This window comes from Talpa occidentalis, unplaced genomic scaffold (assembly GCF_014898055.3).
Source record: "Talpa occidentalis isolate TD23 unplaced genomic scaffold, MPIMG_talOcc4v2.1 talOcc4.11, whole genome shotgun sequence".
Classification (NCBI taxonomy): Eukaryota; Metazoa; Chordata; class Mammalia; order Eulipotyphla; family Talpidae; genus Talpa; species Talpa occidentalis.
This window is the reverse complement of record NW_023601104.1, coordinates 38,891,022-39,173,406: the sequence shown is the minus strand read 5'-3', so window position 1 is coordinate 39,173,406 and position 282,385 is coordinate 38,891,022. Positions and strand designations below refer to the sequence as shown.

The window sequence follows — 282,385 nt, the reverse complement described above, 5'->3', positions numbered from 1 at the left end:
TTTTTACAGTTTAATATTTATTTATTTATTTTTACATCATTGTTCATTTTCATACAATGTTTGCTTTCTCCTCTCAGGAGTAGTCCCTGTACAATCCCACCACCATTTCATGCGTGCACCATCACCATAGTCCCTTGCGCTCTTCCCATCTCTGTTTTGTTCCCTCTCTCTCCCCCACCCCTGCAGAATGTCTCTGATTCATAGTTGCCTGTTAGTTTTATTTATTTATTTATTATTTTTTTTTCCTGATCCCTTATTTGGTTCACCTATATTCCTGCTCTAAGTTTTAAATTAAACAATTTCCCCTACTTAAAATTATCACTTAAAGATAATGCTATAGTAGTTCCTTTGTATTAAAATTACTAGCCATTTTCTTTCATTTCTTAGTGATTTGACTAGGCCTTTCTTCTAAAACAATATCACATAATAATAAGTAGTGCTGGTACCAGTAGCTGCTTCTAACTTGGGAAAGACAGATAGATAAGTGTCCAGATAAGTGTCCAGATAGATAAGCGTCGGTAAGTATTTAATGCCCCTTTCTGCTCTTTTTTGTAATATACCTGATGGTCCCAAAGCAAAGGTAATTGCCCCAACATTTTAGATTGGGCTTACCAAAGAATCCACCAGTTATCTAGATCTAGATACCCTTCTCATGTTAGAGAAATATTTTTATTCTTGAAAATAAATTAACATATTTTGAATCTTAACAAGTCTTAAAAAAAATCTGTCAATACATTGCTGGTTTCTATTTGAGCATCTAAATTGGGCCTCTGGGGTTTGCCCTGTTTCTTTCATGAAGATAAAACAACTGAGCAATTTTTATGAGGAAATGTATCTCCTGGGCAGAGTGTCCTCTTGTGTGAACTAAGAGGGCAGAGAAGAAGACATTGATGGAAAGGAATAGGAGTCGATTTGACTGCTGGGAGTAGGTGATGCTGGAGGTCCTCAGGATCTGTGAGCTATCTCCTGGCACATGGCTGCTAGCTAGTGGTTTATAATTAAGAAACCTAGATGAGTAAGATACCTAGAAAGCATAATTTCCACACACCAACTTGTGTGGAAATGGTTTGACACTGTAGCAAGTAAAGAAATAACTCCCAATCCTGTCCATTACTAGCTGTGTAACTACTAGTATAAGCAATTAGATCCATCTGGGTTTCAAATTTTCCACTGTTAAGCCAGAAACATGATCCTCAGCCCAGGTTTTGTAGGGTGTGTAAAGCATGAGAACACTAGGTGATCCTCATATTTTTCCTCTTTGGGGTCTATTACAAGGTCGATACATCCAGGTAACAGGTGAAATTAACTAAAGTGTATGGGGCCATTTAGCCACTGCAAGCTCAAACCTTTGACTTTTGTGAGCTAGCAGGTATGCCCATGATATCCACTATGCTTATCACATGCTGTTTTCTCAGTAGTGCTAGCAGTCTTTGGAAAGATTCAGCCTGGGTGAGACTAGCTACTATGACTATAGAGAAAGATTCTGGTCCCCTCTTGGCCCTTGGGTCCTAGCAAGGAAACACACCCTGTGGGTCAGGGCCCTAGAGGCCTCAGGAACTGGTCAAGAGCAGTGGGGAGTAGATGAGGGGCTGAGGGGTAGGGGTGGGAGTCCTCTTCATGGCTTCCTGTCAGTTGCAACTTCCTGCAAGATCTAAGACCTTACTCTCCTAAACCACCCTGTTTGTTTTCCCAGTTCATCATTTTAGAATTCCTCTGCTAATCACCAGCCTTATTTTTGCCAAATTTTATGTGTGACCTTTCAGGGGAAAACCAGAAGCCTCCAGCACATGTGAGTTAAGTATTCTGAGCTCTTCAAAGTGAGGTCCCAAATTCCCTACAAAACTCTGAACCTGAAGTGGTCAAAAATATCTGAAATTCCATCTGACCACAATCGCTGTAAAGTAAAAGATAAGAAAAAAGATACCATCACTCCTCCTCCTCTCCCCCAAACCCCTCAGACTAAAAATCTTTCACATTTTGAGAGGAGGGATTTTTATACAGACAGGTTCCAAATGAAATGCTGCAGGAGGAATTTGCTTTTTTTGCTAGAATGATGTGCTTATGAGGCTTCCTAATGCCTTATCTCATTGCTTCCTTCTTATAATTTCCTATATGGCTGAGATACTTGGAACAGCAGATAAAGGAGCAGCAAGGTGAGTGCAGTACATGTAATGTGTTGTTATTTGGCCTAGCTGAAAAGTGTTCTCTTGGTCTTCAATTACAATTGAAATATTAAAAGCCCCAAAAGGACAATTGATAATATCTGAAGCCTCATGAAAAGTCCATGGCCTATTAGCACATATAGGAAATCATAAGAAGGAAACAATGATGAGAGAGGCACAGTGGGGCTGTGGTGTGGGCCCCACTTCAACGCTAAGATGTTCATTCCCCAGTTGGTGGTTTTAGACGGCTCTCAGCTCAGGGACCTTTCAGGGAATTGCCTACAGTGGCAGAGAGATGTCCTGCCTAAGGTAAAACCTCCTCCTAGGGGCGTCCTCATCCAGTGAATGGTCAATATGGGGGTATGGAGACCTGCAACCTTTAACGGAATTCAAGACATCTTTGAATAGTCTAGAACTCCTGTGGAATTGGCTGAAATCTTTGTTGTGACTGCTTTTAAAGTTCAACCCCTCCTTCTGCTCCATCATGATTCCTTCACTCACTCTATAGGTGGTAACCTCAAAGCCACTTCCCACTAAGCTTCTAATGCAAATCTATATTTCAGCATCTGCTTGCCGGGGAATCTGACTTACAACTCAAGAATATGAATGCAAGTATTGAAGGATTTTTATTTTTGGAAAAGTTTTTATTTTAAGAAAAGGGCTTATTTTAACCAGGATTTTTATTTTTTGGAAGTGTACACATAAAAAGTTGTAATATCCAACAATAGGAAATTTGTTTAATGGACCATGATGTAGTCATAACATCAAATACTATAGACCCATTCAGAATAATGTAGATGTTTGTTTGTGATTTGGAATAAATGTTTAGGATGCATTATTTTAAGAAATCATTCCATGCTGAAATGTAACTTATGTGCAGAAAAATATATAAACCACACTATATAGCATAATAAATAAACCAAAAATGAACACATCCTTTTCACCACTACCCAGGCATTAGAAATCAAATATTACCTGAACCCACATGCACTTGAAGGAAAAAAAAAGAATCTGAAGCAGTCCATATGTTATCGGGCAACCCCGATATAAAATAAAACGGGTTGCCTGGCTATGGGTCCTCACCCCCTCGCTTAAAAGGGACTTATTAATACTCCACTACAGGGACACACAAAAGGTTAATAAAAGGTTTATTTACAAGGGAAAGGGAATTAAGGAAATGTACAACTCAGGGAGAAAATAGGGAAATAAAGTCTTTAATGCGTCCTACCTGATCCGCCGACCTGGAAACCCAAAGGCACTCTCAGAGCTGGCCGAACGCTGCGAGCTGGTGGGGAGCCAAAAATGGGGGATCCCCTCCAAAGCCCACGTGTCTGGCTTTATACCACACCTGGCTGCTTAACCCCACCCTCAGGTCCCAGCCACCTTCCCTTTGGTGGTGATGGGATTTGGAGTTCCCAGTGTCTTTTGGCTTTGGTCTGGAGTGGTGGTGGAGTCCACAAAGCCTGCATGGAATTAGCTTTAGGACATCCTTTTCCCCCTAACACATAGAGTGTCCCATATTTTATAAAAACATATATGGAGCAAAGACAAATATGGAGAATTATGCACTAAAATGTTAACAATGTTTTCTTAGGTGATGAAAAATTCAAGTAATAGAATTCTACTTATTTATCAGAAATTGTTAATATTTGTATCTTTTTTCAACAATTAACATCCAGCCTATTCAGTAACTTAGAAAATAAATACTGGAACATCCTGATTAGTATATAGTGACTACTGACTTGTTCCCCAAATTAATCCAATTCTGTTTTATGAGCTCTAATACTAGATTTTTGTCTAATTCCTGGGTCTTTGATAAGATTCTATTCCTGGGCCCACCCGGTGGCGCAGCGGTTAAGCGCTGGGCTGCGAAGTTGTCTGCCTCTGCAGCACTGGTTGAATCCTTGGCTGGCCGGCGAGGGTCCCACATGGCGTGCTTGCTGCTCCCCTCAGCAGTGTATTTCATCAGTCTGCCTGTTCTGCTCCCTGCTCTGGCTCTGGTGAATTCTCTCACCCTCCCATGCTTCTGACTGTACCCAGTGCTTACATAAATAAATAAATAAATCTTTAAAAAAAAAAAAAAGATTCTATTCCTGAAATAGCCTATTGACCTAGGAATTAATGGTGAAACCACAGACAGACCTTTATTTCTTCCTACTAAAGAAATCAAGAGTAATAAATTACATATTAATTGGCAATGCTTTATCTTTATGTCACCACCATTGTACAATTAGTTTTAAACTTCCTCAAGTGTGAATACACTGAAGATATTTACCTTTTTTCATACAAAAAAAGGGGTTTGAATGTCTTATTTTATGTGAAATATAGAAAATCCATCTTGGGCTCAAAAATCTGTTTCTTGCTGGTCTTTAACAGGAATTTGGGAGCATCAAGGAAGAGAGTAGAGGGAAGCACATTCTTTTCCTTGACTGTGTATCTGTGTTTTTGAACTCAAGTGTGTAATTGGTTTTGTTTTTCTGTTATGAAAGGCAATTAGTGAAGACAGTCACAACCACTTCTATGAAAAGCATAAAAGTCTTCACGAAACAGATTTAATGTTGACATCCGACCTTTTTCTTGGGAGGTATAAAAAGGAAAATCTTTAGAAGAAGAAAATGCTAAAAATAAAATAATGTTGTCACTGGGACTGCCTTTCTTCACTCTTTCATCTCAGAACACAACACTGAGAACCAGAGAGCGCCCATGGCTTGGCTGCAGGTGTTGCATCATCTACTGCCAGGGCCTCTGGCCAGCTAGGGAGGGGAGCGCTGTGTCTGACACTCACACATTCCCTCCCATACCTATGTTAAGCACCGTAAAACCTCAATAAAGTCTCACAGAGGTCTCAATATGCAGATCCTCTATGGGAGATAAAAGTACTAAAAAAAAAGTATAGTTTCTGGCAGAACAAAAAGATTGAGAAATGGTGTTTCTGGAGAAGTGAGAACTATGGTTAGGGAGAGAGTACCCAGGCAGATCTGATTCCGATGAAGGAAGGCATTTTTCCAAACCTCACAGCCAGCAGGTCAGAGGGCAAGACTTGGTGACTTTATAAAAGGCCTCACTTAAGTAGATGTGAAATTGGCACCTCCAAGGGATATGACCTCACTGTTCTCACTTCCCCATTTATGTTGCTTGTACCTTGACAATATCTCCCCTGAGGGAATGGAACTGTTTTGTTCCTTGTCACTGATGACTAACACAAGGAGAAAAACAGGAGCTGGAAGACATGTGACTGACTCAATTCTAAGCAAATGGCTTACTTCAAAGAAGACCTTGCATCTGTGATGGAGGGATCATGGGATACTTCTTCAGAGAGGGAGTTGCTGCTCGGAGTAACTGTCCTTCTGGTGGCCTGTTCCACCTAAACAGGCTCCCTTTCCTCCAGGGTCCCCCACAGAACCAGCAGAGCCGGGAGCCCTGACCCACTCATGCCTGCCTGTATTTTCTGCCATCATCTGCCTGTCCAATGGAGCAGTGCTATGAACTGTATCTCAGTGTGAGTCCCCAGACCCCTATCATCATGGGTGGGGTCAAGGCAGGCATCTCCACCTTCTCCCACCACAGCAGGAAGAGCTGGGGGAATCTAAAGGGACATCTGCGGCGGGAGGGGAGAGAGGTACCCCTTGAATGTGTGTCCCAAGGATCCCCATTCATGGGGTCCTACCCTGTTGGGAGCCATGCTACTCATGTTGTCTGACAAAGGTCCGGGCATGGGGCAGATTCCTGAAAATCAGGAATCTTGTTAGCTGACTCCTGCTAGATTCTTCTCATTTGTTTATGGCTAATTTCTACCATCGTTAAAATGTGCATTTAAAAATAAAACTGCAAATGCTGTTTGATCAATTACTGAATAACCAATTTGATGGCAAATGGCACTGCGTGATACAAATATTACATTTTTAATAAAATTAGTAATTCTCTGCCAAAAGGCAGTAATTCAACATTTGGCCTTACATTAACAAGTGAAAAACTTCCAGGAACAAAAGGCTGTAAACAAAGCCAAGTCTTTAATATGGATATATGGTCTTTTGAGGCAAGGGCTAAATGGAGAAGGAAATTCTTTCACTTTAAAGATAGCAGTTGGGTGGCAGATGCGAGCCATGCTCCAAGTGTAAGAAAATTCCTGATAAGCCAGGAGGAGCCATAGCCAGCTCCTGTTAATTCTTCCTGTTTGTTCAGGGCTGCTTCTCCTGGATGTGACAGTTGGTATGGTAGCTATTAGAGTACGCATTCAAGAATAAGTCAACAACAATTTTGTGACTGGTTGAGCTAATAACTGAAAGGTTCGGCAGGGTAAAGAAAAGGAGAGCCAGGCTAAATTTCTCAAAGGAAGGGAAAATTTATTGCGCCCCGGGCGGAACTCACGGACCCAAGGTGAGGGTCCGTGAAGCCGGGCGCGTTGTGAGGAGAGATGTCCCTTTTATAGGGTGAGGAGAGGTTAGGCAGGAAAATTGGGTTGGCAGGCGGGGGACAGGTTTAGGTGGAACAAAGTTGTTTTTCGTGGAGCCGAGTTATTTTTCTCCTGTTTATGGCTTCAGTTTCGATTTGATGGTATCAGTGGTTCTGGTGTGAGGGCCATCTTGTCTTTTTCTATGTGGGCTTCCTCATTCCTGGCCCCTGCATCGACTTTTCAATAACCACGGCAGCACAAATAATGCACTTGGAAATAGTCAATGTTACCACAACTGATATGTCACGTATTAACCATTCTGAGAACCAAAAGCTATAACCATCTCCGGCCCTGTCTCTGATGAAATATTTGTAGTTCCTTAAAACAACAATCAGCAATCTTATAGAAAAAGGAATTTTCCCTTGATCTTAAAGTTGGATACGGAAACTAGGGCTGACGAGATAAGTATAGGAGTAATAGGTAGAAAAACTCTTGTTAGATTAGGTAAATTCCTCCCTTAATTGAGAGCTTGGGGCTAGGGAAAAGTCAATGCATCTTCCTTCCCCCAGGTAACTTCCTGTCCTTTGTTTCCCCTAGCCCTTAGTTAATTGTTCACTATTAAAAAAATAGAAATGTTAGTTTCAGCCATGTAAGTTTTTTTGCTAGTAATAAAATGACTGTTTAAGGTTAATGACTATTCTAAGAACACTTTTGTTTAGTATCTGTGCCTTCTTTAAAACAAAGTGTAATAAATGTCACGACCTCTGCAGGAGGGCAAATAGACCCTTGGCTGTTCTTGAGATAGATGTGATGATTGTTATCTTCTTGCCTTAATGCACATGCTTATGCACTCTCACAGTTTGTTTGAAATGTATAAATAAAGGGCTGCTGAGACCCTCAGCAGGATGATGTCTGCGTCTCCTTGTCATAGAGCAGCCCTGATATTGAACGGGTTGCCTGGCTGTGGGTCCTCACCCGCGCGCTTAAAAGGGACTTATTAATACTCCACTACAGGCATATATAAAAGGTTAATAAAAGTTTATTTACAAGGAAAAAGGAAATAAGGAAAATGTATAACTCAGGGAGAAAATAGGGAAATAAAGTCTTTAATGCGTCCTACCCGATCCGCCGACCTGGAAACCCAATGGCCCTCTGAGAGCTGGCTGAGAGCTGCAAGCTGGCTGAGAGCCAAAAAGGGAATTCCCCCTGGCCCTCCAAAGCCCACGTGTCTGGTTTTATACCAAACCTGGCTGCTTAACTCCACCCTCAGGTTCCAGCAACCTTCCCTTTGGTGGTGATGGGATTTGTCTTTCCCAATGTCCTGATGGCTTTGGTCTGGAGTGGGGGTGGAGTCCACAAAGCCCATATGGAATTAGCTTTAGGACATCCTTTTCCCCCTAACACTGCCAGCAAAGAGGTGCTGAGCAGAGAACTGACCATCACCGGGCACATGTGGAGTGGGATTCAAGGAGCGTGACCCTCAGCACTCAGAGAGATCTGGAGATTCCCTGTGAAGGAGATGGGTGTCCAGATGTGCACCCCCACATCAGGCTCAACAAAGCTGTTTGGGTCAAAGGAATAAGGGGTGTACCCCTGTGCCATTGTCTGTTAAACATTTGGTGACGAGTCACCAAGCAAACTATAGGTTGGTTACCTATGTACCTGTCTCACTTTAAAAATCCACTAGGTGCTTGCGGACTAACCACTGATTATCCAAAAAAAAAAAAAAGAAAGAAAGAAAAAGAAAGATCCAGGGTCCATACTTGGGTGAAAAAGGCATTTGTTGTCCATGGAGCTGAAGAGGAGAGTGATAGGTTGTGAAGACAGGAACCGGGGCCCATCTCCCGGAGAACAGGCTGTACATCACACTGGTGGGCTCACACCCACATCATTGTGTCATATTGGGTTAAAAATCTGTGCCTGTTGCCAGCCCACCTCCAGGGTAAACATACATGTTGGGCAGCATGAGCACTGCTTGCCATTCCTGGAAACAGATACCATCCGGTCAAGGAGACCCTAGAAAACAGAAAACTCCATAGGTTGGGCCACCCTGAGAGCAAACACCTGTGTTAACTAGCAGTTAGTGTTTGCACATTCCAAGAACCAGACTCATGTAGCCATGGAGACCTGAGCCCCAATAGATAGTGAAACCCAATGGTGAAACCAATCAGAGAAAAATCTGTATTGGAACTCAGCCAGTTTGAAAAAGACACATCGCAGAGTCACCACTCCCCTTCATTCCATTTAAAAATATGAGCCCCTGCTCTTGCCGTCTAAGTGGCTGCCCACGCGACCCCTCTCTGCTCAGAGTGCTTTCCTGTCCTTCTCCTTACCTGACAGTAAATCTTTCTCTTCTGCTTAACTCTGGGCACCACATTGAATTCTTGCAACGCCCAGAGTAGGACTGAGGACCACTTGGCCTTGGAGTCTGGTTCCCAAATGCCAGACTCAATTCCCACTCACAGAGTTAACAGTGATTGATGCTTTCAGCACCATTCTATCCTTCTGCACCTTACCTGATTTTGTCCTAATAAGAAATCTAAGAGGTAAACACGAACATCCCCATTTTAGAGATGAGGAAATTGAGGAACAGGGAAATAAAGTTCTGCAATGGGTCCAGCTGTTAAGGTGCTAATAGAAATTTGAGCTGAGATGGTCTAAATGCAGAGCATGGAGGGATTTTTTTATAATTCTCGCTCCTGAGATATCAAAATTGTCATCCAACAAGGCAGGGCTCTTTCTAGGAGGAAGAAATACGATGTTCTCTGTTTGTTCTCCAAAAGTGGAAGGGTTTTGTTCTATCTTTAGTTCCTCTACTTAAGCCCACCCACACGACTGTCACTGTGGATAAACTGTAGATAAACCTGCCACACGCTCATTTTTAAGCCCTCACAGTGGGGTGAAGGGTGGGGCGGGAAGTGTCCAGGACTGGGGAGACTTGATCAAAATGGAGGCTTCCTGCTCTTTCAGGTTCAGGCACTCCTGTTGTTCTTCCCTAGTAGGAAGCCTTCACCTGGGCACAGCTGGATACCTCCCCTCCTGCATCCCTCAAAAGCTGCTGTTCATAGATGTGGAGAGAGGGTCTTCTTTCCTCCCCTCCTCTGAGATGACAAGTTACATGGCCTTTGTTAACTCCAAAGGTTATTTGTTGAAAATGGCCTCCAAAAAGAAAGACAGGACTAGGTTAGGGTTCAGGCATCAGTGCTGTATGATCTTCCCTGTTCCTCTTGGTGAACCAGTAAACATGTGACTCCACATGGGAGAGAGGTTCCTCCCAGCAGAGGGAAGCCTGGACAAATTTCACTTTCACATTCTCTTCCGCTACTTTTGGACTGAACCTCTGATGTCCCCCCCAGTCTTATCTTCTTGGAAACCATACCATTTTGTATTCTCTATAAATCTGTACCCCAAGATAGCAGAAACTCTCCTCCACTCTCTCAGAGACCCAGCTAAACACCCAGGTGAGTGACCCCTGTGTGGTTTCTGGGGCTGCTTCTGCTTGAGGGTGGAGAGGCAGGAGCAGGAGGGGAGAGCCCAGTGCTGAGACAGCTTGCGCCAGGCAGAGCTGGGGGCCAGGAAGAGCTTGCCAGCTGCAAAGAGACCCCGTGGGGCTGGAGAAGGAGCAGCCCCAGGGTGGGGGAGGTGAGCGTCTCTCTGTGGAACGCATGGCATCTGTCTCTGAGGCCAGTGTCAAGCATCTGTTGAGTTTCCCTTGAGCTGGGGGACAGCAGCTCTGCCAGCCTAATCTGAATGTCACAGTAGCTCATGGTTTATTCTAAAGGATCCGCTAATGAGGCGGTTGAGCATGGGCAACACCTGTAGTTTGCATCAAAACACCTCAGTAGTCACAGGCAGGACTGCCAAGGTGTAGGTCACTTTGGCGCTCACCCACAGAGGGGAGGAGGCTCTTCTCTAGGAAGCAGGGGTAAAATGCTCTTGAGAACAGAATAGCATTTGCTACTTGGAGATCTCACAGGAAGAGGGTTACTTTCTTACTGACATAAGGTGAAACTGAAACCAGGGAGCCCAATGGGGGGAGCGGGGTCCTTTTCCTAAGGGGCAGCTTTTCCTCCTCTCTGCCTCCCCAGGTGGGGCCTCCAGGGAAGTGAGGCCACCTTGACTCTGAAGTCCCTCATCTTGTTCTCACTGCTGTTGTGGTGATGTGTGGTCAGTGTAGTGCCCAGCCTTCCCCCAGCAAATCTTCTCCAGTTCAGCGTTTCTAGGAGAGGCACATGGACACCCGTAATGGTTCCATCAGTTCCAATTACTGCAACGACATGATGAGGGACCGGAAACTCTTAAAGAGGAAATTCAACACCTTTGTGCATGCACCCTGGAAAGATGTCCAGGACATCTGCCTCGAGCCTACCATCCTCTGCCGGGATGGTAGGCAGATCAACTGCCACAAGAGCAAGGCCCCAGTGAGCATCACCGAGTGTAGTCAGTCACCTGAGGCCCAAACCCCTGACTACAAGACCAATAGCAGCAATAAATTTATCACCATTGCCTGTTCCGAGATGCTTGAGCCCATCCACTTTGATGATTCCTGGCCTGAATTGCTGGACGCATTGCGATCCGGAGACATCTGCATGGTCTCACTCCCCCGAGTTTTTCCCTCTTGGCCCCAACACGAATAACCCAAGTTGGGCTCCTGACCACCCCACACCAGCATCCCTATCTGAAACTTGCACCACGTGATTTGGGGGGGTAGGACAGGCTTGCATGGGGCCCTATGCCAACCTCCACACTGCTTTCAATAAAACGCACTTGCAACCTGAAGCTGCCCCAGCCAGGGACTGTCTGTGTGATACCTCCCTGCAGGGCTGAGAGCCAGGAATCAGGTATGACAACAACAAAAATAAATAATTCAACATTTTAACAAACAGAACTACAGTCTGGTCACTTTCTGCTGAGTGATATGACACAGGGTGAAGCTCAAGTACAAAATTCCCATTCAGGAAGAACAGCAGGACCTCAGGGGACCCTGCTCAGTTTCAGGGTAGGAAGGAGGGATCTATAAAGTTATGGTCCTAAATTTCCACTTTGTTTTTCTTTGAGTGAGCAGTTACTAGGTCAGAAAAAAGGGACATTTTTTTCTTGAAAAGTCAAACATCAAATGTAAGAGTTAGAAGGGACTGTGAGACCATCAGATAGAGGGCAAGTGGGTTCCAGCTTTTGCACCTGCTCTAACTGGCAGCCCCAGCCTGCAGTGCCCCAGACGCATGTCTGAGGAGGGAGGTGCTTGAACAGTGGCCTCTGGGAAGGGCACCTGAGTGTGGGGAGAATGTGCCACCTGCTGCCCATCCCTGGTCTGAGGTCACCCCTGCCTCTGACTCAAGAGCCTCTGGAGCCTCAGATGGGCCCGTGCCCTGCCCCTGCCCCACTGCTGGTCTCAGCACCGCCAGGGCCACGGCTGCCCAACCATTGCTCTTCTTGCTGCTGGGGCCCCAGAAGGGAATTCCCGTGCCTCCCTCCTTCCCTGGGCTGTGGGGTCTGGCTGCTCCCTGAGCTCCCTGGTGCCTCTTCCCCATGACCCACCCTTCTTGGCAACCCTTCTCTACAGGCACTGAGAAGACTGGACTCAACTGTCATCACTTCTTCATTTCCCTTGATCCTGTTTACAGTTGCCCCTGGCTCTAGATAGTCATAGAAGGAGAAAAGGCCCTGCTCAAACAGCTGGGCCAGTTCTTTGTCTTTATCATTCATGAACGTTGTGACTGTGTTTTTCTTATTTAGTAACATGAATCCCTAGCTCTGAGGGAATCCGTGTGAGGAGAAGGCCTGCAGGTGAGAGGGCCTGGGATTTCCTGGGTGTGGAAATGGGGATCTTGTTCTTTATTTAGGATGGGGGTGGGTGATGGAGAGTGTGTAAGTGTGTGTGTGTGCAGGAAACTCAAGTGTCTAGTTGTATTTCCTTTACCCAGAATTACTCTCAGTTCATCTTACTCTTCTTTCCAAATCCCTATCTCCTCATTTTCCCTCCAGCTAAGGGGACAGTGTAGCAGGGTGTACGCATGCTCAGGTGGAGTTTGGCTGCATGTAGGACTCACATTCACTGGTTATCTTTCTGTCCTCACCTCGGGATCATTGGGAGCCTCCATCTGGTGATCCAGTGCTGGGGAGGATGCTGGTCCAGGCACCGCCCTGCACACCAGAGAGCCTGTGGGGCGGGGACGTGCTCTGAGTAGGGGACCCTGGCAGAGGGAGAGGGCGCCTGTCCTGGCAGGGTCAGAGCACACCAGGAAAGAAACCTCAGTCATGGACACTCTGGAGGTCTCTGCTGTGTGGGGCCTCTATCCACATATCAGGATTGCTAACCCACTCAGGAGATAAATCTTAAAATTGAGTGCTATCTTGATCACTAACTTGATCATATCTGGTGATTTTTTAATAAAAGTATAATGTTCAGAAGATATTTCTTTTTTATAATAAATTTATCTTCTCACATCATTGTTCATCTTTGTACAGTATTTGATTGCTTCTCCCAGGTGTAGTCCCTATAGTTTGCCAACTACATAGCACCATGAACCATCACCATATGCATTTGATCTTCCCTCCCCTCCAAACTGGAAGGAGACACTGTTTTTTCCCCTCTCCTTCCCCTCTTCCCTGCTGGATGCTTCAGGTCTATGGTCAGATGCAGGTTTTTCTTTTTCCCTGACCCTTTGTTCAGTTTCCCCATATTCTAACTGTGAGCGAATCCATCCAATATTTTTCTTTTCCTTTTGACTCATTTCAATTAGCAAAATCCCTTCCAGCTCCCTCCATCTTGCTGCAAATGGCATGAGTTTATCCTTTTTCATCCCTGAGTATTCTGTTGTGTAAATATACCGCATCTACAGAAGATCTGACAAACCAAGAAAGCTTCAAGATTCTGCATTCTCAGCGGACAAGTAAACTCAGTCTGCATCTCAGCTCCTCCTCAGCCCTGAGGCTCTAAGTGTGTCCATATTTTTAATGTCTTCTGCCTCTCTTAACCTTGTGATCCTCCATCCCCTGCTGCATCTCTCTACGATAAGTTCTCCCGTCCATTCTAGCAGTCAGTGGTTCCTCTACCCAGCTATACCCCACCTCAAAACAGAAGTCATCCACACCTAAAATGTGTCCTTCCATCAACAGAATGAATGATACTTGCATCAAGCCCTTGTCCTATTTTGTCCTAGTAAGAAATCTAAGAGGTACATATGAACATCCTTATCTTAGAGGTGAGGCAACTGAGAACAGGGAAATAAAATTCTGTAATTTCCCCTGCTCTTAGGAGCTGCTTCAGAATTTGAAGTGAGTGTAAATCCAGAGCATGGAGGGATATTTTTATAATTCTCCCTCCAGATGTATCAAAACCAAAAAAAAAAAAAAAACCAAAAATAAAACCAGGTCTCCTTCTAGAATGGAAGAAATATGATCTTTTCTATTGTTTCTCCAAAAGGGATTTAGGGTTTGTTCTATCTTTAGCTCATCTACTTAACCCTTCCCCACAGAACACGTTGTCACTGTAGATGAGACCTGTCACATGCTCATTAGGGTGGGCAGGAAGTGGCCTGGACTGGGGAGGCTTCTTGCCAAAATAGAGACTTCCCTCTTTTCCTGGTTCTGTCACCGTCCCCTTTTTCTCCAAAGTGGGGAAGCCTTCCAGCTGGGCACAGCTTGACACCTCTCTCCCCCACCTCCTTTGTCTCTGGGAAGCTACTACTGGGAGATGTGGATTCCAGTCCAAGCTGCTCCAGGACTCCTGGGAACTGAAGGGGCCTCTATCCTTCCCTCCCCTGGGGTCACAAGTTACATGCCCTTTGTTAACCTCCAAGGGCTATTTGTTGAGTATGGCCTCCAAAGGGAAAACAGGACTAGGTTGGGGCTCAGGCATCTGTGCTGTATGATGTTCTCTGTTCCTCCTAGTGAAGCAGCAAACAGATGATCCTCATGGGAGAGAGGCTCCTCCCAGCAGAGGGAAGCCTGGACAAATTCCACCCCTTCCTCATATTGTGCTCCTTTCCTTTGGAATGAAACTCTGATGCTCCACCCACTCTTCTCTTTTGAAAGCCACACCCCTTGTACTCGCTATAAGATCTGCACCCCAGGGACCCCATAATTGCAGAAATTGACCTCCACTCTCTCCCAGAGACCCAGATAGACACCCAGGTAAGTGACTCACGGGGTGGTCTCTGGAGCTGCTTCTGCTTGAGGGTGGAGAGGCAGGAGCAGGAGGGGAGAGGCCAGCACTGAGACAGCTTGGGCCAGGCAGAAGCTGGGGGCCGGCTAGAGCTTACCAGCTGCAAAGGGAACCTGTGGGGCTGGAGGAGCACCCCCCAGGACAGGAGAGGCGAAAATCCTTCTGTGGAACACAATGCCATCTCTTTGTGAGGCCAGTGTCAGGCACTGGGTTGAGTGTCCCTTGAGCTGGAGGACAGCAGGGTCTGTCAGCCTGATTCTGTCAGGGCAGCTCATGGTTTATTTGAAAGGATCCTCTAATGAAGCGGTTGAGAGCTATGTACAAATGCATTTTACATTAAAAATTCTCTAGTAGTCACAGACAGGACTGCCAGGGTTTAGGTCACTTTGGCGCTCTCACCCATGGAGGGGAAGATGATGCTTCTGTCAAGCAGGAGTAACATGTTCCTGCGAACATCATATGCGTGTGATTATTTGGCAGATCTCACAGGAAGAGGGTGACTTTCTTGCTGATGTAAAGTGAAACTGAAACCAGGGAGCCCAGCGGTGGGAGTAGGGGGTCCGTTATTTAAGAGGCGGCTTATCCTCCTCTCTCCTCTCCCAGGTGGGGCCTTCAGGGGAGCGCGGCCACCATGGCTCTGAAGTCCCTCGTCCTGTTCTCACTGCTGGTCCTGGTGCTGCTGGTGCTGGGGGGTGTCCAGCCTTCCCTGGGGAAGGAATCTCGGTACCACAGGTTCCAGCGGCAGCACATGGACCCAGGCAATTTCCCTGAAAGCAACCCCACCTACTGCAACCTGATGATGAGGCGCCGGAATTTGACGCAGGGGCGCTGTAAGCCGGTGAACACCTTTGTGCACGAGTCCCTGGTGGACGTCCAGGCAGTCTGTCTTGAGAGAAACATCACCTGCAAGAATGGGCAGCCCAACTGCCACCAGAGCCACTCCAGCATGCGCCTCACAGACTGTCGCCTGACTGGTGGCTCCAAGTACCCCAACTGTGCCTACCGGACCACCCAGAAAGAGAGATACATTATTGTGGCCTGTGAGGGAAACCCGTATGTGCCTGTCCACTTCGATGCTGCTGTGGAGGTCTCCACCTGAGGCTGGAGCAGAGATGCTCCCAACACCTCATTCTTGTGGCCACCACTCTCCAGAGCTCTTCCCTCTTGGCCCTGATGGGAATAATTCAAGTTGGGCTCCTGGCTATCCCACACTAGCATCCCTGCCTGAGGCTTGCACATGTGGTTTGGGGGGTGAGACAGGCTTATATGGGGCCCCATGTTAACCTCCTCACTGCTTTTTTTAATAAAACTCACTTGCAACCTGAAGCTGCCCCAGCCAGGGCCTGTCTTTGTGATGCCTCCTGCAGGGCTGAGAGCCGGGAATCGGGGACCTCTGGTGAGCAGCATGGGAAGAAATCAAGTGCCTGCTCTTCTGACTATTGTTTTCAGTGACTTGGGAGAATTCTTTTCTATAGATTCTTTGAACACGTGATGAAATTTTTAATTGTGGGCCATTTTATATATTAGGAACTATGGGACTGTGGGTGTCCTGGTGAGGGGTATGGTTGGTAACATACATCTGAAGAGGGGTGACCCTATGCCAAGAATCATATGTGGTGTTGGAAACCAATGTCATCTGATTAAAACTTAATAAAAAAATTTTAAATGAGATACAATCTGGGACACTGTCCCACTGGGTGACCTGACACAGGGTGAGGCTCAGACTAAAATTTCCCTTGACCAAGAAGAACAGCAAGACCTCAGGAGACCCTGCTCATCTTCAGGATAGGGAGGAGGACTCTGTGAAGTTATGATCCTAAATGCCCACTTTCATTTTTCTTTGAGTGAGCTAGTACTAAATCAAAGTAGTGGAATATCGTTTTGTAACTGGAAAATGTTGGGGTTGGGCTGCCTGCTGCCACCAGAAGCCCATTTAACAGAGACAGGGATTGGATCTGTAACATGCACTTTAATGTCAGAAAACTGGTGATTTGAGAGAACAGGGTTATTTTACCCCAAAAGCCTGTTCTGACATCTCATCTCAAGCCAGTCTTTTTCTGGTGAACTAAACAAAGACAGTTATCCATAAGTGAACCTCTCGCCACAACACCCTGTCACAATTGGGGCCCTGGTCATCGTTGTGTCCCAGAGTTTGTTGTGGTTTCCTTGCTCATCTTGACCTTAGTAGATGCTGCTTTCCTGGGAAAAACATCCTGATTTTCAGATGACATCAATGTCCAACACTTCTTCAGGCATCACTGGTGTAAGACTCTCAGTTCAAAATGAGAGTTTTATGTCAAAGAAAACACATCATTAATCACATGGCTTTTTAAAAAAATATTTATTTATGCATACAAGAACTGGGGTACTGGCCAGAGGTGTGAGGGTGAGAGGATTCACCAGAGACAGAGTAGAAAACAGAACAGGCAGGCTGACTGAAATACACTACTGACGGGAGAAGTAGGCGAGACAGGAGAGGTCTGCTGCGCCATGTGGGTATCTCCCTGTCTGGCTGGGCATGGAACTGGAGCTGCAGAGGTTGTGGTTAGCTTCACAGTGCTGGGTTTAACCCCTTGCGCCACCAGGGAGGCCCATGTCATGTTCTCAAGCAGCCTATGCTCTGTGTGTGTGCAGGTTCCTTCTTCCCTGGTCCTTATCATTTATTGAAAAGTCAAACATTAAATGTAGGAGTTAGAAGGGACATTGAGACCATCAGATTGAGGGCAAGTGGATTCCAGCTTGTGCACCTGCTCTAACTGGCAGCCCTGGCCTGCAGTGCCCCAGATGCATGTCAGAGGAGGGAGGTGCTTAAACAGTTAGTTGCCTCCTGGGGGCACCAGAGTGGGGGCAGAATATGCCACCCACTGACCAACTCTGTCTGAGGTCACCCCTGCCTCTGACATAGGAGCCACTGGAGCCTCAGACAGGCCCCGTGCCCTCTTCCCCATGACCCAGCCTATGGGCCTGCTCCCTTCTTGGCAGCCCTTCTTTGCAGACACTGAGAAGACTGGACTCAACTGTCATCACTTCTTCATTTCCCTTGACCCTGTTTACAGTTGCCCCTGGAGAGAGACAGGACCACAGGAGTAGAGAAAGGCCCTGCTTTTAACCAGTTGGACCAGTTCTGTCCTTGTCTTTATCATTTATGAATGTTATGACTGTGCTTTTCTTATTTAGTGAAGTGAATCCTTATCCCTAGGGGGTGTCTGTGAGGAGAAGGCCTGCAGGTGAGAGGGGCTGGGACCCCTGGACGTGGAAATGGGGATCTCATTCCTTAGTTAGGATGGGAGCGGAAGTTCGGAAGGTGGGCCTTGTGTGTTTGCAGGAAATCTCAAGTGTCTAGATGGATTTCCCTCAGTCTTCCCTCAGTAAGAAAAGATATTCTTACTTTTCTACCAAATCCAAAACTCTTCAATTTTCCCTTTTGCTAAGGGGGCACATGAAGTGCATGCTCACAGAGTTTTGCTGCCTTTAGGTCCCACATTCACCTATTCTGGTTCTGTGATCCTCACCTCAGGATTGCTGGGGGCCTCCATCTGGGGATCCAGTAGTTGGGAGGACGCTGGTCCAGTCTCAGCCCTGCACACCAGAGAGCCCGTGGGGCGGGGATGTGCTCTAAGTAGGGGACCCTGGCAGAGGGGAGAGGGCACCTGTCCTGGCGGGGTCAGCGCACACCAGGAGAGAAAACTCAGTCATGGACACTCTGGAGTCTCTGCTCTGTGGGGACTGAGCTGCTTTTTTATTTGTTGTTGTGGCCTGTTTTGCTGTGAACTTCCCTTTTACTATCAGTTTGCATCCTGCAGGATTTGATAGATGGTCTCTTTATTTTCTTTGGTTACCACATCATGCTTTTATTTGTCCTTTCACTTGACCCAAGAGTTGCTCCAAAGCATTTTGTTTACTCTCCCCATGTTGAAGTCTTTCACAGTTTACTTTTTGTGGTTGATTTCTAGGTTCAGACATTTGTGGTCAGAAAAGATGTCTAATGTGATTTTGACCTTTGATTGAGATTTGATTCCTGTCCCAACCTATTTGTGTCCTTGAGGATGCTAACAGTGCATTATGTATTCATTTCTGTAGGAAGGAAATTTCTGTATCTGTCTGTTTATTCCATGTGATCAATTATCTCATCTAAAGTTATTATTTCTTTGTTTGCTTTCTGATCTGCCATTAACATAAATGGTGTGTCAGGATCCTCACTATCAGTGTACTGTGGTCAAGATCTGTTCAGGTCTAATAATAGGTGTTTTCTGTATCAGCTGCAGATGTGCTAGGCTCATAAATATAATGATAGCTATATTTTCTTATGGATCACCTGCTTTATCATTGTATAATTCCCTCTATGTCAATTATTGCCATTTTTTGCAAGCAGTTTATGTTATCAGATATTAAATAGCAGCTTCTGTTCTTTTCTCTGAGTTATTGGCTTGAAATCCCTTGCTCCAGCGTTTCACTATGAGTCTATGATGTCTTTAGATTTGATGTGAATTTTTTGTTTTCATAATATAAAAGGATCCTACTTTTTATCCACCCAACCAAACTGTGTTGTTTGATTGGTAAGTTTAGACTGCTCACCTTTAGGGTGATTATTGGTATATGTGGCTTAATTACTGCCATTCTGACTTTTGTTTTTTGGTTATTTTCTATTTTTGCTGTTGCTTTTTCTATGTGTTTCTTTCTTTCTATTTCCATAATTCTTTCTCTCAGTGACTTCATTTTTACTTCTAAGTGTCTCTGCTCCAGACTCTGTTTTGTGGTTGCCATGAGATTTGTATTAAACTTTTTATTTATAAAGAGTCTTTTTTGGTGTTGGAATAGATTCATCATTATTTTACTAACAGATTCTGTCGTTTTCATCATAATCATTATCACAACCATGAAGCAGAACACTATCCCCCCAAATCCTTCTGTGTTATCCCTTTACACCTTCCTCTCACCCAAACACCTGGGAAACACCAGTCTTCATACACACAATGAGCTGTTATTGTATGGTTATTATGAAAAACACCTTTATGTGCTACCAATACAAAATGAATGAAACATAACCTAATTTCCTAAGTACTTTGTATTCTCTCTGGGAAGATGTTTGTGCAAGCTACTGTAGTACAAATGCTTGTGAAAAGTTGGTAAAAACTGATGAAGATAATGCCTAGTCCAGTCATTCAATGTAATTTATACAAAATCTATCAACCTCATTTTTCTTCCCTTGTAGACAATTCTTTCCCAACACACTGTCTGCTCCATGAAATAAAAATTAAGGCATAATATTTTGTAGAATATGGTTGAATTTGAAGAGCCATAGAACATACGCTTCAAAATTATTTTGCCACCCAATGACTATTTTTGCCCACTAGGGGCACTGTTGCTCCTGCTGAGAAGCATGTATTGAATGACACTCTTAAATATGTTAAAAACCCACCTCCTAGAAACTTCCCTTATTTATTGCTACTACACTACTTAACACAATAGCTAACATATCCCCCTGGCCCCTCACCTACAGCAGAGTAATATGCATGGGCCTAAAAATTTTGCCTATTGGAAAGAGGAATTGGTTTAAAAACAAATAATCACATTTAACAAAATACCTCACCAGTTACCATAAAAATGGCAGAGTCGTCAAAAACCAGGACAGTTGGATAAATTGTCACAGCTGAGAGATGCTGAAGGAGACGGGACAATTCATTGTAAAGTGGTTTGCTGGATGGAGCCCTGGAGCAGAGACATGAGTGACAGTGAGGAAATCTGACTAAGGTGTGGTTTTGTTATAGGGCAACCTCGATATAAAATAAAACGGGTTGCCTGGCTATGGGTCCTCACCAGCGCGCTTAAAAGGGACTTATTAATACCCCACTACAGGCACATGCAAAAGGTTAATAAAAGGTTTATTTACAAGGGAAGAGGAATTAAGAAAATGTACAACTCAGGGAGAAAATAGGGAAATAAAGTCTTTAATGCGTCCTACCTGATCCGATGACCTGGAAATCCAAAGGCACTCTCAGAGCTGGCCAGGTACTGCGAGCTGGCAGAGAGCCAAAATGGGGGATCCTCTCCAAAGCCCAAGTGTCTGGCTTTATACCACACCTGGCTGCTTAACCCCACCCTCAGGTCCCAGCCACCTTCCCTTTGGTGGGGATGGGATTTGGAGTTCCCAGTGTCTTTTGGCTTTGGTCTGGAGTCGGGGGTGGAGTCTACAAAGCCTGTATGGAATTAGCTTTAGGACATCCTTTTCCCCCTAACAATTTTAATTGCTGATACAGTGATAAAAAGATCACCCGAATTCTCCCGTCTTGCTCCACCCAGGGATGGACACTCAGGGACTCCCCCAGGGGCACCTTGGGTAGAACTGTTATAGAGCAACCCCGATATTAAACGGGTTCCTGGCTGTGGGTCCTCACCCGCGCGCTTTAAAGGGACTTATGAATACTCTACTACAGACACACGCAAAAGGGTTAATAAAAGGTTTATTTACAAGAGAAAAAGAAATAAGGAAAATGTACAACTCAGGGAGAAAATAGGGAAATAAAGTCTTTAATGCGTCCTACCCGATCCGACGACCTGGAAACCCCAAAGTCACTCTCAGAGCTAGACGGACGCCGCGAGCTGGCCGAGGGCCCCAAAATGGAGAGAGAGCCCCCAAAGCCCACGTGTCTGCCTTTTGTATCCACCTGGCTGCTTAACCCCACCCTCAGGTCCCAGCCACCTTCCCTTTGGTGGTGATGGGATTTGGAGTTCCCAGTGTCTTTGGCTTTGGCCTGGGGTGGGGGTGGAGTCCACAAAGCCTGTATGGAATTTGCTTTGGGACTGCCTTTTCCCCCTAACAATTCCCCCCTTTCACTTTTTGCCACCATTTCCATGGTGATGAAGATCAAATATATGGAGGTTGGGATGCAGTCTCAGATGAACGTTTTGTCAGGTTCCAGTGTGAAAGAAAACCAGTCTCTCCAGGTATTTGTCCATTGTGGAAAGCAAAAGTCCTCCACTCCAGGAAAAAATAGTTCATCAGTTTAAGCCAAAAAAAAATCTGGAGGCGTTAGCCAAAACAAGTCAGCAGATATGTAAAAATTTCAGGAAAAAAAAAATCTTAAAATGGTTCAACTGATGTAAAAACACAAATTTTCTCAACCTTGATCCCAAACTTTTAACAGCAAAGCAAAAGTTTGCAAACTAGATCTACTTTTAAACCATTTTTCTATTTTTGCATAAAATCACAGAGTAGAAATAACTAACAGCAATTTTAGCTGGCTTTGTTGAAATATTCCATACAGGATCAGAGCGAACCGTTGGCATCTGGTCGATGCAGGCTTCAGGTATAAAGTTGGTCTCATCAGACTCCACCTGGGCTTTCCTCTTCTCGAGGGTACCAGGGCATTTTCGTTGGCCGGGTTGTCCAGTCCTGCCAATGGAGGCAAGCTTCCTCACCTTCTTTGGAGGTCTCTGGAACCCTACAAACAAGGCAAACAGGTTCTCCTCTTCTTGGTTCAGCTCTTTTTCAACTTTCTGGAAGAACTCCACACAAAGCCACACAATCAAACTCACGTCCAATTTTCGTTAAAACAGACAAAATCCCTATGGAAGTTATGCAAAAACAGACTCTGAAATAAGTAGCAAAAATTACTACCACTATTTGTATGCTGTGTTGGTATCAAGGGGAGAGAAAATGTGACAAGTTAGCTTTGCTGGAAAAAAATTACAACCTTTCTGCAGATCCTGGTTAGTCAAAACAAAACAAAACAAAACAAAAATTTCGTGGATTCAGGACAGAATGCATAAAAAAAAAGTTCCAGTATTATGTCAAAGAAACCTTAGTAAATGTCAGGTGTATTTCCAGGTCTATTGAGTCCTTTGTAAGAAAGTTTTACTCTCAACAGTTCCATCAATAGGAATCTGTTGAGACCTTTTCTCCCTATATTTCCAGAAACAATTTCTGTAGATGTGAAACAATTGAATTATACAATATTACAAGGTGACAATCACCACTGACAATTTACATACATACCCGATACTACTGTTAACATATTGGACATACCAAAGTTTTTTACCATTTTCCCAAGTGACAATGCTTCCCTTCCAGTTTTACTTCATTAGGTAAAAGCCAAATAGAACAAATTTATGTAATGCTTTCCCAGGAGGAAAAGGAGAAACTTCGTGGAGTGTCTCAGGAGCTCTACTGAGGTTCCACAAAATTTCCTTGCATCAGTCAAATGACAGGCCACCAAATTTGTACTTGAATTTAGATTTCTGGGAAGCTTTGCCATAAATATCAGAAAAGTAACAGAAACAACAATATTCAATCTCTATGAAGGCACCGGCTTAGTTCAGTAGCACAATGTTGACAATCAAACCATAACTTTTTGTTTTTCTCATAACTGGAGACTCTTTTTTTCAACTTATACAGGCACCATGTATACCAATTTGTCGATCACTGGAGGTCAAGACGGTTAGACACAAGGACATACAGACAGACAACATACAGACACAAAGAGCTCTTTAGTTACCATTCATCACGCGTGGGATATCCCGTGCAACTGCAGTTTGTCTGATAGGCCAAAGTAATAATAAAAAAACAAGCAGGGTTAACAAAAAAACTTCAAAGAAAAAAAAACAAAAGTTGATAGGAAATAACAAAATCAAGATTAAAAACCTTTGTATGAAAGAAAAAAAATACTGTCAGCATATGCATGATCCTAGATGTCATTTCACATCTCCTAAACTTTGCAAGGAAAGAGATTGGTTAGAGCATGGTAGTTTTTTTCTTCTCAGGGTTTCTTCAGAAAAAAAAAACGAGTTCTTGGGTATCCTGCAACAATAACTGGAAAAAGAAGTCAGTAACATTCAAGTTTCTTTCTGTTTCTTAAATAAATATCTCAAGTCTTCAATGGGTTCACAAGACCAATGGGACTTCGTCTCTGGGTCCGTTCCTTCTGGCGCTTTCTTAACTCTGGAATGATGTACCCAGGGTTTTATTCCTGCAAGTTTCAGAGAAGTATGTGTGCTTAGCAAAACATCATATGGACCAGTCCATTTTTCTGACAACTGGTTTTGGGCATCCCCACTCTGCCAGGTCTTCAGTAAGACCTGATCTCCAGGTTTGAAGGGATGCAATGGTTGATCAGGAGGCATAGAGATTCTCGAGGTTGCAAAGTTATGAATTACTGTCAGAACCTCCTGGATGTGTTTCACATATTGTGTGATCCGGCAATCTTGAGCTATTTCCGGACTGGCTTTCAGAACTGAGGCCTGGAAGGGTCTTCCAAACACAATTTCAAAGGGGCTTAATTGTAGCCCACTTCTAGGTGCCACTCTTATGCGGAGGAGGGCAAGGGATAGTACCTGGTCCCAACGAAGCTGTGTTTCTTGGCACAGTTTCGCCAAGGTTTTCTTCAAGGTGTGGTTCATCTTTTCTGTTTGCCCAGAAGACTGCGGTCTCCATGCAGCATGCAATTTCCAGTTGATCTGTAACGCACTGCTTACTGCATGAGTAACATCAGAGACAAATGCTGGCCCATTATCACTCTGGATAGAATCCGGCAACCCAAAGCGAGGAATTATCTCCTTTAGCAGCTGTTTTGCAACCTCAGAAGCTTTTTCCGTCTTTGTGGGAAATGCTTCCACCCATCCCGAGAACGTATCCACAAAAACCAACAGGTATTTGAAGTTGCCTGTTGTTCTAGGCATTTGTGTAAAGTCCACCTGCCAGTCCTCAAAAGGGCACTTGCCTCGATATTGAACCCCAACGGCTTTGGGGTGGGAGTCAGTCTTGGGGTTATTCCTGGCACATAGTTGACAACCTCGGGTGATCCGTTGTGCTATTCTATGCAAATATGGTCCCTTCAAATATGGGCGTACAGTTTCTAATAAGGCATCTCTCCCATAGTGGGATCCTTCGTGAAGATGTTTTAGCACCGGATATACCAGGGCCTCCGGGAGGAGTATCATCCCATGGGAGTTTACTCTCCAAGTAGAGCTGGGGTCAAACTCAGTAAATCCCCATGCACGAGCTCTCTCCTCATCCCGCTCGGTGTATTCAGGAGCATACTGAGTCAGGTCCACAAGAGGGATGAGTGCACCCTGGAGGGCAGAACGGGCAGCGGCCTTAGCTGCCCGATCAGCTGCCCTGTTGCCCTTTGCCAAGTCAGACCCACCCTTTTGGTGGCCGGGACAGTGCATCACAGCGACAGCTGATGGTAAAGCTACTGCCTTTAACAAGGCCAGGATTTCTAATGGGTGTTTGACATCCTTGTTGCTAGCCGTAAGAAGTCCCCGCTCCTTCCAAATGGCCCCATGCATGTGGAGAATCATAAAAGAGTATTTTGAGTCGGTAAATATATTGACTCTTTTACCTTTTGAGAGTTCCAAGGCACGGGTCAGGGCTATTAATTCGGCTTTCTGTGCTGATGTACCTGTCGGAAGGGCCTTGGCTTCCACGGTGTTCTGGAGTGTCACCACTGCATATCCAGCACATCGACGGCCTTGATCCATAAAGCTGCTGCCATCTGTAAATAGCTCCCACTCTGGATCCGGCAGAGGCTGGTCCGTTAGATCTGGTCGGCTGGCATACACTGTGTCTATGGTTTCTAAACAGTTATGGATTAAAGTGTCATCCTCAAGTCCGTCTGCATTGCTTGGAAGCAGTGTGGCAGGATTCAGGGAATTAGAAACCTGCAGTTTCACATTAGGATTGTCCAACAGAGCTGCTTGATACTTTCCCATTTGCCCAGCGGTTAACCAAAGTCCACCCTTCTGCTCCAGCAATGTCAAGACCTGATGTGGCACACACACAGTGATGGGCTGACCCAATGTAAACTTCTCTGCCTCGTGTAGGAGGTCACAAGTGGCAGCCACAGCACGCAAGCATGAAGGCCATCCCTTAGTGGTGTGGTCCAACTGTTTGGACAGATATGCAACGGGCTGCATTTCTGGTCCCAACAATTGGATCAGCACTCCTAGGGCAACCCCCTGTCTCTCATGTACATAAAGTCTGAATGGCTTCCTAAGATCCGGAAGTCCTAATGCTGGTGCTGAAATCAACTTTACTTTTATTTCATCAAAAGCCTTTTGACATTCCGGAGTCCAAGACAAAGGTTCAGAGTCCAGGCCTTTGAGAGCATCATATAAAGGTTTTGCTATTAGTCCAAAATTAGGAATCCAAATCCTACAAAACCCAGCCATACCCAAAAATCCGCGCAACTGTCGCCGGTTACTGGGGATTCTAAGGGCTGAAATTACCTGTTTTCTTTCCGTCATCAGGCTCCGTCTGCCTTTCTTGATTTCAAACCCCAAATACGTCACAGTTTGTTTGCATATCTGTGCCTTGTTAGGTGACACCTTGTAGCCACATTTTTCCAGGTGGTTCAGTACCACTATGGTATTTTCCAGACAGGATTCGTAGTCTGGACTTGCAATCAATAAATCATCTACATATTGCAATAAGACACCCTGGTTTAGTTGAACCTTCCTGAGATCCCTGGCCAGTATTTCCCCAAAAATAGTTGGGGAGTTCTTAAATCCCTGTGGAAGCACGGTCCAGCAATACTGGAGAGTGCTCTTGGACTTAGGGTCCTGCCACTCAAAGGCAAAAAGCAGTTGATCCTGGACATCAATTGGAATACAGAAAAAGGCATCCTTCAGGTCTAATACTGAAAACCACCCATAGTCACCAGGTATGGCAGTTAATAGGGTGTACGGATTAGGCACAGTGGGATGTAAATCCTGAACAATGTCATTAATAGCCCTTAAATCTTGGACAAAACGATACTCGCCTGTATGGGGTTTCTTCACTGGCAGAATTGGAGTATTGTACGGTGAGCGACAGGGCCGAATGAGTCCAGATTGAAGGAACCTTTTCAATACTGGCTCAATTCCTCTCAAGGCCTCCTCCCTTAAGGGGTATTGTTTCCTTCTCGGGGTTTTGCTCCCCTCTATCACTTCTATCTTTACAGGCTCCGCATTTTTCGCACGTCCTGGGGTTCCATCAGCCCATACCCCTTTACTTACTCTTTCAACAATTTCTGGAGGTAAAATTTCACTTTTTGGTGGAGCATCTTGAGTAAGCAACATCTGGAACCGCAGAGCATGCTCTGGAGGAACCTGTAGGTGAAGCCTCTGATTTTTGGGTGAGAATATAATTCGTGCATTGAGCTTACTTAAAAGGTCACGGCCAAGGAGAGGGATTGGACACTCTTCCATGTACAGGAAGCTGTGCTGGAGCTGTGTGGTGCCTAGCCGGCACTCCAAAGGTTGCAGGAAGGGTGTCTGTTGTGACTTCCCTGTAACCCCAATGACTGCTGCAGTCTTTTTGCTCATTTTAGTTAATTTCGAATTCAAAACTGAGTATGTTGCTCCAGTGTCCACCAAGAAATCAATCAGGCGATCCCCCACAGCGAGGGTTACCGGGGCTCTGAGGGGGTTATTTTGATGGGTTTAAGATCTAGTGGAACCCCTGGGCACCCCTATTCTTCATCTGAACCTTCTCCATGAACTATCATTTGTCTCCTTTCCTCCACACTTGGCTCCCGATTCCTTCTACTCTGTCTATATTCCCTCCTATCTTCACCTGAGACCCTACTCTGTGCTATCACTGGTCTCCTGTCCTCTGTGCTGGGCTCTCGATTCCTTCTACTCTGTCTATATTCCCTCCTATCTTCATCTGAGCCTCTACTCTGTGCTCTTTCCTCTCTCCTTGGTTCCTGGTTCTGTGTACTCCTCCTATATTCCCTCCTGTAACCCCTACGTGAATCATCCTGTCGTGGTGTCCTCGGTCTTCTATCCTGTCTGCTGGAATTACTGCGTCTGCCTCTGTCCTGTAACCTGGGACAACTGTCCTTCCAATGTCCCTCTTCCCTACAGAAAGCACACTGATCTCTTCCTAGGGGTTCACGTCTCTGTCCATTACTGTTATCCCGAAACTCTGGCCTGTGCTCTCTTTGTACAAAAACAGTCGCAGGTTTCGGTCTCCTGTCCTCTCTCCTGTTCTCTCTATTATTATAAACCTTAAATGCTAAGTCCACTACCTGGGACGGACTCATCTCTGTGACGCCGTCTATCTTTGCTAGCTTTCTCCTTATGTCTGGAGCACTATTTGTGATGAACGCCACAGTGAGCACACGAGCATTTTCTGGGGCATCTGGATTTAAATCCGTGTGGTCTGAATACGTCTGAATAATCCTCTCAAGGAATTCAGATGGATCCTCATTAGCCCCTTGTGTAAGTTCCAATATTTTATTAAAATTTTTTTGTTTGGGGATTCCCTGCTCCAGTCCTGCCAATAAACATTTTTTATAGAGATCCAACTTCGCCAGTCCTCCATTGTTGGGGTCCCATTGAGGATCTACCTCTGGGACAGCAATCTCTGGCTTCGGGTTTTGGCTATCCTGTTGGTGGAGACGTGCAGCCTCTTCCCTGGCTTTCCTCACTACTATCCTCCGCTCATCTAAACCTAGTAAAACATGTAACATCATCTGTATATCTGCCCAGTTAGGGCAGTGGGAGAGAAAAACGGAGGCAAACAAGTTCGCCATCCTCTTAGGAGCCTGCCGGTACGAGGGAACAGAGTTCCTCCAAGTTAGGAGGTCCCCGGTGCTAAAAGGATGGTGCGACCAAAAGTACCCAGCAGGTTTCCCCTCTTCATTCACGCCACCTATCGGCAGCTGGCGAAGAGGAAACTGTCCTGCCACAGAGCGGTCGTTACTGCCAAAATGGGTGCCGCTCCTAGTGTGGGGAGGAGACACCACGATATCTACCTCCCTGGAGGGCAATGGAGGCTGTGAAGCCTCAGGAATCTGTACGGGAGGGGCCTCAGGAGGGGCCTGGTCACGTGGAGAAGGCCCTTGTCCTGAAGCCTCAGGAGTCTGTGCGGGAGGGGCCTCAGGAGGGGCCTGGTCACGTGGAGAAAGCCTTTGTCCTGACGAGTTTAAGGTATTTAGCATATGAATCTCTTCCTCTTCTAACTCTGCCCTTCTGCAGTCCTCATGGGAAGGAGAACATTTATCTCTTCTCTGCACCATTATTCTAGCCTTTTTCTGTGTCATATCCCATTCATGGAGGGCGGCCTGTATCTGGTCCTGCACACTTTTAAAGGCGGACTCAAAAACGTTACGATTTTCGTCCCTCACACTGCCAATAGCTGAATCAAAAGCCTGATTTTGTCGTTGCACTTGATCCTGCATGCTTTGAAAAGCTGACTCAAAAGTCTGATTTTGTCGTTGCAAAGCTGACTCAAAAGTCTGATTTTGTCGTTGCACTTGATCCTGCATGCTTTGAAAAGCTGACTCAAAAGTCTGATTTTGTCGTTGCACTTGATGCTGCACGCTTTGAAAAGCTGACTCAAAAGCCTGATTTTGTTGTTTCATCGCTAAGTTAAGAGCTTGAATTTGTTGCAGCACATTCTCAGTATGTGAAGTACAACCACTACTTCTCATAGAAACAAAAATGTAGCACATGGCGCCTATGCACATTACCAAAAAAACACCTAGAAGCACAGACTGCAAAGGGATGGCTTGGAAACCATTCACATATGTATACAGAATTAAAATCACGTGCCATAAGCTAGGTCTAATCCAATTATTTACACTTATCAAACTGGTGGTAATATTTAATGGAAAAAGGCTACTTAAATTCAAGGCCGGAAAAAAACTGAAAGAACTCAAGTTAGGGATTAAACTGCTGAAATTCATGGTTGAGGCCGCGTTTGGGTCAAAACCACACCCACAACGGCCTTATGTGCGGAGAAAAAAAAAACTTTTCAAGACGTGAAACAAAGAGTTTCACTGCGAGTCCTGCAGACCTAATGCGCTTTTATGGTGACCAACGCAAGAAAAATTACTTTGGGCTGGTCAACCACGGGTGAAACGCAAACCACGTTGGACGCCAAGCTGTTATAGAGCAACCCCGATATTAAACGGGTTCCTGGCTGTGGGTCCTCACCCGCGCGCTTTAAAGGGACTTATGAATACTCTACTACAGACACACGCAAAAGGGTTAATAAAAGGTTTATTTACAAGAGAAAAAGAAATAAGGAAAATGTACAACTCAGGGAGAAAATAGGGAAATAAAGTCTTTAATGCGTCCTACCCGATCCGACGACCTGGAAACCCCAAAGTCACTCTCAGAGCTAGACGGACGCCGCGAGCTGGCCGAGGGCCCCAAAATGGAGAGCCCCCCAAAGCCCACATGTCTGCCTTTTGTATCCACCTGGCTGCTTAACCCCACCCTCAGGTCCCAGCCACCTTCCCTTTGGTGGTGATGGGATTTGGAGTTCCCAGTGTCTTTGGCTTTGACCTGGGGTGGGGGTGGAGTCCACAAAGCCTGTATGGGAACCACATTTGGACCTGGTGTTGGTGGATTCCAGAAGCTGAGCAGCAGCCTCTGGGCTGAGGTGTAGCCAGTGCCAAGTCCACCTTCTCTAGTTAACTGTGAGAACAAGAGCTCTAGGAGGAAAGAAGAGAATGTTTCTCCATTTATGGGAAGGAGGGAAGCTGGTTCTTGCTGGTCAACATTTCCCTTCTAAGATTTGTGTGTGAAATTTCCCTGTTTTGGGGTATTTTGGTATAAATGAGGGAAAAGTTTGTAATTCAGTCAAATCAGGTTTCCTGTGATGAGGCTGCCTTATAAATTTTGTCCATGGGCAAATTCCTCTCTGGTCCTCAGTTTCTTCATCTCTAAACTGACTATAACAGCTGCTATCCTTGGTGTTGGTGCCCAAACCAGCAGCAGCATTTCCTCAGGGGAGTCATCCTGACGTCTCACACTCTAGTCCTTGTTAGCCCCTCTCATGTCTCTGGATGCCCCTCCTTCCCGGCATTCATTTAGTCTTTAATCATACATCAGATTGGGTGGTTATTTGGTTAACATCCATTTCCCCCAATAGGCTCTAAGTTCCATGAAATTGCAGATACGACTTTGTCCTTTAATTGATAACACCCATCTGCAATCTGACACACAATCATGATTCAGCAAATTTTTGTGCCAATTACTGATGAAATGCACTGTCTGCATATAAGCACATTTGCCATCAAATGGCAATGGCCTGTTTCTTGCTGGTGTGTGACATGAGCCAGCTATGATTCTAACACTAGATACAATGTGTGGAGGTTTTCCTCAGGCCTAGCGACTCTGCATTGCCAGCTGATTGTCCTGTACTTTAGGGTGAAGAGAGCAATTAAAAGAGCTCCAATGTTTTTATAATTTCTTTTAATGCTTTTAAGCAAATGCAAGCCAATATTTATTTTGTGTGCTGCACCTCCCCCTGCAGCGACCTTTAGGGCTAATGGCTTTCGCCACCGTCCCTAGGTCCGGCTGGGCAAGTGCCGGGGACCAGCCTCCGGCAAAATGTCATGTCAGGGGTTCCTGAAAGGATGAGACGGCGTCGGCGAAAACGAAAGATCTGAAACTTAGGGGCTGAGGGGAAGGGGATGAGGTAGAATGAGGAGACACTGACACTTGGTGAGGTGCTAGTATCTTCTGCCGAGAGACTCAGCAGGTCTTTTTTTATTTATTATTAGTAATAATAATAAGGAAATACATTATCATGTGTAAAGCAAAAACAATTAATATATTATGTTTCCCATAGACTACTGGCCCCTACAGGTCTCAGCTAGACGGCAGCTTTCAAGGTTAATAGATAATAAACCAGACCTAACATTAAAGCTACTTATTTTTTCATTTAGACAATTATTTAAAACAGTGAATAACCGCCAGTGCATCCCTATCAGCTAAAGCCTAAGCATCAAAGGACTATTCTATTCACATGACCTTCAGCCGGAGACCAGCTGCTGCTCAGTTATCAGAACTTTTTTTACCTACAAACTTCTTAACACAGTTAACTTCATTTAAAAACTTTCCTAAGAAACTTCTAAATAAAAAGGAAACTTCTAAAAATCAAAACAAGGATATACTATAATTGTTATGCTGGATTGCTTGTCAGATATATACAATAAATTGTCTCCTATTGATAATTGGGCCGAATTGTGTAGTAACTAATTTCTAAACAGGTAATTTTCTGTGCCAATTGCTTGCAGTCTGCTGATACATATAATTTATAGCCTAATGTACTTTTCTGATAAATTTTTCTCTCTCTATGACCAAGAACAAAAAGCAAAGGAATGCCAGATCTTCAGCCCCGCGGTGTGAGGCCTTTTCTCTTAGCTGCTTGTCAGTATCCTATCGGGCTGGAGCAACAAGGCCTCCTGCAGCAGGCAAGGAACCAGCGCGCAGGGGGAGAACAGCAAAACCCCCTGAAGACATAGATAAGACGGAAGCCTGTTGAAAGATAACGACCACCAGGAGCCACTACAGGAATGCTGTCCTCTCGGAAACTTATCTCGCCTTCTCAAGGCCCATAAACTTTATTCTAATACAACTGTCTCTCTAAAATCTTTTCTTTCTCTCTAAAATCTTTTCTCTTTCTCTGTCTAAAAGGTCATTGGTTTGCTGATTAAAAATACGAAATCTAAAAACTAGGCTAATTCAAATGAAACGTTACTAAACTCTGTGTATTAATAGAACTGTTAGCTTAATAATTTCTCTGTTGCATGCTTAGCCTTGTTAGCATTAATCTTAATGATAAAAATATTACATTGTGAAAAGTAAAATTCACCCATGTTAATTAATAGTAATTTAGTGGTAGTGAGTAGTTAAAACAAAAAGTAAATATAAAACAAAAAGAAAAATTAATAGCCTAACTACTTAGGAATGCGCCTGGGTCCAGATGTAAATCACTGCCCTGTCAATGATAAGCTAAACCTATAAGCAAGCTGATTTCTTCACTGATGTTCGCCATTCCTATGCTTTTAGAAAACATATATATACTGGTCACCAACTCAAATTAAATTACACTCAGATTTATACACTCTCTTGAAGTGTGTCTGTTTGTCATTTCTTTAACCGAATCCCTGACCACCCTGCGCAATCTCTCAACCCTGAGACTGCCTCATCGTTCACTGCGGTGCTGGTCCGCGGCATTGTGGGTTGTGTATTCATCTACATTGTTAATTTTTTGGAAAAGTGAACAATCACATTAACAGAAATTAGTCCATTGGAGAGGGACAGGGAAGGACATTGTCATTTCTATCAAGAAGTATGAAAAGTCCCAGAATCTGATCCTCATAAGCTTCTGCTTCTCTGATTCAGGGAGACTCTTGACCCTGCTTCTGCTGCCCCCACCCCCAGCTGTGCTTTGTAAGCTTGTCTCAAAGGTGGGCAAACAGCAAATCTCTGCTTTCATTAGCACTGTCAAGGTAGGTTTGTGTTTTCAAAATGAAATTTACATTTAAAAAAATCATTTAAAGAAAATGATTCACAGTATCATGACAATCAAGAGTTGCAGTTTTAGAGTGCACACTTTTCTGATAAACTCCTTGTAAAGTTCCATCTAAGGCCTTAAGCACAGCAGGTCCCAGAATAATGGCATTTTGTTCAATATCATGTCTTTATCATGATGAAGTGAAATCCCAGCCTGCACTGAACTAAATGACATTATTGGGATCTGGTTTTGTAAAATGTTGCTTCTGTTAAAGGCAGTTTCCAAGAACCCACTGACAACTTTGTCTGAGGAGTGGTTTTAATGCTAAGTGAGTATCCCGATGCGTTTACTGGCTCCACACCCTCTAGGCCACATGCATGTTCCTTTGTTCTATCAGAATGCCATGATGGGACCTGATACCCACATTCTGTTTGCACACTGTGTGCAAACATGCATGGGACATGCATTAATTAGTTTACTTAGTTCATTTCCTAGGAACTGGGGTAACTCTTATCAGGTCTAAGCCTTGTGGAGCCAGTCCTCGTCCCCCAGGTGACTCTGTAGATAATGGAATTTGAAGTTTTTCCTGTGAAAATGATGCCTGAGCAGGGAGGGAGGCAGAGCGTCAGGGAAAACCTCAAAGGGGAGATGCAGGGTGGGAGCCTGTGTGACCTCTGTCCAGAAACTGCACTGGCGGATCCAGTCACTGCATGGAGATCCAGGAGACTGGGTGCTGTAAGTGTGAGGGGGTCCCTGAATTGTGGGCCAGAGCAGAGACCCCACTGGCCAATGTAAGCACAGTTCTGACTCTAATTCTATCTTCTATGCCCCAAAAAGGACTCCTGGAAGCTGATTTGTGCAATTCGATGCTGAGTATTCATGACTGACTGGCAAGGAGGGGGAGTGGGGGGTGGATTGTCAGCCTCCACCAGCAGGTTATATTTAAGAAAGAAGAAGCAAGTGAGATGAGCATCTATGCACCATGTGAGTGCAAGGTCCTCCTGTGCTATTTGTGGCTACAGAAGTTAGGGCCAATCTATCACACAACAGAAACCAACCTGCTGGCAGTTTTTAAGTGCGCCACTGCATGAGACACATGGGTGATAATGTTGCAGATCATGTTATTCCCTCAGTTAAGTCAAAACAAGCTCTCTTATACTCTGAGAAAGTAATTCATTCATTAGTAGGTGAGATGCTTGTTAATTTCAAAGTAAACATTTCCCTCTCTTTTTAAGTTACTTGATAATTAGTTATAAATATCAAGGTAAGTCAAGGTTTTGTCAAAATGCTTGAACACTAATTTCATAAACTCTCAAGGGGGTGTACATACCCTTACAATGCATGATGTCAAAGTCTGTTCAATGTATGTTTCTCCTGTAAGACAAAAATCAGAGATACTCAGTTTATTTTTGGCCAGATATACCCAGATGGTTACATCCTATCTGAATGATATGAGGTCTTCTTGGGTAACAAGAAGATTAGTATGAAAATAAACACTTGTGTTTTTTGAAGTTAGTTAAAGTCAGTTTTAAGTCCCTTTTCCTTGGATGTCTATGGTTTCTCAGGTGACTTCTTGGTTTTGGCCTAGTTGATACGAGTCTTGATTCCAGCAGGCTTCACTGCTGTTGGTGTCACTAGGATTACTTCCCATGGGTCAGTCCACCTTTAGTTGATCTTCTGGCATTCATGTTTTCCCAAGTTTTCAGCAGAACCTGATCTCCCAGCCAGAAGGAATGCACAGGGCCTGGGAGAGTAGAGTTTCCAACAGATGCATGGGCTTTAGTTATGTCAAGAAATTGACCAAGGTGACATGCATAATTTTTAATTTTTAATTATTGGTCTATCACTGTGTCATCCAGTTTGAGTATGGTCTGTAATAGTCACCCATATACAATCTCACATGGACCGAAACTGAGCCTACTTTGGAGACCATCGTTATCCTAAGTCAATAGGAAAAGATCGGTCCCTGTGAAGGTGTGTTTCCTTGTATAATATTGCAATGGTTTCATTCAAAGTGTGATTCAGCTTTCCCGCTTTATCTGATGATTGAGGTGTCCAGGTGGTATGCAGCCTCCATTTGAGTCTCAGTTTCCCAGTTGTTTGCTTACTCCCCACCCCAACCTATGTTCTTCAGAGGCAAGCAGGTCCTTTGTCACTTGTATACTGCCAGGCGGTCTATACTGATGGATGATGTCCTCTAGCAAACTGTTGACACTTTTCTCTGCGATTCTTTTACTTCAGGTGGGTAACGTGTCTACCCAGCCCAAGAAGGTGTCCACACAGACTAAAGTCCACCTGCCTCAAAGGGATACTATCCCGGATATTGTTTTAAGTCCATTTTTGGATTGTTTTTCTGACAAACTACACAGTGGGCTATTGCTCTATGGACAGCCTCAGACAGTCCCCAGACCTATAATCCACAGCCTGATAGTCACCTAAAGCATCTCTTCTGAAATGAGCTCACTCATCTATTTGCTTAATAATTAGCCCCACTACATGGGCAGGAAGGAATATTGTCCTCTGTTTTTTTTTTTTTTCTTTTGAAGATTTATTTATTTATTTATGCATACAAGAGCTGGGGTACAGGCCAGAGGTGCAGGGGGCTGAGAGGATCACCAGAGACAGAACAGGCAGAATGACTGAAATACACTGCTGAGGGGATCATTGGGCAAGACAGGAGAGGTCTGCCTCTATTGTCCTCTTTTTGTTTCTTTGTCAGTTATCTGATGCAGTCTCTGTGAATCCCCACCTGACAGCTTTTTCTAAGTCATCAAAATAATGTTGTTTAATTTCAGACAAGTTGAGCTCCTTGGCAGCTTGTCACCCAAGTTGTTACCTTTAATTGATTCAGTACTGCCATTCTGATGTTCTAAACAATGCATCACTTCTACCTGCTCTGGAGCTTGTACTACTTCTAATAGCCTGAGAATTTCTGTTGCATATTTGATTTCCTTTTTTTTTTTTGGAAGTAAGCAGTCCCCTCTCTTTCCAAATTGAACCAAGCATATGTAAAATTTTAAAAGTATACCTGGAAAAGATGTAGACATTTGCCTTCTTCCCTACCAATAGCTTGAGTGCTCATGTTAGTGCAAAGAGTTCAGTTTTGGGGGCCAATATCCCTGGTGGCAACGTGCTGGCCTCGATGGCTTCTTCTAAAGAGACCACAGCATACCTGGCTTTTTGGTTGCCTTGGTAAACATAGCTGCTTCTACCAGTGTATAGGGGCCAATAAGCCTTCTAGAGGCTGGTCTTTTAAATTTGGTCTTCTGGAACAGACCTCATCTATCTATTCAGTGTATACATGCAATGATTGTCCCATTGTGGGTCTGGAAGGAGGGTGGCAGGATTCCTTTTTGCTCTAAGAGAATAAGTTCTTGATGGGGCACATATATCATTGTGGGTTGGCTTTAGGAAAATTTTTCTGCCTCTTGCAGGAGTTCATAGGTGACTGCTTATAAACAGGCTGGCCACCTCAAAACAGTATTGTGCAGTTTCTTTAATAGATAGGCTACTGGTTGAGTCACATCCCCAACCATTGAGTCAGAACTTCCAGTGTGATTCTTTGTCTTTCATGTACATAAAACTGCAAGAGTTTCAACAAGTTTGGGTTCCCTAAGGTGGGGACATATACCAAGTCTTTTTTTAGGGTCTCAGAAATGAATGAGCACTCCTAAGTCCATTCAAATGGGTCCCATTATTATCCCTTTAAAGCTTCATAAAGGGCCTTGGCTGTAAAGCCAAAATTTGGGATCCAGATTCTGCAGTAACCTGCCATACCGAGGAATCCCCTTAATTGTCTGTGGTTTTCAGGGGTCCTAATTTAGGGGATAATGTTTTTCCGGTCTTCAATAAGACTCCACTTTCCTGTTTCAAGGAGGAAATCCCAAAATTTTACCTTTTTGCTGGCAAATTTGGGCCTTTGGTGCTGACATCTTGTACCACAGGTGGCAAAATGATTCAGAGTCTCCATAGTGTTAGTTAGGCTGGTTGGGAGCCTGCTGCTCTAAAGGAAGCTGGAGTTTTCTGAGAGTGCTTGTTTTCTCTGCATATGGAGTTTCAGGAGGTTAGAAGTTCTACAAACAGAACTTCCCAGAATTGATTCTTGCTCTCTGAGGACATACTTGTATGCTTGTTCCCTCTAACTAGAAAAACTTGTTCCAGCAGTAACTTATTAATCTGTATAAGCACAAACACAATTGCATGTTATTTTCTTGTTCCTTTGTTCATAACTTTAGTAAAAGCTTGGCCTGGGGGAGTGAAAGGCACTCTGCCCAGCCTCTCCCTGCTGCAAATTCATTTGGACTCTGAGTCTTCGTTAACAGCTGAGAACTTCACTGGCTGTCTGTGGCATAGGCACTGTTTAAAGGAGTTTCCAGTGATTCATAAATTATCCACATACTACAGCAATCCCTCCTTGAAGTATTCAGTCCTTTAGGTCCTGGCCCAAAAATAGCCAGAGAGTTTTTAAATCCCTCAGGCAGTAGTACTATCCGGCAACCTTGTGTCTTTGCTTTGGTCTTGCCTTTCATAGGCAGAGGCTGTGTCTCTGTGTCAATCAAAATGCAGAAGAAATCCAACACTGAGAATCACAAACTGTTTCTTGGAATGACATTTATCAGAGTATATGGATTAGGAAGAATAAGGTCTATATCTTGTATAATGTCATTGATTGCCTGCAGGGCTTGTATGAAGTTCTCAGCTATTAATGAAGACTCTGTATTCTTCAGTGTGGTTTTTCAACTGGTAATATAGTTGTGTTACAGGGATACTGGGAGGATCTAATGAGCCCATTAATTTTTGAAACTTTTCATTACTGGTTTGATACCTTCTAGGGCTTCCTTTCATAGAGCATTTTTCGGAGCATTTTTATTTTATTTTATATATTTTTTTACAAAATTTTTCATTTTTGCACAATGTATGTATTTTCATCTTGGTTATAGTCCCCATACAATTCCCACTCCCCTTGTATTGATCCTATTCCCTCCCCTCCCCCCTCCCAGTACTGTGTCTCTGGTTTATAGTTGCTTGTTGGTTTTGATTTTTACTTTATTATAATTAGTCTTTTTCCTGGTCCTTTATTTTGGTTTTCTAAATTCCTTCTATGAGAGAGACCATTCAGTATTTTTCTTTTTCTTTCTGGCTTATTTCGCTGAGCATGATCCCTTCCAGCTCCATCTATGTTGCTGCAAATTGCATGAGTTTATCTATTTTGATTGCTGAGTAATATTCCATTGTGTGTATGTACCATTCCATATTTTCTTGATCCAGTCATCTATTTTGGGGCATTTGGGTTTTTATTAGGGACCCTGGATGCATCCTTTTGTTGGGTTTTTATTGGGGATGCTCTTTTGGCCCTCCCAGACTCCCTGGATGCCTACACAGCTGTGTCTACCTTAGCCAGCATTTCTTCAGATCAGGAAGCACAGGTTACCTCTTCTTCCCACAATTTCAAGAGATGCTGCCAGGCATGTTCCAGGGGGACTTATAAATGAAGCTGCTGTTTTTCTGGAAGAAAGACAATCTGTGACTATAGTTTAGTTAACAAGTCTCTCCCAAAGAGTGGTATTGGACAGTCAGGGATGTAAAGGAATTTATGAATGAGGGTCCTGTTCCCTATCAACCATTCCAGAAGATTGAGAAATATTGACTTTTTGGATTTCCAGAAATATCTTTTACTGTCACAGTTTATTTTGATGTTGTTGTATTTGGTTTGTTTAGTACCGAGTACGTAGCCCTTGTATCTATCAAGAAATCAAATGTTTGACCCCTCACTGTTTAACCTGACTCTCCTTGGGGGATAACTTTGATCAGCTAGTTGAGCTGGGGAGCCGCTGGGCCTCTTCAATCCTCCTCATTCCCTGCATCTTGAGCCAACATGACTCTTGATTCCTCCTTTTCCCTCCACTTTTGACCCTGCTTCCTCTTTGGGCATACATTTTTTTCAGTGCCACATTCCCTTATAATAAGAAGACTGATCTATTTCCAGTTCCTTATAGCTGCTTCTCCCCTGTATTTGACCCTTAATGCCTGCTCCAAGAAGATTGTGGTCGACTATGACTTACAGCATTCTCTGTTGTTGAATACTTTGAATACCATGTCTACCAATTGAGAGGGATTCATCCCAAAGTTCCCTTCCACACTTTAATTTCTTTCAAATGTCTGGGGTGCTTTGAGACATGTAAGTTGTGTTTGCCATTCTGATATTATCAGGGGCTTGGGGATCAATATCAGTGTATTTTCAAAATGCTTGATAGATCTGTTCCAGGAACTCAGATGGGTCCTTGCTAGCTTTTTGCTGGACCACCTGAACCATGTTCAAACTTGTTGTTTTGACACACCTTTTTGAGACCCTCTAGAATGGATCTCCTAATTGTGGTAGTCCATTTCCACGGGGTCCCAATTTGACTCAGTATGTAGGACAGCAGTTTCAAGAGGAAGAGCCCCATCTGGATTTTCCTCCCTCCTCTCTAGCCTTATCCTGCTGACTGTTGTTCCTTTACTCCAAGGAGAGTTTTCGTAATGGGTGGTGCCCTACTGGGGGTTGGGCAACACCGCCACCAAAATGAGTATGCTCCTGGGTTTGAGAGAAGAACACCATGCCAGACCTTTCCTCACCTCCATTTTTCCTAGCATTGTGTCTGGCCCCAGATACAGGGGTGGGAGGTGAGGCAAGCAGATTCCTCAGCAGGTAGTTTGGGAGCTGGGCTTGCAGCTCTGCTGGTCTGGCTGCATGTGCTTCTCCTGCTGCACCTTCCCCTGCAGTGACCTTTAGGGCTAACCGGCCCTAGGTCCGGCTGGCAACCACTGCGCAGGGGAAGAACAGCAAAAACCTACCTGCTGCACCTCCCCCCGCAGTGATCTTTAGGAATGGCTTTCGCCACATCCGGCTGGGCAACCAGCGCGCGGGGGGGGGGGGGGGGGGGGGGGGGGGGGGGGGGGGGGGACAGGAAGTTCCCTGAAAAGGCAGAAGCTTATCAATAGATAACGACCACCAAGAACCACTACAAGAATGCTAAAACTTTTCCCATTCTTTCTAGAACTACAAACTTTAATCCCTTATTTGTCTTTCTAAACTTCCTTCTTTCTTCCATAATGGTCATTGCTTGTTGTGTAGATCACCTCCCTGATAGTGGTAGACTGAGCCCATGAGCAAGCTAATTTCATTGATATTCATTCCTGTGCTTTTGGAAAACATATATATACTGGTCACAAATTTAGAGAAAATTACACTCAGATTTTCACTCTTGAAGTGTGTCTGTTTGTCATTTCTTTCGCCGACGCCCTGACCACCATGCACGCTTCTCTCAACCCTGAGGTGGCCTCATCGTCTACTGCCTGCTGCTGTGCTGGTCCGCGGCATTCTCCTGCTCTCTTTCTCCCTGGATCTGCCTTTCTGGGGCAATTTGAAGTCTTTCTGACTTTACTATTCCCTTAGCCTGGGAAACAGAACCAGAAAAACTGGAAAGAACAAAATATGGCAATGAGATTTTAAATGATGATGATGAAAGGTATCAAGTACCACCCAGAAAATCCCCAAGTGAAATCATTTGGCAATGCTTCTTGGGAGTTTTCTTTTCACCTGGAATCTGGGCCCCCCTCACCCAGGCAATAGGCAGAGTACACCTGCCAGTGGTAACAAATACCCTGAGAGTCCTACTGTCATCCTGGTCTGAGTGACCATAAATGTAACTAGACAGTGTCTGTTTTGGACTGCCTGTCGCTGCTGGAAGCCAGTTGAGCAGAGACAGGAATTGAATGTATAACACACACTTTATTGTCAGAATGCCAACGACTGAGAGAAAGGGAGTTTATTTACCCCAAAAGCCAGTTCTGACATCTCATCTCAAGCTAGCCTTTTTCTAGTAAACTAAGCAATTAATCATAAGTGAACCTCCTACTACAAGCCCATCACAGTTGGCGCCCTGGTCTTCAAAAGTCCCCAGAGTTTGGTGTCTCCCCCTTAGTCATCTTGTCCCAGGTAGATCTTGTTTTCCTGGGCCTGGGAAAAACATCCTGTTTGCCTAACAGCTTGATGTCTCACACTTCTTCAAGTATCACTGGGGTAGGACTTGCAGTTCAAAACAAGAGTTTTATTTCCAAGAAAACAGATTATTAATCACACAGTGTTTGCATGTGGCCTATGCTGATTCTTAGTATACTACGTATCGTGCCTTTCCCTTCCCCCCAGCTCCTAGCACTACCAGCTTCTCTCATCTCTCCCTAGAGCTCCAAAACTACCTGCTAACTTCAGCTCACATTTTATCAAGTTTTTCTCTCCAGTGCATGCTAACAATCACACAGTTAACAATTACTGATGCTTTCTAAGCATCACTCTAAACTTCTGCATCTTACCTTATTTTGTCTTACTATGAAATCTAAGTGGTACATATAAACATCCTCATCTTAGAGATGAGAACTCTGAGGACAGGGAAATAAAGTTCTGTAATTCGCCTCACTCTTTAGGTGTGACATCAGAATTTTTGCTGAGTCTGTTTAAATGCAGAGCATGGACGGCTATTTTTATAATTCTCACTCCAGAGATACCAAAATTGTCACAAAACAAATCAGGTCTCTTTCGAGGAGGGAAGAAAATATGAAGGAAAGAAATACAATTTTCTCTTTTTTCTCCAAAAGTGATTTGGGGATTCGGTCTATCTTTAGTTTCTCTACTTAACCCTTACCTACAGGACAAGTTGTCACTGTAGATAAGACCTGCCCATGCAGCTGGAGTGAGAGTGAAGGGTGGGCAGGAAGTGGCCAGGACTGGGGACAGCTTGGCCAAAATACAGGCTTCTTCCTCTTCCCAGTTTCTGTACTCTGCTCTTGTTCTCCAGAGTGGGGAAGCTTTCCACTGGCAACAACTGAAATTTCTCTACCATGTCCCCTCTGTCTCCAAGAAAACTACTATGGGAAGATGTGGATTCCAGTCCAAGCTCCTCCAGGACTCCTGGGAACTAAAGGGGCCTCCTATCCCTTCCTCCCCTGAGATCACGAGTTATGCCCTTTGTTAACCTCCAAGGGCTATTTGTTGAAAATGTTCACCAAAAGAAAACCAGGACTAGGTTACGGTTCAGGCATCTGTGTTGTATGATCTTCCCTGTTACTCATGGTGAACCAGCAAACAGGTGACTCCAAATAGGAGAGAGGCCCCTCCCAGCAGAGGGAAGCCTGGACAAAACCCCTCTTCCTCACATTGTCCTCCTCTTTCTGGACTGAAACTTTGATGCTCCTCCCACTCTCCCCTTCTTGGAAGTCACACCCTTTTGTACTCCCTATAAGATCTGTACCCAAAGGACCCCGGATTTGCAGAAACTGGCCTCCACTCTCCAGAGACCAAACTAGACGCCCAGGTGAGTGCCCATCAGGTGGTCTTTGGAGCTGCTTCTGCTTGAGGGTGGAGAGGCAGGAGCAAGAGGGGAGAGGCCAGCACTGAGACAGCTTGGGCCAGGCAGAGCCGGGGGCCAGAAAGAGCTTGCCAGCTGCAAAGAGACCCCATGGGGCTGGGGAAGGAGCAGTTTCAGGGTGAGGGAGGTGAGTATCTCTCTGTGGAGCATGTGGCGTCTCTCCCTGAGGCCAATGTCAGGCACTGGGTTGAGTGTCCTGAGCTGGAGGACAGCAGGGCCTGCCAGCCTGATCCTGTGTCAGGGAAGCTCATGGTTTATCGGAAAGGATCCTCTAATGAAGTGGTTGAGTACTGGGTACACATGTATTTGACATCAAAACAGCTCAGTAGTCACAGACAGGACTGCCAGGGTTTGGTCACTTTGGCGCTCAACCACAGAGGGGAGGATGGAGTGTCTCTAGCAAGCAGGAGAAAATGCTCTCGAGAACAATAGTGTCTGATAACTTGGCAGATCTCAGGAAGAGTGTGATTTCTTGCTGATCTAAGGGGAACCTGTAACCCAGAGCCCAGCGATGGGAGCGGGGTCCTTCTCCTAAGGGGCGTCTTTTCCTCCTCTCTCCTCTCCCAGGTGGGGCCTCCAGGGGATCGTGGCCACAATGGCTCTGAAGTCCCTTGTCCTGTTCTCACTGCTGGTCCTGGTGCTGCTGGTGCTTGAGGGAGCCCAGGCTTCCCAGCTGAGGGAGTCTGAGGTGGAAAAATTCAAGCGACAGCATGTGGACCCTGGAAATGGCCTCTTCGACAGCAACTACGGTGACCAGATGATGAAGCACCAGAATATTTTAGACAAGGAGTTCAACACATTTGTGCACCAGCCCCTGGTGTCTGTGCAGGCCATCTGCCGTGAGTCAAACATCCTCTGCAAGCAGGGACAGAAGAACTGCCACAAGAGCAGATCCCCAATGAGCATCACAGACTATAACAAGAAACAAGGGACCCACAATTACAACGCCATTAACAAAATGAGACACATCACCATTGCCTGCAACAGTAAACGTGAACCTGTCCACTATGAGGGTTCCGAAAAGGGATCCAGCTGAGCCTGAATAGAGATGTACCTCACCCCTACTTATCATCATGGCCCCTTCTCTCCTGAGCTTTTTCCTCTTTGCCCCAATGAGAATAACTCAAGTTGGGCTCCTGGCCATCCCACACCAGCATCCCTGCCTGAGGCTTGTACCACGTGGCTTTGGGGGGTGGGACAGGCTTGCATGTTAACCTCCTCACTGCTTCTTTTAATAAAACATACTTGCAACCTGAAGCTGCCCCAGCCAGGGCCTGTCTGTGTGATGCCTCCCTGCAGAGCTGAGCAGGGTTTTGGAGAGTTCTGGTGAGCAGCATGGGGAGAAATCAAGTGCCTGCTCTTCTGACTCTTGTTTTCAGTGATCTGAGAGAATCCTTTCTTAGAGATTCTTTGAAGCCAGGATGAAATTTTAAGTGTGGGCTGTTTTAGATAGAAGGGAGTTATGGGTCTGTGGGTGTCCTGGTTGGGGGTGTGGTTGGTAACATACATCTAAAGAGGTGTGACCTTGTACCGAGACTCACATGTGGTGTTGGAAACCAATGTCATTGCAATAAAAAAAAAAAATAAACAGTGGTTCAATTAAAAAAACAAAAAACAAAAATGGAACTGCAACCTGGGACACTGTCCCACTTGGTATCCTGACATAGGGTGAAGCTCAAGTGCAATATTCCAGGACTGGAAAGAACAGCAGGACCTCAGGGGACTCTGCTCAGCTTCAGCGTAGCGGGGAGGAATCTGTGAAGTTCTGATCCTAAATCTCTGCTTTCCTTTTTCTTCAAGTGAGCTAGTACTAAACCAGAAGAATGTGACGTCTCTCTGTAACTGGAAAATGTCAGGCAGCTGTTGCAACTCACACTAAATGAACAGAGATAGGAATTGGATCTGAAACATGCACATTAATATCAGAAAACCGGCTGAGAAAACAGAGCTGTTTTACCCCAAAAGCCTGTTCTACATACCATCTCAAGCTGGCGTTTTTCTAGTGAACTAAACAAAGACAGTTAACCAGAATCAATCTCCCACCACAACAGCCCATCATGGTTGGGGCCCTGGTCTTCGACATGTCCCCAGAGTTTGTTGTGGCCGTCTTGACTCAGGTATATCCTGTTTTCCTTTTCCTGGGAAAAACATCCTGTTTTTCTGATGGTGTCAGTGTCAGACTCATCTTCAGTCATCACTGGCGTAGGACTCCCAGTTCAAAACAAGAGTTTAGGTCAAAGAAAACACATTGTTAATCACATGGTGTTTTCATGTAGCCTATGTTGTGTGTGTGTGTGCGCGCACGTGTGTGTATATGTGTGCAGTTTTCTATACTAGGTATTATTTGTCCTCCCTAGTCCCTATCATTGCTTGAAAAGTCAAACATCACATGTAGGAGCAGAAGGGACTGTGAGACCATCAGATTGTGGGGAAGTGGGTTCCAGCTTGTGCACCTGCTTTAACTGGCAGTCCCAACCTGGAGTGCCCCAGATGCACATCTGAGGAGGGGGGTGCTTGAACAGTCACCTCTGGGGAGGGGCACCAGAGTGGGGGGAAAATGTGCCACCTGCTGTCATCCCTGGTCTGAGGTCACCCCCACCTCTGACTCAGGAGCCTTTGGAGCCTCAGACGGGGCCGTGCCCTGCTCTGCCCCACTGCTCGTCTCTGCACTGCCAGGGCCACGGCCATTGCTCTTCTTGCTGCTGGGGCCCCAGAAGGGAATTCCCCTGTCTCCCTCCTTCCCTGGGCTGTGGGGTCTGTCTGCTTTCTGAGCTCCCTGGCGCCTCTTCCCCCTGACCCAGCCTGTGAGCCTGTGGCCATTCTGCTCCCTTCTTGGCAGCCCTTCTCTACAGGCACTGAGAAGACTGAACTCTCCTGTGTGCAATTCTTCATTTCCCTTGACTCTGTTTACAGTTGCCCCTGGAGAGAGACAGGCCATTCAGTCAGCTGGACCAGTTCTGTTTTTGTCTTTAGCATTTGTGAATGTTGTGACTGTGCTTTTCTTATTTAGTAAAATGAATCCTTAGCCCTGGGGGCTTCTGTTTGAGACAGAAGGCCTGCACATGAGAGGGACAGGGATCCCTGGATGCGGAAATGGGTTTCTCCTTCCTTAAATAGGATGCGGGGGATGTGTTGGAGGGTGGGGCTTCTGTGTTCAAAGGAAACCTCATGTGTCTACATGTATTTCCTTTGCCCAGAATTATTCTTGAGTTAATCTTACTCTTCCACCAAATCCCAAACTCCTCACATTTCCCTCCTGCTAAGGGGGCTCTGTAGAGGGGGTGTAAGCACACTCAGGTTGAATTTGTCTGCATCTCAGTCTCACATTCACCTGCTCTCTTTCTGGTGCTCACCTCAGGATCTCTGGAAGCCTCCATCTGGGGATCCAGGGTTGGGAGGACACTGGTCCAGGCACAGCCCTGCAGAGAGCCTGTGGGGCAGGTATGTGCTCTGAGTAGGGGACCCTGGCGAGGAGGGAGGGCACCTGTGCTGGGTGCACAAGTATAATGACAGTTATATCTTGATGTGCGCTGTGGCAGGGTCAGCGCACATCAGGAGAGAAACCTCAATCATGGACACCCTGGAGTCTCTGCTCTGCAGGGACTGTACTGCTGTGTTATTTATTGTGGTGGTCCTGTATTGCTATAAATTTTCCTTTTAATATCACTCTGCAGGCAGTGGGATCTCATAGCTGATCTCTTCATTTTCATTGGTTGCCAGACCACTTTTAATTTACCCTGGACTTGACCCAAGAGTTACTCCAATGCATTTTATTTACTCTCCACATGTTGGAGTCTTTCACGGTTTTCTCTTTGTGGTTAATCTCCAGGTTCAGACTTTTGTGGTCAGATGAGATGCTTGCTAAGATTACAGCCTTCATATTTTTATTGAGGCTTGTTTATGTCCCTACATAGAATCTGTCCTTGAGGACACCACCTGTATCTGTCTATTTAGTCCACAAAATCAATTATTTCATCTAAAGTCACTATTTCTTTGTTTTCTTTCTGATCAATCCGTTGATACAAGTGGTGTCAGGATACGCACGATCAGTGTATTGTGGTCAAGGTCTTGTTTCTTTTTGCTAATAAGTGTTTTCCACATCAGGTGCAAATGTGCTGGGTGCACAAGTATAATGACAGTTATATCTTTGTATTGGACCCCCTTTATCACAACACAGTGCCCCTCTTAGTCAATTATTGCTATTTTTTACTAACAGCTTATCTTGCCAGATATTCAACTAGCAGTGTCTGTTCTTTTCTCTGAATTATTGGCTTGAAATCACTTGCTCCAGCTTTTGACTATGAGATAATGTCTTTAGATTTGATCTGAGTTTCTTGTTTGCATAATAAAAATGGATCCTGCTTTTTATCCAACCATACTCTGTTGATTGTGCATTCAGACTGTTCACATTTAGGGTGATTCTTGATATAAGGGCCTTAATTACCTCTATTCTGACTTTTGTTTTCTGGTTATTTTCTTTTACTGCTGTTGCTTTTTCTGTCTTTTTATTTCCAAAGTTCTTTTTCTCAGTAACTTAACCTTTACTTCTAAGACTCTCTGCTCCAGACGATTTTTGCCATGAGATTTCTATCAAACTTTCTGTATCTAAAATATTTTTTTGCAATGGAATGGACTCATCATTATTTGATGATATAGGTTCTGTCCTTTTCATCATAAGTATTATCACAATGAGAACACAACACAGAGCACTTCCGTCACCTCCCAAATCCTCCTGTAATATCCCTTTATAACCTCCTCCCACCCAAATACCTGGAGACCACCAATCTTCATACACACAAGCTGTTATTGTACGGTCTTTATGAGAAACACCTTTATGTGCTACCAAGACACAAGCAAATGAAGCATAATCTAGTTCCCCAAGTACTTTGTATTCTAATTGGAAAGATTATGTGAACGCTATAATCTACAAATGCTCATGAAATGTTTCTAGTACAGGTGAAGATAATGCCCAGTCCAGTTGTTCCCTTCTTGTTTTTACCAAATCATTCAATCTCAATTTTCTTCCCTTTTAGATATTTCTTTCGAAACCACACTCCCTTCTTCATGAAATAAAATTAAGGCACAAGGTTTTGCAAAGTAAGTTTAACTTTGAAAAGCAAAAAAGCATACTATTCAAAATTATTTTGCCACCCAATAACTAACTGTTTTCCACAAAGGGCACTATCCCTGTTGAGAAGCAAGTATTAAATGTCCCTCTTAAATGTATTAAAATCCCATCTCCAAAAACATTTCTGGTTATTTCTACACTGCCACCAACACAATAGTCAACTACATGCCCCCTGGCTCCTCACCTACAGGAGAGTGACATTCCTGGGCTTAACAATTTATGCCTATTAGTATGTGAAAAAAAAACCCTTAACATCCCTCAAAATTAGGGAAATGCAAATCAAAAACCACAATGAGATATCACCTGACACCAGTAAGAATGGCACACATTAAAAAAAACAGCAACAACAAATATTGGTGAGGATGTGGTGAAAAAGAAACTCTCCTGCTTGTGGTAGGAATGCAAACTGGTCCAGCCACTATGGAACGCTATATGGAGGTTCCTCAGACTACTAACAATGGAGCTACCAGATGACCCAGCAATCCCATATCTAGGGATATACCCAAAGCACACAAAAACACTAATTCAAAAGAATACCTGTAACCCTATGTTTATTGCAGCACTATTTATAACAGGTAAGACTTGGAAACAACCCAAATGCCCAAAAATAGATGACCGGATTAAGAAGATGTGGTATATATACACAATGGAATACTATTCAGCAATCAAAAAAAGATAAACTGACGCCATTTGCAGCAACGTGGATGGAGCCAGAAGGAATTATGCTCAGTGAAGTAAGTCAGAAAGAAAAGGAAAAATATCGGATGGTTTCACTTATAGGAGGGACATAGGGGAATCAAATAAGGCATTAGGGGGGAAAACAATAACAATAAAAAACATAACAAAACAAAACAAAAATAAACAGACAACTATAAATCAGAGACATTAGGCGGGGGAGGGGGAGGGAGAGGTATCAAAACGAGAGAAGGAAGAGCACAAGGGACTATGGTGATGGTGCACAAACTGATAGTGGAAATTCTATGGGGACTACACCTGAGAAAAGAAAGCAAACTTGTAAAAAAATGAAAAATGATGTTAAATATATACAAATAAATTTTAAAAATAAATATTTCATTGTAAAAAAAATTATGCCTATTAGAATGAAAATTTGTATTAAAACCCCCAAAATCACATTTTACTAAATGCCTCACCAGTTATTCATAAAATTTTTGGTGTCATGAAAAACCGGGACAGTTGGAGAAATTGTCATAGCTGAGAAGACCCGAAGGAGACAGGACAACTCTGTGTAAAGTGGTTTACTGGATGGAGCCCTGGAGCAGAGACACGAGTGACAGTGAGGAAATCTGACTAAAGTGTGGGTTTAGTCGCTGATACAATAATAAAAAGATCACCCGGGCCTCTCCAGTGGTGCAGCGGGTTGAGCACAGTGCTGTGAAGCTGTCCGCAGCCTCCCTAATGCTGGTTCGATTCCTGCCAGGGGGAGATTCCCACATGGCGGGGCAGACCTCTCCTGTTGTGCCTGCTGCTCCCCTCAGCAGTGTATTTCAGTCCTTCTGCCTGTTCTGCTCCCTGCTCTGTCTCTGGAGGATTCTCTCACCCTCCCGTGGATCTGGCCTCTACCCCAGTGCCTGTAAAAATAAGTAAATCTTTTTCTTTTTTTTTAAAAAAAAAAAAAAAGATAACCCGAATTCTCCTGCCTCACTCCATCTAGGGATGGAACTCTGGGACTCCCCCCAGGAGCATCTTGGGTAGAACTGTTAGGGGGAAAAGGCGGTCCCAAAGCAAATTCCATACAGGCTTTGTGGACTCCACCCCCACCCCAGGTCAAAGCCAAAGACACTGGGAACTCCAAATCCCATCACCACCAAAGGGAAGGTGGCTGGGACCTGAGGGTGGGGTTAAGCAGCCAGGTGGATACAAAAGGCAGACACGTGGGCTTTGGGGGTCTCTCTCTCCATTTTGGGCTCTGGGCCAGCGCGGAGCCTCCGGCCAGCTCTGGGAGTGACTTTGGGTTTCCAGGTCGTCGGATCGGGTAGGACGCATTAAAGACTTTATTTCCCTATTTTCTCCCTGAGTTGTACATTTTCCTTATTTCCTTTCCTCTTGTAAATAAACCTTTTATTAACCCTTTTGTGTGTGTCTGTAGTAGAGTATTCATAAGTCCCTTTAAAGCGCGCGGGTGAGGACCCACAGCCAGGAACCCGTTTAATATCGGGGTTGCTCTATAACAGAACCACAGCTGGACTTGGTGTTGGTGGATTCCAGAAGCTGAGCAGCAGTCTCGGGGCTGAGGTGTAGCCAGTGCTAATTCCACCTGTTCTAGTTAACTGTGTGAGAACAAGAGCACTAGGAGGAAAGAAGAGAATAATTCTCCATTTATGATGAGGACGGAGGCCCTAAGCCTTCATGCTTGTCAACATTTCCCTTCCAAGATTTGTGAGTGAAATAAACCTCCTTTGGGGTGCTTTGCTATAAATGAGAGATGAGTTTGTAATTCAGCCAAATCAGGTTACAGGTGATGAAGCTGCCCTTTCTATGTTTGTCAGTTGGGAAACTTCCTTTCTGACCCTTGGTTTCTTTATCTCTAAACTGACTATAACAGCTGCTATCCTTGGTGTTGGTGCCAAACCAGCAGCAGCATTTCCTCAGGGGAGTCATCCTGACTTCTCACACTCTAGTCCTTGTTAGCCCCTCTCATGCCTCTGGATGCCCCTCCTTCCTGGCATTCATTTAGTCTTTAATCATACATCAGATTGGGTGGTTATTTGGTTAACATCCATTTCCCCCACTAGGCTCTAAGTTCCATGAAATTGCAGATACTGACTTTGTCCTTTCATTGATAACACCCACCTGCAATCTGACACACAATCATGATTCAGCAAATTTTTGTGCCAGTTACTGATGAAATGACATATATGAAACCCTCAGCTGTCTCTGAGCACTGTCTGCATATAAGCACATTTGCCATCAAATGGCAACGGCCTGTTTCTTGCCGGGGTGTGACATGAGCCAGCTGTGATTCTGACACTAGGTACAACGTGTGGAGGTTTTCCTCAGGTCTAGCGACTCTGCATTTCCGGCTGATTGTCCTGCACTTTAGGGTGGAGAGAGAAATTAAAAGAGCTCCAATGTATTTATAATTCCTTTGAATGCTTTTAAGCAAATGCAAGCCAATATTTATTTTGTGGGTTGTGTATTCATCCACGTTGTTATTTTTTTGGAAAAGTGAACGATCACATTAACAGAAATTAGTCCCTTGGAGGGGACCAGGGAAGGACACTGTCATTTCTGTCAAGAAGTATGAAAAGTCCCAGAATCTGATCCTCATAAGCTTCTGCTTCTCTGATTCAGGGAGACTCTTGACCCTGCTTCTGCTGCCCCCACCCCCAGGTGTGCTTGTAAGCTTGTCTCAGAGGTGGGCATATAGCAAATCTCTGCTCTCATTAGCACTGTCAAGGTAGGTTTGTTTTCAAAATGAAATTTACATTTAAAAAAATGATTTAAAGAAAATGATCCACAGTATCAAGACAATCAAGAGAAGCAGTTTTAGAGTGCACACTTTTATTTTCTGATACACTCCTTGTAAAGTTCCATCTAAGACCTTAAGCACAGCAGGTCCCAGAATGGCATTTTGTTCAATATCATGTCCTTCTAATGATGAGGTGAAATCCCAACCTGCATTGAACTAAATGACATTATTTGGGATCTGGTTTTGTTAAATGTTTCCGCTAAAGGCAGTTTCCAAGAAGCCACTGACAACTTTGTCTGAGAACTGATTTTTTTTTTAAGATTTATTTATTTATGCATACAAGAACTGGGGTGCAGGCCAGAGATGTGAGGGGTGAGAGGATTCGCCAGAGATAGAGTGGGGAGCAGAACAGGCAGATCTACTGAAATACACTGCTGAGGGGAGCAGTAGGCGAGATATGAGAGTTCTGCTTCACCATGTGGGTCACCTCCCTGGCCAGGGATCCAACTTGTGCACTGACTGCAGATAGATTCATAGTGTCTTAACCCTTTGCACAACGAGGGGGGCCCCTGATGACTAATTTTAATGCTAAGTGAGTAGTCCGATGTCTTATTGGCTCCACATCCTCAAAGCCACATGAATGTTCCCTTTTTCTATCAGAATGCTGGTTATGGGACCAGATACTCACATTCTGTTTGCACACTGTGTGGGTGGGGACATGCATTAATTAGTCCACTTAGCTCATTTCCTTGGAACTGGAGTATCTCTCACTAGGTCTAAGCCTGGTAGAACCAGGCCTGATCCCCCAGGTGACTCAGTAGATAATGGATTAAGTTTCCCCTAGAAATTATTCCTGTACGGTGAGGGAAGGAAAGGGTCAGTGAAAGCCTCAAAGGGGACAAACGGTGGGACCCTGTGTGGCTTCTGTCCAGGCACTGCCCTGGAGGATTCAGTCACTGCAGGGAGACCCAGGAGACTGGGCGCTGTAGGTGTGGGGGGGTCCCTGAGTTGTGGGCCAGAGTAGAGATCCTACTGGCCAGTGTAAATACAGTTCTGACTCTAATCCTATCTTCTGCAGCCCCCAACAGGACTCCTGGAAGGTGATTTGTGCAATTTGATGCTGAATGGTCATGACTGACTGACCGAGGGGTGAACTGTCAGCCTCCACCTGCAGGTTATATTTGAGAGAGAAATGGCAGGTGTCACGAGCATCTACACATCATGTGAGACAGGAAAGCAGAGGAAGTGAGAATGCTCCAGAGAACAGGAATAAGGAGCAGAAGAGCATTGATGAGAGACGGGGAAGGTCTTACATTCTTCCAGACCTGTTTCCATTACCTTCTTGAAGAGCTAGTGGAAAATTCTCAAACTTCTGGATATAAAATTCACTTGTTAGTACTGAGCTGTAAAATACCAGTCTCTCTACTGTGTTCCTCTTCACTCTCGCACGACTTCCATCGTCAACACACGTGTGACACCATATATGAGAGGGGTTTCTCACACCAGCCTTTCTCTGTGACACTAGCTGAGTGTCCTACAGTTGAACTGAATCCTGTCACTTCCTACCTGGAGACCCAGCAGACTCTACAGGGTGAGGATTCAGCCCCACAGAATGGAGCCTTCCCTGCTTCACATGCTACTCCTACAAATTCAGGTTGTCGTTTGTGCTTCAAACCGATTGACAATAAATCTAAGTTTCCCATGACCCTCTGCTTTGGTTTGATTAATTTGCCACCATGTCTCACAGAACTCAGGAAACACAACACTCAGGGCCATGACTTGGTTGAAGTTGCTGCATCATCTATTGCCAGGGCCTCTGAGCTGAACTGGAGAGAGAGTGCACAGTCTCTGACACCTACACTTTCCCTCATGCACGTATTTTGAGTACAGAGTATCCTCTGCTACTCAATAATAGCTCACAGTCTCACCCAGGTCTTATTTTCCAGCTCACCTGGGGGAAATAAAGTGCTAAAACAACAGTGTAGGTAGACAGGCCATGCAAGAAGGGAAGAGTTCTTGGTGAAGGGAATAGCTCATGCAAAGACATAGGAGGCCCTCCAGGCCCAGAAACCATGTAAGGTGTTGCTATCTTTGGGTTGGATGCATTTAGGGGTGCACCAAGCCAAGTGCTGAATCAGGGAAACAGTGCAGCCTGCAGAAGATGTGGGCAGCAGTCCTTACACTGACACAGCTGAATAAGAGGGTGAGAAGTGATCTACCAGTTAAAGAAAGCACAGGAGAAGACAAAAGTTTTCATGGAAAAATCTGAGGATTTGGAGCAACGAAGGGCAGGTGCAGTGGCGATGGAGCTGCCTAATCTTGTTGAAGGAAACAATGAGACTCTTCTGTCTGAAAAATCTTTCTTGCTCTCGGGCCCTTTTGGAAACCCTAACATGGCACCATTTAAGTCATGTTATGTCGGTTTGGCTTGTGCCTATTTATTTTTTCGACCTAAGAATGTCTAGTTATGGGTTTTGTGGAATCTATTTCAGGTACCATTTATCACAGAAGAGATTTGTAGAAACCTAATAAGAAGTGTCTGTACTGCTGCAGAAGTGTCACCCTACTCCATTTATGTCTGTGTTACAAGTGATCTGCTTACCAGCTTAGGAAGGCGTTTCCTAGCACTGGGCACCCTTTGTCCCTCCCCATTCTCAAACTGTGGGGATGCTGTTTTGAGATGGGTGCAGCTATCTTTGTGTGCCTGTGGTACTTCTCTCTCCAAGCTTTAGGGAACCTTATTTTTCCATGTTGTCATGGAGCAGGTTCTGCTGATTTAAATGTGACTGGAATAAAGAGCAAAATGACTTAAAGAAAAAAGTGTAGTTTGTGGCAGAAACAGAAAAGGAGAGAAGGATTAAGGATTGGTGTTTCTGGGGAAGTGAGAAACATGATTAAAGAGATCCGGATTACAATGAGGGAAGGCATTGTTATTCCAAAGCTCGAGCAGGTCAGCCAGTGTATCAGAGGCAGCCCTTTGGTTGAGCATCCCAGAGGCATTTCTCCATCCATTGTGCTGTGCTCCTGCCAGCAGGGTGCCGTCCCTGGCAACTGGGAACCTTGAGTCTGGGGCCTGCAGTGTGGACTACATGGCAAGACTGGCATTTCCTACTCATGTCAAAGCCATAGGAGCATTGGAGAAATGTGGTGGCTTTCCCTGCCTGAGCCAAAAGTTGCTACCTTTGGGCAGTCCCTCCCTCAGGCTCTGCCAAAATAAGTGGTACAAACAGAAAGTATCAACTAGGGTGGGCAATGCTGAGCCATCTTGAGGTTCCTTGACTCCCTGACTCTTCCAGACCCATATTGAGACTCCCAGACACTGACTCCCAAACAACTTGCACTGTGTACTTGACCTCTAAAGAAAGAAAAGAGAAGGAAGAAGAATGGAGTAAGAAGGATGAAGAAGCTTCAAGCAACCAAATCCTTATCAACTTTCCCTGTTTCTGTACACTGAGAGGCAGAATAGCCAAAGCAAAGAATAATCAAGGCAAAGACACAGAACAGTTGAGGCACATGATAATACAAGCTCCTACGAGGGTGTCTGGAGGCCAAGTAGAGGCAGGAACCAGGGCCATCTGTGTCTGGAGAAGAAGTTTGGATGGCAAGGTGGGCCACACTCACATCAGTGCCAAGCTAGGAAGGTGAAACATGTGCCTGGTGGGTAAACAAGTGCTCAGGTGTTAGAAATCCTTTCTTTCCCACTTTGCCCTGTTCAGTGTTAGGTGGGAATGGACAGAAAAAGAAATGGGACATCTTAGGAGATAGGAATGAATAACAGGGTTGATGGTGTAAGCTATAAGTCTGGGAACTGGGAAATGGGCCCTTGCCAGACACCCAGTCTGCTGGTTGTGTAACAGGGTGGTCCCCAGGAAAGGGGGAGGTTCCAGGTTCCCTGCCCCACCCAAGGGAGGGTGAAGCTGAGCAGGGAGAGAAGAAGCTGCAGAGGAGACTGAGGAAGGAAGGAAGCAGGATGGAGAGCCAGGAGACCTGGAGGAGTCACATGGAGTCCAGAGACACGTGAAGAAACTACACTTGCCCTTTGGTCGTGGACTGGGTGACACAGATGTGGGTGAGACCCGTGGGGAAGTGACAATGGCAGTTTTGTCTTGATTTTTATTTTGCTCTTTTCCTTCCAGATTTGTCTGGTTGTTTCTGATCCTTTTCTGTATGAAAAAAAAATACTGAGAAGCAGAGCAGAAGCAGAGAAGCAGAAGCCGAGAGAAGCAGAAAGAATAGTAAAAAAAAAAAAAAAAATACTGCCAGCATATGCGTGATTCTAGATGTTATTTCACGTCTCCTAAACTTTGAAAGGAAGAAGATTGGTTAGAGCATGTTAGTTTTCTCAGGGTTTCTTCAGAATCTGTTACAGGGCAGGGAGAGGGGTACCTCAGACCCCACAAACCTGCCTGCTCTAAATAGTTTCTGCCACCTGTCTCATCAACACAAAACATATGAGGTTTTAATGAAAAGGAACTTTAATACAATTAGGAAACAATACAGGAAAGGCAAAGAACATAGTTTCTAAATCAAGCACCCAAAGTTACCCGTCCCCTCGTGGGTAAAAGTCCACCCAAGCAGGATTGGCCCAGAACAAGGCCCCAAAGCCTACCACAAGTCTAAAGCATCTTCCAGTGAGGAGCCACAGAAAAGCATCAGAAACAACCAGACAAGTCTGGAGGGAAAAGAGCAAAACCAAAATCAAGACAAAAACCGCCATTATCACCTCCATACGGGTCTCTCACCCACATCTGTGTCAACCAGTCCATGACCAAAACTCAATCGCAGTTTCTTCACGCGTCTCTCAGCTCCATGTGCCTCCTCCAGGTCTCCTTCTGGCTCTCCATCCCGCTTCCTTCCTTCCTCAGTCTCCTCTGCAGCTTCTTCTCTCCCTGTTTAGCTCCACCCTCCCTTGGGTGGGGCAGGAATCCTGAAACCTTCCCCTTTCCTGAGGACCACCCTGTTACGGTTCCACACTTTTGGGCTGTCCAGCCTCCAGACCTTTTAACCAAGGCCCGATATTTGATGAGTCAGACATTGAGTTATTTCCTAAGAGGAAAAATAAGGATGGCACAAAATGTTCCAAGAGACCCAAAGCAAATTGCACCTGATGAAAAACCTAGCCCTGGCTCTGGATCCTGCCTTCACCAGCACTACCTCTGACGATCCAAGCTAAATTCTGCACAATTAGATGAAGCTATTCCATCCTCTTTGCATGGATATTGCGGAAAAGTGCAGAAACACAATTAGAAATAGGACACTGGTGGAGCAAAGTAAAAATGACCTCCAGCCAACTCTGGAAGGAAAAATGGGGTGACAGTTGTTAGAAAAGAAAGGAGGCCAAGAGTATCAGACTGAAGCTGGCTTTATTGAAAGTCTATGAAGGACGACTCCCTGCAGCCTGAGAGTGGGGCCCTGAAAAAGGGAGAGCAGGTCTTTATAGGGTCAGGCTACCTCTGGAATTTTTTGGTGCCTACCAGAGGGGGTCTGGTGGAGTCATTTATGCCTGAGGCAGGTCTGCTGGAATTCTTAACTGTTGTCAGCATCAGCTTATCTCAGGTTCCCTGGCTCCTGGCTGTGAGGCCTGTATGCGCTCTCATCAACAATGTTATTAACAGAAAAGATGATTTGTACCTATTTCTATAAATTGTTGTTAAGAAATACCTCCCTTTGTTCTATATTGCAGAAGAAGTTGTTTGTATCCAAAACAGTACTGAGAATTGTACAATGGTTCAGCTTTCTTAAGTAAAACATGAAGAATCCTTTAAAAAATATATGAATACTACTAAAGACTAAGCAACAGGCAAAACCTTAATAGAGTGTTGCGTTGACAACACCGCACTGACAAACGGGAGTTGTGGAGCAAGCTGTAGGGTGCAGGATACTGCTGAAGAGCAAGATCCTGGCCTTTCTATTGACAGAATAATCAGACATGGGGGAAAAAATAATAACAATACAAAACAAAAACAGACAATGATAAACCAGAGACTTCCTGCAGGAGAGGAGGAGGGAGAGGGATCTGAGGGATGGAGGGAGGGAGGGAGGGGAACATGTTACTGAGGTGATGGTGCACAGGTGCATTGGGGAAGGAAATTCTATGGGGACTACAGCTGGGGGGGAAGCAAACATTGTTTAAAAATGAACAATGATGTAAAATATATATAAATTTAAAAAATTAAAAAAATAATCATGTAGCATCAGCTGTGAGGGGAAGGGGGACAAAAAGGAAAGGAAAGGGTGAAACTAGAAAAGGTGCTGTCATCTACAGCAACAGGGGTTGTGAGTCTGCCCTCCAGGCACTTCTCACCTGCTTGATGACTAGGTATTGTAATTGAGGTCAAGCCCCAGATCCCCAGCCAAAGTTTCCATCTTATCAACAAGGCTTTCCACTTAAAGGCTTCTGGGGTCCCCTGTCATACATTTGTCCTTGGGACCCCTGGGTGTTCCCAGTCAGGATGCACAGCCTTTCCAGGGTGATTCAGCTTTAAGCTTGAAAGGTCCATGCAGCAGGCCACAATGCAAAAGCCTACCCAGAAGCCCACCTGGGGGGCAGGAATGTGGATACCTGCCTGGAGGACTCAGACGATGAGCCTCCCCACTCCCCCTAGGAGTCTCTTCTCAGACAAAGAACCTCTACCTGCCCTACAAACTTTTCCCGCCCTAGGAGCCCAACTACCCACCTGACCTCTCCTCACCCTATAAAACCCTGCTCCCCCTAACAACTTGCGTGGCTTCACTGACCCCCACCTTGGGTGCGTGAGGTCCGCCCGGGGTGCAATAAACTTTCCCTCCCTTTGAGAAATGTAGCCTGGCTCTCCTTTTTTTTTTTACCGCGCCGAACCTTTCATCTTGGTGCCACAAACCCAGGAAGGCCGTGTCCCCTGGCGCCGGGGCCACCTTCTCATCCCTGGGACCTCTCCTCTCCATTGCAGACACCTCACACCCACCACCGGCCTTAATCCTTGGGGTAAGTCACTGCCCGACCCTCCTTCCTGGGAGGCCCTCGCCTCTGGCTATTCGGCTCCTTTCCTAACCTCCTGTTTTGGTCGGCTGTCCTGTAAACCGTGGGCCCACGTCAGCCGACCCCCGTTACACCTAGGCCTGGATTTGGGGACGCCCGTCCAGACTAGGTGCCCTGCCTAGGCAACAACCGAGCGGTGGAGACCTCCCCCTCGCTTATTTGCCCCCTGCCTGTTGGCCAGAACCGGACCGGGGGACGCCGCTATCCGGGGCTGTGCCCCCTGTAGGCCAGGTCAGGCTCGTGGGACGCTCCGTTTCTGACACTGTGCCCCCTGTCGGTTGGGAAAAGGAGCCGATTTAGTCATGGGGTCCGCAAATTCCAAGCCAAGCCCGGCCACACCACTGGGATGCCTTCTCTCAAACCTCGGTCCGTTGGGACTTAGGCCAGATAACGCCCTAAGCGTCTCGTCTAACGCCCTAAGCGTCTCGCCTTTTACCGCAACACTGCATGGCCTCAGTATCAATTGGACAATGGCTCCCACTGGCCCAAACATGGCACTTTTGACTTCTCCGTCCTTACAGACCTAAACAATTCTGTCACCGCAATGGAACATGGTCAGAGATCCTTAGGGCCAGGCTGTCTTTCTCTTGTGCCCCGCCCCTTCCCTCCCTCCAAAAAACCTGCCGTACTTTCTAAGTCTCGAGACTCCTCCTCTCTCTCTTTGCCCTCTCCAGACCCCTCTTCTACATTCTCTAATCCTCTAAATTCTCAATCTTCACCTCCTCCAGCTCCCCAATCCAGGCCCTCCCTCCCCTTTCTTTTCACCTCCTAGCTGCCACACCCTCTCCCTGCTGATCCTCTTCTCCCTCCCCTCAGAGAAGTGGGTGGGAACTAAAGAAAAAGTTAGAGTCCATGTTCATTTCTCTGTCTAATCTCTCCCAACTTGAAAAACGTCTTGGCTCTTTCACAAACTATCCCACTACCTACACCTAAAAAAAAAAAAAAAAAAAAAAAAAATTTCATTATCTTATCCAAGCCTATGACCATACATGTCATAATTACATGTTATCTTCTCTTCCACCCTGACCTCTGACCTGTCCCCTAGCTGGTCTCCAACCGGCAGCGCCTAAACCTATAAATTTTCATAAGCTCAGAGAGATTACCCAGTCTTCCTCAAAAAACCCTCCTGACTTCCAAAGGCTGAGGATGGTCCTCAAACCCCTATCCAGAATCTGCTGAAAATGGCCTTTACAGTATTTAACAACCGAGAGGAACGGGACAAGGCAGAGAGGGAACTCCGCAGTCACCAGAAGGCTGAGCTTCAAGCTCAGGCCCCAGTAGCTGCCTTGAGACCGCCAGGCCCTGCTCCTCCAACGACCGCAGTGCCTGCTGCCCAACAGAGGACGACAATGGGCCCCAAGGGCCCCAACCAACCTACCGCCGCCGAAGCCTGCTTCAAATGTGGCCAAGAAGGCCACTGGTCCAGACAATGCCCCAACCCCCGCCCTCCGCCAGGACCGTGCCTCATCTGCAACGTCCAGGGTCACTGGAAAAGTGACCGTCCCTCCACGCCTGGCTGTGGTGGGCCAGTGCTTCCAGTCCCTGCAATTCTTGCCACAGGCGGTCTTGGGTTTGGCGGCTGAGGACTGAAGAGGCCCAGACTTATCAACTCCGATAACCTTTGAGGAGCCCAGGGTAACGGTCAAGGTAGCAGGTAAGTACATCTCCTTTCTGGTTGACAGAGGGTCTACCTTCTCTGTCCTCCCCTCCTATTCCGGTCAAGTTTATCCTTCTCAGGTCTTGGTTACGGGAGTTGACGGCCTTCCTTCTTGGCTCAGAACCACTGGTCCGCTCTTTCCTAGTCATGCCTTCTTGCCCCACACCACTCCTGGGTCATAATCTTCTGACCAAACTCAGGGCTACTCTCTCATGGTTCCAACACCCTAGCGCTGCTCTCATCCTCCCACGACTCCAAACATCTCCTAATCCTTCTCAGGACTACCCACTGTCTCCTTCCACTGTCAACCCCATGTTCCGGAATATCTCTATCCTAATTGTTGCCACCCATCATACCCCAGTCCTCATTCGCCTTAAGGATCCCTCTTCTTTTCCCTCTCACCCCCAGTTTCCAATTTCCCTCTCACCGTCAGGTCTCAAACCCATCAGCCAACGACTCCTGGGAAAGGGACTCCTTACTCCTATCAACTCGCCCTGTAATACTCCCATTCTCTCCATTAAAAAGCCTGATGGGCCTCCCCGGTGGCGCAGCGGTTGAGCACTGGGTTGCGAAGCTGCGCGCGGCCTCTGCGGCGCCGGTTCGATCCCCGGCTGCTCCCCGGCCACCGGAGGAGGGTCCCACATGGCCCGCAGACCTCTCCTGCCGCCCGCTGCTCCCCTCAGCAGTGTACTTCAGTCCTTCTGCCTGCTCTGCTCCCCGCTCTGGCTCTGGTGAATTCTCTCACCCTCCCGTGCTTCTGACTGTGCCCAGTGCATGTATAGACAAAACAAACAAACAAACCAGCAAACAAATAAATAAAGCATGCCTCTATTTAAAAAAAATAAAAAAATAAAATAAAATAAAAAAATAAAAATAAAAAGCCTGATGGTTCTTATCCCTTAGTTCAAGACCTTCGCCTCATTAACGAAGTGGTGGTGCCTATCCATCCTGTAGTGCCAAACCCCTACACCCTTCTGTCTTATATACCATCTTCTACCCCACACTTCTCTGTGCTTGACCTCAAAAATGCCTTTTTTACCATCCCTCTGGATCCTCAATGTTACTTACTATTTGCTTTTACTTGGGAAAATCCGGACACACACCTCCCAGCAACTGGCCTGGATAGTCCTGCCTTAGGGTTCCCGGGACAGCTCTCATCTGTTTGGTCAGGCATTAGCCAGTGATCTCTCGACATGTCATACTCCACCCAGCACTCTCCTCCAGTGTGTTGCTGACCTCCTCCTCTGCCGTCCTTCTCTGCCACTGACTCAGCAACACACTGCACAACTCCTCAGCTTCCTGTGCTCCAAAGGATACTGCCTCCCCATCGAAAGCACAGCTTTCAGTTCCCACAGTCATCTATCTGGGTCTTTGACTAACTCCTTCCTCCAAACAGCTAACGGTGGACCACAAGCAGACAATCCGGGACCTTCCCTCCCCTTAATCAGCAGAACAAATCCTTTCTTTCCTAGGTTTGGTTGAATTCTTCTGACACTGGATCCCTAATTTTGCTTCCTTAGCCAAGCCACTATATGATGCAGCAAGAGTCTCCCTGAAGGACGTCTCCAATCCCCCGGGGAGTCTGCAGGGCCTTCCTTTTACTCACACATATCCTTCCAAAGGCACCTGTCCTTACCCTTCCTGATCCAGAAAAGCCTTTGCTCCTGTTCACAGCTGAACATCGGGGTATGGCGGCAGGTGTCCTTTCCCAGCCTCTGGGCCCAGCTCTGCGTCCTGTCGCTTATCTCTCCAAGCAGATGGATTCCACTGTCAGGGGCTGGCAACCCTGCCTTAGAGCTCTGGCAGCGGCAGCCCAACTCACCCGGAAACCCCTCAAACTTACTCTGGGAAGACCTGTCCAAGTACATTCCTCGCACTGCCTTCAGGACATCCTGTCTCCCCGCTTGCTCTCCACTCTTACTCCTTCCCGTTTACAGTATTTCTATATGCTCTTTATTGAAAACCCTCTGGTGAGTCTCACTCAGTCTAATTCTCTCAACCCAGCCACTCTCCTGCCTGTCTCTGGCCACCTTCTGCCATTCATTCGTGTCCTAAAATCCTGGAAGAAATGCAGACCTCCAGACTGACTCTCCTTTGTCAGATGCCTCCTGTGTTTGTAGACTGACAGCTCTTGAGAAGGTGCGCGCGGTCAGCGGAGGGCTGCCTAGGCCACTGTTACCATCAATCAGACAACTGCTCCAGGAACACGTAGACCAGTACTTATCCAGTCCTGCCTCGGATCTCGACCTCCTCAACCAACCTTCCCCACCACTGCATCCAGGAGACCAAGGCCTGCTCAAATCGCTTCAGCCAAAGCCACTGCAGCCTCGGTGGACCGGCCAACACACGGTCATTCTCACCACGCCTACAGCGGTAAAACTTCTGGGACACCCCTCCTGGCACCATCTATCACGGGTCAAATGTGCCCCTGAAGACAAATAGTATGTATGTCATAACCTGGGTCCTACTAGGATGTGCATTTCTTGTCAAAATCTCCCCTAGCTCAGTGTCCTGTGTATGGAAATTCAAAGTTAGGGAGACCTTTGTCTCAGGATCCACTGAGACCACCCACTAGGTGGGTACTGCGGAGTGCCCACAGGCCAGATGCACAGCACCTGTCACTCTCACCCTAACTCTTTCATCAATCAATAACCCTATGAACACCTTGTTTTGTTTCTTTACCATCAAACCTTAGATCACTGCAAAAATACCTATAGAAAATATGAGGGGGTACCCTTACCAGTCATGCACAGTGCACCTTCCAGACAAAGGCCAAATGTTCTCTCTGGTCCGTCATAATACAGGCTTCAATATGAATCAAGTTAGCTATGCTATTTCAGATCCTTGGGACCAATGTTGGGTACAGGGAGTCCAAGCCGCAGTGTGCACTGGCTGGCATTCCTACCCAGTGGCAACACTGTCCATCTCAAGGGAATATGTCCCGACACAAAATGCCACAGTCCAAGTCTCCCAGGACATCCTCCATTCAGAATAAATCCTATAAAATCAGCTAACAACATCAGAAAAGACTGAGACACCCTCAACCTGGATTCATATAATCCAAAACGCTATAACCTACCTAAATGACTCTTTTGGGACTAACACCTCCTCTTGTTTCCTCTGTGCTTCCCTTCAGAGGCCTCTACTGGCGGCAGTTCCAATGAATCTCAATACCACTACAACCAAGATAACAGACGCTGCTTGCCAGACTCCCCAACTCTCTTTCACCCTATGGGACTCCAATCACAGCTACCCCTGCTATCAAACTGATGCCCTTGTCAGCTTTCATTCCTGTACTTCTAACATTTCGGTTACTTCTGTGCTCCGAACAACAGCAAAGGGAAATTTTTTCTGGTGCAATGGCGCTCTCTCTCAGTGTATTAATTCTGCTACTCCAGGCCCACGTATCCAAGTCCTCGTGGTCCCACAGTTAGCTCTGTACAGACGGTCTGAGCTAGGTTGGTTATTCTCACCACATCAGACTAAGCGGGCAGCCTTTCTTCCAATCATGGTTGGAATCAGCCTGGCGTCATCGATAGCAGCTGCAAGTATGGCAGGTGGGGCCCTGGGACACAGCCTGATTTCTGCCCAGGAATTTTATGAACAAATTGATACCTCCTTAGAAAAAACCTATGTGTCTTCAACATCATTAAAAAGACAGCTCACCTCCCTGGCACAGGTCACTCTCCAAAACCGGCGGGCTCTGGATTTGTTAACAGCTAATAAGGGGGTACCTGCCTGTTTCTCAGGGAAGAATGTTATTACTAGTAAAACCGGGGACTCCAATTCTTCACTGACAAGGTTTCAAAATCCTATAGTGTCATGGCTCCTCCCACTCTTAGGGCCAATATTAATAATCTTATTTTTTTCTTTTTTCCTCCAAGATGAAAGGTTCGGCGCGGTAAAAAAAAGGAGAGCCAGGCTACATTTCTCAAAGGGAGGGAAAGTTTTTTGCGCCCCGGGCGGACCTCACGCACCCAAGGTGGGGGTCAGTGAAGCCGCGCACGTTGTTAGGGGGAAGCAGGGTTTTATAGGGTGAGGAGAGGTCAGGTGGGTAGTTGGGCTTGTAGGGCGGGAAAAGTTTGTAGGGCAGGTAGAGGTTCTTTGTCTGAGAAGAGACTCGTAGGGGGAGGGGGGAGGCTCATCGTCTGAGTCCTCCAGGCAGGTATCCACATTCCTGCCCCCAGGTGGGATTCAGGGTAGGCTTTTGCATTGTGGCCTGCTGCATGGACCTTTCAAAGCTCTTGGTTGATTGAAAGGCACCTTGTAAGACTTGGCTCCTGTGACTGATTAACCAGGCAGTTCTGACCTTGTTTAGGAGTGCAGAACTGCAGGTAAGAATGGTGGCCAAATAGACTGCTTAGGATTAGCAGACCCACAATAGAGCATGGAGTTGTGGGCAGAGCAGGAGCATGAAGCTAAAATTTATTCTACCATGTCTTCTGGACCCCACGCCCATGTCCAAATATAATATTGACTTTATTGATTTTGTGTAATTCAATGCAAAATAATTTTTAAAACTCCCTATAAAGAGTTGTGTTCTTCCCCGCATATATCATTCTTCTTTTAGGAGCTCCAAAACTTGGCAATTTCAGCTCAGGTTTTAAGCAAAGCAAGTCTTGTGGTGCCTGTATAGACAGCATCTCAGAAAGCACAGCCCACTTTTGTTTTTAACTCACTTCTTAGGGAGCTTTTCACCCCAAACCCCAATGTCAACAATCACAGAGTTCACATTCATGGTGTTTCTAAGCACTACTCTAAACCGCGTCTGGCTTTATTTTGTCTTAGTAACGAATCTAAGAGGTTCATATGAACATCCCCATCTTAGAGCTGAGACAACTAAGGGACAGGGAAATTAAATTCTATAACTTTCCCTGCTCTTATGTGTGACATGATAGTTTTGACTGAGATTGTCTAAACCAGAGCACAGAATGGATGTTTTTATAATTCTTATTTCTGAGGTTTCAAAACTTTCACCCAGCAAAAAACAAAAACAAACAAAAAAACAGGTCTTTTCTTAGAAGGAAACTAATAGGATGTTGTCTTTTTTTTTCTTCAAAAGTGATTGGGGTTATGGTCTATCTTTAGTTCCTAACATAATCCTTATCCACAGGAAAAGTTGTCACTGTAAGTTAGAACTTCAGTCATTTTCAAGCACCTGGAATGGCGCTGAAGGGTGTGCAGGAAGTTTCTAGGCCTAGGGAGACTCTGGCCAAAATAGAGGCTTCTTTGTCTTCCTGATTCAGGCACTCCCCCTTCTTCTCCAGAACAGGGAAGCTTTTTGCTGGGCACAGCTGGACACCTCTCTCTGTCTCTAGGAAAACTACTATTAGGATATGTGGATTCCAGTCCAAGCTGCTCCAGGATCCTGGGCAGAGAGAGAGCCTTCTCTCCCTCCTGCCACTGAGATCACAAGTTACATGCCCTTTGTTAACCTCCAAGGAACATTTGTTGAAAATGGTCACCATGGGAAGAGGAGGATATGGTTAGGATTCAAGCATCAGTGCTGTATGATCTTACCTGTTACTCCTGGTGAACCAGAAAACATCATATTCACATGAAAACAGGATACTCTCAGGGAGGGTAGGCTGGACTAATCCTCCCACACACTCCCCACACCTCACATGATCATTTTTTCCTTTGGACTGAATTTCTGACACTCCTCCCACTCAATTCTTCTTGAAAGCCACTCCCTTTTGTATCTCTATAAGGTCTGAACCCCAGGGACCACCGAATTGCAGAAACTGTCCTCCACTCTATCCAGAGAACACCTAGACGCCCAGGTGAGTGCCCACCAGGTGGTCTCTGGAGCTGCTTCTGCTCGAGGGTGGAGAGGCAGGAGCAGGAGGGGAGAGGTCAGCACTGAGACAGCTTGGGCCAGGCAGAGCCAGGAGTGCCCTGTAGAGCTTGCCAGGTGCAAAGAGACCCCATGGGCTGGGGAAGGAGCAGCTTCAGGCTGAGGGAAGTGAGCGTATCTCTGTGCAGCACATGGCATCTCTCTCTGAGGCCAGTGTCAGGCACTGGGTTAAGTGTCCTTGAGCTGGAGGACAGCAGGACCTGTCAGCCTGATCCTGAGTGTCAGGGAAGCTCTGGGGAGCTCTGGGCAGCTTATGGTCTATTTGGGAGGATCCTCCAATGAGGTGGTTGAGCACAGGGTACACATGTATTTGACATCAAAACACCTCAGTAGTCACAGACAGGACTGCCAAGGTTTGGTCACTTTGGCGCTCACCCACAGAGGGGAGACTGGAGTGTCTCTAGCAAACAGGATTAAAATGCTTTTGAGAACAGATTAGTGTCTGATAACTTGGCAGATCTCAGGAAGAGGGTGACTTTCTTGCTGTTCTAAGGGGAAACTAACTAGGGAGCCCAGCGGTGGGAGCCGGATCCTTTTCCTAAGGGACGGCTTTTCCTCCTCTCTCCCTTTCCCAGGTGGGCGCATCCAGGGGAGCACGGGCACCATGGCTCTGAAGCTCTTTTTCCTGTTCTCACTGCTGGTCCTGGTGCTGCTGGTGTTGGGGAGGGCCCAGCCTTCCCTGGTGATAGTCTCTGGTTGAAGCATTCCAGCGGAGCACATGGACCCGGACGATTTCCCCACCAACCCCAACTACTGCAACAAGATGATGAGGCTCCAGAATATGACACAGGGGTGCTGCCCAGAGATAAACACCTTTGTGCACAAGGCCTGGCGGGAAGTCCAGGCAGAAGTCATCTGCAATGATGGGGAGCCCAGGTGTCATGAGAGCTACTCCAGCATGCACATCACAGGTTGTTTCCTGAATATCACTGCTGTACCCCAACTGTGACTACCTGGCCAGTGACAAAAGGGAACACATTGTTATTGCCTGTGATGGGGACCTGTATGTACCCATCCACTACGCCCATTCTGTGTAGGGCTCCACCAAAGCTAGAACAGAGGTGGCCCCAGAGCTCATCCTTGTAAACCTTCTCTCCCTAGATCTAGCCTTTTTGCCCTGATGGGAATAACCCAAGTTGGGCTCCTGGCCATCCCACACCAGCATCCCTGCCTCAGGCTTGTACCAAGTGGTTTGGGGGGGCGGGGGTGGGACATGGTTATATGTGGCCCCATGTTAACCTCCTCACTGCTTCTTTCAATAAAACACCCTGGAAACCTGAAGCTGCCCCACCAGGGCCTGTCTGTGTGATGCCTCCCTGTAGAGCTGAGAGCCGGAATCCGTGAGCTCTGGGGAGCAGCACAGGGAGAAATCAAGTGCCTGTTCTTTTGACCCTCCTTTTCAGTGACCTAAAAGAATCTTTTCCTACAGATTCTTAGATGCCAGTGTGAAATTTTAAGTGTGGCCTGTTTTAGATTGTAGGGAGCTGTGGGACTGTGGGTGTCCTGGTGGGGGCTGTGGTTGGTAACATACATCTAAAGAGGGGTGACCCTATGCTGAGACTCATATATGGTATTGGAAACCAATGTCATATCATTAAAATTTAATAAAATTTTAAATAATCTATAATCTGGGACACTGTCGGCGGAGTTATCTGACACAGTTATCTGACACAGTTATCTGACACACAGTTATCTGACACAGTTATTTGTATCTGATACAAAATTCCTGTAGCATAAAGAACAGCAGGATGTCAGGGGACCCTGCTCATCTTCAGGGTAGGGAGGAGGAATCTGTAGGGTTATGGTGCTAAATTTCTCCTTTCCTTTTTCTCTAGTGAACTTGTACTAAATAAGAAAAATGGAACCTCTTGAAATGTAAAACATCACATGTAGGAGTTAGAAGGGACTGTGAGAACATTAGTTGAGGGCAAGTGGGTTCCAGCTTGTGCACCTGCTCTAACTGGCAGCCCCGGCCTGCAGTGCCCCAGTTGGTCATCTCAGGAGGAGGCTGCTTGAACAGTCGCCTCTGGGGAGGACACCAGACTGGGGAGAATGTGCTACCCGCTGCCCATCCCTGCTCTGAGGTCACCCCTGCCTCTGACATAGGAGCCTCTGGAGCCTCAAACAGGCCCTTGCCCTGTCCCTGCCCCGCTGCTCGTCTCAGCACAGCCAGGGCCACGGCTGCCCAGCCATAGCTCTTCTTGCTGCTGGGACCCCTGGAAGGGAATTCCCTTGTCTCCCTCCTTCCCTGGGCTGTGGGGTCTGGCTGCTCCCTGAGCTCCCCTGCGCCTCTTCCCCAAGACCCAACCTATGGGCCTGTGGTCACGCTGTTCCCTTCTTGGCAGCCCTTCTCTACAGGCACTGAGAAGACTGGACTCTGCTGTCATCACTTCTTCATTTCTCTTGACCCTGTTTACAGTTGTCCCTGGAGAGAGACAGGACCACAGGAGTAGAGAAAGGCCCTAACTTCAACCAGTGGAATGAGTTCTGTCTTTGTCTTTATCATTTGTAAATTGTGACTGTGTTTTTCTTATTAACTAAGTGAGTCATTATCCCTGGGGGCATCTGTGTGAGGAGAAGCCCTGCAGGTGAGAGGGGCTGGGATCCCTGGATGTGGAAATGAGGTTCTTGTTCCTTTGTTGTCTGGTGGGATATTGGAGGGAAGGGGGGTGAGTTTCTCCATGTATTTCCTTTACTCAGATTTATTCTTCAGTTCATCTTACTGTTCTTCCCAAATCAAACAATTCTCAATTTTCCCTCCTACTAAGGGGACACTGTAGAGGAGGGTTGTAAGCACGCTCGCGTGGAGTTTGGCTGTGTGACGAGCCCCTCCCTACGAAAAGAAGATCAAACCTAACGCTGCCCCCACAAAAGAGCAGCTGTCCTTCTGCCCACCTGGGACTGTGCAGGTGCTTCTTTTCACCAACTCTCTCCCTCCACAGGGCAGCAGCTTCCTGCCTGCCCATGACCTGCACCATGCCAGGGCTTCTCTTTGCTGACTCAGTGGAGGCAGCTCTCTCAAGGCCACCTGCCGGCAACCATGCAGGTCTCTCTTAGCAAACCTGTCCCTTTGGGGGCAGCTCTTTCTGCCTGCTTGTGTCTATGCAAGTGTCCTTTGCTCTTCTGTCCCTTTTGTAATAAACCTGCTCTTTCAAACATAACTACCATCTCTGTCTCTGGAGAAACTCTCTTGGGAAATTCATAGGTATTGGTCTATCATTTTCTTTTTTATACTGTCTTTGTTTGCTTTTTGGAATAAGGTAATGTTGACTTCAGAAGATATAATAAGCAGTGTTTTCCCTTTTCAATTTTATAGAGTGTGAGTAGGATAGGTATTAGCATCAAATAATCAATAGAAGCAGTTTTAGAGTGTACATACTTTTGTTTTGTGATGGAACTAATTTTTTTTAAAGATTCATTTATTTATGAATTCAAGAACTAGGGTACAGGCCAGAGGTGTGTGTGGGAGTGGGGGGGAGTGAGAGGATTCACCAGAGACAGAGTGGGGAGCACAACAGGCAGACTGACGGAAACACACTGCTGAGGGGAGCAACCAGCGAGACAGGAGAGGTCGGCTGTGCCATGTGGGTCACCTCTCTGACCAGGGATAAAACTGGTGCCGCGATAGCTGCCAATTGTTTTATAGTGCTGATGCTTAACCACTTGCACCACCAGAGAGGCCCTGTGATGGAACTAATTCAAGTATACAACTAAGACAGTAAGTAGAGCAGTCCCAGGATAATGTTGTTTTGATCAATGGCCTGTTCTTGAAATTATGAGGGGAAATTCCTGCTGCTTTGAAATATATGACATTATTTTGGGATCTGGTTTTGTGATGTGTTGTTGCTGCTTAATGTTAGTTTCCAAAACCCACCTACAATGTTGTCTGAGGACTTACTTTAATGCTAATGAGTAGTCTGATGCCTTTCCTAGCTATATATCCTCTAGCCCACATACGTGTTCTTTTGCTCTAAGAATGCCAGCTGCTATGGGACCTGCTAGTCACATTCTATTTGCACAAGTGGGTGGGCACATGCATTATTTGTCAAGTTATCTCATTTCATAGGAACTGGGGTATCTCTCACCATGTGCAACCTCCTTAGAATTAGTCCTCGTCCACCAGGTGACTCTGTAGATAATGGATCTTGAAATTTCTCTTGTAAAAATGATAACTGTACAGGGAGGGAGGGAGAAGATCAGGGCAAGCCTTAAAGGAGACAAACAGGGTGGCCTCCTTCCAGGCACTGCCCTGGAGGATTCAGTCACTGCAGGAGACCCAGGAGACTGGGCGCTGCAGGTGTGAGGGGGTCCCTGAGTTGGGGACCAAAGCAGAGACCCCACTAGCCAGTGTAAGCACAGTTCTGACTCTAATCCTATCTTCTGTGCCACAAAAAAAGACTCCTGGAAGCTGATTTGTGAAATTCTATGCTGAGTGGTCATGACTGAATGGTCCAAGGGGTGGACTGTCAGCCTCCGCCAGCAGGTTATATTTCAGAGAGAAATGGCAGGTGTCACAAGCATCTATGCACCATGTGAGTGAGACAGGAAAGCAGAGGAAATGAGAACGCTCCAGAGAACGGGAATAAGGCACAGAAAGAGCATTGATGAGAGACAGGAAAGGTCTCATCCTCTCTAAGTCCTGTTTCCATCAGTGTCCTGAAGGGCCAGGGGAACATTCTGAAACTTCTGATGGTCTTTCCTCCTGTTGAATTTGGCACCTGCCTCAGCCAAGGTAGAAACAAGATCCTCGGAGGAGCCTTGTAGCCTGGAAGACAGCAATGTTTCTGAAGTAAATAGATGATGTTTGTGGGCCACATTGCTCTCTCCTTCTCCTGCTCCACACTCTTTTCTGGCTCCTGCTCTACCTCTTTTCCCCCTCAAACAAGTGAAGGCCACACTGCTCCCAGGAGCACCAGGCAGGTCATAGGCCAGGTGGACTTTTGTCTCCCTGACACAATCTAGGCTGCCTGCTATAATTACCTGGTGAGCTTGAAGAAAATCCCCAAATTTCAATAAAAGGCCACAAATACCATTTAAGAGAATCAAGTTGGAAAAGGCCAGTGTGGACTGCAGGGCAGGAATGGCATTTCTGAAGAACGCCTAAGCCCCGGGAGCTATCAGAGAAACATGGTGGGTTAGCTGCCTGAGCCAAAATTTGCTGCCTGTGGCACCCCAACCTCGTGTGCTGCCCCATCAAATATTCCAATCAGCAGGTATCAGCAATTGTTAGGGGGAAAAGGCAGTCCCAAAGCTAATTCCATACAGGCTTTGTGGACTCCACCCCCACCCCAGTGTTAGGGGGAAAAGGCTGCCCCAAAGCAAATTCCATACAGGCTTTGTGGACTCCACCCCCACCCCAGGTCAAAGCCAAAGACACTGGGAACTCCAAATCCCATCACCACCAAAGGGAAGGTGGCTGGGACCTGAGGGTGGGGTTAAGCAGCCAGGTGGATACAAAAGGCAGACACGTGGGCTTTGGGGGCGCTCTCCATTTTGGGGCCCTCGGCCAGCTCGCGGCGTCCGTCTAGCTCTGAGAGTGACTTTGGGGTTTCCAGGTCGTCGGATCGGGTAGGACGCATTAAAGACTTTATTTCCCTATTTTCTCCCTGAGTTGTACATTTTCCTTATTTCTTTTTCTCTTGTAAATAAACCTTTTATTAACCCTTTTGCGTGTGTCTGTAGCAGAGTATTCATAAGTCCCTTTAAAGCGCGTGGGTGAGGACCCACAGCCAGGAACCCGTTTAATATCGGGGTTGCTCTATAACAGCATGGAGAGCGCCCCCAAAGCCCACGTGTCTGCCTTTTGTATCCACCTGGCTGCTTAACCCCACCCTCAGGTCCCAGCCACCTTCCCTTTGGTGGTGATGGGATTTGGAGTTCCCAGTGTCTTTGGCTTTGACCTGGGGTGGGGGTGGAGTCCACAAAGCCTGTATGGAATTTGCTTTGGGGCAGCCTTTTCCCCCTAACACTGGGGTGGGGGTGGAGTCCACAAAGCCTGTATGGAATTAGCTTTGGGACTGCCTTTTCCCCCTAACACTAGGGTCGGGGACTCTGAAAGAGGATCTTTTGAGCACAGGAGCCATCCTGAGGACCCTTGCCTCCCCGACTACCCCTGACCCACATCTTGAGACTTCCCAACACTGCACTGTGTACCTGGCCCCGAAAGAAGGAAGAAGAAAGAGAGACAAGTGGAATAAGAAGCAAGAAGCTTCAAGCACCAACCTCCAAAGAGAAGCTGAAGAACTGTGCAACAATTGGGAAGCTGAACCTGCCTCAGTTCCTGTCAGAGTCACTGCCTGAGAAGACCCCAGGCCTGGTATCTTCAAGGGCTGTTAAGCGGATCTTCCCGCAGGATCTTCTAGCGTTGCTGCCTGCATTGTGATTGGGTCCGGTGTCTGCTGCAGTTTCATCTGGACCTTCAAGTCTGCAGCTCATGCTGCCCTTGGCACCTCCTGCTGCCCCAGGAGTTCAAGGTCACCCGCTGCTTGCTGGCTGCCTTTGGCTCCAGGCCTTTGTTGGTGGGGTGGCCAAATCGTGGATGAGTGGCCTATTTGGGGGAATTTTGAACACTGTGGACACTGTCTAGAGGGAGACAGGCAGCCCTTGTGGCCTTAGGAACTCCTGGTTTCCCCCGTCAATTAAGTCAACCCCTTGCTTGTTGTTCCCTGAGTGGCCTTGCAATGTGTGGGCAGGGGAAACCCCACACGCAGTGAGCTGTCCTCTACTGGGATCTTTCCTTGAACAGCTGAAGCACCCCCATAGCCCTGTTGTGCCCTGAAGCTGATTTCTGCTCCTGCTGCCAAGTTGTTGTCTGATCTGGGACAGGCACTGGCCCTCAGCCTCCCCCTCAATGGGCACCCTGGAGGAAGAGCCTGTCCATTGCTTGTGACCTTTCATTTTCTGAGTTCAAGGTAACTGTCTATCCTTTACATACTGATGTCTTTCACATGGCATTTAGGGTACTTCTACCTCAGTCTAAATGATTCCCCAATTCCTCCCATGACATGGGGACTTACTGTTTTCTAAACACAGTTCAGTGTCACGTGTCTTCACTTCTCTTTCTGGTTTATTTTATTCTGTCTGAATTGCCCTTTCTAACTCCATAATGAAACACTATTCATCATTAAAACCCCCTCCCAAATAATGTTTGCTCTGAAACTTGCCTTGAATTCCCAACTTCAGCCCTTTTCTCTCAATGATACTTAGTATTCCCTCCTTGATAGCAGAAAGCCCTGTGGTTTCAGGCCCCTTGGCCAACAAAAGGAAACAGACTTTGAGGAGACATGTCCTTCATTGCTGTGTCCTCCTCTCCACCCCTGGGTTCTTAGCAAGGTCTTACTTGCTTTACAACTGAGGGCTTGTTTCTGTTGGGTGTCATTCTCAGCCTGAGTCTTCAATAAAGCCTCTGATTTAATTACTTAGCTCTTCTGAGGAGGAAACCAAGGTCTGTGGCTATGGCAGAGAATGCAGACCCCAGGCTCCCACATCCCTCAGACCCACTGTTTCCTCTTCTACCTGCTGTTTCTTTCACACTGCAGTCGTGTCAGAAGTTATTGCACTGTGATAAGCTCTCAGAGCATTGGTGCAGTGGGCTATCCCCTGGGTGAAGGGTTGGGGGACTGTTCCTTCCTTTGGAGTGGAAGCATAGAAGGAAAGGGTGGGCTCCCTTGAAATATGTGAAACCAAGAGACCTCTGGACATCCCAGCCTGAAGGGGATTGGGTCCTCAACACTCAACACCACAGAAACCCACATCTTTTTTTTATCCTCTCTCAGATGCCCTGGACAATGCCTGCCCTCCACTTAGAAGAAACATCAGGGCCTTCCCTTTCCTGTTTCAGTTGAACAGAGTGGTTCCCACAGGAAAAGGGGACAAAAAGGACCATTTTGTCAGCAAAGAAGTGTGGAGTGCAGAACACCATCACCAGGCTCATGTGAAATGGAATTCATGGAACGTGTCCCTCAGCAGAGATCTCAGAGAGATCTGGAGATATCCTGTGAAGGAGACGGGTGTCCAGAATGCTCCCCAACATCAGTATCACAAAGTTTTTTGGGTCAAAGGGATAAGGAATGTTTTCCTCTGTGTCTAGTAAACATTAGGTCAAGAGTCACCAAGCAAGCTCTATATGTTGCTTGCTTATATACCTATCTCACTGTAACTACCTACTATGTGGGCCAGGCAGGAAAGAGTCCATCTCTGTGTCCTGCAGAATAGGCTCTGCACTGCACTAGCAGACTAATACCCCTGTCAGTGCCAAGTTGGAAAAGGGAAACCTGTGCTCATTGTCAGCCCAGCTTCAGAGCAAACACCTGTGTTGGACCTGATCAGCACTGTTGGCGCTTTCCAAGAAACAGACACCCTGCAGTGAAGGGGACCTCAGGAAATGGCAATCCCCACGTCTTGGCCCACCCAGGAGCAAACACCCATGTTGGCTAGGAGGATCATGGTTGGCGCACTCCAGGAACCAGCCTCACCCAGCCAAGGAGACCTAAGCCCCAATAGATGAGGGATGGTCAAAACCAATAAGAGAAAAACCTGTCTTGAAAATTAGATAATCCACCCAACTCTACCCCCTCCATTATAATTTTAAAACATACGAGCCCCTGTTTCATGTCACCGCATAGCCAGCCAGCAGGACCCCTCTCTCCTCAGAGTGCTCTCCTGTCCTTCTCCTTACATGAAAATAAATCTTTGTCTTCTGCCATTCTGGACTCCACATTGAATTCTTCCATTGCCGAGACAAGGACTGAAGACCAAGATGCCTTGGAGTCTGGCTCCTGGACTCCAGGCCCAACCAAATCAGACCTAATGTTTACGGATGGTTTAAACACTACTTAAACCTCTTCTGTGCCTTACCGTATTTTGTCCTAGTAATAAATCTAAGAGGTTCCTATGAACATGCCTTCTTAGAGTTGAGGACACTGATGTACAGGGAAATAAAGTTCTGTAATGTGCCCAGCTCTTAAGGTGCTACAACAGAATTTGAGCTGACACTGTTGAAATTCAGAGCATGGAGGATCCTTTTTATAATTCTCACTCCAGAAATAGCAACACTGTCATCCAACAAGGCAATCTCTTTCTAGGAAGAAAAATGATGCTATGCATTTTTTTTTCCAAAAGGGTTTGGGGGCAGGGATGTTGTTCCATCTTTAGTTCCTTTTCTTAATACTTAACCACAGGACAAATTGTCACTGTAGATATACCTGCCACACAATACTTTTCATCCCTCTGGAGTGGGGGTGATGGGTGTACAGGAAGTGGCCAGCACTGGGGAGGCCCATTGGGCCCCAAAATACAGGCTTCTTCACTTCCTGGTTCAGACACTCCCCCTTGTTCTCCAGAAGGGGGAAGTTTCTGACTGGGCACAGCTGCACACCTCTCCTGCCCATGCCTTCTGTCTCCCAAAAACTGCTATGGGGAGATGAGGATTCCAGGCCAAGCTCTCCAGGACTCTGGAAAAGTGAAAGGGGCTTTCGTTTGCTCCCTGCCCTGGGGTCACCAGGTGCATGCCCTTTGTTAACCTCCAAGGAATATTAAAAATGGCCTCCAAATGAAAACCAAGACTAGGTTAAGGTTCAGGCATCAGTGTTAAAGGAACTTCTTGTTCCTCCTGGTGAACCTGCAAACAGTTACTCCACATTGTGAGAGGCCCCTCCCAGCAAAGGGAAACGTGGACAAACTTCCCCCTTCTCACATTGTCCTCCTCTCTCTGTAGACTCAATTTCTGATGCTCCGCCCACTCTTCTCTTCTTGGAAGCCACACCCTTTTGTACTCTCTATAAGATCTGAACCCCAGGGACCCTGGAATTGCAGAAACTGGCCTCCACTCTCTCCCAGAGATCAAGCTAGACACCCAGGTGAGTGCCCACCAGGTGGTCTCTGAAACTGCTTCTGCTTGAGGGTGGAGAGGCAGGAGAAGGAGGGGATAGGCCAGTATTGAGACAGCTTGGGCCAGGCTGAGCAGGTGCCAGGTAGAGCTTGTCAGCTCAAAGAGACCCCTAGGGCTGGGGAAGGAGCAGCCCCGAGATTGGAGAGGACAGCATCTCTCTGAAGAACACAAAAAAATTCTTCTTTCAGGCACTGGGTTGACTGTCCTTTGAGTTGGAGGACAGCAGGGCCTGTCAGCCTGATCCTGAGAATCATGGCAGTTCATGGTTTATTTGGGAGGATCTTTTAATGAGGTGGTTGAGCTCGGGGTACATAGGTACTTGACATCAAAACACCTCAGTGGTCACAGACAGGACTGCTAGTGTTTGGCACTTGGGCGTTCACCCACAGAGGGGAGGTTGGAGTTTCTCTTGCAAGCAGGAGAAAATGCTCTTGAGAACAATAGTGTCTGATAACTTGGCAGGTCTCAGGAAGAGGGTGACTTTCTTGCTGATCTAAGGGGTACCTGTAACCAAGGAGCCCAGCGGTGGAAGTGGGGTCCTTTTCCTAAGGGGTGGCTTTTCCTCCTCTCTTTCCCAGGTGCTGCCTCCAGGAAGCAACTACACCATGGCTCTCAAGTGCCTTGTCCTGTTCTCACTGCTGGTGGTGCTGGTGCTGGTTGGGGCCCAGCCTCCTGCAGCTCAGAATTTCCATCAGAGGCACATGGACACCAACCCCAGGGACTTAGGCCACAACTACTGCAACCAGATGATGAGGAACCGGAATCTTTTAAACAGAAACTTCAACACCTTTGTGCACGAGACCTTTGCAGTTGTCCAGGCCGTCTGCCGGGAGCCAAGAATCCGCTGCAGAAACGGGGAGAACAACTGCCACAGGAGCAGACAAAATATGATGATCACAGACTGTAATCTGACAGGCCTTCACCCCAACCCTACCTACAATACCAATAGGCATCAAGCATCTATCATCATTGCCTGTGTGGGGAACCCGCCGGTGCCCGTCCACTTTGATGGTTCCGGCTAGGTCTCCACTGAGGCCAGATAGAGATACATCCCTACGACCACTCATTACCCTGGCCCCTACTCTCCTGAGCTCTTCCCTCTTCACCCTGATGGGAATAACCCAAGTTGGGCTCCTGGTCATCCCACACCAGCATCCCTGCCTGAGGCTTGTACCATGTGCTTTGGGCGAGGTAGGAGACAGCTTTTGCAGGGCCCCATGTTAACCTCCTCTCTGCTTCTTTCAATAAAACCCACTTGCAATCTGAAGCTGCCCCAGCCAGTGACTATGTGTGTGATGCCTCCCTGCAGGGCTGAGAGCCGGGAATTGGGCAGCTTTGGGGAGCAGCAAGGGGAGAAATCAAGTGCCTGCTCTTCTGACTCTCCTTTTCAGTGACCTGAGAGAATCCTTTCCAACAGATTCTCAGATGCCAGTGTGAAATTTTTAAGATGGGCTGTTTCAGAAAGAAGGGAGTTGTGGGACTGTGGGTGTCCTAGTGGGGCGTGTGGTTGGTAACATACATGTGGAGGTCTCTGCTGTGTGGGGCCTCTACTGCTAACCCAGACATCAGGATTGCAAACTCCTTCTGGCACGAATCTCAAAGTTGAATGCTAACTTGACACTAACTTGACCATATTCACTGATTTTTCTTAAAAAGGAAAAAGTTCAAAGTTTTTTTTTTTTTTTTTTTTCAAATCAAGGAAGTTTTAGGATTCTGTGTTCTTAGCGGGCAGGTAAACTTGACACAAGATAAGAATAGAAGAACTGGAAAGGAGACACATGAGGTCAGGAACCTGTCTCACACAGGGAGGTGGGGGTGGATGAGATTAGCATGGTCATTAATCCAGCTATAGAAACTATCAGAACACTGTAGGGAGTGTCAGGAGCATAGACCTGAAGGTGAAGGTGTGGAGATGAAGGAATAAACCATCCACCCACAAAGATGAGCCCCTCCCTTCCAAAAGAAGATCAAACCTCATGGGGCCCCCACAAAGGAGCAGCAGTCCCTTTGCCCATCTGGGACTCTGCAGGTGATTCCCTTCTCCAACTCTCCCTCTGCAGGGCCACGCTTCCTGCCTGCCCATGACCTGCACCATGCCTGGGCTTCTCTTCACTCAGTGGAGGCGGCTCTCCTCAAGGCTGCCCACCTGCCACCATGCAGGCCTCTCTCAGCACACCTGTCTCTTTCAGGGCAGCTCTTTCTGCCCGCTTTTGTCTGTGTTGGTGTACTTTACTCTTCTCTCCCTTTCCTTTTTAAAAAAGATTTATTTATTTATTTATGCATGCAAAAACTGGGGTGTATAGACCAAGGTTCAGGGGGTGAGAAGATTCACCAGAGACAGAGTGGGGAACAGAACAGGCAGATCTACTGAAATACACTGCTGAGGGGAGCATTGGGCAAGATGGGAGACATCTGCTGCGCCATGTGTGTTACTCCAGGTGGCCAGGGATTGAACTGGTGATGCAGTGGCTGGCAATAGCTTGATAGCTGTCTTTGACTCCCGACTCACCAAGGAGGCCCTTCTGTCCCTTCTCTAATAAACCTGCTCTTTCAAAGAAAGAGTTTCTCATGGAGAAACTCACCTGGGAGATTCTCCACGTGCTGCTGGTGAAACTTGTTATTTTTCTGGAGTTAGGAAGGCGGGGTCCTTGGGTTCACTCTGGGAAAGGTTTCACCAGAGCTCCCTTTTCAGCCTTACGGGGAGAGTTTCCCAGGCAAGTTTCTCCATGAGACAGAGACATTAATTATATTTAAAGGGCAGGTTTATTAGGGAAAAGGACAGAAGAATAAAGGATGCTTGCATAGACTTAAGTGGGCTGGTAGAGCTGCCCTGAAAGGAACAGGTTTGCTAAGAGACCTGCATGGTTGCAGGCGAGGGAGCTTGAGGAGAGCTGCCTCTACTGAGGGAGGTCAGTGAGGAGAAATCAAGAGCAGTCAGGAAGGCTGCTGCCCTGCAGAGTGAGACAGTGAAAAGAAGTATCTGCATAGTCACAGGTGGGCAGAAGGAGTGCTGTCCCACTGTGGGTGTAGCGTTATGTTTTATCATCACAATAGCCAAGATATGGGAACAACCTAAATACCCATTGAAAGAGGACTGGATAAAGAACTTGATGTTTTTCTTCCTTTACACTTCTAAGACTAGGAATAATTTAAGAAATAAGAGACAAGTGTTTCCCAGGCGAGTTTCTCTACGAGGTAGAGAGGTTAGCTATATTAAAAGAGCAGATTTATGAGGGAAAGAGACACAAGAGTAAAAGGCACTTGCATAGACACAAGCAGGCAGGAAGAGTTGCCCTGAAAGAACAGGTTTGCTAAGAGAGGCCTGCATAGTTGCAGGCTGGTGGCCTTGAGAGCTGCCTCTGCTGAGGGAGGTCAGTGAAGAGAAGACCCGGCATGTATAGGTCATTGGCAAGCAGAAAGGCTGCTGCCCTGTGGAGGGAGATAGTTGGTGAAAGGAAGTGCCTGCATAGTCACAGGTGGGCAGAAAGACTGCTGCCGCGTTATGGGGGCAGCATTATGTTTTATCATCTTCAGGGAGGGGCTCATCTTTGTGGGTGGATGGTTTGTGCCCAACACTCCCTATAGCAGTCTGATAGTTTCTGGGTGTTGCAACTCCTGATCTGGGCATTGATGCCTAAGGGTCTTGGTTTCTATAACTGGGTTAATGGATTATGCTGATCCATTCTACCCCTACCTCCTTATGCGAGTTAGGTTCTTGACCTTTTATCTCCTTTTCAGTTTTTCTAGTCTTATCCTCCATCATTCCCCCCCTACCATATCCGGCCCAAAATCTTCTGGGGAGTTGAAGGGAGTCTTCTGTAGCTGCTTCCTGCTGGAGTGGGACGTAGAGCTGGCCCTACCTAATGGGCCTGGGATATGGTCTCCCTCACTTTAGTCCTTGAGCTACCTATTGTTGTTGGTTTTGGAAGGAGGCATACAGAGTATGTATAGGGCATCTGGACAGGGTATTCTTGTATGGGTCAGCTGTTTTTTGTTGGAGGAGTTTAAACTTGAAGAGTTCCCAATCAAGTATGATGACTCCAAGGTTTTATATCCTCCAATTTTGAGGTAGAGCAGGTATTGGAAAGATGGTATCAGAGACTTTTTGGGCTCCAGGATGAGGACAATTTCAAGTGCTCAGGAGAAGCAGTCATGTAAAGGGGAGTCTGCGGGAGACTGTCATCTGTTAAAAGCAAACAGATCAGTTAGATATAAAAAGTTTTAGTCCTATCTATAGGTTGAAGAGGACCAGAAATTAAGTTACTGAAACGTGTGTTTTATCCTGTAAATAGATACATGTTTTTCTTGGGTGGCGATAAGCAGATCCAGTGCCCTTTGATTTTGTTAAGGCCATTCCTATTTTATTTTATGAGGAGGGGAAGATTGGTCCAGATTGCTGGGTGAGTACAGAGTAAGTGGCTCCCGTATCAATGAGAAAATTGATATTCTTACCTGCGACACCCAGGGTTACCCTAGACTCAGCCATGGAGATGGTCAGGTGGGGAGATGGCGATGCCCTTGGGCTCCACCACTCGTCATCCAGTTGAGGGACTGGTCCTCCCTCCCTTCAGAGAAGGGGACAATCCCTTTTCCAGTGGCCTTCCTTTTTGCACCTGGGCACGGCCCAGGTGGGAGTCTTGGTTGTGTGCAATTTGTGCTGCAGTGCCCAGACTTGTTGCACCTGTAGCACGGGGTCTTTGAAGCTCCTTAGTTCTTTCTTCTAGGCAGGTAAGTCTTTTTTTCTGAGCCTGCGTAAGCCTGGGCCTGCAGGACGCTGGCAATGGCGGTGTCTATTAATGGAGCCTGTCTTTACTCACTCGCCACAGCCTTTTCTTCTCTAACCATTCACTTTGGTCCCTATTATTAAAGATTTTAAAAGCCACTTTTTAAAGGTGGTATTGTTAGGGGGAAATGATGTTCTGAGTTAGTCCCATACAGGCTTTGTGGACTCCACCCCCACTCCAGACTAAAGCCATCAAGACTCTGGGAAAGACAAATCCCATCACCACCAAAGGGAGGGTGGCTGGGACCTGAGGGTGGAGTTGGATATAAAAACCAAACACGTGGGCCTTGGGGTCTCTCTGGCTCGCGATCGCTCGCCTCCTGGCTTCACCGCTCCTGGCTGGTGGCCAACTCTGAGAGCGCCATTTTGGGATTCCTGATCGGTGGATTGGGTAGGACTCATTAAGCAATAATCGCGCCCTTAAATCTTGGACAAAACGGTACTCGCCTGTATGGGGTTTCTTCACTGGCAGAATCAGAGTGTTATACGGTGAGCGACAGGGCCGAATGAGTCCAGATTGAAGGAACCTTTTCAATACTGGCTCAATTCTCCTCAAGGCCTCCTCTTTTAAGGGGTATTGCTTCCTCCTCGGGGTTCTGCTCCCCTCTATCACTTCTATTTTTACAGGCTCCGCATTTTTCGCACGTCCTGGGGTTCCATCAGCCCATACCCATTTACTTACTCTTTCAACAATTTCTGGAGGTAAAATTTCACCTTTCGGTGGAACATCTTGAGTAAGTAACATCTGGAACCGCAGAGCATGCTCTGGAGGCACCTGTAGGTGAAGCCTCTGATGTTTTGGTGAGAATATAATTCGTGCGTTGAGCTTACTTAAAAGGTCACGACCAAGGAGAGGGATTGGACACTCTTCCATGTATAGGAAGCTGTGCTGGAGCTGTGTGGTGCCTAGCCGGCACTCCAAAGGTTGCAGGAAGGGTGTCTGTTGTGACTTCCCTGTAACCCCAATGACTGCTGCAGTCTTTTTGCTCATTTTAGTTAATTTCGAATTCAAAACTGAGTATGTTGCTCCAGTGTCCACCAAGAAATCAATCAGACGATCCCCCACAGCGAGGGTTACCCGGGGCTCTGAGGGGGTTATTCTAATGGGCTTCTCTAGATCTAGTGGAGCCCCCGGGCACCCCTATTCTGCATCTGAACTTTCTCCATGAACTATCATCTGTCTCCTCTCCTCTGCACTTGGTTCTAGATTCCTTGTACTCTGTCTGTATTCCCTCCTATCTTCACCTGAGGCTCTACCCTGTGCTGTCATTTGTCTCCTGTCCTCTGTACTGGGCTCTCGATTCCTTCTCTGTCTGTATTCCCTGTCATCATCTGAGCCTCCACTCTGTGCTAACATTTGTCTTCTTTCCTCTCTCCTTGGTTCCTGGTTCTGTGTGCTCCTTCTATATTCCCTCCTGTAACCCCTACGTGAATCATCATGTCTTGGGGTTCTCTGTCTTCTATCCTGCCTTCTATAATTATTGCGTCTGCCGCTTCCCTGTAACCTGGGACAACTGTACTTCCAATGTCCCTCTTCCCTACAGAAAGCACACTGATTTCTTCCTAGGGGTTCACGTCTCTGTCCATTATTATTTCCCTGAAACCCTGTTCTGTGTTCTCTTTGTAAAAAAACAGTCGCAGGTTTCGGTCTCCTGTGCTCTCTATTATTATAAACCCTGAATGCCAGGTCCACTACCTGGGACGGACTCATCTCAGTGACGCCGTCCACCTTAGCTAACTTTTTCTTTATGTCTGGGGCACTATGGGTAATGAAAGCCGTAGTGATCAGACGAGCATTTTCTGGGGCATCTGGGTTTATGTCCGTGTGGTTAGTGTAAGTTTGAATAATCCTCTCAAGGAACTCTGACGGATCCTCATTAGCTCCTTGCTCGAGTTCCAATATTTTGTTAAAGTTTTTTTGTTTGGGGATCCCCTGCTTCAGTCCTACCAATAAGCATTTTTTATAGAGATCCAACATCGCCGTTCCTCCATTGTTAGGGTCCCATCCAGGATCTCTCTCTGGGACAACAACCTCCGGCTCTGGGGACTGCCTATCCTGTTGGTGGAGACGGTCAGCCTCCTCCCTGGCTTTCCTGAATACCATCCTCTGCTCATCCAGCGTTAATAAAGTATGCAGCATGGACTGTATATCTGCCCAGTTAGGGCGGTGGGAGACAAAGATAGAGGCAAACAAGTTTGCCATCCTCTGAGGAGCCTGCCGGTACGAGGGAACAGAGCTCCTCCAATTTAGGAGGTCCGCAGTACTGAACGGATGGTGCGACCAAAAGTACCCAGCAGGTCTCCCATGTTCATTTAAGCCACCCATTGGCATCTGGCGAAGGGGAAACTGCCCTGCCTCAGGTTGATCCTTCCTGCCAAAATGGGTGCCGAGTCTAGTGTGGGGAGGGGACGCCATTTTAGTGTCCTCCCCAGAGGGCAGTGGAGGCTGTGCAGCCTCAGGGGTCTGCACGGGAGGGGCTTTGTCACGTGGAAGAGGATTTTGTCCTCGTGTATTTAAAGTATTTAAAATATGATGCTCCTCCTCTTCTAACTCTGCTCGCTGGCTGTCCTCATGGAAAGGGGAAGGTCTATCCTTTCTCTGCACCATTAGCCTAGCCTTCGCCTCCGCCATATCTAATTTATGGAGGGCGGCCTGCATCTGGTCCTGCATACCTTTAAAAGCTGACTCAAAAGTCCGATTTTGTTGTTGCACTTGATACAGCATGCTTTGATAAGCTGACTCAAAAACATTACGATTTTCATCCCTTATACTCTTAATAGTTAAATCAAAAACCTGATTTAGTTGTTGTATGGCCACGTTAAAAGCCTGAATTTGTTGTTGCACATTCTCAGTATGTGAAGTAGAACTTCTACCTCTCACAGAAACAAGAATGTAGCAAACTGCGCTTACACATATTACCAAAAAACCACCCAGAAGCACAGTCTGTAAAGGGATGGCTTGTAAACCACCCATGTATGTATACAATAGTAAAATCACGTGCCATACACCAGGCTTCATCAAATTATTTATATTAATGAAACTGGTGGTGATATTTAATGGAAGAAGGCTGCTCAAATTCAAGGCCGGAAGGAAACTGAAAGAACTCAGGCTAGGGATGAAACTGTATAGGCTCATGGTTGAGGCCATATTTGAGTCAAAACACACCCACAAGGGCTGTACGCACAGGGAAAAAAACAGACTTTTCAGGACTAGAGACAAATATTATACTGCTAGTCCTGCAGAACTAGTGCGCTTATGGTGACCAACGCAAGGAATGTTACTTTGGGCTGGTCAACCGCGGGTGTAACTTGGAAACCACGCTGGGCGCCAAACTGTTGTAGAGCAACCCCGATACAAAACGGGGTGCCTGACTGTGGGTCCTCACCCGCGCGCTTAAAAGGACTTATCAATGCTCTACTGCAGGCACACGTGAAAGGTTAATAAAAGGTTTATTTACAACGGAAAGGGAAATGAGGAAATGTACAGCTCTGGGAGAAAAGTGGGAGACAAAGTTTTAAATGCGTCCTACCCGATCCGCCGATCAGGAATCCCAAAATGGCACTCTCAGAGTTGGCCGCCAGCCAGGAGCGGTGAAGCCAGGAGGCGAGCGATCGCGAGCAAGAGAGCGAGCAAGGCCCACGTGTTTGGTTTTTATATCCAACCTGGCTGCCCAACTCCACCCTCAGGTCCCAGCCACCCTCCCCTTGGTGGTGATGGGATTTGTCTTTCCCAATGTCCTGATGGCTTTAGTCTGGAGTGGGGGTGGAGTCCACAAAGCCTGTATGAGATTATCTCAGGACATCCTTTCCCCCTAACAATAGCAAGGGAAGGATATTGTAAAATTACTGTCAAATTTACTTTATTATAATTAGTGCCAAATTAGAAAGGTACTTAAAAGACAAGGATTCATAGATGGGGAGCTCCAAGAAGGGGATCTCAAAGAGGGAGCTCTGAGAGGGGGAGATTTGCCTCAGCAAGAAAAAGACTGGATGGGTTACTGGCTACTTATGCAGTTCGTTGACTTGCAGTTGATAACAATGAAAAGGAAGCAGTGAAAGGTTGTGTTTCAGGTTAGGGAAGAGCAGTAGATAAGAGGTTATGAAAGCAAGTCTTGTTTTTTATAATCCTAAGAGGTAGAGAGTCACAGGGTGGGACATGTGGAATGGTCATCACGAGTCCCTGCATTGCTGCACCCTTTGTCTTGCAGTTGGCAGGACTAGAGCTAACCGGGTTGCACACCAACTTATCCTTTCACAGAAGTCTTCTAGAAAGTGGCAGCCAGCCCTAGTGACCTCTTACATGGCTGACCCGTACCCACTATTTTTTGTGGCAAGAGCAAGACCTGGTTTGAAGACAGAACTCAGGAGCCAGCACTTTTCCCAAGGTAGAGAGGGAATGGCAGCTTGACTGAGATCAGCAAGGTAGTGAAGCAAAGAGAGAGGCATGAGGCATTCACCCAGTCAGGCCTAGGGCAACTGGAAGGCCGTTCCCCCACGTTTTGGGACCCGCCAAAGAGTAGCCTTGGCCTGAGGCCCTCGGTCCATGTAGGACAGCCAAACAGTCGCTGAACACCAACATCTCTTTTGAAATGGGGGCAATGTGAACTGTAGCAGACCACACAAGGCCTAAGCTTGAGCTATCGCAGGAGGAAAAGTTAGGGCTAAGGGAAAATTCCAGGCTAAAACAATAGAGGCCGGGTTGACATCAAAAATAAGACGTACGTACTGTTTGTACCTGAAACATGGGATGTGGTGAAATGCTCCGCTGCTGGTAATAGCACAGTTTGGCTTCTGTACTCCAGCTTGCTGCGGCAACTGTAAAGTCCCAGGTGTGGTTTTTGACTTTAAAAACCCTTATCACCACCTGCTTGGGGCTGCTCCCTACTAGAGGGACAGTCGCCGGCCAGCAAATAAAGGCTTTTTTTAAATTCCATTCAGACTCACATCTGCGTCAAGGGGGAGACTTTACAGCACTCTCAGAAAAAGAGAGCTTGTAAGAGCATGAAGATAGAGAAACTGGAGAAATCTTACCAATGCCATGAAAAACTATGTGTTGGGCCCCAGAAGATGTGCAGAGTCCCATGTTGGGTGCTAAAATCTTTCCCAGAGTGAACCCAAGGACCCAGCACTCCAAACCCACTGACCCCAAAACATGAGACACACATTTCTGCATCTCAGCTCCTCCTCAGCCCTGAGGCTTTATTTAAATATGTCTACACTCCCAGTATCTTCTGCCTTTCAGACCTGCTGAATCTGACCCCTGCCGCAGTTCTCCATGGTAAATTCTCCTGTCCAATCCAGCAGCCACTGGGCCCTTGTCCCAGCTCTACCCCACCTCAAAACAGCAGTCATCACTCCAAAAGGAGGCCTTCACTTAACAGAATGAATGATAGCTGCATCAATGTCTTTGTTCCCAAGTGCTGCCTCTTCAGTCTTTGCACTTTCACTTTTTCCTTGAATTTGAAATCAAAGCCCATTCACATCCACTCTTGCCTGCTTACATGCAGCCAGACCTCAGAGCGCGTGTCCTGCCACTTCACTACACTTATTGCTAGTGTTTTGTGTGTGTGTGTGTGTGTGTGTGTGTATGAAGTTGTTGGCACTTTCTATCTATATTGCCATGTCATCTGCAAATAATTAGAGTTATATTTCTTCTTTCCAATTTGGTTCCTTTATGTGTTTTTCTTGCAGCGCTATGCTCAACCCACTGAACCACTGGGGAGGCCCTGAGGAGGGCTACTAATACTATGCTGACCTCACTAATGAGCCCTTACTGATATGGGTGTGCCAGGGTGCTTTCAAGATAGACAAGAGCAGGACACTTGATTGCCCTGGGGCAATGTGCCTACATCACAACATGGGACTGGAAAGCCTTGGGGGGCCATGACTGACGGACTTTTTAATCTCACCAACTGATCAGTGGAAGACCTTGTGAGTAAGATTAGAGAAATGGGTGGGGATTGGGAGTCTAGCAGCACATCACCCTCCCTAAAGCCCAAAATCTGGTTCTCAGCTGGACCCACCCTTTTCTCTGTCCATAACAAGGCCAGGAACTGGCTCTGAAAGCTTCCTACATCCTACAGCCTGCTCCACCACTGCCATTTCTTTTCTTTTCTTTTTCTTTTCAGTGCAAAGAGTTGCTGATGGGACAAGTGGGCGTGCCTGTCTTCCTGATTTTCAGAAGCTTTCAGTTTTTTGCTATTGAGCATGATGTCAGTTATGGGTTCATCATAGATGTTAAATCGGGTTTCTTTTATACCCATTTTATTGAGAATGTTTCAAATCATAATGGGTCAGAGTCTTGTCAAATACATCTTCAGTGTCTATAGATAGGATTTTGTGATTTCTTATCTTTTTTCAGTTGATGTGGTGAATGACATGAGCTGATTTGTGTATGCTGAGTTCTTGCATCCCTGGAATGAGACCCACTCATCATGATATGTGATTCTCTTAACATATTGCTGCTGTTGACTTGGCAAAATTGTTGTTGCAGGTTTATGTAACTATGCTCAGCATAGGTATTAGACTATCCTTTTCTTTTTTTTTTAAATAATAAATTTTATTTTTATATTCCCCATACAATTGCAGCCCCCCCATTCTGACCCCAATCCCTCCCCTCCCGCCCCCGCCCCCCAAAAAGTGTCTCTGGTTCACAGTTTTTTGTTGATTTTGATTTTCACTTTCTTATAGTTATTCATTTTCCTGGTCCCTTATTTAAGTTTTCTAGATTCCTGCTATGAGTGAGACCATCCGGTATTTTTCTTTTTCTTTTTGGCTTATTTCGCTGAGCATGATCCCTTCCAGCGCCATCCATGTTGCTGCAAATTGCATGTGTTTATCTTTTTTGAATGCTGAGTAATATTCCATGGTATATATGTACCACATCTTCTTGATCCAGTCATCTATTTTTGGGCATTTGGGTTGTTTCCAAAGCTTAGCTATTGTAAACAGTGCTGCTATCCTTTTCCTTTTTATGCTGTCTTTCTTTGGTTTGTGGAGCAAGGTAATGTTGGCCACAGAAGATGCAATAAGTAGTGTTTGCTCTGTTCAGTTTTATAGAGTTTGAGGAGGCTAGGTATTAGCATGAAATAATCAATAGTAGCAGTTTTAGAGTGTATACTTTTCTTTGTGATGGAACTAATTCAAGTATACGACTAAGGCAGTGAGTAGAGCAGCTTCCAATATAATGCCGTTTTGTTCAATGTCCTGACCTTAAAAGAATGAGGGGAAATTCCAGCTGCTTTGAACTATGTGACATTATTTTGGATCTGGTTTTGTTCTATGTTGTTGCCGCTAAGGTCAGTTTCCAAGAACACACTGACAACATTGCCTGTGGATTTACTTTAATGTTAATGAGTAGTCTGATGCCTTTACTAGCTATCCATCCTCAAGGCCACATGGATGGTCTTTTGTTCTATAAGAATGCCAGCTGCTGTGGGACCTGTACTCACATTCTATTTACACACTATGGGTGGGCACATGTATTATTTGTCATCTTACTTAATTTCCAAGAAACTGGGATATCTCTCACCACATCAAACCCTTTAGAGCCAGACCTTGTTCCCACATGACTCTGTAGATAATGGACCTTGAAATTTCTCTTGTGAAAATGATGTCTGTGCAGGGAGGAAGGGAGAAATCAGGGAAAGCCTCAGAGGAGACAAACAGGGAGCCCTTGTGGCCTCTGTTCAAGCACTGCCCTGGTGGATCTGTCATTGCAAGGGAACCAGGAGACTGGGTGCTGCAGGTGTGAGAGGGTCCCTGAGTTGTGGACCAAAGCAGAGATCCCACTGGCCAGAGTAATAACAGTTCTGACTCTAATCCTATCTTCTGTACATAAAAAAGTCTCTGTGTTCAACTCCGTACTGAGTGATCATGACCGACTGTCCCAGGGAGTGGATGATCAGCCTCCGCCAGCAGGTTACATTTAATAGAGAAATGGCAGTTGTCACGAGCATCTACACACTATGTGAGTGAGACAGGAAAGCAGAGGAAATGAGAATGCTCCAGAGAATGGCACAGAAATAAGGCACAGAAAGAGCATTGATGAGAGACAGGGAAGGTCTCATATTCTCCCAGTCCTGTTTCCATCAGTGTCCTGAGGGGCCAGGGGAACATTCTGAACCTTCTGGTTGTCTTTCCTCCTGTTGAATTCAGCACCTGCCTCAGCCAAGTTAGAGGACAAGATCCTCTGAAGAACCTGGTAGTCCGAAGACAGCAATGTTTCTGAAATAAATAGTTGATGTTTGGGGCCACATTGGTCTCTCCTTTTCCTTCTCCACACTCTTTCCTGCTCCCTGCTCCACCTCTTCTTCCACTAAAACAAGTGAAGGCCACACTGCTCCCGGGAGCACCAGGAAGGTCATAAGCCAGGGGCCCAGGGTGGACTTATGTCTCCCTGACCCAATCATGGCTGCCTGTTATAATCACCTGGGATGCTTTAAGAAACATCCCAAATTTCAATAAATGGACACAAACTTCATTTAACAGAATCGAATTGGAAAAGTCCAGGGTGGGCTTCAGGGCAGGACTGGCATCTCTGATGCTCGCCTAAGCCCCAGGAGCCATTGGAGAAACATGGTGGGTTCCCCACCTGAGCCAAGACTTGCTGCCTGTGGGCACACCAACCTCATGTGCTGCTGGTTAAATGCTCCAGTCAGCAGGTATCAACTAGGGTTGGGGACTCTGAAAGAGTCCCCATGACCTACATCTTAAGATTTCCCAAGACCTTGCATGGTTTACCTGGCCCCGAAAGAAGAAAGAAGAGGGAGGAAAGACAAATGGAGAAAGAAGCAAGAAACTTAAAGCACCAACCTCTAAAGAGAAGCTGAAGAGCTGTGCAACAACTAGGGGGCTGAACTTGCCTCTGGTGCTGTTGCTGTCACTGCCTGAGAAGGCCCCAGGCCTGGTGTCTCAAAGAGCTGTTGAGCAGATCTTCAGCAGGACCTTCTGGCCCTGCTCCCTGATTGTCCCTGGGCCCGGCATCTGCTGCAGTTTCATCTGGACCTTCAAGTCTACAGCTCATGCTGCCCTCAAGCACCTCCTGCTGCCCCGAGAGTTCAAGGCCTCCTGCTGCTTGTTGGCTGCCTGATGCTCCAGGCCTTTGTTGATGGGGTGGTCCCATCTTGGATGAGTGGCCTATTTGGGGGAATTCTGAACACTGTGGACACTGTCTAGAGGGAGACAAGGCAGTACTTGTGGTCTTAGGAACTCCTGGTTTCCCCCATTTAAATTGACCCTGTGCTTGTTGTTCCCTGAGTGACCTAGCATTGTGTGGGCAGAGGAAAGCCCACACATAGTGAGCTGTCCTCTACTGGGATCTGTCCTTGAACAGCTGAAGCACCCCCATAGCCCTGTTGTGCCCTAAGGCTGATTTCTGCTCCTGCTGCAAAGTTGTTGTTTGACCTGGGACTGGCGCTGGCCCTCAGTTTCCCCCTCAATGGGTGCCCTGGAGGAAGAGCCTGTCCATTGCTTGTGACCTTTCATTTTCTGAGTTCAAGGTAACTGTCTATCCTTTACATACTGATATCTTTCACATGGCATTTAGGGTACTTCTACCTCAGTCTAAATGATTCCCCAATTCCTCCCATGACATGGGGACTTACTGTTTTCTAAACACAGTTCAGTGTCACGTGTCTTCACTTCTCTTTCTGGTTTATTTTATTCTGTCTGAATTGCCCTTTCCAACTCCATAATGAAACACTATTCATCATTAAAACCCCCTCCCAAATAATCTTTGCTCTGAAACTTGCCTTGAATTCCCAACTTCAGCCCTTTTCTCTCAATGATACTTAGTATTCCCTCCTTGATAGCAGAAAGCCCTGTGGTTTCAGGACTCTTGGCCAACAAAAGGAAACAGACTTTGAGGAGACATGTCCTTCATTGCTGTGTCCTCCTCTCCACTCCTGGGCTCTTAGCAAGGTCTTACTTGCTTTACAACTGAGGGCTTGTTTCTGTTGGGTGTCATTCTCAGCCTGAGTCTTCAATAAAGCCTTTGATTTAATTGCTTGGCTCTTCTTAGGAGGAAAATGAGGTCTGTGAGTATGGCAGAGAATGCAGACCCCAGGCTCCCACATCCCTCAGACCCACTGTCTCTTCTTCTACCTGCTGTTGTTTTTACATAGCAGTCGTGTCAGAAGTTATTGCACTGTGATAAGCTCTCAGACATGGTGGTGCAGTGGGCTGTCCCCTGGGTAAAATATTGGGGGACTGTTCCTTTCTGCAGTAGGAATGCATAAAGGGATAGGACGGGCTCCCCTAGAATATGTGAAACCAAGAGTCCTCTGGACAACCCAGGCTGAAGGGGATCAGTTCTTCACCACTCAGCACCACAGAAACTCACATCATTTTTTTTTATCCTCCCTCAGACACTCTGGACAATGTCTGCCCTCCACTTAGAAGAAACATCAGGGCCTTCCACTCCTAATTCAGTTCAGTCAGAGTGGCCCCCTCTAGGAAAGGTAGTGAAAAGGACCGTTCTGTCAGCAAAGAGTCTTGGAGTGCAGACACCATCACCAGCCACATGTGGAATTGGATTCAAGGAGCGTTTCCTTCAGCACAGATCTCAAAGAGATCTGGAGATACCTTGTGAAGGAAATGGGTGTCCAGAATGCCTCCCTAATACCAGTATCACAAAGCTGTTTGGGTCAAAGGAATAAGAAATGTGTCCCTCTGTGTCTAGTAAACATTAGGTCAAGAGTCACCAAGCAAACTCTATACATTGCTTACTTACATACCTGTCTCACTATAATAACCTACTACATGGGTGGACTAACCACTGATTATCAGAGAAGATAAAAGACCCATGGTTCATATTTTGGTAGAAAAGAACATTTGTAGGTGTTGTTCTGTCCATGGAGTCGTGGAAAACAGTGTTAGGGTCTGGAGTTTGTCAGTGAGGCAGGAAAGGGTCCATATCTGTCCTGCAGAACAGGCTGTGCACTGCATTCCGGACTCATACCCCCATCAGTGCCACACTGGGAAAGGGAAACCTGTGCTCATTGTCAGCCCAGCTTCAGAGCAAACACCTGTGTTGGACCTGATCAACACTGAGGACACTTTCCAGAAAACAGACACCATGCAGTGGAGGGGACCTCAGGAAACAGTAATCTCCACAGCTTGGCCCACCCCAGGAGCAAACACTTGTGTTGGCTAAGAGGAACATGGTTGGTGCACTCCAGGAACCAGGCTCACCGAGCCAAGAAGACCTGAGCCCCAATAGATGAGGAATGGTCAAAACCAATAAGAGAAAAATCTGTCTTGAAAATCAGACAATCTGAAAAAGGGACCACCCAACTATACCCCCTCCATTATAATTTTAAAACATACAAGTCCCTGTTTCATGTCCCTGCATAACCAGCCAGCAGGACCCCTCTCTCCTCAGAGTGCTCTCCTATCCTTCTCCTTACATGAAAATAAATCTTTGTCTTCTGCCATTCTGGACTCCACATTGAATTCTTCCATTGCCGAGACAAGGACTGAAGACCAAGATGCCTTGGAGTCTGGCTCCTGGACTCCAGGCCCAACCAAATCAGACCTAATGTTTACGGATGGTTTAAACACTACTTAAACCTCTTCTGTGCCTTACCGTATTTTGTCCTAATAATAAATCTAAGAGGTTCCTATGAACATGCCTTCTTAGAGTTGAAGACACTGATGTACAGGGAAATAAAGTCTGTAATGTGCCCAGCTCTTAAGGTGCTACAACAGAATTTGAGCTGACACTGTTGAAATTCAGAGCATGGAGGATCCTTTTTATAATTCTCACTCCAGAAATAGCAACACTGTCATCCAACAAGGCAATCTCTTTCTAGGAAGAAAAATGATGCTATGCATTTTTTTTCCAAAAGGGTTTGGGGGGCGGGGGTGTTTTTCCATCTTTAGTTCCTTTTCTTAATTCTTAGCCACAGGACAAATTGTCACTGTAGATACACCTGCCACACAATACTTTTCATCCCTCTGGAGTGGGGGTGATGGGTGTACAGGAAGTGGCCAGCACTGGGGAGGCCCATTGGGCCCCAAAATACAGGCTTCTTCACTTCCTGGTTCAGACACTCCCCCTTGTTCTCCAGAAGGGGGAAGTTTCTGACTGGGCACAGCTGCACACCTCTCCTGCCCATGCCTTCTGTCTCCCAAAAACTGCTATGGGGAGATGTGGATTCCAGGCCAAGCTCTCCAGGACTCTGGAAAAGTGAAAGGGGCTTTCATTTGCTCCCTGCCCTGGGGTCACCAGGTGCATGACCTTTGTTAACCTCCAAGGAATGTTAAAAATGGCCTCCAAATGAAAACCAGGACTAGGTTGAGGTTCAGGCATCAGTGCTAAAGGAACTTCTTGTTCCTCCTGGTGAACCAGCAAACAGGTACTCCACATTGTGAGAGGCCCCTCCCAGCAGAGGGAAGCCTGCACAAAACCCCCCTCTCACATTATTCTCCTCCTGTGGACTGATCCTCTGATGCCCCTCCCACTCTTCTTGCAAGTCACACCCTTTTGTACTCCCTATAAAATCTGTACCTCAGGGATCCCAGAATTGCAGAAACTTGCCTCTAGTCTCTCCCAGGGACCAAACTAGACACCCAGGTGAGTGCCCACCAGATAGTCTCTGGAGCTGCTTCTGCTTGACGGTGGAGAGTCAGGAACAGGAGGGGAGAAGCCAGCACTGAGACACCTTGGGCCAGGCTAGTGGTGCTAGGTAGAGCTTGCCAGCTGCAAAGAGATTCCGTGGGGCTGGGGAAGGAGCAGCCCCAAGATTGGGAGAGGAAAGCATCTCTCTGAAGAACAACAAATTCTTCTTATTTCAGTGACTGGGTTGAGTCTTCTTGAGCTCCTAGAGGACAGCAGGGTCTGTCAGCCTGATCCTGACTGTCAGGGCAGCTCATGGTTTATACAAGAGAATCCTCTAATAAGGTGGTTGAGCTCAGAGTACACATGTATTTTACATCAGAAAGCTCAGTAGTCACAGACAGGACTGCCAGGGTGTAGTTCACTTTGGCGCTCACCCACAGCGGGAAAGAGGTTTTTGTAGAGCAAGCAGGAGTAAAATGCTCTTGAGAGGAGTATACGCCTCTGACTACTTGGTAGAACTCACAGGATGAGGTGAGTTTCGTGCTGATCTAAGGGGCACCTGTAACCATGAGCCCAGCGGTGGGAGTGGGGTCCTTTCCCTAAGAGGTGGCTTTCCCTTCTCTTTTCCCAGGTGGAGCCACCAGGGGATCGTGGCCACCATGGCTCTGAAGTCCCTTGTCCTGTTCTCACTGCTGGTCCTGGTGCTGCTGGTGCTCGAGGGGGCCCAGGCTGCTTCTGTCCAGGATTTCCAGAGGAAGCACCTGGACCCCAGGATTGGTCCCTTCAGCCGCAACTACTGCACCCAGATGATGAGGAACCGGAAACTTTCAGGAAGGGTCTTTAATACCTTTGTGCACCAAACCCTTGCGGCTGTCCAGGCTGTCTGCCGTGAGCCAAATATCCCTTGCAAAAACACGAAGAACAACTGTCACAGGAGCCCGTACCGAATGAGAATCACAGACTGTATCCTGACAAGGCATCGCCCCATAATTACCTACACATCACGGCACCGCAGCGCATACATCGTTGTTGCCTGTTTTGGGAAACCACCTATGCCTGTCCACTTTGATGGTTCCAGATAGGTCTTCACTGAGGCCGGAGAGAGATGCACCCCCAAACCCACTCATTCCCCTGGCCCCTACTCTCCTGAGCTTTTTCCTCTTTGCCCCAATGGGAATAACTCAAGTTGGGCTCCTGGCTATCCCACACCTGCATCCCTGCCTGAGGCTTGTACCACATGGCTTTGGGGGTGAGACACTCTTGTGTGGGGCCCCCTGTTAATCTCCTCTCTGCTTCTTTCAATAAAACCCACTTGCAACCTGAAGCTGCCCCAGCCAGGGACTGTGTGTGTGATGCCTCCCTGCAGGGCTGAGAGCTGGGAATTGGGCAGCTCTGGGGAGCAGCAAGGGGAGAAATCAAGTGCCTGCTCTTCTGACTCTCCTTTTCCACTTGACCAGAGAGAATCCTTTCCTACAGATTCTCAGATGCCAGTGTGACATTTTTAAGTGTTGGTTGTTTTATAGAAGGGAGTTGTGGGACTGGGGGTGTCCTGGTGGGGGGCTGTGTTTGGTAACATACATGTGGAGGTCTCTGCTGTGTGGGGCCTCTACTGCTAACCCAGACATCAGGATTGCAAACTCCTTCTGGCATGAATCTCAAAGTTGAGTGCTAACTTGACACTAACTTGACCATATTCACTGATTTTTCTTAAAAAGGAAAAAGTTCAAAGTTGTTTTTTTTTTCAAATCAAGGAAGTTTTAGGATTCTGTGTTCTTAGCGGGCAGGTAAACTTGACGCAGGATAAGAATAGAAGAACTGGAAAGGAGACACATGAGGTCAGGAACCTGTCTCACACAGGGAGGTGGGGGTGGATGGGATTAACATGGCCATTAATCCAGCTATAGAAACTATCAGAACACTGTAGGGAGTGTCAGGAGCATAGACCTGAAGGTGAAGGTGTGGAGATGAAGGAATAAACCATCCACCCACAAAGATGAGCCCCTCCCTTCTGAAAGAAGATCAAACCTCATGGGGCCCCCACAAAGGAGCAGCAGTCCCTTTGCCCATCTGGGACTCTGCAGGTGATTCCCTTCTCCAACTCTCTCCCTCTGCAGGGCCGCACTTCCTGCCTGCCCGTGACCTGCACCATGCCTGGGCTTCTCTTCCCTGACCTCCCTCAGTGGAGGCAGCTCTCCTAAAGGCTACCTGTCTGCAATCATGCAGGCCTGCCTCTCTTAGCATCCTGTGCCTTTCGATGCAGCCCTTTCTGCCTGCTTGTGTCTATGCTAGTGTACTTTATTCTTCTGTACCTTTTATTTTATTTTTTGTAAAGATTTATATATTTATACATGTAAGAACTGGTGTGGGGGGCTCCCTAGTGGCGCAAGGGGTTAAACGCAACCTATGAAGCTATCAGCAGCCTCTGGAGCATGAGTTTGATTCCCAGCCAGGGAGCTACCCACATGGCTCAGCAGACCTCTCCTGACTTGCCCGCTGCTCCCCTCAGCAGTGTGTTTCAGTCAGTCTGCCTGTTCTGTTCCCTACTCTATCTCAGGTGAATCCTCTCACCCCCACCCCCACCCCCATACCTCTGGCCTATATTACAGTTCTTGTATGAATAAACAAATTAATCTTTAAAAAAAAAAAAGAACTGGGTGTACACAAGAGCAGCAGGGTGAGAAGATTCACCAGATCTACTGAAATACACTGCTGAAGGGAGCATTGGGCAAGACAGGAGAGATCTGTTGTGCCATGTGGGTTGCTCCAGCCGGCCAGAGATCGAACTGGTGATGCAGTTGTTAGGGTGAAAGGATATCCTGAGCAAACTCCATGCAGGTTGTGTGTACTCCACCCACACTCCAGACCAAAGACATCAGACACTGGGATTCCAGGTCAGCGGAATGGGTAGGATGCATTCATTCATGAGTTTATCTCCCTCTTTTTGTCCCTGAGTTATTGATTTCTTCATTTTCCCTTTCCCTTGTTAATAAACCTTTTATTAACCTTTCGTGTGTGCCTGCAGTGGAGTACTAATAAATAAGTCCCTTTTAAGCGCGTGGGTGAGGACCTACAGTCAGGCAACCCATTTCATATCGGGGTTGCTATGTTAACACAGTGGCTGGCAATAGCTTGATAGCGGTGTCTTTAACCCCTGCGCAAACAGGGAGGCTCTTCTGTCCCTTTTCGAATAAACCTGCTCTTTCAAAGAAAACTTGCTTGGGAAATTCGCTGCGTGCTGCTGAAAGGGGAGCTCTCATGAAACTGTTACAGGGCAGGGAGAGGGGCAGCCCAGCCCCCACAAACCTGCCTGCTCTAAATAGGTTCTGCCATCCGCCACATCAACACAAAACATATGAGACTTTAATGGGAAGGAACTTTAATACAATTAGGAAACAATACAGGAAAGGCAAAGAATATAGTTTCTGAATTAAGTACCCAAAGTTACCCGTCCTCTTGTGGGTAAAACTCCATCCAAATAGCATTGGCCCAGAGCAAGGCCCCAAAGCCTGCCACAGGTCTAAAGCATCTTCCAGTGGGAACCCACAGAAAAGGACCAGACAAAACCAAGTCTGGAAGGAAAAGAGAAAAATCAAAATCAAGACAAAAACTGCGATTGTCACCTCCCCATGGGTCTCTCACCTACATCTGCGTCACCCAGGCCACGACCAAAAGGCAAACACAGTTTCTTCATGTGTCTCTCGGCTCCATGTGCCTCCTCCAGGTCTCCTTCTGGCTCTGCATCCTGCTTCCTTCCTTCCTCAGTCTCCTCTGCAGCTTCTTCTCTCCCTGCTCAGCTCCACCCTCCTTTTGGGTGGGGCAGGAAACCTGGAACCTCCCCCTTTCCTGAGGACCACCCTGTTACAAAACCTTTTTCCGGAATGAACCCAAGGTCCGGGCACTCCAAAACATCAGACACACATCTGCATCTTAGCTCCTCCTCAGCCCTGAGGCTTTATTTAAATATGTCTACACTCCCAGTGTCTTCTGCCTTTGTGACCAGCTAATCTGTTGTCTGTTGCAGCTCTGCATGGTAAATTCTCCTGTCCAATCCAGCAGCCACCGGGCCCTTGTCCCAGCTCTACCCCACCTCAAAACAGCAGTCATCACTCCAAAAGGAGGCCTTCACTTAACAGAATGAATGATAGCTGCATCAATGTCTTTGTTCCCAAATGCTGCCTCTTCAGTCTTTGCACTTTCACTTTTTCCTTGAATTTGAAATCAAAGCCCGTTCACATCCACTCTTGCCTGCTTACATGCAGCCAGACTTCAGAGCGCGTGTCCTGCCACTTCACTACATTTATTGCTAGTGTTGTGTGTGTGTGTGTGAAGTTGTTAGCACTTTCTATATATTGCCATGTCATCTGCAAATAATTAGAGTTATATTTCTTCTTTTCAGTTTGGTTCATTTTATGTGTTTTCCTTCCCTAATGTCTTTGACAAGGGCTTCTAATACTATGCTGATCTCACTGGTGAAACCTTACTGGTGTGGGTGCACCAGGGTCCTTCTAATATAGACAAGAGCAGGACACTTGATTGCCCTGGGGCAATATGTTTACATCATAACATGGAACTGGAAAGCCTTGGGAGGGCCATGACTGATGGACTTTTTGTCTCACCAACTGATCAGTGGAAGACTTTGTGAATAAGGTTAGAGATATGGTGGGGGGGTGGGTTGGGAGTCTAGTAGCACATCACCCTCCTAAAGCCCAAAATCCGATTCTCAGTTGGACCCACCCTTTTCTCTGTCCATAACAAGGCCAGTAACTGGCTCTGAGAACTACCTGCATCCCATGGTGTGCTCCTCCACTGCCATTTCTTTTCTTTGTCAGTGCAGAGTTGCTGATGGGACATGTGGGCGTGCCTGTCTTCCTGATTTTCTGAAGCTTTCAGTTTTTCACTATTGAGCATTATTGGGAGCCGTGCTACTCATGCTGTCTGACAAAAATCTGGGCTTGGGGCAGATTTCTGAAAAATGTGGAATCTCGTTAGCTGACTCAAGATTCTCCTCATTTGTTTATGGCTAGTTTCTACCATTGCTAAAATACGCATTTAAAAGTAAAACTGCAGGGGCCTCCCCGGTGGAGCAGTGGTTGAGCGCTGGGTTGCAGAGCTGCCCGCGGCCTCTGCGGTGCTGGTTCAATCCTCGGCTGCTCCCCGGCCACCTGAGGAGGGTCCCACATGGCCCGCAGACCTCTCCTGCTGCCCGCTGCTCCCCTCAGCAGTGTACTTCGGTCCTTCTGCCTGCTCTGCTCCCCGCTCTGGCTCTGGTGAATTCTCTCACCCTCCCGCGCTTCTGACTGTACCCAGTGCTTATGTAAATAAATAAATCAATCTTAAATAAATAAATAAATAAAAACTATAAAAAAAATAAATAAAAGTAAAACTGCAAATACTGATCAATCACTGAATAGCCAATTTGATGACAAATGGCACTGCATGATACAAATATTACATTTTTTTATAAAATTAGTAGTTCTCTGTCAAAAGGCAGCAATTCAACATTTGGCCTTACCTTAACAAGTGAAAAAACTTCTGGGAAAAAAAGGCTGTAAACATCCCTTGGCCAAGTCTTTGATATGGAGATGTGGTCTTTTGAGGCAAGGGCTAATTGGAGAAGGAAATTCTTTTACTTTAAAGTTAAAGATAGTAGTTGGGTGGCAGAGGCAAGCCATGTTCCAAGTATAAGAAAATTCCTGTTAAGCCAGGAGACCCATAGCCGGCTTCTGCTAAATTTTTCCTGTTTGTTTAGGGCTAATTCCCCTGGATGTAACAATTGATATGGTAGCTGTTACAGCATGCATTAGAGAATAAGTCAACAACTATTTTGTTACTGGTTAAGATAATAAACATGGCAGCACAAATAATGCATTTGGAAATAGTCAATGTTGCAATTACTGATATGCCACGTATTAACCATTTTAATAACCAAAAGCTAAAACCATCTCCTCCCCTGAACCTGATGAAATATTTGTAGTTCTGTAACAGGGTGGTCCCCAGAAGAGGGGGAGGTTCCAGGTTCCCTGCCCCACCCAAGGGAGGGTGGAGCTGAGCAGGAAGAGAAGAAGCTGCAGAGGAGACTGAGGAAGGAAGGAAGCAGGATGGAGCCAGGAGACCTGGAGGAGGCACATGGAGCCAAGAGACACATGAAGAAACTGCTTGACTTTTGGTCGTGGACGGGGTAACACAGATGTGGGTGAGAGACCCACAGCCAGGCAACCTGTTTTATATCGGGGTTGCTCTGTAACAGTTTGGCGCCCCACATTGGGTGCCAAATCTGTTACAGGGCAGGGAGAGGGGCAGCCCAAACCCCGCAAACCTGCCTATTATATATATAGGATTCTGCCATCCGCTGCATTAACACAAAACATGAGGCTTTAATGGAAAGGGACTTTAATACAATTAGGAAACAATACAGGAAAGGCAAAGAATCTAGTTTCTAAATCAAGCACCCAAAGTTGCCTGTCCCCTCGTGGGTAAAACTCCATCCAAATGGGATTTGCCCAGAGCAAGGCCCCAAAGCCTGCCACAAGTCTAAAGCATCTTCCAGTGGGGACCCACAGAAAAGGGTCAGAAACAACAAGACAAGCCCGGAAGGAAAAGAGTAAAATCATAATCAAGATAAAAGCTGCCATTGTCACCTTCCCACGGGTCTCACCCACATATGTGTCACCCAGGCCAGACCAAAAGGCAAGCGCAGTTTCTTCATGTGTCTCTGGGCTCCATGTGCCTCCTCCAGGTCTCCTTCTGGCTCCATCCTGCTTCCTTCCTTCCTCAGTCTCCTCTGTAGCTTCTTTCTCTGCTCAGCTCCACCCTCCCTTGGGTGGGGCAGGGAACCTGGAACCTCCCCCTTTCCTGGGGACCACCCTGTTACAGTTCCTTAAAACAACAATCAGCAATCTTACAGAGAAAGGAATTTTCCCTTGATCATGAAGTTAGATATGGAAACTAGGCTGACTAGATAAGTAGAGGAGTAATAGGTAGAAAACTCTTTGTTTAGATTAGAAGATTTCCTCCCTTAATTGAGAGCTGGGGGCTAGGGAAGAGTCAGTGCTGCTTGCCTGGCATTAACGCCTTCCAGGCCCTTGGTTCCTCAATATTGAATCAATATTAAAACAATATACTATAGATAATGATTTCTAAATAAAAGCCTTCTGTTTTCTGCTTTAATTGTAACAGGGTGGTCCCCAGGAAAGGGGGAGTTTCCCTGCCCCACCCAAGGGAGGGTTGAGCTGAGCAGGAAGAAAAGAAGCTTAATAGGAGACTGAGGGAGGAAGGAAGCAGGATGGAAAGCCAGGAGGAGACCTGGAGGAGGCGCATGGAGCCAAGAGACACATGAAGAAACCGTGCTTGCCTTTCGGTCATGGACTGGGTGACACAGATGTGGGTGAAAGACCCGTGGGGAGGTGACAATGGCAGTTTTTGTCTTGATTTTGGTTTTGCTCTTTTCCTTCCAGACTTGTCTGGTTGTTTCTAATGCTTTTCTGTGGGTCCCCACTGGAAGATGCTTAAGACTTGTGGCAGGTTTTGGGGTCTTGCTCTGGGCCAATCCTGCTTAGGTGGACTTTTACCCACGAGGGGACGGGTAACTTTGGGTGCTTAATTTAGAAACTAGATTCTTTGCCTTTTCTGTATTGTTTCCTAGTTGTATTAAAGTTCCTTCCCATTAAAGTCTCATGTTTTGTGTTGATGCGGCAGATGGCAGAACCCATTTAGAATAGGCAGGTTTGCAGGGTTTGGGATGCCCCTCTCCCTGTCCTGTAACATAATCATTTGGTTATAGTTAGTCTAAACTTTATAGGTTAGTTAGAAATAATCCCTTTGTTTCCCCTCCCCCAGGTAGCTTCCTGCCCTTTGTTTCCCCTTGCCCTTAGTTAATCCTTCACTATGGCAAACAGAAATGTTAGTTACTGTCACATAGGCTTTTTGCTAATAATAAAATGACTGTTTGGTTGTTTAAGGTAAATAACTACTCTAAGAACATTTTTGTTTAGCAACTGTGCCTTCTTTAAGACAAAGAATAATAAATGTCACAACCTCTGCAAGAAGGCAAACAGACCCTTGGCTGCTCTTGAAAAAGATGTGATGATTGTTATCTTCCTACCTTAATGCATATGCTTATGCACTCACAGTTTGCTTGAAATGTATAAATAAAGGACTGCTGAAACCCTCAGCAGGACGATGCTTGCACCCTGACCAAGTGTTTGTGTCTCCTCATTCTCCTCCCTTATCATTTCTCTACAATTGCGCTGACGCCTTCCCACCCTTCAGGAACCCCTGACACCCAGTCTGCTGTAGCTGGCTTGCGGCAGAGCATGATGTCAGTTATGGGTTCATCATAGATGTTAAATCGGGTTTCTTTTATACCCATTTTATTGAGAATGTTTCAAATCATAATGGGTCAGAGTCTTGTCAAATACATCTTCAGTGTCTATAGATAGGATTTTGTGATTTCTTATCTTTCTTCGGTTGATGTGGTGAATGACATGAGCTGATTTGTGTATGCTGAGTTCTCCTTGCATCCCTGGAATGAGACCCACTCGTCATGACATTTGATTCTCTTAACATATTGTTGGTGTTGAGTTGGCAAAATTGTTGTTGCAAGTTTATGCTACTATGCTCAACATAGGTATTAGACTATCCTTTTCTTTTTTATGCTGTCTTTCTTTGGTTTGTGGAACAAGGTAATGTTGGCCACAGAAGATGCTTTAAGTAGTGTTTGCTCTGTTCAATTTTATAGAGTTTGAGGAGGCTAGTTATTAACATGAAAAAATCAATAGAAGCAGTTTTAGAGTGTTTCTTTTTGTTTGTGATGGAACTAATTCAAGTATACGACTTAGACAGTAAGTAGAGCAGCTTCCAAGATAATGCTGTTTTGTTCAATGTCCTGACCTTAAAAGAATGAGGGGAAATTCCAGCTGCTTTGAACTATATGACATTATTTTGGATCTGGTTTTGTTCTATGTTGTTGCCGCTAAGGTCAGTTTCCAAGAACACACTGACAACATTGCCTGTGGATTTACTTTAATGTTAATGAGTAGCCTGGTGCCTTTACTAGCTATCCATCCTCGAGGCCACATGGATGGTCTTTTGTTCTATAAGAATGCCAGCTGCTGTGGGACCTGTACTCACATTCTATTTGCACACTGTTGGTCGGCACATGTTTTATTTGTCATTTTACTTCCTAGGAACTGGGGTACCTCTAACCACGTCCAACCCTCTTGGATCCAGTCCTCATCCCCCAGATGACTCTGTAGATAATAGATCTTGAAGTTTCTCTTGTGAAAATGGGAGGGAGGGAGAAGACCAGGGAAAGCCTCAAAGAAGACAAACAGGGTGAGAGCCCATATGGACTTCTTCCAGGCACTGTGCTGGTGGATCCCTGAAGATGATAAAACTAACAGGGCAGCAGTCTTCTTGCCCACCTGTAACTGTGCAGGTGCTTCTTTTCACCAACTCTCTCCCTCTGCAGGGCAGCAGCCTTCCTGCCTGCCCATGACCTGTCTCATGCTGGGACTTCTCTTCACGGACCTCCCTCAACAGAGGTAGCTCTCAGGGCTGCCCACCCGCAACCATGCAGAACTCTCTCAGCAAACCTGTCCCTTTTGGGGCAGTTCTTCCTGCCCACACTCATCCCTCACCTCTCCTCCTTCCTCTTCTTCCCTTAAACACATGAAGCCCACACTGCTCCCGGGAGCACCAGACAGGTCACAGGCCTGGGGGACCAGGGTAGTTTTGTCCCACTGACCCAATCTAGGCTGCACGTTACAATCACATGGGGATTTTAAAACACAAATTTCAACAAATTGTCTTAAAATTCATTTGAGAGAATTGAGTTGGAAAAAGATTAGTCTCTCTATGATGTTCCCCTTCACTCTCACATGACTCCCAAGCTCATGACACTTGTGACACCAGCTATGTGAGGGGTTTCCCCACAGGAGACTTTCTCTGTGATGGTATCTGGGTATTCTGCAGTTATATCAATCCTGTCACCATCTACTGGAGATACCAGCAGACCCTACTGGCTGAGGACTCAGCCCCACAGGACGCCTCCTGCCCTGATTCACAAGTCCCTCCCAAATCTAGGTTGTCATTTGTGCTTCTAAACAATGGACTATAAATCTAAGTATGCTCCAAATCCAGGTTGTCATTTGTGTTTCTAAACAATGGACTATAAATCTAAGGTTTCCATGACCCTCTCTTTGGGTTTGATTAATTTGCTAGAGTGTTTCATAGAATTCAGAGAAACACTTACTTACCTTTACCAGTTTATTAAAGTGTCCAGTAAAGGAAAGAGATAAACAGCTAGATGAAGCAATACCTAGGGCAAGATCTGGGAGTCTCTGGAGCACAGCTCCCATGGAGTTAGGGAGCATGTCCTCCCAGTATGTAGAATGTCTACCACCAGAAACTCATAAAATCCCATACTCACATAAAATCCCATACTCTTGGAATCCCAAGAGTATGGAATTTTATGGAGGCTTCCTACATAGTCATAATCAATTATTAACTCCATTTCTAAATCCTTTCTGCTCTCTGGATAATAGGGAGTACAGGTCCCACAGAGTGGGGTGAAAATTCCAAGTGTCCTATCATGGTTTTGTCTTTCTGGTGACAGCCCCCACCCAGGAGCTCACTCGTAGTCACCTCATTCATACATGAATACTCCTAGTGCTATTATCACTTAGGAATTTATAAGGTTTTCAGGAGTTCTGGCTAGGAACCCCGGACAGATACCAATATGTATTTCCTATTGTTGCACAGGGATCCAGTCATCGATATTTTTCTAAAAGATCCCACATGAGTGTAACATGAAATGAGAATTGCTGGAATATTTGCTGAATTTGCTTCAAAGCTTTGCCCACTTTAGTATCAGTCTATGATGACTGTGAGATCATTTAAGCTGATACAGGGATATATCTGAATTCTGATTTATCCAATTACCTTCACTCTCCCACAATATGTAATTAGAATGTAGAAAAGAAAACAAATCCAGGAGAATTTCAATCTTAGTCTAGTCCACTTGTTCAGAACTGACACCTTATAAAATCTTGGACTTAACAAATAGTCCCAAAGCTACCTCATTCTGCTCTGTCCTTCATCAGAGACAAAAAGGGACCACTGGCAGGTAGCAGACTATGCCACCCAAGTAGGCCACTTTGGCATGTAAAACTAAAGGCAATCAGAATAAAATGGACTCAGGGAAAGCTTTTCTCTACACCTAAATTGCCTAAAAGAATTGTAGGGACTATAACCAAGATGAAAATGCATACATTGTGCAAAAATGAAAAATGATGTAAAAAAAAACAAAATTTTACAAATAATAATAAAAAAATGAATAAAAACAATTGTTGAGCATATATTCTATTTTGAGGAAAAATGAAAGAATCTCCACAAGGGGGCCTGTAACAGGAAGAGACCTATTACCACAGAGAACTTTTCCATCTGACAGAGTTATCTGCATCACAGAGCAAACATTTGTTTACCAAACATTTCCTCTTCTCATCGTCCTGTGAATTGTATCCCTCTCATTTGAGGCCCCAGACTCTTCCATTTTCTTAGTTCAGGAACATATAGAAACCTACCTGCTTGATTTCTTTTTGAGTTTCATATTTTTGGGGAGTTCCCATATATACTGAAATTTTTCCTTCAGTTAATTTTTTTTTTTAACTGGTGTCTCAGTCAAGAACCTAAAAGAGTAGAGGGAAAATCCCCCCCTCTTTTATACCTAAACTGTACATTCTCAATCCCAGTCAAATTCTTAATCCCATTCCTTCAATTTCTAAATCAAATATCTGTTCCAAAACCCCAATATTTCTGCAACATTTCATCATTAAGTAAGACAAGAATGTTTTTAGATTTCTCAATCTATGTTTACTCTCTCGCATTCCAATAAATAATAGGGGAGTTGACTCCCAGGTTAGGGTGAACTATTCTCTCTACTACTATGAATACATTACATTTCAAACCTTATCTGATTAAATATAGAAATGAACAGAAAGGATGAGGAATACTTCAATCACTACATTAGAATCTGTGTGTGAAAATACTATTAATGCTGTAAGAAAGATTAATGCCTTATCCAAATAAACATAGGCAATGGTTTCAGGGTATGTATGGAAGGCTGTGTGTAAGCAGAATTTGAAGGGGTGGAGGACTTTATTGTTCCAAAGACTGGATGCACAGCTGGGGGAAGCTAAATAACCTCAAAGGTAATCTAGCCAAAATAGTTCTCTGTGAAATATTGGTAGCAAATGCAGGCCTAAATAGCTTCCAACCAGCAACAATGATGTGAAAGGGATTTCAAACACATTCTCACACTCTCGGGAATGCAACAGAGAACAGTTTTATTGCTGTGAATACAATATGTGACAAGGCTGGGCAGAAGTTGCCAGGTTAAAAATGGAGACCTGGCTTTTCGCCAACCTCTTCTCTATTGTCTTCCTTCACAGCACACAGAGTTCAAAGCAGAAAAGAATCCTATTTCTTTTAGTTCCAATTCTAGGCTATTGTAAACATTCCAATAACCCCCAATATCTTCTTTCTTCTATGGGGACCAAGGAAACCAAGAAAAGAAAAACCAGAAGAGTGAACGTGTGCCAAGTGTGAGGGAAAGTCAAACAACCTTATCTAAGTGTACAGGAACCAACTGATAGGGAGGGTCGCTCTTCTGAGGAGGGTTACAGGCAATGATGAAGAATTTGTGTTGGGCAACTTCTCTGTAGCGGCAGTTAGGATACTTCCCCCCGGTGAGGCTGCACTGCGTCATGTTGACAGGCTTTGGGCTCTGGTGGCAGTTTTTCCAACCATTCTTGCAGGTAATGTTGGGCAACTCACATGTGGCAGCCACGTTCTGGAAGGAGTCGTGCAGAAAAGTGTTTTCAGGCTTACAATACCGGGTATAATTATTGACACCACTCATTCCCTTGGTGCATGGGAGAGGGCTTGGCTGTATATGCTGAATTTCAAACCAGTGAGCCCTGGTGAGATAGGTAGGCCAAGCACAAAGTGGACGCACTGGCCCCCATAATCCCAGCAGGGAAAGGAAGAGAGGAAAGCATCTCAGAAGATCTAGTGCCATGTTTTCTGTGTAGGGAAAGGAAAGATAACAGTAGTTATGGAAGCAGTAACAGGAAAATTAGCGTTCATAACTTTTAGATTTTTATCTTTTAGGATTCATAGTTTTTCTGGGTTTTTTTTGTTTGTTTGTTTGTTTTTTAAAAAGAAAACACCTCTGTCTCACTAAGTGTCACAATTCTAGGAAGAACCTCAAGCTCAATGAAGAGAACTATGAAGTAAGGAGAACTTTCCTCTGATTGGCAGACCTCAGTCTTCTTTTTGTCCTATAATCACAGTTTGGTGGCCCCCATGCCAGAAACCTTGTCTCCTTCCTCCTGAAATGTTTACCCTATGCTGATTTGAGCCTGACCTCCCCAGCCTCTCTGCTGCCCTGCTCTCTCCAGTGTGAGGGGGCTCCTCTTACCTCCCTCGCCAGACACCCACCGAACAGAAGCAGTAGTTAGTCCCAGGCTCCGGCTTTGTGGTCTGTTCTCTTTGGCTGGCAGGAGCTGACTGCATGTGTGTGAGTGTTGGGTTAGAGGGAGGGGAGTTTCTCTCAGGAAAGAGAAACCTAAGGCTTGGCAGTAGAACTTCTTATGCAAAGTGTGCAGAGACTCTTAGAGTTTCAAACTTGCTGCTTAAAAGAGTATTGATATCACTGTCTACACAGGAAGAACAACCTACTTAGAGAAACAATGTGACTCAAAACCCACAGTTTTGAGGAACTGATCACTTCCTAATGTGGAGTGCACTGTTTCCTTCCTGATCTGAACTTTCGGTTTTGGAAGATCTGTGATTTCAGTTCTTTTTCTTTTTTTTTTAAGATTTGTTTATTTATGCATACAAGAGCTGGGGTATAGGAAAGATATGGGGGACAGGTGGTGGTGGTGAGAAGATTCACCAGAGACAGAGTGGGGAACAGAACAGGCAGACTGACTGAAATACACTGCTGAGGGGAGCAATGGGCGAGTCAGGAGAGGTCTGCTGTGCCATGTAGGTAGCTCTCTGGCCTGCCAGCGATCAAACTGCAACAGGGTGGTCCCCAGGAAAGGGGGAGGTTCCCTGCCCCACCCAAGGGAGGGTGGAGCTGAGCAGGAAGAGGAGAAGCGGCAGAAGAGACTGAGGAAGGAAGCAGGATGGAGCCAGGAGACCTGGAGGAGGCGCATGGAGCCTAGAGACAAGTAAAGAAACTGCGCTTGTCTTTTGGTCGTGGACTGGGTGACACAGATGTGGGTGAGACCTGTGGGGAGGTGACAATGGCAGCTTTTATCTTGATGTTGATTTTGCTCTTTTCCTTCCGGGCTTGTCCGGTTGTTTGTGACCCTTTTCTGTGGGTCCCCACTGGAAGATGCTTTAGACTTGTAGCAGGCTTTGGGGCCTTGTTCTGGGCCGATCCCGTATGGATGGACTTTTACCCACGAGGGGACGGGTAACTTTGGGTGCTTCATTTAGAAACTAGACTCTTTGCCTTTCCTGTATTGTTTCCTAGTTTTATTAAAGTTCCTTCCCATTAAAGTCTCATATGTTTTGTGTTGATGCGGCGGATGGCCGAACCCATTTAGAATAGGCACGTTTGCGGGGTTTGGGCTGCCCCTCTCCCTGTCCTATAACAAAACTTGTGCTACAGAGGCTGTGGATAGCTGCATAGTGCTGTGCTTAACCCCTTGCGCCACCAGGGAAGCCCTGTGATTTCAGTTCTTTAGGAGAAAATATACCATGTAAATTTGATATAATAGTTGCCACATACTTGGTCATGTTATAGTTTTGACGACAGACTTGAATGAATTTTTTTTTTATGCATATGCTTGTTAGGCCAGATGCTGGGCAACTGAGATTCAAGATTGTATCACCTAATGAAAGAGACAGGTAAGTAGACAAATACATTAGATGATAAATATAAATAACGTGTCTGGCTATAATGGAGGGACCCACAGGGCACTGTGAGGAGAGAGTAGAGAGAAGAATTGTTGGAGGGTACAAGACCTGAGATGAATTTTCAGGATTAATTAGATGTTAGGTAAAGGAGACGGTAAAGACACCCCATGGAGGGAACTGTGTGGAAGAGTGCTCCACAATCATGAAGGAGAAGAGCAAATTAGAATATCTGCCTCTAGAATCTGTTCTTCCCTTTCCACTGGTACTTCAAAGCCCTTATACAGAATTCCTTGCCTCAAGGCAAATTCACAAGAGCCTTCAGCATGGACTCCCTGCCCCTAGTCTCTCTCCTTTCCAATCTGTCCTTTGTATTACTTCCATTAAACATAAATATAATAGGAACACACTCTTACCAAATGTTTTTAATGGATGCAATGAGCCCAGCACAAAAAGAATCTCTGTTTATAACAAACTTTGCAGGAGACAAAGTTAATATACTATAATCAATGGTTTTCTTACATAACAGCAATGAACAATGGAATTTGAAATTAAAAATCCAAAATTTACAATAGCACCAAAGAAAAATAAAAAACTCATGTACAAATCTGATAAAATATGTACAACATCAAAGTTTTAAGGTGATGGATGAAACCAAAGAAGATCTAAATAAACAGATATTCCATGTTCATGCTGAAGAAAACCGGAATGTCACTATATTGATACCGGAATTGTCAGGCCTAGTCTCCCAGGCAGGAATGGATTCCAGGCTGCAGGGCAGTGCTGAGCCCCAGCCGCTAGACCCCCCACGGGTTGGTGTCTCACGAAGCCGCAGCAGGAACTTCGCAGACGCTCAGACAAGCAAGCGAGAAGAGGCAGTTTGTTTAGAGAAAGAAAAAGTTTATTGAGGAGAAAAGGAACAGAAATAAAGTGGGACTCCCAGGCCAGGGGAACCAGGCCTGGGAGGGGCAAGGAAGCCAAAGTGGAGTCGTGTCTCAGGGAATATATACTTTCTTTCCCTGATTATTCTAAAGCTCCACCAGTCTCTTTGTGATTGGTCAGTTCTTGGCTGTCTCACTTAATTTGCTACTTAGTGGGGGATCTTCACATTCCTTATCTAACAGGTTTGTCTTTCCCCATTTCTTACATCCCCCATTTGTTACATCTTTATCTTTATAGCCTAGTCTTCCGGGAGAGCATCTCCACACCTTATCTTTATCACCTGAAGAAAACCAGGACCATCCTTAACAAGATTGTCTGTGGTCCTAGGATGTTTGTTTTTCCCCTATTGTTAACAATGTTCCTAGGATGTTTGTTTTTCCCAGTGGAATTGGTTACATTTCCTTGGTTGTCCTTATCTCTGAAGCCTCCCTAAATTCTTCAGAGGTCCCCTCCTGAACTGTCCCTAAAACTGCCTAATAACCCTAGCTTGCCCTGTCTCAATATCATATGTCTCCTTAACATAAAAATTTTTTTAGGGTGGTGGCAATTAAGATGCTTCTTAATTGGAAAAGCTTCTTCTTTTCCTCATAAAGGCTGGAAATAAATGGTTATTGAAATAGAATATTGTTGCACATGATATTGTAATTGCTGAGACACCATGATAAGGTCCAGAACACTAGCCCAAAGTACTCACCTTGACTTATTTGATATCTTATGCTGAAGGAGTTTGAGAAAATGATAGAAGCAAGATCACTCTGACCTCCCCCAACTCACCTTTCTTTCCTGAAAGCAGGAAATAAATTTCCAGCCTGAAAGTTACCTTCCTTGTACCAGGAGGAAGGACACATCTTTACACCAGGGATGGGGAATTTAGGGCCAAGAAATCTGTATAAGCAAACCTTATTACTTCTTTACCATTTACTACCCCTTGTCAGTTCTTCAGAAGCTCATGATTTCTTTGTCTAAAAGCTTTCTGCTTGGGTTATTTCTTTGTGTCTTCATTTTTTTGTGAAGGTTCTTGTGTACATGCAAAAACTTAAGAAAAGCTGTGTGTTTTCTCCTGTTAATCTGTCTTTGTTAATTTAATCTTCAGATCCAACCAGGACCCTAAACAGTCAAGTAAAACATTTTGCTCTTCTACAATGGCATTATGCATTTGTCAAAAATCTATAGAAGTGTACCACCCAAAGGATGAATCCTAATGTAAACTGTGGACTTTTAGTTAATAACGTATCAATATTGGTTAATCAATCATATGTTTAATAAGCTTCACAGTGGTTTTGATATCCCTTCCAAATAAAGAATCATTGTTCTCAGCTGACACATGTTTATACCCAATGCCCAAATTCCCAAGACTGGGCTTTTGCCTGATCCCTGAAATGAAGTTTCCATTTGTCTTCATTCAGGTAGTTAAATTCCTGGCTTGCTGTCATGAGTAAGGTGCAAAAGAGATGGTGGAGGGCATGAATGGGAGAGTCTATGTCTCTTATTTCTTAAATTATGCCTAGTCTTAGAAGTGTAAGGGAAGAAAAACATCAAGTTCTTTATCCAGTCATCTGTCAATGGGCATTAAGGTTGTTCCCATATCTTGATTATTGTGAATAATGTTGCTGACAACACAGGGGGTCATATCTTTTTGATTTAGTGTTTTCTTATTCTTTGGATAAATACCTAGAAGCTGGATCATAAAATTAGGTTTTGATTTTTTTTTTTTTTAAGGAATCTTAATACCACTTTTCTCAATAGAAGCTGCACCAATTTACATTCCCACCAATAGTGGACTAGTATTCTTTTGTCAACAGTCTTTGCCAGCTCTTGTTTCCAGTCCTTGTCTCACAGGTGTGAGGTCACATCTTTTTGTGATTTTGGCTTGCATTTCTACAAGGTAAGTTTTGTTGTTCAGGTTTAAGTTGGTGACTTTTCCAATAACAAGAGGGTTTTTTTGTCTGTTTGATTTTGGTGATTTAGTCATCCTTTACTTTCTGCTACAGAGAGGGAGATAACCTTACAAGTATAAATTTTCTTTATAATGTGCATTTCCCTTATAAAAGGGTAACTTCTACTCTGCTTTTTATCCTTTGTCTGTTATTTCTCAAAATAATCAACTCAAAATAATCCTTATGCCAAAAACGCTTATTTTGGGATGGCATATTCTGGTCTCCTACAGTTGTATTCTTGGGTGGTCTATTTCCATTACCCACAGTAAGTTTTCACAAGTACCTCATTCGAAAATGTCTTTAAAAGTTGTTTTTAAAAGGGTTAACTGATGGTGGACCAAAACAGTATAGAAGGGAAATGGATTGAAACTTACCTTTCCCTCTTCTGTGTGCAATATTGTTGGGGCTGTCTAATCAGTTTCCTAGTCTCCTTGTTATAGAGCAACCCCGATATTAAACGGGTTCCTGGCTGTGGGTCCTCACCCGCGCGCTTTAAAGGGACTTATGAATACTCTACTACAGACACACACAAAAGGGTTAATAAAAGGTTTATTTACAAGAGAAAAAGAAATAAGGAAAATGTACAACTCAGGGAGAAAATAGGGAAATAAAGTCTTTAATGCGTCCTACCCGATCCGACGACCTGGAAACCCAAAGTCACTCTCAGAGCTGGCCGGACGCTGCGAGCTGGCCGAGAGCCCAAAAAATGGAGAGCCCCCCAAAGCCCACGTGTCTGCCTTTTGTATCCACCTGGCTGCTTAACCCCACCCTCAGGTCCCAGCCACCTTCCCTTTGGTGGTGATGGGATTTGGAGTTCCCAGTGTCTTTGGCTTTGACCTGGGGTGAGGGTGGAGTCCACAAAGCCTGTATGGAATTTGCTTTGGGACAGCCTTTTCCCCCTAACAATTCCCCCCTTTCACTTTTTGCCACCATTTCCATGGTGATGAAGATCGAATATATGGAGGTTGGGATGCAGTCTTAGATGAACATTTTTTTCAGGTTCCAGTGTGAAAGAAAACCAGTCTCTCCAGGTATTTGTCCATTGTGGAAAGCAAAAGTCCTCCACTCCAGGAAAAATAGTTCATCAGTTTAAGCCAAAAAAAAAATCTGGAGGCGTTAGCCAAAACAAGACAGCAGATATGTAAAAATTTCAGGAAAAAAATCTTAAAATGGTTCAACTGATGTAAAAACACAAATTTTCTCAACCTTGATCCCAAACTTTTAACAGCAAAGCAAAAGTTTGCAAACTAAATCTACTTTTAAACCATTTTTCCTATTTTTGCATAAAATCACAGGGTAGAAATAACTAACAGCAATTTTTAGCTGGCTTTGTTGAAATATTCCATACAGGATCAGAGCGAACCGGTGGCATCCAGTCGATGTATGCTTCAGGTATAAAGTTGGTCTCATCAGACTCCACCTGGGCTTTCCTCTTCTCGAGGGTACCAGGGCATTTTCGTTGGCCGGGTTGTCCAGTCCTGCCAATGGAGGCAAGCTTCCTCACCTTCTTTGGAGGTCTCTGGAACCCTACAAACAAGGCAAACAGGTTCTCCTCTTCTTGGTTCAGCTCTTTTTCAACTTTCTGGAAGAACTCCACACAAAGCCACACAATCAAACTCACATCCAATTTTTTGTTAAAACAGACAAAATCCCTATGGAAGTTATGCAAAAACAGACTCTGAAATAAGTAGCAAAAATTACTACCACTATTTGTATGCTGTGTTGGTATCAAGGGGAGAGAAAATGTGACAAGTTAGCTTTGCTGGAAAAAAATTACAACCTTTCTGCAGATCCTGGTTACTCAAAACAAAACAAAACAAAACAAAAACTTCGTGGATTCAGGACAGAATGCATAAAAAATTTCCAGTATTATGTCAAAGAAACCTTAGTAAATGTCAGGTGTATTTCCAGGTCTATTCAGTCCTTTGTAGGAAAGTTTTTTTACTCTCAACAGTTCCATCAATAGGAATCTATTGAGACCTTTTCTCCCTATATTTCCGGAAACAATTTCTGTAGGTGTGAAACAATTGAATTATACACTATTACAAGGTGACAATCACCATTGACAATTTACATACATACCAGATACTGCTGTTAACATTTTGTACATACCAAAGTTTTACCATTTTCCCAAGTGACAATGCTTCCCTTCCAGTTTTACTTCATTAGGTAAAAGCCAAATAAAACAAATTCATGTAATGCCTTCCCAGGAGGAAAAGGAGAAACTTCGTGGAGTGTCTCAGGAGCTCTACTGAGGTTCCACAAAATTTCCTTGCATCAGTCAAATGACAGGCTACCAAATTTGTACTTGAATTTAGATTTTTGGGAAGCTTTGCCATAAATATCAGAAAATTAACAGAAACAACAATATTCAATCTCTATGAAGGCACCGGCTTAGTTCAGTAGCACAATGTTGACAATCAAACCATAACTTTTTGTTTTTCTCATAACTGGAGACTTTTTTTTTTTTTCAACTTATATGGGCACCATGCATACCAATTTGTCGATCACTGGAGGTCAAGACGGTTAGACACAAGGACATACAGACAGACAACATATAGACACAAAGAGCTCTTTAGTTACCATTCATCACGCGTGGGATATCCCATACAACTGCAGTTTGTCTGATAGGCCAAAGTAACAATAAAAAAAAAACAAGCAGAAAAAAAACTTCAAAGAAAAAAAAAACCAAAAGTTGATAGGAAATAACAAAATCAAGATTAAAAACCTTTCTATGTAAAAAAATACTGTCAGCATATGCATGATCCTAGATGTTATTTCACATCTCCTAAACTTTGAAAGGAAGAGATTGGTTAGAGCATGTTAGTTTTTTTCTCAGGGTTTCTTCAGAAAAAAAAACGAGTTCTTGGGTATCCTGCAACAATAACTGGAAAAGAAGTCAGTAACATTCAAGTTTCTTTCTGTTTCTTAAATAAATATCTCAAGTCTTCAATGGGTTCACAAGACCAAAGGGACTTCGTCTCTGGGTCAGTTCCTTCTGGCGCTTTCTTAATTCTGGAATGATGTACCCAGGGTTTTATACCTGCAAGTTTCAGAGAAGTATGTGTGCTTAGCAAAACGTCATATGGACCAGTCCATTTTTCTGACAGCTGGTTTTGGGCATCCCCACTCTGCCAGGTCTTCAGTAAGACCTGATCTCCAGGTTTGAAGGGATGCAGTGGTTGATCAGGAGGCATAGAGATTCTCGAGGTTGCAAAGTTATGAATCACTGCCAGAACCTCCTGGATGTGTTTCACATATTGTGTGATCCGGCAATCTTGAGCTATTTCTGGACTGGCTTTCAGAACTGAGGCCTGGAAGGGTCTTCCAAACACAATTTCAAAGGGGCTTAATTGTAGCCCACTTCTAGGTGCCACTCTTATGCGGAGGAGGGCAAGGGATAGTACCTGGTCCCAACAAAGCTGTGTTTCTTGGCACAGTTTCGCCAAGGTTTTCTTTAAGGTGTGATTCATTTTCTCCGTTTGTCCAGAAGACTGCGGTCTCCATGCAGCATGCAATTTCCAGTTGATCTGTAATGCACTGCTTACTGCATGAGTAACATCAGAGACAAATGCTGGCCCATTATCACTCTGGATAGAATCCGGCAACCCAAAGCGAGGAATTATCTCCTTTAGCAGCTGTTTTGCAACCTCGGAAGCTTTTTCCGTCTTTGTGGGAAATGCTTCCACCCATCCCGAGAACGTATCCACAAAAACCAACAGGTATTTGAAGTTGCCTGTTGTTCTAGGCATTTGTGTAAAGTCCACCTGCCAGTCCTCAAAAGGGCACTTGCCTCGATATTGAATCCCAACGGCTTTAGGGTGGGAGTCAGTCTTGGGGTTATTCCTGGCACATAGTTGAAAACCTCGGGTGATCCGTTGTGCTATTCTATGCAAATATGGTCCCTTCAAATATGGGCGCACAGTTTCTAATAAGGCATCTCTCCCATAGTGGGATCCTTCGTGAAGATGTTTTAGCACCGGATATACCAGGGCCTCCGGGAGGAGTATCATCCCATGGGAGTTTACTCTCCAAGTAGAGCTGGGGTCAAACTCAGTAAATCCCCATGCACGAGCTCTCTCTTCATCCCGCTCGGTGTATTCAGGAGCATACTGAGTCAGGTCCACAAGAGGGATGAGTGCACCCTGGAGGGCAGAACGGGCAGCGGCCTTAGCTGCCCGATCAGCTGCCCTGTTGCCCTTTGCCAAGTCAGACCCACCCTTTTGGTGGCCAGGACAGTGCATCACAGCGACAGCTGATGGTAAAGCTACTGCCTTTAACAAGGCCAGGATTTCTAATGGGTGTTTGACATCCTTGTTACTAGCCGTAAGAAGTCCCCGCTCCTTCCAAATGGCCCCATGCATGTGGAGAATCATAAAAGAGTACTTTGAGTCAGTAAATATATTGACTCTTTTACCTTTTGAGAGTTCCAAGGCACGGATCAGGGCTATTAATTCGGCTTTCTGTGCTGATGTACCTGCCGGAAGAGCCTTGGCTTCTACGGTGTTCTGGAGCGTCACCACTGCATATCCAGCACATCGACGGCCTTGATCCATAAAGCTGCTGCCATCTGTAAATAGCTCCCACTCTGGATCCGGCAGAGGCTGGTCCGTTAGATCTGGTCGGCTGGCATACACTGTGTCTATGGTTTCTAAACAGTTATGGATTAAAGTGTCATCCTCAAGTCCGTCTGCATTGCTTGGAAGCAGTGTGGCAGGATTCAGGGAATTAGAAACCTGCAGTTTCACATTAGGATTGTCCAACAGAGCTGCTTGATATTTTCCCATTCGCCCAGCGGTTAACCAAAGTCCACCCTTCTGCTCCAGCAATGTCAAAACCTGATGTGGCACACACACAGTGATGGGCTGACCCAATGTAAACTTCTCTGCCTCGTGTAGGAGGTCACAAGTGGCAGCCACAGCACGCAAGCATGAAGGCCATCCCTTAGTGGTGTGGTCCAACTGTTTGGACAGATATGCAACGGGCTGCATTTCTGGTCCCAACAATTGGATCAGCACTCCTAGGGCAACCCCCTGTCTCTCATGTACATAAAGTCTGAATGGCTTCCTAAGATCCGGAAGTCCTAATGCTGGTGCTGAAATCAACTTTACTTTTATTTCATCAAAAGCCTTTTGACATTCCGGAGTCCAAGACAAAGGTTCAGAGTCCAGGCCTTTGAGAGCATCATATAAAGGTTTTGCTATTAGTCCAAAATTAGGAATCCAAATCCTACAAAACCCAGCCATACCCAAAAATCCGCGCAACTGTTGCCGGTTACTGGGGATTCTAAGGGCTGAAATTACCTGTTTTCTTTCCGTCATCAGGCTCCGTCTGCCTTTCTTAATTTCAAACCCCAAATACGTCACAGTTTGTTTGCATATCTGTGCCTTGTTAGGTGACACCTTGTAGCCACATTTTGCCAGGTGGTTCAGTACCACAATGGTATTTTCCAGACAAGATTCGTAGTCTGGACTTGCAATCAATAAATCATCTACATATTGCAATAAGACACCCTGGTTTAGTTGAACCTTCCTGAGATCCCTGGCCAGTATTTCCCCAAAAATAGTTGGGGAGTTCTTAAACTCCTGTGGAAGCACAGTCCAGCAATACTGGAGAGTGCTCTTGGACTTAGGGTCCTGCCACTCAAAGGCAAAAAGCAGTTGATCCTGGACATCAATTGGAATACAGAAAAAGGCATCCTTCAGGTCTAATACTGAAAACCACCCATAGTCACCAGGTATTGCAGTTAATAGGGTGTACGGATTAGGCACAGTGGGATGTAAATCCTGAACAATATCATTAATAGCCCTTAAATCTTGGACAAAACGGTACTCGCCTGTATGGGGTTTCTTCACTGGCAGAATTGGAGTATTGTACGGTGAGCGACAGGGCCAAATGAGTCCAGATTGAAGGAACCTTTTCAATACTGGCTCAATTCCCTTCAAGGCCTCCTCCCTTAAGGGGTATTGTTTCCTTCTCGGGGTTTTGCTCCCCTCTATCACTTCTATCCTTACAGGCTCTGCATTTTTCGCACGTCCTGAGGTTCCATCAGCCCAAACCCACTTACTTACTCTTTCAACAATTTCTGGAGGTAAAATTTCACTTTTTGGTGGAGCATCTTGAGTAAGCAACATCTGGAATCGCAGAGCATGCTCTGGAGGAACCTGTAGGTGAAGCCTCTGATTTTTGGGTGAGAATATAATTCGTGCATTAAGCTTACTTAAAAGGTCACGACCAAGGAGAGGGATTGGACACTCTTCCATGTATAGGAAGCTGTGCTGGAGTTGTGTGGTGCCCAGCCGGCACTCCAAAGGTTGCAGGAAGGGTGTCTGTTGTGACTTCCCTGTAACCCCAATGACTGCTGCAGTCTTTTTGCTCATTTTAGTTAATTTCGAATTCAAAACTGAGTATGTTGCTCCAGTGTCCACCAAGAAATCAATCAGACGGTCCCCCACAGCGAGGGTTACCCGGGGCTCCGAGGGGGTTATTTTGATGGGTTTAAGATCTAGTGGAACCCCTGGGCACCCCTATTCTTCATCTGAACCTTCTCCATAAACTTTCATTTGTCTCCTTTCCTCCACACTTGGCTCCCGATTCCTTCTACTCTGTCTATATTCCCTCCTATCTTCACCTGAGACCCTACTCTGTGCTATCACTGGTCTCCTGTCCTTAGTGCTGGCTCTCGATTCCTTCTCCGTCCGTATTCCCTATCATCATCTGAGCCTCTACTCTGTGCTAACATCTGTCTTCTTTCCTCTCTCCTTGGTTCCTGGTTCTGTGTACCCCTCCTATATTCCCTCCTGTAACCCCTACGTGAATCATCCTGTCGTGGTGTCCTCAGTGTTCTACCCTGCCTTCTGTAATTACTGCGTCTGCCTCTTCTCTGTAACCTGGGACAACTGTCCTTCCAATGTCCCTCTTCCCTACAGAAAGCACACTGTTCTCTTCCTAGGGGTTCACGTCTCTGTCCATTACTGTTTTCCCGAAACCCTGGCCTGTGCTCTCTTTGTACAAAAACTGTCGCAGGTTTCGGTCTCCTGTCCTCTCTCCTGTCCTCTCTATTATTATAAACCTTAAATGCTAAGTCCACTACCTGGGACGGACTCATCTCTGTGACGCCGTCTACCTTTGCTAACTGTTTCCTTATGTCTGGAGCACAATATGTGATGAACACCATAGTGAACAAATGAGCATTTTCTGGGGCATCCGGATTTATATCCGTGTGGTCTCTATACGTCTGAATAATCCTCTCAAGGAACTCTGATGGATCCTCATTAGCCCCTTGTGTAAGGTCCAATAATTTGTTAACATTTTTATGTTTGGGGATTCCCTGCTCCAGTCCTACCAATAAACATTTTTTATACAGATCCAACCTTGCCATTCCTCCATTGTTAGGGTCCCATTGAGGATCTACCTCTGGGACAGCAATCTGTGGCTCTGGGGATTGGCTATCCTGTTGGCGGAGACGTGCAGCCTCCTCCCTGGCTCTCCTCACTACTATCCTCCGCTCATCTAGACCTAGTAAAACTTGTAACATCATCTGTATATCTGCCCAGTTAGGGCAGTGGGAGAGAAAAACGGAGGCAAACAAGTCCGCCATCCTCTTAGGAGCCTGCCGGTACGGGGGAACAGAGTTCTTCCAAGTTTGGAGGTCCCCGGTGCAAAAAGGACGGTGCGACCAAAAGTACCCAGCAGGTCTCCCCTCTTCATTCACGCCACCTATCGGCAGCTGGCGAAGAGGAAACTGTCCTGCCACAGAGCGGTCGTTACTGCCAAAATGGGTGCCGCTCCTAGTGTGGGGAGGAGACGCCATGATAACTACCTCCCTGGAGGGCAATGGAGGCTGTGAAGCCTCAGGAATCTGTACGGGAGGGGCCTCAGGAGGGGCCTGGTCACGTGGTGAAGGCCCTTGTCCTGAAGCCTCAGGAGTCTGTGCGGGAGGGGCCACTTCACGTGGAGAAAGCCTTTGTCCCGACGAGTTTAAGGTATTTAGCATATGAATCTCTTCCTCCTCTTCTAAGTCTGCCTTTTTGCAGTCCTCATGGGAAGGAGAACATTTATCTCTTCTCTGCATCATTACTCTAGCCTTCTTCTGCGTCATATCCCATTCATGGAGGGCGGCCTGTATCTGGTCCTGCACACTTTTAAAGGCAGACTCAAAAACGTTACGATTTTCGTCCCTCACACTGCCAATAGCTGAATCAAAAACCTGATTTTGTCGTTGCACTTGATCCTGTATACTTTGAAAAGCTGACTCAAAAGTCTGATTTTGTTGTTTCATCGCTAAGTTAAGAGCTTGAATTTGTTGTAGCACATTCTCAGTATGTGAAGTACCACCACTACTTCTCATAGAAACAAGAATGTAGCACATGGCGCCTATGCACATTACCAAAAAAACACCTAGAAGCACAGACTGCAAAGGGATGGCTTGGAAACCATTCACATATGTATACAGAATTAAAATCATGTGCCATAAGCTAGGTCTAATCCAATTATTTACACTTATCAAACTGGTGGTAATATTTAATGGAAAAAGGCTACTTAAATTCAAGGCCGGAAAAAAACTGAAAGAACTCAAGTTAGGGATTAAACTGCTGAAGTTCATGGTTGAGGCCACGTTTGGGTCAAAACCACACCCACAACAGCCGTATGAGCAGAGAAAAAAAAAACTTTTCAAGACGTGAAACAAAGAGTTTCACTGCGAGTCCTGCAGACCTAATGCGCTTTTATGGTGACCAACGCAAGAAAAATTACTTTGGGCTGGTCAACCACGGGTGAAACTTGCAAATCACGTTTGGGCGCCAAGCTGTTATAGAGCAACCCCGATATTAAACGGGTTCCTGGCTGTGGGTCCTCACCCGCGCGCTTTAAAGGGACTTATGAATACTCTACTACAGACACACACAAAAGGGTTAATAAAAGGTTTATTTACAAGAGAAAAAGAAGTAAGGAAAATGTACAACTCAGGGAGAAAATAGGGAAATAAAGTCTTTAATGCGTCCTACCCGATCCGACGACCTGGAAACCCAAAGTCACTCCCAGAGCTGGCCGGACGCTGCGAGCTGGCCGAGAGCCAAAATGGAGAGAGCCCCTAAGCCCACGTGTCTGCCTTTTGTATCCACCTGGCTGCTTAACCCCACCCTCAGGTCCCAGCCACCTTCCCTTTGGTGGTGATGGGATTTGGAGTTCCCAGTGTCTTTGGCTTTGACCTGGGGTGGGGGTGGAGTCCACAAAGCCTGTATGGAATTTGCTTTGGGACAGCCTTTTCCCCCTAACATCCTCAGCTGATCCAAGTGATGGTCATGACATCCAAAACTTCCTTGTAGGAGAACAAAATATACCACCCCAAAATATGCCACCACATTTTGAAAAAGCATTTAACAAGTGAGAAAAATAATCAGTATTCCTCATATGTAAGTTGATTATTGATTAAGAAGTACTGGTTTAACACTAATCTCTTGAGAATTTGGCTGGTATAGGTCATCCTCTCCCAGGTATCTGCTTATCCCTAAATGCAATGGAAAATTGCAAAGCTAAGGTCCTGCTCTGGGAATATGATGAACAACAGAGATTCGTTGACTACTCATTGAAGCCAGAATTCTAGAAAGGTATGCAGCCACCCAACTGAAAATGCTGATCCCTTGGTTTTCTGTCTCATAATCTCTTGGTTGGCGTCATGAAACAACACAGCAGGCTAAAGAACATAAGGTACACCCCACCAACTGGGAGAACATTTTTGCACCCAACACTAATGATAAAGGACTGATCACAAAAATCTGCAAAGAGCTGATGAAACTCAACAACAACAAAGAAAATAACCCAGTCAAAAAATGGGCAGAAGAGCTAAAAAGAAACTTCTCTGAAGAGGAAATGCAAATGGCCAACAGACATATGAAAAAATGTTCAACATCACTTGTCATCAGGGAAATGCAAATCAAAACTACCATGAGATACCATCTTACACCAGTGAGAATGGCACATATTAAAAAAACTAGCAACAACAAATGTTGCCGAGGTTGTGGAGAAAAAGGAACTCTCCTGCACTGTTGGTGGGAATGCAAACTGGTCCAACCACTATGGAGAGCTGTGTGGAGATTTCTGGACCTACTAAACATAGAGCTTCCATATGATCCAGCAATTCCACTCCTAGGTATTTACCCAAAGGACACAGAAACATCAATTCCAAAGAACACCTGCACCCCTATGTTTATAGCAGCACTGTTTACAATAGCTAAGCTTTGGAAACAGCCCAAATACCCAAAAATAGATGACTGGATCAAGAACATGTGGTACATATATACCATGGAATATTACTCAGCATTCAAAAAAGATAAACACATGCAATTTGCAGCAACATGGATGGCGCTGGAAGGGATCATGCTCAGTGAAATAAGCCAAAAAGAAAAAGAAAAATACCGGATGGTCTCACTCATAGCAGGAATCTAGAAAACTTAAATAAGGGATCAGGAAAAAGAATAACTATAAGAAAGTGAAAATCAAAATCAACAAAAAACTATGAACCAGAGACACTTTTTGGGGGGTGGGGGCCGGGAGGGGAGGGATAGGGGTCAGAATGGGGCATGTGCAGTTGTATGGGGGAATATAAAAATAAAATTTATTATTTAATAAAAAAAAAATAAAGAACATAAGGTACTTGAATGTTTGCTCTTATCTGGAATCATTTCATGGCTAGAGTCATTAAACAAGCAGGAAGCTAAAAAACACAAGGTACTAACACTTGAATGTTGGCATTTCTCCTCCCCACAGCTGCCCTAGGCAACTTACGTGAGTTAAATATTTTTCTCACTCTGTATATCTCTTCTCAACTTTACAAACAATTTTCATGGACTTTACTTATTTGTGTTCTCAATAGGCCTTTCACCAACTTACTTTTCATGCCAATAAAATTTAAGTTTTACCCATTCTTAAAAAGAGCTGCATTTTGAAGTCCTCTAATTCCATCCTATTTCTTTGCTGAGTGAAAATGGTTTTTACCATATCAAATTCCTTTGTTCTAATATCTTCTACTTAATGTGCTATTTTTCAAAAAATTAATTCTTTAACCCATCTAAAGTACATTAACCTCCCTAGAGACATTTGTTACAAATGAGTCCAATAGTTACCTCTGTCAGCCAGTGGCTTATGGAGGTCTTTTATTTTTTTTTTTAATTTAAAAAAAAATTTAAATATTTTATTTTACATAATTCTTACATCATTTTTTTCATCTTTGCACAATGCATTTTCATTTTGGTTATATTCTCCATACAATTGCACCCCCCATTATTTTGATTCTAGTCCTTCCTCTCCCTGCCCCTCCCCCCTCCCCAGTGTGTCTCTGGTTTATAGTAGCTTGTTGATTATTATTGTTACTTTGTATTGATTAGTCTTTTTCCTGGTCTCTTATTACGTTTTCTAAATTCCTGCTATGAGTGAACCATCCGGTATTTTTCTTTTTCTTTCTGACTTATTTCACTGAGCATGATCCAGAAGGTCTTTTTTAATCTTTGGAATTTATAGTTTCCATTCAGGTGACACAGCCTACTGTATTTGAAATCCCGTCTTCCAGAGCTAGGGAGAGGAGATGTTTGATGGGAATTGTTGTGTTTATTTTATCAAAGTTAAAATCAAAGTCCAGCCAAAGGATAGGATAGGTAGAATACCAATTTTAATTGAGCACATACTATGGACCAGGAACATGGAATATGTTTTATACCTAGTCAGTTGTGCCCATGTCCCCAAATCTGGGTAAGAACACAACACATCACCACAATCAATGTCTAGATCACAAAATTTCCCCCATATTAGCATACAAACATTTACACTTTCACTCTCATCATACACATAAACATACTTCATACTTCATACACCTTAAACCTACACATAGCACAAATTACATCCAAACCTAATCTATATCACACACACCCATATTATATCACCTATACCAACCACACAACACACACTCTGCAGGCACAATAGATACAAATGTTACACACTTATTGGAGTGATAATTTATTTAGAGAAAGGAAACTCATTAAGCTTGGGTAAATATATGGAGAGACCATATCAGAAAATTTTCTGGCTCAGTCAATAAGAAATGCCATATGAGTTGAAAAAAATATAGAAATGAAATTAAGGGGGGGAAATGCAGGAATAAATCAGATAAATGAGGGTAGAGGATATTCCAGGTAGAAAAACAACATAGGCAAATCATGCTATCTAGCAACGATGCAAAACATAAGTCTAGGTAGCATTGGCAAAAATATGCAAAGTAGTTAACATTTGGTAGAGACACCACTTGGTAAGCACTGAACACTCTACTGAAACCTAGGGATGTGTGCAGACATTCTATTTTCTGATACTCCGAAACAACCGGGTGTCCTCTATGCTATCAACAAACCCACTCATGCCACAATGGAATTCAATATAGCTGTAGCTCCTGCTCTCTTTGTAGATATTTCTCTTCCCCCCTTGGTAACACTTGAGTATTTTGAAGGGATACTGGGTCCATATATATACATTTCTGTAGCGATCTCTCCAGTTCCTATTGCATATTTGCTCGATTTTGTGCCATGTGGTATAGATGAACATCTGATAGTTGTCTTTTGGAGTTCTTTTGTCCCTCATGAGATCATTGCATCTGTACTTGTCAAATTCCCAGCTTGTGCTCAGGTGGTGCTGTTTCATAAATTCTCTCCAGGAAAGGCTCTGGCTGTGTATAAGGAGTCCACATAGAGGGAACAGCAGGGCCAAGAAAGGGCCTAGGACTTTTAGGGAGGATGGCATCTCTGTTATCAAGGTCACCTGCTGGTCCACAGGGAAGAGAGAGGAAAACGTTATCTAGGTACTGCTCTAAGAGTCATGCCTGACCTTGAAGTGCATTTTCCTGCTAGTGTATGTGGTGCTTGGGTCCAACTTTATTATTTGTTTCCTAGACTAAACAATGATATCTCATTAGATAATAACACTTATAAGAACTGGAAGTATGCTAGACATATTTTGAGTGCGACAAGAACAAAATTAAAAAAGATATTTTGAGACTTCCAAATATCACCTGTTTCTATTCTCCCCTCTATGCCCTCTATTCTCCCCACAATGGGAATCGGTCACCACTAGTTAGCTCTGTTTTATAACCCAGATCAAATCTCAGAAGAACATGTGTCCGAAAAATATGATATTTAAAATTTTATGTCTGTGAAGTGGAAAAGGTTGCCACCTTCTAAAGGAATGTAGAAGACGAGTGAAGATGCTGAGATGTTTTGTAAGGAGGAAGGCTTCACTTCCCTGAAAACTCTGAGCAATACTTTAAGAAGGGCAATTGCTTATACCACTTCCCTAAACCTGTGGGAAACACATTATCACCCTGGGGCCTCCTTGGTGTCACAAGGGTTAATATGATTCTCAACTCTCTGAGCCCTCATGTCCTCAAATGGACCTTATAACAGATACCTCATAGGCCCATGAGAGTCTCATGAAATATCTGAGGATGCTGAGTGCAACACACCCAGGACAGAACAAGGGGTAAACACTTTCTCATTTGTGGCACCCTTATTCTTCACCATAAAGACTTATACAAGACAGGAAGACCATATTTCAGCTGCTTCAATGTATTGTGCTTGGAAAATTTGAGGAGGAAACCAGGTTGGGGGGGGGCTTTATCAGTGAGATTAATACTGAGTTGAATTTAGGTCTTAAATTGGATCACTTTCCATTCTTAGCTCTACTATCTAGAAGTTCCCTCAGGTACCTTCCAGTGTTCCTGGGCTTTCCTACCTGAGCATTTTCAGCACTGAGGGATCAGTCTCCTCAAAAGGATCAGATGGTCTTTTTTAAATATGCCCAGTGTAGGCTTCTTGTCATCTTGATATAGGAACAAGAGGTCAACCAAGACCCTGTGAGCCTCATAAGAACTCTTACTATCACTTAAAGATGCAGATAGTTTTGGGTTGAGAACTGTGATGGTCATCAAGATTAGGAGAAACTTCTCTTCTTGCCTGTGTCCTGTAACTGTCCCCAATAAAGAAGAAACGCCTGAAGAAATGTAGTTTGGAGAGTCTCATCTAGTTGCAGGTTTATCAATGGACACATCCTCTCTAAGAAACTCATCTCTATTCTGAGTAAAAATCATACAACCCTCCACCCTTGTCTGTGATATGAATTCTCCTCCTCTCTGTCCTTAATGCCCCAGGTCCCTGAACACACAGGATAAACACCTCTGGTCTGCTCTGTTATTTTTTTAAAACTTATAGCCATATGAATTCTCCAGATGTATGGTATTATAAGGATTGTTTTTCCTTCACTGACCCATCTACATACTATTTTGGTTATTCACCTAGCCCAAGAACAACCCAGAAAGGTGCTGGGGGACTTCCTCTGTGCTCCAACACCACCAGCCCTTTTAACTCACCTTATTCAGAGTCAAAACTTAGGTCACTGGTCACGGTGGAGATCAGTATGTAGAGCTGAAGAGTAAGCCTCTGTCCTTTCTTAAAGCCTAACAGTCCGCAGCAGTGGAGAAGGATTAACAGTGGGAGATCCAGCATTTGCGCTGATTGGCAGAGCTGAGGGAGGTCAGGGAGAGGGGACAGCCTTGCCCTGCCAAGCTGTTCCTGTGTCATCTCATCTAGAACACTTGGGTTCACTCTGAGATTAGCCTGGAGCAGAGGCATTAAGTATCAAAGACTGACTCCTGGGTATAAAGGAAATGTAAGCCCCTGGGCAAAGAAAACACCAGAGAGGAGTTATCTGGAGTTTTTAGGAGAGAGCCAGAGACCTGACTTCTAAATTCACTTGGTTCAAACTTAAATTAGCTTTACCACCTTACCCTTATTTGGTGTTCTTTTCCTAATAACCTCCCATAATTGGCTCCTCCATCTCCACATATTTACTTTGTCTTTAACTAGGTGGTGTGTGATCAAACCCACTGCCTCTGCCCCCCACCCTCCACCCCAGACACACACATACCCCAAAGGGCAGACAGACATTTCCCAGTAGGCCCAGAGTAGGTCTCTTGTCCTCTTGGTAAGAAAACTACAAGTCAAGGCTCTGTGAACCTCAGGAGATCTATTACTATTATCTAAAGAATGCAGATTGTTTTATTTTATTTTTTTGAAGATTTATTTATTTATTTATTTGTACAAGAACCAGGATACAGGCCAGATGCACTGGAGGGTGAGAGGATTCACCAGTGACAGATTGGGGAACAGAACAGGCAGACTGATGAAATACACTGCTGAGGGGAGCAGCAGGTGCGACAGGAGAGGTCTGCTGTGCCATGTGGGACACTGGGGCAGGCTGGGATCCAACTGGCGCTGCAGAGGCTGGGGACAGCTTCACAGCGCTGCACCTAACCACCTGCACCACCAGAGGAGGCCCAGAATGCAGATTGTTTTAGGTTGAGAGCAGAGAGGGCCCAGAAACCTAGAGACATTCTTGCTCAAGTCCTTTGCCCTACCTAATCAAAGAAGAGATCAATATATCCTAAGTTTCTGCCCTATTCCTAATTGAAGAATCAATCACTGTTCTCCCTTCTATGACCTACAAGAATTTAGTTTGGAGAATCACACTCAGTTCTCGCTTCATCCGTAAGCATGTTCACTCTATGACTCATCTTTACTTTCAGTAAGGATGTGGTCACCCTCTCCTTCTTTGTCATGTGAAGTCTCTCCCTCTCTGTCCTCAATACCTTAGTTCCTAAAGTACAATATAAATATCCTTGTTCTGTTCCTTAGTCTTTAGAACTTTCAACCATATGAATCTATGTATTAAATTGCTTTCTTTTGGTAAGTGATCTGATGCTGGGTTGATTATTTCTCTAGCGCCAAAAGAACCCAGAGAGGGTATGGGATACTTTATTTTGTGCCCCAACGCAGTTACTGAGACTTTATCTCTAACTAAGAAGGAAAAGATTTTGGGCCCCTGTGTTGAACTTGTCACCGCAGCTGAATCTTGCATGCCGTGAGACCACAGGGTGGGGGTGGGGGTGGGGGTAGTTGGTCAGCACAGAACTCTATCCCAGATGTCCAGACACTTTCCAGGCCAGAGGAGACCACACCTGTGGAGTACCGCAGCGCTGTGGTCTGAGCTCCAACCCTGCCCCTGACATCCTGAGTGAGGGGGCTGCTGGGAACAGGGTGGAGCTGAGAGGCCATTTTGGGAGCCTTAGCAGAGTGGTATAAGTGGGCTTGCTGTTTGTCTTCTAGCCTCTGTGAACAGCAGCTGTCCTACTAGCCAAATGGGCATTAGTGTGGCGAGCACCCTGGTCTCAATCAGCAGCAGGCCAAACAGCCCCCTGCGGCCCAGGTGGTGGTAGGTAAGACTTTGTTCTCCCTCTCTCACTCCCTCCCTGTGACCCAGAGCTGGATCTAGACATAGCAGGCCCAGCCACAGCTTTCAGGTTCCTGTAACAGCAGCTTCACTTCCCTCCATTGTGGTAGTTGTGTTACAGGGCAGGGAGAGGGGCACCCCAGACCCCACAAACCTGCCTGCTCTAAATAGATTCTGCCATCCGTCACATCAACACAAAACATATGAGACTTTAATGAAAAGGAACTTTAATACAATTAGTAAACAATACAGGAAAAACAAAGAATATAGTTTCTAAAGTTACCCATCCCCTAGTGGGTAAAAGTCTGGCTCTCCATCCTGCTTCCTTCCTTCCTCAGTCCCTTCTGCAGTTTCTTTTCTCCCTGCTTAGTTCCACCCTCCTTTGGGTGGGGCAGGAAACCTGAAACTCCCCCTTTTCCTGTGGACCACCCTGTTACACTTGGACCTTCTCATCTCCCTCTGCCCTGCTAGTTCTCCCTTCTCCCACTACCCTATTGGTTAGAATAAATCAGTTTTTGTTTGTATTTGTGGTGGCAGGTGGCCCAACCCAGAACGGGTGACAGATGTTCTGGCCCAGTAACATTTTAAATCCTTTGCCTTATAACTCCTGCCATGGGCCTATCCATATAGAGGGCTTTCTAACAAGTGTGTGCTATTTTCTAAAGGCTTAAATTAAGTAGTGATTCAGGCCTCCTTGGTGGCGCAGTGGTTGAACGCCATGCTGCGAAGCTGTCCGCAGCCTCTGCAGCACCAGTTTGATTCCCCGCCGGCCAGGGAGAATCCCACATGGCGCACAGACCTCTCCTGCCTCGTCTGCTGCTCCCCTCAGCAGTGTCTTCAGTCCGTCTGCCTGTTCTGCTCCCTGCTCTGGCTCTGGTGAATTCTCTCACCCTCCCACGCTTCTGATCTGTACCCCAGTTCTGGTATAAAATAAATAAATCTTTAAAAAAAAATAAATTAAGTAGTGATTCAATGAAAGTAGAGACAGGCCAGAGGGAGAAGTTCCCAGGGCTAATGTAATCAGGAGCAAGCTACGGTTTCTCAAGGCCTCATATTTTATACCACATAATATACCATATTTTATGGTATATTATAGAACATCAGCAAGTAATTTTGAAAACTATAAGAAGAAATTGTGGGATCAGTCTCCCCAAAAGAGTCAGATAGGCTTTTCTCCATATGCCCAGAGTAAGCTCCTTCCATTAAGTGTCTCTTTAACATGAGAAACTAAAGGTCAACCAAGACCCTGTGAGCCTAGAAAAGTCTGTTACCAGTACCTAAAGGAGCAGAATACTTGGAGGCTAAAGAGAAACTTTGTATTTATCTCAGTTGTTTGCTGTTTTCTTAATCAAAGAAATAACCACTGCTCACCATTTCTGACCTAGAAGAATATAGTTTGGGTGGTGGTGCGGGTATCATCTAAGCGTAGGGTTATCACTGAACATGTCCTCTTGATCTGAGAATCTCATTTTACTCTCACAGTAAAAGACTGAAGACATCATTTCCTTGTCCTGTGAACTCTCTCCCATTCTCTCTCCCTTATGCTGCAGGCTCCTAAACACAAAATCATGACTCCCCTCCATTTTACTTTAGAATCTACAACCATATAAATTCTCCATACATGTTAAATTTTGGGTGGATTTTTTTTCCCTATTAATCTGTCTCATTTTAATTTGTTCATCTGTCTAGCCTCTGAAGAACCCAGATGAGGTAGGAGAATATTCCTCTGTGCCTAACACAATGTATATAAAGGTAGCTTTGAAATACTGTAAGTGTGTTATGCTGATATCAATTGGTGATACCAATACCATGAGGTTATTCTACTTCATCACTTGTAATGTCTACTAGTTAATCCAGTGTTTCTCTAGTAAGTGTGATATTCTACTTTTGAATTGGAAAAGAAAATTACTGTAAGCCCAAAGCATACATCCCTCCTGTGAGCTCAGTTAAAAGGTCCAAGGTCTCTCTGATATTAACCAATTAGAGAGCAACCTAAAGACCCTGTGGCACTAAGTATCCTTTTATATCTGCAGATGCAAGCAACAACCAAAGCAGCCTGGGCATGTAAGTTAATCATTGTTTCTGGAAACTGCTTTTTGGATCTGCTTTCTTGAGTTCTGTTCTACCAGCATTTGTAACAGAAGCTGCTTGGTGTGGCTTCTGATTAAGTTCTCAAAGAGCTATTTTATCTGTTGGCTATACATTTAAAGTCATTTGTTAATTAACTACATTCTTCCTTTAAACATGTTCCTGGATTTTAATTCTTTTTTTTTTTTTTAAATAGAGGCATGTTTTTTTATTTATTTATTTATTTGTTTGTTTGTTTTTTTGTTTATACATGCACTGGGTACAGTCAGAAGCATGGGAGGGCGAGAGAATTCACCAGAGCCAGAGCGGGGAGCAGAGCAGGCAGAAGGACCGAAGTACACTGCTGAGGGGAGCAGCGGGCGGCAGGAGAGGTCTGCGCGCCATGTGGGACCCTCCTCCGGTGGCCCGGGAGCAGCCGGGGATTGAACCGGCATCGCAGAGGCTGCGGGCAGCTTCGCAACCCAGCGCTCAACCGCTGCGCCACCGGGGAGGCCCTGGATTTTAATTCTTTTCTATTAATTCCTTGATATATCCTTTTGCTAGGCACTATTCAATTCTTTATTTATTTATTTATTTATTTTAGTACAACTATTTCTGAAAATCTTAACAGTGACAGGCTTCCTCATGCAGATGATGACGGTGTCTCAAGGTATTTTAATCTCGGATGCCTAAGTTTCCAAGGATTCCATGGATGGAATTCATAGGGTGCGTGTGAGAGAGAAATTATATCTATACTTCCTCTAACTCGCAAATGGAATTAAGCAATTTCTTCACTCATGAAAATCACAGATATTTTTATATCAGCCTATAGTCACTGCAAATACCTTAAAATATTTTGCATTGATCACTATTTCAAAATTATAGGCAATTAGGCCCACATTTAGATCTTATTATTTAATGCATAATAAACACATAATGCTATGTCATAGACTTAAAGTGTTTGATTTCCTTTATAATTTAATGTATTTTATTTTGTGCATTTAGTAATACTGTTCTGATAAAAAATATTGTTCTCTTGTCCTGAGTTGTTATTCTCAATTATTGTTTGTCTTTACCAGAATGCCAAAGTGGTGCATGGTACTGGGGCGGGGGCGGGGGGGGAACACTTCCCTCTACCTCTGTGAGTTCTTGTTCTGACGAGTAGTCAAATCAACAACAGACAGATCAGTAGGAGAAAACAAATTAATTATACCATATGGGGAATCAAAAAAAAAACACCATGGATTCCAAAGTTGTAAGGAAAATGGGGTATATACCCTTAGCCAAGAAATAGTATAGGGGCCTGGGCTTCGAGGAGGGAGACTCACACTACAAGGAAAGAGTCACTTATATGAGGAAGATTAGGTGCTCTTCAATTGGATGTTTGCTTTCCCAGATAGCTGGGTTTTTCTGGTAAAAAGGTTGTTTCTGGTAAAAACCTATTCTGGGTATTTTTGTCCTTCTAGGTAGTTAAGGGAATAGTAAAAATATTTGTGAGCCTGCAACTTCAATTGACCTCAGCTTGAAATAATCCACATGTCCAAGTGACATGACTTGGAAAACCTGTTCTGAACACCTTGGGGAGTCCCATCTGAGCATTTGGGGGAGATCTATTCTTCACAACAGAGCATAACATATTTCTCCTAGGAGACAGTAGAGTAATACAGTGGAAGGAATGAATAACTTGAATAACTTGAACACTAAGGAATTCTTAAATGAGGCAGAAATAATTGTTTCCCCTAAAAAGCCCCATTTTGATTACCTGACATAATTTATATCCCAGGGAAATAGGATATAAATATTGCAAAGAAAAAACACTACAACATATGGTAAGAGGCAAATGACCTCTGAATTTCTGAAATCCCAGTAAATCCACAGAAAATTGCAGAAATACACTTGTACCTTCCTAATTCTCTAACCACTAAGTCTAGTTTCAATGGTCTCTCTTGCTGGCTCTTGCTCTCTTCCTCTCATGAGGTTAAATGCTTGGGAGTCCATTAAGGGAAAAATAGAAGGAGAATAGAATAATTCTAAGGTCTTAAACTTTCTCTGGAAGTTAGAAATTGAGAGAATAATGGCTTATAATCCAAATATCACCTGGTTATTATAATTGTATAGGAGACTATTCCTCTACCCCTCTTCTGAGCTTTTGTCTAAGACTGGACAAATTAACATCAGACAGATGAGCCAGAGAACAAGATCAAATTGAAAATGGAGTGGAATGCAAAGTCTGGGACATAATTGGGGCTTAGATGATCAGTAGAATATGGCAGAGATGGGAATAGATGATAAATGTCATCACTAGTGAGACTGTGTGCCCAACATTGATTAATTCTTTTAGTTATTGTAGGGGTGCAAAAATATACCACCCCAAGATGTCTTTTTGACAAAGGGAATTTTGTAAATAGGTGCCTAAAGGCTGAATAGAGGTTACTTTTGAAAAATATATTTACATATAAAATTCTGTAGGATATATACACAAAGACCTGAGCTTATTTCTTTTCGGTAGAGAAGGCAGAACTTAAATCTTCATGTCTTTATCTACTAAGCCTCCCTTGATAAACTGAACTACTTCTTACCCCAACTTTATTTGTCTTAGCCAAGTTGCTGAAGATGGCATCTGAAGTTATGTGGGAGTTACTCTGTCTCTCTCATGTATATGTTAGCGTGTGACCCAGAAGTACCCAGGGACCCCAAACAGTTAAGGGATGCCATCTGTGCACACAAAGGCAAAGAAAGCATACTCTTAGTGCGAAAGATTTTGATAGAATCAGTGTGCATAAAGCGAGAGAGAAGAAAAGATTTCAAATAATAACAAACTGAAAATTACCCATCCCCTTGTGGGCAAATGCCCAGCCATGCTTGGCTGGAAAGGGGAGCCACTAAGACCCTAAAACTTAGCAATTGTGCAGAGTTTCTGGCAGGAAACACAGAAAATGGCTAGGCAGTTTCCAGAAAGCTGGTACAGAAGGGGAGACTCAAAATTCGAAAATATGCCACATAACTCACCGTAAGGTCAAGATAATGATGGCCATAGTCTCTGTCAAGGAACGGGAGTAGCCTCCCCACGTTTCTCTCACCCACTTTACAAGAAGCTGCTGACAAAAGACGTCTCTTCCAGATGTCTACATGTCTCTCCTCCATGTGTCTCCCTTTCCCTTTGTTCCACTCCCTTTATATATCCACCTTGCTCCTTCCCAGCTGCTCCCCATTCAGGAAGTCTGCTTCATGGTCTGCTGGGATGGACCAGGAGGACATTATGCTTAATGAGACAGGCCAGACATAAAAAGACAAATGCTGTATGATCTCACTTATACGTGGATTCTAAAATGGTCAAACTCATAGAAGCAGAGCGTAATGGAGGTTACTAGGGACTAGGGGATGGAATGGGGAGATAACTGGCCAAGAGGTACAAAGTTTCAGTTATACAATTGGATAAGTTCTGGATCTAATATATAGCATGGCTACTATAGGTTTGTTAAACCAGACAACAGTCCCAAAATGGAGTTGCTTAAGCTAAGTCCCAAATGATCAAATCGACAACTATAGTTTCAACTTTCCCAGAAATGAAATCTTAAACCAGTCAATCAGGAATTGCCTGTTAGGTGTCCTGCCTCATAGATCCTCAGCATTCCCTAAAGGAAAGTAACCTTGCAGTGACCAGTCCACTCTTTGCCCTTGCATCACTTCCTGTTTCTGTTCCCTTCTGGCTATAAAAGTCTTTCACTTTGTATAACTCCTTAGAGCTCCTTTCTGCTAGATTGCATGCTGTCTGATATGTGAATCATTGAATAATGCCAATAAATTCTTAAAAACTTTAGCCAGTTGAATTTTGGTGTTTAACAGGTAGCAATACAGCACTATAAACTTGAAATTTGCTAACAAGGTAAATCTTGAGCATTCTCACCACACTCACACTCCCACCAAAAGGTAACTATGTGAGGAAAAAGATACGTTGGCTTGATGGTAGTGATTATTTCACAGTGTGTATGTGTGCCAGATTATGTTGTATACCTTAAATATAAATGAAACAAATTTTTTTTCTTTTTGTTTCTGCTATAAATCAGTTTCACTTTAATCCTTACACACAGATAACCTTTCGTCAGCAGCTAGTGTCTTCATCTCTGTTCCTTAATTTGTTTCTAAATAGTCCAAGCAAGAAATTGTCTTTGAGAGGAAACATTTCCTCCTTTCTGTGTCGCAATCATGGATTCAATGGTTTTAGTCCTTTTTTTAAAAAAGATTTATTTATTTATTTGTTTATTTATACAAGCACTGGGTACAGTCTGGTGAATTCTCTCGCCCTCCGCGCTTCTGACAATGGTTTTAGTCTTTGACCAAAGTTCATGAGATTATTTAGGGATACGCATGTTTAGAAACTAAAGATTAATTAAAAGATAGGGAAAAAGAAGAAATAATCCCCCAAACAAGAACCACAGTACAGTCTTCTCAGATATCTGCAGTTTAAGTCCTTTATTACAAAGAAAATAAACAATCTTTCAGTCAGGAAGAGTGAATGAGTCTTAGTGATCTAATACATTTTTAATACTCTCACTTAATAGGATGATTCGAAAGTTTAGGAACAGAAAAAGAAAATTTCTGGTATCATTTCTTGATTTTTATTATACCCAAACATAACAAGGTTGCCAAATTATATATGCTATCATTTTGCCAGTATGTATTTCCAAATTTTTAATGCTTCACTGCTGACTTTCGGGAATTACAAAAGGCAGCTGTTTTCAAAACACTCCTTGTGATGAAGTTAATGAGTAGCCAGTTTTTGTCTCAAAATTTCCACTGATTTTATTCAGCAAATCCCTTAACTTTGGGCTCCTATGTATACTAGCATCACAGGGATGCTCTGGTATTAAAATGAAGTGACTTAGATGAAAGCACTTTATTTCAAAGCATTTGCTATATAAATACATATAATGACTAAATTCCAGAAGATAGGATGGGAGAGAGCTAAGCTAACCAGTATTCTAAAAGAAACTTCACTATAGAAAAGTCCAGACTCATAGGTCTATGTTTCCATTTCTCTTTGAGGTGTTTAACAGAATGGGTTCCTAGAGAAAAAGGACAAGCAATAGCAGAGGAGACAGAGCCTGAGACAGCTCAAATGTATTACTCATTGCTGATTAAGGAGTAAGTTAAAAGCCACTCCTGGGCCATAATCCATTCGGGGTGGCATCTATTTGTCAAAGTGCACAGGTACCATTGCCTCACAGGCAATGACAACATGCCTAATGCTAGATGTGGCCCTATATCTGCAGTTGGGGGCCCTGGAGCTTCCTGTCTCCCTGCAGTCTGTGACCTTCATTACACCCTCATGGCAGTTCATCCTGCCATTCTTGCACTGGATAGTGGTGGTACTGCAGATACTGCGAATGTTCCAGATGTCTTCATGGATGAAGGTGTTGACGGGTTTGCAATGATTCTGGGTCATCCTCCGTCTTTGCATCATCAGGTTGCAGTAGCCGTCATTGCCACCTACTACCCGAGGGTCCACATGTTGCCGCAGGAATCGTTGGAACATGTAATCCTGACCGTAGGAGGGTTGCACCAGCCCCAGCCCCAGCAGGGTCAGCACCAAGAGCAAAAGCAATGAGTGGATCCTCTGGAATGCCATCATTATCATGGAGGTGCCTAGAGAAACCAAGGGGCAGAGAAGAGAATGTAAGAATTGGTTACTGGAGAGGTGTTGAGAATGGCAAACTGATATTTCCTCTATAGTCTCCTTGTTCCTCATTTTACAAGTACCATCTCCCCACTCTGCTCACTTCCCCCACTCCTGCTCCTTCGATAGTTTGAAAACAAAAATTTCCTCTTTTATAGAGAGAAGCTTCAATGGCCAGTACAACTCGGGGCAGAGACGACAGCATCCTGGTGTGCATGGCCTGCATGGTCAGCATGTGAGAAGGGAGAAGAAGCAAATAAAAACGGAACTGGGGTTGTCTGCCTCTTGAGATAATTCTAGTCATGTGATCTTTGAAGAGTGGCCCGAGAGACTCAGAATTGCAAAAGTTTGGGTACACTCAGGACATAGCAAAGAAAGTTGATGAATTGATTTTAATTCCTTACATCTGGGAATTGAGGAAGGTGGAGAAATGAGGACAGAGAAATATTTGCGTTTAGCCTTTTCTCCCATGGGGCTATTCTTCTAATGGTATTAAAATCAGGTTCTTTTTGGAAATCCTGTTAATCCTATATAAAACAAAACCCAAAACAAAAGTGCCCAGACACAGTGCTTTGAAGATGGTATATATCGCTTGAATGAACAAAATGAGTGAGCTAATAAACAAATGAAACAAAATGGGTATAGAAAGTGAAGGTGTGTCCCAAGCTGTGGAATTCACAGATAAGAAAAGCTAAGAAGCACTAAAAAATAAATACTAATCTCTGCACAATTGAAACACACAGGCCTGGCCATATATACATTGCTCATATAATCTACATTTTGCCTGTCTTGGTTGTTCATTATTGTTTGTCTTTCTTAGTTGCAGGATCATTATATTGGCAGTGGGAAATAAACACATGTTTTAACAGCATTAAAAAAACTCCAGAACAAAACCAATGTATTGCTATGGAATTTCAGAATACTACTTTTGTTTGATTGAAGAAAGAAATCCAGGCTGTCTCTAAAATCTATGCTCATTCCACACCTTCTGCTGCTGCTCTCATCTCACTCCCCAAATACTCAGCAGGTTAAATATGCTCAGAATTGCTTCTCTCTAGTAACAGTTTGATGGCAGTGGAAAGGCTTGTATCCCTCATCCACTCTAGCTAGCCCGATGCTGTCACCTAGCTGTCACTCATGGAACTGCCTGGAACCACCATGAACTCAGGAGCTGTGAAACCCCCTGACCTGCAGTGAGGCTAGTGGGGCTGATTCACTACAGCAAAGAAGAGTCATATAGGAATCAACAGGAGGTGAGCAACCCCAAGTAGTGAGGACAATTCTTTTTTGAGAGTCAGACAGGCCCATTTCTATAGGAGCAGTACAAGGGTTGGTCCAGGCTGAACTTGTGTGATATCTGAGTCCCGCTGTCCTTTGCTTTCAAAGATGCAGCTTCATGCTGGCAGGTCACACTGACTTAACCATTGATGAGGGACCTGAAATTTATTCCACCTAAAACTTATCCTTTAGTTGGTGATAATGTGCGGTATCAAATGTGACTATCATACTTTTAAATGCCACCTCCTACATGCTCAGGCATCTTTTACCTGTGCACAGAAAGATGGCTTTAGCTCATCTTCCTATTGCTGCAGCTGTAGAGCTGAGAAGGAGGAGAGGGAAATGAAGAGGTTGTGGGAAGAGGGGTGCCAGGGAGAAATGAAGCCCGATTTTCTCCTCATCCAAAGACCAGTGGCTACAACTCCTGATGGACTATTGGGTCAAGGCTTCATCAAGACACTGTACACTTGGGGTTGTTTTTCCCAAATCTAATCTTGCACCTCTAATCTTTTTTTTTTTTAAGATTTATTTATTTGTTTATACAAGCACTGGTTATAGTCAGAAGCGCGGGAGGGTGAGAGAATTCACCATAGCCAGAGCGGGGAGCAGAGCAGGCAGAAGGACCGAAGTACACTGCTGAGGGGAGCAGCGGGCACAGCAGAGAGGTCTGTGCACCATGTGGGACCCTCCTCCAGTGGCCAGGGAGCAGCCGGGGATCGAACCGGCGCTGCAGAGGCTGCAGGCAGCTTCGCAACCCAGCGCTCAATCGCTGCACCACCGGGGAAGCCCTGCACCTCTAATCTTGCATGGCTCTACTTTCCCTCATTCTACATTTCTGTGACCAAGAACATGTTCAGCAAGATAACTAGCTACAGAGAATACCTCAGCTAGTCATGGGTGAGCAAATCCATCATCTCAGCCACACTAACCAATTGTTTTAAGAAGACACAAAAAATAGTTGTGAACAGAAGTCCAGTGTATCAGTGGGTGCATTTCAAGGCTCTAACTACAACAGAAAATGAAGTAACAGCCAAATCATTCCAACACTGACTTTTTTTTTTTAAACATCCATTTTCACACAAGAACTGGGGTACTTGGTCAGAGGCACGGGAGGGTGAGAGGATTCACCAGAGACAGAGTGAGGAACAGAGCAGGCAGATGGACCAAAAACACTGCTGAGGGGAGCAGCGGGTGAGACAGGAGAGGTCTGCCATACCATGTGGGTATCTCCCTGGCTGGCCGGGAATCGAACCGGCACCACAGATGCGTTGGAAAGCTTCACAGTACTGCACTCAACGTGCGCCACCGGGGAGGCCCCAACTCTGACTTCTTGACCAAAGCTTGCCTCGCAGGTTTTTCCCATTGCACCACATAAGCTGTCGGTAAGAACATCTTTTGACGCTGTGATTGTAAAGACCCTGCGCTGTCACAGGACTGTGTGACCATGGGGAAATTATTTAACCTGTCAGCATATTTCCTCTTAATATGAGCACCATAATAAAACCTACCTTTGAGGGATGTTAGGAAGAATAAATGAGAAAATCAGTGTAAAGTGCTTCATGTGGTAAGTGACCAATAAATGCTGGCAATTGTCATTTTTACAATTTGCATTTTTCTTGGCTTCCTTCAGCCTGGATAAAATAACAAATCATACTGAGTTGAATATATTATCAACTCCCCACACCCCCCATTTTTTGGTGGGGAATCTTAGAGTCTGTCCCAAGGAATTAGAAGGCAGTTTTGAAGTTGAAATTGCTCAGCTACTGGAATTTATGCTGTGTTCCCAGAGAAATTTTTCCTTTCCATATTGCATGGACTTTTCTTCCTTGTATGTCACCATTCTTCAGAATAATTGACATTGTGGGGTTCTTTTTTTCCTTGCAAACTCAACAAAGCACAGCTCAACAAAGCACAGTACTTCAATTCCTTAGATGATTTGCTTGAGATTAGATGACTAGCCTGGGACTAGATATTTCATTCAAAACAGCTTTGAGTTATGAGACCTGGGGTGGAGTGATGGAAGTCACTTTGCCTCATATTAGGGAGATAGTGCTGGTTAGAGAACCGAGAAAAAGGATCAAATATTCTTCCCCATACTGGAACTTTCTCACTTCCTAAGAGATTTTGAAATAGATGGAATCAAGGTGGAGTAATTCCTGCTCTGAGTGTGCTCTGTAGCCATTTCTCCATCCCTCCTCCACACATCTGAGTGATTGCAGCCAGGCAGGGCTCTCCAGGTGGCACCTGGACACTGGACTATAGCCTGGGTTTGAGGAGCTAGGGCTTTCGGCCCACTGGAGGGCAATGTTGGTGGTGGGAGAGACCACATTGGGAATACTGTGAGCTCTCCAGTCTTGTTTTCATAAGGCACTGAAACTATTGATTTACTATTGTAATTATTAACTATATTCTAAATAAGCTATCCAGGGACCTATTGATAGAAATTAGGTATCCACAAGATAAGCACTGAACCTGTAGATTGATTAGGATATTTTATAAAAAGAGTGCTGTTAACTTAAATTTATTGAACCAAACCTAGTTGAAGAAGGGTAAGGGATGAACTTGGGATCTTTCTACAATTTTCTTAAGACCTCACAGTTGCAGACATCAGTTGACAAAGATTAGAAAGAAAGTAATGTCAAGTAATAAATTTTTTGAACTTTGTATGGTATTCTTTTAGCATTATCTGTGTATGTGTGTATGAGAGAGAGAGAGAGAGAGAGAGAGAGAGAGAGAGAGAGAGAGAGAGAAATTAATCTGCTGGTACTTAGATCTAGTAAATTCTTCTCAAGGTTTTGCCTTTGAAAAATATTAGCTAATTATTATTTTGACAGAAAAGACAATTTGCCTTCAAAAAATTCTGCTGGCCTCCCGGTGGTGCAAGGGGTTAAGACTCAACCTATGAAACTATCTGGAGCCACTACAGCACGAGTTTGAACCCTGGCCGGAGAGCTACCCACATGGCGCAGCAGACCTCTCCTGACTTGCCCACTGCTCCCCTCAGCAGTGTATTTCAGTCAATCTGCCTGTTCTGTTCTCCACTCTGTCTCTGGTAGACTCCTCTTATCCCCAACACCTCTGGCCTGTACCCCAGCTCTTATATGCATAAATAAATAAATCTCTAAAAAAAAAATTCTACTTAGTGGATTTAACTTCCTTACTCTCCCAGAGAGGTAAAGGCCACTTCCCTACTGACAGATAAAGAAAAAGGCATTTCTACTCCATCCAGTCCTCTCAGGATAGGGGGCAGCAGATAGAGAAAATGGGGAAGGATCAAGAGGGCAAGAATCAGTGAGAAGACTTTGATTCTTAATCATTTCAGAGACTTTTATTTATTAAACATAATGGAAAACAGACAGTGGAAGGTGCAGGTGGCTTGCATCCTGGGCCCTGGCAATGAAGGTTGCCTCCACTCTAGAGAAGTAGGAAATGCAAGGGCAGTAGAGCAGCCAGCTCTGGGCCACAACCTGCCAGTTATGGGCGGAAAAAGGACTCATCGAAGTGGACAGGTAGTCCGTGTTCACAGGCAATGACAATGTGTCTAAACCCTGGGGTGGCCCTGTACCGGCAAGGGGGCCGGGAAGATCCTCCTATGTGCTTGCAAGTGGTGACTTGGAAAGGAGACTTGCTTACTCTTAAAGTTTCTCCATAAGGGCTTCCACTCTTATTTCCACAGATGGCCTTGATGTTCCCTTTGTTGCCATGAATAAAGGTGTTTGTTTCTTTGCAGGGTGAGGTCAGGCCTTGTCTCTCCATCATGCTTTCACAGTATCTGTCATTCCGGCCCCTGGGGTTGGCATCATAGTGTTGTTTCAGGAAATGTTTGTACCTGGTGTCATCCTGAGGCAGGGTCGGTGGAATCAGACCCAGACCCAGCATGAAGACCAACAAGAGAGGGCCCAGGACTATCACCATCTCTTCAACAAAGGTTCCTTCCTGCCAAGGGCAAAAGCAAGTGTGGGAGGGCACAGAAGAGCATTGCCAAATTAGGCTAAAAGGACAGTGACATTTTCCCTGACAGCACCATGAACAAGTATCCTCAGTCATCTATTTTCTTTCTCCTTCCTCATTAGCCACATACCTCTTGTCAATACATTCCTCTGGAAAGTCGATTTAAAAGTGTCCTGAATACAACTTCCATTCCTAGCCATTCTTCCCTATTCATTAAATATCCCTGGGTATTTACCTTTCTCTCAGCTATAGCATTACAAAATCCATTCATACTCTCTAATACATTCATTAATTTATTGATAACAAAAGACACATAAGCCTCTACTGGATACCAGAACTGCTCATGGTCCTGGAATACAATGACCATTGAGACACGCCAAATGGCTCCCTGAAAGAAGAGGTGGATCCCTGAGTAAGGAATGGGATGCAACGGTAAGGTTGGAGGTAAGAACAGTGAAGAAGAGGGACTTTAGGGATCCTTGAGCCCCAGGAAGGATCTTTCAGAAGATTGTTGAAGACAGGATTATAGACACTCAAATCGGTTAGCCAGAGGACTCTAAGGAGAGCAGTTTTAACCAGTGGGAGGTACACTTCCTTCCTCGAGAGGTATGTGGTTCATGGCCAAAGGTGGAATTATCAGGTACTATTCAGAAAGAACAGGCAGGGACATAGAAGAATCCATGTAATGACTGGAAGTGGGTTTGGGGTCAGCTCTTACAAAGGACTGGACAAAGAGGGATTCAAAGGTATTCTTAGGAGCTTCTCCCATTGGGAACAATTTGGAGGACTCTCAGAGAATACTTTCTAGTGCACCCACGTATGGACACAGACTGCCACACAATAGCTAATGATGTTCCCATATAGTGAGGAGGAGAAAAGACTCCTTAGACCTTTTCATCCAATTAAAGAATGTGTCATTTGCTATAATGATTTTTAAAAACATTTCCCTGGATGAAAGAATAAGATAAAGGAGTACTCCTGCCATATCTTTCAAGAACTGCCTTAAATTGTAGCTCACACACATCCAAAAGTGGGTGTGTATATTTCCAAGCCATCCACAGGGAAAGGTACTGCTGCTTCTTAGAGTAGGCTTCTAACTCAATGCGAGATAAGTACAAGTAGAATGAAGTAAATGTAGACTATGACAGGCTAGAAAGCAATTTTCTTAGGAACTTTTAAGATTCTATTTCTTGTGAAATTTGAAGAGTTGAGAATTGAAAGATATTTGATGTTTGCAGCATGTAGTTTCTGACTGTACCTTAAGTTCTTTGGAGAAAAACTTACAGAATATTCAGAACCTTTAAAAATGACCTAGTTCTCCCCCAAATTAATCAAGCAAGTGAATACCCCTATACCCAACAATAAAAACTACTTTCACTCTAAATTTATGACTAATTTTTACACCTTTGATTTTCAAATTGTCTTCTAACTTGTTTAATTTATGGCCAGCTATGATTTCTTGGCAAAGATCACACATATTGAGAAATTCTTACAGTGGGAGAAAAATTTGACTTTGAAATTATTTAATCATATTATGTTAAATGCCATAAAAACCTTAGGAATACTAAATTTAAATTTTTCATAGCTGTTAAATCAAGTATTCATTTCTATTTTGTGCTTTTCTGTGTGTAAGTCAATAGACATTATTTTCATATCAAATATTTTCATAGCCCTTAAGGAGGCCACCTTAGCTCTGAGCCCCTAGTGTTTTTCAACAGCCTTATGAATCTAGAAAGATGAAGGAATCCAGTATTCTGTTGGCTATTTGGGACTCAGCTGGTTACATGTGACATACTGAGCAAAGTGAGGTTTCTTTCAACCAGCATTTGGCACAGATCCATCTTGTTTAATAACTATAAATCAATTTGGCACATTATTGCATAATACCAAATTATACACTAATTTTTTGGTCATTGTATAATACTGATATAAATAGCAGCTGAAAAGATTCCATTTAAGCATAGAGAACTTGTAATAGAATTAAGCAAAAAGCGGTTCTTGGAAGTTTAACAAGGCAATGGTACATAATGCACTGGGGAGTGTCACCCCTAAAAGAATGACACCTCTTCCTCCGCCAGTGCTCCAGCCAGCCACACTACCCCTTTGCCCAGCTTTTTACATTTGCCTTCTGCTTTTCAGTCTCCCAGGTCTGCTTCCTCTTTCTAATTTTTTGGAAAATTTTACATTTTATTGATTTGTAGTCAATTATGTCTCCTGCTCTACAATGGACAAACACTGCCTTCTAAAGTCAAAGGCAATTGTAGCATTGCAGGTTCTCAGGGTCAGAACAGCCCTTACTGTTTTTTGTTTGTTTGTTTGTTTATTTGTTTTTGGAGGAGGGAGTAGGATCAAAACATGGGGGAGTGGGAATTGTACTGGGACTATAACCAAGATGAAAATGCATACATTGTGCAAAAATTAAAAATGATGTAAAAATATATAAAATTAAAAAAATAAATAAATAAAATAAATAAAAAGAACAGCCCTTGCTGATTGCACAGGCACCACCTGTATCTGAGGCCAAACTCCCAGTTTTCAAAACCCTCAAGAAGAACCAGAGCCAGCAGTATCCAAAAGAGTCATTAGGTGGCAGTGGTGGATAGGAATGTAGCCAGTGTCTTCCTTGGTGAGAAGACAGTGGGTCCTTGGCAGAGGTGCCAGTGTTGACTAGTGTGGAGACACTGGTGTTCACAGAAGAGAATCTGATCTAGCAAACCTGGCCAGCGTCTCTGTCCAAACAATCTAAGATACTAAGATATTATGACTAATGACTCCTCACTAGATTCAAGGGTCAAAACAAAAGCCAGAAAGTTCAGTATCTGCCCACAAGGAAATCACAATGCATTTACCTGTTGTAAGGTTTCATGGGCTTCCAAGCCACTATTCATGGGCTCTTGGGCAAACAATTAACTGTTTACTTGTCAGTATCTCCTACTGGTGTATAATCTACAGAAGGGTAGAGCCCACATTATTTACCTTGAGTCTTCCTCAGAGCAGACTCTCAGTCATTAACAAAATAAGACTTCGTTTTCTTCTCCAAGCCTGTTTATCTATAAAATGTGAGTTGCTAACTTTAAAAGTCTAAAACTCCATGGTTCCCTTAAGCATAAGCACTAAGCTTTTCTTTTTTCACTATTCTAGTTTTCACTAGTAAAAGCCCAGTAACCATGGAACTGCAAAGACAAGTTTATACAAGTTTAATTAGTGGCCCCAGACACTAGCTACAAGAGAAAAGATGACCTTTGTCCAATCTTACTAAGATGACTTATCCTTTAAGGCCCCACACAAAAGCCATGCTCAGGGGTTGCCTCTAGTCAAGGTACAGGAAAGCCACTTGCTCCTTGGAGATTGAAGGCCCTCACATCCAGTCTGAAGAAGTAAAGGTATATCGTTGTTTCCTTTTAATTACATATTTTTAATTTAAATTAATTTAGTTTTAAATGAAGTAGCTCTTTCTAATATTGTTGTTAAGTTTGAATAGTAAATAATTTCTCCCCTTGGATGTGGTCACTGAAATTCACCCACCACCAAAGCACCCATGATCCATGACCACAGTCCCCTGGGCTCTTCCCTACCCCTCCCACCCTTGCTGGATGCCTCTGATCTCTGGTCAGTTTGCAAGGTCTGTCTTTGGCCCTTTGTTTGGTTTCTCTATATTCCACATGTAAGTGAAACCACCTGATACTTACCTTTCTTCTTCTAACTTATTTTGCTTAGCCAGGTCTCTTCCAGCTCCAGAGTTGTTTTCACAAATGTCATCAGTTTATCTTTTTGATTTCTGGGTAGTATTCCACCGTCTTCTTTATCTCTTCAACTGTCCTGGGGCATTTAGATTGTTTCCACATCTTCACTATTGTAAATAGTGCTGCAGTGCACATAGGAATGCAGCTTTCCTTTGAAACATTTGTATGTTTCAAATGCAACTAAGCTTCCTCAGGCCTATTGTAATCTTTAGTCCTTAAGACATGTAGAAAACAAATTCCAGGAAGTACATACCATGACCAACATATCTAACATCTCTCTGCCTCTCAACTCCCTCATTCATATACCCAATTCTAAATTTCTCAAAAAGAGAGGTACACTGGAATGGAGAGGAAAAAACTAAGCGATTGTTTGTGGTGCAGAAGTGAGTGCCCGGGCCAAGGGGCAGCTCCTCACATCTGGCAGTCAGACACACTCACACAGGTCCTTCTGTACTGAGATGTAACTGGCACTCAGCTTTTTGTCAGTGGAATTTGTTCCCACTCTTCCTTAGACAAACTTTGTTCCCTGTCTCAAACCAATTCCTTAGTGTTCACAAAAATTAACATTCTCTTCCATTCCCCCCGCAAACATTGCCACAGGCAATGTTTTGTATTCAAGAGAAGCATCAGACATTATGCACAGGGGAGTTGACAGTTTAAGATGAGCAACTGCGCTTAAACTATATTCATAAAATATAGTTTCATAACATATATATTTAAGAGCAACAACCCCCAAATAAAGGCCTAACACCCAACACAGATCCCTCCCTCTATCTCCTTTCCTTCTTTCTCCCCTTCAACCTACCAATGTACTTTCTTTTGACCTTGGGATGAGTCCTGCTTTGCTTTCAAAAAGCATCCAAAACTTTGGATAAAGAAAATTGCAAAAAAGGTTAGCAGAAAACAAGCTAAAAGCACACTTACTCTTTATTTCTTTGTTAAGCCACATATAATGTCTGTACTTAGGAGGCTCCAAAAACCATCAATAAATGGCTTCCCCAGTGTTCTGGGGATTTTATCATAATCTAGGATGCCCTCTTAAAATTCTACTTAGTCCCAGTCTCCTAATTTCTGTTTATCCACATGTAGGGGCCCAAAAGAAATTTGTTTTCATTTTAAGCTTTAGAACCTGATTTGATTTTTCTTAATTCATGAGTATGACCTCAGAGCATTTAAAAGGAGGAAAATGGTTTCATTGAAATGGATGGATGGCTAGAAATATATATGTGGGGTGTGTGTGTGTATATACACACACACACATATACATACACATACATACATATGAGCAAATAAAGCAACAGATTATGCAATAAGAAGTACCTTACAAAAGTGTGGAAATTTCCCTTCTTCACACTGAAGGTGGGTTCCAGCTGTTTGTGCCTGAAGGTAGCTTCCAGCTGTGTGAACCTGGAGCCCTTCTTAGTTCTGATTATATAGTGACCAGATGAACAGGGTGGGGAGACTAGATTTAAAGATCCCCAATCCTGGACAGGACAACCAAGGACAGTGCTCTTGGACAAACTAAAAGTCATTCACCTTTTCCCTGAACATGAGTGGGTCAAATATTAACCCAGCTGAATGGATTAGGGATTTGTTTAGGAAGGCAAAGTTTGGTTAACATGGTCTTTTGTCCCAAAGCTGCCTTTCTCTACTGTCTGTGGCTCTAACTCTTGAGCACCATAGGACTGATATTTCACTATTCACATGCAATGATCTGGATCCAGAAGATATTTCTGATCTTAGGGGCCAGCTCCAAGAACTGCCTTGGAAGAATCCTGCAGAATAAGATGTGGTCTCCAAGTAGGATGCTTTCCCACTCTCCTTTCTATTTACCCATATAATTTGGTTTCATGAAAAGATGCTAAGTAGGCTATTCCATAACTCTCACAGAACCAGGAAAGCACTTTCTAGAGGTGATCTGACAGCTGTTGGTACCTTACCCCTTGACTTCAGCCTCCCTGCTAGTAACCACAGAAATATCCTTGCCATATTTCCTGGGTTTCTCCTTTCTTTCATCCTTACCTGTCTACAAGAGACTAACCCTGAGCACTGGGTCTTCTGTCCTTAGTAGCACAGTTGCAGAATTGATCATCTCCACCATCATTGCAACACTGATATTGCATCCACTCACTTGCATAGAGACAGTGGCCCAAACATCACCTGGATCACTTGTGAATCCTAGCAAATATCAGACAGCATCAGGTGCCAACACTGACTCCCAGCAACCAGCTACACTGGTGTTGGATCTGGAGCTAATGTTATCTTTTAAAAACATCTTTAAAAAGTACCTCTGTTGGCCTCCAAGTTTTTAGTCTGTCTGTACTGATGAGGTCTCAACTAAAGACAGGATGCCTGCCTGTAAAACAACTGCATTTGAAATCAAGATCATAATTATAATAATCAGTCTTACCTTTCCTTTAATGAAGCTCTCACACACATGATTACATTTAACCATTTCCAGGACTGTGTGGAGTGGGTATTATGTAAGTCAGTTTTTCCTATGAGGAAAGTTCAACAAATAGCAGACAAATGGTGCAGACTTTGAATGCCGCATCTGCAGGAGAGAATCTCCTCGTCTCTCTAGACTTAGCTCTAATGATATCACTCTATGCCCTGACAGACCCTCCTCAGGCCCACCACTGCCAGGAGAAGTTATCTGCTTCTTTCTATGTGGATCCACAGTACCCAGTACACAGAGGCAGCCCCAGGACAGGTTCCAAATCAATGGCCTAAAACACATTGAGTCCAGACTTGAGATGTCTCTCGATGTGTCTGAAAAGCAAAGTCTATTTGTATAAAGGAGTCCTCCTAAGAGAAGAACATGAGGAGAGGCAGGAGAAAGATACAAAAGCCCCCAGAGAGTGCTTCTTGGGGCTCAGGGAAAGGACAGTACAATAAAAACTGAAATATCACTAAGGGTCACCTTGTGAAATCTAAGAATGAGAAAGCTCATAGCAGCTATCAGGCTGACAGAGAAATGAGGGCAGGAGGCCAAGTACTTTCCCCGGCTTGAGGATGCTATAGGACAGATTTGAGGCAAGTCTGGACACGATCTAGGGCATCAGACCAGACTCTCTGCTCTATGAAAAAAGAAGAGGACACTGTGTTGGCATCTTCATGGCATAGTCTCTGTGTATGGAAGGGAGAGATTTTACCCAGGGAGCTGCAGCAGGCAAGTAAGCAAGAGTTTGGCTGACTGTGTAGGTTAACAAGGCTAATTTGCAAGCATGTATACACCCCCTTGGGAATGTCAGCAATGTTCAGAGAAGAATGTGAGCCAACCTGGAGTTCCTATAACATGGATGGGATGGACCTGGTTTTACTTAGCTTAGTTTTAATTGTGGAAACAGGCCATTAGCCATTACTACTTTGATGGTTAATTGATCTCATTGTCTCTCCATTAGATGGAACCCTTGAGAAGAAAGTAATCTGCATTCTTAGTTTCTTAAAATTGGGATTGACTCCTAGGACCCCAGTTCCTTTTGCTATTTCTCGCTGTCTTTAGGAATGCACCATTTGATCTCACCTTAGCAACCACAATCTCTCAAACACCCCCAGCTTCTCTTAAGGCCTACAGACATGATTATAGACATGATTGGGTTTGGTAGCAGTGAACAAATAAGGCAGGCCTGATTCCCAGGTTGAGAAGGAAGGCTTCCAAGCTTCCCAGAAAAGCTCTGCTTACTGATAATTCCTAGAAGGCCAGTGATTAGGCCTTCATTTTTGAGGCTTTGGTTGCTGTTCTAATGCAAAAATCGCTAAGGGGTATTGCTCTAAACAGCTGTCAGCAGTTTATACACCCTTGGATGTGTGCTTTCCAGCCTATCTTAAGAACATTTTTGAAAGGGCCCCTCCTGATTTCAGGAGGAGGAAAGGTGGGCAACATGGAGAACCTATAAAAGGACCTATTTCACCTGCTTTTTACTTCAGCTTTCTTGGGGCACTGTCTTGCCCAAGCTTCACTCCCCCCCCCCACCAACCTGTCCTCTTCCCTTGTTGCCTCGCAGGGTGGCAATCTTGGGAGCAGCACAGGACAAAGGAAAAAATAACTCAAAAATCCCAGTAGTGAGAGAGAGAGAGAGAGAGAGAGAGAGAGAGAGAGGCTAGAGGTGCTACATCTTTGGAGATACAGCCAGCAATTTCTGGGCCAGTCTTACATTTATTGGGTATCAGATTCAGGGAAGGTGGGCAAGTCCATGGAGGAATGTGTGGAGGAAGATGTGGGTGGAGATGTGGATTGGGATGCATAATAGTCTGGCACAAGCTAGAGGAGAATGAATAGGGGCTGTTGCTTGGGGGGGCTCAATTGTTGCTGCTGATTAAAACATCCTATCTCTAGTTTCTGTTTATATTTAACTTTCGGTCAAGGTGGTCTAGCTGGTCATGCTAATCTGGCCATAATTTCAGCCTGCTGTTTTCAGCAGATATCCTCATACCAAGACTTTTGTCCTGATGAGAGGCTCCCTGCCTGACACTACATTTTACCTTAAACAGCAGCAATTCTGGGTGCCAAGCAAAATCCCAAGAAAAAAGGAGGTATGGAGGATCCACATTCCCTTTTCCCTGTATCCCCAACCCCAAATCATGATCTGAAAGGAAAAAACATATTGAGAAGACCAAGCAAACTGCTACATACTACCTTTCTCCCAGTACATGAACTCAGGGTGACTAAAATCTAGAAAGGAAAGTACCGGCATGTGTCTGACCAGTACATTTGTCCTGCCAAACATAACATTCCAAGTTTTTTAGGAGCAAAGAGAAGTAATGTGCCATGGGACCCATAGATTGGGGCCTCTACTGACATCCAACTTAGTGCTCAAATGCTCACTTGCCTTTTGTGGGCAAACATGCCATTCCAGATTTTAGATTGGCACTTATTTTAAAGTAATCACACATTGCTTTTGAAAAGGACACTGAAGAACTGAGTTCTAAAAAGCTATCAACCAGTAATTTATTGCAGGGGCAGGGGGAAGTGATAACCGCCAGCCCATTGTCACACCCCCGTGGCCTCAGCAGTTCCCAAGAAAAGAAGCAGTCAACTTCCAGCTTCATTGATATGGCCCTTCTCTGCTAAATCACCTAAAAATAGAGATCAGGGATCCCACTCCAACTTCTCTCTCTCACACACACACAGAGTCCCACCTCTAGAAACACCACTTCAAGCACCAACCCACACCAACAGACCATCCTCCGGACTGAACGTTTTGTGGTAGTGCTGAGTGCAGGCTTCAATCCCTAAACCTGACAGTCAGGTCCCTTCCTGTCTCTGGGATTTCATCTGACAACCTTTGGAGATTTCACTAGCTGCCCACATAGATGACTATGCAAAAAGCCAGGTGGTGAAAGCAGTGACTGCTTTCATTGTAATTTTTTTTCTTTTCAGTTTGGCACAATACGGTTATGGTAAAACAGAAAATAAGAGCAGCATTATTTACAGTAGCCAAGAGTTAGAACATCCTAAGCGCCCATCAACCAATGACTGGATAAAGAGGCGATATATGTATATTTAGGAACACATATGCACACACGCACAAACACACACTGGAATACTATTCAGCTGTTAAAAACGCCTGCCATTTGGAACAATGTAAGTGGAATTAGAGGGTAGTATGCTGTGTGAAATAAGTCAACTGATGAAACACAAATACTGTATGGTTTCATTTATATGTGGGATAATCAGAAATCAAACAAATGGATGAAGTAAATAAAACAAAAATAAACTTTTAGAGTATAAGCTCCAATTATTGTTTATTAAAAGAAAAAAGGGGAAGAGGAGTAAGTAAATCAAGTAAAGGGGGTCAGTGTGAGGTGAAGAATAGAAATGGAATTTTAGTGAATTACCTATAAAACAGATGTTGATTTATAATGATGCAGACCCAGAGCTTCATGATTTTATGATGCAGTGTTAATCCAATTAAAAAAATTTAAATACTGAAAAAGTTTTACTATTTCAATCTTTGTGCTTGCTCATGTGTGTTTCAAAATGTAAGGAATTATAATCTATGATTAATAAGCATTATATTTTTGTCAATCACTTCAAAAAGGTGTGAAATAATTGTCAACTGAAAAAAAGTGACCACACATGTAAAAATATCCCGAATGCTGTAACATGATAGTCATTTCCCTTTTCCTAAAATGTTTTTTTTTTTTTCCCTCTCCTTCAAGCCAACAGTTTCTGTTCATAAGACCCAGAAAGTACTAGTTCCCCTTCTAGTCCAGGTGTGCCTTCCCCCTTTATAGAGAGTATATGTGCTTCATTCTGTTCTTAAGACTAATTATAAAATTAGGTAATGGAGGCAAGTGAAAAAAATCTCTTCTTTATAAATGTAATTTTTTTTTTTTAGGTCTAGAGGCATGAAATGTATTTAGTAACAGAAGTAATGGTTAAAAGCTCACATGAAAATAGGGTCCTGTCTCCACAGAGGGGGGCACTATTGACTGAAGTAGAGGGGGGACAAAGTTCTGCTGACATACCTATGTTTCCAAACAAACACAAAGTTAAACATTCACTCTTTCACAAACTCTGAGTTCTCTGCCCTTGCCTCTCTTTCCCAGACATTTCAAGTTATTCTGAGGATAACTGGTTACAGAGATTGCTTTGCTCAGAGTCAGATTAAATGTAACTCTTAGAGAGGGGTTTCGCCAGTTTACTTTAATTGACTTTCTTATCCATCTACTCTAATTTACATATCACACCAGCAAATGTGCCCAACAATAAGTTGACAAGCCCCTTACTTTTGCCTGCTTATAGCTGGACATCCACTCTTTTAACAATAGTCAGCCCTTCCTCGTCTCCTGGAATATTTCTTCTCCACATTGCCTTCTTTTATGTAACTTTCTGCCATCCCACACAGTTATAGAGTAAGAAAGGGAGGATGGAAAATATTTGTCAGTTTCTCATTTTACAGTAGAAAGAAAGAAGGAAGAAACCATGTTTTGCCCTAGGAACATCTGAGTTCCTGGGACTAACTTTCCAATGCACCGCACCACTTTCATTGTCCATAATAGTCATTTCTAGAAAATCAAAAATAATTTTGCTGCTCTTAAAAAACCAACTTTGCATATTTTCATAAATTCCAAAAATATACGTATTCCCCTTTATTTCTAAAAGAAACTGCTTGAAATACAGCATTGTAACACTATTATTCTCTTGCACTAACTAACTAGTTAGTAACTGCATGTTTAAGTAGTTATTTGACACCGGAGGTCGCTTCTGGGAAGTTGCTCATGTGCTGTTCAGATAATTATATCACTGGGTTTCTAGTGTTTACAATTTATGATTTGATTACAAGGTTCTAATGACACAGAAAGAAGGTCTTGGCTCCTTTGAGATTTTCCTAGTCCCCAGAATGGTTCTGAAACTGTCTTTACTGTCCTTCCTAAATAAAGATGTTCTGCTTTACCCATGAGCTATTGCCATTTGATGAGCTGTCTCAGAGTGAGAAAGTGGAGGAGACAACGGTCCAGCAAGAAAGCTTAGAGAAGAGACTGGTCGGCAAAGTGTCTCCGAGAATTGCACAACCCTGGCTTAGAGTGGGTTAGGGGTGAGGAGGCAGAGGTGAGTAAACAGAACAAGAACATTAGTCCCCAAATGTCCCTAGTGCTGGCAACAGCTGGACAAGGCCTGCTTCGTGAATGTGGCCATCAGCTTGGGTGCCAAACAAACACTCCTCAAGTTCTGAGTAAGTGCAGGCTTCCGCAGGCATATCCTCGCTCTGCCAATTCTGTGGCCCGCCTTAGCGCCCCAAGTTCTAGGCAACAAGCTTTGGCGCAGGCGGCTCTGCCCAGCGGCGAAAGGCAGCGTCGGGTGGGAATGAGAATGACCAGCTCTCACAGGAGCAGGACTCCCACTCCCTTCCCTTCTACCTTGCTTCCCGCCTCAGCACCTCCGGTCACAAAGGCTTCAGGAAGACCCACATACGGCCACTGCTAGGAAGGGACACCCCCGGCCAAATGCCCCGCCTAAAGCGACCAAAAAAGAGCGCGAAGAGTGTGAACCCACCTCGGCCTCGGAAGACGGCTGCAGGAGCCCGCAGGACGATGGAAAAAGTTTTTCCTTCTCGCCCGCGTCGTCCTCCTGTGTCTGATGGTGGGAGCTGGTAGAAAACCAAAGACGAACTTTTGAATTTGCTTTGGAACTGCGTGAGGCGAGGGCGCGCGCGCGCGTGTACAGCGACGGGATGGGGTGCAGGGGTGCAGCGAGGAGAGCAGTGCTCACTTCGGGGTGTTGGACCGCACCCTGTTCTCGGAGGGGGCCCCGCCCGCCTGGGAGACCCGCCACCCGAGTAGACGCAGAAGCAGCCGCCTGCCCTAGCGCTGCGGGCGGGTCCCTGCCCACCGGGCGAGCGAGCCCGGAGAGGGACACTGGCACCCCCACCCCAGCCCGACGCGGGGCGGCCGGCTACCAGACAGCGCCTCTGGCCGCGGGAAGCAGGCGGCGCCTCCCAGGCGCCGCGCAGTTCCGTCCTGGTCACCAGCGCCATCTGCCAAGTTCAGTGTACCTGTCTCTGGCAGAAGAGTTTTTGGGAACGCGAGAAAGTTTCTGCAGAACTGCCCTTTCTTCAGTAGTTCCTTAAAAAGAAATTTCAAAAGCAGGGCTCGTCCGGGATTTGAACCCGGGACCTCTCGCACCCAAAGCGAGAATCATACCCCTAGACCAACGAGCCGCGGTGCAGGGAGCTCCTGTTTGTTTTCTCAGATCTTTGCTTTCGCGTCAGCTTTTGGCTTCCCGCCTGCCTCGGAGTTTTATTCCCGATTGTGACCAATACATTTTGCTGGTTCGGTTCTTTCTCCCACGCTCATGAAGTCCCATATATGATTCTGACCCTAGCCTCGCTTATTTTCCCCGATCCGCGTCCTGGACCCCTCGCGACGCCCGCGGGTGCGGGGAGGGGTGACTTCAGCCCTCAGGCCGCGCGCGAGCCCACCTGCCCCCCGGGGCTCGGCGCGCGCTCCGCCCGCAGACAGCGCGCGTCCGGGGCCTTAGCGGAGCTGTTTGCCAGGCTGTAGGGTCCTGAGCCCCAGGACGCTCGCGCGTTGAAGTCTCAGACTTTTGAACCTCAAACATCAATCCAGGGTCAAGTACAAGCCAAAAGATGAGATGTTAGGGAAAGCAACTCAAAACTCTTCCAACAGGCTAGAAAAGTTGGCGCAGAGTGTCCAAGACTAGTCTCCATTTTTCAAGATGTGGTATGTAAAGCGCAAATAATGGCCACAACGCTCAGCTTTGCTTTCAGACACGGGTAAAGTTTGGAGAAAGCAACTCCAGAACACCAAGGAAGTAACTGGGGAACAGTGCTTCCTGGGGGATTTGCGGGACCCCCAAAACAGGAGCCCCTCCTTCGAGCCGGAATCGAACCAGCGACCTAAGGATGACCACGTGAGTAGCTCTACAGTCCTCCGCTCTACCAGCTGAGCTATCGAAGGGAGCGCGGGGAAATGCTGCCAACAATCGTCTATTCAGGATATGGAGAAACAGGCGTGGATGGGAATTTGCTGGCTGCTACCGAGTAGCCACCGCAGGGACACTCAAGACCAGATTGTGAGCAGGTTTTCGCAGTTCTGGAGACAGCCCTTCTAGAACTGATTCCCCTTCTTTGCCGAGGGCCTTCCGAGCAGGGCTGACGGGTGCAGCCTCCGCCGCCGGCTGTTGGCTTCACTGAGCGCGCGGGCGCGGGCCAGGAGCAGGCCCTGGCATGGGCGAGTCTGGAGCAGGCGCGGGCCCGGCCCCCGAGCCCGGGCGCTGAGGCGCTGCGACGCTGCGACGCACAGTTTTGACCGTGTAACCTCGCGCCAGGGGGCGCGGCCGGGCTCGGAGCTCGGGTCTGGGCCTCCGCGCCCAGGCGAGCCGCGTCCCTCACACAAGCGGCGGCTTGTGTGTCCGCAGGCTCAGGGAGGGAGAGGAGGCTGTAGAAAACGCACAGGAAGCCCAAGCGTGTGTGAAAAGTGGCTTCTGGAGAGAATATTTTAAGGTTTTTCAAAGCGGAAGCCACAACTTGGGAACCAAAGGCAGTGACCCAAACACCAAGCGTGGCCCAGTTCCCCCCGCCGAGACGCTGAGGGGAAGCTCGCGGAAACACGGGCCTCGCGGGCCGCCCACGGTCCCGGACGCCCAGCCCGGACGGCCGAGGCCGGCTCCTCCCCTTCGGGAGGAGGACTTGGTTCTCGGCTCCCAGCCTGCCCTGACAAGGTGCTGAGGGCCCCATTCTCTTCTCCCACCGCCCCCGGCCGGCTCGGTTCCGGCCTCTAACGCGGGTCTGGCCGGGGGTCTGCGCGGCCAGGGCGTCGGCGGAGGCCGGAGCCGCCGCACAGGTTCCAGGGGCCCCCGCCACATTCCAGGCAGCAAATGGCACTTGCGCACTAGAACTTGAAACTCAGGGGCCGCTCAGCGGGCGTTTATTCCGAATTTAGACGAGAAGATATAATTAGTGGGACGTCCGCGGTGGTTAATGTTGGCGGAAGGTGTTAGAAGGAAGTGTGGCGGGTGAAGATTGTAAAACAATAAGAAACGCTGTGCAGGCCCCAGCGAGATTTGAACTCGCGACCCCTGGTTTACAAGACCAGTGCTCTAACCCCTGAGCTATAGGGCCTCGCGGGTAAGGGCTTTGCTCCTTCCTCAGAAAAGGACGGTTTTAACGCTGGGCCTGCTTAGTGCACAGTGTCTGACACGTAGTGAGGAAACAACATCCGGAGGTCGTCTCTCCCGTTGGAGACTCAGTCTACTGGCGCTTACCTACCACTATGTTAAGGTTGGGGAAATCTGCCCAGCCCGACACAATCAGTGAAAGCTGAAACCGAAATATCACTAGGTTTTCTCCTCGATTTAGGAGACCCATCGACCTGCAACTGTCTGCTTCAAAATTTTAAGTTCCTCAGACGTAGGGATCTTTCTCACAGCTCCAGGGCCAGCATTTGTAAATTCGCTTTTTAATTCATTCCTTCATTCAACTAATACTAAATTCCAACTCTGTGCCAGGCTCTGCACAGACAACAAGGGCTCCAAATATATGGCCTTTACCGTGAAGTTACTCTCTTGGTCTTGTGGAATAAAACTTTAGTTTCCGTTAAATAAAAGAGAACAATTGGAGAGTAGCACTGACAGTGGATAAGACACATAGTTTTCTAGACACTGTAGGGCAGGAGGTCATACCAAAAAGGCACTGTAGTAAGGTGGATAACGCCAAGGTTCGCAAACATGCTGCCTGAGGGAACCATCACAGAGGCGGGCCTTCGGTGGGGGATGGTGCTTGAGCTGCACCTTGAAGGAGCGTTAAGATTTACACAAGTTTGGGGGCAGGGTGATGCTAGGTAGCAGAAAATTTATGAGCAAAATCTGAGAGAAAGTGACCAAAGCAGAACAATGACAGGGGACTGAGAAGCAGGGAAAACATTAATACAGCGCATGAGGGAGAGCATGCCAAAGCACACACAAAAAAGAGCAGTGATAGTCAGAAAAGGGCCTGGATACATTCCAAGTCCTTTCCTCTGGCCCACTTCATGGACCTTACTCTATTTCACTCTTGGCTTCTTTGTTCTTGGCTGTTTGCTAGACTCCTAACAGTAAATCAAATCAATAGGGCTTTCATTGAAACCAGATGTCAACAGTCTGGAAAATGTATTTCAAAGTCCAGGGCACTGAATACAAAGAATGGGGGAGGGGCAGGAATGGTGCTAAATAGCATCAGAAACTATCTGCCACCTGCAGCTTTATACCTATGATGCTAAAGATCAGCTGTGTAACTTCAGTACAACTACCTCAGCATATATGAAATCATTCATGTCACTACCTTAGGATTCACCCTCCTCCTTTTCCATCTTTTTTTAGGCACCAGGACCTAGGTCACATGAAGTACTTTAGTTGCCGAAAGTTTGGGAAATAATGTTTCTAGTTGTCTAGACACTGTAGGGCAGGAGGTTATACCAAAAAGGCACAGCAGTAAGTGCTGTGTAAACCAGCCTCATTTCTGTACTTAGCACCTTTTGAGTTTTATACTTGTAAATTTGAGTCATAAATTTACTTTCTCAGGATTAAATCTACGGATTTCTTAGGATGAAATCTATATAAATTTAATCTTAGGATTAAATCTGTATTTCTCTTTCCCACTGTTCTCTTCTGAGACCTCTCTCTGTCACTCCTGTCTTGTTTTGAATGACTCCAGACTCTCTTTTAGGGAATTGTATGGTAGTCTGTGTTCAATGTTAAGCATAAGGCAGTGTATGTCTTCTTTCATCACACCCATCACCGTGGACAGAGTCTGGAACCACACTATAGAGATAAACCTCCAAGAGGAAAAAGGAGAGAAAGTTGTGGAGTTAGTCAAATAGGGAGACTTTTAGGCCACAATAAAGGTTACCACTGATTCAACTCACTCTAGATCACAAAAAAGGGCAATTTGCAAGGTATCTATGAAGTTGCAGTCTGTGAGGAACATGCCAGAAAAGATTGATGCCTAACCCCACTTTCATAATCTTGTCTTAATGTTTTCCATATTAGTTTCATGAACTTTATAGGCAATGACTCTCAAGTCTCAATGCTTTGGGACTGGTCACTGAGAGAAGAGGGGAATGAAGGATTCAGGCACAAATGTGGGACCATAATAACAATTCCTATGTCCTTTACTGCCTTTTTGGCTCTCTCTGTACATTAACACAAACTTTACTCTCTGCCTGGAATACTAGGCCATATTCTCTTTCCACTTAGGAGGAAAGCAAATGCATGAAGCTCTGAGAAGCTCTGCTGATGGGTCCAAAGTTTAAGAAGCCAGTAACAACATTTTGGGGCCACCATGATCTTGGGATAGTGTCATATTTACAGTCCAGAAAAATCATGTTTTTCAGTACACACACTTGATATATTCAGAATTTTAGAAAAAAACTTTACGTTCACAGATTTAACAGATACTAATATATAAAACAAATAAAACAGAATATCAGTTTACAATAAGAACAACTGTTAATTTGGACTATATATTTAGATTGACTCATTAGTAAATTCAACAAATCTATAAAGGAAGATATAGTTGATATTTGTTATTCTTTATTTTATTCTATAGACTTGGAATTTTTTGAAATATAGCCTTTTAAAAGGGGACCGTCACTATGAAACAATGACAAAGTCATGAGTTCACTTCCATTCTTCGGCCCTCAATCCTATAAGTTTCCTGTTATGTGTAATAATGTCCCAATATCTGGCCTCCTCCCCGCAATAGAGACACACATGGGCACCTTCCAGGAATTGTTTGGAATCCCTAAGGGAGCAAGGTTGATAGAGTCACAATTTAGAGTAAATCAATTTCATAGTCATGTGCATTTTTAAGAGAAAAATTTAAAAGGAAGTTTAATAAAAACACATATAACTCTTACATAGGTGGGAAAGACCCACTTGCACTTAGTAATTCCCTGATGATGTCCTTTCCTCTGCAAGCCTTCAGGGACACGCATAGTTTCGACATCTTGCTCACCCGCTTTCGGGCCAATGAGAGCTGTTGTTCTCCCCTCAGTTCTTTGTAGAAATGCAAGCGAGCCAGGGAAATGAAACTAGAAGTGGGAGTCAAGGGTCCAGCTTTTTGAAAATCACTTCCAAGCCCATCCAACTTCCATGCGCAGAGGACTTATTCAGCCTGCACGGAAAGGGGCGCTGTGGAGGCGCGTGTAGGACTCTAGAGGCAGGAGAACTGCTCTCTTGCGAGAGGAGCTCCGAACACACCCAGGGAATGCTGGACCTGGAGCCAGAGTCCTGGCTGAGTCATAGCATGAAAAAGTAAGGACCCAGGTTGCCAGCATGCGCCCTTCGATAGCTCAGCTGGTAGAGCGGAGGACTGTAGACTAGACGTGTGTAGGCATCCTTAGGTCGCTGGTTCGATTCCGGCTCGAAGGAGGTGCGTGCTATTTTAACCTGGGCCCGTCATGAAGTGCACTACCTGTGACACAGAACAGCTTCCCCTCTGCATGACCAAATCCTCCTTGTAAGGTAATCTCCTCCTCATCAGGAAAATAGGGTGTCTTTTCAGACAACCCTGAAGCTTCTTGTGTCTTGTTGGTGAGGAAAACACTTGCACCTTCTTCCTGCAGTCCATGTTCAACACAGGCCCTTTAGTGCAAAACCCTGTAACATCCAGCCCACTTTACACTTTTTTTTACAAAAAAAAAGATTTATTTATTTATGCATGCAAGAGCTGGGGTGCAGGCCAGATATGCAGGGTGGGGGGTGAGAGGATTCACCAGAGACAGAGTGGGGAGCAGAACAGGCAGATCCACTGAAATACACTGCTGAGGGGAGCAGGGGGCAAGACAGGGGATATTCCTCCATCTTGCCCTCTCCTGAGAGCTACTTTGCCCACCATGGACAGATCCCTGCCAAAACGGTGGGGGGAGGGGGAGTGGGGTGGGGTGGCAAACATGAACTGCTCAGGACAAGCCCTGGAGTCCGACAACATGGTTCTACAGTCATCATTAGAGTCACAGACACCATCGCATCTTCTTGAAAACTCTTTCCTCTCAATGTTACTCTTCTCTCCTAATGATCTCTGTCTCTTTTATCTGACCCAATGGCAATCATTCTGTTTCTCTCTCCTTTGTTGTTGCAATAGTTTACAAAGATGTAGATTAGAGACAGAATCCCCTCTTTCCTGCCATGCTTTGACTATTTGTGGAACAGATCTGTACCTTTGGTATCTTCTAGTGATTGCCATAACTGTCTGCATCGAGGGAGGATGACAGTAGCAGGACGGAAAGGCAGCGGCCCTCAGTGGGCCTAGGCAGGTGTGATGAGGACTCAGTGGCCTGCTCAGGTTTGCTCTCAGACAGAGGACAAGGCCTGCAACAGTAAACTTCACCTTTCACATGTCTTCATACTTGTTCTGTGCGTGGGTTTTCACTTTCTCTAAAATATCAAGGATTGTTCATACTGTATAGGACAGTGGGAAACCATCTTGCATCAATTCATCTACTGCTTCTGATGCAGAAAGATAGAAAAAGAATTGTGGATAGTTATAAAGTAAGAAAAAGGGAATTTGAACACAAAGGCACAGAAATGGGTTGAAATCAGAGAGAACCCTGAAAATCAGGGGCAGAGATTGAGGCAGGGAAGAAGAGTAGAGGTAGGGGCGGGAGTGGGTGGAAGTGGGAGGTGGGCAGTTATCATGCAGGGGCAACCAGTCACGTCCTACACAGTATACTGTGTAGGTTCTGACCAGTACACTGCGGGTTCTGACCAGCTGGCTAACTTTAGTGCTGGGCTTTTAAGGCAAACTGGACAGGGCCTGAAAATGAAGATGTTAGATACCCAAACAGAGATTTCCCAAGAGAAAATGGGCTGGCTAGGATGGAGCCAGCTTCATCTTGGGCATGAACCCTGGTACAGTGGGTAGAGCTGGGGTGACAGGGAATATGGTCATAAAGAGTCCATGTGTTTCCTTGGGGAGGAAAGTCTGGAGCCTCTTGTACAGTGGAGTGTATCACAGAGAGGAATCTCAGGGGACTCTCATGGGCATGGCTCCTAAAGCTCTGGGGCTTGGCCAACATCTCTGACCTCTGAGACCACAAGCTCTTTTTTATCTGGTTCTGCCTTCAAACTGGACAATGTTTTCCCACACATCTTCCTTTCCCAACAACCTGCTCCCAGTGTCCACCCTTCCCCTTCTGTCTCATCATTCCCTAGGGTCCTACTAAATTAGACAGACTGAGCCAGAGTCTGTGTAGTCTCCACCATTTATATGAGGTTTGTTAATTGAAGTCACACAAGTGACCTTAGGAAGATTCTATAGCTCTGTACACACAGACATATCCCAGTCTTGAATATCACTCTCTGCAGTGAGGGCAGTCAGGCACCAAAGCTAGAACCATAAGCTTTTCTGGATGTGCTCCCTTACTGGGTGGGATGTGGGGTATCCAATCCTTGGGAAGCCAGCTATTGGGCTGTGGAGGTATGGAGAGCCTGGTAGACTCTGGTGACTAGCCTGGAATGGCTGACTCTTCCTGTCTTGGACATCACAGAAGGTGGCAATGGGCCCAAAGGCACTGACCCTCTTCCTCCAACATGCGTAGTGTGTGCCACAGAGTCGGGGGATGCAACACACTCGTTTGAGGCAATATCACAACTGCTTCTCACAGGAGACCACACAGGATGGGAGAGAGTTCTTTTGATGTTGACCACACAGTAGCTGGGATCTGCAAGTTTAGCAAAAGTCATGCAGTCAGGATAGGGCACCTTGGTGTTCTACGATGCTCTCCCTATATTTCCAGGGTCTCTCTAATGCTCACAGCTTAAGTTATTTCAGAGAGCAGCTGCCTCCATAAAAAGAAACGGGTCGGTGGACAGAGCAGAAGAGCCAACACCTGGGAATGGCCATGACAGAATCTATGGGCATCTTTGTCGATTCAGGGCATAGCTCCATGCCCATCCAACAAACTTGACCCCATCACTTCTCAGGAAGTTTCACTACACCTAAGAGAGAGCTCAGACCATGGTGATCCTGGGATGGGTGAGGATGGGTGTGGGAGACAAAGTATGGGAACACTTTAGTGCCCAGCAAACAAGGTTTTCTACGTAGTTACAGAGCCACCAACCCCATGTCCATTGCTGTGGGTTCTCCGGTCCTTTCTCCTCAAGCCTTCGACCCAACACAAGTCCCTCTCCCCTCACCATCTTATCTGCTCCCTGAAACCTGCGACCTTGGTCAACCCAAGCAAACTGTCCCCTCGCTTCCCAAATGTGGAAATGGGCATGAGCAAAAAAGTGAAACAAGGCGTGGGAGTCAGGGCCATTTTTGAAAATCACGCTGCTGGGATTCAGAGTGACTTCCACCAAAGCATGAGTCACGTGCTATGGAGGCACATGGAGGACTCTAGAGACAGGAGCACTGCTCTCTTGCAAGGGGATGGCTGAACACACCCCAGGGAATGCTGGACCTGGAGCCAGAGTCCTGGCTGACTCATAGCATGAAAAGGGAAGGACCCAGGGTGCCAGCATGCGCCCTTCGATAGCTCAGCTGGTAGAGCGGAGGACTGTAGACTAGACGTGTGTAGGCATCCTTAGGTCGCTGGTTCGATTCCGGCTCGAAGGAGGTGCGTGCTATTTTGACCCAGGCCCATCTGAAGTGCACTACCTGTGACACGGAACAGCCTGCCCTCTGCCTGACCAAATCCTCCCCACAAGGCAATCTCCTCCACACCGGGCAATTGGGAACGTCTTTTCGGACAACCCTTTGAAACTACTTGGGTCCCGTCGCGGGGGAACACACCTGCACCTTCTTCCTGCAGTCCACGTTCACCACATGCCCTTTAGTGCAAAACCCTGTAACATCCAGCCCACTATCTACTTTATTTCTCCATCTCTCCCTCTCCTGAGAGCCTGTTCTGCCACTACCCTGCCCACCATGGGCAGATCCCTGCCTAAAAGGGGGCGAACATGAACTGCCCAGGACAAGCCCTGGAGTCCTACAACATGGTCCTACAGTCATCACAAGTGTGGAAGAAGACAACCATCACATCTTCTTGAAACTCTCCCTCTCAATCTTAGACTTGTCTCCTGACTGATCTCTCTCTGTGTTTTGTCTGACCCATTGGCTGTCCCTCTGTCGGTTTCTCTATCCTTTGTCTTGGAATAGTTAAAAACATGCAGATTAGAGACAGAAACCCCTCTTTCCTGCCATGCTTTACTTATTTGTGGAGCAGATCTGTCTCTTTGGTATCTTCAAGTTTTCCATAACTGTGTGCCTGCACTGAGGGAGGCTGACACTCACAGGACAAAAATTGCAGCGGTCCTCGGTGGGCCCAGGCATTCGTGATGAGGACTCAGTGGCCTGCTCAGGTTTGCTAGCAGTGCGAGGACAGGGCCTGGAAACAGTAAACTTCACCTTTCCCATGTTTTCATACCTGTTCTGTGCATGGGTTTTGAATTTCTCTTAAATATCAAGGATTGTTCCTCCACTCTATGACTACGGTACAATTTCTTGCATCCATTCCTCTGCTGCTTATGATGCAGAAAGATAGAAAAAGTAATATCGATGTTTATAAAGAGAGAAAAGGGAGCTTGAACGCAAAAGCACAGATATGCACAGAGCTCAGAGAAAATCCTGAAAGTCAGGGGCAGCGGCCGAAGGCAGGGAACAGAAGAGTAGAAGTAGGGGCGGGGATGGGTGGAAGTGGGAGGTGGGCGGTTATCATGCAGGGGCAGCCAGTCACTTCCTACACAGTACACTGTGGGTTCTGACCAGCTGGCTAACATAGTGCTGGGCTTTTAAGGCAAACTGGACAGGGCCTGAAAAGGAAGGTGTAGCTACCGAAGCAGAGATTTCCCACAAGAAAATGGGCTGGCGAGGAGGAGCCAGCTTTCTCTTGGGCATGAACCCTGGTGCAGTGGGTATAACTGGGTTGACAGGGATTATGGGCATGAAGAAGACAATGTGTTTCCTTGGGAAGGAAAGCCTGCAGCCTTGATGTACCATGGAGTACATCAAGAGAGGACTCTCAAGTGACTGTCATGGGGCATGCCTCCTAAAGCTCAGGGGCTAGCCACCATCTCTGACTCCTGAGACCACAAGCCCTTTTTCATCTGGCTCTGTCTTCAAACTGGACATTGTTTTCCCACACATCTTCCTCTCCCTACAACCAGCTCCCAGCATCTACCCTCCCCCCTCAGTCTTATTATGCCTAGGGTCCTACTCAGTTAGACAGACTGAGCCAGAATCTGTGTAGTCTCCACCATTTCTATGAGATTCGTGTCTTGAAGTCCCAAGGGACCTTCAGGAGGATTCTATGGCTCTGAAGCCACAGACAGATCTCAGTCTTGAATGTCACTCTCTGCAGTAAGGGCAGTCAGGCACCAAAGCTAGAACCATTAACTTTTCTGGATGTGCTCCCTTAATGGTTGGGATGTGGGGGTTTCCAATCCTTGGGAACCCAACTATTATGCTGTGGAGGTATGCAGAGTCTGGTGGACTCTTGTGACGAGCGCATAGATACAATATCTGGAATGGCTGACTTTTCCTGTATTGGCCATCAGGGAAGGTGGCTAGTTGCCCAGAGGCACTGACCCTTTTCTCCAATGAGCATAGTGTGTGCCACACAGTGGGGCATGCACCACACTCATTTGAGGCAGTATCACACCCGCCTCTCACTGGAGGCTCCACTGCAGGGAGAGCGTTCTTGTGGAGATGACCACACAGTAGCTGGGATCTGCAACTTTTGTAAAAGTCATGCAGTCAGGACAGAGCACCCTGGTGTTTTCTGATGCTCTCCTTATATTTCCAGGGTCTCTCCAGTGTGCACAGAGCTTAAGTTAAGTTGAGAGTATCTGCCTACACAAAAAGGATCTCAGGATGGTGGGTAGACAGAAGAGCCAACTGCTCAGATTAGCCATGGCAGTATCTATGGGCATCTTTGTCAATTCAGGGCATCGCTCCCTGCCCGGCCAACGAACTTGACTCCATCACTTCTCAGTAAGTTTCACCGTGCTGAAGCAAGAGCTCAGACCATGGTGGTCCTGGGACAGGTGAGGTTGGGTGTGGGAGACAAAGATGGGAACACTTTAGTGCCCAGCAAACAAGGATTTCTCAGGTAGTTTCAAGTCACCCACCCCATGTTCAATCCTGTGGGTTCCCCGGTCCTTTCTTCCCCAAACCTTCCACACCCAACACAAGTCCCTCTCCCCTCACCATCTTATATGCTCCCTGCTACTGATGACCTTTGCAACCCACACATCTACCCCCTCACCTCCCAAATGGGGAAATGGGCATAGCAGGAAAAGTGAAACAAGACGTGGGAGTCAGGGGCCCCACCTTTTTGAAAATCACACTGTTGGGATTCAGAGTGGCTCCTAAGCCAAAGATGAGTCATGCGCTATGGAGGCACATGGAGGACTCTAGAGACAGGAGCACTGCTCTCTTGCAAGGGGATGGCTGAACACACCCCAGGGAATGCTGGACCTGGAGCCAGAGTTCTGGCTGACTCATAGCATGAAAAGGGAAGGACCCAGGGTGCCAGCATGCGCCCTTCGATAGCTCAGCTGGTAGAGCGGAGGACTGTAGACTAGACGAGTGTAGGCATCCTTAGGTCGCTGGTTCGATTCCGGCTCGAAGGAGGTACGTGCTATTTTGACCCGGGCCCATCTGAAGTGCACTACCTGTGACACGGAACAGCCTGCCCTCTGCCTGACCAAATCCTCCCCACAAGGCAATGTCCTCCACACCGGGCAATTGGGAACGTCTTTGAAACTACTTGGGTCCCGTCGCGGGGGAACACACCTGCACCTTCTTCCTGCATTCGATGTTCACCCACAGGCTCTTTAGTACAAAACCCCATAACATCCAGCCCACTATCCACTTTATTTCTCCATCTCTCCCTCTCCTGAGAGCCTGTTCTGCCACTACCTTGCCCACCATGGGCTGATTCCTGCCTAACAGGGTGGCAAACATGAACTGTCCATGACATGACCTGGAGCCCTTAAACATGGTGCTACAGTCATCACCACAGTGGCGGACAACCCTCAAGATTTGTGCCTTGACTTCCCACAGGTGATCTTCCGGATCATTCTATGCCTCTGGAGCCACGGACATAACCAAACCCTGAATATCACTTTCTACAGTGAGGGCAGTCAGACACCAAGCTAGAACCATAAGTGTTTCTGGATGCGCTCCCTTACTGGGTGGGATGTGATGGTTTTCCACTCTTGGGAACCCAGCTATTTGCTTTGGAGCTATGGAGAGGCTGGTGGAATCTGGTGACCAGCACATAGAATTGGCTCCCTGGAATGGCTGACTTCTCCTGTATCGACATCACAGAAGGAGGCAAGTGGCCCAGAGGAACTGACCCTCTTCTCCAATGAACCTAGTGTGTACCACACAATTGGGAGGTGAAACACACTCATCTGACACAGCATCTCACCTGCCTCTCACTGGAGGCCACATTGGATGGGAGAGAGTTCATCGAGGGGATGTCCACAGAGTAGCTGGGATCTGGAACTTTTGTAAAATTCATGCAGTCAGGACGGGCACCCTGGTCTTCTCTGATGCTCTCCCTGTATTTACAGGGTCTCTCCAATGCACACAGAAGCTTCAGTTACTTCAGAGATCAGCTGCCTCCAGAAAAAAAGATCTTGCATCGATAGACAGAGCAGAAGAGACAACTGGTCAGATTGGCCATGGCAGTATCTACGGCCGTCTTTGTCAGTTGAGGGCATCGCTCCCTGCCCGGCCAAGGAACTTGACAACATCACTTCTCAGTAAGTTTCACTGCGCTGAAGCGAGAGCTCAGGCCATGGTGTCCTGGAACTGCTGAGGGTGGGTGTGGGAGACAAAGATGGGAACATTTTAGTGCGCAGCAGACAAGGATTTCTCAGGCAGTTTCAAGCCACCCATCCCATGTCCGTTCCTGTGGGTTCTCCGGTCCTTTCTTCCCCAAGCCTTCCTGCACCCAACACAAGTCCCTCTCCCCTCACCATCTTATCTGCTCCCTGCAACCTGCGACCTTGGTCTACCCACACACTGCCCCCTCGCCTCCCAATGGGGGAAATGAGCATGAGCAGGAAAAGTGAAACAAGACATGGGGTTCAGGGACCCCACTTTTGTGAAAATGGCGCTGCTGGGATTCAGAGTGACTTCCAAGCCAAAGATGAGTCATGCACTATGGAGGCACATGGAGGACTCTAGAGACAGGAGAACTGCTCTCTTGCAAGGGGATGGCTGAACACACCCCAGGGAATGCTGGACCTGGAGCCAGAGTCCTGGCTGACTCATAGCATGAAAAAGTAAGGACCCAGGTTGCCAGCATGCGCCCTTCGATAGCTCAGCTGGTAGAGCGGAGGACTGTAGACTAGACGTGTGTAGGCATCCTTAGGTCGCTGGTTCGATTCCGGCTCGAAGGAGGTGCGTGCTATTTTGTCCTGGGCCCATCTGAAGAGCACTACCTGTGACACGGAACAGCCTGCCCTCTGCCTGACCAAATCCTCCCCACAAGGCAATCTCCTCCACACCAGGCTATTGGGAAGCCTTTTTGGACCACATTTTGAAACTACTTTTGTCCTGTCTCGAGGGAACACACCTGCTCCTTCTTCCTGCAGTCCGCATTCACCCAGGCCCTTTAGTGCAAAACCCCGTATCATCCAACCCACTGTCCATTTTATTCCTCCATCTCTCCCTCTCCTGAGAGCCTGTTCTGCCACTACCGTGCCCATGGACAGATCCCTGCCTAACAGGGTGGCAAACATGAACTGTCCATGATATGCCCTGGAGCCCTTAAACATGATCCTACAGTCCTCACAACAGTGGCGCACAACCCTCAAGATTTGTGCCTTGACGTCCCACAGGTGACATTCTGGAGGATTCTATGCCTCTGGAGCCACGGACATAACCAAACCCTGAATATCACTTTCTACAGTGAGGGCAGTCAGACACCAAGCTAGAACCATAAGTGTTTCTGGATGTGCTCCCTTACTGGGTGGGAAGTGATGGTTTTCAACCCTTGGGAACCCAGCTATTTGCTTTGGAGGTATGGAGAGGCTGGTGGAATCTGGTGACCAGCACATAGAATGGGCTCCCTGGAATGGCTGACTTCTCCTGTATCAACATCACAGAAGGAGGCAAGTGGCCCAGAGGAACTGACCCTCTTCTCCAATGAACCTAGTGTGTACCATACAATTGGGAGGTACAACACACTCATCTGACACAGCATCTCACCTGCCTCTCACTGGAGGCCACACTGGATGGGAGAGAGTTCATCGAGGGGATGTCCACAGAGTAGCTGGGATCTGGAACTTTTGTAAAAGTCATGCAGTCAGGATGGGGCACCCTGGTGTTCTCTGATGCTCTCCCTGTATTTACAGGGTCTCTCCAATGCACACAGAAGCTTCAGTTACTTCAGAGATCAGCTGCCTCCACAAAAAAGATCTTGCGTCGATAGACAGAGCAGAAGAGACAACTGCTCAGATTGGCCATGGCAGTATCTACGGGCATCTTTGTCAGTTGAGGGCATCGCTCTCTGCCCCGCCAAGGAACTTGACAACATCACTTCTCAGTAAGTTTCAGTGCGCTGAAGCGAGAGCTCAGGCCATGGTGTCCTGGGACTGGTGAGGGTGGGTGTGGGAGACAAAGATGGGAACATTTTAGTGCGCAGCAGACAAGGATTTCTCAGGCCGTTTCAAGCCACCCACCCCATGTCCGTTCCTGTGGGTTCCCCGGTCCTTTCTTCCCCAAGCCTTCCTGCACCCAACACAAGTCCCTCTCCCCTCACCATCTTATCTGCTCCCTGCAACCTGCGACCTTGGTCTACCCACACACCTGCCCCCTCGCCTCCCAATTGAGGAAATGAGCATGAGCAGGAAAAGTGAAACAGGACGTGGGAGTCAGGGCCCCACCTTTGTGAAAATGGCGCTGCTGGGATTCAGAGTGGCTTCCAAGCCAAAGCATGAGTCACGTGCTATGGAGGCACATGGAGGACTCTAGAGACAGGAGCACTGCTCTCTTGCAAGGGGATGGCTGAACACACCCCAGGGAATGCTGGACCTGGAGCCAGAGTTCTGGCTGACTCATAGCATGAAAAGGGAAGGACCCAGGGTGCCAGCATGCGCCCTTCGATAGCTCAGCTGGTAGAGCGGAGGACTGTAGACTAGACGAGTGTAGGCATCCTTAGGTCGCTGTTTCGATTCCGGCTCGAAGGAGGTGCATGCTATTTTGACCCGGGCCCATCTGAAGTGCACTACCTGTGACACGGAACAGCCTGCCCTCTGCCTGACCAAATCCTCCCCACAAGGCAATCTCCTCCACACCGGGCAATTGGGAACGTCTTTTCGGACAACCCTTTGAAACTACTTGGGTCCCGTCGCGGGGGAACACACCTGCACCTGCTTCCTGCAGTCCACGTTCACCACATGCCCTTTAGTACAAAACCCTGTAACATCCAGCCCACTATCTACTTTATTTCTCCATCTCTCCCTCTCCTGAGAGCCTGTTCTGCCACTACCCTGCCCACCATGGGCAGATCCCTGCCTAAAAGGGGGCGAACATGAACTGCCCAGGACAAGCCCTGGAGTCCTACAACATGGTCCTACAGTCATCACAAGTGTGGAAGAAGACAACCATCACATCTTCTTGAAACTCTCCCTCTCAATCTTAGACTTGTCTCCTGACTGATCTCTCTCTCTGTTTTGTCTGACCCATTGGCTGTCCCTCTGTCGGTTTCTCTATCCTTTGTCTTGGAATAGTTTAAAAACATGCAGATTAGAGACAGAAACCCCTCTTTCCTGCCATGCTTTACTTATTTGTGGAGCAGATCTGTCTCTTTGGTATCTTCAAGTTTTCCATAACTGTGTGCCTGCACTGAGGGAGGCTGACACTCACAGGACAAAAATTGCAGCGGTCCTCGGTGGGCCCAGGCAGTCGTGATGAGGACACAGTGGCCTGCTCAGGTTTGCTAGCAGTGCGAGGACAGGGCCTGGAAACAGTAAACTTCACCTTTCCCATGTTTTCATACCTGTTCTGTGCATGGGTTTTGACTTTCTCTTAAATGTCAAGGATTGTTCCTCCACTCTGTGACTACGGTACAATTTCTTGCATCCATTCCTCTGCTGCTTATGATGCAGAAAGTTAGAAAAAGTAATATCGATGTTTATAAAGAGAGAAAAGGGAGCTTGAACACAAAAGCACAGATACGGACAGAGCTCAGAGAAAATCCTGAAAGTCAGGGGCAGCGGCGGAAGGCAGGGAACAGAAGAGTAGAAGTTGGGGCGGGGATGGGTGGAAGTGGGAGGTGGGCGGTTATCATGCAGGGGCAGCCAGTCACTTCCTACACAGTACACTGTGGGTTCTGACCAGCTGGCTAACATAGTGCTGGGCTTTTAAGGCAAACTGGACAGGGCCTGAAAAGGAGGTGTAGCTACCGAAGCAGAGATTTCCCACAAGAAAATGGGCTGGCGAGGAGGAGCCAGCTTTCTCTTGGGCATGAACCCTGGTACAGTGGGTATAACTGGGTTGACAGGGATTATGGGCATGAAGAAGACAATGTGTTTCCTTGGGAAGGAAAGCCTGCAGCCTTGATGTACCATGGAGTACATCACAGAGAGGACTCTCAAGTGACTGTCATGGGGCATGCCTCCTAAAGCTCAGGGGCTAGCCACCATCTCTGACTCCTGAGACCACAAGCCCTTTTTCATCTGGCTCTGTCTTCAAACTGGACATTGTTTTCCCACACATCTTCCTCTCCCTACAACCAGCTCCCAGCATCTACCCTCCCACCTCAGTCTTATTATGCCTAGGGTCCTACTCAGTTAGACAGACTGAGCCAGAATCTGTGTAGTCTCCACCATTTCTATGAGATTCGTGTCTTGAAGTCCCAAGGGACCTTCAGGAGGATTCTATGGCTCTGAAGCCACAGACAGATCTCAGTCTTGAATGTCACTCTCTGCAGTAAGGGCAGTCAGGCACCAAAGCTAGAACCATTAACTTTTCTGGATGTGCTCCCTTAATGGTTGGGATGTGGGGGTTTCCAATCCTTGGGAACCCAACTATTATGCTTTGGAGGTATGCAGAGTCTGGTGGACTCTTGTGACGAGCGCATAGATGCAATATCTGGAATGGCTGACTTTTCCTGTATTGGCCATCAGGGAAGGTGGCTAGTTGCCCAGAGGCACTGACCCTCTTCTCCAGTGACCATAGTGTGTCCCACACAGTAGGGGGATGCAACACACTCATTTGAGGCAGTATCACACCTGCCTCTCACTGGAGGCTCCACTGGAGGGAGAGAGTTCTTGTGGAGGTGACCACACAGTAGCTGGGATCTGCAACTTTTGTAAAAGTCATGCAGTCAGGACAGAGCACCCTGGTGTTCTCTGATGCTCTCCTTATATTTCCAGGGTCTCTCCAGTGTGCACAGAGCTTAAGTTAAGTTGAGAGTATCTGGGCCTGCCCCGTGGCGCAGCGGTTGAGCGCTGGGTTGCGAAGCTGCCCGCGGCCTCAGCGGCGCCGGTTCAATCCCCGGCTGCTCCCCGGCCACCAGAGGAGGGTCCCACATGGCGCGCAGACCTCTCCTGCCGTCCGCTGCTCCTCTCAGCAGTGTACCTCGGTCCTTCTGCCTGCTCTGCTCCTCGCTCTGGCTCTGGTGAATTCTCTCACCCTCCTGCGCTTCTGACTGTACCCAGTGCATGTATAAACAAAACAAACAAACAAACAAATAAATAAATAAAAACATGCCTCTATAAAAAAAAAATGTTTAAAAAAAAAAATAATAATAATAAAATAAGTTGAGAGTATCTGCCTACACAAAAAGGATCTCAGGTTGGTGGGTAGACAGAAGAGCCAACTGCTCAGATTAGCCATGGCAGTATCTATGGGCATCTTTGTCAATTCAGGGCATCGCTCCCTGCCCGGCCAAAGAATTTGACAACAGCACTTCTCAGTAAGTTTCACTGTGCTGCAGCAAGAGCTCAGACCATAGTGGTCCTGGGACAGGTGAGGTTGGGTGTGGGAGACAAAGATGGGAACACTTTAGTGCCCAGCAAACAAGGATTTCTCAGGTAGTTTCAAGTCACCCACCCCATGTTCAATCCTGTGGGTTCCCCGGTCCTTTCTTCCCCAAACCTTCCACACCCAACACAAGTCCCTCTCCCCTCACCATCTTATATGCTCCCTGCTACTGATGACCTTTGCAATCCACACATCTACCCCCTCACCTCCCAAATGGGGAAATGGGCATAGCAGGAAAAGTGAAACAAGACGTGGGAGTCAGGGGCCCCACCTTTTTGAAAATCACGCTGTTGGGATTCAGAATGGCTCCTAAGCCAAAGATGAGTCATGCGCTAGGGAGGCACATGGAGGACTCTAGAGACAGGAGCACTGCTCTCCTGCAAGGAATCGCTGAACACACCCCAGGGAATGCTGGACCTGGAGCCAGAGTCCTGGCTGACTCATAGCATGAAAAGGGAAGGACCCAGGTTGTCAGCATGTGCCCTTCGATAGCTCAGCTGGTAGAGCGGAGGACTGTAGACTAGACGTGTGTAGGCATCCTTAGGTCGCTGGTTCGATTCCGGCTCGAAGGAGGTGCGTGCTATTTTGACCTCGGCCCATCTGAAGTGCACTACCTGTGACACGGAACAGCCTGCCCTCTGCCTGACCAAATCCTCCCCACAAGGCAATCTCCTCCACACCGGGCAATTGGGAAGTATTTTCAGACAACCCTTTGAAACTACTTGGGTCCCGTCGCGGGGGAACACACCTGCACCTTCTTCCTGCATTCGATGTTCACCCACAGGCCCTTTAGTTCTTAACCCCGAAACATCCAGCCCACTATCCACTTTATTTCTCCATCTCTCCCTCTCCTGAGAGCCTGTTCTGCCACTACCTTGCCCGTCATGGGCAGATCCCTGCCTAACAGGGTGGCAAACATGAACTGTCCATGATATGCCCTGGAGCCCTCAAACATGGTCCTACAGTCCTCACAACAGTGGCGGACAACCCTCAAGATTTGTGCCTTGACGTCCCACAGGTGACCTTCTGGAGGATTCTATGCCTCTGGAGCCACGGACATAACCAAACCCTGAATGTCACTTTCTACAGTGAGGGCAGTCAGACACCAAGCTAGAACCATAAGTGTTTCTGGACGTGCTCCCTTACTGGGTGGGATGTGATGGTTTTCAACCCTTGGGAACCCTGCTATTTGCTTTGGAGGTATGGAGAGGCTGGTGGAATCTGGTGACCAGCACATAGAATGGGCTCCCTGGAATGGCTGACTTCTCCTGTATCGACATCACAGAAGGAGGCAAGTGGCCCCGAGGAACTGACCCTCTTCTCCAATGAACCTAGTGTGTACCACACAATTGGGAGGTGCAACACACTCATCTGACACAGCATCTCACATGCCTCTCACTGGAGGCCACACTGGATGGGAGAGAGTTCTTCGAGGGGATGTCCACAGAGTAGCTGGGATCTGGAACTTTTGTAAAAGTCATGCAGTAAGGACGGGGCACCGTGGTGTTCTCTGATGCTCTCCCTGTATTTACAGGGTCTCTCCAATGCACACAGAAGCTTCAGTTACTTCAGAGATCAGCTGCCTCCACAAAAAAGATCTTGCGTCGATAGACAGAGCAGAAGAGACAACAGCTCAGATTGGCCATGGCAGTATCTATGGGCATCTTTGTCAGTTGAGGGCATCGCTCCCTGCCCGGCCAAGGAACTTGACAACATCACTTCTCAGTAAGTTTCACTGCGCTGAAGCAAGAGCTCAGGCCACGGTGTCCTGGAACTGCTGAGGGTGGGTGTGGGAGACAAAGATGGGAACATTTTAGTGCGCAGCAGACAAGGGTTTCTCAGGCAGTTTCAAGCCACCCATCCCATGTCCGTTCCTGTGGGTTCTCCGGTCCTTTCTTCCCCAAGCCTTCCTGCACCCAACACAAGTCCCTCTCCCCTCACCATCTTATCTGCTCCCTGCAACCTGCGACCTTGGTCTACCCACACACCTGCCCCCTCACCTCCCAATTGTGGAAATGAGCATGAGCAGGAAAAGTGAAACAGGACGTGGGAGTCAGGGCCCCACCTTTTCGAAAATGGCGCTGCTGGGATTCAGAGTGGCTTCCAAGCCAAAGCATGAGTCACGTGCTATGGAGGCACATGGAGGACTCTAGAGACAGGAGCACTGCTCTCTTGCAAGGGGATGGCTGAACACACCCCAGGGAATGCTGGACCTGGAGCCAGAGTCCTGGCTGACTCATAGCATGAAAAGGGAAGGACCCAGGTTGCCAGCATGTGCCCTTCGATAGCTCAGCTGGTAGAGCGGAGGACTGTAGACTAGACGTGTGTAGGCATCCTTAGGTCGCTGGTTCGATTCCGGCTCGAAGGAGGTGCGTGCTATTTTGACCCAGGCCCATCTGAAGTGCACTACCTGTGACACGGAACAGCCTGCCCTCTGCCTGACCAAATCCTCCCCACAAGGCAATCTCCTCCACACCGGGCAATTGGGAACGTCTTTTCGGACAACCCTTTGAACCCACTTGGGTCCCGTCGCGGGGGAACACACCTGCACCTTCTTCCTGCAGTCCACGTTCACCACATGCCCTTTAGTACAAAACCCTGTAACATCCAGCCCACTATCTACTTTATTTCTCCATCTCTCCCTCTCCTGAGAGCCTGTTCTGCCACTACCCTGCCACCATGGGCAGATCCCTGCCTAAAAGGGGGCGAACATGAACTGCCCAGGACAAGCCCTGGAGTCCTACAACATGGTCCTACAGTCATCACAAGTGTGGAAGAAGACAACCATCACATCTTCTTGAAAACTCTCCCTCTCAATCTTAGACTTGTCTCCTGACTGATCTCTCTCTGTGTTTTGTCTGACCCATTGGCTGTCCCTCTGTCGGTTTCTCTATCCTTTGTCTTGGAATAGTTTAAAAACATGCAGATTAGAGACAGAAACCCCTCTTTCCTGCCATGCTTTACTTATTTGTGGAGCAGATCTGTCTCTTTGGTATCTTCAAGTTTTCCATAACTGTGTGCCTGCACTGAGGGAGGCTGACACTCACAGGACAAAAATTGCAGCGGTCCTCGGTGGGCCCAGGCATTCGTGATGAGGACTCAGTGGCCTGCTCAGGTTTGCTAGCAGTGCGAGGACAGGGCCTGGAAACAGTAAACTTCACCTTTCCCATGTTTTCATACCTGTTCTGTGCATGGGTTTTGAATTTCTCTTAAATATCAAGGATTGTTCCTCCACTCTATGACTACGGTACAATTTCTTGCATCCATTCCTCTGCTGCTTATGATGCAGAAAAATAGAAAAAGTAATATCGATGTTTATAAAGAGAGAAAAGGGAGCTTGAACGCAAAAGCACAGATATGCACAGAGCTCAGAGAAAATCCTGAAAGTCAGGGGCAGCGGCCGAAGGCAGGGAACAGAAGAGTAGAAGTAGGGGCGGGGATGGGTGGAAGTGGGAGGTGGGCGGTTATCATGCAGGGGCAGCCAGTCACTTCCTACACAGTACACTGTGGGTTCTGACCAGCTGGCTAACATAGTGCTGGGCTTTTAAGGCAAACTGGACAGGGCCTGAAAAGGAAGGTGTAGCTACCGAAGCAGAGATTTCCCACAAGAAAATGGGCTGGCGAGGAGGAGCCAGCTTTCTCTTGGGCATGAACCCTGGTGCAGTGGGTATAACTGGGTTGACAGGGATTATGGGCATGAAGAAGACAATGTGTTTCCTTGGGAAGGAAAGCCTGCAGCCTTGATGTACCATGGAGTACATCAAGAGAGGACTCTCAAGTGACTGTCATGGGGCATGCCTCCTAAAGCTCAGGGGCTAGCCACCATCTCTGACTCCTGAGACCACAAGCCCTTTTTCATCTGGCTCTGTCTTCAAACTGGACATTGTTTTCCCACACATCTTCCTCTCCCTACAACCAGCTCCCAGCATCTACCCTCCCCCCTCAGTCTTATTATGCCTAGGGTCCTACTCAGTTAGACAGACTGAGCCAGAATCTGTGTAGTCTCCACCATTTCTATGAGATTCGTGTCTTGAAGTCCCAAGGGACCTTCAGGAGGATTCTATGGCTCTGAAGCCACAGACAGCTCTCAGTCTTGAATGTCACTCTCTGCAGTAAGGGCAGTCAGGCACCAAAGCTAGAACCATTAACTTTTCTGGATGTGCTCCCTTAATGGTTGGGATGTGGGGGTTTCCAATCCTTGGGAACCCAACTATTATGCTGTGGAGGTATGCAGAGTCTGGTGGACTCTTGTGACGAGCGCATAGATGCAATATCTGGAATGGCTGACTTTTCCTGTATTGGCCATCAGGGAAGGTGGCTAGTTGTCCAGAGGCACTGACCCTTTTCTCCAATGAGCATAGTGTGTGCCACACAGTGGGGCATGCACCACACTCATTTGAGGCAGTATCACACCTGCCTCTCACTGGAGGCTCCACTGCAGGGAGAGCGTTCTTGTGGAGGTGACCACACAGTAGCTGGGATCTGCAACTTTTGTAAAAGTCATGCAGTCAGGACAGAGCACCCTGGTGTTCTCTGATGCTCTCCTTATATTTCCAGGGTCTCTCCAGTGTGCACAGAGCTTAAGTTACGTTGAGAGTATCTGCCTACACAAAAAGGATCTCAGGTTGGTGGGTAGACACAAGAGCCAACTGCTCAGATTAGCCATGGCAGTATCTATGGGCATCTTTGTCAAATCAGGGCATCGCTCCCTGCTCGGCCAACGAACTTGACTCCATCACTTCTCAGTAAGTTTCACCGTGCTGAAGCAAGAGCTCAGACCATGGTGGTCCTGGGACAGGTGAGGTTGGGTGTGGGAGACAAAGATGGGAACACTTTAGTGCCCAGCAAACAAGGATTTCTCAGGTAGTTTCAAGTCACCCACCCCATGTTCAATCCTGTGGGTTCCCCGGTCCTTTCTTCCCCAAACCTTCCACACCCAACACAAGTCCCTCTCCCCTCACCATCTTATATGCTCCCTGCTACTGATGACCTTTGCAAACCACACATCTACCCCCTCACCTCCCAAATGGGGAAATGGGCATAGCAGGAAAAGTGAAACAAGACGTGGCAGTCAGGGGCCCCACCTTTTTGAAAATCACGCTGTTGGGATTCAGAGTGGCTCCTAAGCCAAAGATGAGTCACGTGCTATGGAGGCACATGGAGGACTCTAGAGACAGGAGCACTACTCTCCTGCAAGGAATCGCTGAACACACCCCAGGGAATGCTGGACCTGGAGCCAGAGTCCTGGCTGACTCATAGCATGAAAAAGTAAGGGCCCAGGTTGCCAGCATGCGCCCTTCGATAGCTCAGCTGGTAGAGCGTAGGACTGTAGACTAGACGTGTGTAGGCATCCTTAGGTCGCTGGTTCGATTCCGGCTCGAAGGAGGTGTGTGCTATTTTGACCCGGGCCCATCAGAAGTGCACTACCTGTGACACGGAACAGCCTCCCCTCTGCCTGACCAAATCCTCCTGACAAGGCGATCTCCTCCACACCAGGAAATTGGGAAGTCTTTTCGGACAACCCTTTGAAACTACTTGTGTCCTGTCGCAGGGGAACACACCTGCACCTTCTTCCTGCATTTGATGTTCCCCCTCAGGCCCTTTAGTACAAAACCCCATAACATCCAGCCCACTATCCACTTTATTTCTCCATCTCTCCCTCTCCTGAGAGCCTGTTCTGCCACTACCTTGCCCACCATGGGCTGATCCCTGCCTAACAGGGTGGCAAACATGAACTGTCCATGACATGACCTGGAGCCCTTAAACATGGTGCTACAGTCATCACCACAGTGGCGGACAACCCTCGAGATTTGTGCCTTGACTTCCCACAGTTGACCTTCCGGAGCATTCTATGCCTCTGGAGCCACGGACATAACCAAACCCTGAATGTCACTTTCTACACTGAGGGCAGTCAGACACCAAGTTAGAACCATAAGTGTTTCTGGATGCGCTCCCTTACTGGGTGGGATGTGATGGTTTTCAACTCTTGGGAACCCAGCTATTTGCTTTGGAGGTATGGAGAGGCTGGTGGAATCTGGTGACCAGCACATAGAATTGGCTCCCTGGAATGGCTGACTTCTCCTGTATCGACATCACAGAAGGAGGCAAGTGGCCCGGAGGAACTGACCCTCTTCTCCAATGAACCTAGTGTGTACCACACAATTGGGAGGTGAAACACACTCATCTGACACAGCATCTCACCTGCCTCTCACTGGAGGCCACACTGGATGGGAGAGAGTTCATCGAGGGGATGTCCACAGAGTAGCTGGGATCTGGAACTTTTGTAAAAGTCACGCAGTCAGGACGGGGCACCCTGGTGTTCTCTGATGCTCTCCCTGTATTTACAGGGTCTCTCCAATGCACACAGAAGCTTCAGTTACTTCAGAGATCAGCTGCCCCCACAAAAAAGATCTTGCGTCGATAGACAGAGCAGAAGAGACAACTGCTCAGATTGGCCATGGCAGTATCTACGGGCATCTTTGTCAGTTGAGGGCATCGCTCCCTGCCCGGCCAAGGAACTTGACAACATCACTTCTCAGTAAGTTTCACTTCGCTGAAGCGAGAGCTCAGGCCATGGTGCCCTGGGACCGGTGAGGTTAGGTGTGGGAGAAAAAAATGGGAACACTTTAGTTCGCAGCAAACAAGGTTTTCTCAGGTAGTTTCAGAGCCACCCATCCCATGTCCGTTCCTGTGGGTTCTCCGGTCCTTTCTTCCCCAAGCCTTCCTGCACCCAACACAAGTCCCTCTCCCCTCACCATCTTATCTGCTCCCTGCAACCTGCGACCTTGGTCTACCCACACACTGCCCCCTCGCCTCCCAATTGGGGAAATGAGAATGAGGAGAAAAAGTGAAACAAGACATGGGGTTCAGGGGCCCCACTTTTGTGAAAATGGCGCTGCTGGGATTCAGAGTGACTTCCAAGCCAAAGATGAGTCATGCACTATGGAGGCACATGGAGGACTCTAGAGACAGGAGAACTGCTGTCTTGCAAGGGAATGGCTGAACACACCCCAGGGAATGCTGGACCTGGAGCCAGAGTCCTGGCTGAGTCATAGCATGAAAAAGTAAGGACCCAGTTTGCCAGCATGCGCCCTTCGATAGCTCAGCTGGTAGAGCGGAGGACTGTAGACTAGACGTGTGTAGGCATCCTTAGGTCGCTGGTTCGATTCCGGCTCGAAGGAGGTGCGTGCTATTTTGTCCTGTGCCCATCTGAAGAGCACTACCTGTGACACGGAACAGCCTGCCCTCTGCCTGACCAAATCCTCCCCACAAGGCAATCTCCTCCACACCAGGCTATTGGGAAGCCTTTTTGGACCACATTTTGAAACTACTTTTGTCCTGTCTCGAGGGAACACACCTGCTCCTTCTTCCTGCAGTCCGCATTCACCCAGGCCCTTTAGTGCAAAACCCCGTATCATCCAACCCACTGTCCATTTTATTCCTCCATCTCTCCCTCTCCTGAGAGCCTGTTCTGCCACTACCGTGCCCATGGACAGATCCCTGCCTAACAGGGTGGCAAACATGAACTGTCCATGATATGCCCTGGAGCCCTTAAACATGATCCTACAGTCCTCACAACAGTGGCGCACAACCCTCAAGATTTGTGCCTTGACGTCCCACAGGTGACCTTCCGGAGCATTCTATGCCTCTGGAGCCACGGACATAACCAAACCCTGAATATCACTTTCTACAGTGAGGGCAGTCAGACACCAAGCTAGAACCATAAGTGTTTCTGGACGAGCTCCCTTACTGGGTGGGATGTGATGGTTTTCAACCCTTGGGAACCCAGCTATTTGCTTTGGAGGTATGGAGAGGCTGGTGGAATCTGGTGACCAGCACATAGAATGGGCTCCCTGGAATGGCTGACTTCTCCTGTATCGACATCACAGAAGGAGGCAAGTGGCCCAGAGGAACTGACCCTCTTCTCCAATGAACCTAGTGTGTACCACACAATTGGGAGGTGAAACACACTCATCTGACACAGCATCTCACCTGCCTCTCACTGGAGGCCACACTGGATGGGAGAGAGTTCATCGAGGGGATGTCCACAGAGTAGCTGGGATCTGGAACTTTTGTAAAAGTCATGCAGTCAGGATGGGGCACCCTGGTGTTCTCTGATGCTCTCCCTGTATTTACAGGGTCTCTCCAATGCACACAGAAGCTTCAGTTACTTCAGAGATCAGCTGCCTCCACAAAAAAGATCTTGCGTCGATAGACAGAGCAGAAGAGACAACTGCTCAGATTGGCCATGGCAGTATCTACGGGCATCTTTGTCAGTTGAGGGCATCGCTCCCTGCCCGGCCAAGGAACTTGACAACATCACTTCTCAGTAAGTTTCAGTGCGCTGAAGCGAGAGCTCAGGCCATGGTGTCCTGGAACTGCTGAGGGTGGGTGTGGGAGACAAAGATGGGAACATTTTAGTGCGCAGCAGACAAGGATTTCTCAGGCAATTTCAAGCCACCCATCCCATGTCCGTTCCTGTGGGTTCTCCGGTCCTTTCTTCCCCAAGCCTTCCTGCACCCAACACAAGTCCCTCTCCCCTCACCATCTTATCTGCTCCCTGCAACCTGCGACCTTGGTCTACCCACACACTGCCCCCTCGCCTCCCAATGGGGGAAATGAGCATGAGCAGGAAAAGTGAAATAAGACATGGGGTTCAGGGACCCCACTTTTGTGAAAATGGCGCTGCTGGGATTCAGAGTGACTTCCAAGCCAAAGATGAGTCATGCACTATGGAGGCACATGGAGGACTCTAGAGACAGGAGCACTGCTCTCTTGCAAGGGGATGGCTGAACACACCCCAGGGAATGCTGGACCTGGAGCCAGAGTCCTGGCTGACTCATAGCATGAAAAGGGAAGGACCCAGGGTGCCAGCATGCGCCCTTCGATAGCTCAGCTGGTAGAGCGGAGGACTGTAGACTAGACGTGTGTAGACATCCTTAGGTCGCTGGTTCGATTCCGGCTCGAAGGAGGTGCAGGCTATTTTGACCCAGGCCCATCTGAAGTGCACTACCTGTGACACGGAACAGCCTGCCCTCTGCCTGACCAAATCCTCCCCACAAGGCAATGTCCTCCACACCGGGCAATTGGGAACGTCTTTTCGGACAACCCTTTGAACCTACTTGGGTCCCGTCGCGGGGGAACACACCTGCACCTTCGTCCTGCAGTCCACGTTCACCACATGCCCTTTAGTACAAAACCCTGTAACATCCAGCCCACTATCTACTTTATTTCTCCATCTCTCCCTCTCCTGAGAGCCTGTTCTGCCACTACCCTGCCCACCATGGGCCGATCCCTGCCTAAAAGGGGGCGAACATGAACTGCCCAGGACAAGCCCTGGAGTCCTACAACATGGTCCTACAGTCATCACAAGTGTGGAAGAAGACAACCATCACATCTTCTTGAAACTCTCCCTCTCAATCTTAGACTTGTCTCCTGACTGATCTCTCTCTCTGTTTTGTCTGACCCATTGGCTGTCCCTCTGTCGGTTTCTCTATCCTTTGTCTTGGAATAGTTTAAAAACATGCAGATTAGAGACAGAAACCCCTCTTTCCTGCCATGCTTTACTTATTTGTGGAGCAGATCTGTCTCTTTGGTATCTTCAAGTTTTCCATAACTGTGTGCCTGCACTGAGGGAGGCTGACACTCACAGGACAAAAATTGCAGCGGTCCTCGGTGGGCCCAGGCAGTCGTGATGAGGACACAGTGGCCTGCTCAGGTTTGCTAGCAGTGCGAGGACAGGGCCTGGAAACAGTAAACTTCACCTTTCCCATGTTTTCATACCTGTTCTGTGCATGGGTTTTGACTTTCTCTTAAATGTCAAGGATTGTTCCTCCACTCTGTGACTACGGTACAATTTCTTGCATCCATTCCTCTGCTGCTTATGATGCAGAAAGATAGAAAAAGTAAATCGATGTTTATAAAGAGAGAAAAGGGAGCTTGAACGCAAAAGCACTGATATGGACAGAGCTCAGAGAAAATCCTGAAAGTCAGGGGCAGCGGCCGAAGGCAGGGAACAGAAGAATAGAAGTAGGGGCGGGGATGGGTGGAAGTGGGAGGTGGGCGGTTATCATGCAGGGGCAGCCAGTCACTTCCTACACAGTACACTGTGGGTTCTGACCAGCTGGCTAACATAGTGCTGGGCTTTTAAGGCAAACTGGACAGGGCCTGAAAAGGAAGGTGTAGCTACCGAAGCAGAGATTTCCCACAAGAAAATGGGCTGGCGAGGAGGAGCCAGCTTTCTCTTGGGCATGAACCCTGGTGCAGTGGGTATAACTGGGTTGACAGGGATTATGGGCATGAAGAAGACAATGTGTTTCCTTGGGAAGGAAAGCCTGCAGCCTTGATGTACCATGGAGTACATCAAGAGAGGACTCTCAAGTGACTGTCATGGGGCATGCCTCCTAAAGCTCAGGGGCTAGCCACCATCTCTGACTCCTGAGACCACAAGCCCTTTTTCATCTGGCTCTGTCTTCAAACTGGACATTGTTTTCCCACACATCTTCCTCTCCCTACAACCAGCTCCCAGCATCTACCCTCCCCCCTCAGTCTTATTATGCCTAGGGTCCTACTCAGTTAGACAGACTGAGCCAGAATCTGTGTAGTCTCCACCATTTCTATGAGATTCGTGTCTTGAAGTCCCAAGGGACCTTCAGGAGGATTCTATGGCTCTGAAGCCACAGACAGATCTCAGTCTTGAATGTCACTCTCTGCAGTAAGGGCAGTCAGGCACCAAAGCTAGAACCATTAACTTTTCTGGATGTGCTCCCTTAATGGTTGGGATGTGGGGGTTTCCAATCCTTGGGAACCCAGCTATTATGCTTTGGAGGTATGGAGAGTCTGGTGGACTCTTTTGACGAGCACATAGATGCAATCCCTGGAATGGCTGACTTTTCCTGTATTGGCCATCAGGGAAGGTGGCTAGTTGCCCAGAGGCACTGACCCTCTTCTCCAGTGACCATAGTGTGTCCCACACAGTAGGGGGATGCAACACACTCATTTGAGGCAGTATCACACCTGCCTCTCACTGGAGGCTCCACTGGAGGGAGAGAGTTCTTGTGGAGGTGACCACACAGTAGCTGGGATCTGCAACTTTTGTAAAAGTCATGCAGTCAGGACAGAGCACCCTGGTGTTCTCTGATGCTCTCCTTATATTTCCAGGGTCTCTCCAGTGTGCACAGAGCTTAAGTTACGTCGAGAGTATCTGCCTACACAAAAAGGATCTCAGGTTGGTGGGTAGACAGAAGAGCCAACTGCTCAGATTAGCCATGGCAGTATCTATGGGCATCTTTGTCAATTCAGGGCATCGCTCCCTGCCCGGCCAAAGAATTTGACAACAGCACTTCTCAGTAAGTTTCACCGTGCTGCAGCAAGAGCTCAGACCATGGTGGTCCTGGGACAGGTGAGGTTGGGTGTGGGAGACAAAGATGGGAACACTTTAGTGCCCAGCAAACAAGGATTTCTCAGGTAGTTTCAAGTCACCCACCCCATGTTCAATCCTGTGGGTTCCCCGGTCCTTTCTTCCACAAACCTTCCACACCCAACACAAGTCCCTCTCCCCTCACCATCTTATATGCTCCCTGCTACTGATGACCTTTGCAACCCACACATCTACCCCCTCACCTCCCAAATGGGGAAATGGGCATAGCAGGAAAAGTGAAACAAGACGTGGGAGTCAGGGGCCCCACCTTTTTGAAAATCACGCTGTTGGGATTCAGAATGGCTCCTAAGCCAAAGATGAGTCATGCGCTAGGGAGGCACATGGAGGACTCTAGAGACAGGAGCACTGCTCTCCTGCAAGGAATCGCTGAACACACCCCAGGGAATGCTGGACCTGGAGCCAGAGTCCTGGCTGAGTCATAGCATGAAAAGGGAAGGACCCAGGTTGCCAGCATGCGCCCTTCGATAGCTCAGCTGGTAGAGCGGAGGACTGTAGACTAGACGTGTGTAGGCATCCTTAGGTCGCTGGTTCGATTCCGGCTCGAAGGAGGTGCGTGCTATTTTGACCCGGACCCATCTGAAGAGCACTACCTGTGACACGGAACAGCCTCCCCTCTGCCTGACCAAATCCTCCTGACAAGGCGATCTCCTCCACACCAGGAAATTGGGAAGTCTTTTCGGACAACCCTTTGAAACTACTTGTGTCCTGTCGCGGGGGAACACACCTGCACCTTCTTCCTGCATTTGATGTTCCCCCTCAGGCCCTTTAGTACAAAACCCCATAACATCCAGCCCACTATCCACTTTATTTCTCCATCTCTCCCTCTCCTGAGAGCCTGTTCTGCCACTACCTTGCCCACCATGGGCTGATCCCTGCCTAACAGGGTGGCAAACATGAACTGTCCATGACATGACCTGGAGCCCTTAAACATGGTGCTACAGTCATCACCACAGTGGCGGACAACCCTCAAGATTTGTGCCTTGACTTCCCACAGGTGACCTTCCGGAGCATTCTATGCCTCTGGAGCCACGGACATAACCAAACCCTGAATGTCACTTTCTACACTGAGGGCAGTCAGACACCAAGTTAGAACCATAAGTGTTTCTGGATGTGCTCCCTTACTGGGTGGGATGTGATGGTTTTCAACCCTTGGGAACCCTGCTATTTGCTTTGGAGCTATGGAGAGGCTGGTGGAATCTGGTGACCAGCACATAGAATGGGCTCCCTGGAATGGCTGACTTCTCCTGTATCGACATCACAGAAGGAGGCAAGTGGCCCCGAGGAACTGACCCTCTTCTCCAATGAACCTAGTGTGTACCACACAATTGGGAGGTGCAACACACTCATCTGACACAGCATCTCACCTGCCTCTCACTGGAGGCCACACTGGATGGGAGAGAGTTCATCGAGGGGATGTCCACAGAGTAGCTGGGATCTGGAACTTTTGTAAAAGTCATGCAGTCAGGATGGGGCACCCTGGTGTTCTCTGATGCTCTCCCTGTATTTACAGGGTCTCTCCAATGCACACAGAAGCTTCAGTTACTTCAGAGATCAGCTGCCTCCACAAAAAAGATCTTGCATCGATAGACAGAGCAGAAGAGACAACTGCTCAGATTGGCCATGGCAGTATCTACGGGCATCTTTGTCATTTGAAGGCATCGCTCCCTGCCCGGCCAAGGAACTTGACAACATCACTTCTCAGTAAGTTTCACTGCGCTGAAGCGAGAGCTCAGGCCATGTTGCCCTGGGACCGTTGAGGTTGGGTGTGGGAGAAAAAAATGGGAACACTTTAGTGCGCAGCAAACAAGGATTTCTCAGGTAGTTTCAGAGCCACCCACCCCGTGTCCGTCCCTGTGGGTTCTCCGGTCCTTTCTTCCCCAAGCCTTCCTGCACCCAACACAAGTCCCTCTCCCCTCACCATCTTATCTGCTCCCTGCAACCTGCGACCTTGGTCTACCCACACACTGCCCCCTCGCCTCCCAAATGTGGAAATGAGCATGAGCAGGAAAAGTGAAACAAGACATGGGGTTCAGGGACCCCACTTTTGTGAAAATGGCGCTGCTGGGATTCAGAGTGACTTCCAAGCCAAAGATGAGTCATGCACTATGGAGGCACATGGAGGACTCTAGAGACAGGAGAACTGCTGTCTTGCAAGGGGATGGCTGAACACACCCCAGGGAATGCTGGACCTGGAGCCAGAGTCCTGGCTGACTCATAGCATGAAAAGGGAAGGACCCAGGTTGCCAGCATGTGCCCTTCGATAGCTCAGCTGGTAGAGTGGAGGACTGTAGACTAGACGTGTGTAGGCATCCTTAGGTCGCTGGTTCGATTCCGGCTCGAAGGAGGTGCGTGCTATTTTGTCCTGGGCCCATCTGAAGAGCACTACCTGTGACACGGAACAGCCTGCCCTCTGCCTGACCAAATCCTCCCCACAAGGCAATCTCCTCCACACCAGGCTATTGGGAAGCCTTTTTGGACCACATTTAGAAACTACTTTTGTCCTGTCTCGAGGGAACACACCTGCTCCTTCTTCCTGCAGTCCGCATTCACCCAGGCCCTTTAGTGCAAAACCCCGTATCATCCAACCCACTGTCCATTTTATTCCTCCATCTCTCCCTCTCCTGAGAGCCTGTTCTGCCACTACCGTGCCCATGGACAGATCCCTGCCTAACAGGGTGGCAAACATGAACTGTCCATGATATGCCCTGGAGCCCTTAAACATGATCCTGCAGTCCTCACAACAGTGGCGCACAACCCTCAAGATTTGTGCCTTGACGTCCCACAGGTGACCTTCCGGAGCATTCTATGCCTCTGGAGCCACGGACATAACCAAACCCTGAATATCACTTTCTACAGTGAGGGCAGTCAGACACCAAGCTAGAACCATAAGTGTTTCTGGACGAGCTCCCTTACTGGGTGGGATGTGATGGTTTTCAACCCTTGGGAACCCAGCTATTTGCTTTGGAGGTATGGAGAGGCTGGTGGAATCTGGTGACCAGCACATAGAATGGGCTCCCTGGAATGGCTGACTTCTCCTGTATCGACATCACAGAAGGAGGCAAGTGGCCCAGAGGAACTGACCCTCTTCTCCAATGAACCTAGTGTGTACCACACAATTGGGAGGTGAAACACACTCATCTGACACAGCATCTCACCTGCCTCTCACTGGAGGCCACACTGGATGGGAGAGAGTTCATCGAGGGGATGTCCACAGAGTAGCTGGGATCTGGAACTTTTGTAAAAGTCATGCAGTCAGGATGGGGCACCCTGGTGTTCTCTGATGCTCTCCCTGTATTTACAGGGTCTCTCCAATGCACACAGAAGCTTCAGTTACTTCAGAGATCAGCTGCCTCCACAAAAAAGATCTTGCGTCGATAGACAGAGCAGAAGAGACAACTGCTCAGATTGGCCATGGCAGTATCTACGGGCATCTTTGTCAGTTGAGGGCATCGCTCCCTGCCCGGCCAAGGAACTTGACAACATCACTTCTCAGTAAGTTTCAGTGCGCTGAAGCGAGAGCTCAGGCCATGGTGTCCTGGAACTGCTGAGGGTGGGTGTGGGAGACAAAGATGGGAACATTTTAGTGCGCAGCAGACAAGGATTTCTCAGGCAATTTCAAGCCACCCATCCCATGTCCGTTCCTGTGGGTTCTCCGGTCCTTTCTTCCCCAAGCCTTCCTGCACCCAACACAAGTCCCTCTCCCCTCACCATCTTATCTGCTCCCTGCAACCTGCGACCTTGGTCTACCCACACACTGCCCCCTCGCCTCCCAATGGGGGAAATGAGCATGAGCAGGAAAAGTGAAATAAGACATGGGGTTCAGGGACCCCACTTTTGTGAAAATGGCGCTGCTGGGATTCAGAGTGACTTCCAAGCCAAAGATGAGTCATGCACTATGGAGGCACATGGAGGACTCTAGAGACAGGAGCACTGCTCTCTTGCAAGGGGATGGCTGAACACACCCCAGGGAATGCTGGACCTGGAGCCAGAGTCCTGGCTGACTCATAGCATGAAAAGGGAAGGACCCAGGGTGCCAGCATGCGCCCTTCGATAGCTCAGCTGGTAGAGCGGAGGACTGTAGACTAGACGTGTGTAGACATCCTTAGGTCGCTGGTTCGATTCCGGCTCGAAGGAGGTGCAGGCTATTTTGACCCAGGCCCATCTGAAGTGCACTACCTGTGACACGGAACAGCCTGCCCTCTGCCTGACCAAATCCTCCCCACAAGGCAATGTCCTCCACACCGGGCAATTGGGAACGTCTTTTCGGACAACCCTTTGAACCTACTTGGGTCCCGTCGCGGGGGAACACACCTGCACCTTCGTCCTGCAGTCCACGTTCACCACATGCCCTTTAGTACAAAACCCTGTAACATCCAGCCCACTATCTACTTTATTTCTCCATCTCTCCCTCTCCTGAGAGCCTGTTCTGCCACTACCCTGCCCACCATGGGCCGATCCCTGCCTAAAAGGGGGCGAACATGAACTGCCCAGGACAAGCCCTGGAGTCCTACAACATGGTCCTACAGTCATCACAAGTGTGGAAGAAGACAACCATCACATCTTCTTGAAACTCTCCCTCTCAATCTTAGACTTGTCTCCTGACTGATCTCTCTCTCTGTTTTGTCTGACCCATTGGCTGTCCCTCTGTCGGTTTCTCTATCCTTTGTCTTGGAATAGTTTAAAAACATGCAGATTAGAGACAGAAACCCCTCTTTCCTGCCATGCTTTACTTATTTGTGGAGCAGATCTGTCTCTTTGGTATCTTCAAGTTTTCCATAACTGTGTGCCTGCACTGAGGGAGGCTGACACTCACAGGACAAAAATTGCAGCGGTCCTCGGTGGGCCCAGGCAGTCGTGATGAGGACACAGTGGCCTGCTCAGGTTTGCTAGCAGTGCGAGGACAGGGCCTGGAAACAGTAAACTTCACCTTTCCCATGTTTTTATACCTGTTCTGTGCATCGGTTTTGACTTTCTCTTAAATGTCAAGGATTGTTCCTCCACTCTATGACTACGGTACAATTTCTTGCATCCATTCCTCTGCTGCTTATGATGCAGAAAGATAGAAAAAGTAAATCGATGTTTATAAAGAGAGAAAAGGGAGCTTGAACGCAAAAGCACTGATATGGACAGAGCTCAGAGAAAATCCTGAAAGTCAGGGGCAGCGGCCGAAGGCAGGGAACAGAAGAATAGAAGTAGGGGCGGGGATGGGTGGAAGTGGGAGGTGGGCGGTTATCATGCAGGGGCAGCCAGTCACTTCCTACACAGTACACTGTGGGTTCTGACCAGCTGGCTAACATAGTGCTGGGCTTTTAAGGCAAACTGGACAGGGCCTGAAAAGGAAGGTGTAGCTACCGAAGCAGAGATTTCCCACAAGAAAATGGGCTGGCGAGGAGGAGCCAGCTTTCTCTTGGGCATGAACCCTGGTGCAGTGGGTATAACTGGGTTGACAGGGATTATGGGCATGAAGAAGACAATGTGTTTCCTTGGGAAGGAAAGCCTGCAGCCTTGATGTACCATGGAGTACATCAAGAGAGGACTCTCAAGTGACTGTCATGGGGCATGCCTCCTAAAGCTCAGGGGCTAGCCACCATCTCTGACTCCTGAGACCACAAGCCCTTTTTCATCTGGCTCTGTCTTCAAACTGGACATTGTTTTCCCACACATCTTCCTCTCCCTACAACCAGCTCCCAGCATCTACCCTCCCCCTCAGTCTCATTATCCCTAGGGTCCTACTCAATTAGACAGACTGAGCCAGAATCTGTGTAGTCTCCACCATTTCTATGAGATTCGTGTCTTGAAGTCCCAAGGGACCTTCAGGAGGATTCTATGGCTCTGAAGCCACAGACAGATCTCAGTCTTGAATGTCACTCTCTGCAGTAAGGGCAGTCAGGCACCAAAGCTAGAACCATTAACTTTTCTGGATGTGCTCCCTTAATGGTTGGGATGTGGGGGTTTCCAATCCTTGGGAACCCAGCTATTATGCTTTGGATGTATGGAGAGTCTGGTGGACTCTTTTGACGAGCACATAGATGCAATCCCTGGAATGGCTGACTTTTCCTGTATTGGCCATCAGGGAAGGTGGCTAGTTGCCCAGAGGCACTGACCCTCTTCTCCAGTGACCATAGTGTGTCCCACACAGTAGGGGGATGCAACACACTCATTTGAGGCAATATCACACCTGCCTCTCACTGGAGGCTCCACTGGAGGGAGAGAGTTCTTGTGGAGGTGACCACACAGTAGCTGGGATCTGCAACTTTTGTAAAAGTCATGCAGTCAGGACAGAGCACCCTGGTGTTCTCTGATGCTCTCCTTATATTTCCAGGGTCTCTCCAGTGTGCACAGAGCTTAAGTTACGTCGAGAGTATCTGCCTACACAAAAAGGATCTCAGGTTGGTGGGTAGACAGAAGAGCCAACTGCTCAGATTAGCCATGGCAGTATCTATGGGCATCTTTGTCAATTCAGGGCATCGCTCCCTGCCGGGCCAAAGAATTTGACAACAGCACTTCTCAGTAAGTTTCACCGTGCTGCAGCAAGAGCTCAGACCATGGTGGTCCTGGGACAGGTGAGGTTGGGTGTGGGAGACAAAGATGGGAACACTTTAGTGCCCAGCAAACAAGGATTTCTCAGGTAGTTTCAAGTCACCCACCCCATGTTCAATCCTGTGGGTTCCCCTGTCCTTTCTTCCACAAACCTTCCACACCCAACACAAGTCCCTCTCCCCTAACCATCTTATATGCTCCCTGCTACTGATGACCTTTGCAACCCACACATCTACCCCCTCACCTCCCAAATGGGGAAATGGGCATAGCAGGAAAAGTGAAACAAGACGTGGGAGTCAGGGGCCCCAACTTTTTGAAAATCACGCTGTTGGGATTCAGAGTGGCTCCTAAGCCAAAGATGAGTCATGCGCTAGGGAGGCACATGGAGGACTCTAGAGACAGGAGCACTGCTCTCCTGCAAGGAATCGCTGAACACACCCCAGGGAATGCTGGACCTGGAGCCAGAGTCCTGGCTGACTCATAGCATGAAAAGGGAAGGACCCAGGTTGCCAGCATGCGCCCTTCGATAGCTCAGCTGGTAGAGCGGAGGACTGTAGACTAGACGTGTGTAGGCATCCTTAGGTCGCTGGTTCGATTCCGGCTCGAAGGAGGTGCGTGCTATTTTGACCCAGGCCCATCTGAAGTGCACTACCTGTGACACAGAACAGCCTGCCCTCTGCCTGACCAAATCCTCCCCACAAGGCAATCTCCTCCACACCAGGCAATTGGGAAGTATTTTCAGACAACCCTTTGAAACTACTTGGGTCCCGTCGCGGGGGAACACACCTGCACCTTCTTCCTGCATTCGATGTTCACCCACAGGCCCTTTAGTTCAAAACCCCAAACATCCAGCCCACTATCCACTTTATTTCTCCATCTCTCCCTCTCCTGAGAGCCTGTTCTGCCACTACCTTGCCCGTCATGGGCAGATCCCTGCCTAACAGGGTGGCAAACATGAACTGTCCAGGATATGCCTGGAGCCCTCAAACATGGTCCTACAGTCCTCACAACAGTGGCGGACAACCCTCAAGATTTGTGCCTTGACGTCCCACAGGTGACCTTCTGGAGGATTCTATGCCTCTGGAGCCACGGACATAACCAAACCCTGAATGTCACTTTCTACACTGAGGGCAGTCAGACACCAAGCTAGAACCATAAGTGTTGCTGGATGCGCTCCCTTACTGGGTGGGATGTGATGGTTTTCAACCCTTGGGAACCCAGCTATTTGCTTTGGAGATATGGAGAGGCTGGTGGAATCTGGTGACCAGCACATAGAATGGGCTCCCTGGAATGGCTGACTTCTCCTGTATCGACATCACAGAAGGAGGCAAGTGGCCCAGAGGAACTGACCCTCTTCTCCAATGAACCTAGTGTGTACCACACAATTGGGAGGTGCAACACACTCATCTGACACAGCATCTCACCTGCCTCTCACTGGAGGCCACACTGGATGGCAGAGAGTTCATCGAGGGGATGTCCACAGAGTAGCTGGGATCTGGAACTTTTGTAAAAGTCATGCAGTCAGGACGGGGCACCCTGGCGTTCTCTGATGCTCTCCCTGTATTTACAGGGTCTCTCCAATGCACACAGAAGCTTCAGTTACTTCAGAGATCAGCTGCCTCCACAAAAAAGATCTTGCGTCGATAGACAGAGCAGAAGAGACAACTGCTCAGATTGGCCATGGCAGTATCTACGGGCATCTTTGTCAGTTGAAGGCATCGCTCCCTGCCCGGCCAAGGAACTTGACAACATCACTTCTCAGTAAGTTTCACTGCGCTGAAGCGAGAGCTCAGGCCTTGTTGCCCTGGGACCGTTGAGGTTGGGTGTGGGAGAAAAAAATGGGAACACTTTAGTGCGCAGCAAACAAGGATTTCTCAGGTAGTTTCAGAGCCACCCACCCCGTTTCCGTTCCTGTGGGTTCTCCGGTCCTTTCTTCCCCAAGCCTTCCTGCACCCAATACAAGTCCCTCTCCCCTCACCATCTTATCTGCTCCCTGCAACCTGCGACCTTGGTCTACCCACACACTGCCCCCTCGCCTCCCAAATGTGGAAATGAGCATGAGCAGGAAAAGTCAAACAAGACATGGGGTTCAGGGACCCCACTTTTGTGAAAATGGCGCTGCTGGGATTCAGAGTGACTTCCAAGCCAAAGATGAGTCATGCACTATGGAGGCACATGGAGGACTCTAGAGACAGGAGCACTGCTCTCTTGCAAGGGGATGGCTGAACACACCCCAGGGAATGCTGGACCTGGAGCCAGAGTCCTGGCTGACTCATAGCATGTAAAGGGAAGGACCCAGGGTGCCAGCATGCGCCCTTCGATAGCTCAGCTGGTAGAGCGGAGGACTGTAGACTAGACGTGTGTAGGCATCCTTAGGTCGCTGGTTCGATTCCGGCTCGAAGGAGGTGCGTGCTATTTTGTCCTGGGCCCATCTGAAGAGCACTACCTGTGACACGGAACAGCCTGCCCTCTGCCTGACCAAATCCTCCCCACAAGGCAATCTCCTCCACACCAGGCTATTGGGAAGCCTTTTTGGACCACATTTAGAAACTACTTTTGTCCTGTCTCGAGGGAACACACCTGCTCCTTCTTCCTGCAGTCCGCATTCACCCAGGCCCTTTAGTGCAAAACCCCGTATCATCCAACCCACTGTCCATTTTATTCCTCCATCTCTCCCTCTCCTGAGAGCCTGTTCTGCCACTACCGTGCCCATGGACAGATCCCTGCCTAACAGGGTGGCAAACATGAACTGCTCATGATATGCCCTGGAGTCCTACAACATGGTCCCACGGTCATCACAAGAGTGTCAGACAACCACCACATCTTCTTGAAAACTCTCCCTCTCAATCTTAGACTTGTCTGGTGACTGATGTCTCTGTTTTCTCTGACCCTATGGCAGTCCCTCTCCCTGTTTCTCTTTCCTTTGTCTTGGAAAGTTTGTAAACATGTAGATGAGAGACAGAAACCCCTTTTCCTGCCATGCTTTGCCTATTTGTGGAGCAGATCTGTCTCTTTGGTATCTTCTAGTCATTGCCATAACTGTGCCCGCATCGAGGGAGGCTGAAACTAGTAGGACGGAAAGGCAGCAGCTCTCAGTGGGCACTTGCAGTCATGATGAGGACTCAGTGGTCTGCTCAGGTTTGCTCTCAGATGGAGGACAGGGCCTGGCAACAGTAAATTTCAATTTCACATGTCTTCATACCTGTTCTTGTGGGTGTGTTTTGGCTCCTTAAATATCAAGGACTGTTCCTACTTCTGTGACTGTGGTACAACCTCTTGCATCAATTCCTCTGCTGCTTCTGATGCAGAAAGATAGAAAAAGAAATATAGATTTTTATAAAGAGGAAAAAGGGAGCTTGAACACAAAAGTACTGTTATGGACAGAGCTCAGAGAGAAACTGAAAATCAGGGGCAGAGGCTGAGGCAGGGAATAGAAGAGTAGAAGTAAGGGCGGGGAGTGGGTGGAAGTGGGAGGTGGGCAGTTATCATGCAGGGGCAGCCAGTCACGTCCTACACAGTACACTGTGGGTTTTGACCAGCTGGCTAACCTTAGTGCTGGAATTTTAAGGCAAACTGGACAGGGACTGAAAAGCAAGATGCAGCTACCCAAAAAGAGATTTCCCAAGAGAAAATGGGCTGACCAAGATGGAGCCAGCTTACCTTGGGGATGACCTGGTTTCATGGGGTGAGCTGTGGTGGCCAGGATAACGGGCTCAAAGAAGGCCAAGGAGTAGATACTGTTGGGTTGCATCACAGAGAGGACTCTCAGGGGACTCATAGTGCATGGCTTCTAAAGCTCTGGGGCTAGGCCACCTTCTCTGACCTCTGAGACCACAAACTCTTTTTCAGTTCTCGTTCTGCCTTCAAACTGGACATTGTTTTCCCACACATCATCCTCTCCTGACAGCCTGCTCCCAGCCTCCACCCTCCCCTTTCAGTTCATCATTCCCTAGGGTCCTACAACATTAGAAGACAAAGCCAGAGTCTGTACAATCTCCAACATTTCTGGGAGGTTTGTGCCTTCATGTCCCATAGTTGACCTTCAGGAGGATTCTGGCTCTGTAGCCACAGACAGATCCCAGCCTTGAGTGCCACTCTCTGCAGTGAGAGCAGTCAAACACCAAAGCTACAATCAGAAGCTTTCATTAGATGTGCTCCCTTAATGGGTGGGATGTGGGGGTTTCCAATCATTGAGGACACAGCTGTTGTGCTGTGGAGGTATGGAGAGGCTGGTGGACTCTGGTGACCAGCACATAGAATGCAATCCCTGCCATGGCTGACTTTTCCTGTTTCAGACATCACAGAAGGTGGCAAGGGGCCCAGAGGCACTGACCCTCTTCTCCAACGAGCATAGTGTGTGCCACACAGTAGGGGGATGCAACACACTCATTTGAGGCGGTATCTCACCTGCTTCTCACTAGAGGCCACACTGCATGGGAGAGAGTTCTTGGGGTGATGACCACACAGTAACTGGGATCTGCAACATTTGTAAAAGTTGTTGAACCAGTCAGGGGAACCCGGTGTTTGTTGATGCTCTCCTTATATTTCTGGGGTCTCTCCAGGGCGCGCACAGAAGTATAAGCTACTTCAGAGAGTATCTGCCTCCACCAAAGGATTTTGGGTGGATGAGCAGAGCCAAGTCCTCAGATTGGCCATGGCAGTACTATGGGTATCTCTGTCGATTCCTGGGCATAGCTCTCTCTGGGTGTGTCTGTCGAATCCTAGGCATAGCTCTCTGTCCTTCCAATGAGCCTTTCTCCATCACTTCTCAGTAAGTTTAACAGCGCTGAAGAGACAGCTCAGATTATGGTAGTCCTGGGACAGGTGAGGTGGGGTTGGGAGACAAAGGATGGGAACACTTTAGTGCCCAGCAAACAAGGCTTTTTAGGTAGGTTCGCAGCCACCTACCCAGTGTCCATTCCGGTGGGTTCCCCCGTCCTTTCTCCCCAAGAATTCCCCCACCCGACACAAGTCCCTCTCCCTTCACATTCTTCTCTGTTTCCTGCTACCGACAACCTTGGTGTACCCATGCATCCTGCCCCCTCGCCTCCCAAATGTAGAAATGGGCATGAGCAGGAAAAGTAAAGCAAGACATGCAGCCAGGTGTCCCACCTTTTTGACAATCATGCTACTGGGACTCAGAGTGGCTTCCAAGTCAAAGCATGAGTCACACACTGTGGAGACACTTGTAGGACTCTAGAGATGGGAGAACTGCTCTCCTGCAAGGGGATCGCTGAACACACCCCAGGGAATGCTGGACCTGGAGCCAGAGTCCTGGCTGACTCATATCATGAAAAAGTAAGGACCCAGGTTGCCAGCATGCGCCCTTCGATAGCTCAGCTGGTAGAGCGGAGGACTGTAGACTAGACGTGTGTAGGCATCCTTAGGTCGCTGGTTCGATTCCGGCTCGAAGGAGGTGCGTGCTATTTTGTCCTGGGCCCGTCATGAAGTGCACTACCTAAGACATTTAGATAACGCCCTCCCCTCTGTTTGTCCAAATCCTCCTCGTAAGGCAAACTCCTCCTCACTGGCTAATGGGAACACTTTTCGGGGAATGGTTTGAAACTCTTGTATCCTGTCGTGGGGACACACCTGCACCTTCTTCCTATAGTCCACGTTCACCCACTCCCACTTAGTGCAAAACCCCATAACATCCAACCCACTTTGAATTTTATTCCTCATACTCTCCCTCTCCTGAGAGTCACTTCAGCCACTACTGCAATCCCACCATAGACCCATCCCCACTTAAAAGGTGGGAAAGCATGAACTGCCCACGACAAACCCTGGAGTCCTACAAGATGGTCCTACAGTCCATCACAAGTGTCGTGGACAACTATACCATCCTTCTTGAAAACTCTCCCTCTCAATCTTAGACTTGTCTAGTGACTGATCTCTGTCTCTGTTTTGTCTGACTCTATGGCAGTCCCTATGTCTGTTTCTCTCCTTTGTCTTTGGAATAGTTTGTAAAAAGGTAGATTAGAGACAAAAACACCTCTAACTTGCCATGTTTTCCATTTTGTGGAACATATCTATCTCTTTGTTATCTTCAAGTCATTGCCATAACTGTGCCTGTGTTGAGGGAGGCTGACACTAGCAGGACAGAAATGCAGCGACCCTCAATGGGCCCAGGCAGTCGTGATGAGGACTCAGCGGCCTGCTCAGGTTTGCTCGCAGTGCAGGACAGGGCCTGGAAACAGTAAACTTCACCTTTCACATGTCTTCATACCTGTTCTGTGCGTGGGTTTTGACTTTCTCTTAAAGATCAAGGATTGTTCCTACTCTGGTGACTGTGATACAATCTCTTGCATCCATTCCTCTGCTGCTTATGATGCAGAAAGATAGAAAAAGTAATATATATGTTTATAAAGAGACAAAAGGGAGCTTGAACACAAAAGCACAGATATGGACAGAGCTCAGAGAGAACCCTGAAAATCAGGGGCAGAAGCAGAAGGCAGGAAATAGAAGAGTAGAGGTAAGGGCGGGGGTAGGTGGAAGTGGGAGGTGGGCAGTTATCATGCAGGGGCAACCAGTCACATCCTACACAGTACACTGTGGGTTCTGACTAGCTGGCTAACTTTAGTGCTGGAATTTTAAGGCAAACTGGACAGGGCCTGAAAAGGAAGATGCAGCTACCAAGAGATTTCCCACGAGAAAATGGGCTGGCTAGGATGGAGCCAGCTTTCTTTTTGGCATGAACCCTTGTACAGTGGTTAGAGCTGGGGTGACAGGGATTATGAGAATGAAGACCATGTGTTTCCTTGGGAAGGAAAGTCTGCAGCCTTGATGTACAGTGGAGTGTATCACAGAGAAGACTCTCAGGGGACTGTCCTGGGGCATGCCTCCTAAAGCTCTGGGGCTTGGACAACATCTCTGACCTCTGAGACCACAAGCTCTTTTTCATCTAGTTCTGCCTTCAAACTGGACAATGTTTTCCCACACATCTTCCTCTCCCTACAACCTGCTCCCAGTGTCCACCCTCCTGACTCAGTCTTATCATTCCTAGGGTCCTACTAAATTAGACAGACTGAGCCAGAGTCTGTGTAGTCTCCCCCATTTCTATGAGATTCATACCTTGAAGTCCTACAGGTGACCTTCAGGAGGATTCTATGCCTCTGTAGACACAGACATATCCCAGTCTTGAATGTCACTCTCTGCAGTGAGGGCAGTCAGGCACCAAAGCTAGAACCATAAGCTTTTCTGGATATGCTTCCTTACTGGGTGGGATGTGGGGTTTCCAACCCTTGGGAACCCAGCTATTGTGCTTTGGAGGTATGGAGAGGCTGGTGGACTCTGGTGACCAGCACATAGAATGAGCTCCCTGGAATGGCTGACTTATCCTGTCTCAGACATCACAGAAAGTGGCAAGGGGCCCAGAGGCACTGACCCTCTTCTCCAATGACCATAGTGTGTCCCACACAGTAGGGGGATGCAACACACTCATTTGATGCAGTATCTCACCTGCCTCTCACAGGAGGCCACACTGGATGGGAGAGAGTTCTTGAGGTGGTGACCACACAGTAGCTGGGATCTGCAACTTTTGTAAAAGTCATGCAGTCAGGACAGGGTCCCTGGTGTTCTCTGATGCTCTCCCTATATTTCCAGGGTCTCTCCAGTGTGCACAGAAGCTTCAGTTACTTCAGATAGCAGCTGCCTCCACCAAAGGAATACGCATCGTGGGCAGGGCAGAAATCCAACTGCTCAGGTTGGCCATGGCAGTATCTATGGGCATCTTTGTCGAATCAGGGCATAGCTCCCTGCCCATCCAACGAACTTAACTCCATCACGTCTCAGTAAGTTTTAGAGTGCCAAAGAGAGCTCAGATTATGGTAGTCCCAGGACAGGTAAGGTGGGGGTGGGAGACAAAGAACGGGGATACTTTAGTGCGCAGCAAACAAGGATTTCTCAGGTAGTTTCACACCCACCCACCCTGTGTCCATTCCTGTGGGTTCTCTGGTCCTTGCTTCCCCAAGCCTTCCCCTACCCAACACAAGTCTCTCTCCCTTCACCATCTTATCTGCTCCCTGCAACCTGCGACCTTGGTCAACCCACGCAAATTGCCCCCTCGCCTCCCAAATGTGGAGATGGGCATGAGCAGGAAAGTGAAACAAGACATGGGAGTCAGGGGCCCCACCTTTTTGAAAATCATGCTGCTGGGATTCAGAGTGGCTTCCAAGCCAAAGCATGAGTCACGCGCTGAGGAGGCACATGTAGGACTCTAGAGACAAGAGAACTGCTCTCTTGCAAGGGGATCGCTGAACACACCCCAGGGAGCCAGACCCAGAGTCCTGGCTGACTCATATCATGAAAAAGTAAGGGCCCAGGTTGCCAGCATGCACCCTTCGATAGCTCAGCTGGTAGAGCGGAGGACTGTAGACTAGACGTGTGTAGGCATCCTTAGGTCGCTGGTTCGATTCCGGCTCGAAGGAGGTGCGTGCTATTTTGACCTGGGCCCATCTGAAGTGCACTACCTGTGACACAGAACAGCCTCCCCTCTGCTTGACCAAATCCTCCCCACAAGGCAATCTCCTCCACACTGGGCAATTGGGAAGTCTTTTCGGACAACCCTTTGAAGCAACTTGCGTCCTTTGCAGGGGAGCACACCTGCACCTTCTTCCTGTAGTTCACGTTTACCCACCGGCCCTTTAGAGCAAAACCCTGTATCATCCAACCCACTATCCATTTTATTTCTCCATCTCTCCCTCTCCTGAGAGCCTGTTTTGCCACTACCTTGGCCACCATGGACAGATCCCTGCCTAACAGGTGGACAAACATTAACTGCCAAGGACAAGCCCTGGAGTCCTACAGCATGGTCCTACAGTCATCACAAGAGTGGCAGACAACCGTCACATCTTCTTGAAAACTCTCCCTCTCAATCTTAGACTTGTCTCTTGACTGATCACTGTCTCTGTTTTGTCTGACCCTATAGCAGTTCCTCTGTCTATCTCTCTATTCTTTGTCTTAGAATAGTTTGTAAACATGTAGAGACAGAAACCCCTCTTTCCTGCCATGCTTTACCTATTTGTGGAACAGATCTGTCTCTTTGGCATCTTCAAGTTTTCCATAACTGTGTGCCTGCGTCGAGGGAGGCTGACACTAGCGGGACAGAAATGCAGCATGCCTCAGTGAGCCCAGGCAGTTGTGATGAGGACTCAGTGGCCTGCTCAGGTTTGCTCTCAGTGTGAGGACAGGGGCTGGCACCAGTAAACTTCACCTTTCACATGTCTTCATACTCTGTGCTTGGGTTTTGGCAATCTGGACAGGGCCTGAAAAGGAAGATGTAGCTACCCAAACAGAGATTTCCCAAGGAAAATGTGCTGGCTAGGATGGAGTCATCTTCATCCTGGGCATGGAGCCTGGGTTCGGGGTTAGAGCTTGGGTGACAGGGATTATGGGCATGAAGAAGACATGTGGCCTTGGGAAGGAAAGTCTGGAGCCTTGATGTATAGTGGGGTGCATCACAGAGAGGTCTCTCAGGGGACTGTCCTGGGGCATGCCTCCTAAATCTCTGGGACCAAAGTATGAGTCACGCACTATGGAGGCACATGTAGGACTCTAGAGACAGGAGAACTGCTCCCTGCAAGGGGATGGCTGAACACACCCCAGGGAATGCTGGACCTGGAGCCAGAGTCCTGGCTGACTCATATCATGAAAAAGTAAGGACCCAGTTTGCCAGCATGCGCCCTTCGATAGCTCAGCTGGTAGAGCGGAGGACTGTAGACTAGACATGTGTAGGCATCCTTAGGTCGCTGGTTCGATTCCGGCTCGAAGGAGGTGCATGCTATTTTGACCTGGGCCCATCTGAAGTGCACTACCTGTGACACAAAACAGCCTCCCCTCTGCCTGACCAAATCCTCCCCACAAGGCAATCTCCTCCACACTGGGTAATTGGGAACGTCTTTTCGGACAACCCTTTGAAACTACTTGTGTCCTGTCGTGGGGGAACACACCTGCACCTTCTTCCTGCATTCGATGTTCACTCACAGGCCCTTTAGTGCAAAACCCCGTATCATCCAACCCACTATCCACTTTTTTCCTCCATCTCTCCTTCTCCTGATAGCCCGTTCTGCCACTACCTTGCCCACCTTGGACAGATCCCTGCCTAACATGGGCAAACATAAACCAAAGAAATTCGGGTCCCTGTGCAGAGCAGGAGAGCCAGCTCCTCACATTTGCCATGGCCGAATATGGGTGTCTTTGTGGATTCCTGGGCATAGCTCCCTGCCCATATAAGGAGCTTTTATCCATCACTTCTCAGTAAGTTTCAGTGCGCTGAAGAGTGAATTCAGATCATGGTGGTCCGCAGAACAAGTAAGGTTGGGATTGTGGAGTCAATGAATGGGGACACTTTGTCCCCAGAAAGCAAGACTTTCTCAGGTAGGGACGCAGCCACCTACCCGGTGTCCATTCCAGTGAGTTCTCTTTCCTTTCTCTCGCAAGCCTTCCTCCAGCAGACACAAGTCCCTCTCCCCTCACCGTCTCTTCTGCTCCCTGCTACCAACGACCTTAGTCAACCCACGCGGCCCGCCCCCCTTGCCTCCCAAATGTAGGAATGGGCGTGAGCAGGAAAAGCGAACAAGACATAGGAATCAGGGGCTCCACATCTTTGAAAATTGAGCTGCTGCGATTTAGGGTCGCTTCCAAGCAATAGCATGAGCCACGCGCGGAGGATTTGCTCCACCCGCCCGGGAAGGGGCGCTGTGGAAGCCCATGTGAGACTGGGGGCAGGAGAACCGCTCTCTTGCAGGGGAGCGCCCAACACCGTCCAGGGAATGCTGGAGCTGAGTCATTTCCTGAAAGAGTAAGCACCCAGCTTGCTAGCATGCGCCCTTCGATAGCTCAGCTGGTAGAGCGGAGGACTGTAGACTAGACGTGTGTAGGCATCCTTAGGTCGCTGGTTCGATTCCGGCTCGAAGGAGGTGCGCGATGTTTTTACCCTGCCCCACTTGAAGCACATCATCCCCTAGCACCCAGCTATAAACCAGCTCTCCCTTCCAGGTAAAGTGGGTTTTGGCCTGGCACCTTCCTACTTCTCACAATGAAAGGCAGAGGCCCCGCTATAATGCTGTGTGTGCCCAATCCAGGGAATTTACCCTACCTTCTCTCCTCACTTAATAGACACGCGACCCTTCAATGCAAACAGTCCGGTTTGGCTACTTACTGCCTATTTCACCCACCATTTCTCTTAACAACCGAAGCCCTTCAGCTTTTATTCGCCCATTGGTCCCTCTCCTGAGCATTCACTGCCACCATCCCATTGCTCACCACGGATGGATCCTTGCCAAACCCGGATGGAGGTGGGGGGCAAAAAGGAGGAGTAACTCAGGACAGACCCTGGAGTACTGCAAGTGCACAAGCCACCCCACTGGACAAGGACTTTCTTTGCTCTATCATTCTCTGTATTGGTGATGTATCTTGAGGTTTGAGAAAGAGAGAAGACAATTTAAGAGAATTCCCTGTTTCTTTGGCACAGACTGGTGATCTGCAGGAGGATTCTATATCTTTGCATCCAGGAAGAGATTCCTGCCTTTAGTGTCACCACATTTAGAAATTAGCAAAGCAGGGTTGATGATGGAATCTTAGACCTTTGTTGGTGTAGGAAAACCAGTGACTCCATCTTGTACCCACACCACTCTGAACCTGTGTGTAATACACTTGGGTCTACATTTTGCCTGCCTGATCTAGTATTGCATACACATTGGAATATCTTGGGACATTTTATGGCAAAATCCCCATATTTAAATATCAGAGCCTGGCCAAGCCAAAATCATTGAACACTTTACAGATAAATAAAATCCTCTAAAGGAAGAATGGGGTGAGGCCCTAGAAGCTGGTAACCACAAGAAATAACATGGTGACTCATCCTCCTCAGGATTGAAGCGCACCCCACCCCCTTTTATTAATTTTTTTTACAAGGCAGAAGAACAGGGTCTGAGAAACCACACCTGGAAGGAAAGATTAAAAAACAAGTAGTTTTTTTAGGAGGTGTTTCTCCTTGTTTTCCCATGTGCTTTTCCCATTGTTACAGTCTCATTGTCTCACTATATGTCAGATAAGGGCAGGCAGGCGTCACAAAACTGGCAGATGGGTTCCTGTCTCTATGTCTTATGTCTCTATGAAGATGAAGTCCACCTTCAACTGCAACACTGTCCCAGTAGATAGGAAGTACTGCTCTTTTTACAGGTCAGTTTTTTCTTCTTCTCATCTTAATATTTTCCTGAAAATATTAGAAGCCCAAAAAGGTCATCTTTGAAATAACCAGCATAATCAATTCCAGTCTCCCCACTCTTACCTCCACATAAACTCTTTGAATCAGTCAAAATATGTAATGTTTCCTAGGCTTACCAATGGTGGAATATCAACTCAATAGAATACTACACAGCTATGAAGAAAGATGAAATAGTGGCATTTGGGGAAAATGGATGGACTTTGAGGTAATTATGTTATGTGAATTAACTTAAAAAGTGAAAGACATCTATTTGATGCTTTCACTCATCTATGGAATGTAAATAACCAAAAACACACACAGGCGAAATACAGTAGTAATAAATCTTGAACTCAGTGAAAGAATATGAATGATTACCAGAGGGAACAGGAGAGAGGGAAGAGATGGGAGAGGGAGGCAGATGGGGTTTTGGCTCAGGTGGGTTGGTAGAACCTGTGTAAAAAAAAAAATTAAACTGGAATGCTCTATATGTGTCTTTTAGGTCCAGTTGGTTGCAGTGTTGAAGTCTTCTAGTTCCTTATTTATCTCTATCTAGTTTTTTCTTTTTTGTTTGTTTGTTTTTTTATTTATTTTTTATATCATTTTTCATTTTTAAACAATATTTGCTTCCCCCCCTCCTCAGGTGTAGTCCCCATAGAATTTCCTTCCCCAATGCACCCGTGTACCATCACCACAGCCCCCTGTGTTACTCCCTCCCTCCCTCTGATCCCTCTCCCTCCTCTTTTCTATCCATTATCAAGAATGGGTTACTGAAGTCTCCAACTACTGTAGAACTTTTCAAATCTTTTGTTCATTTAAAAAATTAGTTGTTGGTTTTCTTAGTAATATGTTTTAAGAGCTCCTAATATACTCTAAAGACAAATCCATTATTAGATATGTAATTATAGTATATTCTTCCCAGTCTATGGTGTATCTATTCATTGTCTTATCAGTGCTTTCTTTTGAGAAAGAAAACTTCTAATTTTGACAAGGTTCAATTTATCAATTTAAGTGTATAATCCATTTTGACTTAAGTTTTATATATGATCTAAGATGTAGATGAAAGACCATTTTATGTATATGGAGATCCAGACGTCCCCAGGTTTGTTGAACAGTTTGTATTCTTTTAAAAATTCTATTTCTCTTTTGTTTCCCTCTATTCTATTTCATACCTTTATGCCACTTAATATTTCTGTCATATATTGTCATCTCTTAGTTCTATGTTCTAGAAGATTGTCTTTAGTTAATACATCTATAACTAGTATGTATACACTGTTAGTTTTGATACTATCATTAGAAACTAAAGAAACCTTTGGATCTTAGAAGCTATTTTCTCATAACCACTGTTCTTGATTTATGAACATTTAAATTATATTATTAACACAAATTTGAAAATTTTAAAAATCATTTCTCTTATTTGGTTTGAAATAATTATTTGAAATAATTTTTATTGAGTAACATTGTTTTATAACTTTGATTTTTATTAAGTTACAGGTTTTCTTTAAAATCTCTTATTTTATTTTGCTCTTCCCTTCCACACTGTGGTTATAGTCAGTTCAGATCATATTTGGGTGTCAGTTAAAATATATGCTTAAAAGACTGTGGAGTAAGTATCTCTCTCTTTTTTTTTGTATTTTAGATTTGCACTGTTTTTCTCTATTCTTTTATCTGCTGTTTTTTTTCTTTTGGAATTTCCTTCTATACACAGATTAGGTAATGGCACCTTGTCTTGTTTCCCTATGTTGTTATGTCATTTTCAAAAAGTGAAAAGAAAAGACGAGAAAAGAAAGATTTAAAAAGCAAGTTTTATCTCATTTTAAGGAATGTGTCATAATGGAAAAGATAGACTTCCATACTAATTGTATTATTTTAATCCAACCTCTCCCCTTTCTCAACAGTGATTCTGTGTGTATGCCTATGTTTCTTTATTTCCTCCATTGCTTTTGGATCAGAAGAAGATTGTTGCTGAGAGGGTTGAATTCCTCTTGGAATTGGTAATTTATAATAGTTTATATTTCCTGGTCTGAGAAGCCCACCTGGTATTTACATTCCCTTGTGGCTGGTGTTTAATTTTGAGGAATTGGAATTGCCATCTGACATTCATTAATTTTTAACTGAAGAAATCTTGTATTTCTAAAAATGTAGTCTTTAAATAGATAACTGATTGTTTCTACATATTTCTGAAGCTTCTTTATTATGAAAAATTTCCAAAATACTGAAAGTAGAGATAACATTGTGATGAACCACGGTATAACCAAGGCATAGTTCCATGAATTACCAATTCGTGGTCAGGATAATGTTATCTAAACCTCCACTTGCTTTGTTTTGAAACAAATACCAGATATCGTACCATTTTGTTATAACTTATTTTTTAAAACATTTATTTATTTATACATACAAGACATGTGGTACAGGCCAGAGATACGGGGGGTGAGAGGATTCACCAGAGACAGAGTGGGGAACAGAAAAGCAGATCTACTGAAATACACTACTGAGGGGAGCAGCGGGCGAGACAGGAGAGGTCTCCTGCACCATGTGGATTGCTCCCTGGCTGGCCAGGGATCGAATTCATGCCGCAGAGACTGTGGATTGCTTCAAAGTGTTTTGCTTAACCCCCTGCACCACCAGGGAGGCCTTATAACTTATTTTTACTCACAAAGTGATAATTAAATTTTTTGAAACAATTTCTATAACAATAGGATTTTTATTGATAGGAAAAGCTGAAGACAAAGATAATAAAAATGATTAAAGCAGAAATATAATTCAAGAGTGTTTCAACTCATTCATTAAACAGATTTGTCAAGGTAATATACTCTCCTTATTTTATTTTTCCTGACTGAAAAAATATTTATTATCTGCCTGTTATGTCTCAGGCTTTTTTTCTGTTTTTTTAAGAAAAAATAAAAAACCAAAAACAAACAAAACAACAACAAAAAACACAGAATACCTACTACCATCTCTTATATCCCCTTCATCCAATCTCCTCCCCACTTCCACAGATATTCTCTTCATGTCTGGTAACCTCAGTTTGGTTATCATTGTCCACTGGTGTTTTGTTTATTTAGTTTTTTGCTTTGCTAGGTCATCTGCTTTGTTATCTTATATTATCCATGAATGTGAAATCATCCAATATTTGTCTTTATTTTTCTAGCTAACTTCACTTTGTATAGTTCCCTGTGTATAGTTCCATTTTGTTGCAAATGGAAGAATTTCATCTTTCCCTATAACTGAATACTGTTTCTTTGTGTATATCTATATCTATATATCTATATATAGATATAGATATTATTTCTTTATCTAATGATCTGTCAGTGGACATTTACTTTGCATCCATATCTTAGCTATTGTAAATAATGCCGCAATAAACATTGTAGAGCATATAATTTTTCAAGTTGATTGTTCCTGTTCTTGGGATAAATACCAAGAAGTAGAACTTCTGGAATACATGTTATTTCTACTTTTAATTTTTTAAAGAAAGGTCCAGGCTTCTTTCTAAAATAGCTATAACAGTTTATGGTCCCATCAGTAGTATAGGTTTCCTCATTTTCTACATCCTTTCCAACACTTGTTGTTATTGGTTTTCATTCTCAGATGTGAGAAGATATCTCATTGAGGTTTGATTTGCATTTCTCTTATTAGAAATGATGATGAGCATATTTTCATGTGTCTGTTGACCCTTTCCGTAACCTCTTTGAAAAAGTGTCTATTTAGATATTCTGCCCTTTCAAAAACTGGATTGTTTGACTTTTTGTTGTTAAGTTAGATGAGTTCTTTTTATACGTTGGCTATTAACTTCTTGTTAGTTGTGTGATATGTAAATATCTTCTTCAATTAGTAGGCTGTTTTTATCTGCTAATATTTTCTTTCACTGTGCAACACTTTTTAATTTGAAGTAGTTTTAATTTGTTTTTGCTTTTGCTTCCCTTCTGCAGGTATTTAGACCCCCAAAACTTCTTTAACATTTGTGTCATAGAATTTGTCACATATGCTTTCTTCTATATATTTTATGTTTTGGGGTTTTATATCCAAGTCTGTGATCCATTTTGAATTTACTTCTCTGTATGGAGTTACAGAATGATTCAGTTTCATTTTTTTACATGTGGCTACACAGTTTTCCCAACACTATTTGTTGAAAAGATTTTCCTTTCTTCGTTGCACGGTCATGGCTCCTTTGTCATAAATTAATTGTTGATATAAGCATTTAATTTAAATATTTTCCTTCTGTTCTCTATTTGCAGGCAGGGAATGTTTTCCAGGGTATCTTAAAAGCAAAAAAACAAGATTCAAGTCTGTGTAAGAAAGTCACAGGTAAATAACTAAACCTTTTGACATTTTCCTTACACTCACACACACACACACAAACACACACACATGCACATACAAACTAGAAGGATGCACAATAAAATAGTGAAAATGGTTACTTAGGGAAGAGGTATAGGGTGAATGGGGAGTAAGAGAGCTAGAACTTTTTAATCTATACATTGTTATATATATGTATGTATTTTCTTTTTTGAGTTGTATAAGTTATATGGTTTAAAAATAAAGAAAACTTTTTCTTCTAAAATGCTCTATTTTTTGCAAAGTTAGGATATTCCTATGATCAAGTTAATTTGAAAGTATTTTAAGCTATGTAATTTTTTTGATTACCTGATTTTTATTTTATCTTTCTGCTTAATCCTTAGAAGGATTAACTTCACTAATTAAAACTAATTCTTAATTAAAAATTTAAGGCTTGACTGGCTTAAGTGTGCTTTACTAGCTGTCAGACTTCACAGGTCTCCTTCTGCTTAGACCTTTCCCTCTCGTAGCTCAACAAATAAGAGCTTTAGTTTCTAGTTTAGTTTTGTTCGCCTTAGCTCAGACAATTCTACCAGTCTCTGCTCCCAGGACTGGGAAGTGATAACACGTCTCATGCTTCAGCCATATTTCCATTCAGGTATTTTCTTTTCTCTTAAAAGGAGTATGTCCAAAAGGATGAATGTCAATGAAACTGAGTCCCAGAAGGACCCTTGACCTCTCAGTTCAAGACTTAACTGATGGTCATCTCACAAGAAGATCTACTCTTCACGTCTGGGATTCAGAGTTTAGTTCATATATCATCAATCAAGTGCCTAATGTGTACCAGGCACTGTGCTTGGTGCTGGAAATACAGAGATGAAAATGCAGTTCGTACTCTGGGAGTTCAGAGTCTAGGAAGGAACACAAATGAGAAGCAGAGTTCCAAGGCAATGGATTAAGTCTCAATAATGAGGTCAGCAGAACCTGCCGCGGTTTAGGTTGGAGAGCGGTTGGGGGGTGGAGTGAAAGAGAATGGGCAGGGGAAGCTTCTCCTTATGCCAGAATAACCTCAGATTTAGAGCATAAATAGGAGTCAGTCAAGACTTTAGTCAGGGGCATAGAGTGGACACAAATGGATAAGTGTGAACAATGATCAAGAATTCTAAATAATGTTTTGGAGGTGTGGTTCCACACAAGCTCTTTCTAGAGAATACAGTGTAAGACTAAGAGAAGCAGATGATGTAGAAATGATCCAGAAATGAACCTTCCCCTACCTTGTCACACCCTTGGGACTCCTATTGTTTCCTACCCCAGAAACCAAGGGACAGATTCCCAAATATCATTTTAAGTCCTCAGGGAGAAGACACAATGCCTAAGTTACTTGGGAAATAAACACTCCCCTGAGTGTCACACAGGAGAAATTTGGATGATGACTGCAGCCGGTAATTTCTTTCATTCTCACTGCATTACCCCATTATTTTTGCCATTGTCTGACCTGGGGTCACTGACTGATGAAGGCAGAAACATTTTTCATCACCCTTTGGTGAATGAAGGGTCAACTTCCTTTTCAGATTTATCAGGCATGGAGTCTGGGATATTTCCAATGAATTGCCAATCTCTCTCAGGTCTTTTAGGAATTATATTCTCTCTCTCTTTTTGTCTTATCTCCTCATCATTTATGTTTCTTTTCTCCAGCACATACGTTTGTTAGTTGGGATGTCTGGACCCATCAGTCTGCATTTGGGGGCATCTCCACTGGAAACTGAATTTATGTATGAAGAATTCTATACTTCAATCAAGAAATTATTGGTTAGAAACCAATGACTCCTTCAGCTTTCCCTTCCCTACACTCAGGCTAATGCTACAAGCCAGGGAATATGGTGCCTAAAGCAGGAAAACTAATAGTTGTACACAAAACGAATTAGCTAAAAGTGAAGACTTGGCTTTCAGTAAACCTTTTTTCAACCATTTGATTGAAAGAAACTATAGGTAAGTCCATTAAGTCTCTTCAAATGAACGGTTTAACTCCTGCCTTCCTGACTTCTTGATTCTTGTAGTGATCTGCATTGTGAAATCTCTGTCCCTCACTTAAAGTGTGCCTGTTCAAACCTAGGACAGTGATCACATCCCAGAAGACACTCTTTCTACAGGGAGGGGAGGGTGTTCCTTGTGGCTAATTTGCCCATGGCCATAAGAAGGGGCAGCCTGATGCAGCCTCCTTAAGATCAGGAAGCCCCTTTGTTTACAAGGCAGAAGACCAACATCTGAAGAACTATACCCAAGAGGAAGGCACAAGAAAAGGAGCAGAGTATCCAATGGCTCCCTATTTTCCCAGGTGCTTTTCACATCCTCAGGAACTCCAAGGATGCCAAGCTACTGTCAGCCTTCCAGTACAGGGTATAGGAAAGACTCCAGAATGGAGCAAAACATTGAATCATAGAAAGGGAAAGGATTCTCACAAGGTGACCCTCATCTTCGTGGAAACATCAAGGACATTTAGGGGTACGTAAGAAAAATTCCTTCTGTATTTTAAGGCTGGGACTCATCTTCCTTTCACTCAACATGTAGTTAGGTTCAGTGCAATGGAAGTATTTCCACAGAGAGCAATAAAGAGCCAGAAAGAACCCCCTTAGGGATGAGCAGTCCTATCTCACTCCACTCCACCCTGTGTGGTGTGTGTTTCAGCTCAAATGTACTCTGTTAGTGTGTTGTTCTTTTCCATTAAAAATCTTCTCTCCTTTCAGATACATACTTATTTTTCAGTATTTATTTTAGGTATCACCTTTCTCTAATACTTTAGTCTCTGAGTCTCAGCTTGGTTCCCTTCCATGTCTCCATTTGGACCCTATGCTTACCTGTGACATTCTCCCTGTGAGACATGTCAAGCTTTCCGTCATTCTCATTAGGCAGTAGGCTCCATGAGAATAGTGACAAGGTCTCCTCTAATCTGAGTCACCCAATATAGTAACTGATACAAAATCAACATAGAGCAAAAGTTGGATGAGTTTATTGACAATGAGGCAATTTCTACAGAAGCCAGAGGAGTGAGGTTCTGAGCAGAATCCCTAGAGAGAAAGACCCAAAAATTGCAAAAGCTTTGCACAAAGGTACAAAACTTTTCCTCCTCAGATAGGACTCACAAGTAAAAAAAAAAAAACTATAAATAAAGAAACTAATGTATGCTGGGGACAAAGACTGCATGGGTGTGCTAGAGAACAATAGACTGATAGAGAATCGAGGCCTTAAGGTCAGTCTCGTGCTTTCCACAACTAAAGGGGATCACTGTCCTCCTAATAGCTGAGGCATTTTTTTTAAACTAAGTTTCAGAATAGCATCAATTTGATTCTTATAATTGATGGTGGTTTTCAGAACTGGAAAGCCTAAAATGATAAGGACTTCAATTCTGATTTCTTCATATTTTTTAAAGATTTATTTATTTATGCATATAAGGGCTGGGTATAGGTCAGAATTGTGGGGCGTGAGAGCATTCACCAGAGACAGTGGGGAACAGAACAGGCAGATTGGCTGAAATACACTGCTGAGGGGAGCAGTGGGCGAGACAGGAGAGGTCTGCTGCGCAATGTGGGTCACCTCCCTGGCTAAAGATCAAACTGGTGCTGCAGTGGCTGTGGGTAGCTTCATAGTGCTGTGTCTGAACCCCTTGCACCACCAGGGAGGCCCCCAATTCTGATTTCCTTAGTGATCACCAGTAATTCATGATTTTGTCTCTGGCAAGTCATTAAATTGAGTCCAAGTTTGTGAAAAGGTCTTGGGTTGGTATTATGGGCTAAAAGAAACTTAGGAAACTAATCTTAATATCCTCAGAATATGTCAATCCTTAGCTTGACATTGCCACAAAAGATATAGCTGTGATACCCGATTGGCATTGAATCAATGTGGTTTTTCCTTATTTTCACTTTTAAATATGATGTAACTTGCTTTAGATAGGCAGGCAATTTATGATAAGCTGAATTTAGTTAGACCCTCAGGTTGCTAGAGAAATTCCCGGTCCTAAAGAGTAATTTCATATATAAATGGACGAGTTGCCTAAATTCCTGTGACTCATTCTACAGCCAAGTTGAAGGATAGATGGGAGCTAGATTCCAAGGGAAGTGACAAGAAAACCTACAGTCTGTGGTGCCCAAACTTGCAGTCCAAGGCTTATCTACCACATCATTTGTCAATTAAACCCTCAAAAACTCTCTTTTTAAATCCTTTGCTCTAGTATTTCACTTTTGAAATACTCCTTTAGAGTTTTACAGCTCCTTTAGAGTTTTACAACTGCAGAGCACAGAGAAGTTGAGTCACTTTCCCAAGGTCAGTGGACTAGCAAATGGACATACTGGAATTCAAAACTAGGCAGTTTGACTCAAATTCTGATCCTGGTTGAATGGGCATCATATTCTTTACAAAATCAGTTTTCTGATATTTTTATCCAACTCAGATATTCACTGATATCATTATTGTCATCATGAGAACAGATGTGAAGATGGAAGTTCCTGGCACTTTCATACCTAAGTTTTAGCCACCCTTTATGGAAAACCTTCTCTGCCTCTAAACTTGAGTAAACAAGAGCCCCAGGTTCTTCACAGGATCTGTGATTGGAGAAAGTGGGGATATATGTGCCATATCACGTAAGTCAGGGCTGCTCTGGAGAAGACCTGTCCTCCCCAGGCTCATGTTCATGTCGTTGTGCAGGTGGGAAAGGTAATGGCTCCTGATGGGAACCAGAGCAGTGGTGTGACTGAGTTCATCCTGGCAGGTTTCCCGAACCTCAACAGCACAAAGGCAGAACTGTTTTCTGTCTTCCTTCTTGTGTATCTGCTGACCCTAACAGGCAATGTGTTGATTGTTGGGGTCATAGGAGCTGACGCTCGCCTGCAGACGCCCAGGTACTTTTTTCTGGGTAACCTGTCCTGCCTAGAGGTCCTGCTCACTTCCGTCATCATTCCCAAAATGCTGAGCAACTTTCTCTCAAGGAAACACACAATTTCCTTTGCTGCTTGTATTACCCAGTTCTATTTCTACTTCTTTCTTGGGGCCTCTGAGTTCCTGCTATTGGCTGTCATGTCTGTGGATCGCTACCTGGCCATCTGTCACCCACTGCACTACCCTTTGCTCATGAATGGGGCTGTGTGCTTTCGGATGGCCTTGGCCTGCTGGATGGGGGGGCTCCTCCCTGTGGTTGGCCCCACAGTGGCTGTGGCCTTGCTTCCCTTCTGTGAGCAGGACGCTGTGGTGCAGCACTTCTTCTGTGACAGTGGCCCATTGCTCCGCCTGGCATGCACCAACACCAAGAAGCTGGAGGAAACTGACTTTGTTCTGGCCTCACTTGTCATTGTATCTTCCCTGATGATTACTGCTGTGTCCTATGGCCACATAGTGCTGGCTGTGCTGCGCATGCCCTCTGCTTCAGGCCGTCAGAAGGCTTTTTCTACCTGCACCTCCCACTTAATGGTGGTGACCCTCTTCTATGGAAGTGCCATTTTTCTTTATGTGCGGCCATCACAGAGTGGCTCTGTGGATACTAACTGGGCAGTGACAGTGGTAACGACATTTGTGACACCACTGCTAAATCCATTCATCTATGCCTTGCGTAACGAACGAGTTAAGGAAGTCTTGAAGGACTTATGTAGGAAAGTGGTAACAAGAATTTTGGGGGATCTTTTACTTGCTAAGAGTTTCAATAAGAAAACAGTGGAATGAAAGTGATGGGATGTAATAACTAGTCTTAAGTCCAAGTCTTCTCCATTGTCACTCTCTTTCCTGTTATCATCATGTACATCACCAAATGACTAAATTCTGAAACCACAAAAGAAGTCCAAAATCATCAAATCTATCCTTCTCTTTTAGGCAACATTCCTTGATTCTATCTCATACATAAATCCACATTATTATTGATATATATCATAGTCAATACCACCATTACATTATATGAACTTCCAGCCTGTGAGAGCTTAACTTAAGGGTCACTGGTCACCAAGAAGTCTAAAGATGGGGTTCAGAAAAGTTATAAATCCATTCAGTATATAAGAGTTATGTGTTTGAGGCTATTTGCTTTTGTCTGGGAAGATGATTAATAGCTTTTATTCAATTCTTAAAGGAATCTATGGATGACTGTCACCAAAAGTTAAACTGATTAAAATTCTCAAAGAAGAGTCTTCCAATTGTTTATGAAAATCAAGAATTTTAGGGAGCATTTCCTTATAATCATAAAAATAAAATAAACTATCTGGATGTTTTTGACATGTTTCCTCAAAATTACATTTACTCTCAGGTGGAAAATCAGTGAAGTAAATATAAAAAGGGATTTATTCATGTTTCCATGGCAATCCCACATACCTTTGGAAAAACATATGAAGAAATTTCATGAATAATAATATTTAATGTATCTTTCTAATGTCTTCACACTTTATTACAAATAAATGAAAGATATCTTCACTCCTTTTGTCACTAGATTGTGTTTCTTTCATTTATCTACTCTTTACATTTTTATATCTGTTGTTGTCAATCTTCTTTTGTTTTTTGTAAAATTGTGACTGGGATAGAGAACTTTAATATCAAAGAATTAAGGATGACAACTCTTGTACTTGCCAAGAACCAGGCTCTGGTAGGTATCATCTGTCTTGTTGGGTGTCTCATAGAGAACAGGGTGCATATCTGTTGTGCCCCTGAAAGTCCTGGACCAATATTTCTCTTTCTTTCTTTCTTTCTTTCTTTCTTTCTTTCTTTCTTTCTTTCTTTCTTTCTTTCTTTCTTTCTTTCTTTCTTTCTTTCTTTCTCTTTTCTTTCTTTCTTTCTTTCTTTCTTTCTTTTTTCTTTCTTTCTTTCTTTCTTTCTTTCTTTCTTTCTTTTCTTTCTTTCTTCTTTCTTTTCTTTCTTTTTCTTTCTTTCTTTCTTTCTTTCTTTCTTTCTTTCTTTCTCTTTCCTTCTTTCCTTCCTTCCTTCCTTCCTTCCTTCCTTCCTCCTTCTTCCTTCCTTCTTCTTCCTTCCTTCCTTCCTTCCTTCCTTCTTCCTTCCTTCTTTCTTCCCTCCCTCCCTCCTTCCTTCTCTCTCTCTCTCTCTCTCTCTCTCTCTCTCTCTTTCTTTCCTTCTACAAAAGCATGTTTTTGGTTGGATACTGTGATATACTAACAGATGCTAAGATGAAGAAGAAATAATTCGTAACCTCAAGCAGCTTTGATTTTAGATGGGAAGACTAAGAGACATATAATAATTCAAAGGGATGAAGGTAAGGGGGGAAGTTCATATGAAAATTGAGTTACCCTTTCCAGAATTCTTTGATGAGAGCAATTTTCAGAGGTTATATCATTCATTAAGCAAGAATGAATTCCATGTTGGACTGTATTTGTATGCATAGAGACAAATGTTAGAAAGCTGAAATATCAAGTTATGGATAACACATTAATTTAGAGCTACACAGAGCTACAAACCGAGCATGGTCATAAAGCTTCAGTGGCCACTGGAAAATAGTGATGGTCTCATCTAGTTCTACTAGTAATACACACAGACACACACTATGTATTTTGATTCTGGAAGATTTCTGAATGCAAATTAAAGGGATGGAAGGAATGATAACGTGGGTGGGGAGGGGAGGATGAACACTTCTGGAGAGACGTAGAAGTGTTGCCCAGAAAGTGAATGAGCTATTGCATTAAAAACTACCTAATTTCATGTAGTATAAAAACCTGAAGTTAATCCCAGACACTGGGCAAAAAATGGGTTCCATGTAAGAGTTTATAGCATTTCTGGAGGGAATCACCCCCGTATTTTGGTAATAAAGCATGTAAAATCATCTATTTTCAAAAATTTTGTGGTAAATTAGTTTTCACTTAATTTAATTCAGTAAAATGTATTGAATCCTATAATCAGGGAAGTAAGTTGGTTTGCAGAGGCACAAATACACGGTCTTTGCCATCAAGAAAGGAACTCAGATTTTTGGAGACTGCAGGTCAAAATGTAACAACACATTGTAAAATTTAAAAGTGAGTCTAACAAGATGATGTTTTACTATAAGGCGAAAGAGCAAAAAATAATAGGTACTTGAGTGTTAATAGAAATATCTATTGCAGCAGAGAACAATTTGTTCATTTTTCCCATCTTCTTTTACAAATTCATATTCATAAGGAACCTTTTATTCTTCATCTTAATCTCAGCAGCATTCGATACAACTGATCTTAACCTCTTAATGGAAATATCTTGTTCTTTGACTTCCTTCTTTTGAATGCACTTGCTAGAGTTTCTCTCTACATTTCTATTTTCTCTTGTTTGTTTTGCTTTGCAGGTGTATCCCTTTCAATAAAATCATTAAAAATTAAGCTAATTTGTGAAGAAAATAAAGATTATTTCCAAAGATGGTAGTAAGAGGAAACTGAAAATAAGAATATTTTTCAAACACTAAGATACACCCTGTTACATGGAAGGGGCCCAAGAAATATTTGTTGAATGAATGGTAGAGTGATAAATAAATGGTGGCCATTGCCGTGAGCTATCTTAGTAAACTCAGGTAACCAGAAGCTTGAGTGCTAGTAGTCACTTCCACCTGAGGCCCACTCCAGTTGAAACAGAAACTCCCATTTACAGTTAATGAGCCTTTAGAGGGTTATCATCAGTGAAAGAATAGATTAGAAAAACATTTCTTTTCTGGAAAGGAAGATAATCAAGTTTTTCTGTCTCAAAAACAAAGGTATCTTTGAGAATTCTTGATTGAAGTTTTGTCTTCACACCCAAAACTTGTGTCATCTGGGAAATCCTGAGCCAAGTATTAATATAAACATTGTTTCCAGTTGATAATTCCCATAGGAAGAATGAATACAAAACCTCTCAGGAGGCTCTCACCCTGAACACAAATAGAACAATACTCTCTATTGAACAATACTCTTTATTGACAATAAAGTCTCTTGACATAGATTCATAATCCCAAATATAAAAATACATACAAGGAAGTCATCAAAATTAAAAACATTTGTGCTTCCATCTGGCCTGTACCCGGTTCTTGTATAAATAAATAAATCTTTTAAAAAATGTTTGTGCTACAAAGGATAATATTAAGAGTGAAAAAGATTGGGTGGGGGAAGCAAATATTGTCTAAAAAAAATGTAAAAAATAATAAATGTTAAAAGAAAAAAAGAAAAAAGAAAAAAAAAGAATGGCGAAAAAAATAAATTGATACTGAAATATTCAAAGTTCAAAAAAAAAAAGAGTGAAAAAGATGTCCCATGGGGTGGCAGAAAATATTTACAAAACATAACTTGTAAAGGACTTGTATCTAGAATATGTAGGAACACCTATGTCTTAATAATACAAAGGAAGTAACTGAATTGAAAACTGGGCACTGGCTCTGAATATACATTTCTCTGAAGGAATTAAATAAATGATCAATAAGCACTTGCAGCTCAAAATCATTTGAGCTAGTCATCTAGACTAGCTCTAGTCATCTAGAAAATCAAATCAAGCCACAATGAGGAGCCATTTCATACCCACTGGGTTGGCTACAGTGGAAAAGATAGATAATAACAAGCACTGGTGGAGATGTAAAGAAATTGGAACCCTCATGCACTACTAATGGAAATGTAAAATGGTGCAACCACTTTAGAAAACAATCTGGCAGTTCCTCAAAAGTTTAAACAAAGAGTTGCCATTCTATTCCTATGTATATAACCAAGAGAAATGAAAACTTCTTTGACCTATACAAAAGCTTGTACATAATGTTCATAACAGCCTTAGAATTCCAAAAAGTGGAAAAAACCTTGAATGCTCATGAACTGATGAATGGATGAAAGTAGTATATCTCTACAACAGAATATTATTTGGTGATAGAAAGGAATGAAGTACTGGTACAAGTACAACATGTTGGAACCTAAAGAAGCCTAAGATTCCACGTGTATGAAATATCAAAAATTGGCAAATTCATATACAGAGAAAGTAGATTAGTGATTACCCGGGGCTGTAAGAGAGGTTGGGAGGAAATGAGAAGTGATTTTTATCAGGTACGGGGTTTCTTTTTGGAGTGATAAAAATGTTCTAAAATTGATTGTGATGATGGTACAACTCTGTGAATATACTAAAAGCATTTAAATGTACACTTTAAATGGGTGAACAATTATATCAATAAAATTGCTGTATTATAAAAATCACACAAGCAATCAGGACTTTCAGAACAAGTTAGTAGATAAACTAACCCCCTATGAAAAATCTTAAGAAAGTATGCACATTGCAGCCCAGAAACAGAAAAACATCAGAAATGTTTAAAAATGGATGAGATTCTCCAATAAAGAGATAATAGAAAAGCAAATAGGCCAAGTATAGGCTATACTGTCAATTTATTTAAGCTAGAACTACATTTTCAGGAATTTTATTTTCTATTTGGATCTAATTGTTTTATGTTGGTATGGAGACATCAGAAGTGAGAATTGGAAGGTGACCATATCTCACACAGCGGTCGCCGTGCTCTGCTGCAGTTGGCATTGCTAGTGTGCCTGCTCACTGGTTGGCGCTGACCTTCAGCAGGCCCATCCTGCCTGGCAGAGCTTCTCTTTCATTTTCTACAGCTTCTGGGCCAGGTGCATGGGTAGTTCCTTGATGAAGGGTATCAACTTCTCCCACAGGTCTCCCACACCAATAAAGGTTGGAAACAGTGACAGATGACTGTGTATTCCAGTTTGTCTTTGTGGACCTCATGGTTTCAATTTGTATTTGCTCTTTGTGCTTCATGGCCACCTGTTCTTCCTAACAGCTTACCCTGATATGTTATAGAGACATCAAGTTTACACTAGTCATAGAAGCAAGGGCCTAAACAGACTTCCTCACTAATTTCCTTAATCATGTAAGGGCTAATTTCTGTAATAAATCTCATACTCTTCATCACTTATAGTGATTCAAATTTTTTTTATTGATCTGTAAAGTGATACACTTGGCCTTGCAAGAATAAGATGCACCATTTTCTCTGTTTCCTCATTATTTTGTAAATCCCTTGAAGACAGAGCTTAGGTTACACCTGAGTTTTGTTTCCAGGCCATCCAGAAAAGGGCCTGAGAGTTCAGAAGATAGTAAAATCTCACCATATTTCTTTTGAAGGGACAAGTACCATAAGGCCTGTAAACAAAAATTCCAAGTAGTCATACTTACTGGTGATTTGCTGGGGACATATAGATATGATTCAAAGTGAGGGCTCCTGTTGATAATATTGTAGTGCACTAAAGGACTACACTGGCATAGATGCACCATAGTTTTGCTCAGGTGGTGAGGAAGACACAATCTAATGGCTCTAGCTGACATTATACAGGCTGACTCTACAGGCTGAGCTCCCAAGTGGGACCTCGCACAGATTCTTCCTCATTCCATGGAAACTATGACTGTGAGCTTTGCCTATGGATGTCTCCTTTTTTCCTGCCTTGTAAATGTGTGAAACAGTTCAAAATCAGTACCAAAAAAATATCAGGACTCTGGCAGATTTTTCCAGGACCCCAAATTTCTCTGTGTCCTCTAACATTCCCCAGAACGATGAACTGGTGATTCTTAGCCCCAAAGACCCACAAAATTATTTGTCACAGGTGACAGCACTAAAATACACCCTGAACACAGACTCACAGGTGTGGCAGGTGGTGCTGCTTGCTCAGGGAGAGCCCAGAAGATCAAACCCCAACTCCTGCCATCAAAGAGAAGCAGTGCTGCTGAACCTTCAGGCTGATGCCCCTTTTGGCTTCCCAATCGTCACGATTTTCTTAAAAGTCAAAAGATCTTATTTTGGTTTGAGACTCTCATCTCCCTGCCATCTGAGAGCATGTTAAACCTATTCTGCTTTCAGACTTAGCTTTCCTTCTTTCACCTCTCTCTCCAGGCTATTCCCTTATAATTTGCTCCTCTGTGCCTTTGCTCATGTGCTGTGGAATTCTCCCTGTCTGGATTGGAGAGTCCAACCAGTATTTCTGCCTCCTGCCATGGAAATAGCAGGAGTAATGGTGCCTCTTTCATCTCCATGGTCATAAAAGCCTTTAAGAGTCAGGACGCACCTAGATCAAGGAGCACCCTCATTAAACCAATGTGCCTTTATGCAGATTTCAGAGAAGGGAAAGAAAAAACCTACTGAATCATTATGAGAATAATTACTACTTGGAATAATCATGGAGTCTATTCTTAGACCTCCTGTCAACTGTCCAGGTTTTCCCCTTGACAGTCATGCTCCTAAGAAGAACATTTGACCTATATGTCCACTCCTTCCCCTCATTATTTAACCCACCCAACTGTCATCTTCTCTAGACTTTCTGCTTTAAATGCCAGCGCAGGTTGTCTACAGTCCCAGAATAACCAAATCAGTCATTAGAACAAGTCACTGTCATGAGCTCCTCTTCGCAAGTGCCTTCATTCACTGCTCTTCTGTTCTTACTCTTTAAACACTGGTCATCATTAGGGTCTGTCCCTAAATTATTTATCTCTATGAATGTTCTTCATTGTGGGCTGACCCCCAAAACAGTGTTAGATACCACTCTGTGGTGATTTTTTTTAAATATTTTTTTAGATTTATTTTTATTTATGCATACAAGAACTGGGGTGTAAGCCAGAGGTATGGGGGGGTGTGTGAGAGAGGATTCAACAGAGACAGAGTGGGGAGCAGAACAGGTGGATTTACTGAAACACACTGCTGAGGGGAGCAGCAGGTGAGACAGGTGAGGTCTGCAGCACCATGTGAGTTAACTTCCTGGCTGGGGATAGAACTCAGGCTGCCCTACCTTGACAGCGCTGAGACTTTAACCCCTGCACCACCTGGGAGGCCCCACTCTGTGTTTTTTATTTTTATACAAGAACCAGGGTACAGGCCAGATGCGCAGGAGGGCGAGAGGATTCACCAGAGACAGAGTGGGGAACAGAACAGGCAGACTGAAGAAATACACTGCTGAGGGGAGCAGTGGGCGAGACAGGAGAGGTCTGCCACGCAATGTGGGACCCTCACCGGCTGGGATGGAACCCACACTGCAGAGGCTGCAGACAACTTCACAGTGCAGCGCTCAACCGCCTGCACCACCAGGGAGGCCCCTTAAAATTTCTTAGTTTAGGGCCTCTCTGGTGGCACAGCGGTTGAGCGCTGGGTTGCGAAGCTGCCCGCAGCCTCTGCAGCGCCGGTTCGATCCCCGGCTGCAGCGCCGGTTCGATCCCCGGCTGCAGCGCCGGTTCGATCCCCGGCTGCAGCGCCGGTTCGATCCCCGGCTGCAGCGCCGGTTCGATCCCCGGCTGCAGCGCCGGTTCGATCCCCGGCTGCAGCGCCGGTTCGATCCCCGGCTGCTCCCCGGCCACCGGAGGAGGGTCCCACATGGCGCGCAGACCTCTCCTGCCGCCCGCTGCTCCCCTCAGCAGTGTACTTCGGTCCTTCTGCCTGCTCTGCTCCCCGCTCTGGCTCTGGTGAATTCTCTCACCCTCTCGCGCTTCTGACTGTACCCAGTGCTTGTATAAATAAATAAATAAATCTTTTTTTAAAAAAAAATTTCTTACTTTAGTATGGATCTTTTTCCTGAATGCCAGGAGTTTATATGCAACTTCCTATGGCTCCTCTGCACTCTCAGTTGCTCAGCAAACACATGGAAGCCACTGCTAGATCCATCACCTTTCTGAGGGGACCACCAACCTAGAAGTCAAGACTTCCTGGAAGATTCTACCCTCACTTTTCCCTCCTTTCAAATATCAATCACAAAACTAATTTTTCTTGCCTGGCCACATAAGTTGTCCAAGAGACAAACCTTGGAAAGGATGGATATAATTGGGTTAGACAAAAATCTGGCCAAAGATTCCCCATTTCCAGGCCACATAGAAAGAAGCAAGTTTGCAGGCCTCTCATTCCAGCAGTTCATAAGCTTAGGCAGCTTCTACAAACTGGAATGAACTGCACTCCTAAGGTTTCAGTTAGACACCCCACACTATCTACAGTCCCCTGATTTTCCTAGTGAGTAATCAAAGAACACTAAATGGTCTAGTGCATTCTTGCCAGAAGTGCCAAGACGACAGTCACTATGTTACATTGCAGTTTTGGAAAATAACACCTGGGAAAATTCATACGCGCTCTTTAATGGAATGGATGTCTGCGTCTTCCAGCCGGAGGCAGTTTGCTTTGGGAAGGCGGTCACAGTACTTGCGGCTGGTGGGCAGTCTCACCGAGCTCTGTGCGCAACCGCGCGCTGTTAACTAGTCGGGAACCCTGCAGCCAGGCTCTCTGGACCCGGGCTGAGTGGGGAAGGTAGTTCTGTCCCTACTTTGCAACCCCGCCAGACATCACTCTTCTCTGTGAAATGCGCCCCCCACCCCCCTTTTAAAAAAGATTTGTTTATGCATACAAGAACTAGGTCTAGGCCAGAGGTGGGGAGGGAGAGGGTGAAAGGATTCACCAGATACAGAGTGGGGAGCAGAACAGACAGAGCTACTGAAATATATAGCTGAGGGGAGCAATGGGCAAGACGGGGTGGTCTGCTGCACCATGTGGGTCAGCTCCCTATCCGGAGATCGAACTCATTCCTCAGTGGCTGGCGATAGCTTGATAGCGCTGAAACTTTAACCCTTGCGCTGCCAGGGAGGCAAAACTAGTTTTCTCTGCTTGAAGCGCCGGCTGGTAAGGTTGTTGACAGTAGAGGCTTAATCAGTGCCGTAGCGGAGACTAGAATTGCCAAAGCAGCATCTTCGTTGTCCCTGAGTCGTTGACAGAGGCCAGGCGCTCACAACCAGATCAAAGCTGAGAGGGGCCTCATCCTAGGTGGACCTAGGATTGGTGGTATTCACCTCATTCAGCTGTAGATGCAGGGAAAAAGGGTGGGGCTCGTCCGGGATTTGAACCCGGGACCTCTCACACCCAAAGCGAGAATCATACCACTAGACCAACGAGCCAAGACATAAAGATTCCATTTTCCTCTTTACGAATATTGGTTCTTCCTGTTACTTGGACCACCATACCTGGGGACCATATCTGATTGTTCAACTAAGCTCAGTAGTTTTTGCCAGATTTCATGAGCATCAAAGTGCAGATCCGCAAGAAACAGAGCCGCAGAGTCCCAGAAATAGGAACGTTCAGTAAGGGACTCCGGCTGAGCTGCGAGTCCGTGCGTGCATCCTTTGGGAAAGGTCAGGGTACTCGCAGGCTTAGGACCAGAACCATCGCAGGCTGTCTGGGCTTAGAAGATTGAGGAAAAATAAAACCACTGACTTCACCCAGAGGCTAAGGTTACCCCAGGAGCAGGAATAGAGAGAAAGGCGAAACTACATTCTCATGGAAGCCAAATCCTGGAAGCAATGCATTAGCCTGCGCAGTTACGGAATCACATTTTGCACATGTGCTTTTGCTGCTTCCTTTCAGCTTTATCTAGTGAACTTCACACTGCAGGTCTAGAATAAGGCCTCTTTCAGCGCACAGACGTTGACGTCGGGGAAGAGTTGTCCGCTTCCAATACCCATTTCTATAGACGTCTACACCCGCCCACTTCTCCATCACCCAAAAGGTGGTAGGTGGGATGGGAAGGGAGGGCGCTGCACTTACTCGGTAGTCCCTTCTGCTTGGGGGACCAAGCTCTAACTTCCCAAAGGCGGAGCAGTGTCTGTCTTTGCCACATCTTATACCCTGTGACGAGCACATTCCTGGCACAGGGGAGAGACTGAATAACTGAATCCTCTGGACTGAGCACCAGATACCTCAGGGGTTGAAACTGGGGTGGAGAAAAGGAACGCTCTTCTCCCACCCCTCTTCTGCGTCCATTTGTTCTGGACTTTAGGTTGTTAGCAAAGAGCATTACAGGTCGGAGCGAAAGGGTTACCCCAATTTTAACCAATTTTTGCTTCAGGAGAAACATGGAGGAATCTCAGGCTCAAATTGATCGTTAAGGACCCTGACTCCGCTAAAGGAAGGGGACAAGGTGGGTGGAACCGAGTGTTGTGGGGGGGGGGCTGGATGTCTTCACACCTCACTGCTTCAGCACCCCCAATTCTGAGAGACCAAGGGGTATGTACTGTACTTGACATGGTCGCCTGCATTTTAGAAACACACCACAACACCAATCTTAGTCTACGAAAGCTGATGTTTTTTATGAAGTTCAGGCAGATTGGCGACAGGAACGCTGATGCCATATCTCGCATCCCCCTCTCTACTCCACTTCACCCCAGGGTTCCACTCGTGGCCTTGGTGTTGACGGATCTCAGTTACTTGTCAGTCCTTAGGCTGAGAAGCATGCACTGTCGGTGCTACCCTTCCAGTGACTTACGTTCCAGTTTGGGCCTGGTGAAGAACATGTTTTTTGTCATAAACGAAGGGGTACTTCATTCCAAACACATTCCTATCAATTTTTAATTATTTGTTAAATCCTATTTTAGTGTAAATGCTATTTATTTAGCTGCAGTTTTGCAAATTTCGGGGATTCATTGGTATTCTCTCTCTGATGAGGCTGGCTCCATAGCTCAGGGGTTAGAGCACTGGTCTTGTAAACCAGGGGTCGCGAGTTCAAATCTCGCTGGGGCCTTAAGAGTTTCGATTTTTATCTCCAGCCCTCTCACCCCCCCCCCCCTTTTCGTCCACACTTGAAATAGACTTGTTGAGGAAAAGAAGCATTTATCTGTGATCTTTCTGGGAAATTCAGATCCGGGTTATTTTAGACGAAAGATGGCAGGATAAAAAGTTAGGAATTTGTTCACTTCAGTATATAGGGGAGAAACTAGATTACTAAGGTCTTTCCCAGACCTGTTTGAGGAAGAGAGCAATTTGTCCTCATCCCACTGATAGCCATGAGCTCTCAGCTGCCATAGGAACGTGGAGTCCTGCCCACTTCCCCACTGCAGCGAGCCTGGCGCGGCGGGCTCCTGCGCTCTTGGAGCCAAAACTGGTTCACAGAATTGACAGATGGCTCTGGGGCAGCCTAGTCCAGAAACTACTCAGATACAGTGCAATTCGAGTTTCAGCTCTGCATCTATCCTCAGTTCCTCAGACGCAATTTCTCATGCTGCACATTGCTTCCAGGGTTCTGTTTACTGTAGATTAACCTCTGGCGACCTCTTGATCTCCAATCTGAATTCGAGCCTCAGATATGCTGGAGCCAGGCCTCATTAGTGATTACTACATTCACAAAATGCCACACTAAGCAAGTCCTTTCATTCCCTTCGATAGCTCAGCTGGTAGAGCGGAGGACTGTAGGAGTAGCCAACCACTGTGATCCTTAGGTCGCTGGTTCGATTCCGGCTCGAAGGAGAATGGTGTTTTTTGCTGTTGTTTTGCTGCTGTCACCTACCCAACTTACAGGTTTTATCCTAACCCAATGACTAAATTCTACTTTCAGGCAACAAGAGAATATCTTTTTTTTGCCAACCTTGAAACTTAATTCTGAGTGTCCATTTTATGATCCGCATTAGATGTGGTTCTGTGTACTCGGGACTTGTGAGTTGCTGGTTTTCTTTTTAGATTTGTATCTGTTATCTCCTAACCTTTTATAATCCGCTAGAAAATTTCAAAAGATAAGAATTACTGCAGCCTTATTTTTGGAGTGATATGGCTAAATAGAAATACATTGAATTGTGAAAAAGAATCCCTGTTATAGTCTAAGAAACTAATGGGTCTTACTTTACCTTTAGTGCCTTTAGTAGTGCTCCTGCATTGTTTAATCAAGAATGAAGCATTTAAGTTGACTTTATAAACTCACAACACAATTTGTGACCTGTACCTAGATTTAATTAGTGTAAATGGAAAATATGCTAGTATTTTTTCAACCCTTTTCCTGTTAATCCCAACACTACCTTTTAATTTTTGAACTTTTCTCCCAGAGAAGTATTTTTTTGTAGTCCCCTTCTTTATTTTTTATTTCTGCGGAATAAAAATGTAAATGTACACATGAAGGAAAGAGAGAACATGTGCTTAGATACTCAGTTATTTTCTCATAATCTAAAAAAGCGTATGCAGTCTTTGAAGAGAAAGTTTCCTAACTTTTAGTGCTCCGCCCATTACTCCAAAAACTACAATCCCTGCCTTGCCTCTCCTTGCCTAAAGGCTCTACCAGATCTTTCCCCAAGTCCTAGTGACTTGAGGGGTCAGGGTTCGGGGCTGGTTAGTGAGAGGCAAAGTTGGTCTTTCACTGGATCTTCACCAAGCGAAGGGTCTGCTTGCTCCCTGTCATCGTTGGCAGGGATAGGGGGCGACAACTGGAAAAGTTCCAAGAAAGCTGCTGGGTAGAACAGAGGGCAGAGGGGGCTGGAGAAGCCTGGGGGGCTGCAAAGGAAAGGCCTGGACGCTTCGTGGCCGGAGATCGACTCTTGTCCCGCGTGGGATCAGCTCCCCATCTCTCCCCGCCTACGCCACATTAGGGGCCTCCAAGTCCCTCCTCTCGTTCCCTTTTCCCTCTGTTCCAGTTCACAAGTAATGTGAGCATCCTGGGCAGAACTGGGTGTCCGCGGTAGACGCCAACCAAGTTTCCTCCGGCAACTAAAGCAGTGTGGAACAAGGTGCAGACTCAGAGGCAGCCAGCTCAGCCCCAAAAGCCAGAGGACACCATGGAATCTGGCGGAGCGGTTATTATAGGTGTGGCTTCCCACGCCCAAGTCACCGGAGGCAGAGGATTGATTCAAACATCTGTCGCCAGCCGCTTTGGCTGAGGTGTATGGCTTCGAGGAAATTTCACTTTGTGTTCTTACGCCTTTTGAGAATCCTCAGAAAAAGCTTCCTACCTTCAGCAGGACACACAAGATTGGCACCTGCCACAGCGGTGGAGAGACATTGACCTGAACCTCAAGTTAGAGAAAACCTAGAAATCCTGTGCAATTATCTTGGTGTGTAAGGTACAAAAGCAAGAGAGTCCAGTACTCTTTACTACTAGAAAGGCAGTGGGGAGTCAATGAGAGGGGAAAAGACTATTTAAAATATCTCCGGAACTGTAATGCCTTGTACTGCACCTCTGCTTGTTCTCCTTTATTTGATCTTCATTTATTTCCACACTAGGATAAAACTTTGCAAACTAAAAAGTTGAAGGAAATGGGAAAAATACAGACAGACAAATAAGTAACTAAAACCACTCTAAGATCCCAGCGAGGGGTCAAGTGGTTTCAGAGACAAGTTTGGGGAGACCAGAGCATCCTGGAACAGCCCATTTGCGCTGTCCACTCTCTGGGCGTCCTACACCATGGGAAAGGCCCTTGTAACCTCTTGAAGTCATTCAGGCCAAGCAAAATGAACTGTGGCCGCTGAGCTGCTGAAAGAGTGAGAGTGAGAGGAAATCCCTGACAATCTTCAGGGGTAGGAAATGAGGCAAACTGAGATACAGGACTGTTGGTCAAAGGTTAATTTTTCTGATAGGAAAGGAAGGCCCCTACTCCCAAACTCAGTCTCTGTCTAGAAATGACAAAAACGGTCAGGCCCATGGTTGCTGCCCTGCTTCTCTTCTTGGAATGCATCTTTGAGCATTTTAAATTCCAGAGATGTGTAATACACACATTATGGTTAAAAGAAATCAGGGAATAAAAAAGAGAGGAGAAATAGCAAGTGGGGAGGGGATGAAAAAGCTTTAGCAATTTTGCCTAAGGCTGATTTCTTTCAAAATAATAACAATAATGAAGAGGCAGATTTGCTTCACTTCTTCCTGGGGTGCAGTGCTTTTTTCCAGTGTTCTCATTTCTCATTAATGGCTCTATTTTCAGTAAGAAAATGATCCAAGATTTGTCTTGGTTAAATACATTTTTAGTTCCTGTTTACTAGTTCATATAAACAAGGTTTCTAAAAAGTGAAAACAATTCTTTCATAAAAGTTGTATTATTTTCATACCAAAGATAAACACAAATCTATATATGTCTTTAAGGAAGATCTAATTCCCCTTCACACCCTGACCCTGTTTGCTCCTACCCTTGAACCTTTGAAAGAGAAGCCTCAATTCCCAAAAAACAAATTTTAGTTTAGGGCTCTGGATTCAGAAAGGACAAAACTATCTGTCTCATTTTCTTTCACAGTTTATGCCTGCATATTGAGTGAAAGGAGTTCACAAAAATCTCCCTGCCCTCAGACAACCCTGTGGTTGCCCCTTACTTCTAAGGTGGGTCCCCCATTGCACCTAAGCATTCGGAATGCGTCCTTTCTGAGCACAAGAGGCGCAGGAGGCAATGTCTCAGTAGAGTATCAAGAGCTCACAGAGGAGTGTTTTTGAAGGGTTAATGAGACATAAGAAGGTTCTAATATTATTGGGGAAATATCCTGAATTTTTGCTCAAAATTCTACTTAATCTTTGACAATATAGGATTACCATATGTTTCTACAAGGAGAGAATTAGAAAAAGGCTGTTGTGGGGCAGGCTCCATAGCTCAGGGGTTAGAGCACTGGTCTTGTAAACCAGGGGTCGCGAGTTCAAATCTCGCTGGGGCCTTCAGCTTTTTCTATTTTTCCTTCTGGCTGCCAGCGCGGCAGCCCTTGACAGATCGCCCTTGTCTTTCTTATCCACCGAGATGACGTTAAAGCTCTGCGCATGTATTTCCCCTGCTTCTCTACGGGTCTGGAGACACCACAGCAGCTGAAAACGACATTTGTGGCGTGAAGCTTAGGCTTGCTGGATAAACAGCACTCATTCCTGCCAATAGAAGGCACTCTCCAATGCACAATTCCTCAGGAAACGCCTAGTGACGTGAATGAGCCTTGGGGCGGAATGAGATTATACATATCGTGGCTCGTTGGTCTAGGGGTATGATTCTCGCTTAGGGTGCGAGAGGTCCCGGGTTCAAATCCCGGACGAGCCCTGTTTTTTTTTGCCTCTGATAAACTATATTAAAATACCGTTTCTGTTGCTTCATTTTCTTCTCTCTACTCTCCCTTGAAATGTTAAAATCAGGTTCCCAGTCTGATGAAATGTTTTCCCACTTCCCCCGGCCGACGGGCGGGCTGGCAGCGGGGATAATTGTCTTGGCCTCTTACCGAAATGAAATGGTAGCACGTTCCCTTTCCCTGCCTGTCTTCAGATCAGTCAAATAAAGCAGTGTCGATGGGAAATTGCTTGGAAACTTTAAGTAGTACTAACTATAAGAACGGTTTTCTTTTCCTGGAAGGAGCTGATGCATATTAACATTATCAGCATTTTATAAATGTATGGTGTGTTATCCTTTAAAAGAGTGTTTACATGTTATCACATATTTCCTTCCTTCTGCCCTTCCTTCCTCTTACTTTTCTTCCCTCCCGCCATTCCTTTCTACCTTCATCTCTCTCTGGACACATCCCCTCTCTCCTTTTTTTCTGTCGACATCCATGCGAGATATGCGATGTATTTTGTTAACTTTAGTGGAACAGTGGAATGATGAGAGATTGTAAATCCCCAAAAGCAAATCAAATATTGAGAATTAAAAAAAGTGAACATCTTCAAAATAAAAGGTAGAAGCTCATGAACATGGAAAAAAAAAAAAAAAACCCTCACAAAATTCTCCAAGCAAATTCAAAACATCTGGAAATAACTGCTTGCTTCAATGATTGCTTCAATGATCTACCAAATCTGGGTTTGAATAGTATGCACGCTTCATGGAGACGGTGATCTGGGAGTTGGGGTACTATAACAAAAAATAAAAACAAAGTAAACCTTAGCAACTTTCTTTATTGAGTAACTATTACATAAAAGAATGACTCCATGAGAAGTGAACTATATCCTCTTCCTGGCTGCAGACCTGCTAATTATCCACATTGACACTAAAATTCTCCTGTTTCAAGGCCATCTTTCTTTTCCTAAATAAGGACAGCTCTTTCTTCTCTCGCTTTCTCAAGGACTTGATTTCTGCAATCCACATTCCCTCCACAGGTCCAACACACCCCAGCAGCTACTTCTCTCAGCGGACAAGGTCAGGCTCATCAGCACACAAGCACAGTATCTTCAACCTTTAAAATCAAACTAGGTTTTTGTCTCCACAAAAATGGCTCTTGTCAAGGTCACTAATAATTTTGAGTTTTCAAAGCTAAGGGTCACTCCTCATCCTTCATCCTACTTGACTTTTCAGCAATTAGAGATGCCACACTCCTCATTTCAGAAGGTTGAAATTTTAGTTTTCTTTGCTGGCTTTTCCTTTCCTGACCTCAATTTTCAAATGTCATTTTGCCTCCTTTTTGGTTTTCTGTCTGTACTAACTAGTCCAATCATATGGCTTTAAATACCATCCATTTACTGATGAGGCCTAAAATTATGTCACAAGCTTCTGTCTAGATTTGTACATATAGTCACCTGCTTGCCCCATGCGAATGAGTTATCTCAAATTTAACATGTCTCAGAGAGTATTCTGCCACTCCTCTTCCAACTACCCTCCTACAACCAGGCATGTCTCAGAAGATAATCCATCATTCACCTACTTCTGCCAAATATTCCATCCAATCCACCAATCAACCTTACTGGGTCTACCTTCTGTCTTTCCCCAACTCATTCGCTTCTATTGCCCTGGTCCAAACTCTCCTTCATCTTTTGCCTGGGTCCCCAAAGTAGCCTTCTGACTCATTTTCCTACTCCTTTGCTCCTATTCTAGAAAGCAGTTAAAGTTATCCTATTAAAATAAAAAATAATAATGTTCTCCTCAGTTCAAAAGCATCCAGTGGCTTTTGACTCAGAATAAAATCCACGATTTTGCTCTTTCATGTATCTCTCTGACCTCAACTCCTACAACTTTCTCCTCCTTCTCACTCATGGACTTTATCTACATTGGCTTTTCACTGTTTCTCAAATACCTTGTTTCTTGTTCTGGATCTTTCCCTTGTTGTTCCTGGAATATATTTCCTCAGATATTTGCATCATTCCCTACCTTGTTCCTTCTGTGCTCAAATGTCACCTCTCTAGAGACATCTTTCTCACCGCATCCAAAATAACCTCTTAACTTTCACTACTCCCTGCACAGCTTTATCTCTCACACAGCTCTTATCACTACTTGACATTGTTGTACGTCTTTCTTTTCTTTTTTTTTTATGATTTATTTATTTATTTATACAAGCACTGGGTACAGTCAGAAGCGCAGGAGGGTGAGAGAGTTCACCAGAGCCAGAGTGGAGAACAGAACAGGCAGACTGACGAAGGATACTGCTGAGGGGAGCAGTGGGCAGCAGGAGAGGTCTGCGGGCCATGTGAGACCCTCGCCAGGCAGCCGGGTATCGAACCGGTGCTACAGAGGCTGCAGGCAGCCTCGCAACCCAGTGCTCAACTGCTGCACCACCGGAGAGTCCCCGTCTTTATTTTCTTCTTTTCTTTTCCCCCTATTATGATATAAGCTCTAGAAGGTCAAAGAGTTTGTTACTCTCACTACCATACCCTCAGTACTTAGAACTGTATATGATATATAGGAGGTGATGAATGAATGAATGAATGCATATTACCATATTCCTGGACATATCTGGTGGCCTTCAGAAGCCACAGTTAAGCAGCATTTATTTCTGGCTTCTATACACCAAATTGGAATTTTCCCGAAGACTAGGAGCCATGGAGATGGGCTTGCATAACAAATGCAAAACCCAATTGATCTTCATTTCTCCAAATTATCCTATGTACATGATTCAATCTTCTCCTTACTGAACTACTGCTTACCTGTGGGCAACCAGAATTAAAAATATCTATATCTATAATAACAGGAATTATATATATATATTTACTATAGCCTTTTATAGACAATGCTTGATCTTTCATTATCCAATCTCTAGGAATTTCAACTCAGATGGGAGAAAAAACATGGAAGTAGGTTCTGTGATCTTGAACATGGAAAAATATGTATTTAAGTAATGAAAATACAATATTTTGACTGCCAGACTCTGTTCCAAGCACTTTACATGTATAAGCTGATTTTCATACTTCCATGAGTTACATACTATGATCTTCTACATTGTACGCACGTGAGGAAACTGAGGCACGCAGCAGACAAGCAACTGGCCCAATGTCACAGTGATGTGAGAACTGGAACTCTGTTATACTAATAGCAGACTTCTCTCATTAACCTCACGTTGCTGCTCTGTGTTCCTTACAGTTTTTGTTTTCTGTGTGATGCCTTACAATGTTTCAAGACCACCTTTTTTTCTGTTTGGTCTGTGAGATTTCTTTGTGAGCAGGCATTGTGCTTTATTCCCCTTTCCTGTACTCAACAGTAGAATAGTGCCATTAACAAGTAGTCAAATTGTACTCTTTGGTGAGTAAAGAAAGGCAAAACAAAATTTAGGTTTATGTTGTTAAAGGCATCATTATTATCTTGTGATGGTGTTAGTGTATTTCTTTATGGAGAATGTTGAAAGATAAATCTGGTATATAATAAGTCCTTCCCTAAACCAAGATGTTAATACAAATATTTATATATTGTGTTTGAATGTTATTACTGTTCAACTCTATTAGATTTTACAATTATATGTGAAATGATGTTTAGCTATAGTGAGAACAGCTAGTTAATATAACAGTTATTGACATTTGAGCATTCTGTGAAATTGCATTTACAAGGACAAAAAAATCAAATAAAACATAGATGATTATAAACGAATGCAGGTTTAATGTAAAAATAATTAAATTTTTATAGGGCATTAATGCCTGCATCTTCTGTCTGTTTGAGAACTAGTAAATTGACTGCCAAAGTTTATTTTGAGATTTTTCCATCTTCATTGTGGTAAGGGGTGATTTTTATTAATATTTATTTGTAGCAAATCAAGCAGAAAAGAGAAACCAATTTTCACCAGGCTCTGGACGACAATCAATGTACGGTTTAAAAAAAAAATAACTGAATTATGAAAGACAAAAAATATATGAGATCACAAAGTAACGCATAGGCAACAACCCTACCACGTAGAGACAAAAGGCCAGCGGGAAAGGTCTTCAAAGAGACTATTATAATTTTTATCGAAGACACAACACAACGTACAGCAGCGAAATCTTGGCTTTTCTACAGTACGAGTTCAAAAACTCACTGGCAGCGGTGGGATTCGAACCCACGCCCCCGAAGAGACTGGAGCCTTAATCCAGCGCCTTAGACCGCTCGGCCACGCTACCCGCTGGGAGCCACACGCTGGCGTATTCAGTATCTTTCAATATCTTCCTCTCCTTTCACCCTGTGGCCGATAGCTTTGGCGTTTCCCCGGTCCTCCATAATCCTTTTCCCTCAGGGCCTGTTTGTTTTCTTCTTTGAAGTCACACTGCTTGAGACTGGTGGAAACAGCGGCGACACCCGTCTTGTGGTGCGTCGCGAGAGGCCGATCTGTCAGCTTCAACTTGCACCGAGAGCCTGTCCCGAGTGGGGCACAGCGGGCGCCCCGAGAGCGAGTCCTGTCCGGGGGTCCCCCGGGCGGGCGTCCTGCGACGAGGGCTTTCCCCAGGCCGCGGGTGCCGAGTCTGGGGCCGTCCGGAGCCTGGGCCCCGGCCCTGGCCCAGAGGCGGGGCTGCTCGCGGGCGGCGACCTGCAGCGGCTGAGGCAGGAGGGAGACGCCCCGCGGGGCGGAGCGCGGGCCGGGGGGTGTGGAGCCCGCGAGCGCGAGGAACCTCGGCCCAGGACGCGCTCTCGGCCGGCGCGGGGTGGGGGGTCGGGGGGTGGAGGGCGGGGGGGGGGGGTCGGGGGCGCACAGGCCTGGGGAAGCCCTCCCGGGAAGGCGTGATCACCCCCCGCGGGGCCCCCTGTCCCTGACGGCCGCTGGCTCACTCTGAAGTGAAAACGTGGGGTGAAATTATCCCCCTTGATCCCTGAGGTTTTATCCTTCAAAAAGATGAGCAGCTTGGAAGGGATCATGCTCAGCGAAATAAGCCAGAAAGAAAAAGAAAAATAGCGGATGGTCTCACTCATAGCAGGAATCTAGAAAACTTAAATAAGGGACCAGGAAAAAGAATAACTATAAGAAAGAAAATATCAAAATCAACAAACAACTATGAACCAGAGACACACTATGGGGGTGGGGGCGGGAGGGAGGGATTGGGGTCAAAATAAGGGGATTGCAATTGTATGGGGAATATAAAAATAAAATTTATTAAAAAAAAAAAAAAAAAAGATGAGCAGCTTTCCATCAGGCGGCAGCCATCAGGTGAGCCACAGTGGGCGCTGGCCGGTGCACCCAGGCGCTGTGGAGGAAGAAGCAGTCTTCTGTTTGGCGCTTTCTTGTCGGGGTGCGCTGCCGGCAGTTTGCCAGGCGCCAGCCCCTCCACAGGGCACCCCCCCCCCGCCTCCCCCTCCCCCCCGCCGGATAAAGCGTGCAAACCGGGCTACCAGGCCAAGCAAGGTTATGTCAGATCGCGGATTCGCATGCAAAGTGGAGGTCGCCACCGTGCAGCTCCAAGGGGTGCGACCTGAGGCAGCCTGTCCGTCGTGGCATTAATCAGCTGAAGTTTGCTGGAAACTTTCACTCTGTTGCCGAGGAGTGAGCTGGAGCCACTGTGGGGCTCTGAGAGTCCTAAATTCTTACTAGGTCGAAGAGTCCACATACACATTTCTTGAGGTTAGCCTCACCCATCCATTCCATAAAGCTATCAGAGGAAATCGTGGCACCCAGGACACCCGTCCACAAGCCGGGGAGACAGGGGGTGGGGGTGCTGACATCTGCAGGCCGTGTGAGCCCTAGTCTTGGAAAGGGCCACAAGTTCCACCACACAATCAGCGGCAATGCAGCTTGGAGAAGGCGTAATACTCCCCAGTTCCACCGTTACTTGTCGTTAATAAGTAATGTTTGTAATATTCTTACCTACCTAATAAACAACGTAAGACAAAAAATAAAAAAGAGCTGTGGTGTAGGGACATCGCCTCCGGGATCTGGGCAAGGGAGCGTGCAATGACTAGTTTGTCCACTAGGCGTCACCTTATGCTCGTGGTGGTTAGAAAAAGTTTACAAGAAACTGTGGACGTGGCTAAAACTTTCTTTACTAAAGTTTTAAAAGCCACCCTTCTGTCACTAGTGGCTCGTTGGTCTAGGGGTATGATTCTCGCTTAGGGTGCGAGAGGTCCCGGGTTCAAATCCCGGACGAGCCCAGTTTTTGCCTTCTGCTCAGTCATCTTGCTTCCCACCACCTCCAATAAAACCTTGGGATAATTACAGTTAAACATCATCATACTAATTACGTATAGTCTCTATGTAATGTTACTGTATGTACGCCAATTTGTGATATTATTTCAGGCCTTTATTCTTAATCTTTCAACAACTGCTCCTTGTGTTATTAAAAGCACAAGGATAAATACCAAATGTTATTACATAAAGTTTATATAACATGTTTCTACAAAAATCATTATTCCTGTAGACAGTCATTTCTCTTTGGAGCCACATATACTATGATCAAAGCATTTTCAAAACGAATGTAAGGACAGGGGCCTTGCCTAGGGCAACCTCCCTTCAAGCTGATCTCCCCGGGGCTGACACAGAGCGACAGTCATTTCTGAGATCCAAATAAAGTTAAAACAAAAAGAAGTGTCATGGTTTGCCCCCAGGGGAGAACAGTACCCTTGTTCATAGCCTGGGGCTTTAACTGCAAGGCAGAGATTGATAGCTTCTGATTTAGAACATGTCCTGCCTTTGATCAGATGCAGGTGGTTCTTGGACATAGGCAAGCTCTATTCTGTTCTCCTAACCTGGACAAGGTAACAGGGGGTAGGGAGAAGCCAGTAGTAAGCATGCTCAAGGCTGGGGAAGGTACTGCATGAATCTTGTACTAACACCTCTTTAAGAAACAGTTCTTCAGTTGCCAAAGGCAGCCAATGACTCCCTCCAGAATAGGAGTACTTCATGTCTTTTCTTTTGGGGGCAATAGCAAATGTTCTTGATTTAGGGACATGCTCCACCACACAATCATCAAATTTATTCTTCTATGTTTTCTTCTTAAAAAGCATTTATTTGGGGCACATTTAAATGGTTCTGAGTTCCTGAATGATTGCATGAATAGGACTTGCTGTGCCCACCTGGAACTTACTTTGAAATGTAAGGACAGGCCTAGCTGCTTCAGTTGAGGGTAAATTTTGGTTTAAGGATGGCCTGTCTGTAAATTTAGTGCAACATCAGGAAGTCGAAGTCCTGTGGCAGGAAATAACAAACATGCTAAAATGTCGATATATTTTTCTTTATATAATGTAAATGTATGTTTCCACAAGATGGCAGGCAAATCAAAATGCACTGAGTGGGAAATCTGTCGATGAACTCTGCACTTGTATCTTTGTAGCATTGTGCAACCAATATCCAAAATGGAACAGTTTGAATTCTGAAAAGATACCTATCATGAAAGGTTTTGAAAAGTAAATAATAGCCCCCTGGTTGTTCATATTCACGATCTAAAGGTACACTTTGATGTTGAATTAGAAAAACACACATTCTTCAAAATCTTTTCCAGAATCCTCTATCCTAAGACAAATTTTCTCTCCAAAATGCTTTCCTTTTTCCCAATTAGAAAGACATAAATACATTCATAAATACATTCACAAGAGACTATGTAGCTTCTCTCCATTAGAGAAATCATTTCAGGGAAAGATGTAGTAAAATTTAGTTATTTACCCACTCCTGTATCAAATACCCAGGAGATGGTGGCAACAAAAAGAATTATACTGTCTCAATTCTTTGAGTCAATGTCTTTTACCAGACCTTCATCCACTAATTTCCCATGTAGTTTTCCCAATGATACCATTGGTCTGTAGTTCCCAAATTTACTGTATATTAGAATCATTGGGGTAGCTTGTCATAATCCCCAAGCCCAGGGAACACACAATTATAGCAGAATGTCTCATGGTGGCAGGTAAAATGCCCAGTGGATTGCAACAGTCCACAGAGTTTTGGAACCATTGCTGTCCTCTCCAGGAGTCCAGGACTTTATCAAGCATTATGTGACTGTCAAGGAATTATCCCTGAAACTTGCCCTCTCAGGGTGAAACTCTCCCTAGTCTTGTCATCTCACATCTCCACCTTAACTTTTCTGCAACTCATTTCTTCATTAATGAAGTGGAGATAATAGCTACTTCGCAGGTAGTTAAGAACTGACTCTAATAAATGTTTTGAAAAGTTCACGTTTGTTTAATGAGGACATGGTCAGGACCTGCCTTATCCAACCCTCCCTCTGAGGCTTATTTCCTTCCCAAAGGCACCGGAAGTCTGCCTCCACGCCCCTCCCTTCCTGCTCGCCCCACTTTTGCCTGCCCCACACTCAGCTGGCTCCCTACCAGTTTGTCAGGGAACAGCAAGACACCAGGGTTTTCTCAGATCACGATCACAAGGAAATGTTACCTGTCAGAGCTACGGTAAAAATCAAAGGTGAGAGCAGTTAGAACCTAGTAGGAGCAGCATGAGGAGAGACTGGCAAGGAGCTGGGGAGAAAGGATTAGCAGACGGTGCTGAAAGGCTGGAACTGGGTGTTGTTATAGGTGAGACAATTATGAGAAAGGAAACCCCTCAGCAATAGGAATAAACTGGCATGTTCCGCTCTATATGAAGCACTTGGAGGGGTTTAGGGAAACAGATGAGACAGCCTGTTAAGGAGACTGTGGAGGCAACATGAACCCCACACATGAGGAGGAATTAGGGTACAGTGCAACTCCTGGCCCTGAGAGCAGAAATCGTCAGAAAGAGCTTTCTCTGGAAGCTGTTCCCCTAGCTGGATCTGTAGGATCAATATGATTTTCACTAGCATAGAGGAGGACATAAAATATCCCAAGGATGATGGAGCAAAGTCAGGGGGTGGGGCTGGAGCAATCTGATTACCCTTTGCTACATTTTGTCTTCTCTTAAAGTATAGGAGTTAGAGCAAAAAGTGTGAAGGATGTCTTACCTGTGATGATATTAATGGTGATGATTTTCCTGCTGCTTCTGTTCTGGGAAAATGAGTTGAATGAAGACGTCGTGAACTCGAGCTTAGAGCACTTGCACATGGACTACCCTAAGGAAGTTCTCGGAAGGTACTGCAATGCCAAGATCTTACAAAGGATCATCAGGGAGCCCAACAACTCCTGCAAGAAGGAACATGTCTTCATCCACGAGAGGCCTCGAAAAATCAACAGTGTTTGCAATTCTCCCAAGAAAGTGGCTTGCCAGAACCTTTCCACCATTTTATGCTTCCAGAGTGAGATAAAGTTCAAAATGACAGTCTGTCAGCTCATAGAAGGTACCAGATATCCCGCCTGCAGATACCACATCTCCCCCATAGAAGCCTTTATTCTCATCACTTGTAGCAACATAGGGCCAGTTAATTTCCAGGGATATGTCAGATAACTTGAGACCAGTCTCTGAGTCTCTTCCCTGGAGAAGCTGGTTCTCTGAGGCACAGCTGAACAGTGGACGGAGGGTAATGCTTTAAGTAGCATGAGTAGCCAGTGGTAATTCATCTATTCTTTCAGTATTGCTGAGTGGTTTATTTTATTGTTTCAGTCATAATAATTATAATAACCTGTTGCTGATTTAAACTATAAACTCTGTGTGTGTTTTAATTCCTCGTCCCTTTTCTTTGGTAATTTGATGAGAGCCAAGAATGAGTCCTAGGCAGGAATCGGGTTAAGGAGAAGTGATTGAAAACTTCATGTGAATGTTTTAGGGCACCACACTCCCCTCTCCACCCCGGTAATCTTGTAATTTATAATATTGTAAAGACTCAAAGTTAACGCAAAAATCCTTGATGAACTAAATACCTAAATCTTAAATCAAGACCTAACTTGATGGGGTTGGACTGAGGGCAAAACAAGTTATGTGAGTTGCACCAGAGCCAGTTCAGATCCTGTTATTTAAATTTTGATATTTGTTCATCAGGGATTACCTTGTATTAAATTTATGTTTGAAATGCTGCATTAAAATATTACTTATTTTGATTGCTGGTCTTTTTCTTAGCCTTCCTCTCCCCCGCCCTTAAATTTTGTAACTGGAGCAAGTGTCCCATCATCTCACCCTAATCCCACACTGGATCCTAGGGGTAGAGGCAATTGGGATCACCCCTTAGGGTCTTCTCTAAAGGTGGAGTATATAATGCAAACTGCATCTGCTCCTATTCCTTGGTTCCCTCTTTCCTTCAAAGAAAGGGAAAAGGAGATCAGAAAGATCCTGACTGGTCAGAAACCATTTCTCTTAAAGACAGTGGAGAGAAATGGAAAAGGATTTCTCAGAAAGAGATTGAGACCCTCAGAGCTCAGTGTGTCTCCTCTTTGCGCACCCAGAAGGAACTCAGAAGACTTTGACCTGGACTGCTGACTGCTTTCCCCTTTCAACTCCTAAGACTAGTTGGTTGTTCAGATCTCTCACTTTCAGGAGGGTCCAGGGTCTTTAGATTTAGAGGGTGAAAGCAAAGAAGGAAGGCAAAGAGGCTCCTAATTCTAGGAATCTTATCAAGTCCTGTTCCTCTTTGGGCACTGGTTTCCTCCTCTGTCGAGTGCCTAAACTAGATCATCTTTGAGGCGACTTCCAGGTATATGATTTCACAATTCTGTCTCTTAGGTTCTGTAGAAACTGGCCTTGTTGGGGGGATGGGTTAGTACTGGGAAGTACTAAGAAATAAAAGTAAATATGGTAATTTTAGGACAGATTAGAGGGTCACTAATTCTGAGCTATCACAGGTCCGTCCCACAAGAACCAGAAAAACATAGAGTGCTGGAAAATGTGCATTGCTCCATGCACAAGCTTTAGAAGGCCTTTTCTGTTCTGTTCTTTTCAGCTGAGAGACTTCAACTATTGCATTATTCATTTGGATTTAATTCAAGATCATTGTCAAGTTCTAACTGCTTACACTTAGGGAGGGAGGAGGGTGACAGTGTCAGTACAGGACCATCTGTAACCCTGTAAGCAGGCAAGGCTCACCTATTGCAAGTTATGGTTGAGTTTCATTACCCATTTCACTGTGGGATCCCCTGGCACACCTGTCTTCATTGAGACTTAGATGTCACCAGGGAGAAGAGTCCTCAGTAACTGGGTAGAAATTAAGCAGGAACAGGAGATCCTTGCAGATGACTTACTGGTTTCTGGAAATCAAATATAATTTAAAAATATACAAATTCAGGGCCTCCCCTGGTGGTGCAGCGGTTGAGCGCTGGGCTACAAAGCTGCCTGCAGCCTCTGCAGCGCTGGTTTGATCCCCCGCCACCGGAGAGGGTCCCACACGATGCAACAGACCTCTCCTGCTGCATCCGCTGCTCCCCTCAGTAGTGTATTTCTTCAGTCTGCCTGTTCTGCTCCCCACTCTGGCTCTGGTGAATTCTCTCACTCTCCCGCGCTTCTGACTGTACCCAGTGCTTGTATAAATAAATAAATAAATATTTTTAAAAAATAAAAAATACAAATATACAAATCCATGTACAGTAATGTCAAATGAGTGGCATCCTTTCCCTGGATGACACTTTAAAATTGTGGAAACATGTCCTTTAGAATCTGTTTCTATTCTAAATTCTGATTCTCTTTTGTATCCTTCTCCTTAGACTTCATCGCCTTTTCTTTTCTTTCTAGTGCTGTTTCTCCCCTCCCTCCCCAAACTCACCAAACTTCTAATTAAAAACAGAACCTTATAGGCGCCTTCCTGGTGGCACAAGGGGTTAAGACACAACGTATGAAGCTACCCTGAAGCCACTGCAGCATGAGTTCAATCCCCAGCCAGGGAGGTGACCCACATGGTGCAGCAGACCTCTCCTGACTCGCCCACTGCTCCCCTCAGCAGTGTATTTCAGTCAGTCTACCTGTTCTGTTCCCCCCTCTGTCTCTGGTGAATCCTCTCACCCCCCCCATACCTCTGGCCTCTACCTCAATTATTATATGCATAAATAAATAATCTTTAAAAAAAAAAGAATCTTACAGATAAGTGCATTCCTGTTAAAGTGTAAATAACAGACTATTCAATGGAATCTGTCCTTACAGTATTTTCATCCAATAGGGATTAAAGCCCAATTGAAATGAATTGTGACATTGTACACATTTGTGGTTTGGGGAGAAGTATTATTTTTAAGTGGCTCCTAGTGGCCCAAATCAAAGCCAGATAGCTGTGCATTCTGTCCACTTGACATATGTTTCAGAAAAAATGGGAATCTCAGCACTGCCCTACTTCTTCATTGTCTTGCTGTTTTCCTGCTGTCCCCTCTTTATGGTGGAAGATTCTTAGAAACTATCCAAATCTTACTGCCTCCAAAAAGGAAATATGCACCAAGTTTATGGTCAAAACACACACATGAACACACCTATTTAATTCTTAATAATCCAGCAGTAATCAACCAACTCAGTTACTAAGGTAATACACATGAAAACATTTAAAATCAAATATAATGAAAATATATATAAGTCCATGTGTACTAATGTCAAATGAGTGGCCCAAGAAGTGATGATAAGTCGTCAAGAGAAATGAGAAATAGATTTGGTAGACTTAAGGGGCGAGAAAATGTGTCAAAGAAAGAATGGGATCTGGGATCTGAATCGGACTTTGAAGAATTTCTTAAGACATTTTTAAAAAAAAGATTTATTTCTTATTTATGCGTGCAAGAACTGGGGTGTAGGCCAGAGTTGCAGGGGATGAGAGGATTCACCAGAGACAGAGGAGGGAGCAGAACAGGCAGACTGACTGAAATACACTGCTGAGGGGAGCAGTGGGCAATACAGGAGAGGTCTGCTGCGCCATGTGAGTTAGCTCCCTGCTCAGAGATCGAAGTCATGCTACAGTGACTGGTGCTAGTGCTGACTTTAACTCCTGCACCACCAGGGAGGCCCTATAAGGCAACTTTTAAATTAGGAATGAGAGAGCAGATTTTATTCCTCCACCCAAATTGACACTTAAATGATGTAAAAGCCATGTGAATAAAACCACGTCTCATTGTATTTCCAAACAAATTTCAGATATTTGAACATCTAGAGAGAAAAATAAATACTTCAAAGCACCAGAAAAGAGTGTGGTGAAAATGTATGTGCTTCAGGAGTGCAAATGGACATGAAGAAGCATGAAAGTATACATTAGCACTGGCGCAGTAAGTAGTCTAAGACTACAAAAAAAAAAAAAAGAGGGGCCCTGGGCTGGCCTCAGCACTCTCCTCAATGGTCACAAAGTCACAGGAGCCAGAGCTCCACTGTCCACACACGTGCTGTCCTCTTGTCTCAGCCCAAGATGTCCCAGAGGCTCCGGGTTTTCATATACCTAGGATGTGTGCGGGGCCCCCGGGCTGCCCCACTGGCTTGTCCTTCTCAATAGACTCCCTGGAGCAGAAGCTGAGTGTGCAAGCAGCTGGGAGGAAAGGCTTATGAGTGTGCTCACACCAAGCGTGCCCGCTCTCACATCACCATTTCCAGGACTTTTTCCTTTTCTGTTTCATTCTCTGAGCTCAAGCTTCAGTTTTCCTGTTATTTCCACTTGCTGATGTGTGCCCCTGCACCTACCTTCCCGTATCTCTGCCATTCTCTGCCCTTTCTTATTCACGTACATTCAAACGTGAATCCAGCCAGCAACCAGGGGCTCTCCATCTCCATCCTCATGGAGGTCAGGGTCTCAGTTGACCCCTACTAGACAATCAATCAGCTGCCCGAGGGAAGGACTTCTGTCAGGGCACAATGGACTGAGAATTCCCAGGAAAATCCTTTGCAGTGCGTGCTAGGGTTCAGGAAATGTGTTCAGTTTATCTCAGCCTCTGTGGCTCCTAGCCATTCTAGGACTCCCCATGTAAGTGGTCTCCCTATTTCTGTTTGCCTCTTCTGAGTTAGGAATGCACATGGAGAAGAAGGTAGAGTCCTGCCTCAGGAAAAGAAACTGACTGACCTGGCTATAGAATAGCAGTTAAGGAAAGAGATGGGGAAATAAGACAGATTTGTATCCTGAACTGAACCAGGATTTGGCCAGATCTTAAATTACAGATTTTTAAGAAACTTTACAAAGATTTCTAATTATGACAAAAACATAAGCAATACTAAAAATAGTATCTTTATCATCAGAGTGTTTGGGTGATGATGATAATGTTTATATAATGGTTAGCACAGGGCTTAACACAGGAATGCTTAATAATTTGGCATTATTACTTTTTTTTTATATATCACGGTGACACCTAAAATATATTTATCTCAGCTTCTTCAACTTCCATTTTTTTCCCCTTCATACTCCAAGCCTTTGCACTTGTAGGGCAGGATAATACCACGCTATCTGGATCGCTCCAGCAGAGCGCTGGAATTATCCACTTTCTGAAGCAGGTAAGATGAGGACTCAATGAGGTAAGGTGACCACAGAATGGCCTGGAGATCGGCATTCCACTAGATGTAAAATACCCAGCTTTCCTTTGAGGAACGCCTCTTTGGAGTAGTGGTGATTGATAGGCTGCATGGACTAGCAGGGGAGAAAGGATCCACCCTGCACTCATCTAGGAAAGATGACATTTTCCCCTAGAGTAGACGTTCCTTCATCTTTAGCATAGAGCACAGTACCTAAGACACCTCTGTTACTGCTCAGACTCCTGCAAAGAAAGTCTTGAAAATTCAGTAATCATAATTCTCATGAATTATGATTGGCCCATTGGCCCCTATGAACCTTGCTTGATCCCTTCTCCAAGGACATCGGCAGTCACAAGTGAGCAAAAGAAAAAGTGGAGAGAAAACAATGTTCCTTGACTGCAGAGCCCCCTGCGAGATGTTCGTGGGGGGAGGGAAGGTCACCTGAGTCTCTCAGGGCAAGTTCTGAATTCCTGAGACATGACCACAGGCGATTGTTTCAGATGAAGTGGGCATGTGAGCCTCTTCTGCTGCTGCCCCACTGCTGTCCTCTCCTCCCTTCTCTTCTTCCAACCCTCAAGTCTCCCTGCTCTCTCCCTCATCTCCCTTCTTCCCTGCTCTCCTGCCTTACCAGCATCACTTTGCCTTTCTCCTTACGCTCCCTCCTTCTTTTGCTTTTCCCACTGTCATCAACACTCTTAGACAGACTGCAGACCCTGCAATATATTAGTTCAGTCTTTCAAAGGTAATAAAATGCACTCTGAGTTGTCGATTTTGATATGGTCTAGTGGGTCTGGAGCATCCCCTGGTCCCCCTGTTTCAGCCTCAGGGTTGAGACAAGGAGAATGCTGACTCTGGACCTTACTGAGAGACCTTGGGAAACCCCCTCCCTCCGGCACAGTATCGACTAGATCAAAAGACAGAGCTATTGGCTTAAAATAATCAAGTGGGAGGCCTGGAACATTCTGATATGTGGAGACCAGGCACATACTGATCATGTACTCCCCATTATATCAGAGGTCTCTGCTGTCCCTAAGTGGGAACAGGTACAGATTTCTTTCTATTTCAAACTGTAATGATAAAAATCATGAGAGCAGCATGTTCAGGCTTCAGTAAACTGCAAGAACAAAATAAGCCTCTATGTTCACTAAGAAACACTTTTTAAAGGCTTCCATGTGCAGGGCCTCAGATAAGAATGTAACTACCCTTGAATGTCTTGGGTGACTTGTGAATCTCCTGGGGTACTGGCTTTCTGCGTACTCACAGGTGCTTCAGGTCCTTCCCACTGCTCTCTTCTGCCCTCTCCATCTGGGGGTCATATCCACTGATCCTTCTGCCAGGATGTCACAGGCCTGTCTCCACACTGGTCATGCTGCTTCAACACTGCTCAGCTTCGGGGACAGAGCACTGCTTCCCCTTTCCTTCAAGGTCTGTTATTGTCCAGAGCAGAGCTCAGCACTATCACTGATACAGCCTGATCAATCCCCTGCCAGGGAGCTACCCACACATGGCACAGGAGACCTCTCCTGTCTCGCCTGCTGCTCACCTCAGCAGTGTATTTCAGTTAATCCGCCTCTCTGCTCTCCATTCTGTCTCTGGTGAATCCTCTCACCCCCCGACCCCACACCTCTGGCCTATACCCCAACTTTTCTATGTTAAAAAAAAATCTTAAAGTTTAAATTTTAAGAAAATAGAAATTTAAAAAACTCAAACAGTATTAAAATATGTTGAAGTCACCATCCTCGTGTGAACCTCTTTGCCTCTGTGGATATTTCCAAAGTATAGAGTCCTAGAAACATTTTTGTTACTGAGGTTTCAGTTTTGTGATTATCCCTGAGATGTGCATTTGTTTTGTGCAATTTGCTATAAATATGTTAAACTTCAACTTTAAAGTCCATGTTTTCTGCATCAAGCAAAATTGCATTTTAAAACAATGGCCAAATTGACAGATTTTCCCCAAAAGAGGTATGCTAGGAGATACTTTCACAAAGACTTGCTCAACGTCCTTGTAATACATTAAAAAATTCCTTATGTCTGTCTGCTTGCTAATGAAATCAAGTATCTCTTTACTGGCAACATTCCTTTCTCTGGTGAACTTCCTATTCCTATCCTTAGCTTATTTTTCCACTGGGTTATGTATGTTTATTCATTAATTTTAGGAGCATATTATATCTTTCTTTTAGTATATACTGCAAATAGTTTTCATAATTGTATGTTTTGGTTTTTGTGCTTATCGTTATAGATTATTACTATGTTTCTTTTTCTGATGAATTTTTCTGTATATTCCTATGTATAGATATGTAAATCTGTATACACAAGTACAATCAGGTCTTATATAATTTTCACTATTTCTGTGTTCTTGTTTTGTTTTTGAAATGTTATCTCTTACTAACTCCAGAATTACAAAAAAATATTCCACTGCATTTGTATCAATATTAAAAAAAAAAAAAACTGTAACATCTAGTCCATCCTACATACATGGGGGTGGTAATGTTTTCATGTAGGTGCGTGGCAGGGAAAGGGATCTATAATTTTTGGTGATTCAGAGCCCACTGTCTCAAGCAAAATCTATGAAATATTATATTCTATAATATCCTATATTTCTATTTTCCTGCTATTCCTGATCGCTGAGAAGATCAAATGGTGAAATCAAACCAAAACAGTAGCTATATCTTAGTCTATAATTCTAAATTCACATGAAAACACAGGAAAAAATAAACATATCAGTTATATATAAATAACAAATCGTTAAAACAAATTTTAGAATCATTGGATAAGAAGATTAAGAAGGCATGAAAAAAAAGAAATTTGCAGAAAACTGCTCTCAATTGTAAAAGATCTCTGTCATTCCAGGGTGGAAAAAATGTCATATACACAGATTCATGTTATGATATCCTTCCATGCTTTTGTAACACATATTTAGTGCTTTGTCTTTGCTCTCCATCTTTTGGTGTGTGTAGGAAGTAAGCCTTCCGTAAGTCACTGGAATTCATTTAGTTTTTATTTGTGTGGTTGTGCCTGTACTTCCCACAGAAGGACATGAGCTCAAGTAGGCTAATCAGAGGACACACATCCTGGATTTGTTCAAGTGACAGAATCAAGGTCAATCAGAAAATCTCTCTTCCATGTTGGATAAGGTGGAAGAGGAAGGCTCTCCCTACTGTCACCCTAGTATAGTGACAGTCACATAACTGCCACTCCATGGAGAGGCCCTCATGCGGTGAAGTGAGCATGGAAAGCAGAGAGGAGCAGAGGAGACAAAAGACAAGAGTCCAGCCAAGTATTTCATTTCCTCCCCCTGCTGTGCCACTGGGAGTCCATCTTCTGGAGTCCACACACTTCCTCCGGGGTCAGGTAGAGTGCATGCCCTCTGTCCCTGGTAACCAGACATTCCCGCTAATGTAATATTAAAAGCTCCCTCTCCAAAATATGTGCTGATGAAAATGTTTATAAATATCTGGAAAACAGTTGGACTAGGAACACACGAGCTGGGAATACAGTACACTGTGCTCCAACGGTAGTTCCTGCGGCAGTGATTGTGATGGTGTGGTGCTTCCAGTCCTTTCAGTGAGGGTAGACTCTGTGTAAGCTTTCCTGTCTATTCTGGATCATTATATTTTCTAGTTTCACATGATTGTGTCTAATAGGAAAAACTTGCTGCCTGTATTTCCATACCAATTACTGCTGCTTAGAATTCTGTCTATTAAAATGGGGTCGAAAGTATCAGCTTAAATTTTTTTAAATCATACTTGCCCAATGGTTCATTCTATGATAAATGTATCAGTGCCCTTTTTAAAGATCTTATAATAGATGTGGAAAGTAAAATTATTAGCAATTGGAAAGATACAGTCTTTTTCCTTTTGTGATTGAGGCTTTATAATTTAAATGATCATAGCCCATTGATTTCTCATTGTAGGGTGTTTAAAAAACTTTTCTCTCTCGATTTCTATTTACTTTAAAATTTCATTTAATAATCTCTCTAAAATAGATACATCTCTATGTAAGGGCCCTATAACTCACTCACACTTTTAGTTCTTTACCTGTGGTGAACTACAGAGCCTGACTGAGACCCAAGACCTGATTTTAGGAGGAGAAGCCCCAGACAGACAACCTCCCTCCCAGCCGACAACTCTCAGCAGCCCTATCTCTTCCAGCAAGAGCAGAAGAGGACTCAAAAGGAGAGCTGGATGTGCCTGTTCAAAGCAACATTACTCCCATTAGCCACAAAGGGGAAATAGTACTAGGAAATTGCTTCTCAAACCTGAGTGGGTTAAGAATCACCCATGGACTTACTGAAACTACACAGTTCTGAGTCCATTAGAGAGACGTTGGTTAATTACTCTGAGGAAAGGCCAAGGGTACATCTATATTCTCAGGTTCCAGGGGCTTCTTCAGAGTGAGGTGGCCATGCAAAAAACTAAGAAACACAGCACTAACATGTTTCAAGTCAGTGCATTTGGTGCCCTTCTCTCTCTCTCTCTCTCTCTCTCTCTCTCACACACACACACACACACATACGCACACTGTCAAATGCCATTCCTGTCAGCTGGCCTAGGCAAACATTCTACTTATCTCTGTACTAACGCACTGATGATGAGGTCACAGTAAGTGCAGAGAGACCCACAGGATGGGGACAGTTTAGGAGGGTGAACCCCTGACCATAGCAGAGACACGAGACTCCACCTCTAACACACAAGATCTATCACAAGGCCAGTGAGGACCTCAGTGAAGAGCCAATCCAAGCCCCGAGGCGGGCAGAGGAGCTTGCAGAATAGACCACGCAGTTCCAGGCAGTGAAGGAAGGGTGAAGGCACAGCTAGAGGGAGCTCAGCCTGTGGGCCCATTGGCCTCTATGAAACTTGCTTGATCCCTTCTCCAAGGACATCGGCAGTCACGGGTGAGCAAAAGAAAAAGTGGAGCAAAAACTATGTTCCTTAAATCTGCAGAGCCCTCTGCAAGATGTTCATGGGGGGAGGGAAGGTTACCTGAGTCTCTCAGGGCAAGTTCTAAATTCCCGAGACGTGACCACAGGCTACTGCTTCAGATGAAGGGGACATGTGAGCCTCTGCTGCTGCTGCCCCACTGCTGTCCTCTCCTCCCGTCTCTTCAAGTCTCCCTGCTCTCTCCCTCATCTTTCTTCTTTCCTGTTCTCCCTCCTTGCCAGCATCACTTTGCCTTTCTCCTTTTCACTCCCTCCTTCTCTTGTTTTTCCCTCATCAACAATGTTGTAGACAGACTACAGACCCTGCAAGTTCATTCTCATCAACATTTCAACGTAAGTAAATAGACTCGAAGTTGCTGATTATAACATGATCCACAGTCTCAGAGCTCGAACAGCAATAGGCGGATGCACAGGGGTAGCAGCAGACACATTCTCACAGGAGAACCTGTCTCCTTGTCTTTTGTCTTCTCCAGGAAAATGATGTCCTCTCTGATCACCACAAAGGTTCTGCTTCTGCTCCTCCTTCTGCCACAGACACTAAAGTTCCAAATGATAAATTATCATATGCTGACAGAAGAAGAGATAGAAGACTATGAAGAGAGAATAGCAATGATACGAAGACAAAGGCAACTCAAACCACCTACCAAAGCTAAATTTGAAAGGACTTTCCTTGTGGATGGTGTGAGACCATTATATGATAGCAACTACTGCGATGATGAAACAAAGTCTAAAAATGTGCGAAATAGGTTCCTTTGTGTGCAAGAACATTTCTTCCTCCAAGAGTCCATTCAGAATGTGCAAAATCTGTGTAAAAATAAATTTGTGCCATGTAAGAATGGAGTGAAGAGATGTCACCGGAGCAAACATCCAGTAAAGGGAGTGTATTGTAAATTAAAAAGAGGAATCATCATGCCTGACTGTGAATTTGAATCTGTTTTCAGGAGGGGATTTGCACTTATCACTTGCCGATGGGAAAATGAAATCCGACAAATTATTCCTGAACGAGTAAATCATATTACCGAGATGTCAGGCTAACAGATATGTCATCACCAGGAGGCATCTTCTTCCCACAACCTTAGCAGAGTATTCTCCAAGAGCATGGGGGGTAAAACCCTCTCCTTCCTGATCCTCATAGTCAGAATTGTTTGTGGTGATTTGTTCCTCCTCATTTTACTCATCCACCTCCCACTCTTCTGCCGGCCACATAAGTAAGGACAACATAGATCCCACTCACACTGGGTGATCTAAGCGGGGGTTTCAAACAGGTCACATAATTGAGCACATTTTAATTTGCTTTGAGGATGCACATCCACAATGAAAGGCTAACAAGCACCAAGACGACAGGTAGTGGTTGTCTGAAGTGGGTTCCCAAATGTGTCCCTTTGCCAATCAGGTTAGGAGAAATAATAAAGTGCATTGAACCAGCAAAGTGTTCCTTGTATTGCTATGTTTTGTTTCTGCATTTCTGGGTCCAAGTTTTTTCTCCTGAATTATATTTTTCTGTGCAACACTTGGAATCATAAGATGGTGGAGTCCGTGAGTTGTTGTGCAAGTCATTTCCCCGACTACTGTTGCAGATATGTGGCTTGGTCTCCTCTTTTCATACAACATATGTGCTTGGGATATGAAGATGTAGACCCTAATTGCACATGTCCAGGATGAATGCCTTAGATATTCAGGAGAGCTCCCCAATGCTACCCTTTTTTTCTTTTTTTCCTGTTTTCAAGATTTATTTATTTATGCATACAAGAACTGGGGTACAGGCCAGAGATGCGGGGGGTGAGAGGATTCACCAGACAGAGTGGGGAACCGAACAGGCAGATTGACTGAAATTCACTGCTGAGGGGAGCAGTGGGCAAGACAGGAGAAGCCTGCTGCGCCATGTGGGTTGCTCCCTGGCCGGCTGGGGATGGAACTCATGCTGCAGAGGCTGCGGATTGCTTCACAGTGCGTTGCTTAACCCCTTGCACCACCAGGGAGGCCTGCTACCCTTTTATCAATTGCCCAATGCTACTCTTACAGATTCCCACATCTTGCCTTTAGCTTAGACTTAAACTTGAATTTAGCCTAAACTTCATTCTTCACAGAATTACAAGTGTACCTCCGTTTGGGGCAGTGTGCCATTTATTCACAAGTCCCCTTCTTCAGCTGAGAATATTCCACTTCCAAAAGTGCTGGAGAATTTCATGCTAAGAGAAATTCATCTGCCCATTTATGATTTCTCTCCTTTTGTTTGTGAAATTTCCTTTAATCATCAAGGTCCATAAATTATAGGAAATGGGATAAGGGCGGTGATGGGGGACAGTAAGGAGAGTATCCATTATTCTTGCACATTTCAGGACCTGGAATCTGTTCATCTCCTCCCATGCCTTATCCCCAACTCCCGCTCAGAGCTGTGGTTCTAATGTATCAAGCAGTTGATGGAAATAAGGACCAAAGTCCAGGTACTACCAGACCCCATTTCTGGACACCAGAAAACCAAACCTCTAGAAACCTTTGATCATTGGAAGCTCATGGTTTTTAATTGTGATCTCAGGAATGAGGATCATATTATACTTTGAGGAGTCTCCATGACACCCCCTTAGCCAAACCTCTAGTAATCAAAAAAGGAACCCCTGCACACAGGTCTGCTAGCATGTGTTATAGTCTGTCTTTGGGGGGAGGGGACCATATTCACCTCATCTACCCTAGCAACACAGGATAGAATATGTTTACCAGTATGGTTTAGAAAACTAAGAGCTACTTCTCTCCAGATAAATGATCTTGTCATAACATTTCAGATTTAGTCATGGAAATCAGGTAAGCGTTATTTGCACAGATGAATACTTCTATAAAATATTTCATAAGAAATCCAGACCCTTTCCTCCACTCCGTGGGTTCCCAGTTTTCTTCCTATTTAAGGCTGATTATTCCACTAAATGAGTTTCTGTGGCTTTCTACAAAAGTTACATAATCTTCTCTTAATCATGGTAAAACCTATAAAGAAAAGCAGGTACTTCTACAAAGTAAAAGTTCAGTAATCTTCAAAAGTGTCAAGGTTATAAAATATGTCACTGATTGGAGGAGAGTAAAACAATTAAATTCACGTGATCCTCAGAGAGTAACACAACATTAGTGAAACCACTGAAATACTCAGTAGAATCAAGACAACTCACTGAGACATCTCTATCTCCAGTTGTTATGCTTGGACACAAAGGCTATGCCAAGACAAAAGGTGATATTGTGTTGCTTGGTTGCTCAGTCTCAATTGGTCAGTTTGCTAAGTGGTTTGTCTATGTAAAACATGCTGTGTGTCCCAAAGTGTGAGGTCTAAGATGTTCTGCCATACAAGCCATCATACTGGATGACAAAAATGATTGCAGTCAGAAAACAGCTCTGTGGGTAATCAATCACTTGAAACATGCTGTAGGCTATTTTACTCACTGTAACTTTCAAAATGTTCTTGATAATCTCCCATCTGAAATGAGGAATCACTATGAAGGAATTCAGGCTGGTGGCCCCACACTGCTGTTGGTTAGACCCTTACTAGGGCTCAGGAGCCGCAGTCTGGTTGGGAAGGGCAGCACAGAGGCTGGAATTGCAGTGGAATTTTCATAAAATCAAAGCACACAAATATATTATGAGCACATCAGAGTTTTGTTCTATTTATTAATGAGAGAAACAGCAGAGGAAATGAAAAAGAGCTGGTTCCCCAGGTTTGAGATAAGAGGAATAAATACAGTTTATTTGTATTTAATGCAAATCCATGGAACAGAATTGAAAGTCCAGAAGTAAGCCTTCATATGTATCAATAACTAATTCATGAAAAAGGAGATATACCCATACAGTGGAAGAAGGAGTGTCATTTTAAGAAATGGTGCTGAGAAAGTAGGTGGCCACATGCCAAAGAATGAAGTGGAATCACTCTCTGACCCCATGCACACAAATGAATTCCAAATGGATTAAGGACTAAGTTAACGCAGGCCACAATAAATTATATAGGGTCTCGAACCCTCCACCCCTCTGCTGGGGCAGACCGGGCCCGCAGGGAGTGTGTCCCGCATCGCCATTTTAGAATAGGGACATTTCTTCAGTAAAGACTGCTTGAAACTGGCAGAAGGCTCCCAGAGGAGCCAGAGGTGAGCTGGGAAGTTTGCCCAAGATGCCGGCCAGTACCAGCAACACAGTGTCCCAATGCATACGGCAAATTAGAAAACAGACAGTAGGGAGTAGATAAATCACATGCAACCCAGCAACTCCTCAGGAAAAAAGCACACCACAAAAAGAAAACCAACCCCCAGATTGCAATGACAGTAACTTTGAAGAACTTCTGAGCCTTCCAGAAAGAGAATTTAAAATTGCCATGATTAAAAAACTGACAGAAGTCATAAAGGAAAACAATGATAAGGGAAAAATAATCAACGATCAGAAGAATGAAATTGAGTCCCTAAAGAGGGAAGTAAAAGAAATGCAGGAGATCAAAGAATTAATGGAGGCACTAAAGAACTCTGGGGAAAGCAATGAAAGCAGAATAGATGAAATGGAAGAATGAATAAATACTCTTGAAGACACAGAAATAAAAAGAACCAAAACAGAAAAGGAAAGAGAAGTACGAAGGAAAAAGAACGAAGAAAGACCTCGGGAACTACCTGACTCCATGAGGAAAGGAAATATAAGAGTTATAGGAATCCCAGAAGGAGAGGAGAGAGATGTAGGAACAGAGAAAATATTCAAGGAGATAATTGAAGAGAACTTCCCAAACGTGACGAAGGAGCTGAAAATTGATATACAAGAAGCAAGAAGAACACCAAACTTCCAAGACAAAAGGAAAAATACAGCAAGACACATAATAGTAAAGCTCCCAAGAATCCAGGACAAGGAAAAAATAATGAACCTGACAAGAGGGAAGAAACAGATAACATTCAAAGGAAAACCAATCAGACTGCAAGGACGGAGCAACATGGTGGCGAGGAGACGCTGAGAGTAAGATCTCCCATTAAAAAAAGTTAATAGGGAGGAAAAGCGGCAGGTCCCAGTGAGAACTGGGACACGGAAGATAAACGGACGACTCCAGCAAACTACCTGAAGAAGAAAGTTGCCATAAAAGAGGACTAGAAGGGAGGAAAGACCAGAACCCTGCTCCCCTCCCCCACCCACAGAGTCGGCACTCTCCAACCCGCAGAGAGGAGGAAAACAACAAACTAAAACTACCAACAAGAACAAACTACGCAGCAAGCGGGACTGGGAGTGGAAAGGAACTATTGCAGCCACCACACCCCGTGAACCGGAGCTGTGGAGAACCCTGCAGGATTCGCCGCAGCGGTGAGCGAACGGCTCCAGGCGCCATTACAGAATAACAAAGACTCTGGAGACCCGCACACAGCCCCAGGCCGGCCGGTAAACTTGCGTGGAAAAGCAGCGCTTGGCGCGCTTGAAAAGCAAATGCGGATCGGGATCGCTGCTGCCCAGGTCCCCGCGCCTGCGACCTAGGCTTGCAGGGAGACGCGCGGAGGCCCTCACTGGGGTGAAAGTCCCTCACTGAGTAAGCAGGAACCAGGCGCCCAGGCACGGGAGCGGGGTGCAAAAGGCGCCATTCCCGCGCCACTGAACTGGGCTACAGCCCGCATCCTGGACCTGAGGGCTTTGGAACTGAGACCCGGGGCACAAAATTCGGGGCGTGGGTTCTCCACGATGGTGGGGCACAAGGCAGACACAGCACCCCAAAGCCGTTGAGGTTTACCCTACCATTCTCGCTCTGTTCCCTGTCCCACGGGGTGGGGGGGGGTGAAAAACAGCCCCCCCAAGGACAATAGGAGAGATCTCTGGCGCCACCTAGCGACCAGGGGAAAAAAAGTCACTAACACCCCATAGAACAGGGAAATTTCTTAAGACTGCTTGAAAAGGGCAGAAGGCTCCCAGAGGAGACAGTGGCCAGCTGGGAAGTTAGCCCATGCCAGGCCCCTTCCGACCAGCAGTCTGAGCCCACAGAGGGAACAGGCACCCACGGCCGGGGCAGACCGGGCGCACAGAAGAGTGTGCCTGAGACCGGAAGCGCAGGGACTGAGTCCCGCATCGCCATTTTAGAACAGGGACATTTCTTCAGTAAAGACTGCCTGAAACCAGCAGAAAGCTCCCTCAGAAGCCAGAGATGGCTCCTGGAGGAGCCAGAGGGGAGCGGAGAAGTTCACTCAAGATGCCGGCCAGTCCGAGCAACACAGTGTCCCAATGCATACGACAAATTAGAAAACAGACAGTAGGGAGTAGAAGAACCACACGCAACCTAACAACTCCTCAGGAAAAAGCACACCACAAAAAGAAAACCACCCTCCAGATTACAGCGACAGTAACTTGGAAGAACTTCTGAGACTTCCAGAAAGAGAATTTAAAATTGCTGTGATTAAAAAACTGACAGAAGTCATAAAGGAAAACAATGATTTGAGAAAAATAATCAACAATCAGAAGAATGAAATTGAGTCTGTAAAGAGGGAAGCAAAAGAAACGCAGGAGATCAAAGAATTAATGGAGGAACTAAAGAACTCTGGGAAAAGCAATGAAAGCAGAATAGATGAAATGGAAGAATGAATAAGTACTCATGAAGACACAGAAATAAAAAGAACCAGAACAGAAAAGGAAAGAGAAGTACGAAGGAAAAAGAACGAAGAAAGACCTCGGGAACTACCTGACTCCATGAGGAAAGGAAATATAAGAGTTATAGGAATTCCAGAAGGAGAGGAGAGAGATGTAGGAACAGAGAAAATATTCCAGGAGATAATTGAACAGAACTTCCCAAATGTGAAGAAGGAGCTGAAAATTGATATACAAGAAGCAAGAAGAACACCAAACTTCCACGACGAAAGGAAAAATACAGCAAGACACATAATAGTAAAGCTCCCAAGAATCCAGAACAAGGAAAAAATAATGAAACTGGCAAGAGGGAAGAAACAGATAACATTCAAAGGAAAACCAATCAGGCTGACTGAAGAAACACTACGGGCAAGGAGAGAGTGGAGGGACATAGTCAACAGACTCCAAGAAAACAGATGCCAACCAAGAATACTCTATCCCGCAAAGCTCTCCTTCCTCTATGAAGAAAGAATAAGGACCTTCCCAGACAAACAGAAACTCTGGAATTTCATTACGACTAAACCCCCAGTCCAAAAAATACTACAAGGAATCCTAAAGCCAGAACCTCAGAGGGACGAATAACAACGAAAGAAGACCAAAAAAAAAAGTTATTAAAAGAATAAATAATTAAAATCAAAGGAAAGACAAACACAATGGCAAATACAGATGCTAACATATCAATATTAACTCTAAATGTAAATGGACTAAACTCTTCAATAAAAAGACACAGAGTTGCAGCCTGGATTAAGAAACAAAACCCAACCTTTTGTTGTCTCCAGGAAACACATTTAGCTACAAAAGATAAAAATAAGCTCAAAGTTAAAGGATGGAAAACAATCCTACAAGCAAATAGACCAAAAAAGAAAGCAGGAACAGCTATACTTATATCAGATAAAATAGACTTCAAACTCAAAAAAATAAAAAGAGACCCCAATGGTCACTACATTATGATCAAGGGGACAATACTTCAAGAAGAAATAACACTCATTAACATATACTCACCAAACGAAGGAGCACCAAAATATATCAGACAACTGTTGTCCTCTCTGAAAACTGACATCAGAGAAAACACATACGTAGTGGGAGACTTCAACACACCAGTATCAACAATGGATAGATCAACAAGACAAAAAATAAGTAAAGAAACTAAAGCTCTAAATAAGGACCTAGAGCATTTGGGCTTAACAGACATCTATAGAACACTAAACCCCCAAAAAACGGAGTACACATTTTTCTCAGGCGCACACGGATCATTCTCCAGGATCGATCACATACTGGGGCACAAGACAAACATCAACAGATACACCAAGATTGAAATCATACCAACCATCTTTTCTGACCATGAAGGCATCAAACTAGAAATAAACCATAAAAAGAAAGCAAGGAACTTTCCTATCTCATGGAGATTAAAAACCACACTACTGGAAGACCACTGGACTAATGAGGAGATCAAAGAAGAAATTAAAAAATTCTTTGAATTGAATGACAAGGAGGACACCAATATCCTAAATGTATGGGATGCAGCAAAAGCACTAATAAGAGGAAAATATATAGCAATAGAAGCTCACATCAAGAAACAAGAAAGAACTCAAAGAAACAACCTAATCTCAAAGCTCAAAGATCTAGAAAAAGAACAAAAAAAAAAAACCCAAAATCAGTAGAAGAAAAGAAATAATAAAAAACAAAGCAGAAATAAATGAAATTGAAACTAAAAATACAATCCAAAAGATCAATGAAACCAAGAGCTGGTTCTTTGAAAAAATCAATAAAATAGACAAACCCCTAGCCAGGCTCACAAAGGAAAAAAGGGAGAAAGCACAAATAAACAGGATCACAAATGAAAGAGGAGAAATCACAACGGACACAGCAGAAATCAAAAGAATAATCAGAAACTACTATGAACAGTTATATGGAAACAAGTTCAACAATCTAGAGGAGATGGACAAATTCCTACAACTCTACAATCACCCAAAGCTAGATAAAGAAGAAATAGAACACCTAAACAGACCAATTACAAGCAGCGAAATTGAAATGGTAATCAAAAACCTCCCCAAAAACAAAAGCCCAGGACCTGATGGATTTACAAATGAATTCTACCAAACATTCAGAGATGAATTAGTGCCTATCCTTCACAAACTCTTCCAAAAAATTGAGAAGGAAGGGACAATACCAAGCATGTTCTATGAAGCCAACATTACACTAATACCAACAACGAACAAGGACAACACAAAAAAGGAAAACTACAGGCCAATCTCCCTAATGAACACTGATGCAAAAATCCTCAATAAAATTTTAGCTATCAGAATCCAACAATGTATCCATAAGATAATTCACCACGACCAAGTAGGATTCATTCCAGGGACACAAGGATGGTTTAACATCCGAAAATCAATCAACGTTATCCAACACATCAACAAAAAGAAATATAGAAACCATATGATAATATCAATAGATGCTGAGAAAGCTTTCGACAAAGTGCAACACCCATTCATGATAAAAGCCCTTGAAATTCTTGGGATACAAGGAACATACCTCAACATCATAAAGGTCATCTATGACAAGCCAACAGCCAGTATCATTCTCAATGGTGAAAAGCTGAAAGCAATTCCATTAAGATCTGGAACAAGACAAGGATGTCCACTCTCACCACTGCTTTTCAATATAATACTGGAAGTCCTAGCCAGAGCAATAAGACAAGAGAAAGACATCCAAGGAATCCAAATAGGAAAAGAAGAAGTCAAACTATCACTATTTGCAGATGATATGATAATATACGTAGAGAACCCCAAAAACTCCACAGAAAACCTAATTCAACTAATCAATCAGTTCAGTAAAGTGGCAGGATACAAAATCAACATGCAAAAGTCAGTAGCCTTCCTATACACAAAAAATAAATCTGAAGAAGAAGAAATCAAAAAAAAATCCCTTTTATTATTGAAACAAAAAAATCAAATATTTGGGAATAAATCTAACAAAAGAGGTAAAGGACCTATACAAAGAAAACTATAAAACACTGTTAAAAGAAATAGAAGAAGACACAAAGAAATGGAAAGACATCCCCTGCTCATGGATTGGAAGAATAAACATTATTAAAATGGCCATCCTACCAAAAGCAATATATAGATTCAATGCTATTCCAATCAAAATTTCAATGTCATTCTTCAAAGAAATAGAACAATTATTGATGAAATTCATATGGAATCACAAAAAACCCTGAATAGCCAAATCTCTCCTGAAAAAAAAAAGAAGGGAATGGAGGCATCACACTCCCAGACTTCAAACTATGCTACAAAGCCATAATCATCAAAACTGCATGGTATTGGAAAAAGAACAGATATACAGACCAATAGAATCGAATAGAAAATCCAGAAATAAACCCACAGATTTATGGTCAACTAATCTTTGACAAAGGAGCAAAGACTATGCATTGGAGCAAAGAAAGTTTGTTCAATAATGGTGCTGGGAAAACTGGGTCGCTACATGCAAAAGAATGAAGCTTGACCACTACCTCACACCATACACAAAAATCAACTCAAAATGGATTAAAGAACTAGACATAAGACCTGAAACCATAAAATATATAGAAGGAAATATAGGCGAAACACTACGTGATTTGCACATCAAAGACATCTTTACAGACACATCACCCAAAGCAGTGATAGTGAAGGCAAAGATAAACAGCTGGGACTACATCAAATTAAAGAGCTTCTGCACAGCAAAAGAGACAATAACAAAAACAAAGCGAAACCCCACCGACTGGGAGAACATTTTTGCACACAACACTAATGATAAAGGACTGATCACAAAAATCTGCAAAGAGCTGATGAGACTCAACAACAACAAAGAAAATAATCCAGTCAAAAAAGGGCAGAAGAGCTAAAAAGAAACGTCTCTGAAGAGGAAATGCAAATGGCCAACAGGCATATGAAAAAATGTTCAACATCACTTGTCATCAGGGAAATGCAAATCAAAACTACCATGAGATACCATCTTACACCAGTGAGAATGGCACATATTAAAAAAACTAGCAACAACAAATGTTGGCGAGGGTGTGGAGAAAAAGGAACTCTTCTGCACTGTTGGTGGGAGTGCAAACTGGTCCAACCACTGTGGAGAGCTGTGTGGAGATTTCTGGACCTACTAAACATAGAGCTTCCATATGATCCAGCAATTCCACTCCTAGGTATTTACCCAAAGGACACAGAAACATCAATTCCAAAGAACACCTGCACCCCTATGTTTATAGCAGCACTGTTTACAATAGCTAAGCTTTGGAAACAACCCAAATGCCCAAAAATAGATGACTGGATCAAGAAGATGTGGTACATATACACCATGGAATATTACTCAGCATTCAAAAAAGATAAACACATGCAATTTGCAGCAACATGGATGTTGCTGGAAGGGATCATGCTCAGCGAAATAAGCCAGAAAGAAAAAGAAAAATACCGGATGGTCTCACTCATAGCAGGAATCTAGAAAACTTAAATAAGGGACCAGGAAAATGAATAACTATAAGAAAGCAAAAATCAAAATCAACAAAAAACTATGAACCAGAGACACTTTTAGGGGGGCGGGGCAGGAGGGGAGGGATTGGGGTCAGAATGGGGGGGCTGCAATTGTATGGGGAATATAAAAATAAAATTTATTATTTAAAAAAAAAATAAAACTACCATGAGATACCATCTTACACCAGTGAGAATGGCACATATTAAAAAAACTAGCAACAACAAGTGTTGGCGAGGCTGTGGAGAAAAAGGAACTCTCCTGCACTGTTGGTGGGAGTGCAAACTGGTCCAACCACTATGGAGAGCTGTGTGGAGATTTCTGGACCTACTAAACATAGAGCTTCCATATGATCCAGCAATTGCACTCCTAGGTATTTACCCAAAGGACACAGAAACAACAGTTCCAAAGAGCACCTGCACCCTTATGTTTATAGCAGCACTGTTTACAATAGCTAAGCTTTGGAAACAACCCAAATGCCCAAAAATAGATGACTGGATCAAGAAGATGTGGTACATATACACCATGGAATATTACTCAGCATTCAAAAAACATAAACACATGCAATTTGCAGCAACATGCATGGCGCTGGAAGGGATCATGCTCAGCGAAATAAGCCAGAAAGAAAAAGAAAAATCCCGGATGGTCTCACTCATAGCAGGAATCTAGAAAACTTAAATAAGGGACCAGGAAAAAGAATAACTATAGGAAAGTAAAAATCAAAATCAACAAACAACTATGAACCGGAGACACTCTATGGGGGTGGGGGGCAAGGAGGGGAGGGATTGGAGTCAAATAAGGGGGTCTCAATTGTATGGGGAATATAAAAATTAAAAAAAAAATTTATATAAAAAAAAATTATACAGGGCCTCCCTGGTGGCCGAGGGGTTAAGTCTCAGTGCTACCACCACACCTGCCCTTGATGGCCTGAGTTGACACCTCCCCTCAGCAGTGTTTTTCAGTAGATCTGCCTGTTCTGCTCCCCACTCTCTCTGGTGAATCCTCTCACCACCACCACCACCCCCACACTCTGGCCTACAACCCCAGTTCTTCTACGCAAATATAAAATAAATGAAATCTTTTAAAAATAAAAATAAATAAATTATACAGAACGAAACAACAATGTATATCATCCATGACATCAATGATAAAAATGTTTTTGGAGACTGACCCCTATGGTGAGAGAAATGAAAGCAAAAACAATTGAGATTACCACCATGTAATCTAAAAAGCTGGGACTCAGAAAAGGAAAAGATAAGTAGATCAAAAAGATATCCTTCTCAATGGGAGAAATATTCACACGTTGCACAACTGACAAGTAGTAAATATCCAAGCTATACAAACAACCTATTCAATTCACAAAAAGGAACAGATAACCCAATTAATAAATAAGCAGAAGAACTGAACACACAATTCCCCAGTGAGGACAGCAGCAAGCCAATAGATCCGTGGGAATAAGGGAGATGTGATCGAAGCCACTCCCTTTGAATAAGGGAGATGTGGTCAAAGCCACGGAGCCAGAGAGGCACATATTAAAAGGACCTAACACTGGTGGTGGAGAAGATGTAGAGGAAGATGAACCCTATTATACCACTGTGGGAATGTACACTGGTATAGTCATTTTGGAAAGTTTCTGAATTTACCTGAAAAAATTGAAAACAAATACCGTGGCCCGGCCATCCCTCTTGGACATCTGGCCAAGGGAAGTGAAGCTGTCAGCTCAAAGAATACAGGTTCTGACAGTGTGCACCTGGGGCTGTTTACACCAGCTCGCTCACTGGCAACCACCTCACTGGCTGCTGATAGAGGCTTTCATAAGATGTGGGATAGTCACAAAATAAAATGTTATTTAGCCACAAGGAAAGAGGAAATGTTGCCATTTACAGCAAAATGGAAGGAATTTGAGGGAATTATGTGTAGTAAAGGAGGTCAGAATGACAAAGACAAATAGTTTACGTCGTGGATGACTTGAAAAGCAAATGCATATAAAAACCAGTGGACATTAATAAATGATGTGAGGCTTCTGAGGTTAAGAGGGCGGGGGAGAGAAGCCAAAATTCTGGAATTCTTAAAAGCAACAGCAGAAAAAGAACATTTTAGGAAGACTGTTTATTTCTACTGGGGAATAAAATCATAAGATCTTACTGGATGCAGACAGCTCTAACTTTAGAGGTCTGTAACGCCCGTGCCTCCACCCATGGTGATTATTAGTCAATATACAGTACAGTGGTGGGGTCCAGAGACACGAGGGCCAGGTAATGGAAAAGGTAAATCCTGCTTTCAATTTTCAGGATTACAGAAAATACATAAAGAAATGTTTTCCCTGCCACATACATAAATCATGCAGATCTTTCCTATTGGAATTCATTTAGGTTTTATTTGTGTGGTTGTGCCTATAATTCCCACACGAGGATATGAGCTCAAGTTGACCAATCAGAGGACACACATCCTGGATTTGTTCAAGTGACAGAAACAAGGTCACTCAGAAAAATCTCTCTTCCATGTTGGATGAGGTGGAAGAGAAAGACACTCCCTATTGTCAGCCTAATATAGTCACATATATATAGTCACATTCTCTGCCACTCCATGGAGAGGCCCTCATGCAGTTAAGTGAGCACGGAAAGCAGAGAGGAGCAGAGGAGAGAGAAGACAAGAGTCCAGCCAAGTATTTCATTTCCTCCCCATGCTGTGCCTCTGGGAGTCCATCTTCTGGAGTCCACACGCTTCCTCCGGGGTCAGGTAGAGTGCATGCCCTCTGTCCCTGGTAACCAGACATTCCCGCTAATGTAATATTAGAAGGCCCATCTCCAAAATATGTACTGATGAAAATGTTTATAAATATCTGGAAAACAGTTGGACTAGGAAAACATGAGCTGGGAATATGGCACACTGTGCTGCAACTAGTTCCTGCGGCAGTGGTTGTGGTGGTGTGGTGGTGTGGTGCTTCCAGTCCTTTCTATGAGGGTAGACTTTGTGTAAACTTTCCTTTGGCACAGGGATCAAGTCTCAGGGCTATCAAGCTATCCACAGTCACTGTAACATGACTTCGATCACCCACCAGGGAGCTAGCCCATATGGTGCAGGAGACCTCTCCTGTCTCTCCCACCGCTCCCCTCATCAGTGTATTTCAGTCAATCTGCATGTTCTGCTCCCACTCTGTCTCTGGTGAATCCTCTCACCTCCCACACACCTCTGGCCTATACCCCAGTTCTTGTATGCATAAATAAATAAAAATAAATCTTAAAAAAAGTAGTGATAAAATTATAGTTAGAAATTGGGAAAATTGAGCCTCCCTGTTGGCGCAAGGGGTTCAGCACAGCACTGTGAAGCTATCCATAGCCTCTGCAGCATTAACTTGATCCCTGGCCTGCCAGGGAGTTACTCACATGGCACAGCAGACCTCTCCTGTCTCTCCCGCTGTTCCCCCCAGCTGTGTATTTCAGTCAGTCTGCCTGTTCTGTTCCCTGCTCTGTCTCTGTCTCTGCCTGTTTTGTTCCCTGCCTGTCTCTGTCTCACTGCCCATCCCCCCGCCCCGCAACTCTGGCCTACACCCCAATTCTTGTATACATAAATAAATAAATTTTTAAAAAAAGAAATTGGGAAAATTAGGTTTACGGTATATAGAAAGGTTTTTTACAAATTTTCTCTAAGTGTGATTTGAACTAGAAATTCTAAGAAATGGCAAAAGCAGTAAAGTCATTAACCACTTGAGCAGATGTTCAATCTCACTGTATATGAGAAATGTAAATTATTATGACACTGAGAGGTAATTGCATATGCATCATCATTTATAATTCTTCCAAGAATTTATCCTGAAGAAGTACAAATATAGGCAAAGGAAGATGTACAAGAAAATTCATTAGAACACTATTTGTATAATATTTGGAAATTTACAAAGGAAAAATAAATAAATCAGCATATTAGGAAATACAAGGATCTACATAGTAATAAAAAAAATCTGAACCAAACATGGCAAAACAATAATTTTTTTAGATTTATTGATCGAAGTATGTGGTTGTGTTATTTTATTACTATTATTTTTGTTTTCTCTGTGTTTGATTTATATTACCATTTTAAAAAGAAATCAAAAAGACCTAATTGTAGGGTTCTCAAATGTGGAGATGGGAGATGTTAGAGAAGGAAGTGTCTCTATTCTTCTAATGAGATTAAGTGAAAAGAACACATTACTGATCAAAGCCTACTCATGACGTTAACTTTAAATAATAATTTAACATGGAGACAGGAAAATAAATTTTAAAATCCCAATCTGTACTTATAAGTTAATTTTTCCTTCACAAATGCTGAGGTATGTATTGCAAGTTCTGATGTTAAAGTTCAACTGTGTTGTTTTTGAAATCAACTGCTTTATAGAGATACATCATTTTGATTTTTATCACTTGAAAATGCACATTAATTGTTGCATACTAAATACTATTTAAAAACTAATCATATTCCATCGCTCAGAGAAGATTATGATTAACTTCTTGGTATATATTGTCCCAGATTTTTTTTATTTTATAAGAAATGCCGGTATAGTCGAGTTTTAAAAGAAAATGCAGTATCCACTTACACTTTCAATTGACTGCTGCAGGCCGTTGTTGCCATCTGCTGGCGCATCTCACACACACTGTAGATGATGGGGCGGGTTTATTTTTTGAGACATCCGCATATAAAAGAGAAAAAAATCCAGAACTGCCATAAATTCAGCACCTATCATTTGCCTAGTATTGTACACACACTACACACACAAATTGACATATACATACATGTATGTATGTATGCATCCTTTTAAGAAAATGGAATTATCTTTAAAGAGAAATTTATTTGTTCAAGCTATAAAATTTGTTCTATTTGTTTGAAAAATCCATTCTCTTCACGTACTGCATTGCCTCCATAGCTCTTTGAAGATTGCATTTACAAACATGAAGAGAAAGCAAACATCACAGAGATAATTAGTGGTTATTAAGTTCTCAAATTAGTACATTCTGAGTTATTTGAGGAATTGCTGCTTTCACGAAACAGAAGTAGATGCTCTGAAAAACCAATGATAGAAAAAGAATAAACACAGGGAAAATAAATATATAAGTGTCAGAGGAGGGGAGAAGAATCAGAAATAAGGTCAAGAGAAAAAGTCGAAGGAATTTTCAAATAATTAGTTTCAAAATATGAGAAAAACAGAGAAGGAATATAGAACAATCCAGCATTTGACTAATAGGGTTCCAGAAAGAGAAAAATGAGGAAAAAGTAAAAATTTAATGAAGCAAATTTCCCAGACCTAAAAATTTAAGTCAATTTGCATTTCCAGATTGATACCTATCATCACCACCATGACTCCTCATCCAGTGAAGGGTACTGTGACTGACCCCTAAGCACATCCATGTGGAAAGTGAGAACACAGGCATAAAGTGGTCCTAAAAGCTAGGGAATAAATGACCATTTACAAAGATGCAAAATGTCTAGGACATCTCAACAATAGCAGAGATGGGACTATATATTTATTAGTACAAGAGAAAAATAATAATGACTGAGGAAGTTGGAAAGTGGGTACAGGTAGAGGAACAGGGTGCCTAAGCCCGTTTATCAATCTGAACAATTAGTGGGAACCAGGAGGGCACCCCCCCAAAGCCCAGGTGCCCTCATTTCATTTATCAGCCTGATCAGAGTACAATTATGGACCAGGAGGGTGCCTCCCCAACTCAATTAAAAATGGGATGTTCAAAGTCAAACAGGGGAGGAAAAAGCACAGGGACTATGGTTACTGTTCACGGGTGTTATGGTGATGGGCGATTTGTGGAGATTAAATCTGGGGGAAGAAACCAAATATTGTACCCAGGATGTGTTTGAGTTACCAAAATCAATATGCCAGCATCATTCTGGCCACCCACTCTCATGTGATCCCACATATTGTCCAGTAGGAATGATTCACATACCAGGTCATCTTTTTGGAATCAGTGTCTAACATCAGGGCCCAGGGATAACACATAGATATAAGGCTCAGGATTCTTTGGGGGCAGCTGGTTGGCCCCACACATGAGTGCGGGCCACTCAAGTGGTAGAATTTGAAGAGTTCTACAGGACCCCACATATCCTCATACCAGCCAATGTATCCCAAACTGAAACCCATGTTAATGGTATTGCACTTTGCATAGTAGTATTGTTTCTAGTCAGAATGTTTGTGTGCTCTCTGTAGGCAATGAGGCCAGCAACATCTCCAGCAAGTGCAGTTGCCATTCACTGAGACCTACCATGGGCCATTTTATCTCACATAATCCTCCTAATAATCCTATAATGTAGATGCTACTATCATCTCACTTTGTAAATAAGAAACCTAAGGTACTGAGGACCAAGAGCTGTTAACCACGGTCTCAACTGCTGTTAAGTGGTAGAACTTCAATTTCATCTCATGCCCATTGGATTTCCAAGGACTCCGGGTTCTTTTCTCCTGTAGCATACTACATGTGATTAGTTGATGATCTGATTATAAGTACTTTATAAATTTTACCTAGACCACAGTCTTTAAAATAGGTCCCATGATAATTGTATTAGATGAACAAATCCAGAAAAAGGGCTTAGAAAAGTCTAGAATAACTTTTCCAACTAGAAACTCTAGTTCAAGAAAACATTAAATGATTAAAGGGAGGGTGGATTTCATGGTGAAGTAAATTCAGGAATGTTATATATGATCTCTGTCTATTAGAGATTACAAGGCATATTAATGTGTTAGAGCTTCATGGAAAGAACCTGCTTAGCTCTGTTTAACTCAGCAAGTCCCAAGTCATTTTAGCATCTCTGTTAACAGTCTTTGAAACACTCATTCACAGAAAAACAGCCACAGGAGGGATAGTAACGTAAGTCCAAAAATGCCTGGACTTCACCTGATGCCCAGGTCCCAAATCAGACTAATTAAATCAACATATCTGAAAAGAGAAGCCTGGGATTGTATTTATTGTATTCATTAAACTCCCCAAGGTGACTCTAATGAGCAGCCAAGGTTGAGAAAAAGTTTTATGGAGCCTTCTGAAGACAGCATTTGAGTGCCTTGCAAACTGTAAGGGAGTTGTTTATTTTTAACCTTGGTTCCTCCCACCACCTTTATTACATTCTGTGCTACATTATGCAACAGAGCAAGGACACCAAAGCAGGGACCAAAAGTGAGGAAGAATGACAGGGAAAGCAAATGGGAAATTGGTTTCATGTTTTAAAGAGGCAAAATTAGAACTTTGTTGAACTTTCTTACACATATACTATAGTTGTTTTCTCTCTCTTTTTTTTTTAAAGATTTATTATTTATTTGTGCATACAAGAACTGGGGTACAGGCCAGAGATGCAGGGGGTGAGAGGATTCACCAGAGACAGAGTGGGGGACAGAGCAGGCATACTGACCAAAGCACACTGTTGAGGAGAGCAGCGGGCGAGTCAGTAGAGGTCTGCCACGTCATGTCATGTAGTTGTTACCTGGCCTGCTGGGGATCAGGTGCAGAGGCTGTGGATTGCTTCACAACCCCTTGCGCCACCAGGGAGGCCCTTATAGTTGTTTTCTCTTAATATCATGTTGAGAAGTGTCCATAATCATCCAGAATGCTGGGCCTCTAAAGTCATGCTGTGGTCCTGGGTTCATGCCCTGAAATCTTGGAAATTCTTTTTCTTTCTTTGTCTCTCTCTCTCTCTCTCTCTCTCTCTCTCTCTCTATTTTCCTATAGTAACTAATACACATATGCTTAATACAATGAGTACTTTTTGACTAACACAAAGACAGAAAAAATCCAGACCCCAGGCCTTAAACTCTACTTAGAATTGAGATTTTCCCCTTTGGGCTCAGGTTTCCTCAGAAAGGGGAGCACCAAATGGAAGGAAGGGCAGAAATCACAGATTAGCCATCATCTCATCAGTATTGACCTTGGTCATGGTAAACTAGGCTCATTAAACATGTTACGTGTCATCTATAAAATGAAGCTAATAAATCATCTCCTTACAGGAATTACAAAACAAAGTACATGACAGAACCTAGTGAAGTGCTCAGCAGACAGTTTCCTTCCTGCTTGTCTTGAAAAGGGGAGTTCTTATTGCACCCTCTGAAACACAAATTAGGTGGCTCAATTATTTTTATTTAGCTGTGCAGGATTTGACAGGAATAAGAAAACTTCCTGAACCTCCTAAATGATTCCATGCTTAATTGCAATATTTATAACTTCTAGGGAGGTAAAGAATAATCAAAAAGCAGATAATTATTGAACAATAAATTTGTGGATGAAAAATACAGAAGAAATTTATAATTGTTTCCACAAACATGTTTATGGTCTTAGTAGGGCACATACAATACTCTCAAATTAATTAAGACCTAATGAAATAATATATATGTAACAGGGTGGTCCCCAGGAAAGGGGAAGATTCCAGGTTTTCTGTCCCACCCAAGGGAGAGTGGAGCTGAGCAGGAAGAGAAGAAGCTGCAGAGGAGACTGAGGAAAGAACGAAGCAGGATGCAGAGCCAGAAGGAGACCTGGAGGAGGCACATGGAGCCAAGAGACACGTGAAAAAACTGTGCTTGCCTTTTGGTCGTGGACTGGGTGACACAGATGTGGGTGAGAGCCCTGTGAGGAGGTGACAATGGCGGTTTTTGTCTTGATTTGGGTTTTGCTCTTTTCCCTCCAGACTTGTCTGGTTGTTTCTGATGCTTTTCTGTGGGTCCCCACTGGAAGATGCTTTAGACTTGTGGCACAGGCTTTGGGGCCTTGCTCTGGGCCAATCCCATTTGGATGGAGTTTTACCCACAAGGGGATGGGTAACTTTGGGTGCTTGATTTAGAAACTAGATTCTTTTTTTTTTTTTAAAGAGGCATGTATTTTTATTTATTTATGATTTATTTATTTGTTTTGTTTGTTTTGTTTATACATGCACTGGGTATAGTCAGAAGTGCGGGAGGGTGAGAGAATTCACCAGAGCCAGAGCAGGGAGCAGAACAGGCAGAAGAACCGAAGTACACTGCTGAGGGGAGCAGCGGGCGGCAGGAGAGGTCTGCGTGCCATGTGGGATCCTCCGCTGGTGGCCGGGGAGCAGCCGGGGATCGAACCAGCACCACAGAGGCCGTGGGCAGCTGCACAACCCAGCGCTCAACTGCTGCGCCACCGGGGAGGCCCTAGAAACTAGATTCTTTTCCTTTCCTGTGTTGTTTCCTAGTTGTATTAAAGTTCCTTCCCATTGAAGTCTCATATGTTTTGTGCTGATGCGGTGGATGGCAGAAACTATTTAAAGCAGACAGGTTTGCGGGGTTTGGGGTGCCCCTCTCCCTGCCCTGTAACAGATTTGGCGCCCAACATGATTTAGGATAGAGCCATCCGTGGTTAGTCAGCCCCATGGGGAAATTGGGCTTCCCACTGGCTACTAGAAGCACAAATGTGATTTTTGGTTTCTCTAATGTATTTGTTTCATATGTAGATTTGCTGTTTAAAAAAACTGGCTTGGTCTTTGTCAAGATTCTGTGTGTCTGTGTGTAATTTGTAGTGACTTGCTAAGAGATTTGATTTCATGGAAATTGTTCTGTGCCACAGTTTTACTCAAAAGATTAGGTAGTACGTTGGACCATGTGACCACATGAAAGATGGTGTCTGAGGCCACTTGGCTGGCCCTTGTAAAACTCAGAGGTTCTTGTTGCTAGGACTTTGGACCTTTTTTCTTTCTGTGATCTCTGCTTTCATTAGCATTTTTAAAGGCAATAATGATTGTTCAGTGATATGTTGCTTTGACTTCAATTACTTCCTGACCTCTGCCTGAGGGGTTTTGCAAGCCAACTGTGGAACAGTGGTGTTTAAATTAGCAAATGTATGCCTGGGTGTTAACAAAAGAGTAGCCTTAAGTAGTAACTCATAATTGCTGGTAGGCTTGATGGATTCTTAGAGATAACTTGAATTTTTGTAAAGTTTGCATCAGAAAAATTAAAAAGATTTTGTCTGAGTCTGATGGGATTTGCTGCTGTGAATTTTGTCTACACAATTTGTTTTGGGCATGTTTGCCATTTGAATCCTGGATTTGTTCAATTGCTGGTATAAGACAAGATTCTAGGTTTCTGCTTCCTACTGAGGAAGGTCTGTTGTGGAAAGCACTCTTTATGGTGCATCATGTAAATGTACCAGGTTCTCATACCTGTGTTGTTGCTGTCCCTCCCTAGTGTGGGGGAGGTGTAATCTGTGCTTTGATATTGAATCTGCTCTTTCAGCTTCTGTCCCAGAGTGGCTAACAGAAGTAAGGAGATGATGACTCCTTTTAATTGAAAGTAAATTACTGATATTTTGATTTTGCTTTTTCAGGTTCTTTTCCAGGAAACCCAAGTATTGCCTGCTTGGTGGATAACTTAAAAGTTAACTGCTGATTTTGCTCTCTCAGCTGCTGTGCAGGATAACCCCAGGATTGGCTTCTAATAAAAAGTCTGGAACACTAAAGTGATAAACCCTAAAGTGATAAACAAGGTCATGTAACGCTTGTGATTATTAAAACTTTTTCTTCCTATTTCCAAAGCCTTAGGTTTGTAGAATGACAACTGGAACCTGTGATTTCTGCCATCAACACTCCACTTTTTGGGGGGGATTTGACATTTTTTTTGGAGCCTATGGAGTAAAGCTATAGTTACATAAGCTATTCCACGTGGAATAACTGAAAAAACTGTCTATATGTTGTATGTCTGTATGTCCTTGTGTCTAACTGTCTTGGCCTCTAGAGATTGAAAAATTGGTATACATGGTGACTATAGACATTGAAAAAAAAAGAGTCTCCAGTTATGAGGGAAAAACTAAAGGTTATGTATGGTTTGATTGTCAACACTGGAAGTACTACTAAACTAAGCCAGTGCCTTCACAGGGATTCAGAATTGTTGCTGTTGTTTTCTGATTATGTCAAAGCTTCCCAGAAAGCTAAATTCAAGTAAAAATTTGGTAGCCTGTCATTTGGTTGATCTAAGGAAATCTTGTGGAACCTCAGTAGAGCTCCTGAGACCCTCCACAAAGTTTCTCCCTTTCCTCCTGAGAAAGGCATTAGATGAATTTGTCCTATTTGGTTTACCTAGTAAAGTAAAACTAGAAGGGAAGCATTGTCACTTGGGAAAATGGGAAACTTTGACATGTACAGAAATGTTAACATTGGTTTTCTAAAACATATAAAACCTCTCAGTACCTGATATGTATGTAAATTGTCAATGGTGATTGTCGCCTTGTAATATTTTATACTTCAATTCTTTGATATCAACAGAAATTGTTTCTGGAAAAATAGGGAGAAAAGACCTCAACAGATTCCTATTGATAGAACTGTTGAGAGTAAAAATTTCCTACAAAGAACCAAATAGACTGTTGGAGATACACCTGATTTTTACTAAGTTTTGACATAGTATTGGAAACGTTGTTGCATTTTGTTCTGATTCAATAAAGTTTTCTTGTTTTGACTGACCAGGACCTGCAGCAATGTTAAATTATTTTTTTTCTTTTTTTCAGCAGAGCTGACTTGGGTTTTGTGTTTTCTTTCCCCTTGATACCAACACAGCATGGAAATAGTGGTAGTAATTTTTACTACTCATGTCAATGTCTATTTTTGCATAACTTCTGTAGGGATTTTGTCTGCTTAAAACAAAAACAATTGGAGATGAGTTTCATTGTGTGGCTTTGAGTTGCATTCTTCAGGAAGTTGAAATAGAGTTGATCCAAGAAGAGAACCTGCTGCTTTGTTTGTAGGGCTCCAGAGACCTTCAAAGACCGTGAGGAAGCTGCCTCCATTGGCAGGACTAGACAACCCTGAAAATGAAAAAGCCTTGGTACCCTTGAGAAGAGGAAGCCCAGGTGGAATCTGGTGAGACCAACTTTGTTCTTGAAGCCTACGTGGACCAGATGCCAAGAGTTTGCTCTAATCCTATATGGAGTATTGCAACAAAGCCAGATAAAATTGCTGTTTAGTTATTCTGCCCTGTAATTTTATGCAAAAATGGGTAATATGGTTTAAAAGTAGATTTAGTTTGCAAACTTTTGCTATGCTGTTGAAACAGTTTGGGATCAAGGTTCAGAGAACTTGTTTTTTTGTTTACATAAGTTTAACCAATTTTAAGATTTTTTTTTTCCCTGTGATTTTGATGTATTTGCAATCTTGTTTTGGCTAATGCCTCCAGATTTTTTTTTTTCTTTTGGCTTGGATAATGGACTATTTTCCAGTAATGGAAAACTGTCATACTGGACATTCATTTTCAGTGCTGCTGCCTAATTATTGCTTCTTTTACACACATTGTAACCCTGAAAAAAAGACTGTCTCCTAAGACTACACCCAGAGATCTGTGCCACCATAGATATGGTAGAATAAAAATTAAAAGGGGGGATTGTAACAGGGTTGTCCCCAGGAAAGGGGAAGTTTCCAGGTTTTCTGCCCTACCCAAAGGAGGGTGGAGCTGAGCAGGGAGAGAAGAAGCTTTAGAGGAGACTGAGGAAGGAAGGAAGGAAGCAGGATGGAGATCCAGAAGGAGACCTGGAAGAGGCACATGGAGCCAAGAGACACATGAAGAAACTACACTTACCTTTTGGTCATGGACTCTGGTTGAAACAGATGTGGGTGAGAGACCAGTGGGGATGTGACAATGGCGGTTTTTGTCTTGATCTTGATTTTGATTTTGCTCTTTTCCCTCCAGACTTGTCTGGTTGTTTCTGATGCTTTTCTGTGGGTCCCCACTGGAAGATGCTTTAGACTTGTGGCACAGGCTTTGGGGCCTTGCTCTGGGCCAATCCCATTTGGATGGACTTTTACCCACGAGGGGACGGGTAACTTTGGGTGCTTGATCTAGAAACTAGATTCTTTGCCTTTCCTGTATTGTTTCCTAGTTGTATTAAAGTTCTTTCCCATTAAAGTCTCATATGTTTTGTGCTGATGCGGTGGATGGCAGAACCCATTTAGCGTAGGCAGGTTTGTGGAGTCTCGAGTGCCCCTCTCCCTGCCCTGTAACTTGTATAGATCCTCAATCCCTTCCCTAAAACTTTTGAGACCAATGTAATTTGAAACTTAGAATTTTTCAGATTTTAGAAAGCAATATGTGTATGTGTCATAAATTACTAACTACCTAGATGGGTATCTATGAGGCAGTTTTCATAATGTAACACGTTAATATTCCCTCAGTGACACGTGTAATAGTCACATAAGAAAATAAAAGCAATACCTCATGTCAGTTCAGTTGGCTTTTATGTTTAGATGAGTTTTGGAGTCACTTTGAAAGAAAATCTTTTTGTTTCAAGCCTTGGGCAATTTAGGAGAGTGGATAAAGGAATACATTTTTTTAACACACACACACACATATGTGTGTTAAAGCATATACACTAGAAATGCAAAACGAGAGCTTCATTGGAGTTAAAAAGAGTTGGTGAAACTCCTACAAATGAGGCAGAATTTGGACTACAGTAAGTTCTTTTTTGTGTCCCTGGTGAGGCATCTACAACTTGTCACTTCTACATCAGTCATGGGAATTGTTTTATGCTCAAGCCTGTAAGAGCCTGCTGCAGAGTGTTTTATGAGCTGCTTTCCTGAGAAGGTCTCCGCAGACAGATACAAGCCTCACCACTGAGATGTGTTGGAATTGGAGATTGGCAGGCAGAGACAGCAGCATTGTTTTCACTCTCCTGTGGATCTGGTCATCAGTCTCCTCCCAGATCTGTTTACCTTTGGGTGTGGACTGTAAGAATTTATGCTTCTTTTACCTTTAAGAGTGGGAACCCATAGAGAAACTGGTGGGATTAAGAGGGTGTAGACTCATCTGTGAATGAATGAAGGCTTCAATCCTTGCTAAATCCAGTCTCTTAATAGTTTACTTCATAGGATAGGTCTTTGCCTTGTGGTTACCTTAGACATGGAACTTGTTCACATTCCATTCCCAATCCTGATGTCTTTGGTTACTTACTGGGCAAATTCCTAACATAACATTTTATTTGACACCGACTCTTTCCTCACACCTCACTTCTCATTTTCTCCCTTGCCTTGGATAATCTTTCATCTTGATGGGTTCCCAATCAAGAAAAATGGGAATCCACATTGGTCAGGTCCTCACCTCCCCTACCCCTCTACCCAGCTCTGAAATGTCAGGGCAACCTATAGATATTTTTTTTTTTTTAAGATTTATTTATTTATTTATTCATACAAACACTGGGTACAGTCAGAAGCGTGGGAGGGTGAGAGAATTCACCAGAGCAAGAGTGGGGAGCAGAGCAGGCAGAAGGACCGAAGTACACTGCTGAGGGGAGCAGCGGGCGGCAGGAGAGGTCTGCGAGCCATGTGGGACCCTCCTCCGGTGGCCGGGGAACAGCCAGGGATTGAACCGGCGCCTTGGAGGCTGCGGGCAGCTTCGCAACCCAGCGCTCAACCGCTGCGCCACCGGGGAGGCCCAACCTACATATATTTCTAAGAGTCATGCCGAGACAGGTGAGTAAGAGGCATGTTGAATCAGGGGAGTCTGAGAAGATATTAGAAGTGTTAATGATGGAGGTTATGAATAGAAAAACGGGAAAGGAGATACAAAGTCAAGAACCGAACTCACACAAGGAAGGCAGGGATGGAGAGGATTAGCATAAGCTATTAACCCAGTTATAGAAACCAAGACCCTTAGGCATCAATGCCCAGATCAGGAGGCACAACACCCAGAAACTATCAAACTGCTATAGGGAGTGTCAGGGGCACAAACCATCCACCCACAAAGATGATCCCCTCCCTGAAGATGATAAAACCTAACGCTGCCCCCACAACAGGGCAGCATTCCTGCCCACCTGTGACTGTGCAGGTGCTTCCTTTCACCAACTCTCTCCGTCCTCAGGGCAGCAGCCTTCCTTCCTGCCCGTGACCTGTACATGCCAGGGCTTCTCTTCACTGACCTCCCTCAGCGGAGGCCGCTCTCCTCACCTCCCATCTGCAACCATACAGTTCTCTCTCAGCAAACCTGTCCCTTTTGGGGCAGCACTTCCTGCCTGCTTGTGTCTATGCAAGTGTCTTTTACTCTTCTGTCCCTTTCCCTCATAAACCTGCCCTTTAAATATAACTAATGTCTCTACCTTGTAGAGAAACTCGCCTGGGAAACTCACCATATTCCACTGAAAGGGGAGTTCTGGTGAAACCTTTCCCAGAGGGAACCCAAGGACCCCGCACTCCAAATCCATTGACTCCAGAAACCCCATCATTAACACATGACTGAGGGATACCCAGGGACCCCAAACTGTTAAGGAGTGCATTTTCTAAAAGCGATTTGGCCACCCACTTGCACAAAGGCAAAGAAAGCAGACTTGGAGTGAGAGATTTTTAATAGAGTTTGTATAGAGAGAGGGGGAGGGAAAGAGAAAGGGTTTTCCAATAAAGCTAAAAATTACCCACTCCTTCATGGGTTAATGCCCAGCCAAATCAAGCAGACCACAAGCAGGGCTGCTGAGGCCTAAAAAATTGCCACAAATCTTAGTTAGTTTTTTACAAAGAACCACAAGAAAAGGGTTAGGCAGGTCCCAGAGACCTGGGACAAAAGGAAAGACCCAAAGACCATGCTAAGGACCAGGAACAGCCTCCCCACAAGTCTCAGCCACTTGTCTCCACACAAATCTCCATATGTCTCCCCCACTTCCTTGACCACCTCCCTTTACATAACTATGTTGCTCCTTCCCAGCTGCCCCCCTCCCACCTTGTTCAGAAAGTCAGGGTCATAGCATGCTTGGAGTTGTAATTTTCAGCACCTGAGGTCTCTTTGGTGTGGAGGTGGAGGTGGGTGTCTATAAAATACATGAGGGGTTAGACTGTTCCTCTAACAAAGGCAACATATTTAAGTGGCTGACTGCATGGGAGAACAGGGGGAATGAAGGAAATTGGGGAATAAATGAATAACGAACAGGAAAGCTCAAGCTGAATCAGAGAAAGCCAAACATTTTCTTCCCTCTGGTCTCTCATTTATGACTGTTCCTGATTGAGTATGTCACAGCCTAGGAGGGTAAAACAGAAAATTCCCAGGGGGACGAAATCTGAAAATCAAGTCACCCAATGAATCCTTATAGTTATTTTCTCAGATTCCCTCTTGCACCCATGTACCATACACAATTTCTTGAATTTTATCTGACACCCACTCTGATATGAATTCAGAAGACACAGGCTAAGGACATCTACTTATAACCTCTATCCAGCACCATAGATTTCCTTCTCTTGGAGCAGATCCAATCCTTTCTCTGTTGAAATTACTCTTCCACCAACTTCCTGTCATCAGAGCAAAAAGGAGGAAGAGTTGCTTAGCAAGAGTGAGATTCTAGTTCATCCCATTCAATTTATACCCATCAAACACCTGATGTGAGCAATATTCTACTTTTTAGAGCTAACTTGGGCAAATAATTTTTTTCTATCTCTCCTGGCAGGACCCAAGAGATAACAAAACTAGAGACTAGACATCATGACCTTATTTATGATTCTCTTGCTCCACACTCTTCCAAGCTTCTATCCTGGGTTCTTTGACTCCAGGACCATCTTTTTCACCAGCATAGCAAAAGAGATCAGCGGTAGCTGAAGGAATTTCTAAAAGGGTCCAAAGAAGAGTGTGAGCCCCCCCCCCAAAAAAAGAGGAAAAAGAGAACAAAGGATGAGAAGGGGGAGAATGAAGCAAAACGAAAGGAGAAAAGGGCAGATATGGGTAAATAGAGTCCTGTGCTTGCCCTGTCACATGTTCTACCATGTTCTGTGCCACCAGAGCATCCCTAAACCTGGATACTACATTTTTCAGACTTGGAAAGAAACCTGACCCACATGGTTCTCCAGATGCAGTCAAAGATAGGATCACTTTAATTGTATCCCTACAGAGAAGTACTGTGTGAAAAGCCCCGCAGATTTACGTGGTTGCCCTGGGGCCCTGGGTGGGTAACAGGGTGAGACTAGCACGAAGGAGGCCAAAGGCAGGCAGACCAGGGAGCAGATGGATGACAGGACTATAGGAGAGACATGTCTTTGCTTGTCTCTTTCCAGAGCAGGAGACAGGGGCTCTAGGGAGACTAAACATTATTATCCTATCTTGCTGCCTCTGAACCTAGGAACAAAATGAGAGTTGCATGCACCCTAAGGCAAAGAAGAATTATATTTTCAGGGGATAATGATAAAGAATAGGGTAATCTCTCTTGCCAGAACTCTCTTACAGAACACTAAGAGGAACAGCCTGAGAAAGAGGATGGGGGAGGAAGAGGAGATCTTTTATTGTCCGGATATTAACTGGACTTTGTGTCATTACAGGACAGAACAATGAATTTTTCAAAAATGAAAGTCAGGTAATTGCAGTGAGGGGTGACTTGGCCTGGTTTGGACAACTTGCAGAATGTCAAATCGAAAGGACGGGAACTTCTGTGACATTTGGCTCCCTTGAGCTCACACGCAACAACAGGACTGTTACAGACAGCTTTGACAGTCTCCACATCCTCATGGATGAATGTGTAGTGGGGTATGCATGTGCGGTTGTGCTCCTTCATCCTGTGCCCCATCATGGCATTGCATTCCCTGGCCATCCAGTCGTGCCTAAGATAGTCTTTGTTGCTGTCAAAGAAAGGCTCAGCTCTGAGCATCTTGTTTCCTCCAACCTCATCTTCACTGAGGTTGGTCTCATCTGGCCAGCCAGGGAGCACCACTGCTTTGTTACTAAGCACCAGAGTCTCTGTGTACTGGGTGCTCTTGCCCTCCTTAGTGGCCTCAACCTTGTCCTGTGAGTCACTGGACCAAAACTCATTCAGTGACTGATCGCTGTCCTCCAGGACAGCTGCTGCCATGTGAAGGCCCAGGCCCAGGCCCATGCCCAGGCCCAGCAGCAGCAGCAGCAGCATGAAAAAGATCTGCACCAGAGTCAGCTTCATTTTGCCTGGAGGTGAGGAAGGAAAGAGACAGATGGACTTTGAGATGAAGCTTGGCTCCAGTAGAGATTCTAGTCTCCCCAAATCCAGACAGTCTTTGGGATCTCCTCTCCCTTCTCCACACCACCTCATTCCCCTCAAAGCAGATATCCTTTCTGATTCTTTTCCCATTTCTCCCATCCCTCCCCACCACGTTCCTTATTGCTACGTAATACCATAGGGATCCTGCAGAGGGGGAAGATGACCAGGAGAACCAGTTCTGAAATTGGTTCATATATGGGGAATCAATTGGCTTTTAAACAGAAATTAGCTCCAAATAGCCAGAGAGGATATTGAGAAAACAAGTAATCAGTGTCACACCTTCTTTGAGAGAACTCTTACAGAAAACCATATCCTTCGTCAAACACTAGACTATGCGATCCCCTATTTTTTTAAATATTTATTTATTTATGCATACAAGAACTGGGGTACAGGTCAGAGGTGTGGGGGGGGGGTGAGAGGATTCACCAGAGACAGAGTGGGGAACAGAACAGGCAGATTGACTGAAATATACTGTTGAGGGGAGCAGCAAGTAAGTCAGGAGAGGTCTGCTGTGCCATGTGGTTTATCTCCCTCACAGGGGATTGAACTTATGCTGCAGTGGCTATGGATAGCTTCATAGGCTGTATCTTAACCCTGTGCACCACCAGGGAGCCCCCACCCCCATCTATTTTTATCCTACATTTACTTATGCTGATTCAAGTGTCTGTTACTCTCTTTGCCACACCACTCTTGCTCCAGGGGAGCCTCAAAAAAGCAACAGAAAAAGCACTATTGCCCATTCTCATTCCGAAACTGAGGGGGTATGGGTAGGAGGGGGACAGAAGCCCAATTTCACATCTCAGGATCCTGCTAAGACTACATCATGTGCCAGATCCCTTCTGCCACTACAGATCATTTGACACCTGGGTATTTCCTATTGATAGATTTTGTACTCCTAGAGAAGAAATGGAATAAGAAGGCCACCTAGGCCTTCCTGGTGGCCTAGGGGTGCTATCTCAGTGCTATCATTGCTATGACCTCAGTTCGATCCCCAGTCAGGGAGCTAACCCACATAAGGCACAGCAGACCTCTCCTGTGTCACCTGCTGCTTCCCTCAGCAGTGTATTTCAGCAGATCTGCCTGTACTGCTCTCCACTCTGTCTCTGGTGCGGCTTCTCACCCCCTGCACCTCTGGTCTACGCCTCAGCTCTTGTATGTATAAATAAAATAAATCTTTAAAAAGAAAATATTTCAAATTTAAAAAATATATATTTAAAGAGAAAGAACTGTCTGTGTTGTTTCCTAGGGCACAGCCAACACCACTGTGACTTACCTGCACACCTAAATAGCTTCCAAGATTCTTGTGTCCTCCTGTTTCCCAAATTCTTCCCGCCCAGGGTTTCCTTACTGAACAGTGCCCTGGATGGTAGTCTGCAGGAAAATGGTAATGTCCTGTTGGTCCATGTGCTTCAACCCAGACTTACTTCTTAAACCCACCTCCCTTTTGACCCCCTCCCCCTTCAGCACTGAATAAACACAATCAATTCTCCTTTCTACTCCCACGAACACTTTGAAATACGGCTATTTGGGTATTGAGTTAGATCCAAACATCCAGAACAGGAAATGTCTCCAGCCTGCGAAACTGCACCCACTGTCTTGTGGTTTTTAGCAGCTGACCTTACCAATAAATTTTAAACCAGGTCATTTCCTTACATTCTCCACCAGCACACCTTTTAACCCTTTCCTGTCATTTCTGGAATGTCAAGCTCTTTGCCTTTCCTTGGGTCATGTTTCCAACATGGTTATTTTTTCATATTTTAGAACTATATTATGGCTTCATTTGAAGATTTGAGTCAATCATGAAACTTCACATGTCTTTACCTATGAAAGAAGGTTTTTCCCAGCCCTTGACTCTCCACTCCTTCTTTCCATCCCCCAACAACTACATTCCTATAAAAATATCCAGATTTGGAAACCTGATAATTTGCCCTAAATAAGACAATATCAAGAAGCAATACTATTGCTATCAGTCCCTACATCCTGGGTGAGTAAAACCAGGAGCGTATACAACATTGATTCTGTTCTAAAAGCAGTCTTTAGCTAAAAGTGACATCATGAGATAATATTTTTAACAGCACTCTGAAGATTATTAAATCAGTATAAAAATTCTCTCCAGACATAAACAAGGCCTGTTAGAGGATATATTGCTTTGTCATTCAGCTGCAGCTCTAATGGTGGCTTGCGATCTGCAAAGTCTGTTGGATTGAACTTTTAGCGGTGCTGATGTTGATTATTTTTAATAGAAATAATAACAACAACTAACCAATTTTAACATTTACTTTGTGATAGGTATGTTTATTGCATTTCATTCTCATGATTTGCTTGTGCTAATCCTCTTTGGTCTCCATTCTGCCTATTCATTTAGGCAAGGTCTATTTGCAACATGAAGAGGGAATAAAGAATCTTCCACTAAGTCCAGGAGTCTAGAGTCAGCAAGAACAATGCAGTTAATGACTCATGTCACCTGCTTCTTTATACTTGAGGGGTTTGGTTACTATTAAGGATTATTTACAATTTTTTCATCTTCTACATTTGTTTAATAGTTGCTCTTACTTCACATGAATGTTGCAAATGCTGTATAAGACACTGCATGTAGAAGGATAAATTTATTAGCTATTGTTATTGTTACTGCTATTACTAGCACATGCTGATTACCTGATTGATGCTGTTTTTCTTTTTAGAAATAAAACATGCTAAGGACTGCAGCTACCAACATTGCTCACTGCTTTTCATAGAAGTCAAGCAATATCCCAGAATCTCAGAGAAGGAATTAAAGTTCAAATAGAATGATGTTACACTCTACAAAAAAAAGGTGACTCAGGAGAGTAACATTTCAGATACTATAAATAAATAATTGTAGCTCTGATATTAGGATACATTGATTAGAAAATTGACAGTGACTCCATCTAAGATATAGATCCTAACTGCTATTTCTCATTGTAAATTAATCTAAATTATGATCTTCTGGGCTTCCATGGTGGCAAGGGGTTAAAGTCAACACTATCAAGCTATACCCAGCCACTGCAGCACAAGTTAGATCTCCGGCCAGGTAGCTGACCCAAATGGCACAGCAGACCTCTCCTGTCTCACCTGCTGCTCTCAGCAGTGTATTTCAGTCCATCTGCATGTTCTGCTCCCAGTTCTGTTTCTGGTGATTCCTATCACCTCCACATCTCTGGCCTACACCCCAGTACGTGTACACATAAATAAATAAATTTTTAATAAAATAAAGTATGAACTTCCATTTACAGTCAAGATGAAATAACTGCAGTTGGATTTTGTCTAAAACTCCTAGAAAAATGAACAAATTATATGAAACAACAGATTTTTCAAGACATTGACCAAGAGGCAATGAAAGAAGTGATGACTGATGGGTAACGAATGAAATGAGTTTATCACTCCTTCACCCTACTCCCTGGAGAGAGTATCCAGGCTGTGGCATAGAGGGGGAACTCAGGCATTATCTATCAGTCTATGAGTTGAGGAGATGGAATTAGAGTACCAGGGAGATAGAACTGCAGAGAAAGAACTCTAAAGGTACGCAGTGAGCATATATCGCCACATGTCTACCAGAATGACTAAAATTAAAGTATAGCAGTAATACCAAACACTGACAAGTATGTGGACAGACTATCTCTCATACATTGTTGGTTGGTTTTATCTCTCATAAAATGGTACAGTCTTCCTGGAAAATAGTTTGGCAGATTCTTAAAATAGTAAGCATACACTTATGCAACCTAGCAATTATTCATGGACGTTCATACCAGAGAAATGAAAACCTATTTCTTCACAAAAACCTGTACACATATGTTAACAGTAGTTTTATTCATATTAGTCAGAAATGGAAAACTATCCAAATGTCCTTCATCCGAAGGCTAAGCAAACTGTGGTACATGTAAACTGGACTATTACTCAACAACAAAGAGGAGTGAATTACTGATATGCACAACCTGATGATCTCAAGGGCATTATGCTGAGTGAGAAATAATATCAAATGATCATGTGTTGTGAGATTCCATTTATATAACACTTATAAACAAGGAGAGCATAGTAGTGATTGATAGGGGTTAGAATTGTGGGGATAAAATTACAAGTGTGATTATATATTTTTTTAAAGATCTATTTATTTATGCATACAAGAGCCTGGGTACAGGCCAGAGATGCAGGGGGCGGGGATGTGAAAGGACTCACCAGAAACAGAGTGGGGAACGGAACAGGCAGATTGACCTAAGTACACTGCTGAAGGGAGCAGCAGGAGAGGCAGGAGAGGTCTGCTGCGCCATGTGGGTTGCTCCCAGGTGGGCCAGGGATGGAACTCATGCTGCAGAGGCTGCGGATTGCTTCACAGTGTGGCGCTTAACCCCTTACGCCACCAGGGAGGCCCTACAAGTGTGATTATAAAGAACTACCACAGAGGAGATCCTTTTGGTGATGAAATAATTCTGTATCTTTATTGCAGTGGTGGTGACATGAATCCTACACCTGAAATTAAATGTCGTAGAACTACACATGCACATTATGTTAGTGTCAACTTCCTTATTGCCATACCGTACTATATAATACACTAGGGAAACTGAGTGAAGTGTAGAAGAGAACTCTGTGTACTATTTTTGAAACTGTCTATGAATCAATGATTATTGCAAAATTTTAAAAGTTTTTTTTAAGTGTCATATATAAGTTTTACATAATAGTGTGGAGAAACACACACACGATCCTGATCAAGGCATTTGGGTGTGTATCCTGTCAGTCCTCTTCCACCCTACTCAAATCTGTGTTGCTGTCAAGTTCAAGTCTATTCAATTACAAGTTGAGATATATCAAATGGCATTTGAATATAGTGAAAACAGAAGTATGGAGTTAAGGAGTCTGAATTGAAATTAGAAGTCTGGGAAACATCAGTTTAGGACGAAACTAAAGTCAGGAGATTGAATGAAAATGATTGTCAAGAAAAGGCTGGTTTATAATTGTTTTAATTGTTTTTCAGATGGGAAAAATCACTGCTTGTGCTTTGATAATAAAGACTGAGTAGAGAGGAAAAGCTGATAATACAGGAGAGATGGGAGAATTGTGGAGCAATGATTTAAGTGCTCAGACATTGAAGATGAACTGCCTGAGTTTATGTGTGCAAATGTGTTACTTTATCTATGAATTACACTTCAGGCTAGTAAAGGATATATACAACATGTGTGCTATAGAAGATTGGATCTGGGGTTTTCCTGATGTCTTAGGAGTTAAGTCTCAGTGCCATCACCGCTATGGTCTGAGTTCCTTCCATCACCGGCCAGGGAGGTAACCCACCTGGCGCAGCAGAACTCTCCTGTCTTGCCCGCTGCTCCCCTCAGCAGTGTATTTCAGTAGATCCGCCTGCTCTGCTCCCCACTCTGTCTCTGGTGAATTCTCTCACCCCCTGCACCTCTGCCCAACACCAGAGGCTGGAGGTTTTCCAATGAGAGTTTCTCAGGATGGAAGAAGGGACAGGATGCTGAACGATGTTTTACAGATACAGAATCCAACTCTGTTGTGGGCCCCCAAAAAGCTGTTAGTTTTTCTCCAGGGCTTTTGTCGCTCAGATACTCACCAGGTAGACAAAAGTCCAGGGTAGGGCTTAGTAAGGGGGGCTTTTCTTTTCTTTTAAAGATAGGCATGTTATTTGCAATGTCCCAACATTTGAATGCTGATCTCCACTGGAATCCCAGCATGCTCGATTGAGAGAGCATTCTGTCCACTAAACACAAAGGGAGGTGGCCTATTGTGGATATTCAGCAAGCACCTTGAGAGTGGATGCTTCCTTGTGATATCATACAGTGTGATTCTTCTTACAGAAATAGTTGTGAAAGCTCTGCTCTTCTCAAGGGTGGCTGGCCAAGGGGGTAAATGACTGAAGCCTGTGCTCTGCTCAACAAAACATACAAACTGATACCAAGCTGACTCCATCCAGAGGAAGGGGTATTTCTTGGAATGTGTACACAGTGGTATTTAGGCTTTCTAGGACGTAAATAGATGGCCTTGCATTTTAGTTCATTTTCCCCTACATGAGTTCTTATGACCTTTATAACTTCTCCACCACATAAGAGGAGCTAGAATTATTTCTCTTGTTTTACAATAAAAATGAAGCCTCAAGATATTAAGTGATTTGTCTAAGGCCACATAGGTAGTAGGTAGCAGAACAGAGCCAGGGGACCCTGATCTACCTACTCCCACTCCTTGTCCCTTCTCTTATACACTCTGTCTTGCCCTTGGTTTCTGTTCCAGTTGAAGTCATTCCTCATAGATCAAGAGAATAACTGATTACCACAGATGTCAAAACACTCTGGCATACATTAAGATGGATATTTTCAATTATTATTAAGAATCATAACAGGGCCTCTCGGTGGCGCAGCGGTTGAGCGCTGGGTTGCAAAGCTGCCCGCAGCTTCTGCAGCGCTAGTTCGATTCCCGGCTGCTCCCCGGCCACCAGAGGAGGGTCCCACATGGCGCACAGACCTCTCCTGCCGCCCGCTGCTCCCCTCAGCAGTGTACTTTGGTCCTTTTGCCTGCTGTGCTCCCCGCTCTGGCTCTGGTGAATTCTCTCACCCTCCCGCGCTTCTGACTGTACCCAGTGTTTGCATAAATAAATAAATAAATCTTTAAAAAAAAAAAAAAGAATAACAATTGGCATTTATAAAATTAACTCCATAAACCTCTTCACAATCCACGGAACTCAACCCTTCAACCTCTACCATATTTTCCTCACTTCTAATCCTTGTACCCCCTCTCCAATCACTACAATGTCCCTGATTTGGGCTTTTACAACTTAGACTCCGCATGGCCCTCTGGGACAGTTACAGTATTATGTTTTTCTCTTTCTAACTGAATGGTTTTGGCAGCATATGTGATACTGGAGGAGTTTGGTTAATAGCATTTGATCAATAAATCAGTCCACAACCATCCCACTCTGGTGCAACAGAAACTTCCAGAACCAAGAGACTATAAAGGGACCTTCCAAAAATCACATCTGACCTATGACTCCCTCTTGCCAAGTTCTCTGTGTTCTCACAGCCTACACCTCTGTGAGGAAAGATGCCAGCTCACTAACATTGTGGGCCTATCCATTTGAATCAGCAGAACTAATATTCGCTGATTTCTTTGAAATAGGTTTAATAATTACCTTTAGAGACAGTTTGTCTAAAATTGTTTTGCAATGCCTTTAGTCTCTAGTTTTACATACCAAAGATGAAAAAATTTCCTTGTAAGTTTTATTCTTCTGAACCTTCATAACTTTTCACATCTGAAAATTATCAGATTTAAGTCGCCACAGGCATATCATTACTCTGTCGCTTACAAATAGCCTTAGTTTAAGGAAATGTTTGCCTGAAGCCTCTGCTATAAACCACAAGCCCAAATCTGTGTCTACACTAAGGAAGAACAGTCTCAGAGTATCATGGAAAAGGACTTCCCCAGACACTCCAAAATACTGATATTTTAAAGAAAAGACCCCCTAAGTATGAACTTTCAGTTAATAGCATGTAAACAATTTTCAAACCAAACCAGCAAACTGAGTCCAAACTGCCAGAACTCTAGTCAAAAAGCAGACAGCTTCAAGATCCAGCAGAACAAGAAGTAGTTGTGTAGGACTGAATGAACTATAAAGGAAAATCTGTGATTATTTGTTTGGAATATTGTTTTAATGTTCTACTTTAAATTGATGTTGTTTAAATGTATTGGTCCTAATATATAAAGACTTTTTTTCTTTCTTCTTAAACTCCATGTGATTCATAACAAATTACTAGACTTTTCTCTCTTAAACTGAAATAAACATTTTTTAAGTATTATCTGATTTTCACTGACCCACACATACAGATCAAGAATTCACAAACTCTTGCTAAATCTCCTTATTTCACTTGACAGTACGGTTATTCACAAAGGTTTAGTAAGAATCTGTTCTCCTTTTTACTAGGATATAATGGAAGAACTAGTTGTACAACCCAGGTCTTGCCCAGAACATTTTTTAGAATGATGCTCATTTAATCCAGTATGATGCACTAATGCCCACAAAAATCCTCTCAGAAAAATTTACCTAGTATTTGCCTTGTGAGGTTTCAATTTTGTGGGAGGTAAGGAAGATGACTTCTTGGCAGACCAGAAACTTTCAGAAATTGTGGGGTTCTTGAAAGGGAAGGAGTTCACCCAAATTTATAGATAATATGAGTGGTATCTAATGGAAAGTTTCTTGGATTTGTTTTCTAAATTCAGGAGAGCAAATAATACAGACTTTTGAAAGTTCAACCTGTGATCTTTTAAGAAAATTTCCAAAAGTTAATTTTGTGGCTTTTCAAGAATACATGAACTGTCAATTTACCAAATAAACTTAAGGAGGACTGGATGGTGAATTAACACTTTGCTGCATCTGTGTGACCAGTCCAGACCAACAAGATCGCCTTTTTACTTTCTTCCTTTCTCACTGAGCTGCGAGTGTCTTATCCTATCTTGCTTCTAATTCTCAGTAATTGGCAGAGTCTGGTATAAAGAAAGCAGTCAACATTTTTTATTAAAAAATTAAATATCAAGTTATGAAACTGCATGTGTTCCTGATTCCAACTGTGAGGATAGATGGAGAGTTAGGAAGGAGAATGAGTTGAACCTCACCAAGCTTGGTTTAATTTTTCTTCCCAGCTCTGGGGAGAGGGAGAATTCATTAATAATAAACACATAATTCACTTTAAAATGCTCTAGAAATAAATGGACACAAATAAAAATTAGGAGAGATGAAACAAGATGATTATTGTGTGTGATGGGCACTTGGTGATTATATTCTTCTATTTCAATGCATGTTTGAAATTTTCCATAATAAAAAGATTTAAAAGACAATCACTTGAAGGGGAGGGAGATTCCAGAAAAGAAGTCTGAGGGCTTTGCAAG

The 282,385-nt window shown here is 45.0% G+C and overlaps 13 protein-coding genes, 1 long non-coding RNA gene and 29 other non-coding genes across 66 annotated transcripts; 33 read left to right on the top strand and 10 right to left on the bottom strand.

Moving 5' to 3' along the window:
- The first annotated feature begins 9,892 nt into the window (after window positions 1-9,892).
- LOC119238863 (ribonuclease pancreatic-like) lies at window positions 9,893-16,402 on the top strand. Its single transcript, XM_037502958.2, has 4 exons — window positions 9,893-10,016; window positions 12,292-12,342; window positions 14,449-14,691; window positions 15,326-16,402. The coding sequence occupies exon 4, from the start codon at window positions 15,354-15,356 to the stop codon at window positions 15,819-15,821; it is 468 nt and encodes a 155-aa protein (XP_037358855.1). The 5' UTR covers window positions 9,893-10,016; window positions 12,292-12,342; window positions 14,449-14,691; window positions 15,326-15,353; the 3' UTR covers window positions 15,822-16,402.
- LOC119238001 (ribonuclease pancreatic-like) lies at window positions 10,788-11,192 on the top strand. The gene has a single exon (XM_037501804.1). It carries the CDS (start codon window positions 10,788-10,790, stop codon window positions 11,190-11,192), a length of 405 nt encoding a protein of 134 aa, XP_037357701.1.
- Window positions 16,403-42,262: 25,860 nt separating the features above from the next.
- On the top strand, window positions 42,263-43,610 carry LOC119238209 (ribonuclease pancreatic-like). The gene is made up of 2 exons (XM_037501918.2): window positions 42,263-42,310; window positions 42,932-43,610. The coding sequence occupies exon 2, from the start codon at window positions 42,960-42,962 to the stop codon at window positions 43,398-43,400; it is 441 nt and encodes a 146-aa protein (XP_037357815.1). The 5' UTR covers window positions 42,263-42,310; window positions 42,932-42,959; the 3' UTR covers window positions 43,401-43,610.
- Window positions 43,611-75,229: 31,619 nt separating this feature from the next.
- LOC119238208 (ribonuclease pancreatic-like) lies at window positions 75,230-76,588 on the top strand. Its single transcript, XM_037501917.2, has 2 exons — window positions 75,230-75,311; window positions 75,922-76,588. The coding sequence occupies exon 2, from the start codon at window positions 75,949-75,951 to the stop codon at window positions 76,363-76,365; it is 417 nt and encodes a 138-aa protein (XP_037357814.1). The 5' UTR covers window positions 75,230-75,311; window positions 75,922-75,948; the 3' UTR covers window positions 76,366-76,588.
- A 16,626-nt stretch (window positions 76,589-93,214) lies between these two features.
- Window positions 93,215-93,770, top strand: LOC119238000 (ribonuclease pancreatic-like). Its single transcript, XM_037501803.1, has 2 exons — window positions 93,215-93,219; window positions 93,320-93,770. Exons 1-2 carry the CDS (start codon window positions 93,215-93,217, stop codon window positions 93,768-93,770), a joined length of 456 nt encoding a protein of 151 aa, XP_037357700.1.
- An 11,243-nt stretch (window positions 93,771-105,013) lies between these two features.
- Window positions 105,014-106,344, bottom strand: RNASE6 (ribonuclease A family member k6). 2 transcript variants are annotated; one of them, XM_037502954.2, is made up of 2 exons: window positions 106,169-106,344; window positions 105,014-105,771 (listed from the first exon to the last, which is right to left on the bottom strand). In XM_037502954.2, exon 2 carries the CDS (start codon window positions 105,764-105,766, stop codon window positions 105,302-105,304), a length of 465 nt encoding a protein of 154 aa, XP_037358851.1. In that variant the 5' UTR covers window positions 105,767-105,771; window positions 106,169-106,344; the 3' UTR covers window positions 105,014-105,301. The 2 variants fall into 2 exon arrangements, with proteins under 2 accessions (XP_037358851.1, XP_037358850.1); XM_037502953.2 differs by having other exon boundaries at window positions 106,189-106,344.
- On the top strand, window positions 105,210-126,794 carry LOC129144816 (uncharacterized). The gene is made up of 3 exons (XR_008549492.1): window positions 105,210-105,503; window positions 107,557-107,610; window positions 126,695-126,794. It is a non-coding gene; the product is annotated as an uncharacterized LOC129144816 (long non-coding RNA).
- On the bottom strand, window positions 122,826-123,285 carry EDDM3B (epididymal protein 3B). Its single transcript, XM_037502956.1, has one exon. The coding sequence runs from the start codon at window positions 123,276-123,278 to the stop codon at window positions 122,841-122,843; it is 438 nt and encodes a 145-aa protein (XP_037358853.1). The 5' UTR covers window positions 123,279-123,285; the 3' UTR covers window positions 122,826-122,840.
- A 6,327-nt stretch (window positions 126,795-133,121) lies between the features above and the next one.
- On the bottom strand, window positions 133,122-152,090 carry RNASE4 (ribonuclease A family member 4). Of its 4 annotated transcripts, none has more exons than XM_054688923.1 (3): window positions 152,036-152,090; window positions 151,537-151,630; window positions 133,122-134,531 (listed from the first exon to the last, which is right to left on the bottom strand). In XM_054688923.1, exon 3 carries the CDS (start codon window positions 134,521-134,523, stop codon window positions 134,077-134,079), a length of 447 nt encoding a protein of 148 aa, XP_054544898.1. In that variant the 5' UTR covers window positions 134,524-134,531; window positions 151,537-151,630; window positions 152,036-152,090; the 3' UTR covers window positions 133,122-134,076. The 4 variants fall into 4 exon arrangements, with proteins under 4 accessions (XP_054544898.1, XP_037358847.1, XP_037358848.1 ...); XM_037502950.2 differs by lacking the exon at window positions 152,036-152,090 and adding an exon at window positions 151,940-151,987; XM_037502951.2 differs by lacking the exon at window positions 152,036-152,090 and adding an exon at window positions 151,753-151,853.
- On the bottom strand, window positions 139,100-140,109 carry ANG (angiogenin). The gene has a single exon (XM_054688930.1). The coding sequence runs from the start codon at window positions 139,885-139,887 to the stop codon at window positions 139,315-139,317; it is 573 nt and encodes a 190-aa protein (XP_054544905.1). The 5' UTR covers window positions 139,888-140,109; the 3' UTR covers window positions 139,100-139,314.
- Window positions 152,091-152,128: 38 nt separating the features above from the next.
- Window positions 152,129-152,200, bottom strand: TRNAP-UGG (transfer RNA proline (anticodon UGG)). The gene has a single exon. It is a non-coding gene; the product is annotated as a tRNA-Pro (tRNA).
- A 671-nt stretch (window positions 152,201-152,871) lies between these two features.
- On the bottom strand, window positions 152,872-152,960 carry TRNAY-GUA (transfer RNA tyrosine (anticodon GUA)). The gene is given in 2 exon segments: window positions 152,872-152,907; window positions 152,924-152,960. It is a non-coding gene; the product is annotated as a tRNA-Tyr (tRNA).
- Window positions 152,961-154,050: 1,090 nt separating this feature from the next.
- TRNAT-UGU (transfer RNA threonine (anticodon UGU)) lies at window positions 154,051-154,123 on the bottom strand. The gene has a single exon. It is a non-coding gene; the product is annotated as a tRNA-Thr (tRNA).
- Window positions 154,124-157,320: 3,197 nt separating this feature from the next.
- TRNAY-GUA (transfer RNA tyrosine (anticodon GUA)) lies at window positions 157,321-157,410 on the top strand. The gene is given in 2 exon segments: window positions 157,321-157,357; window positions 157,375-157,410. It is a non-coding gene; the product is annotated as a tRNA-Tyr (tRNA).
- A 3,097-nt stretch (window positions 157,411-160,507) lies between these two features.
- Window positions 160,508-160,597, top strand: TRNAY-GUA (transfer RNA tyrosine (anticodon GUA)). Its single transcript is given in 2 exon segments — window positions 160,508-160,544; window positions 160,562-160,597. It is a non-coding gene; the product is annotated as a tRNA-Tyr (tRNA).
- A 2,927-nt stretch (window positions 160,598-163,524) lies between these two features.
- Window positions 163,525-163,614, top strand: TRNAY-GUA (transfer RNA tyrosine (anticodon GUA)). Its single transcript is given in 2 exon segments — window positions 163,525-163,561; window positions 163,579-163,614. It is a non-coding gene; the product is annotated as a tRNA-Tyr (tRNA).
- A 759-nt stretch (window positions 163,615-164,373) lies between these two features.
- On the top strand, window positions 164,374-207,092 carry LOC119238857 (uncharacterized). 20 transcript variants are annotated; one of them, XR_008549480.1, is made up of 16 exons: window positions 164,374-164,385; window positions 164,563-164,754; window positions 166,354-166,544; window positions 171,522-171,712; window positions 174,545-174,611; window positions 176,335-176,525; window positions 181,148-181,214; window positions 182,938-183,128; window positions 187,750-187,816; window positions 189,538-189,728; window positions 195,570-195,757; window positions 200,304-200,398; window positions 202,068-202,163; window positions 204,408-204,477; window positions 205,128-205,420; window positions 206,143-207,092. XR_008549480.1 is itself a non-coding variant. In XM_054688904.1 (10 exons), exons 1-10 carry the CDS (start codon window positions 166,333-166,335, stop codon window positions 200,018-200,020), a joined length of 1,281 nt encoding a protein of 426 aa, XP_054544879.1. In that variant the 5' UTR covers window positions 165,908-166,332; the 3' UTR covers window positions 200,021-200,045. The 20 variants fall into 20 exon arrangements, 1 of the variants encoding a protein (XP_054544879.1); XR_008549489.1 differs by lacking the exons at window positions 164,374-164,385; window positions 181,148-181,214 and adding exons at window positions 178,126-178,316; window positions 184,729-184,919 and having other exon boundaries at window positions 164,546-164,754; XR_008549479.1 differs by lacking the exon at window positions 164,374-164,385 and having other exon boundaries at window positions 164,546-164,754.
- On the top strand, window positions 165,307-165,396 carry TRNAY-GUA (transfer RNA tyrosine (anticodon GUA)). Its single transcript is given in 2 exon segments — window positions 165,307-165,343; window positions 165,361-165,396. It is a non-coding gene; the product is annotated as a tRNA-Tyr (tRNA).
- Window positions 167,098-167,187, top strand: TRNAY-GUA (transfer RNA tyrosine (anticodon GUA)). The gene is given in 2 exon segments: window positions 167,098-167,134; window positions 167,152-167,187. It is a non-coding gene; the product is annotated as a tRNA-Tyr (tRNA).
- Window positions 170,470-170,559, top strand: TRNAY-GUA (transfer RNA tyrosine (anticodon GUA)). Its single transcript is given in 2 exon segments — window positions 170,470-170,506; window positions 170,524-170,559. It is a non-coding gene; the product is annotated as a tRNA-Tyr (tRNA).
- On the top strand, window positions 172,266-172,355 carry TRNAY-GUA (transfer RNA tyrosine (anticodon GUA)). The gene is given in 2 exon segments: window positions 172,266-172,302; window positions 172,320-172,355. It is a non-coding gene; the product is annotated as a tRNA-Tyr (tRNA).
- TRNAY-GUA (transfer RNA tyrosine (anticodon GUA)) lies at window positions 175,283-175,372 on the top strand. Its single transcript is given in 2 exon segments — window positions 175,283-175,319; window positions 175,337-175,372. It is a non-coding gene; the product is annotated as a tRNA-Tyr (tRNA).
- TRNAY-GUA (transfer RNA tyrosine (anticodon GUA)) lies at window positions 177,079-177,168 on the top strand. Its single transcript is given in 2 exon segments — window positions 177,079-177,115; window positions 177,133-177,168. It is a non-coding gene; the product is annotated as a tRNA-Tyr (tRNA).
- TRNAY-GUA (transfer RNA tyrosine (anticodon GUA)) lies at window positions 178,869-178,958 on the top strand. The gene is given in 2 exon segments: window positions 178,869-178,905; window positions 178,923-178,958. It is a non-coding gene; the product is annotated as a tRNA-Tyr (tRNA).
- TRNAY-GUA (transfer RNA tyrosine (anticodon GUA)) lies at window positions 181,886-181,975 on the top strand. Its single transcript is given in 2 exon segments — window positions 181,886-181,922; window positions 181,940-181,975. It is a non-coding gene; the product is annotated as a tRNA-Tyr (tRNA).
- TRNAY-GUA (transfer RNA tyrosine (anticodon GUA)) lies at window positions 183,682-183,771 on the top strand. The gene is given in 2 exon segments: window positions 183,682-183,718; window positions 183,736-183,771. It is a non-coding gene; the product is annotated as a tRNA-Tyr (tRNA).
- Window positions 185,472-185,561, top strand: TRNAY-GUA (transfer RNA tyrosine (anticodon GUA)). The gene is given in 2 exon segments: window positions 185,472-185,508; window positions 185,526-185,561. It is a non-coding gene; the product is annotated as a tRNA-Tyr (tRNA).
- TRNAY-GUA (transfer RNA tyrosine (anticodon GUA)) lies at window positions 188,488-188,577 on the top strand. Its single transcript is given in 2 exon segments — window positions 188,488-188,524; window positions 188,542-188,577. It is a non-coding gene; the product is annotated as a tRNA-Tyr (tRNA).
- Window positions 190,282-190,371, top strand: TRNAY-GUA (transfer RNA tyrosine (anticodon GUA)). The gene is given in 2 exon segments: window positions 190,282-190,318; window positions 190,336-190,371. It is a non-coding gene; the product is annotated as a tRNA-Tyr (tRNA).
- Window positions 193,293-193,382, top strand: TRNAY-GUA (transfer RNA tyrosine (anticodon GUA)). Its single transcript is given in 2 exon segments — window positions 193,293-193,329; window positions 193,347-193,382. It is a non-coding gene; the product is annotated as a tRNA-Tyr (tRNA).
- Window positions 196,304-196,393, top strand: TRNAY-GUA (transfer RNA tyrosine (anticodon GUA)). Its single transcript is given in 2 exon segments — window positions 196,304-196,340; window positions 196,358-196,393. It is a non-coding gene; the product is annotated as a tRNA-Tyr (tRNA).
- Window positions 197,648-197,737, top strand: TRNAY-GUA (transfer RNA tyrosine (anticodon GUA)). The gene is given in 2 exon segments: window positions 197,648-197,684; window positions 197,702-197,737. It is a non-coding gene; the product is annotated as a tRNA-Tyr (tRNA).
- On the top strand, window positions 198,793-198,882 carry TRNAY-GUA (transfer RNA tyrosine (anticodon GUA)). The gene is given in 2 exon segments: window positions 198,793-198,829; window positions 198,847-198,882. It is a non-coding gene; the product is annotated as a tRNA-Tyr (tRNA).
- Window positions 207,093-209,127: 2,035 nt separating the features above from the next.
- Window positions 209,128-210,155, top strand: LOC119238207 (olfactory receptor 6S1). Its single transcript, XM_037501916.2, has one exon. The coding sequence runs from the start codon at window positions 209,158-209,160 to the stop codon at window positions 210,151-210,153; it is 996 nt and encodes a 331-aa protein (XP_037357813.1). The 5' UTR covers window positions 209,128-209,157; the 3' UTR covers window positions 210,154-210,155.
- A 9,085-nt stretch (window positions 210,156-219,240) lies between these two features.
- Window positions 219,241-219,312, bottom strand: TRNAP-UGG (transfer RNA proline (anticodon UGG)). Its single transcript has one exon. It is a non-coding gene; the product is annotated as a tRNA-Pro (tRNA).
- Window positions 219,313-220,858: 1,546 nt separating this feature from the next.
- On the top strand, window positions 220,859-220,931 carry TRNAT-UGU (transfer RNA threonine (anticodon UGU)). Its single transcript has one exon. It is a non-coding gene; the product is annotated as a tRNA-Thr (tRNA).
- A 631-nt stretch (window positions 220,932-221,562) lies between these two features.
- Window positions 221,563-221,653, top strand: TRNAY-GUA (transfer RNA tyrosine (anticodon GUA)). The gene is given in 2 exon segments: window positions 221,563-221,599; window positions 221,618-221,653. It is a non-coding gene; the product is annotated as a tRNA-Tyr (tRNA).
- A 3,075-nt stretch (window positions 221,654-224,728) lies between these two features.
- TRNAT-UGU (transfer RNA threonine (anticodon UGU)) lies at window positions 224,729-224,801 on the top strand. The gene has a single exon. It is a non-coding gene; the product is annotated as a tRNA-Thr (tRNA).
- A 295-nt stretch (window positions 224,802-225,096) lies between these two features.
- Window positions 225,097-225,168, top strand: TRNAP-AGG (transfer RNA proline (anticodon AGG)). The gene has a single exon. It is a non-coding gene; the product is annotated as a tRNA-Pro (tRNA).
- A 4,156-nt stretch (window positions 225,169-229,324) lies between these two features.
- On the bottom strand, window positions 229,325-229,406 carry TRNAL-AAG (transfer RNA leucine (anticodon AAG)). The gene has a single exon. It is a non-coding gene; the product is annotated as a tRNA-Leu (tRNA).
- A 1,885-nt stretch (window positions 229,407-231,291) lies between these two features.
- On the top strand, window positions 231,292-231,363 carry TRNAP-AGG (transfer RNA proline (anticodon AGG)). The gene has a single exon. It is a non-coding gene; the product is annotated as a tRNA-Pro (tRNA).
- Window positions 231,364-233,512: 2,149 nt separating this feature from the next.
- RNASE12 (ribonuclease A family member 12 (inactive)) lies at window positions 233,513-235,101 on the top strand. The gene is made up of 2 exons (XM_037501915.2): window positions 233,513-233,620; window positions 234,102-235,101. Exons 1-2 carry the CDS (start codon window positions 233,587-233,589, stop codon window positions 234,572-234,574), a joined length of 507 nt encoding a protein of 168 aa, XP_037357812.1. The 5' UTR covers window positions 233,513-233,586; the 3' UTR covers window positions 234,575-235,101.
- A 37,659-nt stretch (window positions 235,102-272,760) lies between these two features.
- RNASE10 (ribonuclease A family member 10 (inactive)) lies at window positions 272,761-273,409 on the bottom strand. The gene has a single exon (XM_037501802.2). The coding sequence runs from the start codon at window positions 273,407-273,409 to the stop codon at window positions 272,774-272,776; it is 636 nt and encodes a 211-aa protein (XP_037357699.1). The 3' UTR covers window positions 272,761-272,773.
- Between the last annotated feature and the right edge of the window lie 8,976 nt (window positions 273,410-282,385).

Excerpts from the sequence above, each read along its gene's own strand:
- ANG (XM_054688930.1), bottom strand. The coding sequence starts at position 139,887 with ATGACTGAGGATACTTGTTCATGGTGCTGTCAGGGAAAATGTCACTGT.
- LOC119238207 (XM_037501916.2), top strand. The coding sequence starts at position 209,158 with ATGGCTCCTGATGGGAACCAGAGCAGTGGTGTGACTGAGTTCATCCTG.
- RNASE4 (XM_054688923.1), bottom strand. The coding sequence starts at position 134,523 with ATGATAATGATGGCATTCCAGAGGATCCACTCATTGCTTTTGCTCTTG.
- LOC119238863 (XM_037502958.2), top strand. The coding sequence starts at position 15,354 with ATGGCTCTGAAGTCCCTCGTCCTGTTCTCACTGCTGGTCCTGGTGCTG.
- LOC119238857 (XM_054688904.1), top strand. The coding sequence starts at position 166,333 with ATGCTCTCCCTGTATTTACAGGGTCTCTCCAATGCACACAGAAGCTTC. Across the intron at positions 171,713-174,544 it reads CTTGACAACATCACTTCTCA|GGTCTCTCCAGTGTGCACAG; the intron begins GTAAGTTTCACT and ends TTATATTTCCAG. Across the intron at positions 174,612-176,334 it reads CTACACAAAAAGGATCTCAG|GGTCTCTCCAATGCACACAG; the intron begins GTTGGTGGGTAG and ends CTGTATTTACAG.
- EDDM3B (XM_037502956.1), bottom strand. The coding sequence starts at position 123,278 with ATGCCATCCTCCCTAAAAGTCCTAGGCCCTTTCTTGGCCCTGCTGTTC.
- LOC119238208 (XM_037501917.2), top strand. The coding sequence starts at position 75,949 with ATGGCTCTCAAGTGCCTTGTCCTGTTCTCACTGCTGGTGGTGCTGGTG.
- RNASE10 (XM_037501802.2), bottom strand. The coding sequence starts at position 273,409 with ATGAAGCTGACTCTGGTGCAGATCTTTTTCATGCTGCTGCTGCTGCTG.
- RNASE6 (XM_037502954.2), bottom strand. The coding sequence starts at position 105,766 with ATGGCACTAGATCTTCTGAGATGCTTTCCTCTCTTCCTTTCCCTGCTG.
- LOC119238001 (XM_037501804.1), top strand. The coding sequence starts at position 10,788 with ATGGACACCCGTAATGGTTCCATCAGTTCCAATTACTGCAACGACATG.
- RNASE12 (XM_037501915.2), top strand. The coding sequence starts at position 233,587 with ATGTTACCTGTCAGAGCTACGGTAAAAATCAAAG. Across the intron at positions 233,621-234,101 it reads AGCTACGGTAAAAATCAAAG|GAGTTAGAGCAAAAAGTGTG; the intron begins GTGAGAGCAGTT and ends CTTAAAGTATAG.
- LOC119238209 (XM_037501918.2), top strand. The coding sequence starts at position 42,960 with ATGGCTCTGAAGTCCCTTGTCCTGTTCTCACTGCTGGTCCTGGTGCTG.